The following is a 288,358-nucleotide window of genomic DNA, read 5'->3' as shown; positions in this document are numbered from 1 at the left end:
CCTTGACCAGCCACCAGCCACCTAAATCAGAAACCTGTGATTCGTCTCAGGTTCTTTCATCTTGCCTCCTCTCTGTGTCCCATCAGTAATGCTGATCCTCAGTTATCCTTAGTGACCCACATCTGTGCCTTCCTCTCATGTCCTCTTGCCCCCATCCCCACTGCAGTGGTGCAGGCAGGCCTTATCATGTGCATTACTATGGCATTCTAACAGACTTAATTGCTTCCACTGTTTCCCCTCCATAACTCGTCTTCTACATGATTGTTGGAAAACATTCAAAATATTAAATCAGCATAAATTTGCTCAGCAGCTCCCCAGCATGTTCAGGGTGGAATACGAATGCCCTAGTATGCAAGCCCTACTCTCATTCAGCTCCGCTGTCCATTCCCAGTTTTGTCCATGGCCCACTCACCTGCAGGTTCCTTTTTATTTTGAAAACTTGTGGTTCACATCCTCCCAGAAGTTTGCTCTTCTATTCCCTTCATAAACTTCTCACACAGCCCTTTCGTCACTGAACTGTGTGTCATCATCTGCTAAGTAACTTTTCTCTCGGTTTCATTTGCTGAACAGCATAATTCCCGGTACATAATAGGAAGTCAGTAAGTGGTTACTGACTAGTAATGTCATATCTGAAAAAGCGTAGGAGAATGTGTGAAAGCTGGCTGATTCAGTCATAACCACTTCATGGGAGGGCTTCCCTGGTGGCTTAGAGGTAAAGAACCTGCCTGCTAATGCAGGAGACCTGAGTTCTATCCGTGGCTTAGTAAGATCCCTCCAAGAAGTAAATGGCAACCCACTCCAGTATTCTTGCCTGGGAAATCCCATGGATAGAGGAGCCTGGTGGGCTACAGTCCATGGGGTCCCAAAGAGTCAGACATGACTTAGAAACTAAACAACAACCATACAGGAACTAGTATAATAGAGGATAAAAAGATGGAAACATAGTCTCGGACACACCAGTTTCATGAAGGTGTTATTTTGGGAAGAGGACCAGGAATATTTCCTTTGACCAGTTACTGCATACCACAAGTTCCTGAAGATAGACAGAAGCAGAGAAGAAAGTAAGACAGTTAATTGAGGACTTGGCTCCAAACACCATCACAAAACTCAAGTTAATGTGGCTGAACCTCATGTCGTTCCTTCATCCCAAAGCCCACATCAGGATCTCACCTCTAGACAGTCCAACGTGAAGAAATTATGGAATATATCTGCTCACAAGGAGCACTAGAAGAGTGCTTCCCTGGTGGCTCAGTGGTAAAGAATTTACCTACCAATCCAAGAGTTTGGGCGGATCCCATGTGCCACGGAGCAACTGAGTCCAGCGCCACAACTATTGAATCTGTGCTCTAGAGCCCAGAAGCCGCAACTGCTGAAGCCGGTGCACCCTGGAGCCCATGCTCCACAGCAAGAGAAGCTACTGCAACGAGCGGCCTGCACACCACAGGTAGCCCACTCTTGCTGCAACTAGAGAAAAGCCAAGCAGCAACGAAGACCCAGCACAGCCAAAAATAAATAAGTAAATAAAATTATTTTTTAAAAAGAAGTACTAGAAGAAAGGTATGAGAGAATATGCACCCCACATGCTTAGAATGGAGCTAGCCTAAGACACCCTCACTGGCCTTTCTCAGAAGGAGGTCACCCCCAGGCCTAAGCTGTCCAACAGTGTGGCCATGTCTAAGGGCCCAGGGACACCACCACACTCATAAGCCTGACAGTTCATTGCAGCTGCTCTTCTTGGCAGTGGGTGATTGAGGAGTACCAGAATTGAGAACACCTGCCCTCCACCTCAGTAGGCTTTTTGGAAAAGTGTTTTTATCTAGGACCATTTTAGGTTAAAAATGTTCTATGTAGAACCCTAATAAAGGCTGGAGGCCTCGCATGGCGCACTGTCTGCAGGCATTTACATTAAAGGGAAAACATATCTAAATCCAAATCCTTGAAAAATAAATTTTCACTATAGGTTTTCTTAGAGCAGTCAGGTTTGGGAGCACACACCTTGAGTTCTCAGTACTTATAACAGTGCTGAGCACATAGTAAGTGCTCAGTAAATATCTGTTAATAATGAATGAATACCTGTTTTTTAAACATTTATTAACAATACTTCACTCTGATTTTTAATATCTCCATTTTATGCCTATGAACTCCTCGTCTCTTGAATATACTTTAGGGTATATGCTAGCACCTGTCACAGGGCTAGAATATGGTAAGAACTGATTGACTTGTTTATGGATATGCGACTCAGCTTTTAAAAATGTAGTCACTGAAAAAGTGAAAAAGGCCTCCAAGATCTGAATAGCCTCAAAGAAATTAAATGCAGAAAAAATTCGTTAATTATTTTGTTATATTATTTTTTCATTTATTCATTGGCTGAGCCACATGGCATGTGGAATCTTAGTTCCCTGACCAAGGATCAAACCCATGCCCCTTGCAGCGGGAGGGTGGAGTTTATACCACTGGACTGCCAGGGAAGTTCCAGAAAAGAATTTTAAAATCAAATATGCAGAGGCAATGTAAAAGGTCATCTAAAAAAATTTTATGTAAGGGAAAGCTCCAGGTGGTGCAGTGGTAAAGAATCCACCTGCCAATACAGGAGATGTAAGGGACTCGGGTTCAATTCCTAGGTGGGGAAGATTCCCTGGAGTAGGAAACAGCAACCCACTCCAGTGTTCTTGCCTGGAAAATTCTATAGACAGAAGAGTCTGGTGTGATATATAGTCCAGGAGGTCACAAAGAGTCGGACATGACTGAGCAAACACACACAAGGGAAAGTTCAAACAGGAAGCTTAATGAATCCATCTAGCCTACACACTTTGCACCCTCAACTTGTAATTCACGCTAATGACACCAGATGGCGATATTTTATCATGATAGATTGAAAGTGAAAGTGAAAAGTGTCCAGCTCCTTTGCGACTCAGCTCTTTGCGACTGTAGAGTCCATGGAATTCTACAGGCCAGAATACTGGAGTGGGTAGCCGTTCCCTTCTCCACGGGATCTTTCCAACCTAGGGATTGAACCCAAGTCTCCCACATTGCAGGCGAATTCTTTAACAGCTGAGCCACAAGGGAAGCCCATGATAGATTGAGTCATGGCCATTTATTAATTTAATCAGCAAATGTCCAGGGGGAGGACTTTGCTAGGCACAAAGAATTCATAGTGAATAACACATAGACCTTGATACCAAAAAGTTTATAATCTATTGGAAGAGTAGTTAGCTATGCAGATAATGAAAAAGTACAATAATGATGATACAAAATAATAGCTAACATTTTGAGGGATATAAGACCTGAACAGACACTTCATGAACAAGGGATGCAAATACAAAAAGTGTGAAAAAGTACTTACTAGTCATCACACAAGTGCACTTTAAAAGGTCAGTGAGGACTTCCCTGGTGGTCCAGTGGTTAAGAATCTGCCTGCCAATGCAGGAGACATGAGTTTGAACCCTGGTCCGGGAAGATCCCACATACCGCAGGGCAACTAAGCCACATGCCCCAACCACTGAAGCCCACACTCACTAGAGCCCACGCTTCAGAGAAAAGCCAGAGAACCACAACTAGAGAGTAGCTCCCACTCACACAACTAGACAAAAGCCTGTTGCAGCAACAAAGACCCAGAGCAGTCAGAAATAAATAATGTTTAAAAGGTCGGTGAGATACTGTTATATCCCAGTAAGAATGACGAAAATGAAAAGGACTTAGAAAACCAAGATGAAGAGTCTGTGGAGCATCCGGAAGCCTTCACACTGCTGTGGGGAATGGGAACTCAGCAACCACTTAGAGAACTGCTTGGTCCCTCCACTAAAGCTACACTGACAAACATCCTGTGACCTAGCACTTCCACCTCTGGGTATAAACCAACAGAAGTGAATGCTTACACGCACCAAAGAGTTGCACAGACATATTCATAGCAGGTTATTTATGATAGCAAAAAACAGAAAGAACTCAACATCCATTAACGCACAGGGGCTAAGTTGAATCAGTCATGTCCAACTCTTTGCGACCCTATGGACTGTAGCCCACCAGCCTCCTCTGTCCATGAGATTCTAAGGCAAGAATATTGGAGTGGGTTGCCATGCCCTCCTCCAGAGGCTCTTCCCAACGCAGGGATCGAACTTGCATCTCTGATGTTTCTGTATTGGCAGGCGAGTTTCTTACCACTAGTGCTGCCTGGGAAGCCCCATCCATCAGGAGTACAAAATATAAATATAGCATAGTATGTGTACAACATATGCAATAATTGGAATATTACACAGCAAGGAAGAACAAAATAACTGCTACCTATAGCAACATGGATGAATCTCACTAAATGTAATGTTGACTGAAAGAAGCTAAACTTCAGAGAGCATATACTATGTGATTACATTTAGGTGATGTTCAAGAACAAGAAAACTAATCCGTGAGGATAAAAGTCAGAATATTGGTTATTTGGGGGAGGGGAGTAGAATAATATTGAGAGGAAGGGGATGAAAATGAGCCATCTGTTGTACTGGAAATATTCTGCGTCTTTATCAAGGCTGTATACTCAGATTTGTGTACTTCACCAAATATAAGTTATTCATCAATAAACAAAAAGAAATCAATAATTAACATCACTGAATGTTTATTAGATGCAAGGCATTTTGATATGTATTATCTCCGTCATCACAGTAATTCTTTTTCCCAGTCCTATTGAGATATAATCGACATATAACATTGTATAAATTTAAGGTATACAAGGTAAAGATTCAATATATGTATATATTACAAAAGGATTACCACAATAAATTAGTTAGCACATCCATCATCTTACAGAGTTATCTTGTTTGGGTGTATGTTGAGAACTTTTAGGATCTATTCTGTTAGCAACTTTCAAGTATACAATACAGTCTTATTAACTACAGTCACCATGCTGTGTATTAGACCCCCCAGAACTTAGTCCTCTTGTAACTGAAAGTTTTTTCTCTTTGACCATAGGCTTCCCAGGTGGCTCGGTGGTAACGGATCTGCCTGAGAATGCAGAAGATGCAAGAGACTCGTGTTTCATCTCGGGTTCAGGAAGATTCCCTGTAGGAGGAAATGACAACCCGCTCCAGTATTCTTGCCTGGAGAATTCCACGGGCAGAGGAACCTGGCAGGCTACAGTCCATGGGGTTGCAAAGAGTTGGACACAACTGAGCATGCATGCCAAATCCAAGCCACAATTGGTATCACATGGCATGTGGCTTTGTTGGACTTACTTCACTTAGCATAATGTCCTCAAGTTTCATCCATGTTGTTGCAAATGGTAGGTTTTTTTATGGCTAAATAATGTTGTATTGTGTTCCCTATTCTCCACATCCTTGCCAGCACTTGTTATTTCTTGCCTTTTTAATAATATACATTCTAATAGGTATGAGGTGATCTCATTGTGATTTTGATTTGCACTTCCCTGATGATTAAAGTCATCACAATATGAGCATGCTAAGTCACTTCAGTCGTGACTGACTACTCCACAATCCTATGGACTGTAGTCCGTCAGGCTTCTCTGTCCATGGGATTCTCCAGGCAAGAATACTGGAGTAGGTTGCCATGCCCTCCTCCAGGGCACCTTCCTGACCCAGATGTAGAACCCAGGTCTCTTATGTCTCCTGCATTGGTAGGTGGGTTCTTTACCACCAGCGCCACCTGGGAAGAGGGTTGTGCAATTGCTAATCCCAGTTTACAAATCAGGAAGCTGAGACAGAGCTCAGTAACTTGTCCAAGTGTGTGTAATAAGCATGTGGCAGAGAAAGAACCTAGACAGATCTGGTTATAAAGTCCAAGGTCTAGTCCATTACTTAATGGCTTCACCACTGTACAAGGCCCAGGAGGAGGCACGACGTCTGTCTTTGGGGATGTAGATTAGCAAAGGCTTCAAGGAAAAGGAGGAAACAATTTGAACCAAACAAATGAAGCAAAATGTGACCAGTTCCTTGCTTCCTACTGGAACTATGGAATCCTGGGTTTGAAAGGTATGGCAGTCAGCTCAGGACATGTGCTTAGTCTTTCAGTTGTGCCTGACTCTGCAGCCGCATGGACTGGAGCCCGCTGGGATCCGCTATCTGGAAGTTTCCAGGCAAGAATACTGGAGTGGGTTACTGTTACCTACTCCAGGGGATCTTCCTGACCCAGGGATGGAACCTGAGTCTCGTATCTCCTGCATTGGCAAGCAGGTTCTTTACCACTAGCGCCACCTAGGCATTCACCTGCTGCTGCTGCTGCTGCTGCTGCTAAGTCACTTCAGTCGTGTCCGACTGTGCGACCCCATAGACGGCAGCCCACCAGGCTCCCCCGTCCCTGGGCTTCTCCAGGCAAGAACACTGGAGTGGGTTGCCATTTCCTTCTCCAATGCGTGAAAGTGAAAAGTGAAAGTGAAGTTGCTCAGTCGTGTCCGACCCTCAGCGACCCCATGGACTGCAACCTTCCAAGCTCCTCTATCCATGGGATTTTCCAGGCAAGAGTACTGGAGTGGGGTGCCATTTCCTTCTGCGAGGCAGTCACCTAGTCTAGTCCAATTCTTTCTTTCTGTTTTTTTTTTTGAAGGAAATAAAGCTCAGAGTGGCAGTGACATTCATTTAATGCTAGCAAAGAATAGAGTTAAGGCAAATTAGAAAACAGCTGACCTTAACCAGAGAGATTAAATAACTGTCCACAGACCCCCAGAAGTGAGTGGTGGAGCCAGTATCTGAATCCAGACACGGTGACCACAGAACCTGTTCCCTTAACCGCTGTGCTATATGGGGTTCTGACTCCTAGCCCTGTTCTCCACCTACTGCCTCAGCCTGCCTCCCCACAATACACTGAAAAGTCAGCACATTCAGGGAGTTTAGAGTGGTCACTGTCAGAGGGAGGTGGGGAGGTAGAGGGGGAGACTGGCGTGCTTGCCATTTCCAGTCAGGCCAGATCCAAATGCAGACAAATTGGGCAGATGACTGAGAATCGCTGATCAAAGTCAACTTTGAGCAGAAAGAAAGCAGCACTGGGAAACCACCTAACTTAAGCCGACAAATGGGACTTATCACAGACTTGGTGGCTTAAAACAACAGAATTTCATCACCTCTTAGTTATGGAGACCATAATTCCACACTGTAAGTTTAAAACTTCCATCTTACAAAGACCCACTCGGATCATCCTGATAATCTCCTTATTATAAGATACTTAATTTAGTCACATGTATTTAGTCGTGTCTGACCCTGCGACTCCATGGACTGTCACCCACCAAGCTCCTCTCCCATGGAATTTCCCAGGCAAGAATTCTAGAGTGGGTTGTCATTCCTTCTCCAGGGGATCTTCCTGACCCAGAGATCGAACCTACGTCTCCTGTGTCTCCTGAATTGCAGGCAGATTCTTAACCTGCTGAAGTACTGGAGAAGCCCAATTTAGTCATGTTACCATATCAAACAGTATTCACTCTTTTTCCAAGTAAAGTAATACTTACAAGTTTCAGAGCTTCGAGTTTGATCTCTTTGGGTGGGCATTATTCAGCCTACTACTTTTCAAGCCCTAGCACTAGAGAAAGATAGATTTAAAAATAAAAAACCCTCTCTAACAACTCACTAAAAATATCACCACCATCAAGAAGAATTCCTCTCTTAAACTCTGTTCAGCCTGGCCTTTTTCCTCACCATCCTCTGAAAATACCATTATTTAGGCTGCCGGATCCAGCAACGCCGTCTCTGTTCTTTATGCTATTGCAGCAGCATGTGACACAGCCGAGCACTTCCTCCTGGAAGCCAGGCGCCTTCATTTCCTCCTGCTCTGGCTACTTCTGCTCAGTCTTCTCTCCTGCCTCGTCGGCTTCATACACCCGCTGAGCACCAGAGTGCCTGAGGCTCAGTCCTTGGACCTCTCTCTGTCTGTATCTATTCTTATCCCCTGAATGATATAATCCAGCCCTCCAGCTTTAAAGCCTCCGATACACTGATAATTCCCAAGCTTAAATCTCCATCGTAGTCTCCCCTCTAAACATCCAACGTTAGAATAGAATAGCTACTTGAATGTCTAACAGGGATCTCAGTCCTCACACACCCCAAACTGACCCCTATTCTGCTCCCCTCCCCAAACCAGCTGTTCCCCCAAATGTTCCCAATCCCAGTAGAATATACTACCCATTCACTCAGTCTAAGAAACTCAGGGTCATCCTTGACCTCTCTTTTCTCATATCCTACAGCCAATCTACCAGCAAATGTTACTGTTTCTATCGTTTTAAAAATTCTGACTCCTATGACTTCTGTCCACATTGACCACCATCCATCTCATCTAAGCCACCGTTACTTCTTGCCTGGACTGTTACAACCGGTCTCCCAGCTTTTCCCTAGACCTCTTGCAATCTAAATAACCACAGAGACTATTTTCAACACAAACCTCATCATGTATTTCCTTTCTCTTCTCCACGTGTTCCAGTAGTCTCCCATCATATTTGAAATAAAATCCCAAATCCTTCCCATGGTCCATAATGTGTCTCCAACTTCATTCCTTAATAGTTCCGAGCTTGGCTTCCTGCTGTTCTTGGAACTTGCTGTTCCCATCCCCGCCTGCGGGCCGTGTTCTTCCTGTTCCTCTCCTGGACCAGTCTTCCCGGCATGGGGAAGAGTTTCCTCAGCCGTTCCTCGACTACATCCAAGTCTGTCCAGTTGTCATTTCCTCAGGGAGACCTCTCCTGACACCCTACTTAATAACATTCCTGTCACCTCTTGCCTCATCTTATAATTTACTTTCTCTAACAAATAATATGTATAATATTAATATGTATTTCTTTGTTATAGTATGTATTATAATTACAAGACCTATATGTCCTTATACTATGTATTAATTGTTATATGTATTTATTTGTCTAATTGATTTCTTTCTATCTCCCTCGCTATAATACTGGTTTTCTGAAAGCATGGACTGTGCCTCTCTTTGTACATCACTAGATTTTCTACTGCCTAGAACAGACCCTGACAGAATAGGAGCAAGGAGCCATTTTTAAATGAATGAATGAGTGAATGAGTGATTTCAAGATTTCAGAGGGCACCAGCTTGAACTCTCCCACCCCCTTGGCTGAATGTCAGCTCTGTCCAATGGGGCAAGTGCCTCCACCCCCTACCTGTGCTTTCCAGCCAGCCTCCTGGGGAAGTGGGCAGGGGGTCCTCTAAGCAGAAAAAGCTACTGGAAGAGCAGAGCTAATAATGGACTGTTCTGTTACAGCAACTGCTGTGACATGCAAATACTATGTTGTTTTTTTTAAAAAAAAAAAAAGTAACCTGTTGGGATTCTTTGTAAGTTCTTTGTATACAAAGTTTTATTTAATGCCCACTCCAGGCAGCAGTTAAGAAAGAGCTCAGCCTCAGGGTCAGTGCTGTCTGAGTCTCTTCCAGGGGTCTCCATGGTTTACAGGGCCAAACCTAGTACCTTCCTTCCACTTCAGACACTGCTTTGCCATCACCACCATCCCCAGAGAAAATCGGTGCTGGCCTGGGGGCCAGGAGAAACCCACAGAAAACACAGAAGCTGTTAATAAACAACTGAGCTCCCCCAGACTGGTGAGGGGTAGCAATAGCTCCTCTCCCTGAGGGGTGGGTGGTGGCCCTAAGCTCTGAGCTGGGAGAGGAGAAGAAATCTCCCACCTTGAACTGCAGTGCCCCAGTTGTGCTCGCATGACAACCCTGGTGGGGCCTCACAGAAATAAAGATCACTGGACTTCAGGAAAAAAAAAAAACACCAAAAATTTCAAGGCAAGCCTAAATTTGAATTCCCAAAAGTACATAGTTGTTATTGTTCAGTAGCTCAGTCATGTCCGACTCGCTGAGACCCCATGGACTGCAGCACGCCAGGCTTCCCTATCCATCACGAACTCCCAGAGCTTGCTCAAACTCACGTTCATTGAGTTGATGATGCCATCCAACCCTCCCGTCCTCTGTCGTCCCTTTCTCCCCCTGCCTTCGATCTTTCCCAGCATCAGAGTCTTTTCTAATCATTCGGCTCTTCGCATCAGGTGGCCAAAGCATTGGAGCTTCAGCTTCAGCATCAGTCCTTCCAATAAATATTCAGGATTGATTTCCAAAGTACATTGCTAGCTACGTATTCTTGACAAAGTCACTTACTGAGCCTCAGAATTCCCTGTCCATAAAGTCAAGGTAACATCTGTCTCTCAGGGCTGTTTAAGGCTGGAATTCTGGGGTCTGGAAGATCCCCTGCAGAAGGAAGTGGCAACCCACTCCAGTATTCTTACCTGAAGAATTCCATGGACAGAGGAGGCTGGTGGGTTATAGTCCATGGGGTCACAAAAGAGTTGGACACAACTGACATGACTTAGTGAGCCCATGCTCTAGCCCAGCATAGGATCCCAGTGACTAGTACTCAGCACGATTAACGTTAGGCAGCCTTTATGAAGGCATGGGGAGTAAAGAGTACCACAGTCATGACTGGGACACAGGACAGCCCATGACACGATTGGCATTGCAGTGTACCCAGCCCGCTCAATCAAAGCTATGGAATCACAGGATGATGGTCACAAAAGGCTTCAGAGACACGAAACAAACAAAGAGCCTTACATTTCACAAAAGAAGAAATGGGCCCAGAAAGATGAACTGATTTGATAACTTCCCTGGTGGTCCAGCAGTGAAGCTTTCACCTTTCAATGCAGGGAGTATAGGTTCGATCCCTGGTGGAGGAGCTAGGATTCCACATGCCTTGCAGCCAAAAACCAAAACAAAACAAGCAATATTGTAACAAATTCAATAAAGATTTTAAAAAGGGTCCTGTTCCCCACCTCAGTCACTTCCCTCATTCTCTAATTTTCCTCATTCTTTAGTTTTCCTTCCTGTATCCATTACGCTTGGGACCCCAAAGCGCTCAGCTATCCATACTCTCCCCGAAGAACAGCTCAGCCAAGTGGCCCATGGACCTGTCACAGCAAAGCACGTTTCCTGGCGGTGACTGCAAAGCGGGTCTGAGGAGCCCTGTGCTTCTGTTTCCAGTTGAGACCTTTGCAGGGCCTATAACTCTTTCCCTGTCCTCTGGAGTCTTTATTCAAGGTCCTTAGTGATGCCATATAGACAAAGTATCCATAAATTGAAAACAAAAGCTACCACCTCAGATCCCTTAGGTCAAAGGCTACATGCCTGGAATTGCCTGTATACCTCTTTCATCGATCTGCTCTTTCTCCTTCAAATGTGTGTGTGTTTTTAATATCATCTCTTCTGCTGAGCCCTTCAAATGAAGGAATCACTCTGAAGTGGGACTCAAATCCTTGGTTGCCCCTCATTGGCAGTGTGACCCCTCTGTGCCTCAGTTTTCTCATCTGTAAAATGGGAGCCATCATATTCTCTTTCTCATAGAATTATTATATGAGATTGTGAACTGATAAATGCAAAGTACTTATACACACATCTGGAAAAAATAAACCCTTAGTAAATATTGTCTATTGTTATGATGATGAAGATGATGACAAAGATGGACCTCTCCCATTTTAAACAGGAATCTACCATGGTACTCCAACTGTCCCACAAGATGTATTTCTCCTTTCTGTCCATAACTAAGTATATTTTAATGCATTACCTAATATAATCCTCATCACTGTTGGTTCTCTTAACTAGGGATCAATGTCTGATTTAGAGAGCAGATCCCAGCCTGGCAGTAACCAGCCCATGTTAACTCTTTGAACCTTTCTCCTCTCCTCTGTCTAACGGATCTAATCCCATGTGACTTGCTTAAAGGACCAACAAAAATAGCATCATAAAATAAATGATAAATAATACTGTCACTCTTATTCCTGATTATCTGTCTGTGTAACCTGACTAGTATGAGGTTTATTATAAGAAATTGTCCTTGGACTTCCCTGGTGGTTCAGGAGTTAGGACTCCATGCCCTCACTGCTGAGGACCTGGAATGAAGATTCCAAAAGCTGAGTGGTATGGCAGAAAGAAAAAGAAATTGTCCTTTTATAGATAAAAACATTCAAATATCAGCAATTTTATGTGAGTCAATCTTATAATAGTAACATTGATTGTAATGAAACCAACAATAGCAGCCAACATTCATTTAATGCTTCTATATGCCAGGTACTGTCCTTATATGACATGAGCACGTGGATTATATCATTTAATGTATATGACCCAGTGAGGTATACACCCTGCTGTCATCCCCACACATCAAATGAGAAAGCATCTAGAATTTTAGTAAATTTTCAAAGGTAACACAGCTTGTAATGTGGCGCAAGCCTAGGGTGTTAAATTCTGAGTTCACACACCTGTAAATACCCTATACTGGTAGGTTTTCTGCATCCAAGACTTTACCTTGTTCTTTTCTTTTTTGGCTGAAATATAGTTGATTTACAATGTTTGTATAATAAAGTGATTTAGTTACATTTGTATATACATATATATATATTATTTTTCAGATTTTTTCCCATTATAAGTTATTACAAGTTACTAAGCAAGTAGTTTGTTGTTTGTCTAAGCCACCAGGGAAGTTAATATATAGTAGCATGGATCTGTTAATCCCAAACTCCTAATTTATCCCTCTCTCTGACCTTTCTCCTTCCTTTGAGTACCATAAATTTGTTTTCTATGTTTGTGAGTCTGTTCCTGTTTTATAAATAAATTCATCTGTATCCTTATTTTAGATTCCACGTGTAAGTGATATCATATGATCTTTAGCTGCTTGCTGCACTTAGTATGGTTATCTCTAGGTCCATCCCTGCTGCCGCCCTGATTTCATTTTCTATTTATGATTGAGTAATATTCCACTGAGGTGTATACCATGTCTTCTTTATTCATTCATCTATCAATGGACACGTAGGTGGCTTCCATGTTGACTACTGTAAATAGTGCTGCTATGAACATTGAGGTACATGTATCTTTTTGAATTACAGTTTTCTCTGAGTATATGCCTAAGAATGGGATTACTGGGTCATATAATCACTCTATTTTTAGTCTTTTAAGAAACTCCCATAACTGCCCTCCATTGTGGCTGCATCAGTTTACATTCCTGCCAACAGTGTTGGAGAGTTCCCTTTTCTCCACACCCTCTCCTTGTTCCTTTAGATCCATCCTTTGATCCTCAAGGATTGGGACCCTGTCCTTGAGGCCCAGGTGGTGGCTAGGCTTCTGCCATCTGATGAGAAAATGCCCTGCTTCTGCCTTCTGTCTGCTGAGACCCTGAGTGTGGCTTACTCCCAGATTCTCTACCACTGTGTTCTGTCTGTCCAAGGAACACTCCGCCATTGCTCCTGTTGAGTCTCCCTGATGGAAACTGCTGTACAGAATTGCTCCCCATTGTACGTGCTGTCCTCTTAATTCTATGCCATGATCTGCTTACCAGACAGTACTTGTTCCGTCAGCTTCAGCTGTCTCCCCCATCCTAGGAAGGGCTAGTGTCAGATCCATGCCCATCCCCTCTGTCCTTTCCTGCTGTTTTAAGCAAATCATGCCTAGCCCTGCTCATGCATATGAGGCTGTGGGGCAAGTCCTACAGATGGCAAGAGTTTGAGACCTGGTCTCTGCATGCAAAGGGCTTGCAATCTCATTGGCAGACAGAATACAGAAAAAGCAACACAAGCTAGTGCGTACTATGCAATGATTGAGCGGCACGGACATTCATTACGCAGTAAAGACTTAGCATTAGGAAAACAGTGAAGAATCGTGGTCAGAATACAGTCCAAACAGTTCCTGTTGGCCCTCTGCACCAAGCCCAGCATTCTAGTATTAAGGGGAGCCCAATGGGGTATAGGGGGAGCTCACCTAGAAGAGCCAGGTGGCAAAGCAGCTCTATGGCATGTCCCCTCACCTCCAGCTCCACATCACTGCAGAAGCTGAATCCCACTTCTGTGCATACAGGATCCTGAATCTCTCATTTTCAATGCGGAGTCCAGCACCATAATTTAAATTCTTCCCAGCACCTAGTCTGACTGGGTCACAGTAAATTGTGGCCTAAAAAGCCACATTTATTTTTGTTTGTGCTCATGCGTGCTTAGTCGCTCAGTCGTGTCTGACTCTTTGAGACTTTATGGACTGTAGCCCCCCAGGCTCCTCTGTCCATGCGATTTTCCAGGCAAGAATATTGGAGTGGGTTGCCATTTCCTCCTCAAGGGGATCTTCCCCATCCAGGGACTGAACCCATGTCTCCTGTGTTGCAGGCAGATTCTTTACCACTGCACCACCTGGGAAGCCATTACTTTTGTTTAGAGCCACACAAACCAAGCATTTGCGGGCGATTTTTTTTTTTCCTTTCCATTCTCCCTTCTGCTAGCTGAACGAGCTTCATTTATCTGCAGCCATTAATTCTGTCCACAGGCAGATATCAGGCATGGCCAGGAAATCAATACGAGCCAGAGAAACAAGATATTTCCTTCCTCTTTCACGTATCTAAATGGGGAAAGCTTCCAAGGATGCTCCGAGAACAGCTAGCTGCCTATCGCCCTTTTCTCTCTGCCTACATGGCAAATACAGGAATTATTTTCTGCCAAGGATATGGGCCAAGGCTAAATTCAAAGACTTTATTCTTATGATGAAGCCAGTCTAAAATCTCCTTCACGTCTTGGAAGCTGTTATAGAATCTATTCTGGGAAAGAATGGAGAGGAGACATCAGAGATTCACTGGGTGGGGATGCATGAAATGTTCAAGCCCTCTATTTCCAGGCAGAATCACATGGGAGCCATCCACGTTTACCTCTCAAGTTCTCAGGAAACTTTACTTCCAAGCCCCATGCTAAAGACTCATATCAGGTCTTCTCTGGCGTCCAGTGGTTAAGATACTGCCTTCCAATGCAGGGGGTGAGTGTTCAACCCCTGGTCGGGAGGCTAGGATACCACATGTCTCACAGCTAAAAAGCCAAAATATAAAACAGAAACACTGTCGTAACAATTCAATAACGACAAAAAAATGAAAAAGAAATTGTGTACATTGGGACGTCCCCCAACCCTACCAACATCTGGCTTTTATCCATCTAAGATAATTTGTCACTGATGATAGCATTTTTCCTTAGCCTCTGTTGTTCAATAAGGTTTTGGAACCCGGCAGCTTTGTGACTATGGAACAGGCTGAATTCACCATCACTGGCAGAAGTGGACACTGGGTAAAGCTGAGGAGGAAAGCAATGGGCAAGACTTAGTCGGCTTGGGCTACCATGAAATACCATAGGCTGAGCAGCTTAAACAAGACATTTATATTTTCACAGTTCTAGAGCCTAGAAGTCCAAGATGATGATTCCAGCATTGTTGATTTCTGGTGAGAGCTTTCTGCCTGGGTTGGTGATGGTCACCTCCTCACTGTGAGGGCACAATGATCTCTTATCTGTGTGAGAAGAGTTCTGGGGTCTCATCTTTTTAAAATATTTATTTTTGGCTGTGTGGGGTCTTAGTTTGTGGCATGCAGGTTTAGTTGGCCTGGGTCATGTAGTAACTTAGTTCCCCGACCAAGGATCAAACACACATCCCTTGCATTAGAAGGTGGATTCTTAACCTCTGGACCACAAGGGAAGTCTGTGGGGTCTTTTCTTATAAGGACCTTAATCTCATCCTGAAGGCCCCAACCTCATGACCTCATCTAAACCTATTACCTTCCATTGGCCTCACCTCTAAAACCATCAAATGGGGGATGAGGGCTTTAAGAAGGGAATTGTGGGCAGAGGGGGAGTTACAATACAGTTTTTCTGTACTGTAAAATTCAGTACAAAGCAGAGTTGTACTCTAGATAGTGTTACTGTATGAACCATCCTCACCAGGACAGAAGGGGTCATGAGGTGTGGGACCACATATTTCTGTGATGGCTTCTCTGTTGTCTTAGGCAGTTGTGGTCAGTGTGATGTGGTATAGTTGCTTTGTTGTGGTGTCACCACACTGAATTTGCAGTTGCAAGAAAAGGCTTCAATCACCTCATGCCCATTCGGATGGCTACTCTCAAAAACAGAGAAAATAGTGTTGGCAAGGGTGTGTGACAACTGAAACACTCATGCAGGGTTGGTGGAATTGTTAAATGGTGCAACCACTATAGAAAGCAGTGTGGTGGCTCCTCAAAAAATTAAATGTAGAATTACCACATGATTCAGAAATTCAACTTCTGGGTATATACCCAGAAGAATTGAAAGCAAGGTATTGAAGAGATATTTCTACACTCATGTTCATTGGAGCATTATTCATCATAGCCAAGAGGTAGAACCAACCCAAGTGTTCATCAATGGATAAAGAGATAAACAAAATATTTATTTATATACATAAAATGGAATATCATTATGCCTTAAAAGGGAAGAAAATCTTTAACACATACTATCACATGGAAATTGTGACCCACTTCAGTATTCTTGCCTGGAAAATCCCATGGACAGAAGAGCTTGGCAAGCTATATAGTCAGTCCATGGAGTTGCAAGAGTTGATCTTAGTGACTGAAAAAAAAACCAACATGGATGAACCTTGAAAATATCATGTTCAGAGAAATAAGCCAGTCACAAAAATCAAATACTGTATGATTCCACTTACATGAGCAATCTAAAGTAGTAAAATTCATAGAAACGGAAAGTAGAATATTGGGTTATCATGGGCTGGGGGAGGAGAAACAGGGATGTTCTTGTTTAATGGGTAAAGCATTTCAGTTTTGCAAGATGAAAGAATTCTGGAGATGTGCTGCAGAGCAGTGCAGATACACTTAGCAGGTACTGAACTGTGCTCTAAGAAATGGTTAGGATGGTAAATTTATGTTTTGTGGGGTTTTCTAAACCACATACACACAAAAAAGGTTTTAAGTCCAAACTCAAGCAGATGCTAGCAATGAAAGAGTCACTTAAACTAATTTTGAGTTCCTTTATCTGTAAAAAGGGGGTAATAATATCTACCTCTCAGAGTTACAGTACAACCTGCATAATACGCAATGTGTGGGAGAGTTGGTGACCATCAAGTACAAGACGAGTTTGCTAGTATTGCTGCTAGAAATCGCTCTGCCACGGTTCCAATTCCAAATGCATTAGTTACTGGCAAGTATTTCCATTCTGGCCTCTGTAAGGAACCTTATGCAATGTAGCAAAGGAATGGCCTGCCAATTCAATTCCCAGTTTGGGCGGTTGGTAGAAGTTTTAACTGAAGTTTTGAGACTGACAGCAGTGCCTTGGCAGCAGAAAACAGAACAGGTGACCTGGATCTAAAAGCATTGAGCTAGTAGTTTTCAGTAGGAATATGGACTCATTAATGATTTCTGTTTTTAAGAGAACAGTCACGAAGACTGGTTCTGTCTGATTCACTCTCCAGCTGCTATTCAGCAAAAGCAAACCAGTAAAACCCATTTGTGGGCTGTGATATACTTAATGCTCATTTGCACTGACATTTTCTCATGAGAAGAATTCATTTATAAAAAGAATACTAGGCATCAGGAAGGAGCACATATTCACACTAGCCTGCCTGTCTGTCTTCAGGAAGCTTTGCTGCCAGGTCCCTGGGTTCTGAGTAAGACGGAGACAGAACATACACTCCCTGCTACCCACTCAGACTGGAAAGCCAAGATTTTTCTTTTGTTTAAAAAAAACTGTTGCATTATATTAAAAAATTTTTTGGCTATGCCGAGCAGTATACAGGATCTTAGTTCCCCAACCAGGGATTGAACCCATGACAACTGCAGTGTAAGGGCAAAGTCCTAACCACTGGATTATCAGGGAATTGGCCCAAGGTCCTTTTTTAAAATTGATTTTCCTACTAAAGAACAGCCCAAACCAGAACCCATTTCCCCTTTGGATATCTTCAAAAGAGGCTAGAAAAGTATTTCAAGAGACAATCTGTGTTCCTTCATTCATAGACTGTTCCCAGAAGGGAATGGTCATCAAACCACAGAGGGCCTGCTCAGCCCAGACTGCTGTCCACTGTAGGTCTGTAAAAAGGGACAGGATCAGAATCGGGGTGGGGTCCTAGATGTTAGGGACAAGGGGACAGCACATCTACAATGTGCTTAACTCTTACTGATCTTGACCTCATAAGGGAGCAGCGAGAAGTGATAGGCTCAGCCCTACCAGTAGGTAATAGTCTTCAAAATTTGGGTTTGATATTTGAATGTTGTTATTTCTTCTTTCCTTTCTTTTTTTTCCCCCAAGATCTTAGTTCCCTGACCAGGGGTCAGTTCTGGTGTAGTGGAAGTACTGTCTTAACCACTGGACTACCAGGGAAGTCCCTGATTGTTATTTCTTTTAGAAAGTTGATATAGTGGATGAAACTTAAGGGAACATTTCTCTTTAAGACCATATGTCTGGGTGTCTGACAAGCCAAATCAAAAGTATTTTTGCTGTTTCTCTAAGAAAGTCTTCGGTTTTCATTCCAGTTCATATCCTAGTAGTCTGCTTGTTATGTCAAGAATCCCAAAGCAGATAGGCAAAGGGGTATCCTGCCAACATATTGTTACAAACACACACCAACACCAAGACCTCATTAGAATATAAGCTCAGTGATGAAAGGAAATTTTACTATGTTTTTCACTGCTTTATTCCCATCACTTGGAGGCATTGGGAGCACAGAGTGGGTGCTGAATCACTGTTTTCCAGATGAGCAAATGCATGCTTGCTGAACATGCACTCACACACACAATTACACAACTGAGAACAATGCAACCAGTTCCTCATGCAGGGAAAACATATGCATCACATACGAGGCAGAAGGAACCTGGTTCTCTCAGTAGGATGATGATGTCTAACACATGTGCAGGTGGCGAGAAGACATTTAGGCCTTCTACCTAAACACCACGTCACAGCACAGTGTGTGTGCTTAGTCGCTCGGCCATGTTGAACTCTTTGCGATCCCATGGCCTGAAGTCCGCCAGGCTCCTCTGTCCATGAGATGCTTCAGGCAAGAATACTGGAGTGGGCTGCCATTTCCTTCTCCAGGGGGATCTTCCCGACCCAGGAATCAAACTGCCTTCTACTGTGTCTCCTGCATTGCAGGTGGACTTTTTATCCACTGAGCCACTGGGGGAGAACTGTCCAACACTAAGACTATGTTTGGTTCAGGGAATCTTAAAATTTGAGAAAACCAGCATGTAAGTAATGAGAACTATAGGGGACTTCCCTTGTGGTCCAGCGGTTAAGACACGGGGCTTCCATTGGCAGGGAAAGGGTTCAATCTCCGGTTGAGAAATTAAGATCCTGCATGTTACACTATGGAGAAGGCAATGGCAACCCACTCCGGTACTCTTGCCTGGAAAATCCCATGGGCGGAGGAGCCTGGTAAGCTGCAGTCCATGGGGTCGCTAAGAGTCGGACACGATTGAGCGACTTCACTTTCACCTTTCGCTTTCACGCATTGGAGAAGGAAATGGCAGCCCACTCCAGTGTTCTTGCCTGGAGAATCCCAGGGACCGGGGAGCCTGGTGGGCTGCCGTCTATGGGGTCGCACAGAGTCGGACACGACTGAAGTGACTTAGCAGCATGTTACACTATGAGGCCAAAAAACAGTGGGGAGGAACTATAAAAACAGCTGATGTGATCTTTAGACTGAGCAAAGAATGCTAAAATCCTAAAAATTAATCATATTAAATCAGAATAAATATTATAATTAAAAGAATAAACTATTAATTAAGTAATTAAGGCAATGAAATGTAATCATATGACTGTGGACATGCCATCATCTGGTCTCTGTGTCTAGTTAAATGATTGTTTTATCAAATTTTCTTTCTTAGACTTAATTGCAAAGATTTTACCCGACTCGTGGACTCGACTCTTAATTTGTGACCTTGTAGTGAGTCCTTGCAAAATTACACACTATCGATTTTTAAAAAACAGTTCCAGGCACATTACAATTTCCAAAGGATCTTAAATGCATTATCAAATTAAAAACATCTTTGCAAAGACTGGGGAAGATCAAATTTCTAAAGTCCAGAAACTGGGAGCAATGATCTAGTTTAAATTTTTTCTTTCCCTCCACAGCCTGCCAGTTTAGCTACTAATTGCAACATTCTGAGGCTTCTGTTTAGCACAGAGTGAAGTAAATAGAGGAGGACAGGTGGAACTGAGACTTCTGATCCTACAGGTAACTGGAATCAGGGTTCTGGATGCATGTTTCCCCTCGTGTTTGTGAGGTCAGTAACGGTTGGAATAGAACAGAAAAGTGAAAGTCAGGGCAGGTTCCAGCAGTCCCAAAGGCTTCATTCCCAAAGCTAAGCATGGACCAGCATGCATAAGAAGCAGATGAGAAAGTGTGTGTGCACGTGAGAGAGAAAGGGGTTGGGGGGATGTATTTTGTAAGTGTCATCAGACTTCGGTATCAACACTGTTGCCCCAGCACCACCGCATCCCCAGCTGCCACATTACTGATTTTCAGCCCTGGCTCCACATTGGAGAAACCTGTTATTTACTGTTTGTGCCCATGTCAGAGATTCTGATTATTTTGATCTAGTGTAGGGTCTAGGAAGGGCTTCCCTGATGGTTCAGTGGTGAAGATTCCGCCTGCCAATACATGAAACCTGGGTTCAATCTCCAGGTCGGGAAGGCCCCTTGGAGGAAGAAACGGCAACCCCCTTTAGTATTCTTGCCTGAGAAATACCAAGGACAGAGGAGCCTGGCGGGTTACATATGGTCCACGGGGGCAAAGAGTCAGACATGACTGAGTGACTAACACACACACACACACACACAAAGATGATTCCTATATACAACCAGGTTGAGAACCTCTGGGTCTTGCATTCCATCAGCTTAGATGAAGTCAGATAGAATTTATCATTGATGAGGTTGTTTGATCTTGCTTAGGAAATTTACAAATATCATCTTCTGAGCTTTAGAAAAGAAAAAAGTCTTTGAGTAATGTATAGTGGATTGGACATGAGTTCATCTACGCTCTCTCCTGGGTTCCCGCTAAAATAAGAGTAAATGTTTGAATGTTACTACCTGTAAGGACACGTAGTACAGAGAGGAGAAACCAATAGGTAAGCGGTACCAGCCAAGTTTTGGAAAACAGAATGCAAACAGAGGCATAGAAGCTGAGTTCATCAAGCTAGAAAAGCTAAAACCTAAGTGTTTGCAGAGGGTAGAGTGGATGAGAGTCAAGCTGATTTGTGCTGAAGAATACTTGAAAAGGCTCAGAAATTGCTGGCACTAGGTATTAAGATAGGAAGAGGGGTGGGAGTACAAATTAGAGGATTCGGCTGAAGGTCTGTGTAATAGGCAGCTAGTCCCTCAGGTCCCCTCCGCCTGTGTGAGAAGTCAGGTGACTCCCTCCCTCAATCATAGAAAGTCTAGGATGTGCTCAGTCACTCAGTCCTGTGATCTCATGGACTGTAGCCCGCCAGGGTCATCTGTCCATGGGATTTTCCAGAGAAGAATACTGGGGCTGGTTGCCCTTTCCTACTTCAGGGGGCCTTCCACCACCTGGGGATTGAACCCATGTCTCTTGCGCCTCCTGCATTGGCAGGCAAATTCTCTACCACTAACACCACTTGAGAAGCTCAAAGGTATTTTCCTGACCAAGAATCGAACCTTGGCCTCAGCGGTGAGAGCACTGAATCCTAACCACTAAACCAGGCTCCAAAGACAGACCCCAGTGAACCATGATTCTCGGTATCCGTGCCCTTTCCCACATGGAATCTGCTGTGTCCCTGTGACCCACTCTGACTGATAGGGTGGATCAGACATGATGCTGGGCCAACTTCTGGCCTAAGCCTACAGCATACCTGCCAGCTTCTGCTTTTGGAAGACCAGAGCTGCCACATAAAAATTCTCAGTACTCCTCTGGGGAAACCATGTGGATAGGTCATTGGCAGAGAGGAAGGTCCTGAGACTACATGGAGAACAAGAGCTCAGCCCTCCTCCCCTCCATGTCCTAGCTGAGTTGTCCTCCTGCCGTCTGGCCAAGGCAGATGTATGGATGAAGCCAGACTGGCTATTCCAGCCCAATCTGCCCTCTGACTGAGAGGGGGACCACATGTGAGGCCCCAAGTGAGACAGATGAACCCTAGTCAATCCACTGAATTGTGAAAAGTAATAAAACGTTTGCTGCTTTAAATCATTAAGTTACAGATGCTGTGTTACCCAGCATATATAAAATAATTGCCAAAATTTCAAAATGATTCTGAATAGCATCACAGTTAACAGCAACCCTGAAAGCTAAAAAATAGTCAAGTGATAGCTTGAAAAGCCAAGGAGGAGGACGTGGGTGCATGATTTCAATCTACAATTTTACACTTAGTAAAATTAGCAATCAAGCATAAGGTTGGGGTGAAGAAGATTTCATGCAAGGCCTCAAAAATTCATATCCTACGCAACCCTTCTCAGGAAATTATTATCAGATGTGAGTCAGTTGCATGAAGTTCTCAACTGGAGACAATTTTTGCCCTCCAGGGACGTTGAGTGATGTCTGGAAACAATCTGGGTTGTCGCAAGTGGAAGGGGACACATCTTGTGGGTAGAGGCCACGGATGTTGCCAGATACCTTATAATGGCAAGATAGTCTTCTACAACAAAGATTATCTGGCCCCAAGTGTCAATAGTGCAGAGGCTGAGAAATCTTGGATTAAACCAAGAAAGAAGATATTTTATTAGGGGATAAGATATACAACATGGTAGATTTGCAAAGGGAAGTTCTAGGCCTGCAGTTGTATTGCAAGCTTAGAGGACTACCAGCCAAAATTGAAAAGGGGTCCAATAGGATTAAACCAGGATATAAAGGATTCCGATTGGAATCCACCAGGAGGAGAAAAAAAGAAAGATGAAACTGGAATAATATTTGATTTTTTGACTATGTAGAAACAGTGTATATAACAGTGTGCTCAGTCACATCTAACTCTTTTTTGACCATATAGACTGTGGCCCACCAGGCTCCTCTGTCCTTGGGAGTTGTCCAGGCAAGAATACAAACGGGTTGCCATTTCCTCCTCCAGGGGATCTTCCTCAAACCTGAGTCGTCTGCATCAGCAGGTGGATTCTTTACTGCTGAATCACCTGGAAATCCATATAGAAACAGTATTTGAGGGGAATTGATGGGTTTGTGTTTTTTTTTTTTTTTTTGGCTGCACTGTGAGGCATGCAGAATTTCCCTGACCAAGGATAGAACCCATGCCCTCTACAGTGGAAGCACAGAGTCTGAATCACCGAATCACCAAGGAAGTCCAATAGTTCTTTTGAAGAATGGAAAGATTCAGTGTAGGGTCATAAAAAAGTAAACAAATTCACCACATTCTCTTGACTCAGCATGAGGGTCAATATATTAGTGACAATATAATCATAAAATAATGCTAATAGCAAACAGGTATATGGCTTAGTAGAGCTTTGATCTAAGAGCTTTATCTGCATTTACTCATTTAACCCCCATAAAAATTTTGCAAAGTAGTCACTATTATGATCCCTGGTAAAGGCGCAGAGTAGTGAAGCAAGTTGCCTGAGGTTGCGCAGCGACCAGTAGCAGAAGTAGACTTTGAACCCGGGCAGTCTGCATCCAGAATTTGAGCATTTTTCTACTGTCTTGGGCTGCTTCCTAATTTAGACAAACAACATGATATATATCTGATATACCCTGGTATGGCCAGGCAGTCAGTGATTGTTCTGCATGTTCTCCAGCAATTTCTATATGTCTGGAATATTATTCCTGGAACCGGAGAGAGAGGACAGAGAAGGGGAAATCTCAGGGCAACCACTCAAATCTCCTTTAGTGGAATGTGTTGAAGCCTCATCTGCTATAATAGGAAATTTATATATGTATATGTGTGTGTGTTTATATGTGTGTTATCGTAATCAGTAGTGTTTGATTCTTTGCAACCTCATGGACTGTTGCCCACCAGGTTCCTCTGTCCATGGGATTTCCTAGGCAAGAATACTGGAGTGGGTTGCCATTTCCTTCTCCAGGGGATCTTCCTGACCCAGGGATGGAACCCATGTCTCTTGCATCTCTTGCATTGACAGGCAGATTGTTTACCACTGCGCCACCTGGAAGCCCCATATGTTTAAATATATATTTGTCTACAATTCAGACCTAAAGGTATAGCAGCACAACCATATTGTTCTGTTATATACAGGAAAACATCAGAAGAAACCGCTAAAGGAGATTTGAATGGTTGCCCTGAGAGACTGGAACTTAAGAATGGAGGCTGGGGGGTGGGAAGTAGGGAACAGGGAAGACTCTTATTATTATAAGCCTGTGGTACTATTTTGCTTTAAAATTATGTATATTTATTACTTTGGTAAAATAATACAATTTAATTAAAAATTTAATAAACTCTTTCTGGTTTAGGATTGTAGAGATTTGTCCTACCTGAAAAGAGAGGCATAGTCCATTGACTCTTAAGATATTTAGAGGTGAGAAAATCTTTCTCTTGTTTCTGAGAATTCCCTGGCAGTCCAGCGGTTAGGACTCTGCACTTTCGCTGCTGGCAGCATCAGTTCAATCTCTGGCTGGGGAACTAAGATCCAGTGGGACAGCCCAGAGGGGAAAAAACGATGGCTTCTGGGCTAAGGACTATGGAAATATTTTGTCTCAGGGAATGGCCTAAGCTCCCTTTTTATATGTAAGACAGGAATGAAGGTATTTGTCTTGAGGAACTTAAGACTCTAGATGATCCATTTGGGTCTGGCAGCCTCTCTCCTTCCTCCAGGTGTGGCTCTTTCATGACAGAGCTTCTGTGACATCCATGGGGCCTCTTCTGTGGAAGGAAAACATGCACTCACCAGGCGGGAAGGGGTTCTTGCTGAGGGAAGTGGGAGACTGATAAACTCCATTCCTGGATGCAAAAGACGAAGGGAGAAAGATTGTATGAGAAAGTCAGGCTCAACTCTACTTATATTTCAAGTGAAGATTAAGTACAAAACTTAGGAGACTATTTTTGAGATTTCTTGAAACTTAACCAATGATGGGCTTATTTCAAACCCTTTGCTCTTGCTTTTCACTGGCCCCATGCACCTCTTCTGCACCTTTGAATAAGCTCTCAGCTTCACCATCTTGGAGGCCTTGGATCATCTGTTCTAGATCTGTTCACTGTAAAAACCATCTCTACTAAACAGACCAGCTTCGTGCAGCACAATGATACAGTGCTTTGCTTTAGGCCTGAGCTGGTACCACTTAGCTCCTGTCCAGGAGACTCGGTGTTGACATGGAGGTGAGAAACCACTGGACCAGTTGGGCACTTACACATGAGCTCCTCAGAGCACAGGAGAAAGTAACCCCGTGATAAACTCTAACCAGTGGAAGATGAGCTCCAGTGGATAAATTCTCTCTTCCTTCCCCAGAGAAAGTGAAAGTTGCTCAGTTGTGTCCGACTCTTTGTGCCTCCATGGACTACACAGCCCATGGAATTCTCTAGGCCAGAATACTGGAGTGGGTAGCCTTTCCCTTCTCCAGGGGATCTTCCCAACCCAGGGATCGAACTCAGGTCTCCTGCATTGCAGGCAGATTTTTTACCAACTGAGTTATCAGGGAAGCCCCCAAAGAAACTTTCCTGAAATAGAGTTATGTATAGCTTGGGAGATCCAGTGAAATCAAGCATCTAGTCCTGCTCTATGTCAGCTGATGATCAAGTCAGTAACATACTCTTTTGTTGCTTCATCCTCCTTCCTTCTCAACTCCTCTTTCCCTCTCTCCCACTTTCTGATATTTCACCCTAACCAAGTAATAGCCCATAAACTTGTGTCTCCAGTTTTGCTTTCTAGGAAATCCAGATTTCAGACTTAAAAAACATTAAAGATCTCACCTAATATATAACAGATCATCTGAACATTATTAGAGAGATGACATCATCTGTAGGCGATGGCACCCCACTCCAGTACTCTTGTCTGGAAAATCCCATGGACGGAGGAGACTGGTAGGCTGCAGTCCATGGGGTCGCAAAGAGTTGGACACTACTGAGTGACTTCACTTTCACTTTTTCCTTTCATGCACTGGAGAAGGAAATGGCAACCCACTCCAGTGTTCCTGCCTGGAGAATCCCAGGGACGGGGTAGCCTGGTGGGCTGCCATCTATGGGGTCGCACAGAGTCGGACACGACTGAAGCGACTTAGCAGCAGCAGCAGTAGTTATTAAAAACATTGAAAACTTCCAAGAAGGAACTCCTCAGGCCCAGATAGTTTCACTGGAGAATTCTACCAAACATTTGAAAAAAAAATTAGCATCAGTTCTACAAAATCTTTCTCAGAAACTACAAGAGGAGAAAGCATTACCCAGCTCATTTTATGAGGCTAATGTTATTCTAATACCCAAACCAGACAAATACAATTTTTTTAAAAACCATAAAACTTCAGGCTTATATTTGTCATGAACTTAGATGCAAACATACTTTTTAAAGCTCCTGGCAGTGACTTCCCTGGCGGTCCAATGGTTAAGAATCTGTCTTGCAATGCAAGGGGTGCAAGTTTGATCGCTCATTGGGAAACTAAGATCCCATGTGCCATGGAGCAACTAAGCCTGCACACCCAGTTACTGAGCCTGCCCACTCCAGAGCCTGCAGGCCACGACGAGAGTCCATGCACCACGTGACACAATGAAGATCCCGCGTGCTGCAACTAAGACCTGATGCAACCAGATAAATAAATACTAAAATTTAAAACTCTGCTAAAAGTAAGATTTATTTTTTAAAACCCTGAAAGAGCACCAAATCCAGCAATATATTGAAAGAATTATATACAATGACCAATGGGGTAAGGACTGGAATAATTCAGCGAGGCTGAACAATATTTAAAAATCAATTAATATAGAAAAGACATTTGACAAAATTCAACATCTATTCATGATAAAACTCGCAGCAGATTAGGGACAAAAGGAAACTTCTTCAACTTAGCAAAGATCATCGATAAAAATCAGAAGTTAACATCATATTTAATAGTGAAAGACTGAATGCTTTCCTCCTAAGATTAGGAACACAGGCATGGTGTCCACTCTCATTCTCCTATTCAACATAGTAGTGGAGGTCCTGGTCAAAGCAATAAGGCAACAAAAGGAAATAAGAGGTATACCAGTTGGAGAAGGGGCTTCCCAAGTGGTTCAGTGGTAAAGAATCTGCCTGCCAATGCAGGAGACCCTGGTTCGATTCCTGGGTCAGGAAGATCCACTGGAGAAGGGATAGGCTACCCAATCCAGTATTCTTGGGCTTCCCTTGTGGCTCAGCTGGTAAAGAATCTACCCGCAATGCAGGAGACCTGGGTTCAGTCCCTGGGTTGAGAAGATCCCCTGGAGAAGGGAAAGGCTGCCCACTCCAGAATGCTGGCCTGGGGAATTCCATGGACTGTATGGCCCAGGGGGTCGCAAAGAGTCGGACACGACTGAGCCACTTTCACTTAAAGCACTTCCTGGGGACACACAGTTTTGAGGGCATTAGCCCTCTGTGGTCCCCTTAGCCTGGCAAAGCAATAAAGCTATTCTTCAAAATCATCAAGCAAGCAAGCAAGCAATTTCTGTCAAAATCCAAGCAAGAAATTTTGTAGACATGGACAAGCTTCGTATACAATTTATATGAAAAAAGCAAAAGAGTAGAACAGCCTAAATAATTTTAGAAAAAATAAAGTGGGAAGAATCACTGTGCCTATAATAAAATTTATTTTGTAGACAGTGCAATCAAGATGGTGTGACACTGGTGAATGAATAATTATATAGATCAGTGGAACAGAATGAAGAATTCAGAAACAGACCAATACAAACATCCCAACTAATATTTGACAAGATGCAAAAGTAATTCAGTGGAGGAGGGATAGTCTTTTTGACAAATGGTGATGGAATAGTTAGACATATGTAGGCAAAAAAATGAACCTTGACAGAAACCTCATATGATATACAAAAATTAAATGTACATATTTAATTTTATACAATTATAAGTTAATTATATAAATCAATTTTATATTATATACAAAATAATTACAAATTAATTTAAATATATATGATATAACATTAAATTTTATATAATTATAAATTAATTTTAATATTTGTAAACAATTAAATGTATCAAAATACATCACAGATTTAAATGTAGTGTGGGGGACTCCCTTGGCTGCCCAGTGGCTAAGACTCCACCTCCATACCTCTACTGCAGCAGGCGTGGTTTTCATCCCTGGTCAGAGTACTAAGATCCCACATGCTGCACAGCATGGCCAAATACATAACTAAGTATAAAACTACAATATTAAAAAAATAAAACTAAATACATGAAATTTTAAAAATAAATTAAATGCAATGTGAAACTAGAATTCTTTTACAAGAAACCATAGGAGACAATCTTTGAGCTAGGTGAAGACTTAATTAGATATGATACCGAAAGTACAACACATAAAAGGAAAAAAATGATAAATTGGACTTCATCAGAATTAAAAACTTTTGCCTGGTGAAAAATATTTAAGAGGATGAAGGTAAAAACTATAATCAGGAGGAAATATTTATAAACCACATATCTGACAAAGGCCTTATATCTAGACCATAGAAGAAACTCTAAACAATAAACAATTTTTTAAAAGGACAGTTATAAAATTCACAGAAGATATGAGCAGATATTTTACCAAGAAGAAGATATAGGTGGCAAATAAGCACATGCAAAGATGTTCAACATCACAGCAATGAACAAAATCATATCACAACACACTTTAAAGAACATTTGTTTTTAATTGAAGGATAATTGCTTTATTGTTGAGTTTCTGTCATACAAAAATGTGAATCAGCCATAGGTATACATACGTCCGCTCCCTCTTGAGCCTCCCTCCTGAGCCTCCCTCCCACTCCACACCCCATCCCACCCCTCCAGGTTAAAAACCATTTTTAAGAACAGTCAAAATTTAAAAAAAAAATAATAATGGCAACATCAAAGCTGGCTGGGATGCAGAAAAATCGGATCACTCATAGATTGCTGGTGGGAGTGAAATTGTTACAGCCACTCTGGGAAAACATTTGGCAGCTTCTTATCAGTGTAAACAGGCAACTACCATATGATCCAGCAATTTCTGGGTCATATGACTCTCGGGCATTTATCCCAGAGAAATAAAAACTTAAGTTCACACAAAAATCTATGCACAATGTTAATAACAGCTTTATTTATGAGAACAAAATACTGGTAACAACTGGAAAGTTTTCTTTGAATAAATGATAGAACAAACTCTCATATACCCATATCACTGGAAAGCACTTATTAATAAAAAGAAATTTGATGCATAAAACAGCCTGAACAGAATTCATGGGCCTTATGGATGTTCATTGGAGGGACTGATGTTGAAGCTGAAACTCTAATACTTTGTCCACCTGATGAGAAGAGCTGACTCATTCGAAAAGACCCTGATGCTGGGAAAGATTGAGGGCAGGAAGAGAAGGGGACGACAGAGGATGAGATGATTGGATGGCGTCACCGACTCAATGGACAGGGGTTTGGGTGGACGCCAGGAGTTGGTGAGGGACAGGAGGCCTGGCATGCTGTGGTTCATGGGGTCGCAAAGAGTCAGATACGACTGAACGACTGAACTGAACTAAACTGATACTTACTGAAAAAAGTCAATCTCAAAATGTTACCTTGATAGAACATTCTAAAAATGACCCAAAAATAAATAAATAAATAAATAAATAAATAAATAAATAGAAACAGAGAACAGATTAACAGTTGCTAGGAGACAGGGATAGGACTGAAAAGGCGCGGGGGTGGGCATTCATAGGAAGATGCAGCACAAGGGTGGGCTTTCGTGGTGATGGAAGAGTTCTGGATCTTAACTGTAGGAATGGTTATACAAATCTTTACATGTGATAAAATTGCACAGAACTATATACACACACAACTACAGAAATGAATGTAGATTTTTAAAATGGTAAAAAGTGAATAAGATCTGTAGTCGAGTTAACACTAATGTACCAATGCCAACTTTCCGGTTTCGATATCATACTACAGCTATATATGATGTCACTGTGGGAAGCTGGCTGAAGACTGGCACAAGATTATTTGTACTATTTATTTTTCTTTTTAGCTATGCTACTCAGCTTTTGGGATCTTAGTTCTCTGACCAGGGATTGAACCTGTGTCCTCGGCAGTGAATGCCCAGAATCCTAGCCATTGGACCACTAGGAAATTCCCTATTTTTTTACAACTCCTTGTGAATCTACAATTGCTTCAAAATAAAACCTTTTGTTTTAAAAAATAGGGAAACTAAAAAATAAAAATACATTTCAAAAAATGACCTATCTCCTCAAATTTTCAAAGGCCTCTTAGTCTTCTGAAGCAGGCTAAACTGACTTCAGAGATTCTCTTCCTTACGCTGAAGATAGAGACAGGTATGGAAAGAAAGCCCGAAAGGAAGCAGCCGCTAAAGAAAAGAGAGGTTGTTGTTCAGTCGCTAAATTGTGTCCGACTCTTCGTAATCCCCACAGGACTGTAGCCCGCCAGGCTCCTCTGTCCAAGAGATTTCCCAGGCAAGAATACAGGAGTGGGTGGCCATTTCCTTCCCCAGGGGATCTTCCCGACCCAGGGATTGAACCCGCATCTCTTGTACTGGCAGGCAGATTCTTTACCCCTGAGCCACCTGGGAAGCCCAAAGAGCAGAGGTAAGTAGGGCAAATTTCTGGAACTAACGGGAGAAAAATAATATGCCTTGAGCGAGGATGTGGGCTACAATTTTAGTAGAAGGGGGCTGTGTGTCCATGTACATCCAAACATGGAGAGAATAACAGGGTCAGACAGGCTGGCTCAAATCTGGGTTTGGGGAGGTGGAATGGGAGGAGGGAACATCTCTGTGAGGGTGGGTGGAGAGACACTAGAGGAAATCATTTTGAAAGGAGAACACAGAGTCTGCAGTTCGAGTGTTGCAGGGATGAACATTCAGCCTTATGAGCACTGATTGTCTGGCTCCATCATCTGATCCCTGGCTGATGAAGACTTAGCCCCCTCCTGCCCTCATAGCATGAGCTCTTCTTGCTCCCTCAGCGGCCCCCTCACCCAAACCCAAGGCATAATAATAATAGCCATCATCACAACCTACATTTGCACAGAACCTTCTCATTTATCTCAAAATCGTTTCACATCTATGACCTCATTTGAGCCTCACTGTTTATTTGTGAGGTTGTCAGGGAAGGTGTTTCTGAAGGTAAGAGATTTAAGAAATCTAGAGATTTCACTGACTCATGATATATGGAGTTTCATTTCATGTCTCTGGGCTGTGGCGATCAACTCTGAAACAGGAATTGTGGTCACTAGTTTCCTATTGGGTCATATCAGCTCTCAGTTTATAGCCACCTTTGCCACCTGACGTACAGGAAATAAGAAATTCAGAGAGAAAAGCTACCAGCTAAATCCTGCCTCAGAGAAAGGGCTCTGCTTTTCAAGGAGCCATAATGATAAAGAAAAAGCATCCGTTCATTTGTCTGTGGGTTTTAGTTTTCTTAAGAAAGGAAAGGAAAACATGCAGATTTCACTCCAACCAGGGGTTTTATGTTTTCAGGTAATTCCTGAACCTTAGTCATACACAGGTCCTGGATTAATCAGAATTTATTTTTATCTCCTAACCTTCCGCCTGAAGCTTAGAGTGCTGTTCTTTGCCTGCTGGGTGAGGTTGCCATAGAAACTCTTTCAGGGGAAGCAGTGTCTCCCTTTATAATGTTGTGGCTGCAAATCAGGGACTAACGCAGACCAGCCGCTCTGAGACTGGAATAAGAACTCTGGAAGTGGGAAAGCGCTCATGTCCTCTACTCCAAAGATTTCCTGAGCCCTGCAATGTGAAGTGTTTCCCAAACAGATGAGTGTCTAAGCACACATAAGGACGTACCTCTTACCTCTCTGAGCTTGATCTTCATTAGCCCCTCGCCAGAGGTTGGCTGGGAAGCCCAGATTAGAGTTAACAGCACTGCTATCCTGCTGTTGGTTTGTATTGGTTCACAAGACCCATATGTCCTTTTCTTCCCAATTCCATGCTCAGGGATGTCACGTCAGTAGCTTGAAATTAGTCCTGAGGACTTCGCTAGTGGTCCAGTGGTCGAGAATCCACCTTCCAATGCAGGGCACATGGGTTCGATCCCTGGCCAGAGAACTAAGATGCCACATGCTGCAGGGCAACTAAGCCCAAGCCCCCAAACTAGAGAGTCTGTGTGCCACTAGTGAGCCCTGCGCCTGCAGAAGATCCAGTGTGCCGCAACCAAGACCCGAAGCAACCAAAGAAAGAAAGAAAGAAATTCTGAAAAAGAAATTAGTCCTAGTAGGAGTACTTACCGAAACTGATAAATTAGGGCTTTTTACTCTTCCCAGCTCACCACCAAGAACTTATTTTCCTCAAGAACTTTAAAAAGATTTAAGATCTGCCACTGAGTATTTTGTCTTCCAAATATTCCTGGTTTATAGGTATCTCTAAAGAGATAAAGTAACTCAGTGTTAAAAAAAAAAAAAAGGCAGAAAAGTAAGTTTATTTAAAGAGGCCGTTCTAGGATATGGTTGTTTTCACTCAGGAAGGGTTAAGTTACTTTTTTTTTTTTTTTAAAGATCTTAGATTCAAATGCTTTTATATTATATTATATCTGATCTCAGACTCCTGGAATTTTTCCTGTTCTGGTCTATCTGAAAACAACAAACATTTCTGAATCACTCTTCTCTGTCTCTGAGTGGAGGTCTACTTTTGAACCTTGGCTTCCTGGATGTGTCTCTTTCTATTAGTTCAAAGAGGAGCAATGACACCACCCCGGGGGGCAGAATGGAGGAGCTGGGCAAAGACTGATGGCCAGCGGGTGCCTGGGTCAACTGTCAGGCGTGGTGTCGTCAGGCCGTCCCCTAAGGAACTGTGGAGGCTTTGGTGCTGTTGTGAACTCTGCCTGCACAGGCAGCCCTAGCCCAAGTGGAGTCTTGAGTGCCAGCCTCATCTAGCTGGGAGCAGAGTCAGATTGAGAACAGAAGTAACTTTGGATGAGAGTCTAAATAAAGCTCCACAGTCGGCAGCTGTTGCGAACGCTCATCTTACCCCACTGGGTTGGAATGGACTCTGTGTTGCTGGGACAGGAACTTCTAGGAAAGCCATGTACACGCTGCCCTTCATTCTCCTGGGGGCTGTCAGGTCAGCTGAGCCTGGAAGCTGAGGAGTGGGAGTCGGCGCTTCTCAATCCATGAATGAAACAACATCAACAGATCCTGTCAGCTGGAGAAGAGTCGTAGCTGTGGCTCTGCCTCCTTGCTGCCAGCAGAGAGAAAGAAGGAAAAGAAAAGGGAAAGACAGGGGGGAAAGCAGGAAAAACAAAGGAAAATGAAAATGAGACATAAAAGGAAGTGAAAATGGAGTGGGAGGGAAGTTCAAGAGAAAAGTGACATGTATATACTTATGCCTGATTCAATGGTGATATGCAGCAGAAACCAAAATAACGTTATAATTATCCTCCAATTAAAAATAAATAAATTTAAACTTTAAAAAAGGATATCAAAAAGAGCTGAAATCCTCCTCTCACCTTTCCATCTGGCCCTGAAGATGAAGACCCAAACAGTAGATGGTTGGTGATGAGACTGATTTTATTTAATTTGTTTAAATTTGGCTACACAGGGTCTTAGTTGTAGCACATGGGATCTTTAGTTGTGGCATTTGAACTCTTAATTGTGGTATGTGGGATCTAGCCCCCTGACCAGGGATTGAACCCAGGCCCCGTGCATTGGCAGCTTGGAGTCTTAGCCACTGGATCACCAGGGAAGTCCCAGTGATGAGATTTAAAGAAGAAATAGTTTCCTTACTCCTAGTCTCCACTTCAGTTCAGTCACTCAGTTGTGTCCGACTCTTTGCAACACCATGGACTGCAGCATGGCCTCCATGTCCATCACCAGCTCCTGAAACTTGCTCAAACTCATGTCCATTGAGTCAGTGATGCCATCGAACCATCTCATCCTCTGTCATCCCCTTTTCTTCCTGCCTCATTCTTTCCCAGCATCAGGGTCTTTTCCAATGAGCCAGTTCTTTGCATCAGGTGGCCAAACTATTGAAGTTTCAGCTTCAGTATCAGTCTTTCCAGTGAATATTCAAGACTGATTTCCTTTAGGATGGACTGGTTTGATTTCCTTGCACTCCAAGGGACTCTCAAGACATCTCCAATACCACAGTTCAAAAGCATCAATTATTTGGCACTCAGCTTTCTATATAGTCCAAATCTCACATGCATATATGACCACTGGAAAAACCATAGCTTTGACTAGATGTGTCTTTGTTGACAAAGTAATGTCTCTGCTTTTTAATATGTTTTCTATGTTGGTCATAACTTTTCTTCTAAGGAGCAAGCATCTTTTAATTTCATGGCTGCAGTCACCATCTGCAGTGATTTTGGAGCCCCTCAAAATAAAGTCTCTCACTGTTACCTCTGTTTCCCCATCTATTTGCCATGAAGTGATGGGAACAGATGCCATGATCTTAGTTTTCTGAATGTTGCGCTTTAAGCCAGCTTTTTCACTCTCCTCTTTTACTTTTACCAAGAGTCTCCTCAATTCCTCTTCACTTTCTGCCATAAGGGTGGTGTCATCTGCATATCTGAGGTTATTGATATTTCTCCTGGCAATCTTGATTCCAGCTTGTGCTTTATCCAGCCTGGTATTTCACATGAGGTATTCTGCATATAAGTTAAATAACCAGGGTGACAATATTCAGCCTTGACATACTCCTTTCCCGATTTGGAACCAGTCTGTTGTTCCATGTCCATTTCTAACTGTTGCTTCTTGACCTGAATACAGGAGGCAGGTAAGGTGGTCTGGTATTCCCATTTCTTGAAGAACTTTCCACAGTTTGTTGTGATCCATACAGTCAAAGGCTTTGGCATAGTCAGTAAAGCAGAAGTAGATGTGTTTCTGGAACTCTCTTGCTTTTCTGATGATCCAACAGATGTTGGCAATTTGACCTCTGGTTCCTCTGTCTTTTCTAAATCCAGCTTAAAGGTCTGGAAGTTCATGGTTCATGTACTGTTGAAGCCTGGCTTGGAGAATTTTGAGCATTACTTTGCTAGCGTGCGAGATGAGTGCAATTGTGTAGTAGTTTGAACATTCTTTGGCATTGTCTTTCTTTGGGATTGGAATGAAAACTGACCTTTTCCAGTCCCACGGCCACTGCTGAATTATCCAAATTTGCTGGCATAGTGAGTGCAGTACTTTAACAGCCTCATCTTTGAGGATTTGAAATAGCTCAGTTGGAATTCATCACCTCTACTAGCTTTGTTCATAGTGATGCTTCCTAAGGCCCACCTGACTTTGCGTTCCAGGATGTCTGGCTCTAGTTGAGTGATCACACCATCATGGTTATCTGGGTCATGAAGATCTTTTTTTGTATAGTTCTTCTGTGTATTCTTGCCACCTCTTCTTCCCTGGGGCTCAGACAGTAAAGCGTCTGCCTGTAATGCGGGAGACCTGGGTTTGATTCCTGGGTCGGGAAGACCCCCTGGAGAAGGAAATGGCAATCCACTCCAGCACTCTTGCCTGGAAAATCCCATGGACGGAGGAGCCTGATAGGCTACAGTCCATGGGGTCGCAAAGAGTCGGACACAACTGAGCGACTTCACTTTCACTTTCTGTGTATTCTTGCCACCTCTTCTTAGTATCCTGTGCTTCTGTTAGGTCCAAACAATTTCTGTCCTTCATCGAGCCCATCTTTGTCTGAAATGTTCCCTTGGTATCTCTGATTTTCTTGAAGAGATCTCTAGTCTTTCCCATTGTATGGTTTATTTTTATTTCTTTGCATTGATCACTTCAGCCACCTCTCCTACACACAAAAACAGGACCAAGCGTGTGTCTCTTCCCTCCCTCATAAAAACAAAAGGCATCTTCTCCTCCCTCTGAGATCTGACTCCACCCTCGTGGCCTTTAAGGCCCTCAGGGAATTGCTGGCAAGACACAGATGCTTATTTTGGGGTTGTATTTAGGCATCGTAAGTTCCAGTGTACGCAGGAGGACTATGTTGTTATTAGAATTCATAGACTATGTTTTCATTTGTCCTTTAGAAACAAACTCCCCCCTCTTTTTGACTGTTATGTCTTTCATTTCTATTCACTGGATCTTTTCTTACTTTCTCGCTCAGCTCTCATCAGTACTAATCTTCCCGGAATCCTTTGGAAGGAGGCTGTGTGCTCCACTTACTTCTATTCCCCTGGAAGAGAAGCATTCACTATCCAGGCTCCCAGTTGCCATAATGAGACCATAGTTTTATACAAATGACTCAACTCAGCTCCTCCTTTGTGGGGCTCATACAAGCCTCTTCCAAGTTCTCTGCCGACTTCCCTAGAAACCATCCATCTTCCTCAGCAACTTCTCCATCTGCGAAAGGCTGTTCTCTTTTCTTATACCACCGTTGCCTTCACGAATGTCAATAATCCACGCTGATAACTCTTCTTATATTTTGGCCTCACATGTTTTCTTTCTTTTAAATTCCAGAAACCTGCAAACATCCACCAGTTTTCAGTCCAGTCCAGCTGACCATTTAGTGAGTTTAGTCAAGAACTGTTGATTTACTGACCTCCATATGAACTTGAAATCTCTTCCTCTGTTTCATTCCTTTGAATCCCATGACTATTTGTTTTGATTTTTTTTTTTCTGCTTTGCGGTAATGTTTGCTTGTTGGAAAAATAATTCAAATTTGTAAATTAAAAAAACCCATTATCCTGATCACCTTAACTCCAATGTCCTCTATTTGCAATGTACCCTGGTCGCTTAACAGGATGCCCACCATACAGACTTGCTTATTCCTCAGTGTGGCTCCATCCTAAAGAGTCCAGCCCCCAGTATATCTTCTCTGGCAATTATCTCCTGCTCTTCCTTTTCTCTCAGCTGCTTGCAACCCCTAAAATTTCTTCTTATTCTTACTGTCATCACAAGTCACTCTATGATTCTCCTTTAACGTTTATTTATTTGGCTGTGTCAGGTCTTAGCAGCTGTGGTGCACAGGCTTGGTTGCCCTGCGGCAAGTGGGATCTTAGTTCCCAGAGCAGGGCTCGAATCTGAGTCTGCTGCATTGCAAGCTGGATTCTTAACGACTGGGCCACTGGGGAAGTCCCCTTCTGTGATTCCTTATCGTCCTTTTCTATCCATCTGTTTGATTTGGCATGTAATTAACCATTTCACAAACACACTTACTACCACTCTAGGACACCTCAACACTTTCTACTTCTGTTCCACCTTGTCATGCCCAGCCTTTGGCAACAGTTTCCTATTGTTATTGGAGAAAGCCTGGAAGTCACTGGAACTGCATTCACCACAATAATTCATTGATGGCTGCCCTGGGTCTCCATTGCTTTGCCCAGGCTTTTCTCTGGCTGTGGCAAGCGGGGGCTGCTCTCTGGTTGCAGTGCCAGGCCTTCTCATTGCGGTGGCCTCTCCTGTTGCAGAGCGCAGGCTCTAGGCGCACAGACCTCAGTAGTCGCAGCTCTTGGGCTCTAGAGCCCGGGCTCAGTAGTTGTGATGCAAGGGCTTAATTGCTCCGAGCATGTGGAATATTCCCTGACCAGGAACCTCCCCTAAATCACTCCTGTTATCTTCTCTATAACTTCTAATGACATAAAAAATTTCCCCACCATTTCCACTGGTGGTCCAGTGGCTAAGACTTCGTGATCCCAATGCAGGGACCAGGGTTCGATCCTTGGTCAAGGAACTAGATCCTACATGCCACAACTAAGAAGTGGCACTGTTAAAAATATATATATAGTGAAAGTGAAAGTGAAGTCGCTCAGTCGTGTCCGACTCTTTGCGACCCCATGGAATAGTAGCCTACCAGGCTCCTCCCTCCATGGGATTCTCCAGGCAAGAGTACTGGAGTGGGTTGCCATTTCCTTCTCCTGGGGATCTTCCCAACCAAGGGATTGAACCCGGGTCTCCTGCATTGCAGGCAGACGCTTTAACCTCTGAGCCACCGGGGAAGCCCCCCCAAATTTCCCCATTGACCATGACTAGAATGACTTTTCCTCCCTTGCCCCATATCTGTGTGTGTTAGTCGCTCACTTTAGCCCACCAGGCTCCTCTGTCCATGGGGTTCTTCAGGCAAGAATACTGGAGTGAGTAGCCTTTCCCTTCTCCAGGGGATCTTCCCAACCCAGGGATCGAACCCTGGTCTCCTGCATTGGAGGCAGATTCTTCACTGTCTGAGCCACCAGGGAAGCCCAACCTCACATCTGGTCATTTGCCAAATCCAGTGTCTTTTACCTTCACGTTTTCTCCAGGATCAGACCTCTCCCCCCTCGCTCCCTCTTACTCCCTCTTACATCAGCCCCTCCTTCCCTCTTACTACATCTACTGCAGTCACTTTGCCCATGTTGCCCACTCCATGTCCCCTATTCTGCCAGATTAATTTGCCTAAACTTATTTCCTATCACCTTACTCATACGCTTTGAAATCTCCAGTGACTCCCAATTACCTATCAAATCAGACTTTTTAAAAGGGCATTAAAGACTATTTACTTAACTTACTGTTCCAGCATTACCCACCATCATTTCTCTAAATGTGTCCAGTGTTCAGATAAACTAAATTGTTCACTTTCCTCATCTCAGATCTGAAACTTTCCTGCCTCTGAGCTTTTCCTCCATTTTGTTTTCTTGTCATGAATGTCTTGCTTTCCAATTACCTCCTGTTGAAGTCCTATCTTTGTTTTAGGAAGGTTTCAAATGTACCTCCTTCATGTTTCTTTTACTGCTTGAGATGTAAACTACCTTGCATATCTATCAGTTCAGTTCAGTTCAGTCACTCAGTCGTGTCCGACTCTTTGCAACCCCATGAATTGCAGCATGCCAGGCCTCCCTGTCCATCACCAACTCCCAGAATTCACTCAGATTCATGTCCATTGAGTCAGTGATGCCATCCAGCCATCTCATCCTCTGTCATCCCCTTCTCCTCCTGCCCCCAATCCCTCCCAGCATCAAAGTCTTTTCCAATGAGTCAACTCTTTGCATGAAGTGGCCAAAGTACTGGAGCTTCAGCTTTAGCATCATTCTTTCCAAAGAAATCCCAGGGCTGATCTCCTGAAGGAGATGGACTGGTTGGATCTCCTTGCAGTCCAAGGGACTCTCAAGAGTCTTCTCCAACACCACAGTTCAAAAGCATCAATTCTTCGGCGCTCAGCCTTCTTCACAGTCCAACTCTCACATCCATACATGACCACAGGAAAAACCATAGCCTTGGCTAGATGCACCTTAGTCAGCAAAGTAATGTCTCTGCTTTTAAATATGCTATCTAGGTTGGTCATAACTTTCCTTCCAAGGAGTAAGCGTCTTTTAATTTCATGGCTGCAGTCACCATCTGCAGTGATTTTGGAGCCCCCCAAAATAAAGTCTGACACTGTTTCCACTGATTCCCCCTCTATTTCCCATGAAGTGATGGGACCAGATGCCATTATCTTCGTTTTCTGAATGTTGAGCCTTAAGCTAACTTTTTCACTCTCCACTTTCACTTTCATCAAGAGGCTTTTTAGTATTTTACCTTTTTTCTTTTTTTGGCCTCACATCGTGGCTTGCAGAACTTCCTCCACCAGGGATCAAACCTTCGCCCCCTGTAGTGGAAGCTTGGAGTCTTAACCATAGGACTGCCAGGGGGAGTCCTTGATCCTCTATATTTTACTCTTAATATACTTTGTATCACAATCATTTGTGAACCCACCTTGTTCTCACCACTGATGTCTTATCCTCACTCCAGATTGTATCTTTAGTACTACTTACCAAGTGCTTTGCTAGTTTCTGCAGATTCAAAGATAAATAAAACATTTTCCTAATTTTCCTGGGAAATTCAAAATGTCTTTACCCGAAAGACTTTTGTATTTATGTTTCTCATCTCCCATTTCCCAGTACAGGTTTCTCATTCACCCAGAATTTGAGTGAGTTCCTACTTTTTCTCACACACATATACACACACAACATTTATCTAAGAACTTTCCATTGCACAATGAGTCATTACCTTTCTGACTGATCTGCACATAGAAGTGCCTTTTGATGGTGAATTTCTCATAGGAGAAGTTAAGTCCTTAAAGTTTTGGAGACAAAGAACCTTATGTTTGGGTCACAGTTCTACCATCTACAAATTGAGTGAGCAAGTCAATTCCTCTTGTTTTTATTTCCCCCCAAAACAGAGAGAGAGAGAATTATAACAGTACCTACTTCTTAAGATTGTTGTGAGGATTAAATGAATTAATCCATATGAATTACAGAAGCATGGCTCTGGGCCAAAGCATGCCTTCAAATACCATGATGATGAGATACTAATGCTGATGATGGTAATGATAACCAAAGTGGTGATAATCATGAAAAGCAGATTATTTTTCATCCTGCTGCTGAAGTTAACGGCTGAGCACATCTCTGTAAGGATTAAAGAAATCATCTAAATAGGAGCCTAATACCTCTTGGTTTTATAGGACTTAACAAGATCCAAAACACATCTATGCACACGATTTCATGCGTGCTCGAAGTAAATCTGGGAGGCAGACAATTAGAGACAATCAGTTCAGAGAGGTTAAATGAAATGTCAGAGTACAACTAGGCAAGCAACAGGCCTATGTCCCAGACCTGGGCCTCATTTTGTGGTTTCTTTCTCTTGTTTTTCAATAGTGTTTCTGATGAGTTCTGTCCCAAATATCAGAACAACAGTAGTATTTAGAAAAGCAGCAAAGGTGGTAATGATACTTATTTCTCCAAGAGACTTTTCTTTCCTACTTAGCTTGAGAGTTCCAGCCACATGCCTGCCAGAAATGCATAAAAAATTATGCCAGGCTAACAAGTAATTGAAAATACCTTATAAGGACTTCCCTGGTAGTTTAGTGGCTAAGAATCCGCCTGGTAAATTGTGGACACAGTAGGGGAAGGAGAGGGTGGGACAAATGGAGAGAGTATCTTGGAAACATATACCATATGTAAAATACACATTATATTTACATATACATATTATACATACAATTACATATACATACATATTACAATATATATTACCATATATAAAATAGATAGCTAGTGGGAATTTGCTATATAGTGCATGGAGCTCAAATCGGTGCTCTGTGACAAACTTGAGGGATGGGATAGGGTGGGAGGTGGGGAGGAAGTTCAAGAGGGAGACGAGATATGTATACCTATGGCATTGGTGTATACCAGAAACCAACACAATATTGTAAAGCAATTACCTTTCAGTTAATAATAAATAAACTAAAAAGAGAGAGAGAATCCACCTGCCACTGTAGGGGACATGGATTCAGTCCCTGGTCTGAGAAGATTCCACATGTCACTGGCCAACTAAGCCCATGAGCCACAACTACAGAGCCAGCGCTCTGCAGTAAGAGATGCCACTGTAATAAGAAGCCCATGCCCTGCAATGAGAGAGTAGCCCTGTAGAGCTGCAGCTAGAGGAAAAGAGTCTGCACACAGCAACAAAAACTCAACATAACCAAAAATAAAATAAAAAGGTACTTTTTTTTTTTTTTAAGTTGGGACATAGTACTTAAAAAAAAAAAACCAACAGAAAAGAAAATACAACTTTTCTTCTGAGGTGAAGTACCTAATCACCAATTATATTTTCTTTTTTCCCATTCAGAGGTTTGGATTACCATAACTAATTATTGACAGCTTTCTCACTGATGTGCAACCATGAGTTTCCTGGAGAGTGGTTAGGAACAGTGTGTGCATGCATGCTAATTGCGTCAGTCGTGTCTGACTGAATAAGAATGGCTCCTCTGTCCACGGGATTCTTCAGACAAGAATACTGGAGTGGGTTGCCATGCCTTCCTCCAGGGGATCTTTTTTTGTACATAGGATGTATTATGAGTGGTGGAGGGAGGGGTCCTGCTGGGCATCAGGAAAGTTCTGGCTTCCCTAATCATGCAGATGAAATTCAATTCTACTTAAAAAGAAAAAAATAGTTCGGGCCCCACCTTACCTGCCAGATTCTCTGCCATGCGCAGTTCCAGAAAGAGATTGCAGAGTCTGGTCACTATGTCACTGTTTCCTGTTCTAATCCCAAACATCCCTTGGCTGGCAACAGTACCCACGCAGCTGGCAGGCTGGATAAGGGAAAGATTTGGGGAAGCTTGATATCTCTCAGTCCCACATGTGCTCTGTGGCCACAGTTTAAAATAAACAGGTTTCTCCCTCTCATCCCATGGGGTGTGCACTATTTTTCAAAATCCACTTAGAATAGCAGAAGCAGGTCACTTGACTTGCCTATGCTGGGCTCTGATTTCCACATGTTGACTCTAAGTTCAGGTATGTGTAGATCTCAAAATGCTTCCCTTGGCGTCTCTGGGTCAAGAAGGCTCCTGTGGTGATTCCACACCAGTTCTTTAGTCCCCAGTTCCCCTGTCCCTCCCCACCCCCTACTCTCCTGTTTTATCAAGATTTATGTGCATATGTGTGTGTGTGTGTGTGTGTGTGTGTGTGTGTATCTATTAAGATCTCAGGACTTCCCTGGTGGTGCAGCGATTAACACTCCACCTTTCCAGGGCAGGGGACCCATGTTCCATTCCTGGTCAGGAAACTAGATCCCAACATGTGGCAACTAAAGATCCTGCGTGCTGCAACTAAAATATAATAAATGTTAAAATAATAATAATTACAACTTTTTAATTAAAAAAAAATCATACTTTATCTTTATTCACAGGATCACTGCCACTACTGTTATTAACTCTTCCCCCATAATCTTAGTGAAATGGGTTTCTTTCCTCAGGAAGACTAACTTCTCCATGCATATCTCAGATGTCATTTTTTTTACCCTATCAGAATTATTCCTTCCCTCCATCTCAAAATCTCTGAGAACCTCAGGCTCGATCCACCCGACTCCACCTCCCCAATCTCTGAGCACAGATAGCTGAAGCCCCCTCTATGGAGGAGTGTCTCCCAAGTCTATTAATAGAGATTCTCTCTCTTCCCTTGCCTATTGTGGCACTGTAGCTTTCTGCACCTTCTCCCATTCCTTTGACTATTTATCTGTTCCCTCTTCTGCTCTTCACTCTTTTTGCACTCTCCTCTTATTCCTCCATCCCCTTATTCATTCATTCAGGATTCCCAGAATATCCTCTTGGTACCAATCTAGGCATAGGGATCCCACAGCAAAAAGGACAAACAAGGTTGGTTTCATAGAATTTTGAGTTGGAAACAGAAAATAAGCAAGTACATAAATTTAAAATAAGATAAATTTGGAGAGTGAGAGAAGATGGGAGGAATAAGGAACAGGGTCGTGAGATGAGAGTAGCTTCAGGTGGGGGTGACGGGTAGGAAGCCAGTTTAGACAGTGTGTCCAGGGAGTATTATTCAAGAAGTCATCTGAGGCAAGCGTGGAATGATAAGGAACCAGCCACAGGATGAAGAGCATTCTGGGTAGAGGGGACAGCTCATGCAAAGGCTCTATTATGGGAAAGAACTTGATAAGTTTGAGGTACATATTTAAAAAGTCAAGGGTAACTGGAACACTGTGGACAAGACAGGGAATGGTAGACCTGAGTGTGAAGAGACAGGCAGAGTTCGGGGCAGGGCTTGCTAACCATGGAGAGGAGTCTAGGTTTTAATTATTTTATTGTCCGGTGAAATGCAACTGAAGGGCTTCAAGCAAGAAATGTGCATGGTCTCATAGGATACAAAGAGAGCTCTGGCTTCTGTCTGCTCTGGCTTCACCTTCAACTAGAAGGGGAAGATAATCATCAAGTTGGAAAAAGGTAAAAATAAATAAAGAAACAATGCCACCACCAACAAAAAATAAAACCAGCAAAAAGGGATTGAAGCCAAAATGGCAGAAAAGAGGAAGGTGAGGTGAGGTGAGGTGAGGTGAAGTCGCTCAGTCGTGTCCAACTCTGCGATCCCATGGACTGTAACCTACTAGGCTTCTCTGTCCATGGGATTCTCCAGGCAATACTGGAGTGGACTGCCATTTCCTTCTCCAGAAAAGAGGAAGGGATAACTTAATTTAAATGAATTAAAAACTCTTAGAACAAAGCCAGATGCACTTTAGGGGACTAAAGGTATTTGTGAAAGTGACTGAGGTCTACTGTCAAAAATCAAAGGAAATGTCGGAAGACTGAAAAAACCAAATGCTCCTGTTTTCAACAGAGGGGAGACAGGGCAAGTAGCTTGCGCAAATTAGAGGCAAGTACATTTTTCTTAAAATCTCATGTAAAATTTTCAAGGTGACTATTTAAAATGAAATTGGAAAATATTTTAAAAAGAACATTGTGATAATTAGGAATCAGCACAAACAAACATGGGACAAAATTATGTAAAATTAAGCCAATTGGTGCTGCAGTGGTGGTGATGGCTGTAGTGTAGTGGTTGATAGGATTATCAGACTGAAAACATTTTAATCACTCTATATATTTGGGTGAGACTTTCAATAAAATCATTGAATCTCAAGGACGGTTGGAAATTTTTAAAAAATATTTATTTATTTGGCTGCACTGGGTCTTAGCTGTGGCATGTGGGATCTTAGTTCCCTGATGAGGGCTCAAACCCAGGCGCCCTGTATTGGGAGGATGGAGTCTTAACCACTGGACCACCAGAGAAGTCTTTGATTGGCACTTCATCAACAATCCATACCAAATTTCTAACTTATAGAAGATTTTTTTTCTACAACATCCCAGTAACTCTTTGCATAACAACTGCTTGAACATAGCAAAAGGTAATTCATTTCACTCTGTAATGGTTTGAAATATATTGCTGAAAATCTGTTTCTATGTAAATGTAAACCTCTCTTATCTGGATCATTATAAGTCTAATTCCTCTCACATATACCCTTTGTTTTGTTGATTGATTAATTAATTTTTTGCCTGCACCTCAAGGCACATGGGATCTTAGTTCCCTGACTATCACTGAGATGGAACCCATGTCCCCTGCAGGGGAAGAACAGAGTCTTCACCAGACCTCCAGGGAAGTCCCATATACCTTTCGTTTTAAATTTTCAGAATGTGTTATGATATAAATATGGAAAATGTGGAGATATGTTTGAATATTTATTTGCGTTTGAGTTATAATCACAATACCAAATATAATCACAATACCAGCATAATACCACAGAAGCCTAATTAGTCAAACTAGAGTAAGGTCTCCCAAATCATGCCAAAGAACTCTTTTTTGTTTTTTTCCTATCCATTAAAAAAAGTCTATATTTGGATCAATTGATTGTCAAGCCTAAAGATGAAACAAGCTAAAGAAAAGAGATGTTGGGTAATTAAATCTGGATTCAATACAAGTATTAATAGCATGGGATAATAAACTACTAAATTTTAATAGCAATAAATACAGAATTTTTTTTCCCCTAAGAAACCCTGTATAAGTCCAAGATAACTCTGTAACAGATTGGGTGAAAAATACTTATGAGAATTTAATTGATCATAGCTCATTATAAGTGAGATATAGCTGTAAATATAACTGGACAGACACACTATCTAAAGAAAATGTGGCCATTATTCTCCTGGATTTACACTGTCCAGACCCCACAGAAAACATCAGTTCCTCTTCTGAATGTCACTTTGAGAATCATGCCGACAAACTAAAAATCCTCTTGAGACAGTGACAAGGGTAATTAAGGACTGGAAACCGACCAAAAAATACACTGAAAGAAACTTATAAAGCTTAACCCCAAACAAAAGAGTCTGGGGTGGAGTGTGGGGAAGCACAACTCTCTATTTAGGAAAACAGTTTGTGGACCACTTAATGGAGTTTGGGGAAGAAGGAAGAGTGTACAGAATTCAATAGAATATAAAGAAGAACTTTCTTAAACAGTCAAAGGAATCAACGTGTGAAGTAGCAAGCTTTGGCCACTGACAAAGGCCAAGTCTGTTCATCAGGAATGTCCTTGAGGGATTCAAGAATTAGAAAGGAAGTTGAATTAAGTCGACTTTAACTTCTCATCCAAGTCTAACACAACTGATTTAGGGCAGATCTTCAAAGCAACGTAGAGTTTATGGCCCGGTGGCTCCCTGCCCAGGAAGAAGGACACTCTGTTGTGATATGTTAGGAGGGAGAATTTCCTGCATGTGGTTCACTTACAGTCAGCTGTTACCCTGCCATTCTGTTTTGGAACATCAATGTCAAGCTTCCCCTTTTGGAAATGGAGCAATAGGGAATGAGAAGGGGGGTGGGGCGGAAGGTTCTTGGATTAACATTTCACTCGGTTCCAAGCATTCCTAATCTATTATGTCAATTTGAGTTTATAACTAAATTTGAAGGTTCAGGTCTCCCTTCCAGAGATGGGGCGGGGCATTGAAACAGCTGCTAGGACTAGGGTAAGGCTAATAGTTGGGAGACGCCAAGCCACGACCTATCTGCTTTTAAACTGGGGAGGGGGGAGTGATTAGAGCGAGAGGGAGTTGCCCCACCCCCAACAGCACTGTTGAACCGTCATCTGGATCACCTCTCTGGGTGAGGAGGTGAACATGGGAACAGGTGCGCCTCACTCTTACCCCATTTCTAAGCAGCGATTATTTTGCTGCGTTCAGTGTGTCCGGAACCAACTGATCAAGGCCAGACAAAGAACACACCGGGAGAGAAGGAGGGGATGGGGTCGCGAGAGAGAAGCCAGGAGCCATGTACAGTGTACATTGCAGATGACGTCACTGATCATTGCCTGCAAGAGATTTGGCCCTTCTCTTCTCGGAGCTGGAGGCTAGCACGTCTGTGCAGGAAACCGGAGTGGGGTTGCCTGGAGGGTGTGAATGGGTGGGAGGAGGCGTGCCCCTGCTGGGGAGACATGTGGAGATGTGAAAGGGAAACCTGGAGACAGCCGGCGAGCAGAGAAATCGCGGGGGCTGAGGTGTTTGCGCAGCTCCGAGCTCCTCCCACGCGCTCGGCAGCCGTGATCAGCCCTGGGAGGGGCACGCCTGTTTGGGGGTGGGGAGTGTTGCACGAAGGGGTGGGTCTGTGGTGGCAGTGAGGGTGGAGAGCCGCCTGCGCATGTCAAGGCTGAGTGAGCGCACACGGGCTAGGGGGCCTTGGAGAAGGGCAGCTGGTCACCTGCCACCCAGGGTCGGGGCCCTTGCACGATCTTGTGGGCGAGCTCCCGGGAAGGGGTCCATCCCCCTTCCCTGCCGCCCCACCTCTGAGATCGCCGGCCAAACAGAAGGTTCCACCTTCTCCTTCCTGGCCCCTCCGGATCTCCCCGGGGAGCCTGGGCGGGTGTGGACGGTACCGAGGTGGAAGGAATTTTGTAGCTCAGACGGCAGCTCCGTGTTGGTTTCGGGTGTATGGGCACGCCCAGTTGGTGAAGCCGCCAGGGCGGATGAAGCCGGCGCTCCCGGGTCTGGGTGGATCCTGGTTGGAGCGTAACTGTTCGTAAGGAGGTGAGAGGTGGATTAACATGGACCCCTTCGACAGCCCAGCCGCCTAGAGCCTGCCGGCTGCTCGGTTCCGAGCCAAGCTTTCAGCGACACGCAAACAGGAGACTGGAAGTTCCGGGGTGGGCGGGGAAGGCACTGTCCGCGGTGCTGATCCGGATCCCAGCAACGGGCTCTGGGGAGCGCTCGCAGAGCTGCCTATCCGCTCCCTCGAACTGGGGCGGTCCGCTAGGGTGGCTTGGAGCTGAAACCCCCCCTTGGCTCCAAAACCCCGCAGAGCCTCTCCAGTCACCGGCGCTTGGCCTTTATTTCAGTCAGAAAGTCGCCTCCTTGGGCCAGTTCGTCCCAGAGGGTTTCCTCGAAAGTCTCTGAGAGGGAGCCGTTGTTGACCCAGGGAATCTCTGTTTAGCCCCGGAAGCCACCCGCTGAAAAAAAAAAGATGCCTGCCTTCAACAGATTGTTTCCCCTGGCTTCCCTTCTGCTCATCTTGTGGGGTAAGTACCAGCACCCTGCCATGCGAGGTGCAGATAACAGTAATAATGTTAACAATAATAACACATTGATATCGTTGGTGACAACAAGGAGCCCTGGTTGGCTTCCCTCTGTACATGTCTGCCAGACATGGGATCCAGAGGAATTCCATGAGAGCTAGGATTTTGAGATTGGCAAAAGGCCTCCCTGTTTCTCTGATGCTTTATTCCCGAACCTCCCTTGGTGGTTTTCCCACCCTGCCTCCCGTTTCCTGCTAATTACAAAGTATTTTTCCCCCTTTCCTGTTGCTAAAAGAGAATGCTGTCACGTTCATTATTTAAAAAAAAAAATCTTGATTGCAGTTGCATTTCGTTTCTCAATGAGTTCTTAAAATTAATTTTTATACATTAAAAAATCTGGATGTGTGCATTTTGGAAGTGAAAATACTTTAGTTGTTAATCCTACTGTTTAATTTTAATAAGTAAAATAGGCTTCAGCCATTTGCAGTAATATATTAGATGAACAGGCACCTGGGAATTGCATCTTTTTTCTTTTTCATGAACATGGGGAACTAAGGTGCTTTGGTGTTTGGGGAGCTGGATTTTTTTGCCTTCAAAGATAAGTAGGTTCTTGTTTATCTATTGTGAAGCAGTGAGGTGACCTTCTCTCTCCAAATAAGGGAGTCCTATACTTGCAACAGTAAAGCTGAGCAGAGTGGTGTTAGAGATGGGCTTGAAGTGGGGTGCCTGCATGTGTATGGCAGAAGTTAATGAATCTACATCTAATGTCTGGATGTGCGACTGAGAGAATGGTTTACTGTATTAATGTATATGCCTCAGCGTCTGAATGTGTGTTCTAGCTTGTGTTGGAGCATGTTAGCATGGGCATCTGAATGGATTGATGAGGATGTAGTAGTGTGTGTGTGTGTGTGTGTGTGTGTGTGTAGTTGTGTGTAGTTGTGTAGTTATGGCATTCAGTCTTGCCAACTTAGATTCTCAGGTCAAATATACATGCTCTCCAGTTGTTATATTGCTTGACATCATCTTAGCTACCTTCCTCCATGCTAAAAATCGATAACCAAGATAATTAGATGTGAGCATGCCCACCTACCTTACTGAAACTAGGTATGTGGGATTATGCTCTATGATTGGCATGAAACTCATTCTGCTAGCGCAGTGGCAGATATGCTGATGGGAATTGCCTCTTTACCTTATTATCTCTTTATTAAGCCTCCAGGACTAACTCTGGCTGCCAGCATTATCTGGATTTTGCATGTGACCAGAAGCAGAGCCAAGCTTCCTGTTGAACAAAATGCCTGATTAGACAGGCTGTGAAGGACGAAGAGGGAGAGTAATGCCAGTCCCAAGGGCAGACTCACTGCCATCCATTCCCAGTAGAGTAGACCAGATCTGAACATGAAGCAGACATAATGGGTTGCCAGTGATCTCACCTGTCTTGAAGATGAAAGGCTGAGATTTCCTCAGGGGAGGTGAAGACTAGGGACATGAGGCTTAGGAGAGGTTCTTCGGTCTGCGTAAGAAAGAACACGAGTAAAGCCATCACAGGTGAAGTTGTAGAGGAGCTTGGGGTGATGTTCTACAAAGCCTTTCTTCCCAAACCCTAATTTAAGTTTCTAATGTCTTTGCCTGAATTCTAGTGGAGGGGAGAGTATGCTATAGTCTAGGACGTTTTAACTAGGACTTACAAAGCCTGGATCAGAGTCTTAGCTCTGCCACTAGCTTTTCGTGTCATAACCTGAGACTATTTGGTTCCTCAAAGATGTATATTTGGAAATATGTAAGTCTGGAAGTTGGGGCAGATATCTAACATCCTTTTTAGCTGCACAGTTGAATGGTAGGGAAATGATTTACAGAATATTGCTAAAATGGCAGTGTGCCCATCTTCCTCTCCACCCCTCAATCCCCCTGCCAAAAAAAAAAAAAACCTGGGGAAGAAGTATATGTGTTACACCTATCCTTGTCCATCCTCAGCTTCTGAACATGGTTCACCAAGTTGAGAAGCTACAAAAGGGAAAGAGGCACCTCACACCAGTTAGAATGGCCATCATCAAAAAAATCTACAAACAACAATTGCTGGAGAGAATGTGGAGAAAAGAGAACCCTCTTGCACTGTTGGTGGGCATGTAGACCGATACAGCCACTATGGAGAACAGTATGTGTGTGTGTATCAGTCGCTCAGTTGTATCTGACTCTTTGCAACACCATGGACTATAGCCTGCCAGGCCCCTCTGTCCATGGGCTGTTCCAGGCAAGAATACTGGAGTGGGTTGCCATTTTCTTCTCCAGGAACAGTTTGGAGATTCCTTAAAAAACTAGGAATAAAACTACCATATGATCCAACAATCCCTCTAGTGGGTATATACCCTGGGAAAACTGTACTTGAAAAAGACGTATGTACCCCAGTGCTCATAGCAGTGCTGTTTACAATAGCTGGGACATGGAAACAACCTAAATGTACATCGACAGATGAATGAGTCAAGGAGATGTGGTACATATACACAGTGGAATATTACTCAGCCATAAAAAGAACATGTTTGAGTCAGTTCCAGTGAAGTGGATGAACCTTGAATCTTGAACAGAGTGAAAGAAATCAGAAAGAGAAAAACAAATATCATATATTAATGCATCTATATGGAATCTAGAAAAATGGTGCTGATGAACCTATTTGCAGGGAAGGAATGGAGACTCAGATATAGAGAAAGGACTGTGGACACAGTAGGGGAAGGAGAGGGTGAGACTAATGGAGAAAGTAGCGTCAACCTATATACAGTGCCATGTGTAGAATAGATAGCTGGTGAGAAGTTACTATGTAGCACAGGGAACCTAGTCTGGCAGTCTGTGATGACCTGGAAGGATGGGATGGAGGAAGGGAGTGAGGCTAGGGAGGGAGGACATGTATGTATAATTATGGCTGATTTGTATTTTTGGACGGCAGGAACCAAAACAACATTGCAAAGCAATTTCCCCCCAATTAAAAATAAATTTTAAAAAATAAATTAATTTTAAAAAGGCACACACACCTAAAAAGAGAAAGAGATAGTTCAGGAAACTTTGCCATTAAATGTTAGAGAGAAGGCCTCACTTCACAAATGCTATCTCATTTTATTTGCATGTAATTCCAGTATTGGAAAACACTTAGCTTAGATGCATTCACCCTTCCCAAACTGATTAGTCACATGATGCAAATGTGAATGGAATTTTTCCATTCTTTTATTTTCTGCATGAACTGAGCAAAATTCCACATTTCCTTCATTAAAGTAAATAGTAGTAATGATAATAAATCCACACTTGCCTAGTGCTTTACAGTTTACAAAGCAGTTTTCAAATGAAGATTTGGTCCCCATAGCAATCCAGTGGTGTTAGTCAGGGAAAGTAGTGTTGTTTCCAGTTTAGAGATAAGAAAATAAGTGCAGGGAAGGAGAAAGGACTTGTAGAGAACTCTTATCTCGTGAGTTTGGTCTTCTAGTGCTTGTTGTAGCTCTTGTGGTCACACCTGCTGCTATCTATACAGGATTGCAAGGTGGGCATCTGTCCTTTCATTTCTCTTTGGAGCCACCCTTCCACTCCTCTTCCCTGGTGGCTCAGATGGTAAAGCATCTGCCTATAGTGCGGGAGACCCAGGTTCAATCCCTGGGTCGGGAAGATCTCCTGGAGTAAGAAATGGCAACCCACTCCAGTATTCTTGCCTGGAAAATCCCATGGACGGAGGAGCCTGGTAGGCTACAGTCCATGGGGTCGCAAAGAGTCAGACTGAGCGACTTCACTTCCACTCCTCTCCCAAGCCTAGGGCCTTACTCGTCACCTCCTAGTATCTTCTCAGCTCTTCCTCTCCACGTCTACTCTCCCAGATGTCTGTTGTGCTGGGGAATGTTTTCCTCTTTTCCCTCAGCAACCCATTTTTCATCCCATTCTCTCAAGGCTTTGCTAAGTGACTGGCTAGATCTGATAGACCAAGTCATTTCAGGGTGTTCATATCTACAAATCACGTCATTTTTACCTCTTTCTGGAAAGTTTCACTTTCTAATCAAAGCCTTTATGTTCTTAATACAAAGGAAAGCAGTGTAGAGCAAAGTCAAGAGGGGCAATATAACCAGATAACCAAAGAAGAGAAAGATTGGAGGAGTTGGTTACATACACATTACTATCCACTGCTTAATATAGATAGATTAATGCTATTCCTTAGTTAAATATAATCATAACCAATCTATTCTTCCTTCTTGTTTTCCACATTATTACTATGGAAACAGCAGAGGAGATCAAAGGTCAAATGATTTGGCCAAGGTTATTCCAGGAGTTTCTTATTTATAGGCAGCAGGGTGGGTTGAATGTCTACCGTACATACAGTCTTTTCTAGAAATCTAGAGGATTTCATGAAAAGAGAGGAAGTTGTATACTGGAGACTCACAGGGTGGAGAAATAGACTTTACCTCTGGATGGAAGGAGTTGTTGTTCAGTCACTAAGTTGTGTCCAACTCTGCGACCACATAAACTGCAGCACGCCAGACTTCCTTGTCCTTCACTGTCTCCCAGAGTTTGCTCAGACTCATGTCCATTGAGTTGATGATGCCATCCAACCATCTCATCCTCTGTCACCCCCTTCTCCTCTTGCCCTCAATCTTTCCCAGCATCAAGGTCTTTTCCAAGAAGCAAGTCATGTTGCAAAGGGCAAGCGAATAAGAATGAGTGGATTTTGTGGCCATTTTTCAATGTCTTATCTGGGACCTCATGAATTTAATTGACCTCATGAGCAGAGTTCTTTCTTAGGAGTTCAGACTGGACTTTGGCAAAGAGAAGGTGATCAGTGGGGCTTACTCTCTGATGATTGCCTTACTCAGGGGCATCTCAGAACAAAAGAGAGGCTTCTATGCCCTGCTGACCATCCTGACTACATATATTCTGCTTTCCCCCCTTTTACTATAAAACTCATCCACTTGCTCACTGGAGTACATCACCTCACACCTATTCAAGGACATTAGTCCAGCAAACTACATTTTCAAGCCCAGCAGCTCTATTGCTATCTTCATCCAAGCAGAATCACTGAACCATCTCTCAGTCTGATCCCTGTACCAGCCTTTTAACTGTTCTGTTTGCGTCCACCCTGTCCTTCCTCACCTCTTCAGTTTATTCTCAACAGAGCAGTCAGATCATGCCGTGGCGCTCTTCCACTCAGAACCCTCCAGTGCTCCCATGTCATTCAAAGCAGAGGCCAAAGTCCTAGTCATGGTCTACAAGGGCAGCCACGATCCGGTCCTGGTTTATTTCTTCTACCTTGTCTCCTTCTAGTCTCACTTTGTTCCCTGCACTTTATTATTATTTTTTAAAATATCTTGGGACTTCCTTGGGGGTATGGTGGATAGGAATCCGTCTGCCCCCAATGCGGGTAACACAGGTTCGATCCCTGGTCTGGGAGGATCCCACGTGCCTCAGAGCAACTAGGCCCATGGACCACAACTACTGATGCCCATGTGCTTAGAGCCTGTGCTCCACAAGAAGAGAAACCACCGCAATGAGAAGCCCAAACACCGCAAGGAAGAGCAGATCCCGCTCACCACAAGTGCCACACGCAGCAACGAAGACCCAGCGCAACCCCCAAAAATCTTATTTATTTTTGGCCGTATCCAGTCTTAGCTGCAGCACAAACCTGAGGCATGTGGGATGTCAGTTGCCAGACCAGGGATTGAACCTGTATTCCCGGCACTGGAAAGCAGATTCTTAGTCACTAGCCCCCAGGGAAGTTCCTGGTCCCTGTGGTTTCTTGTGCTCTTTGCTTTTGCCAGCACTCTCCCGTCCTAGGACTCTCGAGTTGCTTTCTCCTCTGTAGCTTTCACACAGATGTTCATATAGCTTGCTCCCTCCTGTCTCTCATTTGGTGCCTGCTCCGTGTCATCGTCTCAGTGAGGCTGTCTCTAATGATCCTTTGTACCGAACATGTTTGTAGAAATCATCCCATAGACAAATTTATTAGGTCTTATTTCCAGCATTTTGTTGATGAATAAACTGAGTCTCATAGAGATTAAACCGTCTATCAAACTGGGATTTCCCTGGCAGTCTAGTGGTTAGGACTTGGTGCTTTCACTGAAGGGACCTGTGGTCCATCTCTGGTCGGGGAACTAAGATCCCACAAGCCACTCGGTGCAGCCAAAAAAGCAAAAACAGCCCATCAAACCCAAGCCTTCAGTTGCCCAGTGCCATCTTCCTCCTGCCTCTATAAGCGTAACTGTACATTACTTGGAACATTTTCCTATTTTCCTCTGAAGTCATCTTCATTGAACTAATTCATCGTTACCACATCTCATTAAATATACATGTGCCTCAAGACTCCCTGCTACATGGGATTTTCAGTGCATATTCTCTACCCTTCTATCCACTCACAAACTTTTGCATAGACCATGCTTTCTTAAAAAAAAGAAAAACAAAATAAAACAGGCCTATCCTCAAGATTTCAAATGCATCACATTCTGAAAATGTTTCTGATCAGTTCTCTCTGGATAAGGACCCTCCCCCCATTAAAGTGATGACCCATATGCAGAAATGTGTGAAATGAATTTGAAATGAGGTGAATGTAAGCAAATTCCAGGAGACAGTGAGGGACAGGGGAGCCTGGAGTGCTGCAGTCCATGGGGTTGCAGTCAGACACGATTGAGCAACTGAACAACAACGAATACGCCAGAGTAGGAGAGCCTCGTGCAGGCTGCCCAATAACAGCAGTTCCAGCTTGCTGAGAGTTCTAAAACCAAGCCAATGAAATTCATTTTATCTCAATATGCTAAATTTTATCATAGTGCCTCTAGTTTTTAAACTCTATGTCTAAAAATTAAATTTGTTCCCTTCTAAGTCAGATATTTCATTTTTCACTCTTAATTAGTTGGTCAGTCTCATTTTAAGCTCTGAATACAGCTTTCCTCTACTTTTAGAAAGAACTATCTGCCTGTAGAAGAAAAGACTGACCATTCACAGTGGACCAAGTTTTTAAATGACAGTGTGTATTGTTTCATTTTTAAGGGCTCTGTTTTTATCATTAATGAGAAGGTGGCCTCAAGAGGGGTTAGAAGTCCTAATATAAGAATCCTAGATGCTCCTCTCACTTTTGAGCCTTCTGTATAACGTGTAAGCTCTCTTATGAAAAAGTTTTTTGTATTTGTTAACAGCTTCAGTACCAGGGGGAAAAAAATGTTTTTAATTGAGCAAGCCTTATCATGTAATTTTTGGAGCTGGTCAGAATCTATTTTCTCTTCCACAGAAATCTATTTTCTCTTCCTTCAAATATTTGAAGACAGATGTGTCAGTGTCCAGGCTAAGCACTCCCGGCCACCCCGCTGTGTTCTTACCAGACTTCGCCCCAGACCCTCTCCATCTTGCCTTCCCCTGTACATGCAGACTTTCCTTTTGTACACTGTGACACCCAGAACTGATCCTCATAGTCCAGATTTGTTCTGAGCAGCACAGAGGAACTGTTTCTCCTTTGTTCTACAGCTACATCTGTTAACACAGCCCACATTTGCCCTTGCTGTGTTGGCAATCACATCCCACTTTTGATTCATTCTGAATTTTCAGTCTGATGTACTTACCCTCTTCAATGGGCCACAAGTTTCTAGGGGGCAGGAACTATAAGTCCTGACCTCTGGGTGGCATGCGAGGTGCCCTCCAGTCTGAGCCCCCCACAACAATGTTTTTCGCTTCTACCACTCTGCATTTATTTTTCTATTTTGTTTTGTGTGTCTTTTGATATAGAAATAACTTAGATTTTAAAATTCTCTCCCTTTAAGAAATTTGAACATGTTTGTTACTGCTGCTGCTGCTGCTAAGTCGCTTCAGTCGTGTCTGACTCTGTGCGACCCCATAGATGGCAGCCCACCAGGCTCCCCCGTCCCTGGGATTCTCCTCTCTTCTAATTTTATGCATGCCTTTTTTCATGTAATTTTTTCTATATTTTTGTGTGTGGTGTGAGACTTTGTTGTTGTTTGCTCTTTTATTGGAGTGTAATTGCTTTACAATGTTATGTTAGTTTTCCCCTCCCGATTTTTACCTGTGTCTCTCCTCTTCTGCGTGAAGCATCGCCCCAGTCCCACGGTCAGCTCACGTCATCCTCCTTGCTGCTCTGCCCTCCACCATGCCTCAGAATTACCTACATTTCCCATAAAACACAGATATGCTTACATCTCTCCATGGCCTTGAAACATATGCCCTCCCCCACTTGTGCAGTACATATAGAGGTCCCCACAGCATGGGTCCGATCTCCCTTTCTGGCCTCGAGTCTCACCATCCTTGTGTTCCTCTCTCCCCAGCTCAGCTAGGAAGAACTGCCCCTCCTCTGGGAACAGAGTACGTTACTAGTATGTCAGTCACCACGGTCTGGTTTCATGACACTTAGGAGTATGCGTTCCCTGCTAGACTATAAATGCCTTTGGGGAGTGGTGAGTGTTTTGTGCAACTTTGAATCTCAGCATCAGGCCTGTCATAGGGTAGATTTCAGTGGACGCTGGTTCAGTGAAGGGGTGCATGCCGTCAATGGGTGGATGCAGAGGTACCCTGTTTGCACCTAGATGCTGAGTCTTTGAGGGCAGGGCCAGATATGTGCCGCTCGCAACTCCCTGTTTCTGGTGAGCCTCTCGGTCAACGCCAGCTCATCCCTGCCGGTCGGGAGAGTGGGGACTTGGGGGGCTACTTACATGTGCATGCTATTTTCCCATGTGTCTCATGGTTCTTCCTTCTCTGTCTCTCCTCCCTCCCTTCTTGCTCTCCCTTCCCTCTGCCCCACACCTCCTGGCCCCTCCCTGTCTCCTGGCCTCTCTCCAGTTGGCGTCTGCTTCCCCGTGTGTGTGGAAGTGCCCTCGGAGACCGAGGCGGTTCAGGGCAACCCCATGAAGCTGCGCTGCATCTCCTGCATGAAGAGGGAGGAGGTGGAGGCCACCACGGTGGTGGAATGGTTCTACAGGCCCGAGGGCGGTAAAGATTTCCTTGTATGTCTGACTGCTGACTCTGGCCTTTGCTTTGCTGGCCTCTGCCATTTTGCACCTGGCTCCTGACAGTCTGGGGGAATGACGATCTGACAAACACTGGCTCTTTCTCTCCAAAGAGAGACAGCTCCTCTGCAGATAACTGACAGCCTCAGTGTAGCCCAGCCTCTGGGAAAGGGAGGGTGCCCAGCCAGCTCCGAGCATTCCTGGTTATAAACAGAATAACGAGGGAAAAGACATAAATAGTATTTAGAGCCCACTGTGCATCAGTCACCCCACTAGGCTGGTGTTTTCATTTAATCTCTGCACCATCCTACTGGATGGATTAAATTAGTAGGAAAACTGAAGGACCTCCCTGGTGGTCTAGTGGTTAAGAATCCACCTGCCAATCCCTGGTCTGGGAAAACCCCACATACTGCGGGGCAACTCAGCCCGTGTCCCACATCTACCGAAGCCCTCGAGCCCTAGAGCCTGAGCTCTACAACAAGAGACGCCACTGCAGTAAGAAGCCTGTCCTCCGCACAGAAGAGAAGCCCCCACGTGATGGAACTAGAGAAAGCCCCTGTGCAGCAGCGAAGACCCAGCACAGCCAAAACCAAATTTATTTTAAAAATTAAAATAACGCTAAGTGTTATTAAATGGAATGACATGCGTTTAACTCATTTAAGTCTCACCATCTCTTCATCTCACCCCTGAAGTAAGAATGTCAGGGGTGACCAAGGCTGACGCTCAGCCAGTACATGTACATCAGTGGGTCATTTGTTTGAGGCATCCTGTAGTGGTTGCTGCTGCTGGTGCTGCTAAGTCGCTTCAGTCGTGTCTGACTCTGTGCGACCCCATAGATGGCAGCCCACCAGGCTCCCCCATCCCTGGGCTTCTCCAGGCAAGAACACTGGAGTGGGTTGCCATTTCCTTCTCCAATGCATGAAAGTGAACAGTGAAAGTGAAGTCACTCAGTCGAGCCCGACTCTTAGCGACCCCATGGACTGTAGTGGTTACTTGTGCTAAATCTCCCTAGTGGCTTCACCACCATCCTTCCCACGAGGAACCTCTGACCTCCTTGTGATCTGGGAACTGAGGTATCAGCCATGACCAATGTTAGTCTGATTGGTTGGTGCCAGTGCCAAAATGGTGGTTATATAATCTGAGTACCAACTTGGAAATGAAAGTTATTCTCACTTTCATTCTCTCTGGGGCCAGGCTGCGTGGGATTGGTTCTTAACTCCACAGCTTATTAACTTTTGTTCTTGGACAAATTGCTTACCCTCTCTGTACCTCACTTTCCTCATCTCTAAAATGGGGATATAAACTATAGCTACTTCATAGACTTGTTACCAGGACTCTTGAGCTATAATTTTTATTTATTTCAGTTTTGGCTGTATCATGTGGCATGTGGGATCTTAATTCGCTGAAAGCGAAAGTTGCTCAGTCATGTCCAACTCTTTGTAACCCCATGGACTATACAGTCCATTGAATTCCCCAGGCTAGATTACTGGAGTGGGTAGCTTTTCCCTCCTCCAGGGGATCTTCCCAACCCAGGGACTGAACCCAGGTCTCCCACATTGCAGGTGGATTCTTTATCAGCTGAGCCACAAGGGAAGCCCCTTAATTCCCTGACCAGAGGTCAAAATCATGCCCCGTGCAGTGAAAGTGCTGAGTCTTAACTACTGGACCACCAAGGAAGTCCCATGAGCTATAATTTTTAGCATGTTTAAAATAGTTCTGATAGAGGAAACACTATATTAGTGTTTGATTAAGAACACACACAAGCACAACACACGTGCATGCGTGCTCAGTCCAACTCTTTGGGGTCCTACGGACTGTAGCCCGACAGGCTTCTCTATCCATGGGATTCTCCAGGCAAGAATCCTGGAGTGGGTTGCCATTTCCTCCTCCAGGGGATCTTTCCAGTCCAGGGACTGAACCCACGTCTCACGTGTCTCCTGCATTGGCTGGTGGATTCTTACTGCTGAGCCACCCAGAAAGCCCAATACACATGCACACAAGGGGCAACTAATCCAAGAAGTTTGGTTAGTAAAGAGAGCTTAGATACCAAACAGGTTGTCTGAGAGCAGATACAAAGCCCTTTTTACTGTACTGCCTCATCTTCCTGGAGGCAGGTTTTTTCTCCACAAAGACCTAATGGAGACAACATTAGGATGAAATTGAATTTTGCTTGCTCTTGTCTCTAGCTCTCCTAAAGCTGGGCTCATTTCTAATTCTAGTCTGGACATGTCATTCTGAAGTGGCTTTGTTCCAATCAGGTGCCAGGCCTGGGACAGTAGCTTTCCCAGTACCCAGCTCAGGGCTGACCTTGACCAAAGCTAGTGTCCCAGGAGCTAGTGTTACAGGAACCTGGACATCTTAACCAGGTGGAGAAATTCCCATGAGCCTCAGGCCTGGTTATATGCCAGCCACCTGCTCTGCTTCCGGGCCTACCCAAAGTGAAAAGATGGCTCAGATGGAGGAAAAGAAGCTTTAACAATTGTGCTGGAAATACAGAGTAATGGTAATAGAAATTTCTGTGAGGATGAAAACATTCCACATTCATGCTGTCCAACTCAGAAGCCGCCGGGTACAGGTGGCACTGAACAGTTGACACGGGGCTAGTGCAACTGAAAAAGCAGAATTTCACATTTTATTTAATTCCTAGTAATTTGAATTTTAATGTAAGTAGCCATGTGTGGCCAGTAGAGATTAGATGAACTGCACAGCTGTAGAGGGGAAAAAATAGGTATGTCAGAAGGTGGAAGTGTTGGAGGAAAGAAACGTAGAGATGAGCTCTAACTCCACCCAGAGTGGAGGAGCCGATGCACGCACATCACTGGCATCTCTCTGCTCATCTGGGCCACTCGAGCAGCCTGGGACCCCTTCTTGTGGCCTGGCCATGACTGCCCATGTCCCCTCAGTGGTGATCAACTCTGAGAGCCACATTTGGAGGCTGGAGCGCTCAGACCGTTCATGACAAACGAAGCTGCCTCTGCCTCCACCTCTCGCTGGCGGCCCCCACGGCACATCTTTCTCTCTTGTTCCTCTTTTCCATGTCCTTCCAGTCCTTCCTTTCTCTCAGTCTCCTTTATGCGTCACTCATCTTCCTCCGTTCTCTTTCTTTCCACCCCCTTTTCCTGCCTGCCCCTTCCTTCCACATCCACGTGCCCTGACCGCCCTGTGCCTTTGTCCGCCCTGCCTTGGCTCTCTTCCCTGCCCCGCTCTGAGCCTCCACCCCACTCCCACATTTGGGGAGCTCCTGGCAACATCATCCCCTTCCGCCTGTCCACGCACCATCTAGTCCTCTTCTCTGCCCTGTCCTCACCTCTCCCTGTCTTCTCTCATGGCCCTCCCCCACTGTTTCTCCATGTACAGATCTACGAGTATCGGAACGGCCACCAGGAGGTGGAGAGCCCCTTCCAGGGGCGCCTGCAGTGGAACGGGAGCAAAGACTTGCAGGACGTGTCCATCACTGTGCTCAACGTCACCCTGAACGACTCCGGCCTCTACACCTGCAACGTGTCCCGGGAGTTTGAGTTCGAGGCACATCGCCCCTTCGTGAAGACTACTCGGCTGATCCCCCTCCGTGTTACCGAGGAGGGTAAGGCTGGGACTCAGGCTCTCTCAGGGGAGGGAAGACAGTGGGTCTCCACACAAATGAGCCCCTTGAAGAATGCAAACTCCCACGTATTTGGAGTGTTGAGATCTAAAATTGCCACTGCTGGCTTGTCTTCCTGGAGTGGCCAGCTCCTGGCAAGCTGCCCGAGAGCTTGCCACTGTGCCTTTCCTCGAAGCAGAAAGGCTTGGGATGATAACGCAGGAATCTTTACCTGGTCCGTGGCCTCGCACCCTCAGAGAAACAGGACAGCCTTTGCGAAGCCTGAAACTGCCAAGTCAGCTCCATCTTCTCTGGCCTGTGTTGAATCTCTGATTCCATGGGCTCAGAGAAATCTCCTGAGGATCTCTAGAGGTCATCTACCTTCCTGTCTGTGATCCATACAGACCTTTAAACCGGTGGTGCTCAAACTTCAGCCAGCCTCAGATTTCCCTGCAAGACTTCCTAAACCCAACCATTCTGATTCCATACACAGAGCCTGAGAATTTACGTGACTAACAGATTGTCAGGAGATACTGATGCTGCTGGGGACCACACTTTGAGAACCAGTGCTCCAAACCATGCCAGTCTTTGTCATCTGTCTCCCTCCACAGTAATCATATGAGCACCCCCTCCTCCATGCGTGGTGTCTCTCATTACATGACTTCATGTTCAGCTGGGAGAAGGGGAAAGATGTTTAGCTCTCTAGTCTTTACATTTTTTCAGATTTCCCCCAGGTGGTTTCTTGTTAGGCTGGGAAGTCCTTTCATCATTCTAACTGAACTTAGAACTGTTCTTGTTCTGCTTTTAATAGACTCGTGTTTGGGGCACCATGGCTCCTCGCCCCTTGCAAATTTTCCTTCAGGTGTCAGCAAAGTGGTATAGGCATTTCCCTCTCTGTTTTCTCACCCAGGCAAATGATGATGCCATTGTACCTAGCTGTTCCTAGACCATCTATTTCCAGCACGTTCTCAGCGCTTTGGCTGCCCCAAGATGCAGGATGGTGAACAGACAAAAGCTGTGAGGCAGGAGAGGTAGGAGAGGGCACATTAAAGCCAGGCTCTTCCTAGAAAAGGATGCCAGGAATCCTGACTTCCAGGCCACAAATATATCATGGTATGGTGATAAAATTCATGATGCAAGAGAGTGACCAGCAAGAGTGAGCGATGTCATGATTTAGTCATGATTTAGACTAGACTAAAATGGAAGGTAGGTCAATCCTGATGGTGCACAGGGATGCTCAGGGCGCTTGGCTCAGACTTGATGAACCACTTCCCCTCTGCAAGCCCATCTCTTCTGTGTGCATGGAAGGGCTTGGGCTGAGACCTCCCTAAGGGATCCTCCTCTGTTTACACACTTGTGCTCCCTGGGGGAAGGGAGCCTGGCGCCCTCTACTGTTCACTATCGGGACTGTCGGCTGGTGACTGCCAGACGCTTGGAAGCTGCCTCTGTCTCTACCTCCTGCTCTCAAAGGTTTTGCCTCCAGAGTGGGGCAGCCAGTGGAAAGTGTGGCGAAGTGAAGCCTGTCTGCCTGCCAGGCACCAGAGCCAGCTTTGGGTAGGAACAGAGGGAGAGTAAGTTTGGTATCAGAGCCACCAAGCCCCTCAGGCTCTCTTAGGGCTGGAAGGAAGCTTGGCTTTCTTTCAATCTAGGGGTTCTAACCAAAGAACAAGGTGTAAATGGCTCTGCACCATTCCTGCAGTGTGAGTCCAGCTGGTCGGGGTGCTGTCTGGCGTATGTGAGTTGGAATGACTCCCCTGGTGATTGGAGGGTGCAGCTCTGGTCCCCCATCCTGTGTCTGGGGGACAGAACTCTGAAGAGGAAGGCTTGCCCACACATGAGGCACCTTAGCGCCAGAAGCAGGACTGCAGTCCAGGTCTTTGCCTCTATTTGCTCTATTTCCACTACGTCTTTTCCCCACAGCACCATCCCACTCTCTGCCACTTTTGCTTTCCTCCCCACCCCCTGCGGCCCCTTGGCAGCCCCCTCCAGCCCACCCCCAGATATTCACTGCTGTCTTGCTGCCCCCCTCCACCATGATACACCCCCATGTCTGCTCCACCCCCGTGGTCCCAGACCCTCTCCCTTCTCTCTGCTCAAGCTGGACTGACGCTCACCTCCCGGCTCTAAGACAGAAAATTTTCTCTTCACCTAAAGGCTAATGAAGCTACTAAGGACAGCTTCCTACAGTACGACTGCTGGCTACTGCATTTTTAAAAAATATTTATTTTTTACACAGACCCAGAGGCTGCACAAAATGTGGGACCTTAGTTTCCTGACCAGGATCCAAACCTGCATCCTCTGCCTTAGAAGGCAGATTCTTCACCACTGGACCACCAGGGAAGGCCCTGATTTCTGCACTTAAACAGAGATAGGGGACTTCCCCAGTGGTCCAGTGGTAAAGAATCTGCTTGCCAATGCAGGGGACACAGGTTCCATCCTTGGACTGGGAAGATGCCATATGCCGAGGAGCAACTAAGCCTGTGCACCAACAACTACCAAGCCCACGCTGTAGAACCCTAGAGCCGCAACTACTGAGTCCGAGTGCTTCAACTCTTGAAGCCTGCGCACCCTAGAGCCCATGCTACGCAAGAGAAACCAGCGCAACAAGAGGCCTATGCACTGCAACTGAAGAGTAGGCATCAGTGTAGTTCAGTTCAGTCGCTCGGTTGTGTCCGACTCTTTGTGACCCCATGGACTGCAGCACGCGTGCTTCCCTGTCCATCACCAACTCCCAGAGCTTACTCAAACTCATGTCCATCGAGTCAGTGATGCCATCCAACCATCTCCTCCTCTGTCGTCCCCTTCTCCTCCCGCCTTCAATCTTTCCCAGCATCAGGGTCTTTTCTAATGAGTCAGTTCTTCGCATCAGGTGGCCAAAGTATTGGAGTTTCAGTTTCAGCATCAGTCCTTCCAATGAGTATTCAGGACTGATTTCCTTTAGCACTGACTGGTTGGATCTCCTTGCAGTCCCAGGGACTCTCAAGACTCTTCTCCAATACCACAGTTCAAAAGCATCAATTCTTCAGCGCTCAGCTTTCTTTATAGTCCAACTCTCACATCCATACATGACTACTGGAAAATCCATAGCTTTGACTAGACGGACCTTTGTTGGCAAAGTAATGTGTCTGCTTTTTAATATGCTGTCTAGGTTGGTCATAACTTTTCTTCCAAGGAGCAAGCATCTTTTAATTTCATGGCTGTAGTCACCATCTGTAGTGATTTTGGGGGCCCCCAAAATAAAGTCTCTCACTCTTTCTATTGTTTCCCCATCTATTTGCCATGAAACAATAGGACCAGATACCATGATCTTAGTTTTCTGAATGCTGAGTTTTAAGCCAACTTTTTCACTGTCCTCTTTCATTTTCATTAAGAGTAGCCCTGACTTGCTGCAACTAGAGAAAGCCCATTTGTAGCAAGGAAGACCCAGCGCAGCCGAGAGAGGGAGAGATTGAGTGCTTTGAGTCGAGCACACTGCAAATCAGGCTGTAGCCAGCCCATGAGAGGACATTTAATGTGTATGGCATTCTCCTGTGCCTCCAGCTCCAGTTAGAAAACCTGGGTGCTCCTGTAACACTTGGACTGCTTCTCTGAGCTGAAGGTCATGGCTGCGGCTATGCTGTGCTTTTAATGAGCTAAGCCTTGAGGGTGACTTGGGTCCTGTGAATAACCAAGGACCGTGAATGTAATTTGCTGCTGAGAGCTAGCAAAGGGAGGTCTGAGTGCAGCCTTCCTTCTCACTAGGAAGGAATACGTATCAGGACATTTGGCATGTAGCATGTTTCATTTATTTTTTAATTAAAAAAAATTTTTTTTGGCTGTGGCTCACAATTGTGGGATCTTAGTTCCCTGATCAGGGATTGAATGCCAGGCTACGGCATTGAAAAGGCTGAGTCCCACCAGGGAATCCCTGATCATGTTTTAATTGTCATTTTTTGGGTTAGGAAACATGGAAGATCAATATTTATTTATATTCTTTCATTCAACAGATACTTATTGAATAACTCAAGTATTCCAGGATTAGAGAACAGGCTAACAATTCAGAAATAAATATATTCTTAAAAAGCACACAGTCAGTACAGAAGGGTGATAAATGCATCACAAAACAACCTGGGAAGTATTATAATGGATAGAAAAGTGCCCGGAGAAGGACATGAGTGATAATTCTGCATGAGAAGTTGAGGAAGGCTTCACAGAGGTGGTGGCTTCTGTGGCGCCTAAAGGAATCTGTGGGAGATTGAAAAGCAGGAGACAGTGTTGGCACAGAGGTAGCAGTGGGGTGCGAGGTGCAATCTGGGAAGAGGAAGAAGAAATGTTCACAGATTCCAGAAGACCACAGTGTGTATGAGTAGAGAGGTTTTTCTGGCCAAGAGAATGGAAGTGAGGCAAGGAAGGCTTCACGGAGAGTGGCCTTGAGCGCCCGCCCATTGAGCGTTAATCGAGTCCTGAGGGAGATGTAGAGCTCTGAAGACTTTTCAACAGGGATACAGCAGAATCAGATCCGTGTTCTGAGGACTTCGTGGTGGTCCAGTGGCTAAGACGCCACACTTCCAATGCAGGGGGCCCAGGGTCTGATCCCGAGTCAGGGAACAAGATCCCACATGCTGCGATGAAGACTGAAGAGCTCACGTGTTGCAACTAAGACCCAGCACAGCCATGTAAATAAACAAACATTAAAAAACAAACCTGCGTTCTGGAAGTAGAACTCTGGGGACAGCCTGGTTCGTACACAGAGTTCTCCAGTCCTTATTTCTGTTTGGGTTTGGGATGACCTGAAAGGAAGCTGAGCGGGGGCCGTCTTTGTTTCTAATCCAGACTTGCAGAGAGCATGCCCAGGAGACTGGGTAGGTTAGCGGCACTGGCCTTGTCCCCGTTTTCTGATACCCTGTGTCTCAGGACATGATGCTGTGCCACCCCAAGTTCAGAGGACAGAGTCTGTAGACCTAGGACATGTGCCTCACACCTGTGCAGACTTTTACATCACCCAAGGTACTATTTTTAAAATTTTATTTACTGACTTACTTTTGGCTGTGCTGGGTCTTTGTTGCTCTGGGCTTTTCTCTAGTTGTGGCGAGCGGGGGCTGCTCTCTAGCTGCAGTGCACAGCCTTCTCTTTGCAGTGGCTTTTCTTGCTGCGGAGCACAGGCTTCAGGGTACGCGGGCTTCAGCAGCTGTGGCACATGGGCTCAGCAGTTGTAGCTCCCGGGCTCTAGAGCGCAGGCTCAATACTTGTGCAACACGGGTTTAGTTGCTCTGAGGCATGTGGGATCTTCCTGGAACAGGGATCGAACCCGTGTCTCCTGCATTGGCAGGCGTATTCTTTACCACTGAGCCACTAGGGAAACCCTTACATCTTACAGATATTCTTAAATACATTAGATGATGTACGGTGTGAATTCTTATCCTTACTTTACAAATTGAGAAGCTGAGTCTTAAATCAGGGAAATGACTATTCAGACAGCAAGAAGTAGGAAAATGGGGGCTCAGCTGTGTGGTGTATCTCATCCGGCTCCAGGATTCCTTCCACTGCTCTACAACTTCTTCCCCAAGCCACCCCTCTCCCCCATGTCTCCCTCCAGAGCATCTGAAGAAAGTTAGTGAGAAAGCTGACAGACACCAGAGCTGGAGGATATTAAAGCTCTTTGATAACTCCTCAAGTTCCTTTAGACCATTGCATATTTAAGACTCACCTAAAAATAGGCCTCATACATTTTGAAGCTCAGTGACAGCTCTGGGTTTGTTGGACTGCGCATTCTGAGTCTCATTCTCCCCCTTGCAGCTGGAGAGGACTTCACCTCTGTGGTCTCAGAAATCATGATGTACATCCTCCTGGTCTTCCTCACTCTGTGGCTGCTCATTGAGATGATATATTGCTACAGGAAGGTCTCGAAGGCCGAAGAGGCAGCCCAAGAAAATGCGTAAGTCCAAAGATGCCAAAATAGGGATAGCCTGCACCTTCAGAGTGCTTGCTCTCACGGGTGAGGTGGTGAGCGATTCACACAGTCCTCCACTTTCCCTCACAACAACCTTTAAGGTAGGCAGCAGGCATATACCCATTTTACAGATGTGAAAGTTGAGCCCAAGACCATTTGCCCCAGACCATTGTAAGAAGCAAAGCAAAGTTTGACTTCACGCCTTTCATTCTTAGCCACCAGGTAAAGCCCATCAGTTGCCACCACAATCCCATAACACTGCATTTTATGACCATTTTTTAGATGCTGAAGCAGCTCACACAGCCTAAGTGGTTCGCTGAGGCTGCACCTCAGCATGAGGTGGAGAGGAGAGGCTGAAATTTGAACCGAAGCCTGTCTAATGTCCATGCTCTTCCCATCACATTCAGCTGTCTGCTGTAAACCACAGAGCTCATCAGGCTACCTGCGCACTGCCCTTTATTAGCTAAGGAGCTCCAAACATGTTCTTCCCCCTGGAGCTTGGCAGTGACTGAACATCCAGAGAAGGGCTCTACCGCTTCAGTGTTCAGAGGGTGCCCTGGCCATTTTCACCAAGGCTCCAGTATGTGGAACAAATGATGGGATCTGAGGGGCCACTCTGGCCTGTTATTTGCAGAGAGGAACGAGAGAAAATAACCCTCACAGATGTACACAGCTGAGGCGACAATCACAATCTAGGCTGCTGTCACCTGGAAATGCTTGATAAGATAAAGTACCTTTTTGCATGATATCTGTCATCTCGGGAAAGTAAAAAGTTACAACTGACCAAGATGGAAAGATGGAAAGAAATGATATGCTGGGGAGGCTGTCATTCCTGGTGACCTAGGTGATCAGATTTTAGTGCTTGAGCAGAGTAAGTGGCCACACCTGGACAGGAAGTTCCACACTTGGACAGGAAGTGGCCACCCTTGGACATAAGGTGCCCATAGTTGGGCTGGCATAAGAAACAGAGTTGGAACTGAGGTCACCAGAAGAGCTAGGATCCTCAGAGGGTTACGACTCGTGCAAAGTATTGATCACAAAATAATCAGTGCACCAGCCCAGGAAAAGCCAAGGAAACATATCTACTTGGCCTGACTCCAAGTACAATCATAAAAGATTCTTGAGAATTGATAACCACGATCCTGCTCTCACAGTGTTTGGGATTTAAATTTATACTGCCCACATGATCCAGGAGCCTCTAAGCTGAGAAAGTCAGTAAAAAAAATTAGTCCCCAGACAGTGATAACTGTGTAAAAACAAATGAAAAACTATCCTGAAGGGACCCACTTTCAGCTGAGGCTTCATAGTGCTCTTCCGATAAAGCACTGCTGAATCTGATTCTACAATCTGGTCCAAAACTCTAAGACACAGCAGGAAACAATTCCGCTCGAGCAAGAGAAATAACAAATGGCAGGATTAAATCCCAGGAACTTCAGACATAAGAAGGATCTGGTAAAATACAGAAAATAAGTTTGTTCGAAAGAATTAAAACAATAAGAGGAGGAACCAAAGCGTAAGATCAGAATCAGTTGCTAAGAAAAAGGAACAAGCAGTTTTCTCCCAGATTAATCTGCAAACGCAGTAAAAGTCCAGTCACAATGCCCACTGGATTGTTCAAGGATAAGCTGATCTTAAAAGTCAGACACAGGCCCAAAGGCTAAAACTAGTTTTAAGCCAGAGGATGGCCAGGTAGTAACTATTTTAGGCTTTGCAGGCTACAGAGGGTCTCTTCACCTACTGTTCTTCCATTTTGTTTGTGTGCAACCCTTTAAACAAGTAACAACCATTATTAGCTCATGGACTATAGTTTGCCTATTTCAAAAAGAAAGTTTTGGGAAAGAATAGGACTTTGCCTATCAGATGCAAAGGTTAGTTATAGAGCTGAACTCACAGACAATAGGACAGGGACAAACAGAAAAGGCAGAGAGCCCCCAAAAGGTTAATGCCTATATAATAATAATAATAAAACCCCATTGGAACTTCCTTGGTGGTCCAGTGGCTAAGACTCCAGGCTCCCAATGCAGGGGGCCTGGGTTCTATCCTTAGTCAGGGGACTAGACCTACATGCCACAAATAAGACTTGGTGAAGCCAAACAAATAAATATTTTTAAAAAACTGAAGGAAGAATGAACTGTCCAGTAAATGGTATAAGGACAATTCTTTATCCATATAGAAAATAAAACAGACTAAACAAAATAAGTTGTGAGAGGATTTCAAGACAAGATAAAATGTAAAACTATAACATTCTATTAGGGAATACGAGTGCATGCATGCTATGTTGCTTCAGTCATGTCTGGCTCTTTGCGACCCCATGGACTATAGCCTGCCAGGCTCCTCTGTCTGGGATTTTCCAGGCAAGTGCAGTGGGTTGCCAAGCCCTCCTCCAGGGGTCTTCCCCACCCAAGGATCAAACTTACATCTCTTATGCCTCCTGCATTGGCAGGTGGGTTCTTTACCACTAGTGCCACCTGGGAAGCCCATAGGGGATGTGAGAATATATCTTTATTACCTTAGAAGATAGAATTTCTTAAAATACAAAAGACACAAATCAGAGAGGGAAAAAATGATAATTTTTATTACACTGTAAGTAAAGACAATCAACAGACTGGGAGAAGATATTTTTAGGACATGAAACCATCAAGAAAAAAGATAAATATCTCAGAAGAAAACCTGGGAAAGCAAATGAACAGTCATATCACAGAAGTACACACCCACATTGCTTATAAGCTTATGAAAAAGATGCTCAGCATCACCAATAGTCAGGAAAATGAAAACATCTATAAAATATAGTTTCCCATCCATCAGTTTGGCTGGTTTAATCTAACAGTACTAAGTCTTGAGAACAATGTGGATAAATGAGAAGACTCATGCATTGCTTATGGAAGGAAAAAACCAAAACTCTTGATTCTAGTCTGCTGAAAGGGCCATTCTTCTTTTCTCTTGGGTAACACGGCCAGAAGGAGATGCAGAGACCTCCTGTTCTAGAGGCATTCTTGTTCCTAGGCCCTCGCTCCTTCCCTTTTCCTGTGTTCCCACCTCTGAATACAAAATGCACTGATTTTCTTCCCTGTCTCTCCTCCAATAGGTCTGACTACCTGGCCATCCCATCGGAGAACAAAGAGAACTCTGCAGTCCCAGTGGAGGAATAGAAGGGGTCAACTCGAGGTGACGTACAGGGAAAGGAGGCGCAGGTAGATAAGGAGGCAGGTGTGCAAGTAACCTTGTTATGCACAAACCAAGGTGACTTGAGATTTGGTCCCTTAGATTTCTACTCTACATAGGGTCCCCATCCTTAGGGTCCATCTTAAAGTTGATGCCCAAGTCATAAACCTCTGTGTGAGATTCAAGTCCTTCAAAAGGTGAATTGCTTTGGCCTCTGTGTTGGGGGCAACTTGAATTCCTTACACACAGTGACAGAAAGTAATTCCCCTTCTCCCTCCTATGTAAGGATCGTGGATTAGGTCAAGGCCTTTGGCTGGGATAGACTGGGCTGGCAATTCTCAGTGAGCTGTTTTATCACTGGTAGGTGGCCTGAACACCGAAGGGCTGGCTGTCCCAGGTCCAGTGATGTCAACTGCATCAGGAGGGTGCCCCAGGGACCACATCACTTCCCTTCGTGCATCCATCCTTTCAGTTCATTCTTCATACATCCACTCACCTCTGAACTTTCACCTCTGCCTTGTTAACTCCATCAGACCTCTACACACCTCAAGACTTTGCCAGAACTGAGGAGCCAACATTTCTACATGACTCAATCTCAGCCTGCCCTCACTTTCAAGCAAGTGGCTCTCATGCCAACTGGACCCCTCCCCTGTGCTCCATTCAACTTAGAACATGTGCTGGAGGTGGACACGTGCGTTGGCTCCCTCTGGCTAGAGCCGGCTTTCTCTCCCATTGCTGCAAATGAATGAATGTCTTCTTGGAAGGAAGCGGGAGTGATGATTTGGGTTAAAGCAAGAGTGTCATGAAGTGAGATTTCTTGAAAGAGACTTGGGAAGTCATACAGTGTGTTCATGACCCTCCTGGGGGATAATGTGTGTGCATCTTCCCAGGTGAGCACACCAACTGAGATGCCTGGGTGGTAGTGGGCACTGGGAGTGAAATCTCAAAGTTCTTCTCAAAATTTCTGTGGATCAGTATTATCACGCATTTTATAAGAGGCACCCAAGACTCAGACAAGATTCAACTCTAAGAGACCTTAAAGGATAAATTGAAGCAGATATAAGCCCAAGGCACTGCCCACTTTATGCTTCCCGAGATGGGATAATTTTATGAAAAGACTTTGAAATTGAATTTGGCCATGGCCCTGTCTCTTTCATAAGCACAGAACTGGGTGGATTACCTGGCTGAGGTGAAGTCTGATTCAGGTAACTAGAAGCTGGCCAGAAAGGTAGAGAGAAGGACGTGAAGTGGACTTGAAGAATTCCTTTAGTGAAAAGATTTGTGAATCTGAGACATCTTCCAGGACAGTGGTCTGGGAATGGTATTGAACTAAGAAATGTGTTTTTAGTCTGAGAAGGATGATGGCAAATGAGTGAGGTGATAGGAGGGGGGCTAACCTGAGAATTCATAATGTCCAGGGTTGGTTTTTTTTTTTCCCTAGGTGTTAGGAGAGCAGATGAACACTGCAGAAATCTTAGTCAATATCTCATGTTTCACTTTGAATGACTGGTTATGTGTGATGTCCTTCAGCACTCTGTGATGGGAGGGGGAAGGATGCTTCGGGACGGGTGGTGAGATGAAATGACTTGGATCTGATGAACAACATATCCCCCAGATCAGAGGGAACTTCTGGGGGGAAGATCCTGCTCCCTTGGCCTTGGGTCTCACCTGAGAAACTCAGTTCATCTCTGCCATCCCAGGGAAGAGTGCCTGAACTAAGTCTTTGTTCACATATTTGAGTGTTGGATTTTATTGAAGAAAACACGTTCCATAAATTCAAGGCCCTTCTCATTGGTAATTTCCCACACAATCCCTCTGAAATAGGAGACAGAATATAGATTTTCCTTACTCTATAGTGAGGAAAATAGGCCTGGATTACTGTGAGGTTTTCTAGACATGTGGCTGGTGCATAGAAGTTCCTTTTGACCATGCATCTAACCTGTGAGCGAGACTGCACGTTTGCCTTTTTTTTCCTTTTCAAAAGCCCAACTCAGCTATTCCCTGAGTGAATTTTAATGAAGTTGAATGGTACCTCTTTTTTTCTTATTTATCCTTGTAAGTAATCTTCTCCTAATTTCTCAGCTCTTCTCATCTTTAATACTTTATTAGGTTATATGATTTACCAAGCATTTTAATTTCAGTTATCTTATTTCTCCTCCATAACTAGCTCTGTGAGGTGGATACTGCAAGTACATTAACAAATGAAGGAATGGGCTGCCTGAGGCTGACAAGCTTTACCAAACCATAAGTTCATACAGGTGGTAATGACCTAGAACCTGGAGAATGAATGAACCTGGAGAACTAGAATCCAGGTCTTCTGAGCTCCCTGCCCAACCCTCTTTCCACAGAGACCACAGCTTCGTCCTTTCCTCTCTTTACTTCCACCTAATCTTTGCCTCTCCTGCACATCCTAAGATATTAAACATCTCTCATCCCTAGTTCCACTCAAGCACTCCTCTACCACTTGGCTTCTTGAGCCATGCTAGAAACATGTTTTCACAGGCTATCTCATTTTGCTTTCCCCCTTTTTGTTGGTTTGTACCCCATTATTTCTTCTGAGTTGCAATTAAACTCCTTCCTGGGAGACTTGATCATGACTATATATCCACAAGATACTGTGATCACCAGCCTACTTCAAATCCTCACCCACTTCCTGTTTCACCACATATCCCTACAAAAGACTCAGATAAATGTGCACTGCTCTGGAAGTTTTACCCGGCATGCTGTTCTTATTAAAGGGCTTAGAAATGTTCTCAAGGGCTATCACCACTCTAGGAACCCCATCTGTTGTATTGGTGCTGGATATTTCCAATGACTAATCCTTAATACAGTTCACTCACGGCCAGTTAGGCTTGGTGTGGTTTTCCCTTTCCTTAACAGCCAGTGAACTTCACTGCTCAACTCGGTTGGCCCTGTAAGCACCTTGCCCTACTGACTTTTACCAACAGCTCAGCCTTGCCTCACAGCCCCAGCTCCTGTGTGGAAAGAACCTTGAAGGTCTGTTCCCATATCAGCCTTTATTTTCAGTCCATTTAAAAGCATTATCCTTCAGTGTCACCACCTCTCCAAACACACACACACCCAGATTTCTGGTTCTCTGAGTTTCTGGTTTCTCCTTAGAGGCCAAACTAGAAATGTTAGTTGGAATTTTTCAAAGCAGGAATAGGCTGGAAATACGTTATGGAGCTAAGAATGGTTAACAGAAGAGATAGCTCCTTTTCTTCCCCCTAAATTACTACATCAAAAAGGAAAATACACCCATCTCAGAATGTGACAAAAATCAGAGATGAAAGATCATATAACTATATCTTGGCAGGAAGAAGCAAGGAGCTAGGTACGTTTCAGAATATATCTTGGTTCCCCTTCCTTTGGGGACCTTGGGCTTCCCTGGTAGCTCAGATGGTGAAGAATCTGCCTGCAATGCAGGAGACTGCAGTTCACTCCCTGGGTTGGGAAGATCCCCTGGACAACAGAATGGGAACCCACTCCAGTATTCTTGCCTAGAGAATTCCATTGACAGACCATGGGGTCGCAGAGTCAGACATGACTGAGCGACTAACACACCCCTTCCCAAGTTAAGTGGAAAGGAAAAATAAAAAAGCACCGTCTTTGCCCCTCCTTTTGTAAATGAAAAACCCCTAACCCTGTGAATCCTCCTAGTACCTCAAACATATCCAGATAGTATAGTACCTGGGGCATCATTATGCCCATCATCCATTCATTCTGCATTTCAGCACCCACTCTGCATCGAGGATCAAGAGAGCCTGAGTGTGCCCTGTGCTCTTATTTTTTAAAATCATCACTCAGGCCTTTCCCAATCTCCAAAACTCCACCGTGGTAGATGATTCATGTCTAGCTGCCCCTCCCTTTCCTTGAGTCTGCGGTAGGACCCAGTAGATGAGCACTTGAAGCAAGTCTGAATTGTAGATCAGACTTAACCCCTATCATAGCCCAGCTAAGCCTCAAAGCTGCTACTATTCTTTTCTCCCCCGTTTGCAAGAGATGCGGCTGACGGGCAGTGTGTGTGACAGGGAGGGAGGCGCTGAAGGATGAGTGCTTGTAGGTTTGTGAAGCAGCATCAAACACCATCAGCAAACTTGTGCAGCCGTGGACCTAATGGAACTTGTTACCACGTTATCAGCTTTGCGTAGCTTTTTCTTCATTTTCCATAGCCAATCTCTCCCTGAACTCTAGAAATGTTCTTCCTGACCACTCAAGATTTCAACAACCTAATGCCTGTTGGTGGTGTTTTTCAGTAAACTCCTTGTTCATGTCAATAAAGTGTCTCTGAACATGGCTTGCTTTGGTTTTGCTTCACTGTGTCTGCTATACACATTCCGGCTTCTACCTGCTCTCCCAGCCTGCATCCATTCTTGAACCCAAAATCACTGGATACAAGCCCAGAGAATGCAAACTACATTTAATAGTCTAGAATTAAGTGCATCATCTCCCCGTTTCCCTTCCTTATCTACCCAAATACACAGGGATCCAAGAGTCTGTGTTCTCACCTGAATGATATCACACAAGTTTCCTGCCAGGTGGTGGAGGGGTTCCCAGAAAGGAAGACCTAGTAAAGGAGGGCCCCCCCCCCACCCTTGCCAGGTTATCTAACATAAAGAAAGAAAATAAAGCTGTCTGCCAAGGTCCATCTTCCTGGAAGGGCCGAGGGCCCCTAAGGGAGAAGTTACACAAGAAATTATCATTGGTATTCAGTCTATCATATGCTTCTGTAATAACAATAGTACTGATTAATAATGAAATCAATATAAAATTATCTCAGTATAGTACTAGCCACTATACCAAGAAACACACATACATATACACCAATGTATTTTATATTATCTCAAAATAAACTCAGGCTTGGAATAATGGTTGGGGCGGCCCAAGAACAAGCCTGATAAAATAGTGATGCTTCAATCTGGACTCGGATCTGATTCCCAGACTTCTTCTCCATTCCACTTCATGAGGCTGCCGCCCTCCCCTTGGAAGGAGGTCTTCGATGCTGAGTGGCTGGCAGTGCACCTGTGTCTGAGTGAAGTGGTCCCCAACCTTTTTGGCACCAGGGATCAGTTTCATTGAAGACGATTTTTCCACGGACCGGGTGGGGATGGTTTCAGGATGACTCAAGCGCATTACATTTATTGTGCATTTTATATCTACTAATTTTACATCAGCTCCACCTCAGATCCTCAAGCATTAGAGCCCAGAGGCTGGGAGCCCCTGTCTGAGCTTGTCTGCAAACAGATGCCTTCCAGGCTTTTGGTGACACCTGGGAAGACCAAAAACATCTGGGACAAGAAGCACTGATGAGTCAAGCAATGAACACACACACCATTAACAATTCGTAGTTCAGTATTTTTTTCTTTTAATTCATACTGTACTTCCATGGCTCTAGCTACTTTACATTAAGATTGGACCGGGAAGCCTTGAATGTTTCTAGGTACTAGCAGTAAGTTTCCAGACCTTGCGCACAGCGCCAGGCAAAGTAAGTTACAGATCCAAATGCAGATGGCCAGAGAATTTGACTGCAATCAACCTGCATTCCTTCCCTTGTATGGCCCAGTGCAGGTGCTGGGGGCTGCTCCCTCTGCCTCACCCCACTCCACCCCAGGTCAGGATTATCCAGGGGCCGCGGTGGCCTCTGACCCATCCCTCCCCACCTCGGAGTCCAGGCTGAGTCAGGGGGAAAGCACCATGGGTTTGGGAAGATGATATCATCCATGCAGAGAGTGGTCTGGCCCTGGAGTGCAGGACAGAGAAATGTGGGGCCACACACTGTTGGCAACGATGGCTGCTTTTATTCAGCAATCTCGGCGCACGGCACCCCAGCCTAGGGCCTACTCCCCAGACGGAGTCAGCTGTTCCCGCCTGGAGCAGAGGCCCCCGTTTTGCTTCTGCAGCGTCTCCTCATGTTGAGAGAAGTAGGCAAGGCCGAGGGGCAGAAGTGACAACGTCCTTTACGCCTTCACATGTCGGGGTACATCGTCTGGCATCAAACTCCGAGCAGGCAGGGTGCTTCTTGCCAGCAGCCGAGGCTCCAATCTGGGCTCCCAGGCCTGCTGAGGGCCTCGAGTCACAACAGAAAACAATGCCCAAGACCCCTGAGCTTCACACAGAACATCGGAAACGGGAGCCGGCTGGGCCCGTCGCAGCCATGGCTGGAGCAGGAGTGAGGTAACGAGGTGGGCAGAGAGGTGCGGGGGGAGCTCTCTACACCGTGTGCAAGTTCCTGCTCCACGTCAGGAACGCAGGGGCGTGAAACGACGGCCTTCCAGAAAAACGTTCCTCCGGACCCCAAACCGCATCTTCTGGAAGAAAACTAGAGGTGGAGGGGAGCGGGGCCAGCCCTGCTGGAAGTTGGGGGATGGGGGCAGAGGATGCAAGTGGTGGATGGGGTGATTGTCCCACTGCCTAGAGACGAAGGATGGAGGAGGAGAGGGTCAGGAAGAGAGGTTCTCAAGCTTCCTAGTGGAGTGGGCAGGTGCAGTCAGGGGATGCCCTGCCACCCGGGGGGACAGAGGAGAGTGCTAGTTCTCCTGGGGCCCCTGGGAGGATGCGCTGGCCTTGGCTGTTCTGCAGAGCTAAAGATGAAGCATAGAAGGCACAGGAAAGATCCTGCTGAGACCACACAGTCCAGAAAGATCCTTCCCCTCATCCCGCCTCTAAGATTTCACCCTAGAGATGCTGCCTGCAAGCTTATGGACACGGTCAAGCTTGTGTCACGGACAAGGCAATGAAGAGAATCCACTTCTCCCAAAGCATCCTCTAGGTCTCTTGGTCCTCTGCCTTCTGGTAATCCCAGGTTCTTAGTGTCAGTGTTCTAAGGCAACCCAAGGATTTTAGCCAAAGCTCCATACTTCATCCAAACCCCAGTGAGGTTAGAGACAAAAGAGAGGTGGTCGAATCAGGAATGACTTCTCCCCACCTTTTGCTCTAGCAAAGAGAAAGAAGGATGGACAAATGAAAGGCTTCATGGCCCAGGGATGGAAGACAAGGTTAGTCCAAGATGGTGTCCTTCTTCCTACCCTCCTCCTCTTCCCAGCTTAGAAAAGTTCCAAGGAAGGAACTCTCCAAAACTAAGACTAGGCCAACAGAGGAAGAAACACCCTCTCAGCAACACAGCAAGCTTGATCTCTCTTTCTCATCTCCCTCTCCCACCCATTCATTGGACCTCCCTAGTCCTCTTAGCCCTTAGAATAAAGTTTTACTACCCTGGATATCCCGGGAACCCAGACACTACCCTACGACTCATCCAAACACCAGAGAAGCTCTTGTCCAGAAGGCCTGTCTTCTCTTGGCAGGGCGCCTTCCAAGTTTGAGAAAGCCCAGCCTGGCCAGGCTCTGACCCAGCCTCCAAGACCATGTGAAAGCTAGAGCTGACCTTAGGATAGTCTAGGTCAGGCCCTGAAGCTTAGAGGGCGGGTTGTGTATGCGTGTGTGACTTGTCCAACGGCGGGGCCAGGACTCAGGCCCAGGTCGCCTATCCTCTCAGACCAGTGCCATTACTGAGAGCTCCAAACTGCTGATCCTACTGTTCTGCAAAGTTACCCCTTTATCCCAGGATGGGGACGTGGCAGCAGAGAGTCACAGACATGGCTGGCCTCACCAACACCAGCCTCATCAATTCCCCCCAAGTCAGTGGGAGTGGACTGCAAACCTTACCACTGTTCTCACCTGTCTAGAAACTGCAAAACCTTCTGCAGAAAGTACAAACACTCACATGCCTCACTACATGATGCAGAAAGACTCCTGTATGACTGAGTTCTTATGTAGGAAAGGGAAAAAAAAAAAAAAGCCCTGGCGGGGGGAAATAACATAAGAAATGGCAGTTGTTTTAAGACTCCCTTACAAGCCAGGCTGCCAGCCACGAGTTACCATGTTATTTACATGTTTTACTCCTAGACTGATCTGTAAGGGTGAGGTCCCTTCTCTTTGACAGGTTACTGAGTAAAAGGGAATAGCTTTTGTCTGGGAGTGAACAGAGGTGTTGGTTTTCTCCTTTGAGAAAATGCCTATAAATGATCCAAGATTTTTAAAAATGAGGCAAGCCAAGAGACGCTTCCCATGTGTACACACTGTCTCCTGCCCAAACCCCCAGAAATCCAGAGGGTTCCTCGCAGAGTTCCCTGTCACTGCTTCTGCCTGAGAGGGGCCTGTGAGCTGAAGCCAAAGTAAAACAATCCCGCAGAGTCAGGCCTACCTCCACCACTTTATTGCCAGCAAATAGCCCTTTTCAAATCACCCTGAAGGTCCCAATACACTACTTTTAATAACTGAATAATTAAATAAATAAATATGCATGGAATAAATTAGAGAATTTACCATTTGTCCTTTCAAAAGTTTCTGAGAATACTTTTGACTTCTAGCTACTCCAACAAGAAAGTTCTTAGCAGCCTGCACTCCTCCTTCTCCTTTGGCTCGGGTCCCATAAGCTCTGATGCTCATCAGGGTCTCCCATTCAAAGTCCTGGTCAGGGCTGATCTCGACCGCCTGGCCTGTGGGCACATGCACCCTTCACAAGGATTCCATGTGACTCCATTTCCTCGTATCTCCTTTTCTACATGAGGGCTATCAGTTCCAGATGAGCCTCATGGAACCTTCTCATCCTACCTGGCTTCGGCATGTCTGTCTTCTCTTCCTACCCTTAGGGCAATAACAAGAACCTCTTTTTCAGGCAGAATGAAAAGTTAAAAACGTTTTTTAATTGCCAAAGTGGGATGCTCAGGCCAGTCCAAGGGAATATAATATAGCTCTTCTTTTTGGCTAGGTGAGTGATCAACTCTCCCTTCCCTTTGTCTGTCCCATTAAGAGGTCTGCTAGAAAAAGAGATCTGGAAGAGCTCTCCTTGCCAAACTGGTATAATCCCTTCCTGATGAGAATCTCTACAAGCCCTGCCCAGGGCTGGCAGGATTCCTTGGGTCATCACAGGAAGAAACAGCAGTTAGTGTAAAGGATGCTAAGCATGTGCAGCAGGGCCTCATGAGGTCAGAAGAATCTTGGGTTCTGTAAGCCAGCCCCCAAAGGCCCTCGATGACTCACTTTCCTAACCCATGGCCTTCTTCCTATTCCTTAGTGATCTCATACCTCTCTGGGGCCAGAGGCCAGCAAAGGCTTTGCTCCTCCTGCTAGAACTTCCATTCCTAACTCAGAGGAACAGGGTCTGGAACGGCCCCCAGTGGGGCAGACTTGTTCGGCTTTTTCCTGCCCAAACCCATGCACCGGGGCCAAATTCATTCCCTCCAAGGCCTAGGTCTTCTTTCACGGGCAAAGTATCTCAGATAGTCATCTCCCTTGACTAAGTTGGTTCCTCACCGAGAGGAAATGATGCTGGCAGCCAGGAAGCGCGTGGATGTTGGTGCTCACTACTCAGAGGAGCTCTGTGGTGAGACCCTCCATTCCATCCATGGCTAATACATTCACCTCCTCAAACCCTGGAGGTCCTAGAACACCCTGATTCACCCTAGAAATCAAATGACAGCTCAAAGGGAAGGGGTTAGAGCCACAGACCTGACTTGCTTACAATCACTAAAAGAGAAGTTTAACAAGATCAAAAACATTCCACCCTGACTAATAAACAATGTGCTCTTAGGGCACAGAGGAAAAATAGGGCTTTAGGCACTAAAAAGTGACACTTCACCCAGATCCAGCCTGGGAAAAGACCAGAGAGAAGGGGGTGGGGTGGGAAAGGAAGAGACCCCCACCCTTGCTGGGTCCACACCCCACACAGGTTAGAGGAAGGTGCAGGGGGTAATGGAGGAGGATGTCCTTCATCAGAACACCAGCCCTTAGGAGCCTGCAGCCACGAAGCCCAAACCCTTCAGAGACGCCTGCCCAGCGGCCTGCGGGACCCCTTCACCAGACTCGTGGTGTGCGGTCCACGCACATGTACAGTGGAGCTTAGATCGGGCTCCTGCCCTGGACGCTTCCTCTTTCCCAAGAGAACATCTTGGGGGAAGCATAGGGTAGGGAAGAAAAGATTCTCTTCTGTTTTGGAAACAAACCAAAAGGGGATTCGGGAATGAAGCACCTTAAGCAATGCCCGCCTTGAGACCTCTTCTCGCGACCCCAGGGTCTTCACAGGCATAACTTTGGCTCAACATCTCCCTTCTCAGAGCCGAGAGTGGTCAGCAAGGAAAAGGGTGGGGACGACAGGATGGGGAGCAGGAGGTTCGGGGGAGGTCGGTGCTGAGAGGCGGTCCCTGCCCTCCTCGGCGCTCCGCCGGCCAGTGCAGGGGGTGGCCCTGCTCCTTCTCCCTGGTACATAGGCATTAGCTCTTTTTAAAATCTGTATATAATATATATATTTATATCTGTATATATATATATTTATATATATATTTATATGGTCTCTGTACATGTATTGCACAGGCCTCCTGCAGACACCCCAGCTCCTGCCTTGTCAGTGGTACCGGTTCCTCTTCTCTTCGCTTTCTGACATGTAGTCTCGGGACCTGATGCCATTCTGAAGATTGATGAGTGAGTCCTTCATCTGTAAGACAAGGAAGCGACCCCAGCCCAGGTTTGTGCCCTCAAATGGGCTTCTCAGGCCAGCAGCACCCACTGCGCCTGAGTATGGGCGGTCCCCTGCCACGCCAGGGAGCTGAAGGGGGCAGGCTCCTAAAACAGGGTGGTTCTCCAGGGACACAGTCTCAAGGCAAAGGAGGACAGCTGATCTATTAATAGCACTGGGCACCCCCAGGGTAAAGGTTGCTGTGTCACTGAGTTTCACCCCCCCCCCCCCCGCCACTCACCCCATGGTCCTCGTTGCTCTAAATTAAGAATTCTCTCAAAGTTTCCACTGCTATCGGGACCTGCATACAAGGCCACTGGCTTGGCTGGCTTGGTCTTCTCCTCACTCAGCTTGGCTTCCCGCTGATCCCAAGTCTACTGCCCTCCTACCCTGAACAGCTGCCACACTGTTCCTCCTCCCCAGCTCAAACACTTCTCTCTTACCCATCAATCTCATGCATCTACTATTTTTTTTTATAAAGTTTTTTTTTTTTTTAATGGACCACTTTTAAAGTCTTTATTGAATTTGTTACAATATTGCTTCTGAGGAATTCCCTGGTTGTCCAGTGGCCCTGGTTGTCCAGTGGCTAAGACTCCGCACTCCCCAGGCAGGGAGCCCAGCAGTCCGGGTTCGATCCCTGGTCAGGGAACTTGATCCCGAATGCCCCAACTAAGACCCAGCACAGCCAAATAATTAAACAAATAAAAGTAAATATTAAAAAAATATATATTGCTTCTGTTTTGTTTCTTGGTTTCTGTGCCATGAGGCATGCAGGATCTTGGTAGTTGAATTAAAATTCTCTCTCCTTAATTGAGAACTAAGAGACCAAACCATGAAGGAGAAAGAAAATTTAATATTAATGACTGCCTATGTGCCATCAGAGCAAATGGGACAGCAATTTCATAAAGCAACGATTACAACTTCCATCTTATAGATGAAGAAATGGAAGGTTACCGATACAAAATCCTTTACTTAAGGTCAAAAAACTAGTTAGTGGCAAGGGGAGGATCCCACCTCTGTCTGATGAAATGGAGTTAATGATTTCGCCTCAGGAGGACTTTCTTAAAGAGATGCATTCAGTTTTCAGATAGCAAGAAGACGCAGGAAGATGTTACAGAAAGAAGACACAGTACAACTTTCTTTTCAGACTCGCAGCACAGCCTCTAAGGAGAAGCCATGTCCTGAATGCTGGGTGTTGTGTCTGTGTTTTGAGGGCAAGAGGTGGTGGAGGATGGATGGAACACATCAAAAGGAACTAGAAAGACATGCCCTCTGGGAAGATAAATCTCAGTAAAAAGGGAGCTCTCTCTAAACGCCTGTCAGATGGCTGTGGCTTACCAAGAAAAAAAAAATAGCTCTCCTTCCATCTAATCTATAGTTTTTTCCTCTTGCAAATCCACTGTGTTATTTCTGATAACTTTGGGGAACCTGGGTGTTTCCAACAGCTCACTCAAGGATGGCTCTAAGACGAGAACCACGGCTGGCCTGGAGAAGGCTGGCCTGGAGAAGATCGGATGGAGGAGGAGGACTGGGGGAGGGAGAAGGTGCTCCTCGCAGAGCGCAGGGAAGACGGTCCGCGTCTAGAAGCCTGGGGCAAGGAGGGCAGGTCAGGGCGTCTCACCTGGTCAAGAAGCATCACCGAGGATTTGATGATCTCCCTCCATTTCTGGAGCTCGGTATCGTGGTACTTTTGCTGGGACTCTAAGAGCTGGGCCCACTCTGTCTGGGACTGGGGTAACCTGTGGGGTAGGAGAAGGGGCACCGCAGCAGCTGCAGTTATGTCCTGTGCGCCCAGACCCCACATCAGAGTGCTCTGTCCTTCGCAGGCTCTCCTGTGCCCCAAATCAGAAATAGACTAAACTACAGGGACAACTGTCAGAGCTCATCCATGGACTCATTCCCAAGGGTTACCCACTCCCACCCCACAAAGGGCAGCAGGGCCGTCCCAGAGAGGCAGGCGCTTGGACACAGCAGGGGGCAGCGAGGGGAGCAAGGGAAGAGGCTGGGGTTACCTTTCTTGGAGCCGGAGACCCTGCCAGGCAGTGAGGGTCTGGGTGGTGTACTCCAGCATCCAGAGTTTGTAGAAAAGCATCACGTTGAGGATGACCAGCAGCACCAGACTGAGGAGGAGATTGGGGGAGGGGGGCAGGGGGTGGAAACAGCAGCCATGAGATGGAATCTAGGAGGGCACCCTCCCTCTCAGAGGCAGGGATGCACCCCACCCCAGAGGCCACCGTCCTTGACCACTGGGTCACCTGAAGCATCGCAGTGAGTGAGTAAGTGAACTGGGGGAGGTGGGGAGAGGAATGCAGCAAGGGGGGGCAGGAGAGAGAGAGAGACGCACTCTCACCTGGAGGGGCTGGGGCACAGCAGGAGGACCGTGGAGGGGTGTGTGGAGTGAAGGCCTCAGGAAGGAGAGACACACAGTCACCCAGAAGTGGGTGTTAGGGGAAGAGAGGTGGATGGAGAGGAAAAGAGACGAGGGCGTGAAAGAAGCGATCAGACAGTACCTGAAACAGATCCTAATGGGAGCAAGGAAGAAAAGCGGGGAAGAGGCAGAGGTCAGAAACAGACTCGTGTGGGGAAGGGGAGGCTGCGCTTAACTCGAGCCAGAGAGAGAGTGAGAAAGAAACACCAGGAGCAAAGAAAACAGCAGATGAGGACAGTGAGCAAGGAAGGGCTGGGGGCAACTGTAAGTGGACCTTTGGTATCTCAAGGGAGATCAATTGAGACAAGGTTTCCCAGCTCTGACCCCTGACACTGCCCAGGTGTTAGCACAGCTGCCTGAGAGCTCCTGGCTCCCCCGTGCATCTGCCAGAGCCCTGTCAGGGGCATGGGGACCAGCCGAGGCTTCCCAGGGATAGGCTGGAGGTATGAGGAAACAGGGAGCTGGGAGGATAACTAGGGGTCGGACCCAGTAGGGAATGGAGAGTCAGCGAGGGCCTGAGAATTCTCTCCTCTCGGCCTCAGCGGCCTGAAGGTTCATGGAATGGAGAGATAAAGACTCTGGGACAGATAGGACGTAGACACGCAGAACTGGGCACAAAGCCTGGCTCCCGGCTTTGAAGCCTCTTAACTTCCTATCAAGTTTCCCAATAATACCCACTCTACTGGGGTGACTCTGTGCACAGAGAGGGTGTATGTGAAGCCCCCCATGGAAGGGATGTATGTGAAACCCCTCACGAGGGGTGTGGTTACTTTAATTAAAGGAGGAGGTCCAGACACACAGGAAAAGGAATGACAAAAATGGGAAGATAAATAGATGGAGAAAAGACCAGCAAAGAAAAGAAAATCTGCCACGTCTCTGACCTTTCAAAATATGTGATACATGTGGCATGTGTTTCTGCGTTTCTCACCCTGGCTTCCAGCACTCTGGAAGGCTGTCTTCCTTAAAGGGGCGGCTACAAATCCCTGGGGCTACTCAGCTGTGTTCTTGGGGCTCTCTGAGCTCTCCACAAGGACTTCTAAGTGATGTACTGAATCTCAACGATACCACCTTTAATTGCACCAGACACCTGGATCTTCCGAAAGCCACCTCTTCAAGGTGCCCTGCAACCACTTCAGCACCTGCATTTGGGATTGTGCACAGTCTGGTCTGTGCTCAGCAGAGGCCAAGGGACACCCCTTGATGTGGCTCAAGTGAGGCCTGAGGGTGGTCTAAACAGAGAAAAGATCCAAGGGCTGGATGGCCACAGGGCAGGCTTATAGTGGCATGGGCCACTTAGACAGACACCCTGCATTGTTCTCAAAGGTTCCACTTGCACACTGGGAGCAGACCCACTGCCCTGACACTCTAGGGTTGAAAGATGAGGTCTGAATATCCTAAACTATCAGAGCTCCAACTTGACTTAATCCACTATACAATTTACTCAGGCCACCCGATCTTCTCTACTTACAACAAAACACAAAAAGAGCTGAAACAGAGCTAACCCAAGGTTAGAGTTTTCTGTTAAGCAAACCCAACATCAGAGATTCAGTTTGGACAGTGGTAGGAATGACATTAAAATGCTGCTGCTGAAGGTGGATTTTCACTGGTCTTACAGTCAGTCGTCTTTGTGTTTAGTTTTATAAAAATATATGGGCTGCTTATGCCATAGTCACAGTCAGAAGACTTGCATCTATTTTTATGTTACATATTTAGGTGCGGTGAACAAGAGCAACCCCCGCTCCTGACGCTCACAGGCCCCCTCTTGCCACCTGGTCCCCGGCCTGTCCTCAGCCCATCTCCCCTCTCACGCTCCACACTCGCCGCCATGATGATCTCGTGCACACCATGGCTCTAATGCTACTGACAAACGAATCCGCAACTGCAGCCTCAACTCCCCCTCTAAGCTCCAGGTCCGCAGCTATCTACCTGCCACGTCCATTTGGACAACCTCAGAAACACTGGGGACGGACAGCATCTTCCGCAACGTCTTTTCACTAAGTTCCAGGTTTCTGTCCACGACACAGCCCTCACAGGCACGTGGACCTGAGAGTCCTCATCTTTAGCTACGTAACCAGGTGCCACGAGCCTTAAATTCTGGGCCCTCCCAGCCCCCGGCCCTCATCTCAGCCCGACCAGCCCCTCCTGCTGAGATCACTGCCATCTGCTCCACTGACCTCCCTGTCTCCTGCCTGTTCTTGTCTATTCTATACACAATGCTGCCATCAGGGTGATTTTTTTTTTTTTTTAAGTGAAACTCCAACTGTGTTAGTCCAGGACTTCTTTCCTGGTTTCCTGTGGGCAGAGCTGTGTGCTTGCTTCTGTGTTTCTGAAAATGCCTCAGTGAAGGCATGAAGGCTGGGGCGTGGGGTGGGCGTCACAGAGCAGGACAGAGCTACGGACGGCCTAGTGCCCGGTGCATCCCTGAGAGGGCAGCATCTGGGCAGCTCCTGAGTCCCCAACTCCCTTAGCTATGCCCCCACATCCCCCAGCACAGCCCCAGGCAGGAAGGGCCAGGCTGTCAGGCAGTGGCCCAACCAAGCAGAGGAGCAGTTAGCACTTAGCTGTCTGAGCTGCTCCTGCCCAAGGTGTACGAAAGTCCTTACAGCAGCCTCTGGGCTCACACGTCAGAGAGCTATGTCCTCCCACTTTGTGTGTGTTAGTTACTCAGTCGTGTCCAACTCTTTGTGACTCAATGGACTGTAACCAGCCAGGCTCCTCTGTCCATGGATTTCCCAGGAGTGGGTAGCCACTCCCTTCTCCAGGGGATCTTCCCTACTTAGGAATCAAACCCAGGTCTGTTGCACTGCAGGCAGATTCTCTACCGTCTGAGCCACCAAGGAAGCCCTTACATCCTCCTTTCTCTCAATGAACTTCCTGTGCAAGTTACTGAGCCCACAGTTTTATAGCTTATGGCAATAAGTATACATTGCTTACAATAAAATAAGCATGCACTTTTCCTGGACTCCAAAGTCCTGGACTTTTGTCTGGCTGCCCAGTCAAGGGTGGGCCCGTAAGTGCACAGTCCCAATGCCCAGCACAGAGCAGACACCCAGAACACCAGTCACAAACAAAAGAGTGGGCTCCTAAAACGTCTGTAGCATCTCTGTATTAACATTTATCCAACATTGCTGCTGCTAAGTCACTTTAGTCGTGTCCGACTCTGTGCGACCCCATAGACGGCAGCCCACCAGGCTCCCCTGTCTCTGGGATTCTCCAGGCAAGAACACTGGAGTGGGTTGCCATTTCCTTCTCCAATGCATGAAAGTGAAAAGTGAAAGTGAAGTCGCTCAGTCGTGTTCGACTCTTCACAACCCCATGGACTGTAGCCCACCAGGCTCCTCCGTCCATGGGATTTTCCAGGCAAGAGTACTGGAGTGGGGTGCCATCGCCTTCTCCGATCCAACACTGCAGTAACCATCAATTCCTGCCAGTCTGACCCACTTGAAATTGAGTTCCTGTCACGGATGCTGTACGCAGCGTTTTCTTCTGAGTCCTGAAGGCCTAGCACACAGTAAAGCACTGAATGAAACAGAAAAAGGCAGCAAAGAGGCAAGGAGTGACAGACAGAGCAACCGATCTGGAGAGAGACCAGAGGAGAAAGCAAGAACCGGGGCAGCAGCGAGGCTGTCTGGACGCCTGAGGAAGACAGATGGGAAGGAGGCGGCAGGCGAGAAAGGAAGGGGCGGGGGCACGGCTGGGGGAGAGCCGGAGTCCCTTACACACAGCTGATAACCAGCAGCAGCTTGGACACGCTCTGCAGGTGGAAACCGTTGGGGCTGTCCTCAGGGATGTGCCGCGTCTGCGTGGAACCTGTGGGGAGAAGGAAGAGGCCATCATCATGCGGCCCGTGAGCCCACCACCAGGTGACACGAGGCCGGTCCTGCACAGAGCTGTCTGTGATGCTGCTGTCTCAGAAACCATGTGCTTCGTGGATAGCCCTCTACCCTCTGAAACTAAAAGGGAAGTGACTGAATGGATGAGAAAACCGCCCGACCCTTGTAGCTGGGACCTGCAGATGCAGGACAAAGAGACCTGCAGCCGTGGGAGGCAAACAGCACTGGGCTGGGCCAGAGGCAGCTTTCAGCGCTAGCTTTATCCCTAACAGGCCACGTGATACGGAGAAAGTCACGTGAACAGTGAGGGTCAGTTTATTCAAATGAGAAGTTAGTCAGAAGTCCTGTATGTAAAATGCATAAATAAGATGGGAGTGCTCCAGCTAAAGCCGGTTGAAGTACATGGAAGGCTGACACCCCCCTCCTCCCTGTGCCTCAACCTGCTGTGATCAACACCCCAATATCTGGGGAGGGAGGAGCAGAGCATAGTCTGAAAAACCCCTGCCTGAGCAAAGACAGGAGAGTGTGCACAGCTCCATGGGAGGAGGCAGACACACCGAGGAGGGGACCACCTTGTACCCCCTGACCTGTTACGAGGTAACATTGGGGTCTGAGCTTTAGTTTCTCCAGGAGCCTTTCCTGAGAACGCAGAAGCTTCAGGCTCAAGCTCATTCAGGGAGCCATGGAGCTCAGGGAACACAGAGGCAAAAACTCAAAGACACTTTCTGTTCAACAGAGCATATAAGGGGTACAGCAGGGGCTGGGGAGCTTAAGGGCAAAAGGAAATAGTAGAGCAGGGGTCCTCAACCTCTGAGGTCTAACGCCTGATGTTCTGAGACGGAGCTGATGTAATAATAGTAGAAATAAAGTGCATAATACATGTAACGAGCTTGAATCATTCTGAAGCCACCCCGCCCTGCACCCCAGTCCATGGAAAAATTGTCTTCCATGAAACCGGTCCCTGGTGCCAAAAAGGTTGAAGACCACTGCAGTACAGCATCCAGAGCCTCAGACTTTATGAGTCGAGAGCCAGTCACACCCAGCCTATCCCAGGCTGCAAGGTGAGTGTGCCTGTGTGCCTGGTACAGGCAGGGAGCTCTGCCCACAGCCCTGAGACATCCACCCTGCCCCCACCTGGCACGCACCTGCCACATGTTTGATCCTGTGGCCCACGTCCTCATCAGTGGGCGTGGTGACGGGGCTCATCACCTCCTCCAGGTGTGGCACCCGCAGGTGAGCATGGGGCCGTTTTCTCCTCCGCACCGTTGGGGGCTTGCTGGCCTTCTCTTTAGGAGACTGTCTGTGCATCTCCGCCAAGTAGGTGCTCTCTGTTTTGGTCAGCTCACTCTCTGTCAGGGTCAAAAGACCACGTAAGAGGCCACGTGCCCTTGCCCCCAACCTAACATATTGACCTCTGGAGCAACTCTATCCACTCCTAGCTGAATGCCCTCTAAAAGTACCATGTTCCCATACCAGACTCTGGGGTGTTGCCTGGAGGGTAGGGGGTCCCTCAGGGATGCCCCTGAGCACTAGAAAGTTATCCTGGGACCCAGCCCAGCCCAAAGCCCTCTTCTGGGTCGTTCAACAGTGTGTAGACAAAGGCTTCCAACGTACACCCTCACATATGCAACCCAGGGCACGTCACATTTCCCAGTGGATCCCTTCAATGGCTATTTCCTTCTCATAACATATTACCACCAGTGTATCTAGATCTTAGGCTCATTCTGGAGGGGGGGGGGGGGTCACGGATCCTTTCAATTGTGGTTTAGTTGCTAAGTTGTGTGCGACTCTTTTGTGACCCCATGGACTACAGCCCTTCAGGGTCCTTTGTCCAGGGGATTTCCCAGGCAAGAATACCAAAGTGGCTTGTCATTTTCTCCTCCAGGGAATCTTCCTGACCAAGGGATCAAACCCATGTCTCCTGCATTGGCAGGCAGATTCTTTACCACTGAGCCACCAGGGAAGCCCACCCATCACGATTACAATCTCATAAAGGCCGCAGTCAGAGTCTCTTGAACGTGCACACGTTCACATACATGGACCCATTCCTGGGCAGACTCAGGTACCCCGTGAAGCCCCCCTCACCTCCTCCGTCTCTCCCTGTGTCCCAGACCCCCTCCCCTGCTTGAACGGGGACAGAGGGCCAGTTCACCCAGCAGCATCGGCAGGCGCTCACCCAGGTGGCGGAAGTAGTCCTCCAGCCCACTCCAGAAGTTCTTCTCGATGAACGTTTTCACCAGCCCCCAGGGCTGTTTCCGATAGCGCAGCTCTGTGGAGACCCTGAGGAAGAAGCCAGAACCAAGATCAGCCCTTTCCTGGGTAGACCCTCCTCTGCTGGGAACAGGAAACGTCAGGTTTCAGGTCAAGGCAGCCTCATGCTGCCCTTTACAGGTTTGCATCCATGACGTCATGTGATTTCCCTGGGCACCCTGGGAGGCAGGTGAAGCTAGTGGGGTTATCCCCATTTTAGGGATGGGAAAACTGAGTCAGAATTTGTAAGGGGACTAAAGACTAACATGAAGGGCCCTGACTCCCAGCTCAGAGCTCACTCGTGACACCATGGGGCCTCCTCCTGGGAGGGCCCAGGGCCCTTCTCTGTCTTCAGAGACTTCGAGCCCAAGGCAGAGTCTTGGGCTTCATAGCTTCCACCGTTAAAAAGAGTTTCACTGGCTACCACCTGTCTCCTGCCTTTCCACCTCCCCAGCACTTTGCCAGCTCCTGCTCTGCCCATGGGCCTCTCACTGCCTTGTTTCCTGTAGCGTCAGCTCCTTCTGCTCCTGCTCACCCGCTGCTCTGCTCTCCTGAAGGTTCACTTTTACTCCCGATACTCCCCACGTCCAAGGCTGCTGGCTCTGCTCTCATGAGGAAGAAGAAGGGACCCCACCCCAGTCTGATGTGCACTTGCCCATGGCCCCTCACCCCGCTCCCAGCAACCACTTCCTGGACTAAGGGTGGACTCTGTGGGGGTCTAGCTGGACAAGCAGCTACCTCTAAGGGAGCTGGGCAGAAAGGACATCCAGCTGGAAGACCCCCACCCCCAACCAAGGAATCTGCAAGCAAGGAACACAGACCCTGCAGGAGAGGAAGAGAGGGGCTGGAGGGAGGTGAAAGAAGGGAGAGGGCAGGAGAGGGAGGAAAAAAGGAAGAAGGAAGGGAGAAGAGAAGGGAGCGGGGAGGGAGAAGAGAAGGAAGAAAAAGAAGAGAGTGGGATGAGAGGGGTTGCTCTCACAGAAGCCAAAAAGGATTTTTTTATTTTTTAATAAGAAGACGAGAAAGATTCAGACCCTTTTCCAAAGTGTGGGTATTCATTTGATCTTCCTGACTCCCCAAAGACCCCTCTGCAACCTTTTATCAAATTCCTATTATATTTGAATGACACGAATGAATTTCTGCTCTGTAAAAGATTTTGGTTTAAGATACAGGTACACGACCCAGTTGTTCTCAGATGGGTGTGTATCTTGGTTTTTCAATCTAACTACAAGCTTATTGAAATGTCAGAGTCTAAATTTCTTCCATCCTCGAAACGCACATCACAGTGCCCTGGACAGCCATAAACAGCATCTGGCTAATCACTCAATCAACGCTTTCTAACTCCGCTGTGTGCAGGCCCCATCCTGGGTGCTGGGAATAGAGTGATGGGTGGGCTCCTGCTGGCCTGGATGGCTGGAGCCGCTGCCATCAGGAAGATGCCTGGAAACTCGCAATGTGCCCAGCCTTCAGCAGGATAGGAAGGGCAGAGATTCGCTTCTCTAAGACCTGGGTTTCAGTGCTTGTGACTGTTGGAAAAGCTGCTCATCTTGTAATGACCCTCAGTTTTCTTACCTGAAAAGTGAGGACACACTCACCTCCTTGGGTTACTCTAAAGAATCCAGTTCATGGAGGTGAAGTAACTACATAAGACTTATGAACTGCAGACAATCACTAAATAGCAGTGGCTCTGATACTTTAGGAACGAGAGACACAGAGACTTCCCTGGTGGTCCAGTGGCCAAGACTCCTCCCTCTCAGGGCCGGGGCCCGGATCTGATCCCTGGTCAGGGAACTAGATCCCACAAGCTGCATCTAAGAAAAGATCTTGCCTGCCACAACTAATGATGGAGCATGCAGCAACTAAGGCCTGGTACAGCCAAGTAAATATTTTAAAACAGAAGAGACAGAGATACACAGAGGGGTGAAGGAAACATGTGGTGGAGAAGTAGGAGCTGTCAGGTTGGGGGGAGGGTGTGGGGTGGGTCTTGAAGTATTCAGAGAAAAGACAGAATAAAGAATGAGCCCACAGCCAACACCCCCCGCCTCCCTCTTCCTCCTCAGAAGCACATCAGTGCTGTCCGATGCAGGGTCCCCCAGGAACACCAGGGACTTGCTCTGAACCTGCCCATCTGCAGAGACAGCACCTGAGTCGACTCTTGTTGCGGGCCACGCGGGTCAGCGTGTAGCGGTTGATGGTGTAGAAGTAGTCGTGATACGGCACGTCGTGCGTGAGGACCTCAGCATCGATCACGTAGCACTCGCTCTCCTGGCTCGCCTTGTACATGGTCTGCAGGGAAGAAAGGACGGGGGGTGGGGCTGAAGAGGAGCAAGTTGGGAGAAGCCGCTCCTTCCTGATGACCTCCCCGCCTCCCCCCCGCCCCCCCGCCCCGGCTCCTAACTTCTGAGCGGGGACCTGAGGGAAACGCAGCATCTAAGCACTGTTTCAGGCTGAACATCACTCATGCCCAGATGTTCATCCTGACATGCCTCTCCTGAATCATTTACAGCAGAACAGAGGCCGTCCCGCCCGACCTCAGCTCACCTGTGTCTCCCTGACGGTGGCAGTTTTGGGAGCCAGAGGGTTGGTAAGGGTGATGGTGTAAAGGATCACTCGGCTCTGGTTTCCATTCTCCTCCTTCTTCCACGGATGGAAGATGATATCTGAGGGGAGAGGGGAGCCAGGGGATGAGGGAAGGAAAAAGGCCTGCTGTCCCCACCTCTGAGTGGCCCCGTCCAGTGACCTTCTCTCAGCTGCACTGGTTGCCAACTGGCCCCTCCAAAGGAAGTCAAAGGGCTGGGGGAGGAGGCTGAGAGGAAGGGGCGTCCGAGCAGAAAGAGGCTCATTGTAGACTGGCCGAGGACCTACACAGGCTCCGGAATGCGTATTGTTCTGGACTAGGGCAGGAGGTCCTGGGGGCCACCTACAGGGGTGCTGGCAACACTGGAGCTACTGTGATGGGGGCCTGGGATCCTCGGGAAGAAGCCCTCTCCTCTGAGATGCGACCTCCTATTGCCCTCGGCACGCCCCTCCTCCTGGCAGAGGGCTACGCTGGTGCCCAAGGGCTCCTCCGCAGGCTTGGACACTGAGCAGCCTTATTGGTCCCTGGAGAGTTGCAGGGCAGGAGGAAGGAGCATCCGGTGCAAAGCACTGACTCTGAGAGCCCGAGGTTTGCATCCCATCCGGGCCCCTTCTCAGCTGCATGATCTTAGGCAGATAACAGGGGTCTGAGATCCACCTCCCTCCCTGGTATCATGGGGACCACAATAACAGCACCCAGGGCAGGCTGGAGGATTGAATGAGACAAGACAGGGTGACGAGCCCAGTGGGTGGCATGTGCCAACGAGGCATGGCAGCTGCTGCTCTCGGCTAGACGGTAAGCCCTGGGGGTTCCTGTTCGCTGCTGAGCCTTTGGGGGTTAGCACTGAAGGGCCGGCTGCAGAGGACAAGTGCAGCCACAGTGGTGTGGGGAGGAGCAGCTGACAGGGCCCCAGGGAGCTCCAGAACCACGTGCAGCCAGAGAGGGAGCGCCCTGGGCCATCAAGTGGCTGGGAAAAGGAGGGTGCATTGGAGGGGAGAGGAAAGCAGAGCAGGCAGAGCGGGAAGGGGTGGGAGGCACCAGCCTGGGGGCGGGGCACGGACCTGAGAACCGTCGCTGCTCCATGAAGTCCCGCTGGAAGGGTGAGTCGGTGAACAGGAGGTCATAGAGCTTGTCCACGCTGAAGTTGAAGACTTCGTTCACGTACTGCCGGCCACTCAAGTCCTCGTAGAAGGCCTGGACCTCCCCTGCACGGAGAGGATGAGGAGGGTAGGCAGGGAAGGTGAGGGACACACCAGGGACACCCGCAGGGCACTTGTGTCTCTGTGACTAATATGGGAATGGCCGCCAAGGCTCAAAGGAGGCCTCGGGTGGGGTGGGGGAGCCCTGGCCTCCACTGTTAGTGGCTTCGTGTCAACTGGCCTCATTCCTCGGCTGGCACGTGCACTGGATGCCAACGGGACTGGTCCAGTGGGACTCTAGTTGCATCCCATTCACTCATCCTTTACAAGGAGCTCGTGAATCCACTGTTTGCCCTTACACTTTCAGCCTTCCAAATTAAAGTGGTTTTTTAGACTAAAATTTAAATATAATAAATGACTACTCCCTGGGCCTGCCGGATGGAACCCAGAAGATCAGTTATCAACTGTCTGTACGTTAAACCACAAGCGACAGCAAATGTCAGCGCAGCCCAGGGCACAGGTGTGTCCAGGGACGCTTATGAGTCTGTTTCTATAAAAGCTTCTAGGCTGGACTATGGGGCGGTGATCTGTGATGTGTAAGGTCTGCTCTCCTTCCATAAAGCTGCCTCTACCCCCGTGACTTCAGTAAATTTCATTTTCTACAGGAAGAAAGCTTCAGAGTACAGGTGTGCGCATGCTCAGTTTCTCAGGCATGTCCGACTCTGCAATCCCATGTATATATAGACTATAGCCAGCCAGGCTCCTCTGTCCATGGGACTTTCCAAGCAAGAATACTGGGGTGGGTTGCCATTTCCTTCTTCAGAGGATCTTCCTGACCCAGGGATCGAACCCACGTATCCTGCATAGACAGGCAGATTCTCTACCGCTGAGCCATGCACGAAGTCCCTCAGAGTACAGGAGAGTTGCTCAAACCTCAGCACTCCTCCTGAGCCCTCAGCACCGCCCAGGCCCTGATCGAGGGACCAGCAAGGGCTGCAGTCTGATCTCAAGCAGGACGCTGACATTTCTGGCATCCCTGTGACCCTGAGAAGGCCAGGGCATCCTGGAGGGTCCATGCCCATGACTGTGCAAGATCAGGACTGTGGAGCACATTTGGGAGAGACACTCCCTTCTCAGTTTACAAGAGCGGCACCCCAGTTATCACACAGAGACCACCTGTGCAGCCCTAGACGGCCGTGGCAAACAAACCGCAGGTGAGACACTGCTATAAGTGACTCACAGGAGAGACTGTCCAGACGGAGAAGTGGGCACTGCTGGCCCAGCCTCACAAGTCCGACCCTACCACCAACTCACAGTGCTCGTCAGCCACACTCATGAACACTGAGCATCTGGCCTCTCGCCCCGGGATGTAAGAGGCAGCATGTTCCTGGGCTAGGGTGAGAGGCCAACCCTCTGCCAAAGGGACGTAAGAAGCCACCTACTTAGAAATGTCAGAGAAGCACCGTCTCCACAGTCTATCTGACGGCAACAGACTAGGTCTGAAACCCTCATGCTGGAGTCAAAGCAAGTGTCTATTAAAACCTAACTATTTTCCAGGGGCTTCCCTAGTGGTTCAGGTGGTAAAGAATCCACCTGCCAATGCAGGAGGTGATGGTTTGATCCCTGGGTCCAGAAGACCCCCTCGAGGAGGAAATGGCAACCCACTCCAGTATTCTTGCCTAGGAAATCCCACGGACAGAGGAGTCTGGGGGGCTACAGTCCATGGGGTTGCAAAAGAGTCAGTCATGACTGAGTGACTCACTTTCTCCATTGAGTGTTGTTTTCAAGGCTGCCACTAAATCCCATAGTCAGCTCCTATGGTTGATCAGCTCTTCCTGTTTGAACGCTTTCTACTCTTAGTCTCTAGGAAAACAAGCTCTGGGGTCACGGCTACTTCTTTTCCATCTCTTTGTTGGTCGGACACGACTTAGTGACTAAACAACAACCATCAATTTCCAGGGGCTGGTACTTTGCTGGTGGCATAAACACTGATGGGCAGCTGCAGGAAAGCCAGCGCCAGCATGCAATGACAAGACTAAATGGCAGGATAAAGCATTACCCGCTGAGCAAAGACAGACAACTATGAAACGACAAGGATCCTACAGTGAGTACCCCAAAAAGGGATATCTGCTAATAACAGGAGTATCTTTTTAAAAAAAGAGCTCTATTACCCACCCACCCTTCCGCTGGGAAGTCAGACTGACTCCCGTCTCCATTATGGGAACATCTGTTAAGCCTTCAAAACGTCTGGAGAGAGGAAGGGCCACTCTGCCCCCACTGTGGACGCCCACCTTCATCATGGGTGTCAGAAGAGTCACTGAGCTCAGTGGGGATGTCCTCGTTGTCGTTGAAGTCCAGCGAAGGGGAGTTCACGGGCGCGATGATCTCAATCTTCTCCCCGATGATGTTGTCGATGGTGAGCTCCTTCTCCAGAGACCCGTCGCCCTCTAGCACCTCCTCCTCCAGGGGCAGGCCATCAAACTGGGGTGGAGACAGAGCGGTCAGCCTGGTTTCCTCTCGAGGGGGAAGTCAAAGAGCTGGTCGAGGGGGCCTGCATGTTCAGAATGCTCAGGAGCTGCGGTGTGGGAGCCAGGGTTCTCCCCAGTTCTGCTGTGGAAGACAGAACCCAGCAGGAGGCCCTGTCCTTCTCCTGACCCCAAACCCCACGTGTGGGCATAGCCGGATCCTTTAGTCCAGCTCTTCTGGGCCCAGGCCTCCACCATCATATCACCATGTGAGCCTGTCTCTACTACCGCCTGTTTCCTGCAAGGTTCGAAAGGCTTCTTAAGCACTATTTGATTCATTCTCCCTTTAGCCCTGTGAGGGAACAGGTACACCTCTTTACATTTTAAAGTGAACCTCAGGGACTTTCCTGGTGGGCCAGCAGTCAAGAATCTGCCTTCTAATGCAGAGAATGTGGGTTCAATCCCTGGTCAGGATACTAAGCTACCACATGCCTCCTCGGAGCACCTAAGCCCACAACCTGAAGCTAGAGAGCTCACACGCCACAACTACAGAGCCTGTATGCCGCAACAAAGACCAGTGCCAGTCAGAAAGAAAAAAAACCTCACACACAGTAACTTAAAAAACAAGTTAACTTCAGAGACAGAAAATGCAGACTAGGCATCGAATGGATGTTTTCATTCTAAGGCCAAGTGGTCTGACTCCTAAACCACTAGAACACAAGGCTCTCTTCTCTGGGAACCCTTTCTTCTACCTGCCAGCTCACACCCGGACACTTCCTTCATCCAGCTTCTACCTGCTCCATTACCAAGTCCCAGAGGACAGACTCCTTCTTCCATACTGTTATATCTTTTGCAAAGCCAGCACAGCAGGTAGGTAGCAAGGAAGGGAGCCTTGAGTGTCCATACCAGGGGCCCCATCGTGATTTACGGGATGAATAAACAGAGCGGTTGTGCAGCCCTGTACTCATGTATGACTTTGACTTCAGATCAAGGCAGTGAAAAAAAGACCTGGAATAGTTCTTCACCAGCGGGCTGATCACAGCAGGCCACCAAGGGCAAAGCTCATACAATGGACTTGAAATGACTCTCATCTGCTAAGCCAAACAAACTCTGGTACCCGACGCACCGAGAGGCCAGCTCTGGGTTGTACACTCATTCGAATGTGGAGGCCCTCTGCATAAACTGACCATGGTATAACCAGCCTCCCCTCTACCTGCTCCCCAGGCTGGGGAACACCATCACTGGGCTGGGGTGGAAGCAAAGTGGGGTCCCTGCCCATACCGAGACAGGCGCTTCACTGCTCCCCGTGGACGTCAGTGTGCTGTTGGTGATGGATTTCTTGGGCAGCTGGGGACTGGCATCTGGCTTGGTCTCTATGCTGCTTTTGGAAGAGCTGTCGTTCACTTCATTCTCCTCTACAGGGATCTCCTCACAGTAGCTGAAAAGAGAGGCAACGTGAACCTGCGTTAACCTCGGTGGCCAAGACGGCCAGCTCACGAGAAACTCACACTCCTAGAACTATACAGGCTCGTCTGTTTCTTTGCTGTGTCCAAGGCCTTCCTCTATCCACTACTTGCCTGTGAACTCCCCTTCTAAAGCCTCCTTCCCACCTTACCCCTCCTTCCCATGGTAAAATCTCTATCCCCAAATTCACCTTTTCCAGGCATTCTCTTAAATGTGACCATTATTTGCCTTAAAATTCCTTTTTTGCCCATTGGCACCCCATCGGCACCCCATCCCACCCCAAGCTGACCATTTAATCAAACATCTGTGCTCTGGGCATACATCTGATTTCTCATAGTGACTAGGATAGGACTCTGAACCAGTGCCTTTTGCTGGTGCTGCCCAGATTCTGGATCATAAATAGCAAACTTCTCTGCATCACACACTGAGGAAAAACCCTCCTTGAGATAAAGGCAGGCACATTTCTGTGGACACCGCAGGTATGCCATTGTAGCTTCTCCCAAGGGAGAGACCATTCTCATCGGCATCTAACCTCTGCATGTTACCACACCTGGATGCGTTACAGCTCTGCGTCAATCATGATATGCGTTTTAAGGACAATCACGGAGATACACAGTGCAGTGACAATACTATTCAGTGTGAGAAGCGGTACCTGAGCGCAGGCCTACACACTACACATCTGATGCTCTTTCCTTGCGGTCTATTCTTCCATGCCTCTCACACGACCACACCTCTACCTCAAGCCTGCCTGCACCGCTTTAACCCATCAGTAGCACGCGGTACAGCAACAGCCCCTTCTCTTCGTAACGTCCTTCCCTTGGCTTCCAGCACACGAGATTGCTAGCATCCTCCCACCTCAATGGATATTCTTTTGTGTTTTCCTTTGCTGCCTCTTTCCTAGGCCCAGTCCCTGAGCTGCTTCTTATGTTAATTCAGTCACCTGGTGATCTCAGCCACCAATAACCTCCGAGGTTATGGCCCGAGCCCAGACCTCCCCACACTCACACAAACACCCATGTGACATCTCCACATGGCTAACAGTCATCCCAAACTCAACTTGCCTAACATCAAGCTCCCAATTTTCCCTCACAGCTGCTCTGCGTCTGGTATTGTCCATCTCAGTTCAGAACAACTCTATCCTTCCAGCTGGTGGATCCTTAAAGCCACTTGTGAGTCCTTTCTGACTCATCAGCAAATCCTCCAAAATATGCTGGTTCTATCTTCCAAATATATTCAGAAACTAACCTCTTACTGCTGTTTCTACAGCTACCCTCCTGGTCCAAACCACCATCACCTCTCATCTAAAGGGTCTAAATTATTCAGCAGCCTCTTAGCCGGTCTGCCCTGGTTCCTCTTCAGCCTATCTTCAACCCAGGAGACAGAGTGATGTTAAAATGTTAAGTCAGGTCTCATCAATTATCTATTTGAAGCCTTCCCTGGCTTCTCGTCCTCCTCTGAGGAAATCATGCCGGCCCAGCAGCCCTCAGAGTCCAGCCTGACCTCCCGCTCCCCACCTCGCCTTGGCTGGCTGGCCCAGCCACCCGCTTCCTCCATCTGGGAGGGGCTTCCCACAGCCCCATCCTGGGTGCCCCCTCGCTTCCCTCGGGGCCTGACTTAGATGCCAGTCTCTGGCCATTCTCGCCCCCTGGAAGGGCTCCCCGCAGGCGGCCTGCCCCATCTCGCTCACCCCATCGTGTTGAAGTCGTCATCAGGAGGCACATAGTCCTCATCGTCACTGGTCAGGCCCAGCTCGTTCCCGTAGCACTGGTGGACGAAGTGCCACAGCTCCTTGGGGCACAGTGGCTGCAGGGGACAGCAGAGAGGCTTGACCCTCCCTTCCTCGGGACTCCACTCTCCACAGAGGCACTGAGTTTACCTGGACTCCCTCGAGGGATGAGAAGCCAAACTCTACCCTCCTCGGCTGGATAAGTGGAGGGTGACAGCTCCATGAAAACCCCACCCCTGCCCTGCCCTCTGCTCCAGATCTGTTTTTCCAGAACATGGCTTTTAGCAAAGCCAGGAACTTGACCTGTTCCCTCTATTCAGGTCTGCAGAGCAGAACTGATGGGCCCTTGAACTGCCCATCTCCTGTCCTGTGAGTGAGGCCCTGTATTAAGCAGCATAAACCAAGGTACTCTGGGGCCAAAATGACCACAGAGCTTCTGAGCTGGACTCAGAATGAGACAATCCTGAGCCAGTCTCCCTGACTCAGCAGGAATCTGCGGATACTAACAGTGGCCTCGCAGGCCCCAATGGATCAGATCCAGCAATGAGGTGTGACACCTCCAAGGTGGCCCATTCCTCAGCTGGGCAGTTCCTGTGCTTGGAAAGAAGCTGACATTCTCACAGCTTCAGGGGCCTCAAAGGTCACTGGATCCAACTCTCTCTTCACTGCCTGAATACTTCTTTCTTTATCCTTAATCACAATCAGTTCGCCTACAGGTCTATGTATTAGTTCCGTATACAGTCTTTCTCATTTCACTGGATGTCTACATAGTCTTCTCAAAAGCACTGTCCTAAGAAAAGCTAGCTCTCACTGAGAGTCAGAGTTTCAGGCAAGAGGCAACAGAATGTCAAAGAATGAAGGTCAAAGGTGGAGACCACGGATGAGTCTTGGTTTTCTGGGAGGGAGATGCTGGGAGGGATACATGTGAAAAAAAAAAAAAGTGTTAAGAAAAGCAGAAACAGTAAAGAACGTTCCCGCCAACAGATCTGATAAGGAATTGGCGATGTCACCCTTGTAAGGTGTGGGCTTCCCTCGCAGCTTAGCCGGTGAAGCATCTGCCTGAAATGCAGGAGACCCAGGTTCGATTCTTGGGTCGGGAAGATCCCCTGGAGAAGGAAATGGCAACCAACTCCAATATTCTTGCCTGGAGAATCCCATGGACAGAGAAGCCTGGAAGGCTACAGTCCATGAGGTCACAAGAGTTGGACACATCTTAGCGACTAAACCACCACCGGGTTTAAGGTATAGCTTAAGAAGCAGGCAGCTGGCAGGACGCCATGAGCCAGGGTTCCAGGATCCCAGTGGAGAAACGCCCAGAATAGCAGCTGCAGTTCTCTCTGAGCCAGGGTCCAGGGTGTGTGTGTGTGTGTGTGTGTGTGTGTGTTGGGGTAGCCAGGAGAGAGAGAGTGTGTGTGTGTGAGGGTGTGTGTGTGTGTGTGTATGTTGGGATAGCTGTAGGTGAGTGTGTGTGTTGGGGTAGCCAGGAGAGGGTGTGTGAGTGTGTGTGTGAGTGTGTGTGGTGGGGTAGCCAGGAGAGTGTGTGAGTGTATGTGTGTGTGTGAGTGTGTGTGTTGGGGTAGCCAGGAGAGAGAGAGTGTGTGTGTGTGTGAGAGAGTGTGTGTGTGTGTGTGTGTGTGTGTGTGTGTGTGTTGGGGTAGCCAGGAGAGGGTGTGTGCGTGTGTCGGGGGCAGCTCTTTGTGTTCGCTCTCCCGGTCCCAGAGGAAGGCACTTGCTTCTCCTGTACCTGGACCTCCTCCCTCCAGCTTTCATGGACACCATCCACCGTGCCCGGAACATGCCTGCCTCCCTGCCAGACCACGCCCTCCCCTTCCTCACAGTTTGCCTTCTCCAAGCAGCCTTCCCTGCCTGAGTCCACCGGGCTCAGCTCATCTGACCACAGCTGGGGCAAGCACAGCTGGCAGACTCTGCTCATCAGGCGGGATTCTCGATTACTCTGTGAGAGCTTCTGCAAACCATATGGGTGATCCTCTGTCTTAGAAACGACAGTGGCTGTGAGCTGAAAATTCAAACCTGCCAGCGGAGACCCAGATGCATTATCATTTCACCACTATCCGTGGCTGATAAAGGTTGATGATCAACTCAAGCTATCAGGGTTTACAAGAGGGCTACAGACTTTTAGGTTAGAAAAAGCTCTAAACAGCACATCTGTTCAATTTCCTTTAGATGATGGTAAGTTTGGGCTAGAGTCAAGGTAGAGACACACATTATACCTAACTATATATATGTCATATATATAATTGGAATTATTATATAATCATATAATTCCCCCCCCTCCCAAGTCTCTTTCTCCGGCAGGGAGGCTGTTTCTTAACCCCTGCTGCCCCCACCAACTTTGGCATCTGCATGGGAATTGTCTAACACCTTCAGCCAGGTCTCCTTCATCAACATCTCCCACAGAGCCCCCTTCACGCAGGTGGTCAACTGGTGGCTGTATTAACTCTATTTTCCTACTTTCTGTATTTTTTAAAAAAGGTTTATTTTATTGAAGTATAGTTGACTCATAATATTGTGTTAATTTCTGCTGTTCAGCAAAGTGATTCACATACCTATATATCAATATATTCTTTTTCATATTCTTTTCCAGTTTGGTTTATCAGAGGATATTGAATAGAGTTCCCTGTGCTATATAGTAGGACCTTGTTGTTGATCCATTCTATATATATGATACTTCACATTTGCTAATCATAAACTCCCAATCCTATTTTCTGTATTTTTCATGTTCTGACATCTAAGGCCTTGTTGACTGTGGAGGGCCTGCCCCTTGCAGGATTAGCTAATTTCTACAGATAAAAATCACCCCACGAGGAAGAACACCTTTTCTAGGTAAAGCCTCCAAGCCAAAGTCCACACCCTCAAGGACCTCCCTTTATAGCTCTTACATTCCAGGCCAGTTCTCTCTTGCACTAATTACCCCTGGACGGTCTCTCTAGAGAGAAGTCTCTCTATCCTGAAGCCTGATGACACATTCAAGCCAGCCAGTCCTAAACCTGCTTGGGCTTCCCAGGTGGCTCAGTGGTAAAGAACCCACCTGCCAATGCAGGAGATGCAGGTTTGATCCCTGGATCAAGATGATCCCCTGGAAAGGGAAGTGGCAAACCACTCCAAGATTCTTGCCTGGGAATCCCACGGACAGAGGGGCCTGGTGGGCTACCGTCCATGGGGTTGCAAGAGTCGGACACAACTGGGCGACTAAGCAACAGCAACGCTCATTCATTCCTGTGAAATGAAGGCTCTTATTCTGCGGTGCCTCCTCGCTCTCTCTGCCTCCTGACTAACCTGCAGCTTCCTGTATGGTATGCTGGGCCTCTGCCTCAGGGATCTGTGAGTATAAAAACTTCTTCCTCGTGACCGTTATTCCTGTTTCTGTGTGTTTTACCACATCTGATTGAAACAAACCCCAGTACATTTTAAAACAGCAGAACTGAGTGCCCTAAGTCAACAGGGCCTTGCTCCAGGCAGCCAGGAGGTTGTTCATTTAAGAGGACATGCTACTCCCAGCACCTGAGTCACCAGCAGTGGAGGACACGTTACCGCGAGCCTGGAGGAATTCTGGAACCAGGGGAAGCAGGGGCTTCCTAAGAGTAGGCCAATGCTGCAGCAAGAGAAATCACCCCTGTAGCCCCCACCCAAGGGGCAGGGACATTCTAGTGGGTGCGCATCCAGAGGCCAATGAAGGAGCAGGACTTACCTTTTCCAGGAGAGCATTCTGCCAGAGCCGGAACATCATCATGTACGTCCTATCCCGGGCCCCGAACGAAGTGAAAAAGTGCTGGATGGAAAGAGAAAATGGCAAGAAACGTCTGTGAAGACTTACAAAATGATGGATGGAGACATGGAACTCCTTCCTTTAAAAAAGCTACTGAGGGATCTTCCTGGTAGTCCAGTGGTTGAGACTCCATGCTTCCAACACAGGGGGTTAAGGGTTCGATTCCTGGTCAGGGAGCTAAGATCCCACAGGCTGTGTGACATGGTCACAAATTAAAAAAAAAAAAAAAAAATTTAAAAAGCTACTATTCCATCCTCAAATACTGCACCCATGACGACAGCACAGGGCTCTGCAGTGAAAGGGGTCAGTTCGCTGAGTTACCCACTGTCGTCAAGTCCTTGGCAATGGCCCAGGCATCCGGGACCTCTGAGTCACCCACGGTCTCTAAGTCCTTCAATGTTCATCCAACTCTGCTCAGTGCTTCTCTTTCTGGTTTGAAGTTTTCACCTCCATAAAAAGCTTCCTTTGCCTCCGTACATAGACTGGTAAGTGGGAACCAGCCCAAAGGAAAGAGAAGGTAAACCCACTAGTCACCCTTTTGATTCATTAATTCAGCAAACCCTTGAATATCAGTGTGTGCCCTCTTCTAGATGTACATACACTAATGCATGTGCAAACACTTTCTACACATTTTGAGCTCAATAACAAAACAGAAAGAAACTGCTGCTCTTAAGAAGCCTACACATTTGTGGGGACCTTTTATAATATGCAGGAAGAATGCAACAGAAAGCCAGATCTTACTGGAGACATTCTAGGTGCTTCACAAATACTACTTCATTTAAACCACACTAAAACCTTGGAAAATAAACACGACTGCTAATATTCAATAAAGAGAAATAGGGTGGTAATGGTAGGTGACCCCTGTAATCACAAAGCTGCTTCATGCTAGAAGCAGAACTCAAAGCAAAGACTATGGGACCTTGAGGTCTCAGGGCTCTTGATCCTGAAGTGCCTGAGTCAAAGGGTGTTGTAGACCTGTGTTCAGTCCATCTCTAGACCTGAAAGTATCAGTCTTCAGGGCCTGGTAAAAGGTCCAAGATCACAGTGCTTTCTCCACTCTAGATTTTATCTACAACATCTTCCCCATGGCAACGATATAGACAATCCGTTTGCTATCAGACTCAACGTAAGTTGTGTCATTATGTATCAGGACAGCTCATCAAAGGGAGTGAGCTGTCCTGACACATAATGACACCACTTACGTTGTTTAGTGCTTTACAATTTAGTGTTTTCAAGCGTGGGAGGTCATTCCAAGATTCTGACAAATAGGCATCGCTGGCTCCATTTCACATGTAAGAAAACGGAGGCTCGGGTTGCATACTGTAGCTATAGCCAACGGGACTCTATTTCAGGGCTCTAAGTTCAATGTCCTGGCACTCCACTCTCACACCTGCTAGACTCTAAGCACCTGCCCAGCACAGAGGTGGTTCCCGCAATCGACATCACTTCACCACCTCTCACCCCAACCCTACTGGTCTCCTCATTAATGCAACTGAAGGGCAGGAACCTAGGAGTAGGGGGACTGGGGTTTGGGGGAGTAGTAAGATCAGACTACTTACCTTTTCTGAGTCAGTGCAAACTTGGATGGCATTGGGGATGAGGCGAGCTGTCTTTTCTTTAGTCATGGAGCAGATGTCTTTCAAACGCACAGTTAGCTGGCATCCACACAGAAACAGAGAAAGGAAAACAAGCAAGAGGCAGCATTAATAGAGTCAGGTGAAGAGTGTTCTCCAGGCACCAGTTCACACAGAGGAAGTCAGATCACAGGCTATATGCTTCTCAACCACGAAGGGACCTCCTCAGAGATCACTTGGTTGAGTCCGTTATTTCAGAGGCTGTAGAGCAATCCTCACTGGGAGCTCAAGGGTCTCTTGATTCTTGGTCCAAGGAGCTTGCTTTCTCATTCTTACACTGCCTGACAAACATGCATGGGTCCCATCAGAATCTGCCACTTACAGAAACACAGAACCCTGGCACCAGATGAGACCTTACAGTCACTTAACTAGTTATCACTTCTCACTTTATTTTGTAAAACTAGGAAATAGGCAAATGAAGAATAAAGGACTAGCTTAAAACTGCATGGCTAGAAAAACACCAATACAGTATACTAACACATATATATGGAATTTAGGAAGATGGCAATGACGACCCTGTATGCAAGACAGGGAAAGAGACACAGATGTGTATAACGGACTTTTGGACTCAGAGGGAGAGGGAGAGGGTGGGATGATTTGGGAGAATGACATTCTAACATGTATACTATCATGTGAATTGAATCGCCAGTCTATGTCTGACGCAGGATGCAGCATGCTTGGGGCTGGTGCATGGGGATGACCCAGTAAGATGTTATGGGGAGGGAGGTGGGAGGGGGGTTCATGTTTGGGAATGCATGTAAGAATTAAAGATTTTAAAATTTAAAAAATAAAAAACTAAAAATTAAAAAAAAATGCTATTAAGCTTTAAGCAAAAAAAAAAAACAAAAAACAAAAAACAAAAGAAAAAACTGCATGGCTAATTGGTTGCAGAACCCAGAAAGTACAAGCCAGTTCTGCTGAGTTGCAAGGCCAAGGTTCCTCTGACTCTTTCTATTCTGCCCCTGTGGTGGTTGTTTAGTCACTTAGTCATGCCCAACTATTGGGACCCCATGGACTGTATGGCCCGCCAGGCTCCTCCATCCATGGGATTTCCCAGGCAAGAATACTGGAGTGGGTTGTCATTCCCTTCTCTTGAGAATCTTTCCTATCCAGGGATCAAACCCACATCTCTTGCATTGTAGGCGTATTCTTTACCACTGAGCCACCAGGGAAGCTAAATATTTACCTGCATTTCCCCCAAATCAAATGGTCTCCACACTCTCTTCCACACTCAGGAAGGAGGGAAGAGGGAAAAGCATGGTAGAGAGACCTATCCTTCAAGACTCATGCTTTCGTGAATTATACAAAGGCTTGGGTAGAGCATGAAGTCAACCAAAGAACACAAGTGGAGGCTACTTCCTCAGCCACAGCCCAGGGGACAGCCTCGGGGAGCAAGTCTCAGCTTTTTATTTTTTTCTTAATTTAGCTTTTGGCCGTGCAGCTAGTGGCAGCTTGGTTCCCTGACCAGGGATAGAACCCATGCACCCCAGCAATGGAAGCCACTGCACCACCAGGGAAGCCCCAGTCTTTACCAGAGTTTCCCAGCGGAAGATGTTGCTGTAGAAGCAGATCCAGTTTTCGGAGAGGTAGAGTCGGCCCTGAAGAAGAATGTCTCTTTGGAGTGCACAGGAGTAATCTGGAGCAGAATATGGGAGAGGGGGCTCAGGGACAGGGAGGTTTCTCAGTAAACCGCTACAATTAAGCAAGACACTGCCCCCCCCTGCCCCCCTCCCCCGCCCCCCCACCAGCAGCCCCAGGGAGCCCAAGTGCCCACCACAAACTAGGTGTGAGAGACACCAGCCTAGCGGCCCAGGGAGTCCCTAGCAGCTTCTGATTGGGAACATGTAGGCTGTGAAACACGCTACTGCCTGGAGGCAGAGGCATGGATGAGACAGAAGAGGAAGCAAGAACATTAAGAGGCAAAAAGGCCAACACAATTCAGCGAACGCCACTCCCTCTCCAGGATTTCCCCAGTCCCCCGTGCAGACACAAGAGTGGCAGCGACTGCTCCCAGGCGGGGCTCTCTGGAGGGCATCACACATGGGGCTCAGCCCTGAGCCCCCATCACTGGGTCAGCACTCTGGATGTCTCCTCTCCCGGTTCCCAGACAGACGCTCCCACTTGGGGACCCTCTAGTCAGAGAAGCAGCCTTCCTTCCTGCCCCCACACCCAGGTCACCCCGCTCACCAACAATGAGGCGCTCCGTGTCTGGAAGTTGCTTAAAGAGCTTTCTGAAGTCTTCATTTCTCTGCTTGTATGTGGGGCTTAACACCTGAGTGACAATGGTCAAGGTTAGCGGATGCTGCTAGGTTCATGGGCTGGGGAGGAAGGTGCAGGAGGAGAGCCTGCTTGCATATTTAGAGGCAAAGCTGAGGTTCCAGTTAAGGCAGAGACCCCGTGAGGCCAGGCTAGGCAAAGGGGGCTCAGTGTGGAAAAACATGGCAGAGAGAATTTGAAGCTGCCAAGGGCTTTGTACCCAGTGTCCATCAGTGAGAAAACGTCAACCCTACTAAGCAGGGCTCACATAACCACATCCCAAGTGGAGAAAGGAAGAGGGGACCACTCTGGGCTATTGCTGCCCTGCCTTCTGCCAGCAGGAAGCACCAACTGACAGTGGAGTAGGGGCCCAAGGGGACCCCCCTACCCCCATAGCAGGACCCAGGATATATGATGGTGCCTAGCACAGCTCTCAGAAACTGTCATCGTGAGTAATACAGTAAGCACTTGGTTGTGTCTGAAATTTACGACAGGAAAAAAAAAATCATAAAACGTAAGACCAGTACAATGTTATGTCAATTATAATGCAATAAAACTGGTGGGGGGAGGGGCAGAATTGCTCTGGATTTTAAAAAAACCCATAAAACTAGGACTAAAAAAAGCACACAAGTAGAGAATTAAAAGCCTAACTGGCAACTTGAGGTACTCAAACTTCATTCACTCACTACCGCTTACAAGACTATCCCATCCAACTCTCTTATATTACCACCAAGGAAACCAGGCTCAGAGAGTGGTCCCTGCCCAAGGTCCCCTGGCCAGTCAGGAGCAAATCTCTGGATCCCTGGTTCCGAGCTCACCTCCCGCCACCACCTGAGCTGCCAGACGTCCCTGCACCCACCAACCTTTTTGGTGCCTCAATGCAAACTCCTAATGATAGCGAATCATTCCAGGAAATCCTATAAACCAGTTGATCAGACAGGAATTCTGCTCTTTCTAAGCTTATAATCATGTGCCCGTAGATGCAAGGAACCCAAGGATGATACACGAAGACAAGTGCACAACCCGGGAAGGGCCAGGTATCATGATACAGACCATCTGAACTCCACTTGGGTGACCTGTTGACCTACCTAGGTCAGGAGCATACACAGGTAGGCAGACTGTCCTGGTGTTGCTGACTGACAGGTCTTGGCCATTTACACTTTCTTGCCCACTTTCCTGAGAATCCACTAGCTGTGGCAACAATGCAGTGAGCTTCACACTGTTAGCTTTTTGGCTTTTTGCAGAACCAACAGCCTGCAAGACAGGGACTGCTGCAGCCTGGCCACCCTGGCAGCAGGTTCTGACTACCTCAGCTCAGGTGACTACCTGTGCCAGAGAGAAGAGGATTTTAGGAAGCTGGAGGAGAGAAAACAGCACGACTTCAGTTTGGGAAGGTTTTCCACGTAAGAGAGAAGACAGTGCTTTCCACTGCTTTGCCCAGAGTTAATCTGAAATTTAAACGTCTGTTTTGGCTCATTTATAAAATGAGTTGTATTTCCAAGGGGATCCTCTATTACCTTCCCCAAAGCAATGACATGCTGTAGAATCCCAAACTTCAGGAATCAGGATCACTCACTGGGGGAGGGAAAATCTGGAAGCCAGTCCACCCCGTGACTTCAACAGCTAGGAAAGACCTCAGAAGACAATACTCCTCTGACCTACGTGTTCGTTTCAAAACGACACAAAGATATCCAACCTCAATGTGAGGCTCCCTGGCCTCAGAGAACAAGAGTCCACATGCTGAAAACCCCTGCCTGACCACCTGACTGTCTCTAAGTTCCTGACCGACCTCGTAGAGCTAACACAGAGTGAGAAATGACTACGCTCCAAGCACTGTCATAAGCCCTTTCAAATGACTACAGGGTCATTTTTACTATCCCATTTTAGACTCGAGGAAACTGAGGCACAGTTTAAGCAACCTGCCCGAGGCACATGGCCACAAATGAGAGTAACCACGGTACAAGCAGTGTGGTCCACAGCTCCTGGTCCGGGCTGTCCCTCTGCACGGCCTTGGGGTTCCTGAGCCGAGAAGGGAACCGCAGCCGAGCACAACCCCTTGGTGATGAGATGCTAACTTATGCGGGGGTCCTCACTAGCCTTCCATGCCTGCAAGTGGGTCTGTTTTTGGGGGGCTCGGTTTCAGTTTTGCAAGTTCTGGAAATTTTATGAACAACGTGAACCTACTTAACACTCCTGCAATATACATTTAGAAATACCTAAGATGGTAAACTTCATGTTACATGGATTTTAACACAATTTATTTGTGGGTTTTTTTTTGCTACACTGTGCAGCTTGCAGGGTCTTAGTTCCCTGACCAGGGACTGAACCCGGATCCCTGGCAGTGAAAGCACCGTGTCTAACCACTGGACTGCCAGGGAACTCCCACAATTAAAACAAAAACAAAACCTATTAGTTAAGTCAGTCTTTACATTTACAAAGTTCCAATATCAGCCTGAGGACCAGCCTACCAGGTGGCCCCAAATCCCCCTCAGTTGAAACTGGACATCAGACATGCGATTACCCCCAGCCTGGAAGTCCTCCCGTTGCTAATGCTCTCTCCATGGTCCTCTGTCACCCCTGCTCCTCTCACATCCAGTGAGGGCTCAGATATCAACAGAGATGCAGGTGCAGGGAGTCGGGCCCTCATCTCCAAACCAGAGGCAAACTGAGGGAGACACCCTCTCCCCTCCTCTCCTCAAACACAGTCCTGGCTGTCAGGAGGGGAGAGCCCATCTAGCCCTGGTCTTGGAGGTCTGCCAGTGCTGCGAGGGCTTCCTGGGGTGTAGGAACCCCTTAACTCAGGCCTGCAAATCAGCGGCCTGATCTGAGCAGGCTGCCAGCATGGAAGGCAGGCCAGCTAGCCTCCCAGGGTCTAAAGTACAGAGATATTAGTCGGCTGCCACCAGCTACCTTACTGACGTGGGAGGCGATGACCCATTCTCCCTGGCGTCCTCGCATTCTTAAAGCCATCTCCTCCCATGGAAAGAGAAGCAAGGCTCATGCATTTTCATTTTAAATGGCCAAAGAATTTTGGTTCAAGGATTGTCAAACCAGGGGACCCCAGAGCACAGAGAAGCGAGGACATGCACTCACGGCGGGGATCTCCTCAGACCCGGGCCAGCAGCAGAATTCCGCACCAGCAGGTCCCTCCGTCAGCTTCTTCAGGTGCTGCTGCAAAGGCTGGCTGTCCTGCTCCAGCAGAAGGCTCCAGAGGACCCCCGATTCCATCAGAGATTCCATTGCTCCCACAGGCTACCTCCCCACGAAACACTGATCCTTGAGCTCAGATCCCTCACCGCACTCCCAGGATGCAAACAGGCAGTCTCGCCTGGGCTGGACGTGAATGGGTGGCTTCGGGCTCCTCGGCAGAGGGTCTGTGTGACCCTGATACTTCCTTGGCTTCCCTTGAGCTCGGTTCCCAGTTCCAAGCTTCACAACTGGGCGGGTGCGGTCAGCATGGTTCTCGGGACAGGCTGGCTGGCCAGCCTCCCGTGGCTGGGCTCTGTTTCATCCCACTTGGCTCCCAGCGCGGCAGGTCTCTGGGCGAAGGGTGACCCAGAGGGAACGTGATGAAGCCCCTCTCCAGGTCGGCGTGGACAGCTGCGCTGAGCAGCTGGCAGCGGCCAGGTGCACGGGGCACCTGGTGACGACAGGGCAAGTGCACGGGGCCGCTGGAGGTCCCCCCTGCTGCGGCTCACAGCCCAGTGGCTTGTGGCGGGTCTTAAACTCCCAGGAGGATGGACACCCAACTCCCCAGTGCCGTCTGGCTGGTCCCACAAGGCAGCCTGTTCAACGTGCAATCACTCCTCTGGGCGGGCGCTGGTGGCTATGACTCACGGTCCTCACCCAGGCAGCACGGCCACCGCTGGCCAAGGCACCAGGGCCTGCTCCCACCCCCACCCGTACACACCCCCCTTTCCTCCCAGGCCGAGCTCCTCTCGGCTGACCAGCAAACAACTTCTTTGTTAGAGTCATCCGTGGCAGGAGGGAGGGGGGTGGCTGGGCGGGTAAGCGGGCAGGGCCAGAGCCCTACACATGCCTCAAGTTACAGGACCTGGGTGATGGTACCGGCCAATGTCCTGCAGTAACCCCCGGCCGAGCCTGGCCTCCCCAGCAGATGTTTCCTGCAATGGAAAGTAGCTGGCCAAGGCTCCAAGTGGGGGAAGGGCGGGGAGGAGGTGCCAGGGGCACTGCTGTTACGCTGAAATCTAAAATTGAAGACGCAAAACAGCCAGGGACTTCTTGGAGACACACTGGCCCCTCACTGATCCATCCATCCACCGACCTCCCCAGAGAAGCAGCAGGAGCCTGGAAGTTGAACTCATCCCATTTCAGAGGTGCACGTGGGGAGAAGTTGAGGTCAGCAGTTTCCAGGTCCATCTGAGGCATCTCCTTCCTTCCCAGGGACGCCGTCCTGCCTCCAGTTCTAGCAAGATGGGGATCAAGGCCAGGATGAGGATTCCCAGACAGCCGCTCAGACTTTGGCGGCCAAGGAGCCATGCTCTGAGCAGAGACTGGGCTGGATCAAAAGGAGCAGGGAAGCTGAGATCTCTGGCGAGGACGGGAGCCAGGCAGATGGGAACAAGGAGGCCTCCAGAAAGAGAAGCTGGGGGCAGAGGTCAGACAGCACTGGGGCCGGGAAGGTTGGATTCCCAGGAAACGTCAGAACTTTGAAACAAACAGGGCACCTTCCTCGCCCTCCCCAGCTACGTCCACCCCAGGAGGGTCTCCAGGCTGCACACGACGAAGAACGTTGCCTTTGTCCTATTTGACTCAGACGTGACTGTACTTAAAAATGATCTAACAAATGTATGCAAGATACAGATTCTTGCTTCTGGATCTCAAATTTCTGATTCAGAGGAACCTGGCGTCTCCCAGTTATATGGTGCTGGAGGAAGCAGAGGAAGATTCTGAGTCCTTTCCAGGACTTGTATTCTTGTCTCTCTCAGTGTACACTCCGGATACAGCCACCACCTCCACCCATCATATCACACAGGGTGATTGTTCCATCAGACTAACACTGTCTCCAGGAACACACTACACGTCAAACGATCTCCTCCAGCACTCAGCATGGTGAATTTCAAGTATCAGCTGCCCAAGACCTATTTACCAAATGAACGCATTCCTTATACACCTCTGACACTGTTCCTGTTGACATGGCATCTCGTGTGCACGCATCCATACACGTCCTCACTCCTATAGGCACCCCAGCGCCTAGTCCATGCCAACACTCTCCAAGCCACATATCCTAGCTTCTCTCCAAACCATCATCAGCAGTGGGACAGGAGAACCCAGCCATTCCATTTTACAGGGTGACGGGAATGCCCTGCTCCTGGGCCACCCCAGATCCAATGATCTAGGCAGTAACCAGGACCCATGAAGGCTGAATCCTGGAAACGCTTGAGTATCTCTGGAGCCAGATGAGGGGATGACTGGGCTCCAGCAGGATGACTCAGGGGCAGGACACACCCAGAAAGATAAGCCCTGGGACCCTTTGTCTCCTACACCCCCTCACAACTGCCACCGGGCAGGGCACTGCCAGCCTGAGGAGAGGGAACTGACCTGGGCTAAATATTAACTCGGTGACAAACACTGGGAGCTGGGACCAAGTGGTACCTGCTCCCTGGGGAGAGCAGCAGGAGGGAGAGGGTGGAGGAACCCGGGAGAAAACCAGATGGATTTTGGTAGAATGTTGGCCTCACCTAGGAAGAAATCCAATTAAGACCCTCAGAGCAAACGCTGGACTTTCAACCAAATCCAGCTAGGGAGGAGCCGGATGTGGCCTAAGGGGAGATGGGGGAGGTGACTGAGCAAAGGAAGGAGAGGGGAAGGGCGAAGGTGTGAGAGACAGACACGGAGGAGCAGGACTGGGAGAGGTCTCAGTTGGAGACGGGTCACTCCACAGAGTCCAGAGGCTACTGGGGATGTGGGGGTCAGCATGTGGGGGAAGCGGAGTCCACCTTCCCCGGAAAAAATACCAGGTTGCCAAGGTGTCGTTGGGGATGCCTTCAGCACTCACTCCCACTTTTCTCACTAACGCGCCCTAATCCGAGTCTCATTCCTACAAAGCTCCGTCCTCTTTCTCAGTCACATGTCTGCCAGACATGCCCAGTCACTCCACAGGACTGGCGCCATCCCTCTTCCCCCAGGACAGCCGGCATCACCCCCGCCTGCACCAGTAGGCAACTTGGGCCCACAGCCTCAGGGCAGCCTCCGGGTCTGGGCTCCTTCCCTGGGTTGCCTGGAGACAACTGATCCCAGGAAAGAGGCAAGGCAGGTGAGAAAGCACCTGTCTACCTGGAGCATGTGACTTGGCTTCCTCCAAGATTTAAGTCTGCTGCATCCAGCAGGGCCATCTTTGGGGGGCAGATTACTCCCCTTCCTGCTCCCAACTCTCCCCTTGGCTCCCTGTTCCAGCTTATCCCTCTGTGAACTTATCCCCCAAACTAGGCGCCTTGACTAAAAAAACTGGGGTGGTCAATGGTGGGTCTGGGGGGTGGGGAGCAGAGAGGGGGACTCAGGGGCAGTAGATGTGATCAGCCTTGGGAGGGACTCAGGGCAGCTGCCGACAGCCCCCACTTCAAGCCCCATTCTTTTGGGCCATGCTGTACAGCATGTGGGATCTTAGTTCCCTGACCAGGTATCGATCCCACGGCCCCTGCATTGGGAAGTGCAGAGCCCTAATCACTGGACAGCCAGGGAAGTCCCTCAGACCCCACTCTTGATCTGAAGAGCCCTTGCTGGAGACCAGAGGCTCCTGTCTCAGCCTTTCCATGTCTCCCTGGGGTCCAAACACCTCCTTCCACGTGACCCACTCTTTATAATGCCAAGGTGGTTTGTCACCATGGTGACAGTTCCTCCCTGGATAAATAGATAGAAGAAGAAAATGCAGAAGAGAGGCAGGTAGAGGCGGAGGCTGGGGCAGAGGGCAGGGAGGCGTTGGGTCGGCTTCCTCTCTTATCAGACCCAGGCCATGCCAACGGGCTGGAGACGTTCTTGCAGCAGTCAGCAAGTCTGTGCTGACCCTCCCCATCCTGGATCCGGCCAGACACTTCTAACTGTCCCCGGGGCCGAGGACGACAAGGCCTTTGCTCAGCCAAAGGACTTCCAGAGCCAACAATGGAGCCTTGGGCAGCAGAGCAGCCGGAGAGTCACCACCGGTGTCAGGGGAGGGGCCAGGGAGGGCTGAGGGCGGGGCTGAGGGCGGAGCTGAGGGGGAGACATCCGCCTCCTTCCTGATGGTCCGAGTCTGGCTGCCTCAGGGCAACGCAGAGGTGACATGGGAGGGCCAAGTAGATGCAGCAAAAAGAGAACCGGGTCAGCGCAACAGAGGCCCAGCAAGCACCTCCCGAGAAACCAGGAATGGAACACTGGGGGCAGTGCGGGGGAGAGGGCGTTGAAGGGAAGCTTCCTGGTGGGGCCTCGGCACGTAGGCACTGACACGGCACAGTGCTCCGTAGGGGACGGGGCCCGGCAAGCCCGTGTGCATAGGCTCAGGAGGCTGAGCTCAGGCTCCAGCAGGGGAAGCCCCCAGGACCGGGCTTCCTGATCGAGCCAGACCATTCCGCCTAGGAGCACAGCCACACTCAGGCCATGCCCGTGGATAAGCACGCTGGTACATCTGGGTGGGCTTCCCAGGTGGCTCAGTGGTGAAAAATCTGTCTGTCTAGCTCTGCCACCTCTCACTCATGTGCCAGCAGAGCCCCCTGACCCCACAGGGCAGCTGGCCCACCTCCATCATCCAGCCCAGCAGCAGCACCTATTTCTAGCCTGTTGCTCTGCTGAGGGCTTGGACACCAGGTCTTCTGAGCGGGGCTGAGGGAGAGATTAGAGGTGAAAGGGTGGGAGGGAGGAAAATCCGTTAGAGTCAGAAAGAAAGAGACAGCCAGTCGGGATAACCGAGCCAGAAAGGAGTGGCAAGCGGAGGTGGAGAGACAAAAATGGGGGAGTCAGCCAGGAAAGGGGAGGGAAGGACTCTAGGGAAGGCAACGAGAGAGGGAACGGAAAAGCCTACTGGAAAGAAAAGAGAGGAGCAGGGGAGAGGGAGTGCAACAGGGACGAGGCCCTGTGTGTTCAAATCCAGTCGTTTTAATGGTCTCGTGGGTCTGCAGCCACGTGTTTCCCGGTCCCCTGTGAGGCACTAATTTTACAATAGTCCCCCCACCCCCACCCAGGGTGGTGGAAGATTCCGTGAGGGAAAGGATGCTGGAGGTCCCACCCACTCCCAGGAAAGCATTCTCCAGCCTCACCTCCCACAGACAGCGAGCTCCTCTCCCCCCTGGGATGTCAGCCCTAAGCCATGGGGAGGCCGTGAGCCCAGGTGAAGACCACAGTTGGCCTAGGGGGCTGAGGGGCTGCAGCCCCGGGCAGGCTTCTCCTCCAGGTGGGCCATCTCAGCCCTCAACTCTCCTCCCACCCGCACAGCCCAACCTCCTCGTCTGTGTTGCTGTGATGCCAGGGCGGGGATACAACAGTCCTATCTCAGGGCCAGTCCCCTGAGCAGCAGCGGGTTGGAAGCTACACGGGCTAACTGCTGGCTGCTTGATTCTGGGGGAACTGTTGAGCCGTGTGGGAAAACACTCCCCCCGCCTGCCACACACATACACAGTGACTCTGACTGGAGCGTCTACATGAAACCCAAGCCTTTCCCCTCCTCCCCTGCACCAGAGCATCCTCCAAGTCTGTCTCTTAGCCACCCGCTCCCACGTTGTCCCCAGGTCCACCACACAACCTGCCCTAGTATCAGGGAGTGGGAAAGATGCGTCCACAAGACTGGGGAAGCTTGGGGAACAGCAGGCTCCGGGATGGAAGACAGTGGCTGGAGACCAGTTGGTGGCTGCGAACCGCCCGTCCATCCACAGGGCAGGAGGGTGCAGTAGGACGGGGCAGGTGGCTGAGACTTCAGCCTGTGGCTCTTCAGGGGCGAGTTCGAGACCCTTGGCCCCAGCTCTGTGACCCAGAGGATGTGGCCTCTGCAGGGGCTGCTTACTCCAAAATTGGCCTCCCAGTAGGAGCTCCTGGCTGGAGTGCCCCCAGGGACAGGGGATGTGTTCTGGGTGGAGCATGCCAGGTCGACTGAGGTGACCCTGGGGCAGAAGTCACATTCTGTTACATAAGCCAGCCTCTGCTAAACGAAAAGGTTTCTGGCTGCTTGTTTTTTCCTCCAAATGTCTTGGTAAAAGGAAGGAAAACTTGGCCTTAAGATCAGGCCCCTGGATGATGGTCCCCGTCCCAAGTCCTGTCTGCCCTTTGGTGGGGGGCCCTCCCAGCCTGGTCTCCTCCATCAGGGCTGGAGGGTGTCCAGGATCCGGGGGTAGGGGTGGGGGTTCGGGGAGACAGTCCATCCCTGGGCGGTCTCCGGGAATTGTACCCCCTCCACCTCACCAGCAGTCCTGCCCTGCTACAGAAGGTAAATGAGGTCTGGTTTTTGAGGGAGGGCTCTGGCCAAGGGCAATGCCCACTATTCTAGGCTCCAAGCCTGCAGGGAGACCACAGTGCGCCCCCACTACTGCATCCCCTAAGCACAGCCATCCCCACCCATGAGCCCAACAAGAAGAGAAAAGGGATACTTACATTATACCAGCTCTGGCTTTTCTGAAAGAACAAAGTAAAAGAGAAGCAAAGTTAGTGGGGGGAGAGGTGGCAGGAGCGGCCAGAGTACTCCTGGCTCCAGGGGGAAGGTACACAGACAGCGGAGGGCGGGCGGGGAGGAGGAATCCCAAGGCAGCTCAAGGCCCCCATGTTGCTGCTCGGGGTGGGGCGCAAGGGTCCTCCTTTCTCAAGACAGCTCCCGAAAGGAGGCCCGGGGAGCAGTCCATGCTGGAAGCCCCCGTGGCTGGGGTGGCAGGCAGCGCAGCACCAGCGAGAGCTTGACTGGGAGGGAGTCGACCCCATCACAAGGCTCTTCTGATGGGGATGGGGTCGGGGGGAGGGATGCGCTGCAGGCATCCGAGACCCAGTCCCGAATGGTCCCTGATCAGAAGCAAAGTACCCACGGAGACTAACACAGCTGTGTGCTCCACTTCAGCCCCTCGGAAAGTCTGGGTGGGACCCTCTGGGGTCAGGGATCCAAGGGATCGCTAGAAACTTCCCTCCAACTGGGCAAATTCCTCCTTCCGCCCAACTGGCTGATCCGCAAAGAGACAGTGGCCAAGAAGTGGTTGGGGCTCTGCCTTGGGAGGACAGGCGAAGCATTTAATTGCTAAAGGTCCTTCCTGACTTCGTGAGGCTCTAAGTCAATACCAACACAGCGGGTCCGACCCAACCCCACCATGCAGGTGCCCTCCATTCCCAGCCCTGCTAGAAAGGCTGCTCATTCTCACGGGAAAGGGAAGTTTTTTAGGGAAAGAGGAGGGATGAGTAAGATTGTGCCTGGTCCATCTTCCATCTCTCAGGCCAGGAGTCCCTCACACATGGCCCACTTGAAGACAGACAGACAGGCAGACGGAGATAGACAAACACACACCTGCCTAGGTCCCCTGCTTTGAGGGGCTGATCCGACAGGTTCAGCTTGGGTAGACCGGAGTATTTTCAGTTTTAGAAACTTTGCCAAGGGTGTGGTTTAGGAGGAGAATGGCTGGGTGCAAGGAAGCTTTGTCTGCGGATCCACATCTTAACTACACACACATCTCATTTGATTGCACTTTGAAGACATTGCATTTTTTAACAAATTGAAGGTGTATGGCAGTCCCATGTCAAGCAAGTCTATTGATGTCATTTTGCCTACAGCATTACATTTTAATTAACATTTTATTTTTAATTATAATTTAATTAAATGTACACTGCTATTTTAAACAGAATGCTATTGTATACTCGACAGGATGAGGTACAGGGTAAACATAACTTTTATATGCACTGGTAAAGGAGAAAAGCCACATGACTTGCTGGACTGTAACCTTTGCTTCCCTGTGGTGGGCCCTCCAAGGTAGGGCTGTGCATGCAGAGGCGTGGACCCTGGGGGCAGTTAGCAACCTCTATCCCGTCCACCTCACCCTATGGGGTCAGACTCATAAGGGAAGGAGGAGGCAGCCCATGTCCCAGGAGGTCTGCTGTCTGGTGTCTGGTGGAGTCCAGGGGTGAGTGTGACTGCAGAGATGAAGCCTGGTCATGCCACCGCTCCCTCTGCTGGCAACCCCATCCTGCCAGAACTCCGTGGAGCCCTTCACCTTCACTCTGAAGAGGAGGAGTGTCAGCAAGGGAAGGACAGGCATTGCGGGGTGCCACCTCTCAGTGGCTCTGCTCATTTCCACACTCTATCTCAATGGCCAGGGGGCAGACAGCAGGGCAGGATCTCAACCCTCTTCTCTCTGCAGGATGCTCTCATAGTCATCTTCCAACAAAACCTGTCCCCATGGCCCCATCTGGGAGTCACATATTCCCACTACAGCCTTGTCTTCTCCTCCAACCCAAGTCCAAATGTTCAAAACCAACGTTTTCATCATCAAGGGAGTTATTCCCACAAGGGAACTGTGGGCTGAAAATTAGCCTCTAGTCATCCCGGAGGAGAGAGGATGAGGCAAGGAGGCTGTGTCAGACTTTACCTGCACCTTGTTGTTGTCTAGTTGCTAAGTCATGTCTAACTCTTTGTGACCCCATGGACTGTAGCTCACCAGGCTCCTCTGTCCACGGAATCTTCCAGGCAAGAATACTGGAGTGGGTTGCCATTTCCTTCTCCAGGAGATCTTCCAGACCCAGGGATTGAACCCATGTCTTCTGCATTGCAGGTGGATTCTTTACCACTGAGCCACCAGGGAACCCCTACCTGCATCTTAGGGCACCGAAATCCCTGGGTCCTGATTCTGAGCTCACAGGGCATGAGGCTGTGCAGGTATCCACGAGAATGCCTCTCAGCAGTGGAAAGGCACATTCTAGGAGCCGCTGGCCTCAACTGCCCGCAGTGTGCCTGTGTTTCACCAAACCAACCCTTCTGAATCTGTCTAGAATGAGGAGATTCAGGACAACTGAGAGCCTGCACCAGGGAAGCTGTGCCCCTCTCTTGTCTCGCTGGGTGGCACCTCTGTATGTGTTACCTGCTTGTATAAATTGGGGATAAGAATATGGGTTTGCAGGTACTGCCATGTCAGATACACAGAGCAAGGACTTTTGTCCTTCTGTCTAAGACTCTGCCTCCATCCAGCAATCTCTGGGCAGCTGGTTACCTGTCACCACTGAGGGTGTCCACCCCTCTGGCCAAATCCACAGCAGCCCCTGGGAAGAGCCATGTGGGCATGAGTCCCTGAAATCCAATCAGCTTGCAAGGGCAAGTTCAATCCCCGTGGCTCTGCTTTTGAGGAATGAGTCCTAAAGAAGCCGCTGGGCCAGGAGGACCTGACTCACAGGGCCGAGGCCAGGCCCAGTGGACCTGGCAAGTGTCCCCTGGCCCCCGTGAGGTCACCGGCCAGCAGGTTCTCAGCCCCCTCCGTCCTCCTGTGCAGAGAGGGCTGGGGGCGGGGGAAGAACAGAACCAAGGAGTGGGCAAGGGCTTTCTAACAGGTTATGTATTAGTGGATCTAGCCAGGAGGGGAGGAGGGGACATCAGGAAAACTGCCCCAACGACAGCTGCTGGGTGAGGGCTGAGCTGAGCAGGCTTCTATGCTTTTCCTGGAAGTCTGCAGAGCAAGCCCCTGGGGGACCCCAAGGCCCCTGGAAACAGCGACTTCCTTACACATCTCCCCAGTGCAAAGGCCCAGGAGTCTGGAGATGGGATGGGGGCAGGGGAGGGACAGAGGAACGCTACAGTTCTAGGAGTAGGGAGCAAAGAACAATTTCTTACTTTGATCAGGTAAAGTCTGTCGTACTGGAAAGGAAACCAAAAAAATTAGGATTGAAAAACAGGGCAAGAGTCAAAAAGTTAAAGGCACACCGGAGCCACAGAGCCCGTGACACCGCGCACCCAGCGCAGGGAGCCACAATGCGGGGCCAGGCAGGGACCGGCCTGGGCCCTACCAGACAGCCCGGTACCCAGTTCAGGAGCTGGTGGGGCAGGCAACGGCTGCGGGGCTCCCCCTGGTGGCCTCAAGTCAGCACTACAGAGCGGAAGCTGGGTCGTGGCACCAACTAAAGGGTCCTGGAACAGAACTGGGCCTTGATGTCCAGCCCTGGGCTCCGGGCAGGGCTGCCCCAGCCAGGGTCAGCTGCAGCAGGATAGCTACAGAGTCACAGGAGCGAGATCTCCCTGGCTACCTAGTCCAACTCCAACGTATTAACACACAAGGAAATGCGGGTGCGGGGAAGACACTGTGAGGTCTGGCTCCAGGGAAAAGTGGGGGCACGATCCAGTCCATCTGAAGAGTATATGAGGTCATCTCCCCTAAAGGGTGCAGGTGACACAGGGAGAGAGGCGGCCTGGCTGTGAGAACAGTGACGATAGCTCTAGCTGCCAGACCCCTCCCTGTGGGTACATGTGGTCAACCTGAGAAAATGCTCCATGGGGAGATGGGGTGTTCCCACCACAAGACCCTCCTCCTCTCTTTCTCTCCCCCTTGTAGCTTTCCCTTGCTCTCTGCTCCAGGCTCTGACCTGTGCAGAACCTGATTTCTATACTGGTCCTCATGAATCATCTTCGAAGTCTGTCCCAGACCGACCACGGCTGCAACCACATCCCTCTGGGGTGGCAGGATACCCTCCCCCAACAAGTCAGTCCTTGTTAACTGCTGGGGTGTCAGTGATGAATGGGGTGGGGAGCGCGTTCCTTCCCCCTTCAGCTCCTCAGCAGGAAAGGGGCCGAGATGCACTCTGGGTTTACACTCACGTCCCGGTCCCTGCTGAGGCCCCATTGTGCCCCTCCACAACCCTACTGGGAGTTCTAGCCCAGCTCTGGGCACCAGCTTCCAGCCTCAGACATGAGCTCTCCCCTGCCTCGGAATTCACGGAGCATCCCAACTACTCCTGTGGTCTTTAAGGTCAGGTTTGGTTTGTGGATAATCTGGGAAAAAACAAGTGGATAATCTGTGTTTCTTATCTCTCTTCCCAGACTGGACGCTGCCTGGGGGTGGGAATCTGGTCTTCATATTCCTTTCTTACAGAAGATCTACCGCTTACAAGTTTTAAAAACCCTCATTATTGGATGCTTCTTTCAACCTCATCACCTGACCAAAAGCAGCACTTGGTGAGTGCTATCGATCAGAAGGAAGTGTTCTGCTCACTGAGTGCCTTGGCACGGGGTGAGAGGGTGAGGAGTCTCGGAGCTTGACCTCAGGATGGCAAAGGTACACACCCTGTGGCCAGAGGCAGAGGAACAATAACCAGGCGCCGTGTCCAGCAACATCTGCCCTCTCCCCAGCCAATGGGGTGAGGCATTCTGGAGGGGTGGACAGAGGTCATCTCCAGACCCCGTCCAACCCATACAGCCCTGCACTGTTAAGCTCCCGAACCCACAGCAGACTCCTGGGGGCCTGCTCAGTACAGGCACATTTTCCTCCTCCTGCCCACAGCCAGCAGCCGTCGTTCAAAATCCTTAGAGCTAAGATGAGCTTTTACCCTCAAGGTCACAGACTGCAGGATTAGCCCTGTAACTTCTCATTCACCCCTCAGGAAGCAGAACAGCTGTTCATCCGGCTGCTCCCCAAAACAGAGGCTTGAGACTATAATTAAGTTCACCTCTCAGCTCTCTTTTCTCCAGGCTGTAGCCACCCGCTTCCCCTGTGAGTATCATCTCCTGAGCCCCACTGTTCGGAAACACCTACTATTCACCCTCCATTCCCTCTGAGTTCTCCTTAGGCCTCTCAAATCCTGGGGTCCTGGGTAGACTCTTGGCACAGGCTCCCTGACCTGGTCATATCTACGCAGGGCCTGGCAGGGGCTGTCTACGTCCATGATCTTCCAGTGTTGGCACCACGCCCTCTGGGAAAGACGTTCCCCTCTGATCACGAGCCAGGATCCTAAGACCACCACGAGCCGCAGGCTGGACAGTGGGTGGAAGCAGTAAGGGGGGCTCAGGCCGAGCAAGCAGAAGGAAGGAGTGGCTAAGGTGAGCTCCTAGGGTCCCTCTACTGCGTCAGGGAACTCACGCAGGGGAGTCTGTGAGCTTCAATCAACTCACCTGAGCAGCGGGCATGAGGTCCCACTGCTCCACCAGATCCAGAGCCTCCCTTCCCCAAAGGAATGAAACTAAGCCCCGGCAGGACTCTGCTTCTCAAGGGCACCATGTAAGGAGGGGACAGACTCCCTGCCGAGGCAGTGTTTGGGGAGCAGGCAGAGACGGGGTTAGGGGTGGGGTGGGGAGGATGGGGGCGGGTCTGTTCTCCGACTCCGGGTGCAGTGGGAGTGGTCCCTTGGTGACCTCAGCCAGCTTGCCACGGGCAGTGGGGCTGGCCTTTCCAGGAAAGGGACCAAGCGAGACACATGGGCCAAACTGGGCAGGGGGTGGAGGGCGGGGCGCCGAGCACTACAGACAGTTCAACACCGGAGGGCAGACGGAAGACAGAGACAAAAGATGGCTTACTTTTGAGAGGCGCTTGTGAGACTAAGACCATGCATGCAAAGAAGGTATTTGGGGGATGGTGGGGAAGAAGAGGAAGAACAAGAAATCAAAAGACAAGTTCAGCTGGGATGCCAGCTCCCAAGCCTCCCGGGGTCTCCTCCCCTCCCCAGGGCCTGTGAGTCAGGAGGGAAAGAGAAGCTCTTTTAAGGAGCATCAAGGCAGAGATACCATCTGCCTCCCAAAGGACTCAAGGCGGGGGCGGACGACTCTTTGTGGAAGCATAAGTAGCCCAGGTCCCCTTAGGCAAACCGGGGCTCAGGTGGTAACAAGGACATACTTGAGAGGGGTGGACAGCCCTGTCACCCTCTTCTTGGCCAGTTGGGTACCAGGTGAGTTATTACCGAAGGTAAGGCTGGGTGATGGCCAAGGCCAAGGTCAATACAGCATTCTGCAACGGTCCCTGAGGACTCCCTTCCCCGCAACTGTATTTGTCCCAAATAATGTTCCCTTTCACACCAAATTTGGAAAAGGCAGCAGTGCTCAAGAGACGACTCCCCCTAACCCCAGAGCTTCCCTCCTCCAAATCTCAAGGCTTGTGAGCCTCCCTCGCCCCTAATGAGAGACAGTGGTCATTGTGGAATCCTTTTATTAGCTCCCAGGGCCTCTCTGAGGGCTAAGCTAAGATCAAGACTTAATAGGGGTTCTCCCCTGCCTCCCACTCTCACCTCACAGAACAGAGGCTCTCTCTGGGACACTAGGGCTGGTCAATCACGTCAGGTCCCTCCACGAAGGGGTTCTCTACCTCACTGTTCCCCCAACACCAGCCTCCCTGCAGCCAGCTACTGAGCAAGGACAGAGTGGCCGGCGGGTCAGGCTCACCTTGGAGTTTTTGCCACCGCTGCGGCCGGACTGCGAGGAGCAGCTGCGCTGCACGCCCTGCTCCGGAGTGGACGGCGACTTGTCCGAGGAGTGATCTGAGCCCTTCTCCACCATGGTGTCTCCGTCTACGTTCTGCGGGGTTGGTGAGCGAGACCGCTTCCGGAGGATGGGGGAGCAGGCTGGCGTGCTGCGGTTGGAGTTACTGGCAGTGCTGCAGGGGCAGAAGGAGAGAGGGAGTGGGGTGACAGGGAGGGGCAGGAAAGACAAGCTGTCAGTAATTGAGGGCCAAAGACCGGTCCCAAGGAGCCAGCTCAGGGAGCCAGGGTTTGGGGCTGGGGAGAAGGGCCCGGCAGCTATGGCCCACCTATGGACTGCACCGTAATACTGCTGCTGGCCAGGAGGGGGCGGTGGTGCCCACGTGAAATGGAAATAGCAGTAGGAAGGGATAAGTAGGGCAATTAGACACTCAGATTCCTTCATCCAGCCGTCCATTAGTCTGTCCATCCACCAAATTTTGCTAGGACCCACTCTCTCCCCCCATTATATGCCAAGAATTGTCTAGGGAAAACGGAATATAAGAGCTGAGAGACTCATTAGAAATCATATCAATACTATCAGCTCATTTTATATATGCTGCAAAATTCAGGCTCTACATTTTGCCTCAGAGATATCTGCCCATAAAAATAACAAAAATAATCCCACTTTCCAAAGCATTTAAGGAATCATTTCACCAAGGTAGTAATGACAAGTGCCACAATTCCTATTTTTAAAATAAAGACCAGTGCATGGCAGAGAACCAAGTGTCCTCTGATCACAGAGGCTTAGAAACGAAATCTGGGTCTTCTGACTTGTAACTCGCCCACATTTCTATTTCCTTGCAAGCTGCTCCCCTTGCCCGGGGCAAAGGTAAACACAGCGGAAGTACTCACATGCCATGTCCCCTCCCCCAAATTCATTTCCAACAACTACCTTATACACCCACCAAATCCCCTCATACCAAGGCTTGCGCACTTTATAAATATTTATCTTGTGTTCTTAAAGGACTAGAGGAGATGAAGGAAGGAAGAGGAGAAGAAAACTCGATGCAGCCAAGTTCTAACAGGTGTTTGCTTTGCTCTGAGAAAATGGGGAAAGGAAAGGTTATGTAGGGAAGAGATGGAAAACACACAAGAGACAGGAAGGCCAAAGAAGCACAAGGGGAGGTGCTGAGAAGAAGTGGGCAGTCAGGGCAGCGTCGGGCTTTGGGCCCTGCCAGATCCAAGGCCGTCAGGGCCCCAGGAAACACTCTGGGCCCTCCCTAAGCGAGTGGAGTGCAGGCTGGGGAATGCTGCCATTTGCATGAAGATCCAGCTGCAACCTCAGATGGCCCACTGGATCCATTTGCAATGAAAACTATCCCCTTTGGGCAGAACCTTCCACCTGGGGATCCTCAGCAGAGAGGACAGGAGGTGAGCCCCAACCAGCAAGTGTGGGAGGAGGGCAGCAGTGGGGCGAGGGTGAGCCTTTGACTCCTGGAAGGAAGCTGATGCAGAGAAGAAACAAAAGGAAAAAACGAATCCGAGAGGATGTGTGGAGACACGCGTGGCCCAATGCTGTGCTGTATCCCCAAACAGAATTTGAAACTCATTACAGCACCAACAACAACAACTAGGATTTACAACAAGCGGCTCTTCCAGGTCTCACCACATGCCCAACATCCTTACCCTCTGCTTCTAAACTCATCCACTACAACAAAACCTGGAGAAAGGAAATTACGTTTCTCTGCCTCAGCTGGAAAAGCCGAACATTAAAATGGTGGCAAGTGGATTCTTGGACCCATCCAAAGAGCAGACTCAGGCACTCATCTCCCTGGGGCGGCCCCCTTTCTCTTGAGCCAATTTCAACCCACGGCCAAGTACTCCAGGGCTGACACCATCTCCTAGGACTGCTCTGCTGTAGCATCAGCCAGGAACTCTGCCCCTAAGCTCAACCAGTGTGCTCCGAGAAGGACTAACTAGAGAGTGGATGCCACCTTGCACAAGCCCATCTCAGACATATGAACCTACGGGTGGGCTCCCGTCTTTTTCTGAGATAAGGGACATCCTCACACACGGTCATTCCAGCCTTGGGAATAGAAAGGAGGTCCCTTTAGCCTTCCTCAGACTCTGTATCCCTGCTAAGTGGCTGCTGAGGAAAGATTCAAGCAAGGGGTGGGCAAAAAATCCCAACCTGGAGGAAACGTACCCCATCTATCCAAAACCTCATGACTCTCAGGCACCCAGGATGGACATGTCCGTGAGATGTCCTCCACCCTTAGTGATCCCGTGTCAGCTGACCCTCCATATACCACCCAAAGATGCTGCTTTCAACATGTCAATCAACAGACAATTTACATGCTCTTGTGCCACTTCCATCTCTGCGCTTATAAGGCTGTTGATGATTTGTGTTGCTCTTGAAAATCTCTCCCCTTCTTCCTGATGACACACACCTCTCCTATTCCTCTTCCTGTCTTAGCAATTAGTTCCACTCTCGCCTTTCTGCCTATAATTCAGTTCCCTCCCCAAAGGTGGGCTCTTCACCGCCCAAGCCATTTCCTGTTTTCAGTGACTTCAACTATGCCTGGAATCAAAGGACTCCTCTACCTGCTTCTGACCCAAATCACATCTGTTAGCTTCAGCCCAACAACCTGCTGCCAACATGACAGTTCCTCTAAACAGGTATCTCACGAGCACCTCAGATTCAGAGCCGGGCAGGTGGTCTCTCCTCCCAAGCCTCTGCCCACTACTGCCCGTCCTCAGTGGCACCACCATTTCCTAGATTCTCAGGCTGCAAATTCACCCCTTCCATGTCCCCCCACAAAAGGTGAGTCACTGAATCCCATCAATTCCATTTCCTTAAAGTTCTGTAATGCGTTCTTTCCTTCTTTTCCCAGGGTCCTAGTTCAAGTTCTCAATGCTTCTGCCCTAGAGTTTTCTAATAACCTTCTAAGTGGTTTTCTTCTTGCCTTCCCTCTTTTGTGACTATTCATACCTTTGTCCTTAAAAGTCTTTCTAAATAAAAGCTTGATCCTATCTATCTGCCCTCTTACTGACATTCATATTAAAGTCTCAAATCCTCAGAATGGAATTCAAAGTTCTCTACCAAAAATCTTTTGACAATTACCTAGACCTCAATGCTTTCTCTTTGTACTCACTTAAAGAGTCCCCACTGGACTTCCCTGGTGGTCCAGTGGCTAGGAATCCACCTGCCAATGCAGGGGACATGGATTTGATCCCTGGGCTCAGAAGATTCCACATGCCTCAAGGTCACTAAGCCCAAGAGCCCCAACTTTTGAAACCTGAGCACCTGGAGCCTGTGCTCTGCACCAAGAGAAGCCACAGCAATGAGAAGCCCGCACGTCACAATAGAGAGAAGCCCCTGCTCAACACAACTAGAGAAAGCCTGAGTGCAGCAACGAAGACCCAGTGCAGCCAGAAAAACACAAGAGTTCCTGTCTTCCAGGCCTGCTTATCTCCCCCCAGTTTTCTTAGCATGCATACTCTGACTCCCCAACTGTTCACCACTTGCGCAGGAAGCACATCTCCTTTCACATCTACCCAATGGAGTCCCATTCATCCTTTAGGACCCAATTCAACCCCACCTTCTCCAAAAGCCTTTTCTAAATCTCCTCCAATGAAATGACCAAAGCACTGATCGCTCTCTGCCTGGTGTTAAAGTGAAGACCTGCCCACTCCTGGAGGCACGTGCCTTTGCACCTCCCTCACCGTTCACCAGGATGCTCTGTAAGTATTAATAGCATGAGCTCAGCTAACATCTGCACCGAGTCTCCTTCCAGGGCAGGTCTCCACACTACCCACAGCTTTCCCAACCCTCAGGATCACAACAGCTCCCACATTTGTACCACCAACCTGCTCCTATGAACACAAATAGCTAAGGTTATGAACGTTTATGAGCTCCTGGCATAATGGCAAGTACTTACTAAGCATTATCTAATTTAATCTTCCCAACCACCCTGCCAAGTATTCAGGGGTATTACTAGTCCTTCTTTTCAGGTGCTAAGTTGAACAACTGTCGGAGTAAGTAGTTTGCCCAGCGTCACACAGACGGGTAAGGGGCAGGAGAGGCCTAATCAAATGCGGGCCTACTGATTACAGAGCTTGTTCTCGGAACCAAGCATTCAATAATGCTTGTTTGCTGAGTAAAGCGAATGAAGGATAGATCACAAGGACTGATGGCGAGCTGGGTGAATAGAAAGAAGAATCAACTTTCTGCCTCCACGCTTCCATTCATTCTCTATGTTGCTGTCAAAATGAACTTTTTACAAAGAGTAAAGCTGTCATTTTTAGCCGCCCTCCCCTCTGGTTAAAGCCCTCTCTGGTTTTCTACCCTTCTTGGAATAACATGAACTTCAAACTATGGTCGGAAATTCCCCAACTATCACCTCCAAGTACCCTTGAGAGCCCCTGCTTGGCCTCTCGTCCCCGCACACGCTCTGCCTCAGCCACCGAGGCTTGTCCCCAGATCCCTCCCTTACTCGTCCACCCTATACCAGACCTTCCCACACAAGGCTCACACTCAAGACGAGCCCCAAAACCACTTACCCGCTACCCCCCGCTCCTCCTCCACTCTGATCCCTCACTAAATGAGAAGAAAATGCTTGGAGCGACTAGAGCCCTAACTCAGCAAAATCACCACTAGATTTGCTAGACTGGAAGGACCGATGCTGAAGCTGAAGCTCCAATACTCTGGCCACCTGATGTGAAGAGCCAACTGACTAAAAAAGACCCTGATGCTGGGAAAGATTGAGGGCAGGAGGAGAAGGGGACGACAGAGGATGAGACGGTTGGCTGGCATCCCGACTCAGTGGACATGAGTTTGAGCAAACTCCAGAGATGGTGAAGGACAGGGAAGCCTGGCGTGCTGCAGTCCACGGGGTCGCAGAGTCCATGGGGTCACGACTGAGCGACTGAACAGCAACAAGACTCTTTTCCTAAGCTTCCCCCTGCCCCCACTTTGACCACACTGTGCGGCTTGCAGGATCTCAGTTTCCTGACCAGAGACTGAACCCTGGCCCTTAGCAGGGAAACTGCTAAGTCCTGATCACTGGACTGCCAGGAAATTCCTCCTAAAACTCTTATTTTTTAAAAAAAGTTTTTACTGGAGTATAGTTGCTTTATGTTAGTTTCTGCTGTAGAGCACAGTGAATCAGCTATACATATACACAATGCCCTCTTTTTATGAATTTCTTTCGTATTCAGGTCACCACAGAGCATTCAGCAGAGTTCCCCCTGCTCTGTAGTAGGTTCTCATTAGTTACCTGCTTTATACATAGTATCGATAATGCATATCTGTCAATCCCAGTTCATCCCACCCCCTTCCCCCGCCTTGGTGTCAACGCATTTGTTCTCTATGTCCATGTCTCTGTTTCTGCTTTGTAAATAAGACCATCGATATCAATTTTTTCAGATCCCACATATATACATTAATATATGATATTTGGTTTTCCCCCTAAAACTCTTTTAAAGGCACTCCATTCTACAGATTCAGCTTTCCTGCTGAGCAAATAAAACCTATTCTGATGAATCTTATAATCTGTAATATTGTCTTTCCAACAAACTCTACGATTCACCTTTAATCTGATTCAGCCATCCTTATTAACAATAGTAATATATTATATTTCAAAATCTGCAGGTTTAAAAGCTAAACATGACCGTAGATTTGCTGTAGAAAGAAAAGGAAGACAAGGTTGGAGGAGCTAGTGGACTAAGAGCTCCTCTTGTAGATTTTCGAGTTAATATAACCAACTCAATTTCTCGTAAGAAACCTAAGAAATAGAGGTTAAGTGCCTGGCCTAGGTGACAGAACTTATCTGAGTCTTCTGTTCTACAAACATACACTGAGCACCTGGCATAATCCTAGGCGTTCAAGTTCACACTGGTGAGTGAGAAAGGATCTTTATGCTTGGGACACTATCATCAGGAAGAGCTAGACACATGCTCCTCTCATTTTAATAAAAGCAACAAGCAGTGTGACAGGAAAGAGGAAAGGCGTCTTAGACAGGGGTCCATAAACGCTGCCTTGAAGATATGGTCCTTGGGATTTAAGCTGGGTCCTGGAAGTAGGAAGGAAGCGAAGGTTCCTGAAAAATCAAAATATGTAAATAAATAAGCTAAAACATCAGCAAGAACAAAGGTATGAAAGCCTAAAATATAAAAGAGTATGGAGTACACAGCACATTACAAGGAACTGTGTGCCTCTGAAGCATGACGTACGTAAGTGAATACTTAAAAAAAGATTCTTGTCATCATCAGCTTTCCCCAATATTAGGTCAGCTGAGACGACCTCCCCTAGTCACTTTTAACCCATTGCAAGGGGCCCAGAGGTCATTCACTCACTTCCCACCTCTCCTGTTTTCAAACCTCCAACAAGACTATGTTACTCCTCTCCCGGTTACCTTGCTAACAAACAGTGCTTCCTAAAGTCTGACCACAGTCCCACATGCTATAGTTTGGTCCTGGCTTCCCACAGTTAGGTCTGCCTGAAGTCCCCAAGAAACAGGGGCCCAGGGAAAGAGGACCAAGGCCCTTGGCTTTCTGCAGCGACTTTCCTAGCTGCATCTCCCACCCCCACTGGAGACACGGGAGCCACAGCCTCCATCCGCTTGGCATCCTGTTCCCATCCTCCTGCCTGGTGTGGTCATGTCGGCCCAGGTAGACAGTACCAGCAAGCCAGCTTCCTGATCAGCTACCCACACAGTCTCAGATCCCCGAGCAGAACAGGCCCAGTGCTCCTCATCTAGGTTAACTTGTTTGCTTGCAATGAAGTAAACTGTTTCTACCCCAGAGATTTCAAGGTATGTACTGGCCGCCCCACCCCCAGCAGCTCCATCTGGGCTCTCTAGCCACAGAGCCTTCCAGCCCTGGCTCATCTCCAGTCAGACCCCTCCTCCTCACCCCCAGATTCTTCATGTTCACTTTCTGGTTCCACCTGGGCCCAGTTCTGCAAATACCTGGCTGATCAAACTTAACGGCTGTCACAGTTTCAATGTGCTGTATAGGCAATTTTTAAAAGACTGCCTGATACATTCCAGGGCACCCTACTCTGATACAGCATTGGATTAGAAATTTAGAAAGCCAGTTTAAACTGAAACAGTTTGCTGAAGGCCTGCCTGGGCCCTGCAGGCTCAGGATTAACGCCAGTGTGTGGAGTCAGCAGGCTTAGGGTTGAAGCCCAGCTCTGCAACTTGTACAAACCTGGCCCCTAAGCCTTATTTTCCTCATGGGACAAATGAAACACATGGATACCTATCTCAGAGGACTATTGTGTTAAATAACACAAGTGACACAGATCTTTAGTGCAGTGCCTGATACATAACGAATGCTCAATAAATATTTCTGAGCTGACAGTATTAAGGTTTTTGTTCCTCTCCGTAAAAACTGGAATAATTATTCTTGCCCTTTTCCCTCAGAGTGGTCTATGAACATGCTTTGAATGCTCCCAAATATTACTTCCCATCAAAGGGAAAGTGTTAGTTGCTCAATCATGTTGGACTCTTTGCGACCCCATGGAGTGTAGCCCTCCAGGCTCCCCTGTCCAGTATTCAGGCAAGAATACTGGAGTAGGTAGGCATTCCCTTCTCCAGGGGATCTTCCTGACCCAGGGATTGAACCCGGGTTTTCTACACTGCAGGCGGATTCTTTACCGTCTGAGTCACCATGGAAGCTCTGTTACTTCCTAGTGAAGATCGCTCAGTCGTGCTAGTTTATTTGCGACCCCATGGACTATACAGTCCGTGGAATTGTCCAGGCCGGAATACTGGAGTGGGTAGCCTTTCCCTTCTCCAAGGGATCTTCCTAAGTGGGAACCAAATCCAACTGGGATGCTTCTTGAAGTGCAAAATCCCAACCGCACCCCACTCAATAAATGACAGTTTCCAGGAAACCGTCTTGTGAATCTGCATTGGAAACAAGCACCATAGCTCATTCTGACGCACTCCAAATTTGCGAACGAGTGTTCCCATGGACTAAGTATCAAGGGATAAATCTGCTTATAACTCTCTTTAGAATATTAGCTGTTCAGTGTCTCCTGGGTGGCTGGACTCACTTGAGCTTGTCAGAGGAATTGCCAATGGGGAAGACCCCAGGGTTGCTGGGGACTGGGCATGAAGGTGTGGTTCTCAAAACTATGGACCTCCCTAGTGGCTCAGTGGTAAAGAATCTGCCTGCCAATACAGCAGATACAGGTATGATCCCTGGGTTGGGAAGATCCCCTAGAAAAGGAAATGGCAATGCCTTCCAGTATTCTTGCCTGGGAAATTACATGGACAGAGAAGCCTGGTGGGCTATAGTCCATGGAGTCACAAAAAGTCAGACACAACTTAGCAACTAAGCAATAACATGACACAACACACCTTCTTTTGGTGCAGGAGCTTGATAATCATGAGATCCCTGCCCACAGCCATACTACCAGCACCTCATCCCTCCCTGCCCTTAGTACCATCGAGTTAAAGCTGATTCTGATATCCAGTTGTCCCTAATTCCCAACAGCTGACTATTCTGTTAACCAGCCATGCACCTCCCATCCCTATGACAATTCGGAAGTCTCATCAGTACTGCAAATATCCATGCAAATTAGCCAGCTCCACTTTGAATTTTCCTATAGCACATGTTCGAGAGTCTGAGACAGGAAGGCCCACAGGTGTATTTGCATGAAGTTTCCATGCTACCTGCAAATGCCTCCATTAGAGCTGTCCACTTAAAATGGATCCAAATTCAGAGTTTAGAATTCCCTGAAGATGGTTGATTTTCGATTCCTCTCCGTGTTCCTGCTTGTCACATAGTGGCTCTGTACCCATAAATGCACACAGCACAGAAGATGGGAAGGGCAGACCCAATCAGAACTTTGTAGAGGAAGAAAAATGGCCCAAATCACAAATCCTATTGGGCTCCACGCTTCCCTTGGGCTCTCCTCCATGGAGAGCAAAATACCAAGTCATTTAGGAAAAAAAACAACAAAACACTTCCCAGGCCTGCTCAGTTCCTGTTACAATGTCCTGGAGCTCCTCGTCTTGGCCTCCTTTACCCATGAATACAAAACCACAGTCTCAGGGATGACTGTTCCAGAGAAAGAGTCAGAAGGGCTCATCTGATCCAGTCCTCTCTCTGTTACGGATGAAGCCCAGGTCCAGAGAGATGATGTGACTGTCCACCAAGGGGTCAGCAGGAAGCTGGATGGGGTGGTCAGTAGGGGAAGTCTCAGTGGCATTCCCCCCTCCCTACGCTTTTTAGGATAGCAGATGGGGTGGGGTTTTGAGAGGACAGAAAATGTACTCCAGTTCCCCTAAGAGGACCACCTGGTGACCATGTACAGAGCTCACTCTTTGAGAACCTAGACTTGGCAACAGCTTTGCCACTGGGTCCAATTCCTTGCTAAAGGGAGAAAAAGCCAGTGGTGCCTTATGTATCACACTGTGATTACCTGGTTGAAGAGAGGGGCCAGACAGCCTCTAAAGAGATGCCCTTTTGTTGCTGTTGGCACTTCTTGCTGGTCTGTTTTATTCTTGCCTGGAGAATCCCATGCACAGAAGGAGAGCCTGGTGGGCTACAGTCAACGGGGTCACAGAACGGGACACAACTGAAGCGACTCAGCACATACAGCATGCATCGTTTATGGCATAGAGGCTCTCTTCCCAACTTAGGCTAAAGCAGGTCTCTCCGAGCCTGGTTCCAGCACACCACACTTTGGCCGGAATGTAGCATCACGCTACATTTCAGCAAGGTTAAGGATAATGCTCTTCCTTCCTATCACAATTCATACAATGCAGCTTCAGAGCGTGACACAGAGTGGGTCTCCCTCCACTGCCAGAAGACCAAGATTCTGACAGAGATGAACAGCTCGTTCCCTCTTTTCTGTTCTAGTAACTTGCTGAAATGCCCTGGGGGCTTTCCAAGTTGGGCCCTTGGGTAAAAAAGACACAGTGTTCAGGGACAGGTTCTGTTTGAAATTTGGAACCAATAACTCAGAACTAGATTGTTGTCAGATCAGACCAAGGGCAGGGACACTTTACCAACAGAAGCTCGACAATCCTCCAGACTCACTATCTGGCCAATGGTTACCCCAATATTGGCTCAAAGGGTCCACATGGCCCAGCCCCGACCCCCTCTCTGCACCCTGTCCCTCACTGGTCCCCATCTCTGTAGCTACTGTGTAGATAATTCAGGGCACTTTTTATGGCCAACAATTTCCACTGACTCATTCTTCCATCCCTATCTTGTTCAAGTACCTATGGAAAGTTATTATTATTTTTTTTAATCTTACAAAAGGAATGAAAGATAGTAGAACCCATCCAAAACATCCGCAGCCAGCTGTCTAATGCCTTCTAGGTACATACTAGATGGGGGCTTCCCAGGTAATGCGTGGTAAAGAATCCACCTGTAGACGCAAGAGACTTGGGTTTGATCCCTGGATCAGGAAGGTCCCCTGGAGGAGGAAATGGCAACCCACTTCAGTATTCTTGCCTGGGAAATCCCACGGACAGAGGAGCCTGGCGGGCTACAGTCTATGGGGTTGCAAAGAGTAGGACACGACTGAGTGCCCAGCAGGTACATACTAGATCCATTCTCATTAGGGAGTTAACTTAAGCCTGGAAGAAATTACTTGTGAAGAAGATCTTAGCAGTGACTTCAGTTGTTGACAAATTTATTAATTGACCAATTAACAAAAAGGCAAGGTCCATGGAAAGTCTTTGGCCAAGGAGAAGGGCAGAAGGGTATCAGTTACCCTTTCACTGGTGTTTCTGGTCCAGAGAGGTGATGGGTGAAGAGAGGGCCGGGGACTGGGCAAAGGTTGCCTGCCTTTTCCAACACAAGCCAAGGAGGACGGATTTCTCATCACAGTGGCCACAGGCTCCATCCACCCCACTCCCCCACTCCCTGGCTTTCCTGAAGCTTCTGTTCAGCCCAGAGTTTGGAATTCAATCCAGGAACAGGCATGACAAACACTATTTTTCATTTCCATGGAGACCAGGGCCTGCAATAGAACCAGGACTCCATGCCTGAAATGCCAAAACAGCCTGACCCACTTTCCCCCTTCCGACAAAAACAAAGTAAGTTCATTCGAGTCCTGCCAGAGCTGAGGGATAAGCCAGAGCCCCAGTTATCTCTATGGACATTTCAAAGAGGAACAAATGACGATAACCTTTGAAAATTGATGACGCTGCAGAACCAGTGGACATGAACTATTTTGCCCAAAGGGTGCACAGGCTGCACCAAATCCATTCTGTGTCCTTGTCCTCACCTTCTGGAGGGATGGACTTGATGACCAGCAATGCACTCCTGGGATCCACACTCAGGGATCTATCTACTCCCTCAACTTCTCTTGTACCACTTTCTCCTTCCCTCTGTTCTGGCCTCCTTGCATCTTTCTGTTCCTCAAACACACCAAGTTCACCCCTGCCCCAGAACTCTCCCCCTACAGTTCTGAACTCGGATTCCTTTTCAACCTTTAAGTCAAAATTCAAATGTCCCCTCCCTAGAGTAGCCCATCTTGAAGAAGCACTGCACCGACCGCGCCCTCGCCGTCTCCAGGCGGTCGTCCTCGCAGCAGTCCATTCCCCCACTCTGTGGCACTTGTCGGGAGTGGGAGTTGTCTTTATTTGTTGTTGCTGTTGTTCAGTTGCTTACACTGGACTGAACACCCCATGGGGGCCGGGGCCTTGGCTATTGTGTGGTTCCCCAGAGCCTCTAGCTCAGTGGGATCCCAGATATGTATTGCATGAATAAAGGAATGAGCTCTTTCAACAACCACTGTTCAGCTGCTCCGTTAACAGATGTCTTTCTCAAGCTTGCCCCAGATCTGCCTTCTGGGAATACCAGCCCATTGGTTCTTATTCTGATTTCTGGATCCATGAAAACTAGAATGTGACATCACTTCTAGACTTTGCTGGCCTGGTCATTTTGTCTAGACGTAAGTTTACACGTCTGAGTTTAAATTCTGTGCTGTTTCGTGTACCCTTGAGAAAAGTCCCTTTATCTTCCCATGTAGCTGTGTTCCTTGCCGGTTGGATGATCACAACCTAGCTTACTAGGATGGGGGACAGAAGCTTAAAAAAAAAAAAAGGGCAGCACATCCCCAAAGTAAAGGGGTCCCTATAATCTGTTTATGGAGGGAAAAGGGGGTTAGAAGTAGGGAGTGAATTTCCTGTTAAGGAACTGTATCCTGTTTCTACATTCTGTCCTGTCCACAAAGCAAAGACAAGGAGTTTTGTCTGCTGCTATTCATATCTCTAGCTAGCCCTCACTTCCACAGGGCTAGGAGGATAAAGCCTTAACATGAAGCAGAAGATGCTGAAATGAAACACACAGGCACTTCCTGATGATGGACTATTTCCTTTCTGAGGCTATTCACAGCAGGACAAACCTAAAGTCTGGGGGAGAGTCCTGCGGGTCTGCAGGCAGTGCTGGCTGAACTGATCTATAATGACAGTCTGCAGTCTGGCAGCGGCCTTAGTGGCCATGCAATCCCACCTCCCACTGGATGCAGGAGTTCCCTCTTCGAGGCCCTGACAACAGCCACCCAATCCCCACACTTCAGGTTTCCAAGGAGAGAGCACCCACTAGGTGGCTGCGTACATGTTAGAACATCTCCAAAGTTTTAAGCACCATGGTCCTTAGCTCTCCACGATTCTTGGTGATCATTTTCCATCCAGCTATCTCTGAGCTTTACAGTCTTTAGAAATTAAGCTAACTTTGCTGATTGGGCATCGTTAAACCAGCAATTACTGAGCACCTACTATGTATGTGTCTCCTGCTGTGTTCTACATATTCACCCTGAAGGCCCCACGGGACAGCAACTGTGCTGTGGTTCTTTGTAGATACACAAGGATTAAATACACATTATTAAATGTGATACTGAATACACAAGAGGAACTTAATACATTTACACTTGACTATCAATCTCAATCAAACATAAGTATAATCCACTCAAAATATTTCGGAAGCCTCAATACCACAAACCATTGGGACAAGGCAGGGAATTCAACTGAATAGAACTTCTAGCTTCTTCTAAGTTTGATCCACAAAGGCCCCACCCCGAACTTCTACACGAGAAATGTTGCTACTAAAACTACAAGGAGCTTGTGCAGAATCCATCCATCTGTCCAATTAACAGCTGAAGAGACACACTCCAAGCCAGATAATGCTCTAGGCATGAGGGACTCAGGCTTTGCCTCTAAGGAATCTATCACCTGTGAGAGAGACAGGCGTGTAATTAACTAACCCTGCGGTAAAAGCTACATGGAGTCAATCAAAACAGTTACCCCAGTCACCTGTCAAGGAAGCCAGGCAGTCCTGGTTCGGCTCCTTCCCTATGTGTGAAGTGAAGATTGCTCAGTCGTGTTTGACTCTTTGCGACCCCATGCACTATATAGTCCATGGAATTCTCCCGGCTAGAATACTGGAGTGGATAGCCTTTCCCTTCTCCAGGGAATCTTCCCAACCCAGGGATTGAATCCAGGTCTCCTGCACTGCAGGCAGATTCTTTACCAGCTGAGCTGAGCCACAAGAGAAGCCCAAGAATACTGGAGTGGGTAGCCTATCCTTTCTCTAGCGGATCTTCCTGACCTAGGAATTGAACTGGGGTCTCCTGCATTGCAGGTGGATTCTTTACCAACTGAGCTATCAGGGACGCCCTCCCTGTGTGTGATCTGGGAGCAAATCCCTCCTATCTGCACTTCGACTTCAGCCTGTGAGAAGACTGAGTGTGAATGTGGCCTAGCCCCCCACAGCGAAGCGGGGTGGGGGTGACAAAAAGCATATACAGGACACACTGTGAACTCCTGAGAGCAGAGCGTTCTCTCAGACAGAGGAACCCAGATCTAGATCCAGCAAAGAACCCAGAAACAGGATCCAGGCAGTCTGGGGGGTGTGTGTGTTAGTTGCTCAGTCGTGTCTGACTCTCCGTAATCCTGTGGACTGAAGTCCGCTAGGATCCTTTGTCCACGGGATTTTCCAGGCCAGAATACTGGAGTGGGTTGCCAGTTTCTTCTTCAGGGGATCTTCCCGACCCAGGGATCGAACCCAGTCTCCCACAGTGCAAGCAGATTCATTACCACCAGGCAGTCTAGGCCCCTAGTTATTTCAGCATCACCAGCTTTCCCTCTGGTCAGGGCCATGCCACTGGAGGGACCAGAGACCGGGGCTGTCAGGAGAAAGTCCCAACCACGCAGGCAGTCGAGGGGGTGTGCAAAGTGTAGGTGCACAGGGGTACGCAGCAGCATTCGGCATGTCTTTCCATTCTGCGGCTCCTTCCTAACCTCGCTATCTGAGCTAACCAAGTGGCTAAACCCCTCCAGACCCTGTGGATTCAAACCCAGTTCTGACTCACTTTCTGCTAGAGAACAAACAGAAACAGAACTGAAGAAGAACCATTATGTTGGGCTTCTCAAGTGGCTTAGTGGGTAAAGAACCTGCCTGCAATGCAGGAGATACAAGAGACGCAGGTTCGATCCCTAGGTTTGGGAAGATCCCCTGGAGAAGGGCATGGCAGCCCACTCTAGTATTCTTGCCTGGAGAATCCCGTGGACAGAGGAGCCTGGCGGGCTGGAGTCCATCGGGTTGCAAAGAGTCGGATACGACTAAAAAGACTGAAGCAAGTAAGATCATAGAAATTTTAGAACCAAGAGGTCTGTAGGAGGCTCAGTCAATCTGTCCATTTGCAGGCAGATATCTATGTCACCCAGAGAGGCTGTACCCTCATATAAATATATTCAGAAGGGGAGTGGGAGGGGCTTTTCAGATGCTCACAATAGCTTTGTATCCTGGGTCTTGCTTGATGGTCCAATGATGAGGACTTAGCCTTCCAACGCAGGGGGCGCAGGTTTGATCCCTGGTCAGGGAGCTAAGATCCCAGAGGCTTCATGGCCCCCAAAACAAAAACATAAACAACAGAAGCAATGTTGTAACAGATTCAACAAAGACTTTAAAAAGGGTCCACATAAAAAAATCTTAAATAAAATGTATCTTGAGCTGGTGCTGGTTACACAGGTGTATTTAGTTTGCAAAAATTTATCAAGCTCTATGATATGTGCAATTTTCTGCATATATGTGTGTGTATATTATATTTCAATAAAAAGTTTTAAGCACACAAAATTTTCATTAAAAAAAATTTGTTTTTTGGCTGAGCCACGTGGCTTGCAAGATCTTGGCTCCTTGACCAGGGATCAAACATGGGCCATGGCAGTGGAAGTGCAGAGTCTTGATCATTGGACTGTCAAGAAATCCCAATTTAAAAAATTTTTAAAGAACATAGAAACTGAGAGATGAATGTCTGCTCTTATCAGCAGCCTTCTTTAAAATAAAATATATTCAGAGTACAAAATTCCAGGGCTCTCCTCTATGATCCTTCTCATTGTCTCCTGCAACCACCAGGAAGTTCTTAGTGGTTAAAAAACCAAAAACAAACAAAAAAACCTTGTTATAATGCACTCAACGCCATTTTCTTTTATCCCATCTTTCCCAGACTCGAGGTCAGTTCATTAACTACAGCACCACCTCTGTTCCTATTCTCCCTCCTCTGGATGGAATGAATCTAAGGCCTCAAACCTATTTTTAGAAGTTTAAAATCATTTCTCCTACATCTCCACCTAATCTTTGTTTAGAGTCTACCTCAAGTGACAGGGAGAGAATTAACTGATGATGTAACTCATTTCGCCTTTGGACAACTGTTCTTATTTTAAGCTCAATCTGTTTCCTGTGGCTTCCCACCAAAGGTCCCATATATCTACCCCTTTGGCAGGTGTAGAATAAATCACATTCTCTTCCAAATGCACTTTTAAAGTGCTTTTGTGCTCCCTCAGCCTTTTCTCCTTCAGACTTGCTAGTCTCTCCAGCCTACCCCTCAGCCAAGGGTTTCACTCTCCTCTGAATGAATTCCAGTTCATCTCAATCCACCTTTAAGTATGGAGCCCAGAAATGGTTGTAGAACAGCAAATAAGTTTTCTGATGAGCTCAGAATAGAGCAGAACCATCACTCCATGTGCTCTGTAAATGAGACTGCAAACATATATTTTTGGAGTCATCTTCTGAATCAGAGGAATCTGGAATTAGTCACTGGTCTCTTACATATCTCTGGCTACAGTCTCGGAGCTATGGAGAGTGCATGCATGCACGAAGTATGCCTGTATCCCTGCAAGAGACACTCCCCACGCCCACCATTCCTTCCCCCTACTGGACAAACTCAAGTTCTGGTGGAATGATGAAGAATCCACCCAGCTCTCAGCCCAACTCAGGTTATACTCCAATTCCGAACCTTTATATGAGCATCTCCAGGTCAGATACAGAACCACAGCAATGCTCTCAAGTGCAAATGCTTTCTTCCTTCTAGTCCAAACACTTGCTCCTTGGACCCTAACTGCCTGACTTGCAGAAAAGCTAAGGTTTCGCCTGGCTGGCCAAGAGCAAAACGGTGAGGTTCCGTCTGAGGTCACTAGGAAAACTGAATTTATTCAGCCCTCCGTCTGTCACCGTATAGAAGGGTGTGTGCGTGTGCAAACACGAGCAAGGTGAAGGCTGCTCATGTCTTTCACACTTTCTCAGGGGGGTCTCGGGTGATTATCAGGCCATTCTAAGCAGGACTAATTCACAGGTCAGCAAATCATGACCCAAGGCCAAGCCCAGCCCACCACCCATTTTGTGTGACCCACGAGCTAAAAATGGTTTTGAACGTCTTTAAATAGTTGGGGAAAAACTATGTTGTGATGTGTGAAAACTGTATGAAATGGAAATTTCAGAGTCCATAAATGAAGTTTTATTGGGAACACAGCCATGTGTGTTTGTCCTTCTTCGTTTGTGGCTGCTTCTGCTGTACAAAGTAGTGTTGAGTCATTGCAGCGGAGACGGCCTGGGTCACAATGCCTAAAGTATCTATGCTCTGGCGTCTTACAGAAACAGCTGGCAACCCCAGGCCGAACCGTGTGTGACCTTGAAAGATCTGTGCGGTGCGTCTGCCTCTCTGTCAAGCTGGGGAGGAGGGTGTGTCTGTGACCCACCAATAAGGCACCTGTGCTTGACAACTCCAAGGCGAAGGAAAGGGGCTGCAAGTTGGCGCCTGCCTGCACCAGACATTCGTAGGGCCAAGAAAGGGAGGAGCTTTTCTCCCAGGTAGGACGACAGAAGCTCCCAGTCCTTCATTCTCTCCCAGTGGGGTACCACCATCCATGGCCTCGACACTGACATACTCCTGCCACCGCAGCTCCCTGAAACACCCCTTTCTCCTCCCTTCCTTCAAGGCCAGCTCCTTCCTCCCGGGTCCTAAACTTCTCCAACCCACAGAGTGTTATCCAAGGCAAAGGAGGAAGGCATGCCCACCTCCAGGCTAGCTGGGAGAGGGAGGCAGGAAGCGGAGGAGCCAGGGGCCATCCACAGAAGCAGTTTGCTGCAAAGTGTCAGAGAAGGTAAAGAAGCGAAGATCCCTTCCCCCGGCCCTGGCTGAGCGCCTGGCTGAGTCTCCGAGGAGACAGAGCTTCAAGTCCTCCCCCACCCTCCACTTGCCTAAATCAAGCAAATAACTAACAATGCAAGGAGGTGTGGGGGAGTAAGGCCCAGCCACTGGGTATCTATTTTCTGAAAACACATGGCAAATCTCTGAGCCAAATGCCGGCTAAGCCAAAGAATAAACAAATCCCTTTATTTCCCTGAGACTGGAGCTATCAACTTGCCCTCTCATCCTCTCCTCCCATTAGCCAGAGCCATCCATCAGAGAAGCAGGATCTGTCTGTATGTGAGAAGGTGGCCTCACCTCTGCTCTGGTCACCTCTCCCCCACCAGGGGCACCCCAGAGTTAAGTCGGTGGGTGGAGACCTGGAGGAGCACATGGCCTGTCCACACCTCCCCCAGAAGCTCCGGCCTGGTGCCCCAGAATGCAATCCTCTGCTCTTTTTTTTTCTCCAAGTTACAGGATCTTGAATAAGTCTCTCTGGCCAAGGGGACTCCATTAGCCTGAACCCCACCCCTCCCTCCAGTGGCCCTGGGCCCACCCCTCCCGGCTCTACGGCTCAGCTCAGGCAGTGCTGCTCTGAGGAAGGTGAGGAAGGGGGAGAGAAAAGAGCCAGGGAGGAAAAAGAATGAGGCATCTCTGCAGCATGATGTCACCTCGGCTGCTTTTGGATCCCCCCAACACAGAACAGAAGCAAACAACATGGACTCCGGATTTACTGTGCCTGGAAAGGCTTGTGTTCTCAGCGGTTCCGGCGGCCTGCTCCAGCTGGAAACGGCACGGCAGCCAGAGAGACAGGCCCTCGCTCCAGCCCCCGGGGCCCCCATCCGACCCCTGGGCCTAGGCCCCCATTCCAAAAAAAAAAAAAAAAAAAATGCGCGGAGGAAACAAAGATGGACTGACACATACATACACGCACACACAAGCGCCAGCAAGAGTGAGCACTAACCTGGCAGCCATTGGGAAGGTAGTGGAGCACAGTGCAGAGCTCATTCATTCATGCACTGGGCAGTGGGGGGCGGGGGCGGGGAGCGGGGGCCCTGGGGGCGCCGGAGGGCACGCACCTCCATGACCATCCCACGGCCCTGCGGCTAACGGCGGGGGGCAGCGCGCTCACAAGCTGGGGGAGCTTCCTTTCTCTGCTGTTGCCAACCGCTCTGGAATGGTAAGCATGACTCCCCGTCAATTTCTACCCCCCCTCCTCCCCTGCGGCCGGTATCTGGTGTGGTCTTGCAGTCGAACCAGAACACCGCCGAGCCCCTCTCTCCCGGCCCTCACTCCCTTTCTCTCTCTCTCCCTCGGACTCCCTCCCAAGACAGCTGTTCCCGGATCCTGCACGCACGCGCACAGCGCACAGACACACTCAGCCACGCACCCCTCCGGCGCGCGGACACACTCGCACACACGCACGCAGACACGCGCGCGCACACCCCGCCGCCGCCTGCCGCTTTACATAAGCAACTCCTCGGTGCAGTCAGCTTGCTCGCTCTCAATTATTCATGCCGCCCTGGAGGACCGAGCCGCTGGGGCGACGAGCGCCGTTATTTCCTCTCCATCCCTCAATCTGACAAAACACAAGATGATGCTCCCAAGAGATTCTGCTCCCTTTGCTGCCACCAATTATTTCCCAGGTGTTGCCTATTAGGTCAACCTGTATCAAGGAAGTGATACTAAATCAAAACACAAGTGCCTGGCTCAAAATAGAGCCTTGCATCTTTCAAAGGATGACAGCTGCGCTTATTGCCTGAGCCTTGGGAACAGAGGACGGGAAGGCGGCGGCACTGGAGACCACAGAAAATGACTGGACTCTTCAGGGAAGCCTACCCCGGACTTCCAAGGCAGCAGGCCCTTATACCTGTGGGTCAGAGCCTTAACAAGTAAAACAATTACATCCACGACAAAGCATGGTCATCTCAATAAGCGCACCTCCAAGAAAAAAATTTTTTTCTCTTGTCCATTCACTGGAATGGGGCTTCCCTGGTGGCTCAGTGGTAAAGAATCCGCCTGCCAATGCAGGAGATATACGTTCAATCCCTGGGCTGGGAAGATCCCGCAGAGAAGCAACCCACTCTAGTATTCTTGCCTGGAGAATTCCGTGGACAGAGGAGCCTGGTGGCCTACAGTCCACGGGGTCACGAAGAGCTGGACACAATTGAGTGACAAAACAACATTCACCGAAATGCAGCACTGGTACTGAAACAGTCCAGATGAATATGCTTTTGGATGAGAGGTATTCTATTCAACGACTTTAATGGAATACTGTGAAAGTCATTTACGACTTACAAAGCAGTTTCATTCACATTAATTCATTTGATTTCCACAAGAATCACCTACAAAGGCTTTGTTAGGATCACAGCTAACAAAAGGATGCTGAGCCCTGGAAAGGTGGGAGGTCCCACGGCAACAAAGGCTGAGCTGGGAATCCAGACCACCTGACTTGAAATCCCATAAAACCCCAAGGATGACTGTCAGAATTCAGAGTACCACCGGTATTTTTTGAGGCGAGGAGCAAAGGGATCCAAAACCTGGACCAAAACAAACAACAAAAGCAATGGCGACAGCTCACTGTTTCTCAAACTTAAAGGATCTTCTTAAACCACAGATTTTGATGTACTAAGTCTAGGGGAGGGCCCAAGAGTCGACTGTTCTAACAAACTCTCAGGTGATGTCCATGTTGCTATTCCATGGAGCACACTTTTGAGTAGCAAAGGACTGGTTTATGCATTCTCATTCTTCAGGTGTCCCTAAAGGGCAGAGTTTTGTTTGCCTGGTGCAGCTGCACAGGATAACATGCTGAAGGTGAGTAATAATTATGATCCATCAATGTCACCTGTGTCCTCACCAGACTCAATACGTCTTGGGCATCCGTTGGCAAATAGTCTCATTCTGGGACTGCCAAGCCCTATCAGCTTATCAAGAAAGGTCTTTCCGGGATTGTTTCTACGGGCAACCTGTCGAGAGAACAGCAGCCTCACAGCATCTAGGAAGCACCTAGGTTTGGACTGTCTGGCCCCCACCTCATTTACCTAGAGGAATTTCAGTGCCAAAGAAAGGTGTGCTGGCAATGCCCTGGGGCAGTGCTTGCCCCAGTCCTACCCACCTGTACTTATCTGGTCAAGTCTAGCTTCTTCTGAAATGCTGACCACCTACCCACCTCCCCTTCGGTTACTCCAGAAAAAGATCTCGGACTCGGGGGGCCAATCTGCATTCAGAGCTATGTTTTGCTGCTTTCTGGCTCTGTGACTCTCGGTTGCCCAGCTACCCTCTTCTCAGACTCATTTTCTTCATCTGCAAAAGCCAAAAATAAGTATATGTCCTCTTGTACATGGTTGAAAAAAAATGACAGAATAAAGGTACGAGGAGGCTGGTTAGGTCCCCCACCTCTGAGCTTATAACTGTAGCACAGAATATAGAATTTAATTGTAGCTTTTGTTGTTCATGATGTTGGTTTTATATCGCTAAGCTTGTAGGCGACTTCTTTCATGTCCCTCCAACGCGTAGGAGTACTGGGTACAACAGAGGTATCAGTAAATATCTTTGTACTGACTGTCCCATCCTCCATTAAGATAGGCAACAAACGGGTTAGTGAGGCCAAGCTGCCCACACCCTGGTCTTACCTTCTCTACTCACTACGTGACTCTGGACAAATCATACTTTCTGGAGACTTTGCTTCTTCCACTAGGAAATGCACAGATTTCACCTTTCTTCTGAAACAGCTCTACATAGCCCGACAGTGTTAGTATCTACATGATTGAGATCAACAGCTGCTGCTGCTAAGTCGCTTCAGTCGTGTCCGACTCTGTGCGACCCCATAGACGGCAGCTCACCAGGCTCCCCTGTCCCTGGGATTCTCCAGGCAAGAACATTGGAGTGGAAAGGCAGATGCAGAGATCAGACAAAGGTCTAGTCAAAGCTATGGTTTTTCCAGTAGTCATGTAAGGGTTGGACTGTAGAGACGGCTGAGCGCTGAAGAGCTGATGCTTTCTAACTGTGTTTTTGGAGAAAACTCTTTGAGAGTCCCTTGGACTGCAAGGAGATCAAACCAGTCAATCCTAAAAGAACCCAACCCTGAATACTCATTGGAGGGACTGATGCTGAAGCTCCAATACTCTGGCTAAGTGATGTGAAGAGCCACGTCATTGGAAAAGACCTCAATGCTGGGAAAGACTGAAGACAAAAGAAGAGGGTAGCAGAGGATGAGATGGTTAGATAGCATCACCAGCTCAATGCACATGAATCTGAGCAACTCCAGGAGACAGTGGAGGACAGAGAAGCCTGCAGTCCATGGGGTCACAAAGAGCCAGACACAACTTAGCCACTGAACAACAATAGTATAAGGTTAATGAACATTAGAGCATGTTTCTGAAACCTAGGCCCCCTTAGCCGAGTCCTATTCTCAACCATTAATTGTGTATGAATAGAAGTCTACTGACTTGTCATGAGGCGGGAAGGGGCCTTTTCATACTCATAGTGTTTACAGATTTGCACTGCTCTGCTCATCCTTCCTGAAGTCACAGTACAAACTCCAAAGAGGCCAGCTGAACCTCAGAAAGTTGGCAATGACCTGAACAAAGCTGACCAGGCTTCCCCAGATGGAATTCCTGCCCCTGACTCAAATCTCCACATTTCAAGGGCTGAACAATTTGCTGTCTAAATTGCCAAACTGCTTTTCTGTAAATGAATTTAGGAAATTGAGGAAAGAATAAGGTATCTTTTTCTGAATTAAACCTTTCCCTCGGAGATATGGGAAACTCACATGAGTTTCTATTTTTGAAAGGAAAAGCAGTTTCTGAGAGCCTTGTGCAGCATCAAAAGCACTTTCCAGAGCACCCTGGAGGGATCGGGGGAAGAAAAAGAAGTTAAGGCATTTGCAAATCCAACTGAACCAAGTGGTTCCATTCAATCCAGTCCCATTCAATCACATGCTATAAAAAGAAGATCGGTGCCTACACAGTATCTTGTTCACCTCAAATGCTTAACAGCTGTTTCGGATAAGAACGGAAGGTAGGGATGATAAAGATAAGGTCTTATCTCTGAATCCTACGCCCACCCCCAAGGAAAACAAAAAAGAGTTTTTAACATAGCAAATACTTCAAAGATTTTAACTAAATCTGAATTTGTTGAATAATGGGCCATGCATGCATGCTCAGTCCCTAGAGTCGTGTTTGACCCTCTGCGATCCTCTGGACTGTAGCCCGCCAGGCTCCTCTGTCCATGGAATTTTCCAGGCAAGAATACTGGAATGGGTTGCCATTTCCTCTTCCAGGGGATCTTCCCGACCCAGGATTGAACCTGCAGCTCCTGCATTGGCAGGTGGATTCACTAGCGCTCCCCACCCCTCGGAAGCCCATTAATTACAGGGAGTGATAGGCTAAAGGCAGCCTGAGTCTTATCATCTAAAGCACATGTGCTTTTCTAAAACATAAACATCTAGGAGATTCTGAAATGTGTGGGGAAGTCAAAGAAGGAAAAGGAGCAAAGATCTATAATGTTTACTGAGGATCGACCATGCACTGGTCACATATTTTATTTTATTATATATTTTCCTATGAAACTTTAATCAAACAGATGAAGAAACTGAGTGCAGAAACCCATCCTTACCCAAGATCACACAAATATTTCTAAAATCTACGTTTTCAAACCACATCATGCTCAGTTCAGTTCAGTCACTCAGTCGTGTCCGACTCTTTGCGACCCCATGAATTGCAGCACGCCAGGCCTCCCTGTCCATCACCAACTCCCGGAGTTCACTCAGACTCATGTCCATCGAGTCCGTGATGCCATCCTGCCATCTCATCCTCTGTCGTCCCCTTCTCCTCCTGCCCCCAATCCCTCCCAGCATCAGAGTCTTTTCCAATGAGTCAACTCTTCTCATGAGGTGGCCAAAGTACTGGAGTTTCAGCTTTAGCATCATTCCTTCCAAAGAACACCCAGGGCTGATCTCCTTTAGAATGGACTGGTTGGATCTCCTTGCAGTCCAAGGGACTCTCAAGAGCCTACTTCCGTAAATGAACCCCTTACTAAAGAAAAGGCACTTTTAAGTTCCCTGCATTTAATCATAATTGGTTATTATCACAATATTGCATTTAGTCCTCAACACAACCCTGCAAGGTAAGTTCTATTCTTCCTACTTAAGCAAGTTGTCCATTTATTGCTCCTCAGCTCCAAATCCAACCTTCTTTGCCTCGCCTTGTGATCCTGGATCTGTACCCACTTTGCCAGCTGCCCTGTGAGTCTCCCTGGCACCTGAGCCTGCAGTCTCTCAGGAACTTCCTGTGCCATACACTGGGTGACAGCCACACCCATCCAAAGAGCTCTGAATCGTACTCCTGTGTTGGGGGCACACTTACAAACCTGTTCCCTTGTTGGATGTTCTGCCTCAATCCTAGAGGCCATGGCTTCTCCCTACCTCTGTTATTCCTGCATTCTTTAGAGTCTGCTCTACTCATTTACCCACTAATGATTCTTCATATTGAATTTTCCCTGTTCAACGTATTGGTGTGGTCTCAGTCTCCTGACTTCTCACTGCTCTATAGGGATGAGTAGACAGCAGCTCAGAGGAATAAGACACTGCCCTTGTCAGTAATAATAAAATGGCTAAAAGCTTATCGAGCAGGGGTCCTCAGCCTCCGGGATCTAATGCCTGATGATCTGATGTGGAGCTGATATTTTAACAATAATACATGTAAAGTGAACAGTAAACGTAATGGACTTGTGCTGTGCTATGTGATACACTGTTTCAGTCGTGTCCAACTCTTTGAGACCCCGCGGACTGCAGCCCACCAGGCTCCTCTGTCCATGGGGTTCTTCAGGCAAGAATACTGGAGTGGATTGCTGTGCCCTCCTCCAGGGGATCTTCCTGACCCAGGGATTGAACCAGTATCTCTTATGGTTCCTGCAATTAGCGGGCGGGTTCTTTACCACTAGTGCCACGTGGGAAGCCCCAGATATCAGTAACTGGCTGTGATCAATTAATTATAAACACCATGGCCCTTGGACCAGCTTGAATGCCCTTAAATCATCCCCAAACCACCCCCCCCCCCATGCCCCCAATCTTGTACCTGTCCGTGGAAAAGCTGTTTTCCATGAAACCGGTTCCTGGCATCAAAAAGGTTGGGGACCATGGCCCTAGGGCATTCTATGAGCCAAATCGTTTTTATACATTTAATACGTACTCCCTCATTTAATCCTCACATCAACCCTCCTTTACAGATGAGGAAACTGAGGTGTCCTGGAAATTAAACAATCTCCCTGGATTACACAGCAGAAAGAGAGACCAGAGTTTCTGATCCCACAGTCCATTCTTGGCCATGCTGCCATCAGTTGGCTGCTGTCAGAAAGAAAGGGGGTCAAGGAAGCACAAGTGGGACATAGAAACACAACAGTCTTCCACAAAGTTTGGAAGAGAAAAAGAAATTGTTAGCTGGAGAGGTCCACATATCTCTGAAGAATTCAAAATATGAGGAGGTACCATTAAAGGTCTTTTAAGTCAGCCTCTTAGTGTAAAAGACTTGGTGTACCCTGGTCATCAGATACCAGGGAGATCTTATTAAATATCTCTTTTGGAATTAACACTTGTCCATGTTTTATGAACCGTTAATGTAGGAGAATGGATGATTCATAGGTCCCCACTCTGCCCTCCCTGAGGTCCCAAACCCAGACTTTAATCCAGGGAAGCTGGGTTGGGGGTTCTGAGTAAGTAGATGGATTGCCTGTGACCCAGCTGTAACCCAAGACCTCTCATGAATACTGCATCTCTCCCATGAGGGGCAGTGATGTCTACATAATTAAACTCTGAAGCAAGAAATGGCCAGAAGGGTGGGGAGAGAGGGATGAGGATTCAGATAGATCCAGCACCACTCATACCCTACTGCACACCAACACCTCCACTAAAACCATGCTCACTGGTTAGGTAGACTTCAGCAGGATACAAGCTTTCTCGAGAGTCAAACACACTCCAGTAGGACAGAAAGATCCACCCCCTGGCCCACTGGGAAGAGAACTTTCTGGGGATGGGGCTCCCTCTTCATATCAGTCACCACGCACGTCACCATGCCTGCTGACAATACCAATTTTCTGAGGTGTGTGCTCATTCTCTCAGTGGCGTCCAACTCTTTGTGACCCCATGAACTGTAGCCTGCCAGGCTCCTCTGTCAACAGGATTCTCCAGGCAAGAATACTGAAGTGGATTGTTATTTCCTTCTCCAAAGGGATCTTCCCGACCCAGGGATTGAACCCCCATCTCCTACATTGGCAGGCAGATTCTTTACCAAGATGCCATCGATTTTCTTGTAACTCTATCCAAACAAAATTAACTGATTCCTGAGTATCACCTTCTTCTTTTCTAAATGATCCTGACCATCAGTCCTCAATTTTCAGCCGGGATCAAATATAAATCCACAGAATGGTCTATACCAGTGACTCCCAAACTTTACTACACCTTGTAGTTTTTACATATCTCAATGCCTGGTCCCAGCCTGTACCTTAAATTAGAGCTGGGCTCCTGTATTTTCTAATGATCCTGATGTGCAGCAAAGTTTAAGAATCACTGGTGTATAAAATTTTAATCTTAATTCACTTTTAATGTAGTACAGACATTCTTCTGAAAGTATAGTCTAGTGATCTGTATTTTCCAAAAGTCAAACTTTTTTTTTTTTGAACCAAGACATTTTCCCCTCTCTTTTTAGAATCTTCAGAATTAGAGCGGGTGCTCGGTGGCCATGGCAGAAATCTACACAAGAGAACAGTCCTTGTGTCCTGCCCCAGAGAGAAAGAAAGCCCAGACACCCACATTACACTTCACAAGTGGAAAGGATTGGGGGCAAGAACTGGAGTTGATTCCTGGGGAGAAAAAAAAATGGGATTGAGGCCAATGAAGATAATCTATGATCATGACTCAATGGGAAGCAGTTGGTAAGAAGAGTCTGTGTGGATCCCAGAAAGCAATGGGAAGTGAAAGTAGAAAAAGTGAGGAGGCCGGCAGATCTGATCTGCAACTCAGGCGAAGGACTTGGTCTCACAGAAGAGGGAGCATTCTAAGGCAAGGTGTCCTCTTTCCTGGTGAGCCGAACTGCTCAAGCAGGAAGGCCCGCAAGGAAGAAACTGCCAGGAGGGTGGCTGCAAGTGGGGTTGGAGACCTTCAAAACACAGGCACAGAGATAAGCTAATTATTTGATTATGCAAATGAAAGTTGTTTAACTTGCCCACAAACCCCAGGGTTAACGTGGAAGAGGATTAAATAATAATACACCTGCTCTATAAGAAGGTGATTATGAGGAAGAAGAGACTTAAGGCCAAGTGCAATGTCCTCGACTACGAGACAGGTATAAGAACACCACAGTGTGGTGGTTATCTGCATATTGCTTCCCTTTCAGACCCAGGCACTCATTTCCTGGCTGCCTGCCTGCAGGAAGCTCTGCCGATGGGTCACACCTGAACTCCTCTAGGGGCCCTGCCCTTGAGAAGGCTTAAGGAAGAGGGTGCCCCCTTCCTAAGAATGTGCTCCGTTGTTCAGTTGTGTCTGACTCTTTGCAACCCCATGAATTGTAGCTCGTCAGGTTCCTCTGTCCATGGAATTTCCTAGGCAAGAATACTGGAGTGTGTTGCCATGCCCTCCTTCAGGGGATCTTGCCTGACCCAGAGACTGAACCCTCATCTCCTGCTTGGCAGGCTGCTTCTTTACCACTGAGTCACCAGGGAAGCCTCCCTGAGAATACACAGAGCCAAAGGCTGGTCCATTGGCAGGATACGGAAATCTGTCCCTTTGCCTCGGTTTGGGATAATTCGGCAGGGGCATCCAGAACCAGAGCCTGGGCCACCTGGGACTGGCCCAAGTGCGTCAATCTTGAACTTCTCTATTCCCTCACCCACTTACAGGCTTGTTCCCAAGAGCACTTTCCAGTAAACCTCCTGCAGGAAAATCTGTCTCTATGTCTCTTCCAAGGTCTCTTTTCAACCTAAGACACACACCAATTACCATGAAGGAATGTGCCAGTAGGGAGGTCACAGTCCTATCACAGGACTGTCCCCTGAAATTTAAGAAAAAATGCCAAATTTCAGGCTCAAGAATTCAGTACCAGTCTAGAATTGAGAGAGAGAGACCTGGCCACCTGAGACAAGCGGAAGACCATGCTATGGTTTCTACCTCTGTCTGCCTCTGGGGAGACTAAGCCCCCTTCCAAACCACCTCTTTGTGGAGGTAACTGACCTCTCCTTAATCCTGGATTAAGGTTTTATAGAGGGACGCCTGTTCGCTGGTGCCCCAGTTAAGATGTTGACACGTGGTACTTAAGGACAGATCTCGAGTCCTTCTGGCCGCTGGCCTGAGGCTAAAGTCGCATGACCAGCCCTCCGTCTCCCTCTCCCACCACCCACTCTTCCTTTAACCTAGAGAGAACCAGCCAGCTTTGGCAGCTAATAGAGCTCACGCCATGGTTAGGTGCCTGCACAGCACTGGAGCGGTAGGGAAGAGACGGGAGGAGCTCTGGGCTGGGGCAGGGTGTGGGGAGGGAGTGGTGTGGGGGGATGGTGACAAGTTGGAAGGATCCTAGTCATAGCAACGACCTTGCTCCAGCTCGGGGTCCATGGTGTGTACCAGGGAGGCTGCAGTTGCCTCCTGGCCCCACTCCACACGTCGTGTCTCAGGAGTTTGGTTGGTCAGTGGACTTGGGACAGAAGAGCCAAGTAGAAAGAAAGCTCCAGAGCTCACTGGTCACGCCCCAGCTCCTCTTGAATTCACTGCAGACTCTCCAGAGGGTAACTTCCAGAGGGTAAACTGAGTGGGCTCTAAACAGAGGAGCCAAGAACTCGTCCCCCATCTCCCTTTCCTTGGACCCTGGAAGTGCCACCTCCATCCAGCCTAGCTTCTGCAGGTCTGTCCAAGCTGCTCTGCGAGGCGGCAAGACCTGGGATCCCTGACGATGTGAGTTGCTCACATCTGTGGACATCTTTTCTCAGTGTCCACTTCTCCATACACACCCAGCCCCAGCAGCCAGTCTGCTCAGCCACCCTCCCCAAGGGCAGCACTTGGGCTGCCCTCTTGGCCATTGTTCCCAAGAAGGCCTCCTCCTGGTTAGGGACGCAGAATATACCTGACTCTCGCTGAGGACGATGCAGGCTAAGGGAGGAGTTACTGACCAGCCCCAATCCCCAAACTCACTTTATAAGACAGCACTCTCCTTCACAAGGTACAGGCGCCCAGAGGACACACCTTCAGTGTATCTTACCTTTTCTCCGGGATTCAGTTTCCCAATTTGTTATAAGAAGCGGTTGGTCTAGGGACTTCCCTGGTGCTCCAGTGGTTAAGAATCCACCTTCCAACGCAGGAGACACAGGTCGGATCCCTAGTTGGGGAACTAAGATCCTCCATGCCTTGAAGCAACTAAGCCCGTGGGCCACAGCTAAGACCCAATGCAGCCAAATAAATAAAGAATAATTTTGTTTTAAAGAAGGGGTTGGTCTAGATAACCCCTTAAATTATTTCCTGTTCTAGAGGCCTGTGACCATTCTTGACCCTCACACATCTCCAAGTGCTAATAATTTCCAAGAGAAAGAAAAAAGAAAAAAAAGAGTCCTGTGGCCACGGACTGAGGCAGAACAAGGTAGCAAGGCTGACCAGAGCAGCCAGGGCCCGTGACCGGCCATGGGCCTGTTCTCTCTACACTCCGTCTCTTCCAAACACATCATTGCCTCCACCCACCTGCCTCTCAGCTCCCTTCCTCTGCATCTCCTGTCTCTCCAGGGAAGAAGAGCTGAAATGCCACGAGGGCGGCTGTGCCTGGCAGCTGGGAGCCAAGCCTCATTAAAGAGTTCGGACCTCGTCTTGACCCTCCAGTCAAAACCTGATGAGAGCTGGAAAGGAACAGGTAGGGACGGAACTAAGTGAGCAGCCACGGGGCAAGCTGGGGATGCTGACTCACCACACGGGCACATGCTGTGACCTCCCGGCGTTACCACGTGATCCAACCAAAATCAAAGCCAACCAACACCAGCTTCCTTTCCCACGATCCACATACTGTTATTCATTCAGCCATGTACCCCATGTGCTGGAGAGTCCTTGATGTCAGGCATACTGCAGAATAAGCCCTAACATATGGCTAAAGCCTTTTTCTACAAAAGGCCGAAGAATATACAAGTAGAGTGGGCGGACAGCACAATGCTCAGCATGGACCAAAACGACTGGGTTGGCCAAAATGTTCTTTCGGATGTTACAGGAAAACCTGAACGAACATTTTGGCCAACCCAATACAAAGTGGCTGTGAGAGGAACTCAGGAGACACGGGTTCAGTCCCTGGGTCAGGAAGATTCCCTTGAGGAGGGTACAGCAACCCACTCCAGCATTCTTGCCTGGAGCACCCCACTGATAGAGGAGCCTGGAGGCTACAGTCCATAGGGTCACAAAGAGTCGGACTGGATTGAAGCGACTTAGCATGTACAGTGTGCACGTGAGAGTAACTACAATACACCTGGGCTTCATCCGTTGAAGCAAGTGAAGGGAGGTAATAAACCCCTGCAAATAATACCTAGAAATAGGACCCCTCTTTACAAGGTCCATTGTTCAGATAAGATAAATAAGACAGTGTGGGTCTGGACAGCTAGCCCTATGACAAACTGTAGAGTAACCAGGAATGTTCAGACTAAAGGAGAAATGCCTTAAAGCAAGCAGGACAGCAAATACTTTACAAAAGGAAGAGAGAAAAAAAGCCAAAGGAGAGAAGAGTCCCATGTTTTGTATTTCTAGAGAGAAGTTATCAGATTGCATAATTGGGTTTGAGGAATAGGGAGCTTTCGTAGAGTAGAGGGTGTGCTTCTAGGCAAGAGGTTGAATTCATATCCTGATCTCCAGGTTGGTCCAGACAATCTTATGAAAACTCCCAACTCTGAGACATCATCTGTGGCTGAGCAATGCCCCATCGCAGATGACACCCAGTAAGCCTACAGGGTAGGCATGAGCACGGGGCCTTCTGATTTCATCCTGGAGACCAGTAGGGAATCTCCATCTGCTCTTATTCTATAGATACTTCTCCAGATTGAGAGGGAAGGTCTCCTCTCTCTTATAGGGGCCAGAGACATATTCACAGACTCCAAGAATCTCCAAAGCAGAAAGGCCTTTTGATCTCACTCAGCTCAATTTTTCACCCAAAGCACTGATTTCCTCTGCAGCTTCCCCGGAAGAGAAGAAAAAGAAACCAAAGGATCATTTCCATAAGCCTCCAAAATAATGAGTCAATCTTGTTAACTAATGGGGCAGGTGGCCAAATCCTTCTCTCAAGAGAGGTTGATAATATGTCTCCCTCAATCCCCTGAGCCCCACCTCCTGCCCATCAATGCGGGTCTCAGAGTCACCGGAGGTACCAGAATCCCCACCAAGAACAGAAATGTGCCTGTGAAGCTTCCTGGAAACCTTGTGAAATATGCTCAAGTGGGAGTGAGTGGGCAATAGGAAAGCTCTGCCCACTGCTGGGTTCCCTGTATGCTGACATTTGTGATCAAGATGGAAAACATCCATGAGACGTGCCCCGGAGACTGGCTTGTTTTCTTCTAAATAATCTAGCATTTGACTCACCAAAAACCTTTGTATTAGAATCTATAAAATACCACCGCCTGGGTGCACAGCATTAGAATTCTCTACTAGACCAATGGCCTTTTGTCCAGCCTTGGTTATTTCCCAGAACTCCCTGGGACGGTGGGGGTGCGGGGTGGGGGTGGCGCAAGGTATAAAGCGACCGCTCAGTCCTGCCAGGTTGGGTGTCTCTCTCCCACCCTCCTTCAACCGCAAGCCAGGCCCATAAGCAGTCAGATAAATGTGACTCCTGGGTAATGAATGCAAAGAGAGATTAAAGAGCACAGGAAGAAAAAGCAGCCTTGAGCTGGATACTAAACATGGAAAAATGTAGTCCAACAGAATCGTTTTCAGAAAAGTAAGGGTTGAGCAAAACCAGAAAGTTATAATAAAATCTTGGATGCGTGCTGAATGGTCCATTCTGGCTCTGTAGCGCTCTGCTCCTGAAGGTGGGGCCACCCACACACCCCAATTACACACACCCCCGATCTCCCACGGATGCTTGTGTGCGTGTGTCTGTCTCCCTCCTTGAGGTCAGGAAGGCTCTGCAGAGGGTTCCATTTAACTCAAGGCATGGTGCTGGGTGTGGGTAGTAATTAGCATACCTTGTATTTATGTCTAGCTATTTCTGGCCTGGAGCTTGTTTTCTCCTCCTTCAATTCCCTCTGAAGAGGTCAGTCAGCCTTACACATGTGGCTTCTGGCCTTCCCGTGCCAGTGTTCAAGCACTCAGCAGCATCACTTCGCCCAGAGGTAGAAATCAGGCCAGGATTTTTCTCCTCACTCTACTGGCCAAGGGACAGTGAGAGCAGTTGGCAGGGCCACCTTCTCAGAGTGAGTCACACAGATGCACCTGAGAATTGCTGGTCATTTACGGAAGCATATAAGGCTTCCCTTACAGAGGCCAGCTTTAGCCAGGGCATGCCACCACTAAAAGACTATCACAATCTCCTGTATGAAACTTGGATAACCAGTTTACCAAAAGAAAAGATTTCACAAAAAAAAGTCTACTATACGGAAGTGCTAGTTCTTCTGTGCTATCTTTATAAATGGGCTTCCTGGTGGCTCAGTGGTAAAGAATCTGCCTGCAATGCAGGGGACGATGCAGAAGAAACGGGTTCAATCGCTGGGTTGGGAAGATCCCCTGGAGAAGGGAATGGCAACCCACTGCAGTATCCTTGTCTGGGTAATTCCATGGGCAGAGGAGTCTGGAGAGCTACAATCCGTGGGGTTGCAACGAGTTGGACATGAGTTAGTGACTGAACCACCATCACCATTTTTGCAAATATCATTCCTTTCATCCTTTTAACCACCCTGTACAGTAGGTTCGAAACTGTCCCTATTTTCACAGGTGAGAAAACCAAAGCACACGGAGGCTGAGAAACTTACCCAAGATTACAGAGATAATAGCTGGTGGGCCCCAGAGTCAAGGCCAGTGGGCCATCCCCAGGGTATCCACCCTTAACCATTAAAGAGAAGCAGCCTTGCTTCAGCCCGTGGGCCTCACGCAGATACTCTGATTCAGTGTGTTCCCACATGATCCTGAGAGCCAGGCAGGTGTGGAGCTCACTAACGAAGTTAGCGGTTCTCAAACCACGGCGTGTGCATGGATATTCAGATTCCTGGACCCCGGAAGTTCTGGAATTGGAACAAAGAACCTGCAGTTTTAACAGGCGCTTAAGACGAGGCCAGTGCAGGTGGCTCACAAAAGGCCCGTGGGCAGAACTAGCCCCGCCACCTTACTCGGCTCAGCTGGGACGAGGACACGGCGCCCTGGGCCCCTCAGCGGTGCCCACGTCGGTGGGCCCTTCTTCCCGGAGCAGCCCCGGGGGAGGGGAGCAGGCGACGGGCCGCACTCAAGCGGTGGAGGGGGAGGAGGTGAGGGCACTGAAGGGAGCTCGCCATCCCTCTGTCCTCGACAAGCCGCACATCAGAGGGGACACGCGGTGGGGGACGGGAAAGGGAGAAAAGACTGGGTGGCCTGGGCCCCCATCTCCTGTCGCCAGAACAATGGCTTCTTCAGATCCCTGGCATCTGAGCTGGCAGCCGGCCACCAGGGAAGAAAAGAGCCCGCTGTCCCTTTAAGGACGCCCTCTCTCCACAAAGGTCAGAAATGCCAGCTCAGCCTGCCCGGCGGCTGCCTTTTTTGCCACTTTGGTGCCCTGAGGCCCTGGGCCATGCGCCCCATTCCAGCTGGTTCTCCGGGCACCTGCTGTCTTTGGGAGAAGGCAGACCACCTGTGTGACAGCTGTGGCTCCAGGCGAGGTTCAGTGATGGAGCAGGAAGTGCCGATGCAGAGGAAACTCAAGACCTCATTTGTTTCACAAACTCATCCTCCAGGGAGAGTTGGCCCCGAGGAAAGGGGAATTGGGGAGCCAGGTCATGGACAACTGCTGGCAGGGGTGGGGCGGGGGGATCCAAAAAGAAAATGGATGAGGAATGGATGCTCCAAGAATATTTCATCCAAGAGAGGAAAGGCTGACAGACGATTGATCCAAAAATCAAAGAGAAGCGGGGTGGGGAAGAGGCTGGCAGGATATGCAGCGGAGTGGCTGGGGCTTCCTCCTATACTTGCCACAGGCTTAGTCGCTCAGTCATGTCCAACTCTTTGCCACTCCGTGGACTGTAGCCCACCAGGCTCTCTGTCCATGGGATGCTCCAGGCAAGAATACTGGGGCGGGTTGCCATTTCCTTCTCCACGGGGTCTTCCTGACCCAGGGATTGAACCCACGTCTCCTTTGTCTCCTACACTGCAGGTGGATTCTTTACCCGCTAGGCCACCAGGGAAGCCTTCCTCCTCCAGAATGAGCTCAAATCCTGCCATTTAATGTAACCTGGAGCACAGGCTTCCTAGTGTCGCTGAGCAGCAATTCCTCTGCAATACTGACATATGGGGGTGGTGGAAGTTGTGGTGCTACCACGTCCGACTCTTTGCGACCCCATGGAGCCTGCCAAGCTCCTCTTGTCCATGGAATTTTCCAGGCAAGAATACTGGAGTGGGTTGCTACTCCAGTATTTCCTACTCCAAGGGATATTCCCGTCCCAGGGATCTAATCTATGTCTCTTGCACTGGCAGGTGGATTCTTTACAACTGAGCCACCATATTGAGCAGTAAATAAATGTTAGAAATTAATAATGTCTGTTTTCAGAGTACTAGCCACTCAGTGTATCCTCAAGCGGCCTGAACCCCAGACCACACCACTGGTTCCAGTAAGTCATCTTGCAAAAGTGTACTATGAGGAAAGGGGGCCTCATTTAGGAAACTGTGTGGGTTGATGCAAATCATTACTTGCATTGGAAAACAATTCAAAATTAGTCATCTATTCATCATATAATGCCAGGGTCAGTGAACTCTTTCTGTAAAGAGCCAGACAGTCTGACAATACTACTGAACTCTGCTGCTGCAGGTTAAAGCAGCCATAGACAACATGGATGCGAAAGAACATGGCTGCGTCCCAATAAAACTTTATTTAAAATACAGAACAGGCAGCAGGCTGAAGCTGGCTGACCCCGGAAATAAAGGATGGCATTAATAGAGGAAATGATGAATGCTTCTGGAGGCAGAAACCCATTTCTCGCTCTTCTCTTGGGACTGAGAGTACTGTGCCCATTTACTTGATATCCAAGGACGGCTTTTAGTCAGCTGCAAAGACTCCCATATGCTGGTTTCCTCAGCATCTATGTCCAGAGTTTGCCAAGTACCACTCTGCACTTCAGAGGTTTTTTCCCTTTGTTCTTCTGCATTTCCGCTAATGCCTGAGACTGGGAGGTCACAGGGCAAGCGTCTCATCCTCCTCCGGCAAATGTGGTGGGCCTGGCTGAACGGCCACCCTTCAGGGTGTCCTCCTCGGAATCCCTCATCACCAAGACACCCGCCCCTCACCCAGTTCCCCAGGCCACAGCTGGCTGGGCCCTTCAAGTCTGTTCTTCGTCAGCTTCCTGAACAATTGTGCATTTTAGGGAACCCAGGCAGATTTTCACTCTTTCACTGATTTATTTAAATCGGGGAGTGCCCACCATGTGCTAGGTAAGTCTTAGAAAACACAATTGCCCCTCTGCTTTGACTGGAGTCAGAGAGAGGCTGTTATGTCTGGAATCTTCTCAAAAGGCTGCTCTGAGATGTATTTATTTCCTGCTCCCTGGTGTCTTTCTACCCGAGACCTCAAGCGTTTTAAAAATAACTCTCTCAACTGTACTAATAACTTTTAACATGAGATTTCTAAATGGCACTAAAAGCAGGAAGGGTAAGAAAAGCTGAGAATAGGGAAACGGTGAGATCCAAAGCAAAGAAGGTAGCAAGGAAAGAAGGGAAAAAAAAAATCACTATTTCAAAAAATATATATATACTGCTTGCTTGCTTACATCATTCTCTCTGCATCAAATGACCTCATCCCACAAATCATATCTGTATGTTTCCAGCCTTCCTTCAAAGCTCGGCTCCCAGTGTATCTTCCCCAATTAGATTTTCCTGATAAACTCCCCCCAGATCTCAAACTCTCCAGCATTCCCTGGAATTCTCCAACACTTCGTGGAATTCTCCGGCACACCTCCCACTTGCTTACATACCTTAAGTGTGGTGTATGAGAGCCTATAGATTCTGCCCTAACCGATGGACTGTTGCCTTCTCGAAACCCCTATCAGGAGTCCTCCTCCTTCCGCATTCCCCAGGGCACACTGGCAATGGCAAATGCTCTCACTGTTGCTTGGCCAAGGTCCCGCTTCAGTGGAGGAGCTGATGCGACCTCACAGTATCCTCAGCAACCTGCCGTCACTGCTCAAACCACCCTTTACCCACTCACTCAGCAAATCCGGCGTGAACTGCTCATGTGCCAAGCAGTGTGCTGTAGCTTGTCATACATCTCATTTGCAAATTTATTTAATCCTTAAACCAGCCTGGGATACGTATTATTAACATGAAACTGGCACATAATAACAGGTGATTTCAGAAAGGATGATGGAAAATGTGAGTGACGGATGGGAAGGAGGAGACTGTCATACTCTGGCAAAGAGGTCCCATCTGCCACGGCTGGTGCTCCGATGCTAGGAAAATGAAGGTGACTTATGATAGTCCCTTCTCCTCCCATGACGGAAAAATGGAGTCAGAAGTACAGTATCAGTTTTACAGAAGCAGATACAATGTTACATGAAATGGACCAATGTATTAAATTTAAAAACAAACCACGGAAGAACTCAAAGAACGCACACATGCATATGTATATTCTAAAGGTTGGGAGGGACTTTCTATGAATAATACCAAACAGGGGAAGAGAGAAGGACTTGATCACATTTGAACAAACAAACTTCAATATGCTGAAAATCAGCCTGATGTGAAAAGGCAGAAATTCCAGGCAAAGTACTGAAAACATGTATGATAAAGGGTTAATAGCCTTATTATGTTAAAGAGTTGTGAGCAAGGAGAAAGACAAACACCTCAACAGGAAGGTGGGCAAAGAACAAAAAAGGCAATTCATAGAAGAAATATACATGGGTAATAAGGACATTAAAAGCGTATCACCAGTGATCAAAGAAATGCAAGTTCATGTAACCCTGAGATACCACTCGTGGAGTATCAGATTGGCAAAGACTAAAAAGAATGGTAATGCCATGCAGGCAAGGACAAGGGGAACAAAAGCTCTCATAACCTGGGGGCGTGGGTTGTATATTGGAACAACCTTTCCAAGGGCAACTTGGCACATGTGTTATACAGGCTGTTGACCTAGAAATCTGGCTTCTAAAATTTTATCTGAAGAATGTTAGTATGGCATTATGTTTAATCCTGAAGAATTAGGAACAAGCTAAATGTCAAGAGGAGAATGGACAAATACTTGCATATTTGTAACAATACCCTTAAAAGGAATTAGTAAATCAATGTTCATGATTACAGAGAGATCAGAAATTAAAGAACTTAACAACAGTATATAGAATGAGCTATAAATTTCATGTATTTATCTTTCTATGAACAATAGCTCAAAGCACATAAAGTAAAATATTAACAGTGATTATCTCTGAGGGGTAGTACTATGAATGATACTTTTCATTTTATATTTTTAATTTTTATACAATATCCACAATATTTGTTGCAAAAAATAATCTAACAAGTTAAAAGGACTCATCATTTTTTCTTAAAAAATTTCTTTAATTTTGATTTTCAAAAGAGAAGACATCTATAAAAGAACTTTGAAAAGCAAACTGTAAATACAGGAATACAATCAATTATCCAGAAGTATTTTTTTGAGCACCATGTGTAAAGCCCTGTAGAAACTACAATGACAATCACCAAGGACCTAATGCATAGCACAAGGAACTCTCCCCAGTATCCTGTAGTAACCTATATGGGAAAAGAATATGAAAAAGAATGGATATATGTATAAAAAAATGATTTGCTATACACCTGAAACTAACACAATACTGTAAATAAACTATACTCCAAAGTAAAATAAAAATTAAATTTAAAAAGTACAATGGAAAAAAAACAAAAATTAGAATAACTCTCTACTTTCAGAGAAGACAATATTATAAAGACGTCTAACCCAACACAATGCGATTATGGGAATCCTAGCAAAGTACTCAGAGAACGGAAAAGGACTAATTAACTCCAATTTGAGGATAAGATAAATCTGGGAAAGGCTTTTTTCAAGGAGGTGATAGTAAACCTGAATTTTGAAGGATCAATAGGATTTCCATAGGCAGGGAGGAAAGGAGCATGAACAAAGGGGCAGTACAATTAAGACTGTAGTTCTAGGAAAAGGTATTTGAGATCTCTGTAGAGGGCAGGTATATTAGGCTGGTGGGGACAGCAGATATCTTAGAAGGATGGAGTGGATGACAAAGCTGGGCAGTCAGGATGGAACCAGATTTACAAGGCCCTGAGCGACACACCAGGGTGTCATCTGCATTCTGTAGGCAACACGGAGCCAAATTCAGTTTTTGCAGAAGAGTTGGAAATCTGACCTGCATGATAGCTGAATGAAAAATGGATCCCAGAGTTACAAAAGAGATTAGACTATTCAGCCATAAGAAAGGAATGAAGTACTGATACACGCTACAACTTGGATAAACCTTAAAAATATAATACTAAGCGGAAGAAGTCAGTCACCAAGGTATATGCATTTGAGTATACATATATTTCACAAATGGAAAATACATATATGCATATATGTGTATACATGTATGTATGCATATATGTCTGGAGAAGGAAATGGCAATCCACTCCAGCACGCTTGCCTGGAAAATCCCATGGACAGAAGAGTCTGACAGGCTACAGTCCATGGGGTCACAAAGAGTCTGACACAACTGAGCGACTTTACTTACTTACGCATATATGTCACTGCTGTTGAAGTTGTGTCCAACTTTTCTGTGACCCCTTGGACTGTAGTCTATCAGGCTCCTCTGTCCATGGGATTTTCCAGGCAAGAATACCGGAGTGGATTGCCATTTCCTTCTCCAGGGGATCTTCCCAAGCCAGGAATCAAACCCAAAATCAAACTTCTGCATCACAGGCAGGTTCTTTACAGCTGAGCCACTGGGGAAGCCCTGTATGTATATATACATATACCTGCCTTACACAGAATCCAGAACAGGGCAATCTATAGAGATAGAAAGTAGATCAGTAGTTGCCCAGGACTGGGCTGGTAGGGCTGGGGTATGCCAGCTAAAAGGTACGGGGTCTCTTTTTCATGTAATGAAAATGTTCTAAAATTGGCTGTTGTGATGGTTGTATGTATCTGTGACTATACTAAAAACTGAATGATATATTTTAAATGAATAAACTGTATGGTATGTGAATTACGTTTCAATAAAACTGTAAAAATAAATAAATAAATAAACGAAGAAGAAGAAGATCAACCAGATGGCTACTGCAACAGGCCAAGCAAGACATTCAAAGGTTCTGAATTAAGTCAGTGGCAGTAGTCACGGGAAAGACTGGAGGATGATCAGAGAGACACTACAAAGACGGTTACAAAGACGGAAGTAACCGTGTGGGGAGTGAGGAAGAACAAGTGAAAAAATAGCTCAGAAGTTTCCAATGCGAATGACTAAGAGAGGATGTGAGGGGAAGGCTGGAAGGGAGACGGTTATAAATTTGCTTTTCGTGTTGTGAGTTTGTGGAGCGGAGCCCATTTCCAGAACTGAGGGAACAGAAAGTGAGATGCAGATCCGGAGTGGACAGTCCTTCTCCCAGCAGTGGTGGCTAAGGGTCTTTTGTGACTGGTAATGAAAATTATTAATTATATTTAGCACTGGTGGGTGGTGTGCATGTGCTCAGTCGTGTTTGACTCTTTGCGACCCCATGGACTATAGCCTGCCAGGCTCCTCTGTCCATGGAATATTCCAGGCAAGAGTATTGGAGAGGGTTGCCATTTCCTACTCAAGGGGATCTTCCTGACCCAGGGATTGAACTTGTGTCTCTTGAGTTTTCCGCATTGGCAGGCAGATTCTTTACCACTGAGCCACCTGGGAAGCCCATATTTAGCACTACTGACCAACTTAAAAGTGGTCCTAACTTACACCAACAAATATACTTAGGAGAATTTAGCCAGAGAAAGACATTAGGATTGCAGCAAGCAAGCAAAACCAATTCTATAGCTACACATACAATATCCCAAGCATTTAACAGAGCTGAGTATTTACTGCTCCATGTACAGACTTTCGGAGAAGGCAATGGCACCCCACTCCAGTACTCTTGCCTGGAAAATCCCATGGACGGAAGAGCCTGGTAGGCTGCAATCCAGGGGGTCGCTAAGAGTCGGACACGACTGAAGTGCCTTAGCAGTAGTAGCAGTACAGACTTTTGTAAAAGGGAGCATAATCATTGAGTTATAAATGTAATGGTTTATACAAAGACTACTTAAAAGCTGAATGGCAATAGTTAGCTCCTATTACTAATGGGCCTCACAAGGGCACAAATCTATTTTTTCCTTTGTGTGAATCAAAGAAGGCAAAAACCTGAAGTAGAAACCTAAAAACTTCATAAAAATCAGAGGGTTAAAAAAATACCATTTGAACATGCCAGAGTCAACAGAGGCAAAATAAATATATAAAAATGGCCCATTTTAGACCAAAAAGATGACTAAGGAAAATGAAGTGCAATGAGCAAAGCAGATCACCTTCTAAAGCTCAATGGTCAGAGTTCCCAGAATTTTATCCCCAGGCTTGTCAAGTTAAGCTGTGGAAAAACAAAGAGGTTTTGCATATCAGGTCATAATGCCACCGGATATAAACCATGGCCATTCAGTTAGGATAAAAAGTTGAGATTGCTGCAGAGAGGCTATTATGAAACAATGAGGCTCCCAGTCTCAGGAGAAAGGGTCCAAAAAAAGATCTTAACTGGAAGATAAATCTATTTGCACTACAGCAGGAGAGGCATCTGAGTCCCTCTGTGGAATTTTCCTATAATATGCAGCGTTGGCGAGACCCTACAGGGCAGGGAGTCCAGTGCCAGCTCCCCCTCTACTTTGAGCCCCACTCCCCTGGTCACTCAGACAATAAAGAATCTGCCTGCAGTGTGGGAGACCTGGGTTCGATCCCTGGGTCAGGGAGATCCCCTGGAGAAGGGAACGGCTACCTGCTCCAGTATTCTTGTCTGGAGAATCCCATGGACAGAGGAGCCTGGCAGGCTACAGTCCATGGGGTCACAGAGAGTCAGACACGACTGAGCAAATAACACACACACACATGCACGCACGCACACACGCATACACACACACTCCAGGGCCAGGACCGTTCTTACTGCTCTTTGTGCTCCTACCACCTAGCCCAGGGAAACAGTCATTGAGTCAACAAATGAATAAATGAATTAAAGAGAAGATAGGAGGAATCCAGTGGGAACCTGGCAAGAATTTTTTTTTTTTGGATGTGGACTATTTTTAAAGTCTTTATTGAATTTGTTTTAATATTGCTTCTGGTTTTCTATATTTTGGGTTTTTTTGGCCCCAAAGCATGTAGGATCCCATCTCCCTGAACAGGGATTGAACCTGCGCCCCTTGCATCGGAAGACAAAGTCTTAACCATTGGACCACCAGACAACTCCTAACAATTCCAGACAAGGTCCTGTTCTCTAAAGATCCTGGCCTGTAGTCCATGGGGATCCAAAAGAGATAAAATCTGCTGCTCTCATCTTGCCTACCCTCTTAGGCATGACGGCACTGGTGCCTCGCTGCAGGCCACACACCATGTTGAGTGGCAGAACAAGTTCCAGCCCCCAGTTAAGTATCCAAGTAACCATATCCACCTGGCACAGGAGACAGAAGAACTCCAGCAATGAGACTAAAACATGATTTAGGAGGTCGTTAAGTTGAAAGCGGGGGTGAAACTGACCAGTAGTGGCCTAAGCGGGTAGCTCCTGGGTACCCACGGAAGATAAGGATCAGAGTTCTCTTTGTCCATCCAAGGCATGAAAACAATCTTGGACTTTAGGTGTGGAAAGCAAGGACCATGACCATGCTCTCTTTGAATGATGCCAAACATAGAACAAAGGAGATTTTAACAGCAGCTTAACATTTATAAGGTGGTTACAATGTGCCAGGTTTCTTCTGAATGCATTAACAGGAATGATCTCGTGTAATCCTCCCAGTCTTTACAACAGACCTCCAAGGCAGCTGTGATAAGTCCCATTTTGTAAATGAGAAAGGCTTGGGGAGAGTAAGAAGTTGCCTAGAATCATACAACTAGAAATAGCAGAACTATCTGTATCTGTCCTTGGGGTCGAACTCTTTGCAGCCCCATGGACTGTAACTCACCAGGATCCTCTGTCCATGGGATTCTCCAGGCAAGAATACTTGAATGGGTTACCATGCCCTCCTTCTGGGGATCTTCCTGACCCAGGGATCGAACTCGAGTCTCCTGCATCTCCTACACTGCAGGCAGATTCTTCACCAACTGAGCCACCAGGGAAGCCCAATGGAGCAGCCATTTATGCCAGTGTTAGAACAAAGAGGTGCCAGGTGAGAAGCAGCGCCTGGCTCCTCTAGGAAGGAAAGTCCCAAACCCAGATTCAGGAAAGCAGTCAGTGCTCCACTCCCAAGATTTGCATTTTGCTTGCCCTCCCCGCCTATGAATATCTCCATAAATCTTACAAAAGAAACAAAAACTGAATGGCTTTCAAAGGTTTACATAATGTCCTCATGGTTAACTGGATGGTGACAAGGTTTCAAGTACTCTTCTTTGTCTTTGCGACTCACGGACTGCAGCCTGCCAGGCTCCTCTGACCAGGGAATTCTCCAGGTAAGAATACTGGGGTGAGTAGCATTCCCTTCTCCAGCGGATCTTCCCGACGCAGGGATGGAACCCATGTCTCCTGCATTGCAGGTGGATTCTTTACTGTCTGAGATACCAAGGAAGCCCAATGTTCTAATGGGTAACTGGCTGGTGACAATGTTTAAGTATTCTTCTTTAAGTTGTACAGATACATTAAAACACTTTTTTTCACATGCATGATACACTTTATAAATTAAGAAAAAAAATTTTTTAAGTAAACCCTGACCCAGCCCGGAAGTGACAGCCACCAGAACAGATGATAGGATTACAGCTCAGCCTGCGGGGGTGAGTGCACTGGAAAAAACTGTCCTACTGCATGACTGAAGGACAAAGGGAGCACCACCACCAAGAAAGGCTGTCCCACCTGCTCTGCAAACCTCTGCTGAAATGCAAAGTATAAAGCATTTCTACCAAGTAAACACTTATCATACCATCGTCAAGAAGGAGAGTATGGAGGTTAAGGGCACAGGCTTTAGAGCTAGCATCTTTCGTTTTATTCCAATTCTGCCATTTACCACGTGGTCTTAGGCCTGTGATTTAAACCTCTCTGAGATTCAGTTTCCTTACCTGTAAAATGGGATGAGTATCACTTTTCCTGTAGGGCTGAGTGAAGCTTATTATGAGAACTGTTTAATGAAAAGCTCAGAGAAGTACTGTTATTGTAATTTCTAATGCTAATCTTCACACACGCTACCAAACTTATTCCAGTTCTCAGACCCAGAACTGCTCACCTTCCAAGTTGGGAAATGCATTCCCACACGTGGGTCACCCTGAGCTTGAGGGCTTCTCACAAAGTGAGACCGCAAGCCCGCAGCCTCAGCCTCTCTTTGGAGGCTGTCAGCAGGTGAGCCCCGACTTGCCTCCGAACCTTCAGCTCTGTTCTGATTTCTTCATCCATCAGGCCCTCTTCTGGTTCTGTGACCCACTTCTTGCTTCTTCCCTGTCTGAGAGATCTGCTACACCCTCTTGAGATCTCAGTGGCCTCCATCCTTCAAAGATCAACTCACATCCCACTTGCTCCATCCAGCCCTTCTCCATTGATTTTGCCCATTACTACTCTTCCCCATCTCTGTTCCTGTACATCATTAGTGCTTATAATTCATATTATTAAATGTCTTCATAAATTATCTTGGAATATTTCTCTACCTTTTCATGGGTATTAGTCTTCTTTCTTGTTATGGGCAAAGACCTGTCTTCCAACTGCTTTGTGATTGGGCTCTGGAGTCAGACTGTCATCTTGAACAGTTTTGGGCTGTGTGATCTTGGAACAATCATTTTACCTCTCTGTGCTTCACTTACTAATTTGTAAAACCTACATAATAATAGTACAAAGCCCACATAATGGCCATGAGTTAATACACAGAAAACACTTAGGCTCCTCTGTCCATGGGATTCTCCAGGCAAGAATACTGGAGTGAGTTGCAGTGCCCTCCTCCAGGGGATCTTCCTGACCCAGGGATCGAACCTGCAACTCTTACATCTCCTGCACTGGCAGTAGGTTCTTTACCACTAGTGCCACTTGGGAAGAATTATTATATTAGTACTAGCTATTATTATTAACATCTTTATCATTATTACTATTAAGGTGCTTGGAACAAGATGGCTAGCTAGGATGGAGCCAGTAAAAACATCACTTCATTGTACCTGAGTGGCATCTCTATTTGTCTAAACTAGGGGCAAACTTTGAGTCAAGGGCCAGATGATAATTATTTCAGTTTTGGGGGTCACAGATCTTTGTTACAACCCCTCATCTCTGATGCTAAGGCATGAAAGCAGCCACAAACAATACATAAACAAAGCTTTATTCACGAACACTGAAATCTGAATTTCATAATTTTTACATGTCATGAAATATGACTCTTCTCTTGATTTTTTTCAACCATTTAAAAACAATTTTATGAACACCAAAAACATTCTTAGCTTGCCATCTGTATAAAAACAGGCAGCAAGCTGAATGCGGCTCTTGGCATTCACACAAGGTCACACAGGGTCCTCCATGGTATCGCAAATTAAGGCCCTTGTTCTACAGGCGGTAAGAATACATTGTAAGGTTTTGAGCAAGCATGCGCCCACACCCACACTCTCATAAAAACAGCTGCGGTGGGCATCACTGGTGTCAATAATACCTCTCTTCCTACCATCAGAGGCCTACATCTCCCAGCTTTCCTGCAGCCAGTCAGGGCCACGTGACTAGTTCTGGCCAATGCACCGAAAGGGCAATGACAATGTATTAGCTTCCAAGGGGAAGCATTCAAGAGGCATGCTCCCTTCCCCTGCAGTGCTTGTGGAGGAGGTGCCAGGAGATTCTACAGCCTGGATCACGGAGCTAACCACACAGAGGATGGATCCCTACAGAGTTTTCCAGAATCTCGGGAGGACACAGATGGTCAAAAACTAACTTACAATGAGAGCTGAGGTGCTGAGTTTGCAGGTGGGGAATGGGATGGTGGTTGTCATCATGGCATAACCTCGATAATCCAGTTTAATTCGACAGCTTTCTGCAAATACCCACCAAAGAACAGCACTAAGGATAAGTAAACACAAAAACATCTAGCCAATACCTCGTTTATCATATGCTTTCTTCTCGATGGCTCCTTTAGGAGACCAATGTCCAGACTTCTGAACAACTGAGCAAGAGATCAGAAGTATTCTCTTCCTCAAGTTCTGTCATGAGAAACCCTAAATCATGTCTTCCAGCAGTAAAAGGCAATAACAAGTCTCAGAATAGCCAAGAAGAAGAGTTTCTAGCCAGCAGCAAAGACTCTCAAGTGCCCATCATCTGATTTGTTTGACATAATTTCTGCCATCCAGAGGCTTACATTTTAATATAGTGAATCTCTTTCTTCCTAAGTAATAATGATGACGACAACAACAAAAAACCAAAACAAATATAAGGCAAATAATGTTTGCTGCTGCTGCTGCTGCTAAGTCACTTCAGTCGTATCCGACTCTGTGTGACCCCACAGACGGCAGCCCACCAGGCTTCGCCATCCCTGGGATTTTCCAGGCAAGAACACTGGAGTGGGTTGCCATTTCCTTCTCCAATGCATGAAAGTGAAAAGTGAAAGTGAAGTCGCTCAGTCATGTCCGACACTTCGAGACCCCATGAACTGTAGCCTACCAGGCTCCTCTGCCCATGGGATTTTCCAGGCAAGAGTACTGGAGTGGGGTGCCATTGGCTTCTCCGAAATAATGTTTAGTACTGCTTATTTGAAGCCACATGCAGTTTCCCAAAGTAGAAAAAGAAAAACCTGGGTAAGAGGTAGGGGAAAGGCCTATCCTTTTAGGAAATCTGCAGAGTCAGAAGATTTGGTCCTTGCCCTAAGCTCTCCTGATCACTCAAGGGATTTGATGTCTATATGATGAGTACTCAGTGCCCCGGAGTTACCAGACCATGGGAAAATGCCACTTCTCCCATCCCACCAAGTAATAAGTAACTCTCACACTGTTAGCAAGAGGTGTTCCTGCTGGGGGATGTTTGTAAATGAATATTTAATATTTTCAAGTGAAGGTTTATTTTCAGTGTCTCCTGCTGGCTAAAGAAGTGCACCAATGGCCCACATCACAAGTGACACGCTCTATGGGGACTGTGGCCTTTTTTTAAACCATTGGTCAAAGAAAGCTGAGAGACCCTCTAGTCTGCCCAGCACTGTTACTTAATTCCACTTTCATGACGGCTACCCCGGGGGCAAATGGAAGTCACCTAACAAGCAGGTAGCACAGCAGGTCAAAAGGTGATGACAAGGACTTCCCTGGTGGTACAGTGGATAAGAATCTGCCTGCCAACACAGGGGACACGGGTTTGATCCCTGGTCTGGGAAGATCCAACATGCCCTGAGCAACTAAGCCCATGCTCTAGAGCCCAGAAGCCACAACTATGTGAGCCTGTGTGTTGTAATTACGTGTGCCCAGAGCCTGTGCTTTGCAACAAGAGAAACCAATGCAATGAGAAGCAACTGCAAGAAGAGTAGCCCCCAGTAACTGCAACTAGAGAAAGCCCTGTAGCCACAAAGACCTATCACAACCAAAAAATTAATTAATTTAAAAAAAAAATTTTTAAGGTGGTGACAAGATTCAGACTTCTGAGTTGGCGTTCCAGAATCTCCGGTCACTAAGCCACCCCCATCTTGACTGCAGCTCACCTCCTGGTAAACGTGAGAAGAGGTGGGAAACTCGGTTCTAGAGGGGGTGGCCACGCCCAGAGTCCTCCTCCTCTACAGCAGACCTCACAGAAAGGACCTTGAAAGATAAATACACATCCTGATCACAACACTCCAGAAATCCCAAACTTTCCCTTACATCTAATTTAAATCTTTCTTGTTTCAACCCAACCATTTCTTCCTTCCCGGGTCTAAACCAGAGCTGAAGAAGGAACAAGGCTCCATGTGTTAATAGATTTGAAGAGAAGGCACACACTGGACCAGTGACCTTGTATCAAGTAAAATATGGCTGGCCATGCATCGCCACGAAAGATGGAGGTGTGCAAAACAGACTCCCTTCCCAGTTACCCGGGAAGAACATAAGTGACTGGGTTCTCTCACACGGCATTCACATTCCTAAATAAACAGCGTGAAGCCACATGACTGCTTGCTCACCCACTCAAACAGAGAGACGAACTCGAAGTTCCTCTCCACTGGGGACCAAGACCTGGCCACAGAAATGCTTCCCCCAGCTACACGTCAAGACCTAGGCTCTGTCTCAACTCTGTTTTTTTTCACTGAATGCAATTCTTCCAGCGCACTGACTTTTCTGAAGGTCTGTCACAGCCCTTAACAGATGTGAGGACTAGGAATGTGAGGACAGAGAATCAAGACAGATGTCACTTCAGGCTGCCAAGCCCTGTGGAGACCAAAACAATCTGTACAGGGCGCAGCCCCACCAAACTGGAGACTTTTTTAGCGACTGAGTTCCTAAAGCTCTGCAGGAATTAGGAACAGCTTTACATCACTCATAATGCAAAAAAATTCACCACCACGTAGAAGCTAAGGAGGACTGGTGAAGTGGTCTTTACATAACTTCCTTAGTTTCCAAATTACATGTGCTGCAGTTCTGCTTGGGAACAGCCCTATTTGCGTTATGTACCTCCTCTCCCAGGGGGCTTCCCTCGTGCCTCAGATGGTAAAGAACCTGCCTGCAGTACAGGAGACCCCGGGTTTGATCCCTGGGTTCGGGAATATCCCCTGGAGAAGGGAATGGCAACTCACCCCAGTATTCTTGCCTGGAGAATTCCACGGACAGAGGATCCCGGCGGGCTACAGTCCATGGGGTTGCAAAGAGTCAGACACGACTGAGTGACTAACAGACACTCCTCTCCCAATCTCCTCCATGCCACCTTCACCTTGCTCACCAAGTCAGCAGGAGATGGAATCACAGAATCATCTCTCAAGAGAGCCTAAAGCCCTTGGCCCAGGGAGAAGGAGACTGGACTGCAGGGAAGATTTCTAGCTCACAATCCAGCAACTTGTCATTCCCAGACATGTATCTTGATCAGCTTTTTCCAAAAGCATCCCCTGTGATAAGCTCGTAACTCCGATAGGTGTAGGTGCAGTGTTAACGCTGTACAAAGGACAGCATCCACTTACCTAACACTGTCTGGCCTTCACACCACCACTAAGTGCTAATTACTTCAAGAAGTGTCTCTGCCACCCCAGCTGAAGTCAATTCCAACCCCCTCTGAGTTTCCGGAGTGCTCGATGTTCACTGCGTTAGTACCTACTGACTTGCTCTGTAGGTTGCGTGTGTGTGCATGTGTTTGTGTTGAGGGGCATCAGGTCTCATTCTACTGCTGACACTAAGTCACATGAAACGTCCTTTCGTTTCTTCATCCCCCACAGTACCGAGGCACAGGACTGTGAAAACAATAACTGCTTGGCCAGCATTTGGAGGATGAAGGGATGGGTGAATTATGAATTTACAGACCTTGGGTCTTGCTCTCTAGAGAAGTGGATCTAACCAGATACACTGTGCTGTCGCTGTGACAGGTGCAAAGCTGAAACAATGGTCAAGTAACAAAAAGTTTGCATTCTAGCTTTTCACCAACTAGTTGCAAGAATTTAGTCAAAACCCTTTATCGCTCTGTAGCGTAGTTTCCCTAGCTTGAAAACGGAGATGCCAGCCACTTCTGGCATTATAGTGAGGACTGGATGGGATAATGCATTTACATATACTTTTAAAAGACTAATAAACTAACAACAACATCAACACAAAAGTAAGGCAAAGAGACAGCAAAATAGAAAAAAAAAAAAAAACCAGCCAATATGTGCATGCTCAGTAGCTCTCAGTCATATCCAACTCTTTGAAACCCTATGATCTGTAGCCCGCCAGGCTCCTCTGTCCATGGGATTCTCCAGGCAAGAATACTGGAGTGGGTTGCCAAGTCCAGGGGACCTTCCTGACCCAAGGATTGAACTGGTGTCTTCTGCGCCTGCTGCAATGCAGGCAGATTCTTTACCCACTGAACCACTTGGGGAGCCCATATATTCACATGTATATACATAAAATACAGAAGAAAGAACAAGTGAATCACTGGGGAAAATTCCTGCAAATCCAAAGCCAGACTTGTACCTGTACATCTCGAAGGCAGGTTACTTTAACCTCTCTGTGTCTATTTCCTTGGTCTGTGAAGTGGGGGCCTTAACTATAATTCTACATGACTTAATACATGTAAAGTGCTTCATATGGTGCTTGACACACAGTAAGCCCTCAATACATGTTAGTTTAATCACTAACACATAGCAGGCATTTCAGAAATGTGCCTAGAAATGGTTCGAACACTAGAGAGTTAATTCATTCCACCCTCTTCCATAGACACAGTATTATCCAAAACAAGACAGCAAAGGTATCTATCCCCTTGTTTCCGCCAAGTCCTGCCATTGGGAGAGCAGAGAGTACCCCGACACAAGATCATACCAAATGGAGCCGCATCTCCAGCCCAAACATCCACAGCCCAACTACAGGGTCTGGCCCCAGGGCCAAAACAGACCAATAAATCTGTACCTAATGAGATGGTGAATCACGGGGTCTGAGAGTCCCTGGGGCAGACACACACACACACACCATTTCCCTATCCTGCTAACATTATTCATTATACTTGGCTAAAAAGGACAAGGTTACCCCAATTATAGTTCCTAGCCTAACGCTGCACTCTGATTGAAACGCATCAAGAGATACTGGAGGTAGATTTTTAAAGGCAAACATCTCTGCATGTCCCCAAGGGACCAGCCCGGGCTGGGCAGAGAAGCACTCTGCGTTAAAGTGATGTCTCATCTTGAATGACAGCCCAGCACCCCTTGGCCCTGACCCCAGCATGCGGACAGCAGGGGCGCGGGGGGAAGCTGAGTGATCTCCGTGACGAGCCAGCGTCCCTGCTCTCTGGGCAGCACCCAGGCTCGCCTTGGAGGCCTCATGCAAGTCATGGGCCCAGTTCGGCTCTGCTGGGGAATAAGGGGCCAGCTCTGGATGCTGACTGGGCCTGCTAACCCTGCCAACCCAGGAGGAACAGGGAACCTGGCCCCAGGAAAGCCAGGGCAGGAAAGGCACCACAGTACCCCCACCTCCCTTTCTCAAACTCAGAGGGGGCTTTCCTTGCGCACAAGAGCCAATACATGAGCAAGTGAAACCGAATGCTGAGGAGCAGAAGCTACAGGCTGGGTGGTCACTGCTGTGTACCAACTGCTCCAGACCTCACAGTTAGGAGGGTGAAGCCTCCAGAAACTAAGTTCCTCCACTTCCCTTCCACCAAGTATCTTTTCTAAAGTATCTTTTCACTGAAGGACCCTCTTCCCTAAAGGAGGAGGGGCTAGCTTAGAGTGACTCTTCTGGGGTTTAAGCTGGGGGTGGGGGGTGGGGGTGTTGGGGGAGGGGGTGGTTCTGCAAAGCCAGATGTGGCCAAGAGCCAGACCAGGACTCTCTGCATTAAACAGCTCAATACTCACCCCAACTCACCCTCCATTCCAGAGAGGTGACCCAACACCACCCCACCCAGGACCTCCGGCCACAGGGAGCACTCCCAAGCCTTCTCCTCTTCCCACCTCCACAGCCTTCAAGGATAAGCTCCATCTCCAGCCGGGAGTCTGCTTCCTCGGAGCCGCACACGCCACCTTGCAGGGAATGGCGAAGTTTTCTGAGCAAAATCTCCAGTTGCTCAACCAGAGAAAAAGCCAAGTCACCCACCCATCTGATTCAGAGGAGAAGAGGGAGAGGTAAGGGTTTTATTTTTAAAATGGAAAGCAAAAATATTCTGAGGACTTCGGCAGCTACAGTACAGATGCCCACACCCCAGGCAAGAGGAAGAAGGGCTTGCAAAGCCCCAAGGTGGGCAAGGGACACCAGGCACGTCAGAGGTTAGAACCTGCAGCACCCCCCGCTCCCCTGCCCGACTCTCTTCTCGGAGAGAAGCCTCTAAGAGGTCAGAGACCGCTCACCAGGGCTGAGAGTACCCAAGGAGCAGGGGGATAAGGGCCCCCTGGGATGCTGTCGGGTGAAGAAAGTCTGCACCACCAGCTTAATGCTGACATACGGGATCCTGTGAAAGGTTTCTTTCTTTATCCAGTCCCCTCAGCGTCCGCCAGCCCTCGGCCCCCTCGAAGTTGAAGCCTCTTTTTCAGCTGTAGTTTGATTCTCTCCACAGCCCCTCGACTTCCACCAAACGCCTCCCCCAGGAAGAGGCTGGCGGAAAATACCGCAGCAGTGCAGAAGCTGGGGGGTAAGCCAGAGAGGGCAACCCAACTTTGCAGAGTGTGCGGACCCCACCTTCCCCCCTCGATACCCAGCTCGGAAGAGGGGGTCTGTCTGAAGGAGACCTCTCCTGAGGACACGGAGGTGCTGGGGGAGAGCAGAGGAGGAGGGGGCAGGAAACACTGGGGTGAAGAAAGACAGCGGCAGGGGGAGCTGCCTGTTCCCTGCTCTACTCACCAGGACAGCTTGAATCCTTTCATTAGTACAGTCACGATAATCCACTGACCGTGTCCTTAGCATCCCGGGCACAGCTCCGAAGGTCCCAGGACATATTTGAAAAGATGACGAAGTCCCAAAAAGAACAGAATCCCATGAAATGTGACTTGAACCCAGAAAGAGAAAGGCAAGATAGAGAGACAGACACAGAGAGGCAGCACCAGCCAGAAGAAGTATTCCACTGTTTTCTCTCCCTCCCTGTTCCCAGCTGAAAACTGGGCAAAGAGGCAAAGGACAGCTTCTGCAAACCCAGCCCGGGGCTGGAGCTGCCTGCCCGCCCGCCCGAGTGGCCGCTGCCACTGCCAGTTTCTGATGAGGATGGGCACGGCTGGCAAGGCTGCAAAACAAGCCCTGGAGTTGCTGTCAACAGGCAGGCTGGCCGGCTACCCTCCCACCCTCTCCTCACGCCAGCTCGGAGCAGCCTAGGGAAAGGACCCCAAGCAGAGCCCCGGGAGGAGAGCAAAAACAAGTAGAACCTGCACCTCTCTTCCCCCAGGCGGCAGCTCCCGCAGCTCCATATAATCTCCTAATCAATGCAGTACCCAAGCAAAGCCCTGCCAGCCACTTCCGCCCATTTAAAGACACAGCACACGTTTTGTCCCAGGATGGCAGGATGGGACAGAAAGTCAGGGAGAGGGTGGGGTAGCGATGTGGATGCCGGGGAAGTAAGAGGACAGGGCAGAAAGGTCTGAGAACAAGTGCTTCCCTGGGCATCCGTCTAAGGGTTAAAATGCCCCATGCCGGAAGTGGGAGGGGGGCATGGCCCCCAGGCTCTCGGTAAGCCCAGAATCTGAAGCTGAGCCAACTTAAGAGGCTAGGTGCTTTGGTGTCCTAAGGCAGGTGAGTTGCCTGGGACCACCTTAAATAGAGTCCTCGCCATTCCCCAGCAAGACAGGGCAGGCACAGGGATGTGAGGTCCCCAGCAGTTCACAGCACTCAGAACTCTCAGTTCTCCTCCCTGCTGGGGTCATCGCCTCTCTGGGCTCAGGATGAGGCAGCTCCTTGTGGTGGCCCAGCAGCGCCCCCAGTCACCTGGGGCCAGGAAACCTTTTAAGGTGGCCACAAAGGCCTGGTGCAGGATTTAAACAACATTTTATCATCATACAGGGCACAATGAAGATCCAGACAAGACCCAGCATCAAGTGAGGAGGGACTGAGACTTTTCAACATCAACTCGAACACTGGACTCCCAGGAGAAGGAGACATGGCTCTTCTTACAATCCTCCAAGCTGAGGTCCAGGAGTTCCAGCCCCAGCAACTCCTCTGACCAGGCCATTCTTTTTTGTCCTCCGCTAGATTACTGACTATCTGGGTCAGTAATGCGGATGGGTGAGAATGAACAAAGAGGAGATTAATTATGACATAGCAACCGTCAACTGAACCATAATAAGGCTTTACCCTGTAACTTGCCCCAAAGCAATCAGGATATCCATTTGTGCTATAGGCACACCATCTACGCTTGACCCTCTAAGGTGACACTTAAGAAAAACCAGAGTGCAGATAATTACTTGTTCATGATCTGTCTTCCTCCTTTTAGATGATCAGCTCTATGAAGGCAGGGGGAGTATATGGGTTCAGCTTTATCTCTCCAGTTGAGTAGGAATACTTGCCCAGTAGGGGTCTGATAAGCCAGTGTTTAATTGAAGTGACCTCATTCAAACCTAACTCAAGCACTGTTGTCTCTCTCTAGCGTCCAGATGGTTCTGCAGAAATACTGGTAAAGATATCCTTGGGTGATGGAATTTCTCCCCATCCATAGTCTCCATATGGGACACCACACTGAAACACTTACAAGACTTCTGCAGACATCTGCGGTTATGTTTCTAAAGCTCCTTGAGCTTGTCCCTCGGCCATATTGTCAGCCTAGGTATTATACGGATGCAGAAGATTCCAGAAGTGCATACAGTTCTCCTTTACGACTGAGATAATTCTCTCCAAGACTTTCCAGGACCTGTGACCCAGCCCCTCGGCTAATGTCACTTAGAGTACTCCAGGAAAATACTCTCATTCTGCCCATCAACTGCTCTGATCGCAGCTGACACATAAAACCTGAATCAAAGCTTTCCAAGTATTATATTAGAAACACTATTGTAATGTTCAAATTCTTTAGCTTTTACCCTTTACCTATTATTTTTCAAACTCCCCTTTGCTTCACAATTATTAAGTAAGACTTTATTGAGGGCAAGCATTATCTCACTGAAACCTCACACGCATTATGAAGTAGTTAACTCATTATTTTCCAGGTAATACAGCTAATGGATTGGAGCAAGACATGACCTGGCAAACTAGAGTGTAGTGTCTTGATTTGTCTAATGCCAACCACCAAGCTGCAACCTTGGGATTTGAATGCAGGCATGGCCAACTCCAATATCCAGTCTCTCGATCATAATGTATGTTGATGAAAGAAAAATCTTCTCCATCATCAGAAAAGCTGATGATAAGGCCTAACATGCTCCCAACAAAAAGAATCCAGGCCACAGGTAAAAGGAAGACTGAATCAAGCTAGCTTCCCCTTCCTTTAACTGATGAGTTAGCTGGCTTGCATGTCACTGTGTGTGTGATGTGAGGAGCACCCTGAGCTTCCTCATTCAGGGTGTGTTCCCTCTTTTATCTTCTCATAGAGGACAGTCTGTTTTGTACGGTTTGAAAAGCTCCCTGACCGGTAAATTGTCAGCACCGATGTAATTCTACATTCATCTGTGTACGATCAGGCAGGTGCGTTAGACTCTCCTGTTTCTGCCTGACTGCAATCTGGCTGGCCACTCCTTGATACCCATATTTCAAGAAGGGCAAGAATTTCCAAAAAAAACTAAACTCAGAAGGCTTCTATATCCAGCAATATGGTAGACTAGATATCCTGATGGTCCTTCCTGCTAACAACTAAAAAATGCTGCAGAAAATAAAACACTAACAGAGAAAGAAAAATTCTTTTCAAAAAGCTTGATGAGCTATCAAAACAGGAATATTTAGAGGCACAAATGTAGTGAGTGCAGAAACCCAGAAAATCAAGGGATGCCTTGAGGATACATTTTTAGAACCTGTGAAACTGGGCTTTGGTTCTGATGGCCGCACAGAGTACACTGGACAAGGGGCAAAGTCAAAAGCCCACTTGTGTGAGGCCATTTCCTTCTCCAGGGGCTCTTCCCGACCCAGGGATCGAAGCCAAGTCTCCTGCATTGCAGGCAGATTCTTTACCCCTGAGCAACCAGGGAAGCCCGATGTGAAGCCCAAAGTCCGCTAATTTGAGAGGTGCAAGAGAAGACTTGGCAAAGCAGGTCCTGCCAGCTAAACTCCCACCGCAAGGGTGAACTTGAAAGGCATGGTGCTGCTGAGGATATAAAAGGAAAACTGTCTTCAACCTTGACAGTGAGTGAATGAGGAAGGAAAAACAATCTCCCCGATAAGTCATAATTACAAACGGATCCTCACACAGATTGTTGCCTAAGAATTTCCTAAGCAATTCACCAAAAAAAAAAAGTCCAGAAAAGGAAGGCTGTAACCACAGTAAGATTAAGAACATATGATCATCAGCATTGTCCACAGAAAAGACAAGATTTTTCTGAGAGAAGACTGTATAATATATGTAATTGGACTGTGTAATAACTGGAGTTATTCAGAGTTTATTTTAAAAATTCTATAAATTAATAAGAAAAAAACAATGAGAAAAATAGACAAATGATTTGAATAAGCACTTTCAGAAGAGGAAGTGATTAATAAAGATACAAAATGGTGCTCAAGTTTATGAGTACTTAGGAAAATGCAAATTTAAACTTCGGTGAGATACCACCTCATACCCAGACGACTGGTAAAATTTTAAAAATCTAACAGGGACTTTCATGGTGGTCCAGTGGTCAGGACTTCACCTTTGAATGCAGAGGGTAAGGATTCGACCCCTGGTTGGGGAGCTAAGATCACACATGCTTCAAGACCAAAAAACCAAAACATAGAAACACTATTGAGAAAAATTCAATGAAGACTTCAAAACATGGTCCACATTAAAAAAAAATCTTTTGCAATTTTTAAAGGAATCTCCACACTGTTCTCCACAGTGGCTGTACTAGTTTGCATTCCCACCAACAGTGTAAGAGGGTTCCCTTTTCTCCACACCCTCTCCAGCATTTATTGCTTGTAGACTTTTGGATCGCTGCCATTCTGACTGGTGTGCCGAGGAAATCAGAATTAAAAGAGACACGTGTACCGCAATGCTCATCGCAGCATTGTTTATAATAGCCAGGACATGGAAACAACCTAGATGTCCATCAGCAGATGAATGGATAAGAAAGCTGTGGTACATATACACAATGGAGTATTACTCAGCCATTAAAAAGAATACATTTGAATCAGTTCTCATGAGGTGGATGAAACTGGAGCCGATTATACAGAGTGAAGTAAGCCAGAAAGAAAAACATCAATACAGTATACTAACACACATATATGGAATTTAGAAAGATGGTAATGATAACCCTCTATGCGAGACAGCAAAAGAGACACAGATGAATAGAACGGACTTTTGGACTCTGAGGGAGAGGGAGAGGGTGGGATGATTTGGGAGAATGGCATTGAAACATGTATACTATCATGTAAGAAACGAATCGCCAGTCTATGTTCGATACAGGATACAGGATGCTTGGGGCTGGTGCACAGGAATGATCCAGAGAGATGATATAGGGTGGGAGGTGGTAGGGGGGTTCAGGATTGGGAACTCATGTACACCCGTGGCTGATTTATGTCAATGTATGGCAAAAACAATACAGTATTGTAAAGCAAGATAAAGTAAAAATAAAAATTAAAAAAAATCTTAATAAAATAAATAAAAAGTCTAAGTCTAACAATATCAAGGTTGGAAAGGAGCCATGCGAGTGTGTGTTAGTCTGATTCCTAAGGAAACTACCTGGTACTATGCAGGCGGGCTGAAGACATGCCTCCCCTAACGTCTAAAGTCAGGGCTCACATGAGAAACTTCACACAGCACTGAATGTGACAACATGGTTTGCAGGGACCCAACAAAACACTGGGGAAAAATGTCTATCAACAACAGGAAGGAAAATTAACTGCTGTTTTCTTGACCTGGGATAGTATACAGCAATACGTGCCTGCGTGCTCAGTGGCATCCAACTCTTTGTGACCTCATGGACTGTAGGTAGCTCGCCAGGCTCCTCTGTCCATGGCATTCTCCATGCAAGAATACTGGAATGGGTAGCCATTCCTTTCTCCAGGAGATCTTCCCAATCAAGGGATCAAATCTGCGTCTCCTGTGTCTCCTGCACTGGCAGGTGGGTTCTTCACCACTGAGCCACCTGGGAAGCCCCAGGATATAACAACAGCATATAGAACATGTATAAATTACTGTCACATGCAAAAAAATGGATGGCTCTCAGAAACAATGTTGAACAGAGGAAGTGAATCAGAGAAGAACACCTACAGTATGATTATATATATATAATATATATATAACACATCACAGATAGATGAAAGTGAAAAGTGAAAGTGTTACTTTTGCCCAAGTAACGCTCAGTTTTGTCCAACTCTTTGTGATCCCATGGACTGTAGCCTGCCAGAATCCTGTCCGTGGAATTCTTCAGGCAAGAACACTAGAGTGGGTTGCCATTCCCTTCTCTGGGGGCTCTTCCCGACCCAGGGTGTCTTCTGCATTGCACCCAGGTCTCCTGCATTGCAGGCAAATCCTCTACCATCTGAACCACCAGGGAAGCCTGAGATCAACAGATTGAAGCCAGATAATTTATGGCCATATAGATGGAGAATCTGTATAAAGAGATCCTCTGTACCCATAAAACGAAAAGTCACGGGGATGACACAGCCAACATTTAGGGAGGTGGTCACCTCCATAGGGTGGGAGGACAGTGTGGGCAGCAGGATGGGTAAGAGGTACAGCTGTGTTCACCTGGCATGAGCCTTTGCCTATTTTTGTGAACAGACTGATGAAAGGGCAGGACGGTGGTGGGGAAAGGACTGACAATGACAACCTTTTGTGTTATATGCATTTTCCAAAATCTCAGTTCAAAAAATTGATCTTCCCAGTCTCACAAATATTCACAAGTTGGCTGTGTGCCCAAGGTTCAGTTCACAGAAGAAGAAGGTTGGTTTACATGACTCTAAGCTTCTGGCTACAGTGGTTCCTTCCAAATGTTACTGGGTTTGGAATGAAGGCTGGAAAAAACTTCCTTTCTGATTTTAGCTGCCCTGGCTCCCTCCTGGCCCCCAGGAGCCTGAGCTCTCACCCACCCTCGTGCTGTTCCTCTGCTAACCCGACAATATCACAACTGGACTTTCTGCCTCGTCTGAGTCAGGGCCAGAACGGTGAGAGGGGCCTTTCAACCAGAGCACACAGCTGCTGACCAATAACTGGACACCCAAGGCCCCCAGCCTTGCGTCTGTGAGCCCGAGCGAGAACTCAGCCCCGTGACTCCCACCTCCCCACCAGCGGCTCTTTCCTCTTTCCGGCACCAGACGCACAGGCCCCCTTACGACCTTGGGAAGTCACTGGGAGTGGAGCGTATCTGGAGCAGAAAATAGATGGATAACGTGGTCCCCGCAGGCCTGCCTCTCTCTTGCTCTCGGATCTGCGCTGCCCTCGCTCTGCCCCTGCTCCTGAGGAGCGCCGCAGTTGCAGGGCAGAGCCACAAGCCTCCAGGAGCTGGCAAAAACTGGGGCAGAGCAATGCTGCAGTCACACGCTGGGGAGTCAGAGAGCTCCGCGCTCAGGCAGGGGGAGTCGTCAGGCGCCCAGAGTGGTATATTTAAGGAGCATTTTGGAGGTCAGGAAGCTAGCGGAGAGGAGCAGCGGGGGGAGGGGGAGCCTCCTGAACACTTCAACAAGCCTCCACACCTCGTCCTCCAGCCAGAATTCCACGCTGCGGTCAACAGAGGCTGTGTGAGGGGACGGCAGATGGCCAGAGCTGCGCCCATCAGGTGCTCCCCACCACTTCCCCGTCCCTCCTCCATTCCTCCCTGGCCCCCCTCCTCCACTCCTCTCCCCATCCTCTGCCACTATTAGTCACTGGCTCTGGGGTGACGGTGTGGACTGCAGGCATTGGCCTTGCCCTCTGGTCGGTCGGCACCCAGCCTGGAGCCTCTTGAGCCCGCCCCATCCCTCCAGTGCACGGACCTCTGCCCTCAAGCCCCGCGGGCCACTCTAGGGAGGGGCGGCTCAGGCCACAGAGTAGCTGGGGTAGAGAGGCTCGTGGGGGAAGGCCAGCCAGGCTCTGATCATTTGAAGGACGCTTCCTTCTGCCTCTGCACCCCAGGGATTCGCTTAGGGTGATGGACAGACAGACTAACCTCCCCCCCACCCGCCCTCCCCAACCCTCCAACCCCTAGCCTTCTTTGCTCCTCCTTCACAATCTGCTAATCCAGAAGGTTCCTCCAGGCAACCAACAGGATGGACGAGGTCAAAGCCAAGCTCTGGTAGGCTTCATCCCACCCCCTCTTCATCCGGACCAGAGGGGAGGGAGGGAAACGGGATGGAGGTGGGTGGCTAGGGGTTCCACACAGGGATGTCTGTCCAAGCGAGTTTCGGATGGCCTCTCGTGCGTTAGGTCTGGGGTTCTCACAACAACCCAGTGAGGTGTGACTAAACCACACTGGATGGAAGGAGAAACTGACGCTCTGGGAGGCCTCCTTCTGATCCTACTCCCAACCCTGAGATAAGGTGGGGGTTGGTGAAGACAGCAAAAGCTAGGGAGCAAAGCCCTGTGCCCAGAAACCACAAGTGCCTCAAAACTGTCTGCGCTCTCCAGCCCAGGCCCCTCTCCCTCTAATCCAGGCCAGGATGGGAGCCGCCTCCCCTGCTCTCCTGGGCACGGAAGCCAGTTAAGCTCTCCCTCCCTGTCTGCTGAAGCAGCTCTTGACATCCCCTCTCCATCATTACTTCCCGGCTTGATGAAAGGAGACAGGACCATCCTGGGCCCTGCTCTGTATGGCAATGAAAACCCCAATGGGGACTGGACTCCTGCTCTTTATCCTGCCTTCCACTTTTCCTCCAAAGTCCCTCCCTGCTTTCCAAACCTGCCTGCCTGCCTCAGTGCTGCTTTACCTGTAGGCCTCCTTCATCAGGGGCTTCCCCGGCGGCTCAGGGATAAAGAATCCGATCCCTGAGTCGGGAAGATCCCCTGGGGGAGGAAACGGCAACCCACTCCAGGATTTTTGCCTGGAGAATCCCATGGACAGAGGAATCTGGTGGGCTTCAGTCTACGGGGTCACAAAAGAGGAGGACACAATTTAACGACGAAACAACAACTCTTTCATTAGCGGGTCCTGGATCACAACTGGTGCTGCTAGACAGAAGGGCGGCCTCTAGGAGGTAAATGCCCTCCCGTCGGGAAAGACATTGCACACCTCGGAGAAATCCCACCCCCCAGGAGAGGGGACCGTGGCCTCATTTCACTCCTCATTTTAATTACACTCCTAACAAAAGGAAACATGTCTGCTGCCAGATGGAAGAAACAAGGCAGATTCCTATTTACACCCCCCTGCTCCTTCCTGGTTTATTCTCTGGAGAAATTCGGGGTGACTGATGGTGTCAGGGACCCTGGAGGATGCGCATCAACATCCTCAGGCTTTCTCAGGGAGGGAGCCCGAGCACCCATACACCCACAGCCAGCTGCTTCCTGCTCTCCTCCCAACTAAGTGACATATGAGAATTGCCATTAACAGACAGCCGAATCAAGTGTTAACTCATTTTCACAGTGGAAGTCTCCAGGCCAAGGACAAGCCAAGAATCTCTTGCTGGCAGAGAAACTGCTTGCTTGTTGAGAAGGACCAGCAGAGAAAAGCTGCATTCTTAACTGACACGGGCCTGACACCAGTCCTGGAGATATGGTTTTGTGGTTCAGCAGGAGGATTCTGAAACTAGACTTGAGTTCAAATCCGTACTGAACAAGCCGCGTGACCCTGAGCAAGTCACTTATGCCTCGGCTCTATCTATAAAAAAGCGATGATGTCAACAATCCATGACAATGACACAAGGCGCGATACAACATCGAGGAAGTGCTCAACACTTTTTAACCCTTGTTTTGCTTATTCTCAACCAGGGACCGCAGACCACCACTACCCACTGCAAAAGAACCACAGGTTCCATTCCTGTGCTTCCTGATCTGCTTTGTCTTCTTTGCCAAAGTTTCTCACATTTCCTATTCTTTTGGAGATGTTTGGGTGGTTTTATTTTGTGACGTTTCTGTTAGGCCACTCAGCTATTTATTTATTCATTCAACAATAACTGTGCTCACTGAGTGGCTAATGTGTTCATAACCCAGGCAAACCAAGATGATATTTCAATGATCAATCCAATATCATTCTTGAGCTCTAAGAGCTCATAAGCTAATAAGGAACACAAGACATGGACAATAAGTGGTTGTAATAAATCTAACATAAAGTTTAAAGTAATAAGTCCCATTAGAGAGACACAGCTAATCAGAATGGCAGAGTACTTCTGTTTTTCAAAATGAAGATAGGTTTGTAATCACTATGCCAATTTTTCAATCAACTAGTGAGTAACGGTGAATGTTCTCAGCTAAGCCTATATTAAATCTGTGATAATTAGTTCTTGATTAGTATGGCCTTAACTCAAAAGAGTTAGCCAGAAAAAGGATCCAATATTTGTCATCATCCTCTATGGAGACCAGAACTTCCTCTTTGCATGACAGGTGTCTAGAAATAGTGCCTTCGGAACATATTGCTATGATCGCTGCCAATAAATACAGGTTTATTTGGATGGAGCAGGCAGTGTCTAAAAGGATGCATTCTGAAGTTTCACTTCCTACATCAGGATATTTTCTCATCAGCATCTTAAAGTTGAAAATTAAATGTTCAAAGATGATTCAGGCCGCTATACCTACGATATTCTCTTAAGATCACGATAGGCAGGAGACCGGCATAATCATGAGCGAACCTAAGAGCCCAGGTTGCAGGGCTCCTCAGTAAATGCACCTGTGTCCTCCCGTAACTCAGCCCCCAGCTACCTGTGCTGCTTCAGGAGTGCCCAAGTGCTGGCCCGCACCATGATGTGTCCACGCAGATCCACAGACAAGTGAGAAAAATAACGGCAATGTGGTTAAGCTCCCAAAACTAAATACACTGAATCTTTAATTTTTAATAATTCATCCTTTAAAATTTTGTGTTTAAATCCTCACTAAATACTGGGTTGGCAAAAAGTTCATAAGCTGGTACAAAAAAATCCCGAACTGACCTTTCGGCCAACACATCACAAATGGTGGCAGTGGTAGTTTCTACATTTTAGTTCAGTTTAGTCCTGTTGTTACCTTTTATGGGTTAAAAAAAAAAAAATGTGGCAATTCTGGGTCAGTCCCTCAACACTTTTCAATTTCTCTACAAAACCCACAAAGCTCAGACTCTCCTATGAAGAAGGCCTTCTCAGTTCCACGATCTCACACTGCACTTGAAAGAGAGCCTCCGCCTCGTAACTGCTGATGCAAAATCTGAAAAGCTTCTCCAGTCCAATCTCCAGTCCTAGGGGGCTGTCTGGGTCACAGAGGTTCCGAATCGAGTCTTTTTTAATTGAGATATAATTGACATATAACATTAAGATAATTTCAGAAGTACAACGTAATGGTTCCATGTATGTAGGTACTAAAAGAGATCACTACAGTAAGTCCAGTTAACATCCATCTACACACATATAGCTACAACTGTTCTTCTTCTAAGGACCTAATCCAGTCCTGAGTGTTTGAACAATGTCTTGGAGCTAAGACTGTGCCTCCCAAATATACATGTGTATACAGCTAGGACCACTCCCCTGGGCACTCATACAAATTCCCAGTTGTTTCTGAATACCTTCACCTCTATGTCCCATGGGCACCTCAGAGCCAGACCAACAAATGAAACTCCGCATTGTCCTACATCTCCTCCTGACCATGACCCTGAGCCTATTCCAATAGATGGCAGCACCCAGTCAGAGACCTGGAATTCATCCTACATGCCTCCTGTCCTGCCTCCCATTTAATTAGGCATAAAGTCACATCAGTTCTGGGGCTTCCCAGGTGGTGCTGGTGGTAAAGGACCCAGCTGCCAATGCAGGAGACGTAAGAGATGCAGGTTCGATACCTGGGTTGGGAAGATCCCCTGGTGGAGGGCATGGCAACCCATTCCAGTATTCTCTGAAAAATCCCATGGACAGAGGAGCCTGATGGGCTCTAGTCCATAGGGTCGCAAAGAACTGGACCTGACTAAAGCAACTTAGCACACGAGTGGGGGAAGACAGACATGGACAACATAAAACTGCCAGAGATGGCACAAAATGAAAATTCTAATGATCTGTCTACCCTGCAGTCAAAGAACACTTTTTCAAAAGCAGACCTGAGGCTATCTTAAATAAAGTCCTTCAATTGCTCCCAGTATTTACACAGGGCTAAGGCTGTCCTGATGGGTCAACTCCCGCTTCCTTCTCCAGTTTCATCATCTGCCTCCCATCTTCCACACGCATCCTATGCGGCGACCAGGCACAACTACTTGTGGTGACCTGGGCTTTGCCGCATGCTTCTGCCTCACGACTGGTCAGTGAACATCTCCGATATGCAGGCATTTTACCGAAGGTATTTAATCCTCACAACAATCCTGTGGGGGGATGACATCACCCTCATTTACAAAGGAAGAATTGAGACTAGGAAAAGTCAAGATAACTCACTCAAGTTCACTGAGCCAGAAAACATGGACTGCCAGCATTTGAACTCAGACCTGTCTAGCTCCAAATTATAACCAGACCATCTCTCCCCGCTTGCCCACGCAATAAACTCCCACCCATGCCTCAGATCAAATGTCACTTCTTTTAGAAAGTCCTGATGCCTGCACAGGCAACATCCAATAGTTCTTTTGTGCTTTCCCGGTGACTTGAGCTTCTATTACAACCCTTATTACCTTTGTGCCATCATCATCTGTCTATTCATCTCTCCTCCCCAAGAACCCATGACGAACTAAGTGCTCACAGTGATCTTGTGTTATTCATCAAAAACTTCCACATATTGAATCTCTGCGGGCGTATAATCAGCATTTAATAAACATTTGTTGAGTGAATGGATTAATGAATGCTTATCAACCTGTTTTCTCAAGGCTGAAATGGAAACTCTCAGGATAAAATTTATCATCTACTTATGTTAACAGTCATGTTGGGACATCCAATGACTCCAGTCTGAAACTGCAACCTTAGAAAAAGAGTAGCACCATCTCAATGCAATAATGCAGACACCCAGAAATGAAGTCACACCTCTAAAAGCTCGCCTCCAGGAACTGAATATAGTCTAACTAGGCAGGGCTCTCATCAAGTGATCACACCTTCCACCAAAAGTTATTTCACTGGGGAGTAATTCAACGGAGGAGCCGGGTGGGCTATAGACCATGGGGTTGCAAAGGGTCGGACACGACTTAGCAACTTGACAACAACAATAAATTGAACCCAATATATTGGGAGCTGAAGGGATCCAGGGAACAGGATATCAGATATTACAGAGGAAAGGTAAGGGAGATGAATTTACATGTATTTAGATATTTTAAGGTCTTCCCAGGTGGCTCAGAGGGTAAAGAACCTGCCTGCCAATCCAGGAGATGCAAGAGATTTGGGTTTGATCCCTAGGTAGGGAAGATCCCTGAAGAAGGAAATGGCTATGCACTCCAGTATTCTCACCTGGGAAATCCATGGACAAAGGAGCCTGGTGGGCTACACTCCATGGGGTTGTAAAAGAATCGGACACAACTTAGTGACTAAAAATAACAAGACATTTAAAAATGACATGCACATCATATTAACTCAGTTATCAGTGAGTCACATTATGAAATTTTACTCCCTGGTTCCTGCACGTGCACAGCATCCTCCAATGTCAGTGTGCCAACCACAATGTACAGGTTTTCTTTGCAGCTGGGTTGCAAAATGCAAGCAGACTCTTTATGGGAGTTAAAAGAGTTTAAATTTTCCTGAGTTATGAGCCCTCTGAGATCTGATGAGAGCTGTGGATATTCTTTCCAGAAAAATACAGAGATAGGAAATTCTGTCTATAAATGATTGAAGCTCCTGGACCCTCCCCTAAAGTCCATCCAAGGACCTTAATGGTTCATGGACCCAGACTGAAAACACTTGAAGTACACTCTCCCCAAAAGATTTGGGCTAGAAAAGGTTAAAGAAAAAGAATTAACGCTAGGGTTAAATGTTGTCTGTTTCCTTGACCAATCAGATCCCTCTGTGGTCAAGGTCCTGAACACAAATGTTAGCCTCAGGAATGGTTCAGCTCCAAGGTCTGGTTTTTTGTTTTTTGGGGTTTTTTTTTTTTTTGCCTGATTAGATAATCCACAATCTAGACAAAGGAAGGGCAAGAACCCAAGAAAAATGAAGCCCATTCTGTTTCTACCTCCATAGGCAAATGCAAACACAAATCTCCAAACTAACTGTGTAATAACTCCCCCACCCCTGCAAACCACACCTTTCCCAGAGCACTCAACACCACAGCCCCTTGACAGCCAGCTGATTGATCCCAAACCACTTACAACTGTAAGAGCTAGTTGACTAGCAGGTTTGTAAGAGATAAGCCTGGCAAGAGATGACACTTGACATCACAGAGAGCATCATTACAGCCAGACAGTAAACTGCTTGGAGCACACTGTTTTGGATCCAAACACAGTTGCAGATGCCTGCTCCCACGGCTGCCACAGCACACAGCCAAGAGGGTACAGCACCTTGCACCATGCATGCTCAATATGGGTGCTCAAATGTTTGTGGAAGGAAGGAAAGAGACAGGAAGGACGGGGGGACTGAGGGGGGCAATGTGGTCCGAGAATCCAGGGAGGCCTGTTCTCATTCAGTTTTGCTCTCCCTAGCTCCTGTCTGCAAGAAAAAAGGAAGTATTTTGACAGAATCTAAGCTCGTTAAAACAACACATGCATGTCATTTTCACCTTTATGCAACCGAGGAGATGAAAGCCCAGAGAGGTTAAGTAACTTGGATCAGAGCACACAGCATGTGGAAGTGGGAGGAAAGGGCTGAGAACTCAGCTCTGCAGTTCCCAGAGATGCGTCCTAGCCGCTTTAACACATTACTGCCCAGAGCACTGTTGCTGGCTGGAGCTCCTACCTCCCTCTCTCTTCCACACGCACATGGGGTACCCAACCTGCTCCAGAAGTCTGAGCCTCGTCCAATCTTCCATCTTTGAGAAAAAGGAGACCCTGCCATCGGCCAAAGAGGAAGGCCCCCAAACCAAGCCCTGAGATGTTCTGGAAGGACCACAGGGGCTTACACACTCAGCCTCCTTAGCGCCCCCATCCACGCTTAATGGCTCATGCTCCTTGTTTGGAAAAAAACACACAGAAAAACAAATTGCAAATTGCAAGCAGGAGTCAGGGGAGATTAGAAACCAATCTCAGGGACGCCCTCTAGCGTGCCTACAGGGTCCCCACGACACAGCACCGGGCACGATTTCCTAGATGCCCAGACCCGCACTTCCATTGGGGCATCAGACGAGTGGTGGGAGGGGCAGCCGCCACCTCCACCACTCAGAGCCAAACCCCTCGCCAATCCCAAGGCCAACATTTGCTGCAGGATGACAGGCAGTCTCTGCTCTCAAGACCGTCCAGCCCACGTCGACCCCACCCGGTCCTTATACAGCAGGCAGAGGGAAAAGAGGAGCAAAGGAAGGTGAAAAGAGAGTGTCGAGGTGGCACAGATGGGTTAAGACAGCACTGCAGTGCGGGGAGGAGGCAAGGAGAATAAGGGAGGAGAGCGACAGAAAGGACACAGGATGAAGGTCAAGGAAAACCGAGGCAAAGCTAACAAGAAAGACACGCACACACACGGGTCAGCCCGATCAGTCACAGGCCACTGCCCCCACCCGCCAGGCTTCCAGGCGCACAGAGGTGAGGCGAGCGCACTGGAGGGCCCGGCCTTCCTCCCCTCCGCAGGTCCTCACTCCTGCACCATTTCCCTCCACTCTGACACGGCCCCTGGGTGCTCTCCCGGAGGGACGGGCTGAGGGACAGGAGGGGAGAGAGAAGTGAACCGAAGGTAGAACTCGCCAAGCGAAGCCACTTACGCACAGTGCGGCCGGCAGCATTTCCATCCTACCTTTGCTGTCGCCATATCAGCCGGCTCCATGATCGCGGCTTGGCCTAAGGGGCAGCGGTGTCGTCCAGAGAGAAAAGGCAGAGTCACAAAGGTCCACCCGGAAAGAACAGACAGCCCCTCTGAAGGTCAGGGGAAATGAGAGACCTGTTTCCAAGGTTTGGCCCCGGGACCTCCTCGGCTGGGGACGGACAGCAAAGAGCCTTGGGGTCCCCCACCCCCGGCACGTCGGGGGCCTGCCCGTGTTCCCACAGACGCCCACTTTGGGCTGAGTCAGGGGGCCCTTCTTCCCAGGAGTTAAGTGCAGGTCTCGCCAGGGCTCCCCCTGCTGGGGGAGAGCTCACAGAGATGAAGGCCCTGCCCTCCCATCACCGGGCCAATTGGTACCCACAGGTCAGGGCGAGGGGAGCTCGTGGGAAGAGGCCAGCTGGGGGTGCTGAGCAAGTGCTGGGGGCAGCAGGAGGGGAGAAGGCTGGGGGGGCGGCGGGGCGCAGGTGTGAGAACCTCAAGAAGAAGGCACAGGCCCTCAGATGGAAGCGGAAGGTGCCGTGCAAGGAGGTGCCAGAGCCACAAAGCCAGATCCCGGCAGGCAAGGCCGAGAGCGCAGAGGAAGAGGAATACGCCCGGCGAGGCCACTCACCTTGCAGTAACATTCAGACTGACTGAGGCCTACACAGGAGCCGGAGCGGGCGGCTCACACCCCCCACTCCACTCCCAGAGACTCACAGCTCTGTCTAAAGGTACATGAGAGCAGCCGGCAGCCGGCTGGATCTGCAGAGGCCCCTGGCTCTCTCTGGAGCAGCCTGATTGGAGGAGCAGGATGACTTCATCCGGCCCCATTCATCACTCTAGGTTTCCTGCCCAGCAGGGACAGGCCGCTCCGCTCACAGTGACTACCGCTTCCTCTCTGGCCCATTTCACCCGGGCAACCTGGGATAGGCTGTGGCAGTCAGGGCAGCCGTGGGGAGAGGGATCAGAGCTCCCCGGGCCCTAGCGGGAAGGGGGCATGGGCTGCTCGCATTTGTGGGGAAATGCCGAGCCTCTACTTAAAGCACAGCACACGTATCCATTCCTCTGAGTCTACCAGGTGTCAGCAGCAGCAAGAATGCAAAAGAGCAGCTCCGCTCCTCGGAACCAGCGAGGAAACAAGCTTGTGTGCTCTGGTGAACCACCAGTCTTCCTGCTGGAGTTCAACCTAACACATTGGCATCTTTAGATCTTTCTCTCAATCAGAGAGAACCAACTATGGACGAGCAGATCAATATCCCAGGGCATCCCTAAGTACCTCCTTCCATCATTCTACAGCAGCACTTCTAATGCGTTAACCTGGGCTTGCTGTTAGGGACACGGATTCCTTCAAGCCTGTAATTTCAGACCCGCAAAAAGTTATAGGTAGATGAGACTTTAAAGTTTCAGCTCCTTTTCACAGAGAAGAAAACCAAGGCCCAGCAAAAAAGCAAAAGGATCCAAGAAAGGTCTCCCAGCACTTGTTCCCCAGTTCTACACAGATTCTCCCTCAGGGGTGGTGAGATCCTGAGAGAATTGATGCCCTCATTCCCCAACTTCTGCAATCCAGCCCCCAGAGCACAGAAAACCCAGCAAAGCAAGGGTTAAAGGGAGAGATTAAAATACAGCAAATAAAAGAAGGCAGTGACCCAAGGTCTCAACCCTTACCACCTGTACCTGCCCTAATTCTTTCTAGTACCTGCTTCTGTTCAAGCCTGACTTCACAAGGAATCCAAGCAGTCAGGTAACCAGCTCGTCAAGGAAAGAGTTTTTCAAAAGAATGATTACATCAACAATTCCCCTTGTTTATTTTACCAGCATCTGTGGGTCTCGCAGGAATAATAACAGTAGCAATTCCCATTCGTACAGTGCTCCGTAATTTACATGTTTGCAAATCCATTACCTCATCTGACACTTTCAGGCATCCAGTGAGGCAATATTGTTTTCCCCATTTCACAGATAATGAAACTGAGATTTAGAGACTTTAAGTGACTTGCCCAAGGTCACACAGACAGCACAGCAGAGATTCAAACCCATGTTCACTGACTCCAAATCCCCTTCCACTAAACATTATTCTATCAAATTTCTCATCCCTCAATCTGTTCCCAACTCCTGCTTCCCAGGACTACAGACTCATGTAAAACCTCAGTCAATTTGCAACTTCCCTTTGAGACTCCACCTTTCTGTTGAAGATGGCAAATTAGAAAATACACTATCAAACATTAGGAGAAAAAAAAATCCTGGATCCATCTAGAGGGTACTGTATAAATTTAGCAAATCTCCTGTGTCCGATGGAAACTGCTTTTAAGAAGAACCATCAATGGGCTTCCCTGGTGGTGCAGTGGATAAGAATCCACCTGCCAATACAGGGGACAAGGGTTCTATCCCTGGTCTGGGAAGATTCCACATGGCTCGGACAACTAAGCCTGTGCTCTATAGCCCTCGAGCTGCAACTACTGAGCCCATGTCCTGTAACTACTGAAGCCTGCATGCTCTAAGGCCCTCGGCCCACAACGAACGAGCCCCTGTGCTGGAGCTACTGAAGCCCAGCCACCAGCCAGCAAGCTGCAGCTACTGAGCCCGAGTGCTGCAACTGCTGAAGCCCGTTCGCCTAGTACCTACGCCCTGCAACAAGAGAAGCCACTGCACAGAGTAGCCCCTGCTCCCCGGAACAACAACAAAAAAAGAATCATCAAAGATTCATTCATGATCACTTTATATAAGCAAAAAAGTAGACCAAGACACCTGACCAAATTGGTCAACCATCAAGATTAAAATTAACGAGGGAAAAAAGATGCCTATCCTGGTTCCTGGAAGAACATTCTTTTCCAGCCATCATCAACCCCAGACAGATCACTGCTCCCTTCCCTTTCCCATCTTAACTCTATTAGCCAAGGGCTGCCAAATTCCATAAACCTAAATGAAAAATTCAAGGATGAGAGTAAGAGAAAATCATGCAGGCCAGTGAATTGTTTTTCATTAACTCATTGCCTGGTTTCCATAAGCCCTAGACTACTGTCACAGATACCTATTCAACCTGAGGTGAAAGAGACTTGGTCAGTATCACAGTGGTGAAATTCCATCATACTCGCATAAAAATAGCAGAGGTGTGGGGCGTGCCAGACCCACATCTGTCAGCTCTGCTCAGAGGCCTGGAATGTGCCTTCTGGCTATCACTGTGGCCTGAAGGCCTCTCTGTTCCTGGGCTGACAGTCAGATGTACAGACAGATGGAGAGCAGAAGGTTGGTACCGACGACTGAGGATGTTCTGTCTCATAAGAATCACACAAAAACCGGACCATGTTAATGCGACGCCACCCAGCCTCCCCAGGGACCAAACACATTCACCTACTCAATTCTTAAAAGCATCCACCTCACACAGCCCTGGACGGTGAGCTTGTAGACAGCGTGTAGAAGGGGTGCTTCACCGGAAGTATTCATGTTTATTTTACAAAACAATTCATATGCCCTGAACTCAGAGCAGGGCAGAGGAGAGTGCTAGTAGCTACAGAACAGACAACCTTGCAGCTGGGGCAGGTAGGGGACAGTGCTAGGCTTTAATGAGAGAGAAGAGAAGGACTGTGTCCCTGAGTCCAAAGACACCTCCAAAGAAAAAGACAGAAAAGAGAATGACATTGAAGGAAAAAAAGGAAAGAGAAGTTAATGCAGAGTATCTAATTAAGAAGCCGCTGAGTCTGCACCTCTGCTACTTACCAGCAAGAAACTGATCTGGATGATTCCTTATAGGATAAATAACTCCTCTATTTCATGCACTTGCTTTCTGAACTAGGAACCAGAAGTTCTCCAACAGCTTCATCTCCTTACATTTTGCCTAACGTTTAAAGTTAGATAGATAAGATAGATAGTCCAACAGATAGATATATAGACAGACTGACAGATAGATAGACAGGCAGAGGAAGGTTGGGGGGGGCCTCTTTATAACATCATTACAACATTTTCTCTCCAGGGCAATTATTCATACTCATTACGCGCGTGCTGCATGCTCAGTCACAGTCATGTCCGACTCTTTGCGACCGTATGGACTGTGGCCCACCAGGCTCCTCTGTCCATGGATTCTCCAGGGAAGAATACTGGAGTGGGTTGCCATGCCCTCTTCCAGGGGATCTTCTCAACCCAGGGATCGAACTTGCATCTCCTTTATCTCCTGCATTGGCAAGAAGGTTCTTTACCACCAGAGCCACCGGGGAGGCCCAATTACTTTACCCTAGATACTATATTCTAACTTCTTAATCACCATACTTATGTACAAAGCTAAGGAGGAAAAACAAACAAACAGATGCTTGAAAAGAGGCATCAGTGACTCTGGGCAGGGGCTGGTTAGGGCGCGGGGTGGGGGGTCCAGGCACCCAGTCCTAGAGGATAGCTCAGAGGCAGGCACTGCAGCCGCTTTTTAGGAAGCGCCTCCTTGGGCACCTGCCTTTGGGAGGAGGCACTGCCAGGGAGAAGCAGGACTGGCTGTTTCAGACCCTGGTCAGATGTGCGCGCCTGCTGCACCGTGCGGCTGTGCAGCTCCCTGAGCGAAGGGCGGTGAGGCAGCCTTGTCTGCACTGCTCATAAAATCTGCAGCCAGATCACTGTGCCCGTCCTAAGACCACAAGTACGGATCAGGTGCCTGCGCCAAAGAGGTGAAATCCCTTCTCTCTAGACTGCCGATGCTTCCTGTGAACGGAAGATGGCGATGAAACAGGGAGAGTCACCCAGCACGACAGACCTTGAGAGGTCACTTGATGCGTGCTCTCCTTGTATACAGAAAACGGCAGCTTCTCTTGAGAGAAGAGACAGACCAGGAAAGAGGGAGACAGCGCAAGTGAAAGGGGGCAAAGCGTGTGAGCTCCCACGATGGCGACTGTGTGTGTCTGACGGTTTGGAAGGCGCCAGCGCCTCTCCTTTGTTCGTTAGCCATCAGCTCTTCAGAGGCAGCTGAGCCTCACGGCAAGCCTGCCTCTCAAATCCTCCTCCTCAAGTCTGAATTCTGACTCAATCGCCCACCCTGCTGTGCCACCCTGGGGAAGTTACTGCCCCTCTGTGCCCCATTTCCTCATCTGTGAGACAGGGGTAACACTATCCCTCAACTCACTGGCTACTATGAGGATTAAATGAGATAACATAGGGAAAGGGCTCAGAAATGCGGGAGACCTGGGTTTGATCCCTGGGTTGGGAAGACCCCCTGGAGAAGGGATAGGCTACCCACTCCAGTGTTCTCGGGCTTCCCTGCTGGCTCAGCTGGTAAAGAATCTGCCTGCAATGTGGGAGACCTGGGTTTGATCCCTGGGCTGGGAAGACCCCCTGGAGAAGGGAAAGGCTACCCACTCCAGTATTCTGGCCTGGAGAACTCCATGGACTGTATAGTACATGGAGTTGCAAAGAGTCGGACACAACTGAGCGACCTTCACTTCACTTCACTTCACTTCACAGGAAATACTACTTAAACACTAAGAGCTTTAAAAAATTCAGGGGTTCATTTCCTGTCTTCCTCCATCCAAATGACCTCTCCTCACCAGAGCAAAACATTTTAAGACCTCTGAAGGGTGACAATGGTAGAAGCAGACCGGACAGAAAACAACCCCGGCCCCTACTGCTTTTTCAGTGGAATGAAAGCACTAGAGCAGTGGGGTCACTAGAGCAAGGAAAAGGCAGAAAAGCAATAGGAAAAGACCACCAGGAGACACTTGCAGGTAATGCTGAAGGGTCATGGAGACTGTGGGGACACGTGGGGGAGCTTAGGGGAGAAAGCCATCAAAGAACAAGGAAAGACTCCACATGAAAATAAGAAGGGAAAGAAAGATTCACAAAGAAAATCCAGGGCTTCCCCGGCGGCTCAGTGGTCAAGAATCCACCGGATTTGATCCCTGGTCCAGGTGGATCCCACATGCCACAGAGCAACGAAGCCCATGTGCCACAACTATTGAGCCTGTGGTTTAGAACCTGCGAGCCGAACTACTGAGCCCACACGCCCCAACTACTGAAGCCCGTGAGCCCTAGCGCCCGTGCTCTGCAACAAGAGAAGCCACCACAATGAGAAGCTGGCGCACCGCAATTAGAGAAAAGCCCGTACTGCAATGAGGACTCAGCACAGCGAAAACCAACAAAGAAATAAAATTAGAAAAAAAAAAGAAATAAGAAAATCAGGAAACCAATCAGACTGGAAGTGGGAGAAGAAAGGAGACTAAGCAATTCCAAACTCAAAGCGGAAATTTCCACTAGAGGGTTTAACCGAAGTGTCCGAGAGGAGCCGTGGCTGGAGAGAAACTGCGCAGCAGGAGGGAAACTCGGGAGCTGGCAGCTAATCCTGCCAAGTGCAAGTCTGACTTAGTCTCGCGAGGCTGAGCTGCTGCCTGGACGGCACCCTCCACTGGCTGCATAAGGGACCATGCCAGGCCACCCACCTCCTACGGGGGCTCACTTAGGGAAACCCACAGCTCAGGCCAGTCTTTGCCAAGACCACTGCGGCTTCACATCAAAGCTCCTCAGGGTACAAGACATCCAAAGGGGAGACTCATCTGCCTCAGCCACCAGCACTTCCCGGGACCTCACAAGCAACAGGAATATCAACAATACTGCCTGGACATCAGCCTCTAGAACTGGACAGGACAGTGTCGCATAGCGGTTAAAAGCTAGAGTCAAATTACCTGGATTTCAGCCCACCACTTAGGAGTGGCGTGTTCCTATGCAAGCTCTGACACCTCCCTAAGCCTCAGTTTTCCCATCTATATAATGGAGGCAATAGTTAATACTATTTCATAGAAAAACGGGGAACCTGAAACAAGAGCCCAGTGACTGACACATAATAGGCACTTTCCACAAACGTTAACTAAAGTAATGTGGCCTGTATGATGACTATTTTAAGGACACTCAGGAGTGTCACAACTCACAACAGGAAGCCCCCGAGTTCCCTCAAATCCCTAGGCCATCTGCACTTGGTGCCACTGCAAAGCTGGCACTGCTCTGGTTACCCCACTCCCGCCCTGACTCACCATCTCCAGTGGAGTCACACTACTTCCAGCCAGCAGCTGGTCCCTGAGCAAGACCTCCACTTGACAGATTTGTGCAAGTGCTTCAAAAATAGGAAGGGTCATAAATGCCTAAGGTGGGTAATCCTCTCACTCCTCTCACTGGAGGTTGACGCCTATGCCTGTATTGATTTTCACACAAGACTTCCAGCCAGCCCGGTAGCAGAGGACCCCAGAGCCCTTCCCATCAGGGTTTAGGGTGAGAGATGAGAAGCCACGGGATTATCTGAGCAGGGGGGTCAGCAGCCAGGGGAGAGGGGAGAAGGCCAATCACACTGCCTGACCTTTTTTCGGTACATGTTAACAGGAGCTGCACACGTTGCCATTGTATAACCACACACTCTACCGAGGATGGAGGCGGTGCTGGTGGAGGTCAGGGTGGGAGAGCTGGGGGCCCTCCAAAGGTCACTAGGACATCCACTGGACACTGGATGCGGTACCTTCTAGCGACTACTGCTGAAACCGAGAGGAAAACAAGATAAGGAGACAGCTGGAGGTCACAGATCCCTGGGAAGGCCTACTGAACTAGAGTGTTTCACTTCCCCGTTGTTCTTCACAACTGCCAGACCAGGCCAGTGGGAGACGTAAGGGAGAAACTGAGGGCAAGTTCCCGAGAAACCTCTGGGTCCTAGGTTTCTCCTAAGGCACTGGGGTGGTGGGGGTGGGGGGCGGTGGACAGAGGGAGGACTTCAAGATAGTGGAGGGGTGGGAGGTGGGGATCACCTTCCTCCCCGCAAACACATCTTCTAAGAGACTGCGAACGCAACTGAAAGATGCATATACAGAACCGCGTCAGTTCTTGGACCAGGGGCTGGGGAAGAGATGCGAGCCAGCAGCACACAAGGGAAAACGTGGAGAGCGTGCCTCCGGAGCCGACCACCCGCTCCAGACTGTCCTCGGCTTTTTTTCTGAAGGTGACTGGCTCCGGTGCATCCTTGGAGCTGCCGCTGCAGTGCTTACATCCAGAAAACAAACAGACCATTAAGCTATGGAAGCTGGGTGGGGAGGGAAAAGAACAACCACGGAACCATGCTATTTAAATGTCGAAGGAAGAACTCATGGGCCCCAGAGGGATCTGAGCCGAGGGTCTAAGAAGAACATACAAACCCATTCGCACAGCAACACCAACCAGCAACTCTTCCTTGGCAGTTCCCTTCCCCCAGTGTCCTCTCTCACAGCTACGAGGTGGAAGGTGTCCTGCCAGGCAGACACCCCAGCCCTCCACAACTGAAGGAGTGGAGTCCAGGCCACTCCCTCTGCTGGCTCTGCCTGCTGACTCACCACTGATCTCAGCTACCACTGAGGGATGAGAGGACCACACCCTCCTCTCCTGGGAAGTCACCACCAGCAGAGGGTGCTGGCGAACCCACAGGGAAGAGAACTTTTGCAGGTCCTGCAGATGACCGAAGGGGCTTCACCTGGTACCTGCTGGGAGGTAAGAGGAGCAACAGTTCTGTTCTGCAGTTGAGGCATAATGGTGAAACGGAGAGAAAACTGTATAAAGAGATACTGTCAAACAGAGATGTACCGAAACTTTTGTACATATAACTTGTTGGTTAAAATCCTGTGGCACTATGCAAAATGAGCATAGCATAGAAGCATAGGATTCCCAGATGGCTCAGTGGTGAAAAATCTGCCTGCCAACGCAAGAGATACAGGAGATGTATGGTTTGATCCTGGGTCGGGAAGATCTCCTGGAGGAGGAAATAGCAACCCACTCAGGGAAGATCCTCTGGAGGAGGAAATAGAAACCCACCCATGGGGAATACCATGGACAGAGGAGCCTTGTGGGCTACAGTCCATGGGGTCACAGACATGACTGTATTGGACGTGACTGAGCATGCACTCGCATGCACGCACAGGAAGTATACTGAAAAAAAGATTAAAAAAAACACAAAAATCTATTTGGCCTCTGGGCATATTTAACTGTATCATTCAGAATCACTGTGATCTTTTCTCTCCCTGTTTGTTTCTTGTTCTGTCTGATTTTGAAGCTTTCTGAGAGATAAACTTCATTAAAAGACTAGCTCATACACTTCCACATCTGATGCTTCAATTCTAGGAAGTTGATAACGATAGGCCCACTAGATATAAGGAAAAGCAGAGGGTCCTGCACCGGACCCCCATGTGTATCCTCTTTTAAGGGGAAGTCATAAAGCGATGCAAATAAAACTGGAGCTTTGAAGTAAAGTGGTCAGCTCTGCCACTGACAAGGAAAGACAATGGACTTTGTCTTATCTAGAAAATGGGTAGAATAGTAATTTCCGTTCCCAGGTCACTATTAGGATTAAATAATAACAGCACCCGAAAAGCACAGCATTGAGCACATAATAAGCTCTCAAAATAGGAGCTATTATCAGTAATAACAAATAATACCTCAGATATTGTGCCCACAAACTAAGCACACAGACACTCAGTGTTGTCTGGCATTTGCTCTTCTCATTTGTAGATTTGCAGTAATTTCTTATAACCATATATTTCTTTACTGAAAAAGACCCCAATGAATGTACTTAGCCGATTTCCCATTATGGAAGTGATTCATAGAGAGGCAGATAACCGCTTGACACAGACAGTGAAGAAGAAATTCATGAATTAGTAAAGAAGAGAGTGTCTGGCCCCTCAAATTCCTTGCTAAGGGCTCCTTCAGTAGGTCTCTGTTCTGCACCCTTATTTACAGGGACAACTGACACCAACTCTCAGCCAGAAGGGAATCCACCCCAGGAAAAGGAAATGTGGGTGATAGCTGCTGCACTTCCAGAGAGAAGGGGGCTGAACAGGTGAAGCGTTCACTTTGTGGATCTCAAAGCAAGCCTGGCATGGAGCAAAACTAATAAACTAAAGAGTTTCAAAAGTCAACCCAGAATTCTACTTACTAACTCACCCATCACGTTCACACAAAGAATGACAAAGGGAGCTTGTGTGTTTGAGAGAGAGTGTGTGTGTGTGTGTGTGTGTGTGTGTCAGGGGGAGGGGGGGAATACTCAGACTTCCTCCACTCCCCCAGCTCCCCCAACCCCCAGGACTGGTTCCAACCAGGGCAGCAATGGGATTCTCTGCATCTCAGTGAATGAGCTGCCTCTTTGGATTAAAGAGTACTGGCAAAGAGAGGGAGAGAGCTCAGCACTTAACTGCCTGTGGCTCCTGTGTCTGAGGATAAGAAGAGGCAGGCACTGAGCAACCCGAAAAGTGATGACAGATAAGATGAAAATGATTAATTACACATCCCAACCCACCCACCTTTCTCCTTGCTGCACAGTGGTGATTCTTGGGCTATGCAGAAGGTAAGGGAAAAACAAGCCAGACACTGACCCAGCATCCCAGGTAAAAAGGGACTAAGGGTCTGCCAGAGATTCCCTAGAACTGATGTCACCAGTCAGGACAGACACCTAGGTCCTCCCTGTTCCAGCCATATTAAATTGGATTTTTGTTCGTTTTGGCTCCTCTGGATCTTCCTTGCAGAGCACGGGCTTTCTCTACTTTCGGCAAGTGTGGGCTCTAGGGTGTTCCAGCTTCAGTAGTTGCTGCCCACGGGCTTACTTGCCCTGCAGCATGTGAGATCTTAGTTCCCAGACAGGGGATTGAACCCATGTTCCCAGCATTGGCAGGTGTATTCTTAACCTCTGGACCACCAGGGAGGTCCCTTAAATTGGATTCTTGATACAGCTAGAAGGTCGCAGGCTACAGAGTGTGTTCTCAAAGACCACTGGCATTGAAACCACTTGGGAAATGTGTTATCTGTGCAAATTCCTAGGGGCTCAGAATTGGAGAGAAGGACCCAGGAATGTGAATACTGAATTAGCTCTGCAAGTGATTCTGCTGCTGCTGCTGCTAAGTTGCTTCAGTCGTGTCCGACTCTGTGCGACCCCATAGACGGCAGCCCACCAGGCTCCTCTGTCCCTGGGATTCTCCAGGCAAGAATACTGGAGTGGGTTTCCATTTCCTTCTCTAGCAAGTGATTCTGAAACCTGTTAAAAGGATGAGGACCACTGCCTTAGAACCCTGGGCTCCCAAGATGGCTCCTCTTTATCAAGCAGATATAAACACTTCCCATGCAGTGAAGGAAGGAGCTATTAGAACTTATATTTATACTTTTTAGCTCATCCTTTTAAAACGTCCACTTATTCATATAATATACAGGATACTTCATACAGTAGTGCAAGCATACATCTTCTGTACATACATACATTCACATATGACATTAGTGATACCTCTCAAAAATTTTTTACTGATAGGGTTTGCCACCAAGCTGGAGTATCAAATAATTCTGGAAAAGTATTGCTTCAAAACAAGGAGTGGTTTCTGCAAATAGCTGCTCTGAGCTTACAGTATTCATCAGCGTCATGTTGAGAAAAGAACCCAGGGTTTGGGCCTCCAACTGCATTTTAGCTCTGGAGTAGAGAGGAAGACAATGCAGCTCAGAGCGGGATAAGCCTGAAGGTGGGGTTCCGGCCTGAGCCCCGGGCTTCACCCACTCACATTCCTTCCTCACCCCCACTGGGAGGATACCATTTCTCCCGGCAGGTGGTGGAGATGCTGGGGAACGAAATTTACTAGCCAACCTGCCAGTGATCCAAATCTAAACCCCAGTGATGGTATCCACAGAGAGACAGAGTGGTATGCTGAGCTATAATTAATAACCCCTCTTTCTCAGGCAGAAAAGGAGAAATGCTGGAGTAGGAGAAACACGGAGCAGGTGATGGCTACACCTGCAGACAGTTCTGCTGACAGCAACAGAAGCGGCCGGAGCAGAGAAACAAACTGGGAACTTGGGCGGGGACGGGCGGTGGGGGGTGGTGCAGGCAAGCCGGAGAGCCCTGCCCCCAAAGTCAGGGCTGAGCCCAAGCGCCTCTGTGCTGTCTGCCCCAGACCGCACATCCTCTGAGCATACATGTCTGTGGATCAGAGAAAGGGGCATGTGTGAGAGGCAGTCACAGATCAAAGCATTGTTAGGACCATGAAACCGTCACAAAGGTTAACAGATGTTAAGGACTACAGCGGCCCTCTGTCTGGGCCACAGTCACAGAATCCCATGATCACAGAAAGTTAGAGCCTGCAAAAAGCTTCAGACAGGTATTCAAGTTCCAGGTAGTCATGTCACAAATATTTATTGGGCACCTACCATGTGTCAGGCCTTCCCAGGTGGCGCTAGTGGGAAAGAATCTGCCTGCCAATGCACGAGATGTGACAGACCCAGGTTCAATCCCTGGGTCGGGAAGATCCCCTGAAGGAGGGCATGGCAATGCACTCCAGTACTCTTGCCTGGAGAATCCCACAGAGAGGAGCCTGGTGGGCTACAGTCCATGGGGCTGCACAGAGTCGGACACAACGGAAGTGACTTGGCACACGTGCGCACACCATGTTTCAGGCACAACGCCAAGAGTTGGGCACAACTAGCAAATAAACACAGTCCCTGCTCTCACGAAGGTTAGGGCAAGTTGGGGAGACAAACAACCGAGTAAACAAATAACTACAGTTAAGACACCATTAGTGCCAAGATGTAAAGGAAGCTGGGCTTCACTGGTGGCTCAGTGGTAAAGAATCTGCCTGCAATGCAGGAGACATGGGGTTCAGTCCCCGAGTCAGGAAGATGCCCTGGAGAAGGGAATGGCAACCTAGTCCAGTATTCTTGCCTGGAAAACCCCATGGACAGAGAAGCCTGACAGGCTGCAGTCCATGGGGCTGCACAGAGTCGGGGACACACACACACACCCACACAGACACAAAGAAAGCTGGGAGGCTGAGGACTGGAGTTGACTTGACTGGCTTCCCTGGGTGACTAAGGAGTCATCAGATGCCACCTCTCCTAGACTCACTCTGACCATGTCTCCAGCTACGGTTCTCTGAGCGCCAAACAGACCTTCCTCTCAGCTCCCAAGGGTGGCCTGAGCCAACAGCAATTCCAACAGAAGCTACCATTTCCTGCATGCCAGACAGAGTACCAAGTGTTTCTCCCATTTGATCTCATTTTGATCCCCACAACCTCCATAAAGCAGGTACAGTTATCTCCATTTTCAGACAAGGAAGCAGATGCAGAGAGGATAAGATGATGCTGTAAAAGCGCCGCAGCCAGTAGGTGGTAGAGTCCGGACTTAATCTGAGGTCATCCTTTCGTCTGCAAAGTGCAGTCCTGAGTCCCATGTGACCACTGGACAGATTGCTGCCCTCGCCACCAGCACCACAGGGTTCTGCCATGGCCTGCTGGGGGTCTGCTGTGCACCCCCAGCACTGGGTGGTACCCAGGGAGCCACCACCTGAGAGCGAGGACTGGGTCTCTCTGTTCCCCAGCCTCAAACCTCCACCTGAAAGCTCCCTGGGAAGAGCACCCTTGTCAACAGACGGCTGAACACTCGTAGGCATCCACGCCTGAGCGCAGGTGCGTGTGGGAAAGAATCCAGACCACCACTGACCACTTCCAGCCCGTACTTACCTCTGAGACGCACTGAGCCTCTCCCTACCTTTCTTCTCCCTGTCCTCCCCTCACCCCATCTGCCCTGTCTTTCCCAGTCCTCACTTCTGTGTTTCTCTTCACAACGAATCACAACGGCTTACATGCCTCACCTCTCTCTCCAGTGCCTACCAGCCCCTGAATTTAACTCTGATCCTAGAAGTTGGGACCTCTTTCTTCTCCAGAAAACCTCCTCCCCTCTTCCTGTCACAAAACCCAAGGTACAGTGTGTTTGGCAATGAGATTCTGCCATGGTTCTGCCAGGTTCAGGGTCCACATTAGCAAAACGAGCCCCACACCTGTTTAGGCTCGCACCTCCTCAGCACCTTCTCAAGCGAAGTCCCCGGTGAGCAGATACAAGACGTGAACACACAAAGGCAACACCCCAAAGGTCCCTATGTACAGGTCCCCATCACTGGAAGGAAATTAACACCCAAAAAGACCCCAGAGATCGCCCCTAATTCAGGCAGAACACACCATTCTCTCTCTCACCTTTCTTTCTCTTGGGAACCCCGAGTTCTTTACCAAGTGAAGTAATTTACCATGAAAAAGGAAAATAATGATCCCTGGCCAGGCATGAAGAACCCAGAGAGCCAAGGAAGCTGCCTGGAGACAAGGTCCACTCAAGCAACGCATCCACCGAGGAGCACACAGCCTCATTCATTGCACCCCACATCCTCCACCTTCAGCCTCTGCCAACACACCATACTCCTTCTTGGGGACCTATCACCCGGCAAGAAACTGCAACATCCCCAAACACGGCAGACAACCCCACAGCGCTCCCGCCTCTGCGACGAGCCCCGGGTCACCCCAAACCAGCCAAGGGCCACATCCTCGTGCCCTGATCTCCATCCAGGGGCCCTGCACCTACTTGGCTCGTAGAAAGGACAGCTTCTTCCTCAAGGAGGAGACGTGGTGGTGGCAGGCCTGCTTCACGGCCGTGCTGCAAGACACCGTCTGGGAGCGCAGGTTCTGTACCATGCTGGGCTCCGGGGGGAGCCCAGCACATGGCCACAGGGACCTCGCGGCTGCGGGCTCGCTCTCGGGCCGCTGCTCGTGCAGCCCCTCCAGCTGTCGACCTGGCCCCTGTAGCCGAGCTCTCCCCGCCCTAAGGTTCCACACAGAACACAGGAGGGCGGAGGGCCTGGGCTGGGAGGGCCTCAGGCTCCGGCTTAACCGGGATGCCCCCTGCCCGCGGCCCGAGCCACAGCTCCAGGCTGAGCCCTCCCCCACCCTCCCACATCTGGCAGCACTCCGGGCACTTGGTGAGTCTCCTCTCCTCCTCTGTCCTCAGACAGGGAGGATGGAGCTGCACCTGCATGTGATGTCAGCCGCCGGAAGGGGGGTCGAGTGTGGGGAGCATGGGCAGCGCTCCCAGAGGGTTTGTTACTCCTGGCTCTTTCCTCCCGGTGAGGAAGCTGACCGGGGAGATCACCTGAGTGTCCACGGGGCCGTGGGGAATTCGGCAGCCAGGCGGGTAGACGGGGCTAGAGTGCCCTGGAGATACAGGATTTGGGAACAATTTCTGGGACAGAAACTGAAAACATCTTTCCTTCTGATAGGAGGCTAGCTATTCCGACGGCCAGACCTGAGCTGGAAGAAACGGGCTTGCTTTCTGGCCTTGCTCCAACCCCAGGGGCTCCAGCTCCAGCTGCGCTGGTTTCTCATTGGTTCATTCATCCATTACACAAACATCTGCTGCTGAGCACTTACCCTGTGCCGCATACGAGATACCGTTTCTGTCCTCCAGGGTCTCCCAGGCTAGAGGGAGATGGACAAGTGAACCAGAGTGCACAGCACAGGGCACGTGTCGGGCAGAATTAACCACAGCCTGCTAACTACTATGCCTAGAATACAGATGTGATGAAACCTACCTTAACTGGGAGAAGTGAGGGCAAGCTCTAGTAAGACATGCATTTCTTTGAAGCTCATCAGAGAAGAAGTGATATAAGAAATTCACAAATTAACGACACAGAAGCCTCTTACTGCACTCCACCTTCCTTGATCGTAGGAACTGATCTTTTTTCCTATCACACACAGAAAAGGGGTGCTGCTGCTGCTAGTAACCTCCTCAACACCTGTGAACTCACCTGCACCCACATCCACTATTCTCTCCTATTCTAGAGTAGTCCTCTCACCTCTGATCTAAATCAATCTCTTCTCACCTCCTCCAAACCCGTTTCCTTATCTTTCAGCAGAGGCACCCCCCAGTAGAGCACAATAGAATCCTAGGACCAACTTTGAAGACCTCCCCTCTCTCACACCCCTTGTCCAGGGCACCACAAGTTGAGGACGTTTTATCCCCTAAATGTGTCTGGAACTCACCTACTTTCCCCCCCCCATTCCCAACAACCAGCATCCCACATCCAAGCCACCAATATCCAGTCCTTCGTCTGAACTATTGTAACAGCCTTCTAACTGTACATCCTTTCCCCAAGCTGCAATCTATCTAGAATCAGATCTGACCCCATTGTCTCCCTTCTTACAACTTCGATGGCTTCCTAGTGCTCTGAGCATAAAGACTCAAGTCTTTGTTGTAGCCAACCAAGCTCCTCTCATCTCGTCTCATCATCTGCCTCCTCTCACTGCTTCCCTCCCATCTCAGACTCATCCTTCTGGCCTTAGTTCATCTACCACACTCTCTCACCACCCCCACTTTGGTCCTGGCCCAATTTATTTGATATGTTCCCTCATGAAACCATGTTCCCTTTCTTCAATACACACATATAAGCTTGTATTTTCTCTGCCATACACTCACTTTGCTGACAGAGGTCCATATAGTCAAAGGTATGGTCTTTCCAGTAGTCACGTATGGTGTGAGAGCTGGATCAGAAAGAAGGCTGAGCAGTGAAGAAATGATGCTTTTGAACTGTAGTGCTGGAGAAGACTCCTGAGAATCCCTTGGACTGCAAGAGATCAAAGGAGTCAATCCTAAAGGTAATCAACTCTCAATATTCATTGGAAGGACTGATGCTGAAGCTGAAGCTCCAGTACTTTGGCCAGCTGATGGGAAGAGCCGACTCACTGGAAAAGACCCTGATGCTGGGAAAGACTGAGGTCAGGAAAAGAGAGTAGCAGCGGATGAGATGATTGGATAACATCACTGACTCAACTGGACATGAGTCTGAGCAAACTCCGGGAGATGGTGAAGGACAGGGAAGCCTGGCGTGCTGCAGTCCCTGGGGTCACAAAGAGGCAGACGCGACTGAGAAACTCGGCACAACTTTCCTTGTCTATCTGCTTCCAGCGTTTGTTCCCTGAATCCATCTCTCACCCAAGGACCAAGAGGATTTTTCTCACAAGAATACCTGGGAGAGACCTCACTCTCTTCCCTCTTCTATAAATACAGTCCAGTCCATCCTTGCAGGATGATACATGATCAGGCGCCTGCCTACCTGTACAAAGATGATCTCCAGCCACTAGCTAGCTACCCCCACTCCTGGGCCATTGTTGGCATCCATACTGAAGTATTTGCCATTCCTGAGCACTTGCTTTGCTTTGCTTTACTTTGCCTTGCTTTCTCACACCTCCGGCTTATGTACATCTTGTTCCCACGCCTAGGAACGCCGCCATGTGACAGACGCCCACTCCCCTTGCAGCTCTGAGCTGAAGCACAGCCCCCTCCATGGAGTCTTTCTGGATACCACCGCCCTCTCCCTCCCTCCTCCCCCATCCTACCCTATGTGGAGGACCTACATTATTCTAGTCAGGCAAATTTCTTAACTCCACTGAGCCTAAGTTCTCTAAACTCCAATATAAACATAATAATAGCATCTATTTGAAAGGGCTGTTGAGAGGTTTATATTTAAAAGTGTACGTAAGAGTCGCTGCACAGATTAGGTACATTAGTACACAAATTCTTTAGTTCTATTACAACGAAAGTCTATTAGACAAAGTGCCATCTGTCAATTATTACATTATACTTACTTTCTTATAGATATGTGCCACTGAAAGATAAGAAGGCTCCTGAGAGCAAATGTCATGCCTTATTCTATTTATCCTTAGGATCAGTATCTGATATTTTGTAGATGATCAGTATTCTACACAGAAGAGCACAGATCTGCAAAGAAAGTGATAGTAAAGGGACTTCCCTGGTGGTCCAGTGACTAAGACTCTGTGCTCCCAACGCAGGGGGCCTGGGTGTGATCCCTGATCAGAGGACTACATCCCACATGCTGCAACTAAGACCCAGCACAGCCAAATAAATAAATTAATATTAAAAGAAAAAAGTGACAGTAAAAACTCACCATAGCCAAAACCATGAGAGTATTGGCAGCTGCCACTTACTAAGCACCAGGCACTCAACACATGCTATCTCATGTATTCTTTACAAGAAAAGGCTTTTACAAGTGATGAAACTAAGATTCAGAAAAGCTGAGTAAAATGCCTTTAAAAATGCACAGTCAACACAGAAGACAAAACTAGGTCTGCTGACTGAGGCTCTCGCTCTTGCCTGTATCTCGCAGGGCCAAGCGGCAGAGGGCCAGGCTCTATTCTTGCAGCAGCCTGAACTATGGCAGGCTCCAGCATCTTGTAGACACTTCACATCGGTTTGTGGCAAACAGGCCGGCAGGCAGCATGGAACTGGCATGTGAATGCATGCAGCCCTGCCTTGGTCCTCAGTTGCACTCCAGCCCTGTCCACGTCTCATTTTCTTCTATGAAAAGGCTTCCTGGTTCAACTGAGATCACATTCTGTTGAGACTAACATCCTATACAGAAACGGTCCTTAGTGAAACATCTCTTTTTTCCATGCTTGTGGCTTTGTATGAAAGGTCCTGACACTGGGTGAAATGTACTAAGACTTATTGGGGACTTCCCTGCTGGTCCAGTGGCTGAAAGTCTGTGCTTCTAATGGAGGGGGGCCAGGTTCCATCCATGGTCAGGAAACTAGATCCCACATGCCGCAATGAAAGATCTCACATGCTGTGTCTAAAAGATCCTGTGTGCTACAACTAAAACCTAGTACCCCCAAGTAAATAAATATATTAAAAAAATTTTTTTTAATCAACAGTGTAGTTTGAATAAGCAAACAAATTGAGAAAATTTAAAAAAAAAACAAAACACTAGTGACCTGGGAAACCTTTATCAACTGGTCCAGTTTGGATCTGAGAACTACTGTTTTGTAAATGCACCCCTGGCTTCACCTCGAAGCATGAAACTGGCTCAGCATCTCTAATTCCATGGTACACATAGTTTGAGGAAGCTAGATCTAGTCTGCTTTCAAACAGAAACTTGAGGAGATTATTCTTATCTCTGAGACAATCTCTGTTTCCAACAAACTAATTCTCTAAAATCAATACTTCTCCCTGCCACACTCCTGCCCAGGAAGTGACTGTCTCCCTGAAGTTACTTCCTGTGCTGGGGACTCTGCCCCTCATCATGGTCCCAAAGGCTTTTTTCCTTTCTGGATAGAAGCTGATGTGAATGAGGAAAATAAATTCTCAGAAGCCCTTCAGTTTGGATGTCTTATTAAGGCATTTCCCTCTCTGCAGTATACAGACTTTAAAAAAATATATTTATTTTTTTAATTTACCTGCTTGTTTGGCTACGCTGGGTCTTAGTTGAGGCATACGAGATCTTTAGTTGAGGCATGTGGGATCTAGTTCCCCAACCAGGGATCAAACCTAGGGCCCCTGCACTGGGAGGTTGGAGTCTTAGTCACTGGACCACCAGGCAAGTCCCAATGTGGATTTTTTAAAGATTATAGTACAGTAGCTACTTTATCTCTAAATATGATATCCATTCTAAACCTTTTACAAGAAAAAAGAAAAATCAATGTTTTATTTAACCAGTGGAAAGTTATTTCATACTGAAGTATTATAATTTTGATCTTTAAAACAGAGAAATCAATATTTTTTTGTCTGCTCTGTGAAACAATCCTTCATTCTGCAATTGACAATGTGGCTTGCAGAATTAGGAGCAGCCACAGAAAAGGGTCCATATTACCCACTACACTGGCCAGGCACTACAATGGCCGGTGTGGGAAATGCCATCCTAAACATCAGGGTGTGCTGTCCATCAAACTGGGCCCAGAGCAACGAGCACAAGTCAGATTCCCTCTCCCCAGGGTTCAGATCTCACACTTGCTCTAGGCCAACATATCAGAGGCCAACATCTGAAACGCCCCAGAGAGTCTCTTAATTGGTCAGAAACCTGCTGGAGGAAGGATTAGGTGCAGGGTGTAAAGGTTTGTTCCGAGCTTCGGCTGAGTGATTAATTAGCACTCTGAGGACTTGTTCTCTCCAGGAGAACCCACTGACTGTGAAGGAAAAACTGAATTCATTCAGAAAGACCATGGTGAGCACACACCAGTACTGAGTTTCCAGGGCAGGGGTCCACAGGGACCACCACAGAAGCATCCTTCAGCTCACAGCCGTCTCTGTTTCCCATACTGCCCAACATGAGCTAGGGCAAAATTATATCCAACATCCACCATGAAGAGTTCAAGGGGCTGTGGCCAGGGATGAGGATGAAAGGACCAGGGAAGACATTTAAAGGATGTTTCTGAGCAGAGGTTTGGAGGAGAGATCATCCATAACATTTCATTTGGGTTGTGGTGAAGAAGGAATTCACAGGGCCTGGACTCCATCTTAGGTCTGTTCATGCTGATCATGCTCGGCCACCTTTCCAATGGGCTCTGAACTCTGTGTTTAGTGCCTATGAAAACAGCAACAGAAGGATAAGACCCCCCTCCAGACAGGGGAACCTTGAAGATCATATCTAGGTTACTCATCGCCTAAGAGAAATCATACACTAATCACCCTTCCTCCAGACAGGCCATAAATTTTTCTGTATCTATCGGAGTGTAACCTCGGGTTTATTGATTATTGGCTAACTGTTTGACTGAGCACATGAGCACATAGCATGTGAATGATGGGTTATTGGGATTGTATTTTCCTCGGTTTATGTAAGTCTCAAGGAACTTGGAGTGGTGGGTTCAGACACACACACATGGGGTATGAAAGATTTTCACAAATGCTGGTCGGGGTCCTTGGCTAAGAGAAGACTCTGCCTTGGGCCCGCCGGTGTAATAAACTGCACTCCACTATCTGCATTGTCCTTCTGAGTGAGTTTGTTTCCCGGAACATGTGGCTACAACATTTGGTGCATTGGCCGGGAAACTCCTCACTTTGAGGAGACAGGTCTCATTTGAGGCCACCCCGAGGCTTTGTGGCTTGAATCTCCTAGAGGAGGGAAGGCGCCTCGCCCCTCTGGAAGAATTCAGCCTTTCAACACCCGGTTTCTTCGCTTTGGCAGGTAGTGAACGGCAGCAAGGGAACTGAGCGCTCAGGTGAGGAGGAACCCACCCGGCAGGGTGGAAGAGGGGGCCTGATCACCCCCCTGGGAGGGACTAGAAGGAGCGTGGACCCACAGGAGCCTGGAATAGGCAGATGACAATTGCTTGGTACACAGGCTAATGAGCATGTTAGGGCTTAGGAAAGAAATTTGTGAAGGTCATTTAGGAGGTGGTGTCCACGCTATCTTGGGGAAAATTATTACCAAGCAATCGCCAGGGGATTTTTAGGAGAAGAAACTTGGTCCTTGTGTGCTCATATTCTACCCTCCCCCAGGAGGTGTCCCATCTGCTGTGAAATTCTTGACCCCCTTGGAACTGTCAGGCTGGAAGGAAGGGAATACATAAGCGAATTGGCTTTTCCGGAGATGGCCTAGGACATGGAATATTTAACCCATCTGTGTTCATCCACACTTGATCAAGTCCACCAAAGCAGAACGGACTTTGAAAGTTAAGGGAGAAACAATCTTGGACCAAGTGGTGTTCTGAATCGGCCATGCTGACCGGCAGGTGAAGGCACGCCGATCCCTTCTCCCTCTGGGATCTGGCAGGTAAGGCTCTTCTCACCCCAATTAGGAAGGAGGCAGAGTGGCAATTTAAGTGTTTCACTGAGTGGAAATATCAGAAGTACATAGGGTACAGAGAACTTCATAGACAGAATGGAAAGGAAAAGTAGAAGAAGGCCCGAGAAGGTAAGCAAGATGGGGGAAAGTAAATCTAAGGCAACTGTATTGGAGTGCAGGATTAAAAATTTTAAGAAGGGATTTGGAGGAGACTATGGGGTGAAGATGAAGCCTAACCTCTTCCACATACAATGTGAGGTCGAATGGCTCCCTATGGGAGTAGGATGGCCACCAGAGAGCACCATGAACTTGAAAATAGTGGAAGGAGTCTATACAGCAGTCACAGGAGGGCCAGGGCACCTAGATCAATATCCATATATTGACTCACCTAGCCCATGGCTAGGGTTAGTTCAAGACCCTCCTACTTGGACAAGGTTCTGTATCCAGAAGGGAAAGGGAAAAATATTAACAGCACAAAAATAGACTGATGATAAAAAATGAAATTCTACAGGATTTGGACGGGACGACCTGACCCCCCCCCCCCCATACTGGATAATGACGCTCCTGTCTCAGTGCTCCACCAGGATTGGAGGCGGGCTTAATGCCCAATTCAGGGCCAGGTGAAGTCCTGCAGCAGCCGCTGCTCCTCCGCCAGCTCTCCCCGAGGTCATAGAGCCACCGAGGTGGCTCTGATCGCGGTGACAGAAGCCTCCGGCCAGGACTTCCAGGATCTGGCTCCAGCCACTGCCCAAGCTATACCCGCCTCTCCCGGAGAGTACTGACAAAAAGGGGAGGGAGACGATGGAATTAAGCGGAGACTGCGCTCTGCCAGAGAGCCAGAGGGAACGAAAGGGAATAGACAAGAGATCTGCAATGCTAGCTGCTGCTCTGGGAAAGTCTATCTCGGGCCCTCCTGAAAACCTCTTCTGTCCCAGGGACAGGACAGTCCTTCAACCGGTCCCAATGGAGGCCCCGGGCCCCGTTACAGCCAAACCAGTGTGCCTGGTGCCAAGCTTTCGGCCACTGGAAGAATGAATGCCCTAAGGGAAGGAAGGAAGAGGAAGCTCCCACAGTTGTGGGGCTTGCTGGCTTGGAAATTAAATAGGGCTGCCAGGGCTCAGAGATATCAGGTCCCCAAGAGCCCATGGTAACCTTAAAAGTGGGGGACCAAAACATTGACTTCATGGTGGATACAGGAGCAGAACTGTCGGTAGTAACAAAACCTGTGGCACCACTGTCCAAAAAGACTACCGCTGTAACTGGGGTATGGGGAGAAGACATGATTAAATCGTTTTGCCAGCCCAGAAAATGTCAGATGGGGGGCACCAAGTGATTCACGAATTCCTCTACATTCCTGAGTGCCCAGTACCCCTGCTGGGAACAGACTTGCTCTCCAAACTAGGAGCACAAGTGACTTTCTCCCCTGAGGAGAGGCCCACCTTCTGGATGGACACTATCACTTATTTGCTCTCTCTCTCAAGACCCCCCCCCCCCGCCCCCCGCAAGATGAGTGGAGGTTGCATGAGCCTCTGAAAGGAGAACCGGGTGGGCGGGAAGAACATGAGAGACAGCTAACTCAATTATTCCCTGAGGTCTAGGCAGAAGACAACCCCCTCTACCCCCAAGCTGGCTAAACATCAAGCCCCAGTGATAGCAGAACTCAAACTAGGCACCATTCCGGTTAGAAAGCTCCAGTACCCGCTACCGATAGAGGCCTGGGCCGGCATACTGCCCCACATCAATAGATTGAAATAAGTGGGCATTCTAGTAGAGTGCCAGTCAGCTTGGAATACGCCAATCCTGCCAGTCAAAACGGAAGGAGGGCAGGACTATAGGCCTGTACATGGTCTCAGGCTAGTCAACCAGGCTACTGTGACTTCACACCCCCACTGTTCCAAACCCCTATACCTTTTAGCCTCCTCCCGCCGAGGACTAAAGTTTATACTCGCTAGATCTCAAGGATGCCTTCTGCGTACGCCTTGCCCCAGCGTCACAGCCCATCTTTGCCTTTGAATGGAGGATCCAGTCGGGGACAACAAGCAACAGCTCATCTGGACTCCCCGCCAAGGGTTTAAGAATCCCCCAGCCATCTTTGGGGAAGGCTTGGCTTCTGACCTGAACTCATTCCATCTGAAAGAGTATAGATGTTAGCTCCTACGTTACGGGGATGACCTGCTGCTGGCCGCCGAGACCAAGGAAAAGTGCTGGGAAGGGACAAAAGCACTGCTCCAGCTGCTGATGGAAGCAGGTTACCGGGTGTCAAAGAAGAAGGCACAGATCTGCGAGGAGGAGGTAAGGTATCTGGGGTTTGTTTTAAAGAAGGACACAAGGGTCCAGACCCTAGTTGGGTCCTATACACTGATGGCACTAGCCTGATAAAACAAGGACAACAGCTGTCAGGTTAGCCAAAGCGGAAGGGGCCATCAAGACTGAAAAGGGACGGTGGGAATTGCCAAGCGGCAAATTATTGGTACCAGAGGAGCTGGCACACAATCTGGTAAGCCAAACACACCAAGCAACCCCCTAGGCCATGCTGCCTGCTCACAGGTTAATGCTGCCTCTCGGGTATTCAGACAAAAACCTCTGGGTATTCAGCGGAAAGGCACACTGCCCTTTGAACACCTGGGAGTGGACTTCACTGAAATGAAACCTCACCGACACTACCGTTACCTGCTGATCATGGTATGTACGGTCTCGGGATGGGTAGAAGCTTTTCCTACCTGGACTGAAAGAGAATCAGAAGTAGCCCGGTGCCTGCTTAGGGAAATAGTTCCCAAATTTGGACTTCCTACTAGCATTGGTTCAGACAGTGACCTGGCTTTTGTAGCTGATTTAGTACAACAAGTAAGCAAAACTTTAAACATCAAATGGAAACTGCACACTGCATATAGGCCCAGAGTTCTAAGATGGTGGAATGAACCAACTGGACATTAAAGAGACTCTCCAAGTGGATCATAGAGACTGACTGCTCCTGGGTGGACTTGCTTCCGATGGCTCTGCTCAGACTCAGGATGACCCCACAGTCCCAAGGCTATTCTCCATACGAAATTGTGAATGGGAGGCCCCCTCCCATAATAAAACAGGTATCAACCAATTTGCCTCAGGTAAGGGGGAATAGGATTTCACGGCAGATGGAATTGGATAAGGTAATAAATCGGGTAACAGTTTGTACAAGAAAGGGTGCCATTCCCCCTCGGGGAACAGATTCATGAGTTTACGCTTGGTGACCAAGTATGGGTCAAAGATTGGAAACGTGATTTGCTAGCCCCTTGGTGAAAGGGCCCTTGTGTTATTCTAACTACCCCTACTGCAGTTAAAGTTGCAGGTATTGTCCCTTGGATCAATCATACAAGGGTGAAGAGAACATACCACGTAGACCCCAAAAACACTGAGTGGACTGCACAGAGGGACCCCGCTGACCCTCGAGAGACTAAGACCATCCTTAAGAAGAAGGAAAAAAGAAGATCCTGGAGGAGCCCCTTCAGGATGAAGCCACACAACCAACTCCTGCTGCTTGGCCTCATCAACGTGATTTTGAATTTAACTTCCATTTCAACTCAGGACAATGCTTTCATCTCATGGCCACATTCCCACGCAGACTTCCTTCCACACTCCCAGCTGCTGGGTATGTAGGGCTGTGCCTCTGTCAGTGACGGATGGACTTCCTTGGTGGGTGTCACTGCTCTGCCAAGGAGATTTTAAACCACTCTGCTCTTTTCTGGGATGACAAAAAGAGACCTTCCTCTCTCTTGCCAATCATAACCTCTCCTTGCTCTCTTGATGTAAGACCTACAGTCAATAGACTCGGGTCATGGGGTTACATTTGATATAAATGCCAGTGTAACAAAAGCCTAACCTACTTGTAAATCTACCCCGGTAGCCCCAGTAAATCTACCTTATTTACATGCAAGGTGGACAAGATCCGTGTTTCAATGGTATGAGTATATTGCTGCTTATTCGTATCCTCTATAGGGACAACAGATATCATGATTAAAGTAGAGGCCTTGACTAATTTCACACAACAGGCCCTCCTAGATAGAACAAAAGCCACCCAAGCCCTAAATGAAGAGCAAATCCAAATGAGAAAAGCGGTAACTCATAATAGCATGGCTGTGGACATACTCACAGCTGCTCAAGGAGGGGCCTGTGCCATAATTAAGGCTGAATGTTGTGTATACATTCCTGACTTATCTGGCAATGTATCGACTGCTTTAGATGACATGAAAAACCAGGTAAAGCAATGTCAAATGAAAACATTCCTTTCTGGACTTCGGTTCTATCTTGGGTGAAGGGTGGAAAACTATATTTACCACTGTTATAGTTGTCTTGATAGTTCTGCTTTGTGGACCCTGAATTTTACAATGTGTTATGAACTTAGTAACCCGAAGGTTGTAGTCATTCTCCCAAATTGGCGGTCGGAGAGCCAGGGTGCAATATATCCCTATGAATGTGCTCATAATGTGAGTTAAGAGCATCAGGACGGGGGAATGAAGAAGGAATTCATAGGGCCTGGACTCATCTTAGGCCTGTTCATGCTGATCATGCTCAGCCACCTTTCCAATGGACTCTGAACTCTGTGTTTAGTGCCTATGAAAACAACAACAGAAGGATAAGACCCCCTCCAGACAGGGGAACCTTGAAGATCGTATCTAGGTTACTCATCGCCTAAGAGAAAACATACACTAATCACCCCTTCCTCCAGACAGGGCATAAGTTTTTCTGTATCTATCGGAGTGTAACCTCGGGTTTATTGATTATTGGCTAACTGTTAGACTGTTTGAGCACATGAGCACATAGCACGTGAATGATTGGTTATTGGGATTGTATTTTCCTCGGTTTATGTAAGTCTCAAGGAATTTGGAGTGGTGGGTTCAGACACACACACATGGGGTGTAAAAGATTTTCACAAATGCTGGTCGGAGTCCTTGGCTAAGAGGAGACTCTGCCCTGGGCCCGCCGGTGTAATAAACTGCACTCCACTATCTGCATTGTCCTTCAGAGTGAGTTTGTTTCCCGGAACACGTGGCTACAACAGTGGGATGGGGCAGAGAAACAGCTAAAATATCACTTTTATCAGCGTACAATCCAATCCAAAGTACTGAACAAAATCAAGGCTGACTCTAGTTAGCAAGAAGCCGTGGGAAAAACGTGCTGCAGAGTCTGTGCAAGTTGGCACCTACTCATCTCTCCCAGGAACGTCGCAAGCGGCAGAGACAAAACAGAGGACTGAGGAGCTGCCCATCAACTGAAGGCATGATGATCAGAAATGGACGGTTTCCGGAGATGTGCAGCGCACAACATGGGGAAGGGAGTTGTGCTGGGGAACTCTACAGACCCTTCCAATTTTGGAAGCATGGGTTGTCGAAATCCAGAGAGCACTGAAAAGAGGGCGAAGGCCACTCTAGATGATTTCAGATGCACAAAGCAGTGAGCAGCGGCTGGAAGTGAGACTTTAATTCCCTGGTCACCTAGGTGGAAACCAGGAATCTTAACTGATAGACCACAGGGACTAGTGGCTAGAATCTAAGTCCCTGGTCCCTGTCTACCTTGAAAGGAGAAATCAGGCAAGGAGGGAGAGGAAGTAAAGCATTCATTAGAAAGGCAGGGCACATGGGCAAACTCCGTTCAGTTGCTAGAGTTGTACCTTTGGGAGGTTTAAATCCTTTGTAAGGGGCCAGTCTTCTGGGTCTTTGTCTGCTTCTTAGGCAATCTTGTTTTGACCAGCCCCACCCCACCCCACCCCCTACCCCACCCCACCCCCTATCACGCATTTAATTTGTCTAGGGACCCTCCCCTAGGTGGGATCATACAGCTCAGTGAAGATGGATTTCATCCCAAGGGCGTATGGGAGGCAGAGGGCAAGAATGCCTATAGCCTGGCACCCCCTGCCTTTTTGACCTCGTTAAACCTTTTGTGCAAGTGTAGCTTCTCCCTTGCCCCAAGGATGGAAATGTATGACCTCCTGATCTTCTAATAGGGCTTAGCTCTGTTCCTACCATAAAAGGGTCCAATATCTTGTTATTCACCCTATTCCTGTCGTTTCTTTTATCAAGGTGTAGATCCCAAAATGTAGATAGTCTGGCCACAAACATGTAGCCTGGAGCCCATTTGTCTTCTGGCTCAGAAAATGTAAACAGGGGCCTGGGAATGAGTGTTGGGCCTGCAGCCCATCTAATATCTCATGCCTCCTAGAGACTGAGGGAACTGCCATCGGATCATAACTGATCAAGCATCTTGATGAAAGTGATTAGTCTCTGTCCCTTGAAGACCCCAGGAAGAAAATGAAAATGTGAGTCGTTCAGTCGTGTCAGACTCTTTGCGACCCCATGGACTAACCCCATCAGGCTCCTCTGTCCATGGAACTTTCCAGGCAAGAATACTGGAGTGGGTTGCCATTTACATCTCCAGGGGAACTTTCCAACTCAGGGAGTGAACCCAGGTCTCCTGCATTACAGGCAGATTCTTTACCATCTGAGCCCAGGGGTGCCCCATGCCTCCACCTAAATTGATGAGCTGAACTGTCAATCATGGCTAGTAATAAGCACAGAACTGAGAACTATAGCAAGAGACATAAAGCTTTCTAAATCTAAAGAGAAGGTCCCAGCCTCTGTGATCCAAGAAGCTTAAGAGAAGTAAGGGAAGACAGGGACAAAGGAAAATCAGTCAGGAAACACAGTCCTAGTTGCCCCCCCATCCCCCCAGCCACCCCCCACCCCCACTACCACCCCACCCCCGTCAAGGACTGCACATAATCACCTGATACACGTCTGCAAGTTCTGCAGGAACTAAGACCTCCACCCAAGTGGAGGATGGAAGGACCCTCCTGACTTCTTTCAACTAGAGCCTGAACTCTGTCGACCTTTGTCCCAATTCTATGCTGAATTCTCCTCCATTCAAGCACCTGCATGAATATGCATGTACCCCTAGCTTTAGCATAAATCCCCTTCTCTGGATCTTTGACTTGGCAGTATCTTTTGGTTGACACCCAGCCAAGAGGCAAACCCAGCTTTCAGGTACCACTCTGATGACACACGCACCATCCCAGGCCATGCCGTTTTCCTCAGGCTTGGAAACACCCTTTCCCTCTCCAGATCCACAGCATTCCCAACCTTTACAGGGCACCTCAGGTCCTGCTCCAACATCTTCCCAACAGACTTGGTTTCCACACACTGACTTCTCCCTCTGCTGAGCACCAAAAGCCTTTAGAACCAGTGCCCTCTCAGGTCGAGGGGGTAGTGTTCTTTCTGACCCGTGTTGGAGCACAGAGGTCAGGCCAGCTTCTGTTTCTCTGCCGTTCTCGTGGTTCGTGGTTCTCGCTTCTGGCAGAAACTTGACCTCAAACATCTTCCCCGTGCCCCGTCATCGCTGGCCTCCCGTCCTCCCCAGCCACGCGATCTCACCTTTCTTCCCGCACGCGAGGACTCAGGAACCTGCTGGAGTCATCGTCATGGCTGCTCTGCTGGCTGCTCTGCTGGCTGCTGCGGAAAGACAGGATGTGAACGGTTAACGCTCGCCTCCTTTCTCAACCCTGGGGTAAGCGCTGAGACTCCAGGGAAACAGGGTTACAACATTTTAAAGGTACACGTTCCCTCCCCCTGCCGTGGAAGTTGACACAGAGGACAGAACTGGTAGGCAGTGGAACTGAGACCTTCTGAAAACCCCACCCATCCTACCTTAAGCTCCCGGGAAGATCCTGACCTATTACCTGGCTCTTCCCAGGCCAGTGTCAAGGAGCAAGTGCCTCTGGCATTCTCTGTCCCTGGGCCTCTAGATCTGCAGGAGAGGGTAACAATCCCATTCTTCACCTGAGACCCACAGGTGCGGGCACAGCCGATAGGGCAGGAAGGGGAGGGGGTGGTGGGGGAGAGGGGAATTCCAGCAGGACAAAGACTTGAGACCTAATGGAGCCTGGGGCCACCTGGCAGGATTCTTTGCCTCCTGGGAGGGCTGGCAAGGAGGGTGAGCAGAGGAATTAGAAGGTGGAGTTTCTCCACTCCTTAAAGCCCTGGAAGCATGATGATTAAGGAGCTTCAGTTCACAGAGTTCTTAAAGTGCATACTGTGGAGCCCTACACTAAGGTCACAAGATGAAAATCTCCAGAATTACCTAAGCCCTGTAGCAACTGTTGCCAAGAGCCTCCGGATCTAAACCTGCTAGGTCCTTGACTCCGAGTTAGGTAAAATACCCACCCTATTATCCACCCTTCCAGTAGGAGTATTCTCTGCCTTGTTGCTATTCAGTTGCTAAACTGTGTCTTGACTCTGCAATCCTTTGACCTGCAGCACGCCAGGCCTCCCTGTCCTTCACTATGTCCCAGAGTTTGCTCAAATTCACGTCCATTGAGTTGGTGATGCTATCTAACCATCTCATCCTCTGCGGCCCCCTTCTCCTACCCTCAATCTTTCCCAGCTTCAGGGTCTTTTCCAATAAGCTGGCTCTTTACATCAGGTCGGGAAAGTCCTGGAACTTCAGCTTCAGCATCAGTCCTTCCAGTGACTGTTCGGGGTTGATTTCCTTTAGGACTGACTGGTTTGATCTCCTTGCTGTCCGGGGGACTCTGAAGTCTTTTCCACCACCACAATTCGAAAGCATCAAGGCTATAAAAACTGGCTACTAGCCTGTGAAAGGGGTTCAGCTGTTCAGCTGAACCATGAGCTGGTCAGCTGTTCAAAGAGCAATAAACTCTAATCTCTCATTCTGCCTCTGTCTGGAAATTCTCTTCCAAACAGTGCACATACCATGACACTTAAAGTTATGTGTAATCCAACAGTCATTTATCTTACTCAAGAGAAAGAAAGGCTGTTTGGACATTTTACGATACTAGCTGAACCTAAAGCTGGTGATCAGTCATTTGTATTAACTGCTAATTATTAAGTACGCCAGGTATCTAATCAAGAGTCCTTAAGCCATGGCCCCCTGGCCAAATCTGGAGCCCCTGCAGTCTAAGAATGGTGCTTGCTTTTTTAAACGGTTGGGAATTAAAAGTTTTTTTAAAGATAACAATACTTAATGACACGTGAAAATTACATGAAATTCAAAATTATATGTCATAAATACAGGTTTACTGGAACACAGCCACCCTCATTCATTTACATAGTAATCAGGACTGCTCTTGCTACAAGGGCGGAGCTGTGTAGGTTAAGGCAGAACTGAATTAAGTGCAGCAATGAGGCCATTAGTCCCACAAAACCTAAATATTTACTGTATGACCCCTTACAGAAAATGTTAGCAAACCCCTGTTTTGTATAAATTCTATTGATAATAAATTGTTATTACCATACATGTCACTCTAACCCAGGCCCAGTAGGACCAATATTGTTCCCTTGTTCTGCTGGATAGTTTACAGCCATAAAAAGCACTGATCTCTACACCGTATATTCCTTAGACTAGATCCGCAGCAGACAGCAAACTCTGAACGATCTTACAGGGTAAGTGCTTGTCGCAGTGCCTGCACACTTTCCCTCAAAGAAGCAAGTGATTTTATAACCATGCTCTCATGATCCCATCTTTCAGCAAGAAGGAAATGAACTCAGAAGCAATTTACAACACATTTTCAAATACACACACACGCACAACACACACACATGCCAGAAGTCAGAAAAGCGCCACATACGAAGCTTCCAGTCGCCTGGCAGAACAAAGTGTGTACACAGAGCACTTTTTTTGTCACTCATTCCCTATGGAATGGCTACTCGTCATTTGACTTGCCTTTTAAAAACAGGTACTCCATCATATATAAAATAGATCGCCAGTGGGAATTTGATGTATGACTCAGGGAGCTGAAACAAGTGCTCTGTAACAACCTAGAGGGGTGAGCTGGGGTAGGAGGTGGGGTGTATATCTATGGCTGATTCATATTGATGTATGGCAGAAACAAACACAAAACTGTAAAGCAATTATCCTTCAATTAAAAATAAGTGAATTTAAAAAAACCTCATAACAAATTATACTATCATGTTGCTAACCCACTGGACTTTTTTACATTGGGACTGACATGTCATATGGATCAAGTATCCTCCTCTATACAACCTAGGATAGGTGTTAAGGGTACAGCAGGCAACCCACAGATGACTAGAACTCAAATTTCAAAGCAGACCCATTATCAAGAGAGGAATACCAAAATAATACTACTAAAAAGAGAGAGAGAAAAATATCAGTCTACATTTCTGGCAGCACAGTGGCGAAGCAGGAAGGAGGGGTGTCTGGAGCCCCGTGCTTTACACCATCTAAAACCCAAAGGGGTTCCACCAATCCAATGACCACTCTCAGCACTACAGCCTCTTCATGGAAGAAATTAAACTTGACTCCATTTAAGCTACAATGGGCTGTTCTTCCTTCTCACCCTACCTTCCCTCGGGCTATCAAAACTGCTCAGTCGTGTCCGATCCTTTATGATCCCATGGACTATAGCCTGCCAGGCCCCTCTGTCCATGGGATTTCCCAGGCAAGAACAGTGGAGTGGATGGCCATTTCCTCTTCCAGGGGATCTTCCTGAACCTTCGTTTCTGGCATTGGCAGACGGATTCTTTACCACTGCACCACCTGGGAAGCCTAAAAAGGGAGCTCCCAGAACCAAATGACAAGAACCAGGGTTTCAGAAAAATAATTCTGAGCTGATATTAATAAGTTATCCCGCTAGATGGCACTGCCGTCTTCCAAACCAGAACCTGAAGGCAGCCAACCCATCCAGCTTCTGAAACCAAAACTAGAACCAACCTTCCGGCGCCCCCTTCTGGCCTTCCCATTGCTTAGGAAACAGTTCAGAGAGCGGAGACAAAAGCAATAATGGATCACCTTCAAACTATTTATTGGTTCTAAGCAACTAAGAAATATCAACTGCATGCATTCAACAAGTATTTATAATGCCCTCTATGTGCACATATATGAAGAAGAGGCAGCATGAAGGTTAGGTTTAGACCTTAGAATATTCTGCCTCAGATTATCTTTCACTTCCTATTATCACGACTCTGAGCAACTTATTAAACAGTGTTTTCCTTACCTACAAAATGAAGACAGATGTTATGACAGTTCTTAACAGTCATAAGGATTAAAGAATACAAAGCTATTCTAAGAATTAAAGAAATATCAAGAACAGTGTTTGGCACATATTAACGGCTGTGTGTGTGCGCTCTCAGTGGTGTCCGACTCCTTGTGACCCCATGGACTGTAGCCCACCCGGCTCCTCTGTCCGTGGGGTTTTCCAGGCAAGAATACTGGAGTGGGTTGCCATTTCCTTCTCCAGGGGATCTTCCCGACCCAGGGATCAAACCCTCGTTTCTTGTATCTCCTGCATTGGCAGCCAGGTTCTTCACCAGTCTGGCAACACCGGAAGCCCATTAACTGCTGTAAAAAATGCTGTTATTATGTGTAAGGCATCATTCTGTGGGTCATGGAAAATAAAGACATAAATCAGACAAGGATCTCTGTCTGATCTCAAACATCTCTCAACATGTTCACAATCTGGAAAGTAAGAGTCAGTATAAACTACGTTTAAAAGTAGAAAATGACAGCTCTTAGAAGTCAATATTAAATGCTACAGAAACAAAGACCAGAGAAAGATCATTTCCTTCCGGGGCTGGTGAGAGAAAACTGACTCAACAGCAAGGGTTTTTTGCTGACACTTGAAATTCAAACAGATTCAGGATGCACAGAAGAGAGGGTTCTGGTTCAGTTCAACTCACCAAACATGGACCACATGCAGCAATGGCAACAGGGTGAAAGGACACAGGTCGCAGACACTTTTGCTGGAGGATTTGAGGCAACACAGTGAAAAGGTGAACGTGAAACAGAGGAGGCCTACGCTAAATCCACCGCAACAACCTCTGCAGAGTGCACAGGCTCCTCCCCCAACAGGAGGAGCCTGGTCCTCTCTCCTCCCATTTTCAGAACATTTTTTTCACCACCATCTTTAAAGGTGAGATAGAGGCCAACCACTCCCATCCGCCACTCAACTCCATGAAATGATCTTTGTTGAGCAGAATTTCCAGAGATTCAGATACGACCTCTCTCTCAAAACAAAACAAAACAAAACAAAAAACCTCTCAGCTCCTCTCTTACATGAGCCTTTTCAAATGATACAGGCCACCTGGACACTGGGCAGCTTGCCCTGCCCTCTACATCAATCTGCCAGGCTTCTGAGGTCATGAAGAAAGGCCACCACCACAGCAGGTTGTTTACAGAGGAGTGTGGGAGGCTTGGGGCTTCCCTGTGGTTCAGTGGTCCGTCTGCCAATGCAGGAGACACAAAAGACAGGAGTTTGATCCCTGGGTGGGGAAGATCCCCTGGAGGAGGAAACAGCAACCCACTCCAGCATTTTTGCCTGGAGAATCCTATGGACAGAGGAGCCTGGTGGGCTACAGTCCAAAGAATCAGAAAATTACTGAGGTGATTCAGCAGGCATGCGTGCACGTGGGAGGCTGGAAGGTCAAGAGCTACATCCAGAGTGAGTCCATTTCAGTCAAGGCCTCGGAGAGGCAGGTGGCCAGTGTGGGTTCTGCAGCTTAAGGAAGGTAAGAAGAATTTAGAGGAAGGCCAGCAGAGGTTGCTCACAGATAAAAATATTTTGTCAGAAAGTCTGACTTGGGGTGACTTAGCCTGGGCACCAAATGACCCAAAGTCAGCTTAACAACGCAAGGAAGCAGTTGTATAAGCAACCGTTTTTTGCCTTTTCCTCAGAAGAGCTAGAAAAGGGACGAGGAAGACTAAAAGTTTCTCCTGTTATAAATTCAAGCTGCTGATAAAATTCACTATAGAAATTCAATTTTGAAACAGCAGACGGAGTTACCAAATAAGGTGGGGGAAACGCTTCTTTACATTCCAGAATGTCCCTAAGGGAAACTAGCTGAAGTGAATTGAATCCAGAGTCCTGGTTTTGTTTCTCTGCCAGCAAGGCAGTGCTGGGAGCTTATCCTAGAAGGTCACACTAAACCAGGAATGTTGGCTGGAAAAAATCCATTCCATCTGAGGCAGCGTACACCCCAGAGGCAGAAATTCACAGGCTAGAGCAGGAAGCTCTGCAATGCAGTCTAGGTAAATTCCCATCATCCACTGGTAAATTCCCATGATCCCACTGGTCTCTCTTCCCCACCCACCTTCATCCCTGGGCACTGGCAGGAAGGACGTTCAGCCTAAACACACAAGCTACTGGGAAGGTGTCCTTTTGTCCTCTATGAAGTACCGCTTCACTCTGAGGGAAATTAAATTTGGCAGGTTTTTTGAGCTGGTGCTTCATAAGCAGAAACAACTCTTTCTTACCCAGATGACACTACTGTGACTCCCAAACCCAGAAGGGGTTTGAGAAATTCTGGAGATTCCAAGCAGTTATGGCGATGTGTGAGCTGTCATTTAGTATTTCCAGAGCCTGGTGGAATCTGTACATTTACCCACACTAAGGCTGTGCCTCATTTTTTGCATTTGTTTTGGCCTGTAATCAGAGCAATTTAGTGTGTTGATACCAATTATCTTATGCTAATTAGAAGCTCTGAAAAGCTCAGTGTGGCTTTGATTGATGTATGTCTTTGATTAGTACAAGTGGGGGAAGAAATCATTTGAAGCAGCAGATGTAACAGAATTACTCTGAAAGTGTTAGTTGCTCAGTAGCGTCTCAGTCTTTGTGACCCCAGACTGTAGCCTGCCAGGCTCCACTGTCCATGGGATTTCCCAGGCAAGAATACTGGAGTGGGTTGTCATTCCCTTCTCCAGAGGATCTTCTCAACCCAGGGACTGAACCTGGGTCTCTCGCAGTGGCAGGCAGATTCTCTGCCATCTGAGCTATCAAGGAAGGCTGTCTCTAGTACGGAGACAGACAAACCTAGGTTCACCCCCGGCTTTACTTCTTATTGGCCCTATAAGTTTGACAAGTCATTTACCCTCTCTCAGCCTATTTCCCTGGAAAATAAGAACAATAACACACCATTTATAGAACTGTACTGAGGCTTAAGTTGTGAGTAATCTAATCACAATACCTGACTTCAGGATTTGGAGTCTGGTAGATTCAAGTTTTGCCACTTAGCACAGTGACATCGGGCAAATTATTTTCCCAAGTGTCAGACAAGGATATTCTACATGACTTTAAAGACTGTAATGAGGATTAGAAATGGTAGAAACCATCTACCATTTGTAAACATCTAGGGCCATGTTGGGCTTCTCAGGTGGCTCAGTGGTAAAGAATTCCCCTGCCAATGCAGGAGACTCAAAAGACTCAGATTCGATGGGGAAGTGGGGAAGATCCCCTGGAGTAGGAAATGACAACTCATTCCAGTATTGTTGCCTGGAAAATTCCATAGCGAGGCCACAGTCCACAGGATTGCAATGAGTCAGACACAACTGAGGACACACACAGGTCCATGTTGGGGCCTTGGCAGGTGTACCTGAAATGCTGGACATTCATTGGACTTTAATAGTCACAGTTACTTCAGCAGATAAATACTTTGAAACATCCAATACATGGAAGGGAAACAGCAGAAGAGACCTTTATGGTAAAAGTGTTGAGAGCCACTGACTTGAAAAGTAGACTCACACCATCACTGACAAAAGACCGAGTTTTCATGTTGGATTATATGCACCTGCAAAATGACTCTGGCATCTACCATTTTAGTTTAAGAAGGGTGTCTGGAGGGAGAAAGGCAGGTAGCAAATAAGTAGAGGATAAAAGGGAATAGTTTCTGTTTGTCATCTGGCAAGCGGCTATAAGAAAGTCTAATAATAGAAAGAAAGTAAACAGATGTGATTTGAGACACTGCCAAGGACTGCCAGCTTTTTACACAACATACCTGAATATTCTCAAATACTACTTAGAAAATTACATGCTATGCATGAAAATTAATGATATGTCTGCAAAGATAGCAGGGACTGCTTCTGCTTAATGATTCCCCTGGGAACAAGTAGCAAGGTGGGTAGCTGGTCAAAGATTCAGGGATTCAGAATCCAGCTAAATGTCTTTCAACTCACTACAACTCACTATCCTCCTCTATTTAGGTTTTGCTGTTGCTTTTGGCTGTGCTGCCCCGCTTATGAGATTTTTAATTTCCCAAAAAGGGATCCAAGACTCTTCAGAGTCCCTTGGACAGCAAGGAGATCAAATCAGTCAATCTTAAAGGAAATCAACACTGAATACTCATTGGAAGGACGGATGTTAAAGTTGAAGCTCCAATACTTTGGCCACGTGATGTGAACAGCTGACTTACTGGAAAAAAACCGAGGCTGGGAAAGATTGAAAGCAGAAGGGAAAGAGAGCAAAAAGGATGAGGTGGTAGGATGGCATCACTGATGCAATGGACATGAACTTGAGCAAACTCTGGGAGATGCAGAGGGACAGGGAACCATGGCAGGCTGCAGTGCCTGGGGTCGCAAAGAGTTGGACATGACTGGGCAACTGAACAACAACCAAACCAGGGATCGAACCCATGCCCTTGGCAGTCAAAGCACAGTCTCACCCCTGGACAGCCAGGGAATTCCCAATACTTCTCTATTTAATAGCTTTTTTGCCTGTAAACATATCCATGTCTCTGACTTTAAAAAAAATCTCTCCCTATCTCCTTTATGCTTCCTTCTTTTCCTTCAGGGCCATTTTTTAATTGAACAAACACATTATTTGGTGATTGCCAAACTTCATCACAACTGTATCACAGATTTACATCTAACGTGTTGTGATTAAGTGGTTATTAAAAATAAAGAAAAGATACTTATCTCCCTATTTCAAGCATATCTCATTTATTCTGATTTTTCTAGGTAATTTAAAATTCTTCATCTTAAAACATTTAAAATATTATCACATCTAACGCTCCTTTGTGTGTGCGCGTGCGTGCTCAGTCGTGTTCGACTCTGTGTGAGCCTATGGACTGTAGCCCACCAGCTCTTCTGTCCGTGGGATTTTTAGGCAAGAATACTGGAATGCGTTGTCATTTCTTCTTCCAGGGGATCTCCCGATCCTGGGATCAAACCTGTGTCTCCTGTGTCTCCTGCATTGGCAGGTGGATTCTTTACCACTGAGCCACGTGGGAAGCTTCTACGGCCATCAGTAAACTTTAACTTACTTAAAAAAAAAATAAAATAAGCTGGGAGCTTTACTATGCAGATTCTTTGGCCTCTTCCTCCAATTTATGAAGTCAGAGGCTGAGCCTACTCAAGAATACATCTTTTTAAAAAGTGTCCAGTGATTCTGGGGGGCAACCAAGATTGAGACCTCTGCCTCTATTCGTCACCACTGACTCGTGAATTAGTTGTTGCAACCTGGACCACACTCCTACCCTGCCTTGCCATCAACCAGGACCTCTGTTACTGCCAGCCAATGACAATAGTTATTTATCTATCCTAACCTCATTTAACCACCCAGGCAGTTCTGCCACTGATGATTATTCCCATTCTTTAAACTTCACCCTTTTTGCCTTCAATGACACAACCATCTGCTGGTTCTTGGATTTTATCCTGTTTATGGGTTTCTCTTCTTTTTTAGCAAACTTTGTGGACTCTTCTGTTTGGTCCTAAAATGTTTCCAAGGACTCATTAAGCCACTCATTTAATAAATTATCTGATACCCATCATGAAAGCATTAGTGGCTCAGTCGTGTCCGAGTCTTTGTGGCAGTTGCCTCTGTCCATGGAATTCTCAATACTGGAATGGATAGCCATTCCCTTCTCCAGGGGATCTTCCCTGACCCAGGGATCAAACCTGGGTCTCCTAAATTGCAGTAGATTCTTTATTGTCTGAGCCACCAGAGAAGTCCATAATACCAACTATAGACTGGGCATTGTTTTAGAATTTAGATACGAAATACAGAGTAGTAAACAAAACTGAAGAAACCTCTATGCCTCAGTTAAATTCAGTTCAGCCACCCAGTCATGTCCGACTCTGTGCGACCCCATGGACTACAGCACGCCAGGCCTCCCTGTCCATCACCAACTCCCAGAGTTTACTCAAACTCATGTCCACTGAGTCAGTGATGCCATTCAACCATCTCATCCTCTGATGTCCCCTTCTCCTCCTGCCTTCAATCTTTCCCAGTATCAGGGCCTTTTCCAATGAGTCACTTCTTCACATCAGGTGGCCAAAGTATTGGAGTTTCAGCTTCAGCATCAGCTGCTGAAGCTGAAACTCCACACCTCAATGAGTTCACATTTTATTGGGCATCTTGCTCTTCCAAGCTTTATGCCCAGGGAGCCTAGGTTTTGTGGATCTATGAAGTTGTTATAGTACACATTCATGGGAGAGGATTTATAGCTCTCATCTGATTCTCAAATAGAGAATGTAATCCACAGGAGATTAAAATCCGCTGCAATATATCTCTGAGAGAATCATATCCGCATGCAAAGCTTCAATCATGATGGGCACATTGATGACACCCAAAGATAGCAGAGAGCTGAGCAGTCATTAGTCAAATGTGGTTACTTCAATTCAGTAAAAATTCACTTCCTTGGGACTCCCCTGGTGGTTCCGTGGCTGGGAGTCCACATTCCCAGTGCAAGAGGCCCAGGTTCAACTCCTGGTCAGAAAGCTAGATCCCATATGCTGCAACTAAAGACCCTGCACACCACAACCAAGACCCAGTGCAGCCAAAGGAATAAATCAATAAATGAAATATATTTGTAAATTCAGTTCTTTAGTTGTACTAGTTACATTTCAAGAACTTGGTAACTACATGTGACTACTAGCTTCCATATTAGCACAACTAGAAAGCTTTATTACACAGCTTAGAGGCTTTCAGATCAAACGTAGGATTTGAGTTCCAGCTCTGCCTCTTGTAATCTGAGTAACTTAGAGCAGCTTGTTAACTAACCTCTCTTTACATTCTTGCCCCCTTGTCTTTTAAAATGTAAGTCACTTCACAGACCTGTTTGGAGGACTATGCAAGTTAATGATATAAAGCACTTAATAGAAGTCTTGGCAAGTAATAAGTACCACAAAAATGTTAATAATACTTATATATATATATATATATATATATATATATATATATATTTCTTTGTTTATGTATTTGGCCAGCACATGGGATCTCTGATCTTCAGTGTAGCCCTGTGGGATTTTTAGTTGTGGCATGTGGGATCTAGTTCTCTGATCAGGGATTGAACCCAGGCCCCTGCATTGGGAGGGTGGACACTTGGTCACCCGACCACATGGGAAGTCCTCAGTAATACTTATTTTTATTATCATACATTTGCCATGGGGCATCCCTGGTAGCTCAGCTGGTCAAGAATCCACTGCTTGCAGGAGACCCCAGTTCTGTTCTTGGGTGGGAAAGATCCCCTGGAGAAGGGATAGGCTACCCACTCCAGTTTTCTTGAACTTCCCTGGTGGCTCAGACGGTAAAGAATCCACCTGCAATGTGGGAGACTTGGGTTCGATCCCTGGGTTGGGAAGATCCCCTAGAGCTGGGGATGGCAACCCACTCCAGTATTCTTGCCTGGAGAATCCCATGGTCAGAGGAGCCTGGCAGGCTGCAGTCTGTGGGGTCACCAAGAGTTGAACACAACTGAGCAACTAAGCATAGCACAGCACATTTGCCGTGGTACTGGACTCTCTCGGGTGCAACAGGAATCTCAAACTGAGCATGGCCAAAAATGAATTCACCATCTTTCTGTCCTCTTCCTTTGACTCCACAATTAAGGGTGCAGTAAGATTAGAAACGCACATCCTCATCAACTTCACACCAGGTCCTGCAGATGCTACCTTACTGTCTCTCAAAGGGGTTTCCCTCATAGCTCAGCTGGTAAAGAATCTGCCTGCAATGCAGGAGACCCCGGTTCAATTCCTGGGTTCGGAAGACCCCGTGGAGAAGGGATAGGCTACCCACTCCGGTATTCTTGGACTTTCCTTGTGGCTCAGCTGGTAAAGAATCAGACTGCAATGCAGGAGACCTGATCCCTAGGTTGGGAAGATCCCCTGGAGAAGGGAAAGGCTACCCACTACAGTATTCTGGCTTGGAGAATTCCATGGACTGTATAGTCCATGGGGTCGCAAAGTGTCAGACACCACTAAGCGACTTTCTCTATCCCTCCAGGGCATCCCATCCTCCATTCATCACTCTGGCGGCCACTGCCTGAGGTCAAGCTCTCATCACTCCTGACGGGGATTACTCTAATAGGCTCCTAACTGCTTTGCCCATTGCCCAACCCGGCCCTGCTCCAGTCTGTCCTTGACACTGATACAACAGCGTTCTTCTTGAAATGCAGATTTGATCATGCTCTTCCCTGGTGGCTCAGAGGTTAAAGCGTCTGCCTCCAATTCGGGAGACCCAGGTTCGATCCCTGGGTCAGGAAGATCCCCTGGAGAAGAAAATGGCAATCCACTCCAGTATTCTTGCCTGGAGAATCCCATGGATGGAGAAGCCTAGTAGGTTACAGTCCACGGGGTCGCAAAGAGTCGGACACAACTGAGCGATTTCACCTTCACCTTCCCAGCTTAAAATCCTTCAGGCGTCCCCTAATTTCAGAACAAAGCTCAAACTCCTGACTTTAGACTTAAAACTAAGTTACAAAAGCTCAATAAGCTGACTGCCATCTACTTCCCAGTGCCCACATCTCCGGCATGCACTTCAGAATTTCACTCCCCACTCTGGTCCTTCCAGTTGTCTGGCTTTGCCTGTGCTCTTCCCCGGCCTAGTATCAATATATCCTTTCCTTCACTCCCCTCTTTGCTTCACTCATTCCTATCACTGAGGCAGGAGAGGGCTCTAGTTTTACATGGTCAATGTACGGATGTGAGAGTTGGTCCATAAAGGCTGAGCGCCGAAGAATTGATGCTTTTGAACTGTGGTACTGGAGAAGACTCAAGAGTCCTGTGGACTGCAAGGAGATCAAACCAGCCAATCCTAAAGGAAATCAATCCTGAATATTCATTGGAAGGACTGATGCTGCAGCTGAAGCTCTAATACTTATGCCACCTGATGCAAAAAGCCAACTCATTGGAAAAGACTCTGAGGCTGGGAAAGATTGAAGGCCAAAGGAGAAGGGGGCAGTAGAGGATGAGATGTTTAGCTAGCATCACTGAGACTCAATGGACATGAATCTGAGCAGACTCTGGGAAATAGCAGAAAGAGGAGCCTGGTGTGCTGCAGTCCATGGGGTTGCAAAGAGTCGGACACAGTTTAGCAACTGAACAACAACAACATCCAAATCGCAACTTTTCCACCTACTCATTTCACCCTCTATAAAATGGGGATGATACAGGCATTACATATTTTGTTCCTGAATTTGCCGTGTGGTTTGGGGTGGGTAATTTATCTTCTCCATCTCTCCCATCACATTCACTCATTTGTACTTTGTACTCCTTAAATAAAAGATGTTATAAATTAAAAAAAAAAAATGGGATGACAAAAATATCTTTTTCACCTGGGTGTTGTGAAAATTAAATAAATTAGTACCTACAGAATACTTAGAAAGGTATCTGGCATTGAGTGATACTCAACATTAAAGCTATTATCATCCTCCAAAAGTAGTACCTTCTCAGGGAAATCTTCCCTGATGGCCACCGCCCACACAGTGGTCCTGTATCACACTGTACTTCCCTTTATCCCCACACTGCTCTTCCTCCCTGGGATACAGGAATTACCGATTCCGTGCCCTATACCTTCCATCACACTGTTAGTTATTTGAGAGCAAAGATCCTATTTCATGTGTCATTTCTTTTCATCCCCAGGGCCCAGAATTGTGCTTAGCACATGATAGATGTACACTATGTGTCTGATAAATTAACACACAAGAGCTTCCCTGGTGGTACAGTGGATAAGAATCCACTGGCCAATGCAGGAGACACAGATTTGAGCCCTGGCCCAGGAAGATCCCACATGCCTTGGAGCAGCTAAGTCTGTGTGCCACAACTCCTGAAGCCCATTCGCCTATAGCCTGTGCTCCGGAACAAGAGAAGCCACTGCAATGAGAAGCCCATGAACAGCTATAGTGCATCTCCCACATGACCGAACTAGAGAAAACCCATGCACAGCAATGGAGACCCAGCAGAGCCAAAAATAAACAACAAAAAAGAACACACACACAAGGCTTGTCCTTTCTGTGACATCTCCACTTCTGATGAATACTCCCCAGCCAGTCCAGAAAACACTTTGCGGAGTACAGTATTACCCGCTTCCTCCGGATTACACTGTGCTTCCACAGGTTCATCAACCTTTCCTCAACACCTGTGTTCCAAGTCTCCTGCTAGGCCTTACTGGATGTGCAGGGCCCAGCCTGTGACCTCCAGAAGCCCACCACCTATAGAAATTCCTCATGGTTCACTCATCCATTCATGCTTGCAGCAGACCAAGCGTCAAGTTTTGGTGCCCTGGAGATGCCAACTTGAATTAGATGCATTCGAACCTTCCACATAAAGTCGCCCCTGTAAGAAAACCCACGGGGGCTGGCATGGGCCTCCTAACACCAGCCCCACCTCTGTGCCAAAGCTGCGACCCAGCTCTCAGATATGTGATGTGAAGAAGCTGTATCTTGTGCTTGACAGAGCCTCTGTCAGAGGGCACACAGGAAAGAACATGCCCCTCCAATTAGACATCACAGGGAAACGTCAGTGTGAAAAGACTTTGGAGTCCACGCCTCCAAATTTGTGTTTGCTTCTGTCTTTCTAAGGTTAAATTAAGAGTATTAAATTTTCTTTTTTTATTTAAAAATTTAAAATTTTTTATATATTTTACTGAGGTATAATTGACATAAATCATTATATTTCAGGTATACAACATTCGGTTTTGTATGTATTGCAAAACAATCAACACAGTAAGTCTAATTAATATCCATCACCTACATAATTACAACTTTTTTCCTGTGATGAGAGCTGAACTTTTATGATTTACTCTCTCAGCACTTGCAAATACACAATATAATGTTGTTAACTACAGTCATCATGCTGTAAATTATACCCCTGTGACTTATTCATTTATAACTGAACATTAGTACCCTTTTTGGGGGCTGACATTGGTATTCCTTTTTTTTTTAATTGTTATTGAAGCATAGTTGATTTACAATGTTGTGTTAGTGTCTGGTATACAGCAAAGTGATTCAGTTACACATATGTATATAAATGTATTACATATATGTGTACACATATGTATTCAGTTATATATGCATATAAGTACATTATTCTTTTCAATTATGCACATATATACAAAAGTACATATTCTTTTCCATTATAGTTTATTACATGATATTGTATGAAATCCGTGTGCTATACAGTAGGACTGTGTTATTTACCTATTTCACATAAAGTCGTTTGTACTTGCTAATCCCAAACAATGAGTTTAAAATTTTCATGCTTATTTCCAGCTCTCATGTATACAGAAAATCAAGCTTTGATTGAAAAAAAAAGTTTCTTCTCTTGAAAGCTTTGATTGAAAAAAAAAAGTTTCTTCTCTTGAAAGCTTTGATTATAAAAAAAAAAGTTCCTTCTCTTAAAAGCCCTGCTCTGAGATAGTTTTCACAAAGGGTAAAGAATCCCTCACCCATGACAGAATTCTAGGCCTCTGGTCTCACATAATGAAAAGAACTACACTCACCTCATTACATCCCTCGGATGGGGCCTGAAGAGACGGGGCAAGGAGTACTTGGGTCAGCTTAAACTCTCTTCAGTTGCTCTCAGCTAAAGGAATATACTGCCTTTTTCCAGTTTCCCACATCCCAGTAGTATCTTTGGCTTCAATCACTACTTAGCTCCACAGTGAAATCTTAGGTCCAGTGAAGTAAATACAACTTCACCAGGTCTCCTACTAGTAAACTCAGGAGGTCACGAGCCCGATGAGTTGTTTTCCAGGACTTGAAGCCTCTGAGAATTCACTAAGACCTTGGGCAGCAGAGTCTCAAAGGCCAGCCAGCCCCCTGTGGCCCCTCCCGCCTTTAGAAAAACCGCTCGTTCCCAATCCAGTTTCAGGAAGCTGCAGAGGGCTCTTAAACCCCAGGAGAGCCAGAAGCCATTTCGTCCACAGATAACCCCCAAATATGATCTTCAAAAAAAATTTTTTGCCACACTGCACAGCTTGTGGGATCTTAGTTCCCCAACAAGGGATCAAATCCAGGCCCCTGGCTGTGGAGTCCTAACCACTGGGCCACCAAGGAAGTCCCTTGGACAATCCTCTTGATCCTGGTCCTTTTATCGAAAGCACTCAAAATGAGAAGCTAAAGTTCCCTCTCTGATGTCAGAGGGGTAAGTCAGGAGATTTGTTCTGCAGATATCCCCACTTCCTCCTCACCAAGAACCCTTACTCACATTCTCAACTATCACATTTTGAAAGAGATAACTCATGAGAGACTATCTGTCTCCTGGCTAATTTGCATGTGTGTTTTTAGTGAAAGGCACTCAACTGTCATTCAGCTCAGCATCCAATAATGCGCCTCAATACCCTGGGTTAACAGAATTTGAATCAGACAATGTGTGGTTTCTATTAAGCCTTTGGATATTTTGTAGATGCCTAAAGGAATCCCACACTCCAAGGAACCACTGACTTTGGTAATCAATATGCCAAAGAATGCTCAAACTACCGCATAATTGCACTCATCTCACATGCTACTAAAGTAATGCTCAAAATTCTCCAAGCCAGGCTTCAGCAATACATGAACCGTGAACTCCCTGACATTCAAGCTGGTTTTAGAAAAGGCAGAGGAACCAGAGATCAAATTGCCAACATCCACTGGATCATGGAAAAAGCAAGAGTTCCAGAAAAACATCTATTTCTGCTTTATTGACTATGCCAAAGCCTTTGACTGTGTGCATCACAATAAACTGTGAAAAATTCTGAAAGAGATGGGAATACCAGAACACCTGACCTGCCTCTTGAGAAATCTGTATGCAGGTCAGGAAGCAACATTTAGAACTGGACATAGAACAACAGACTGGTTCTGAATAGGAAAAGGAGTACATCAAAGCTGTATATTGTCACCCTGCTTATTTAACATCTATGCAGAGTACATCATGAGAAACGCTGGACTGGAAGAAACACAAGCTGGAATCAAGATTGCCGGGAGAAATATCAATAACCTCAGATATGCAGATGACACCACCGTTATGGCAGAAAGTGAAGAGGAACTAAAAAGCCTCTTGATTAAAGTGAAAGAGGAGAGTGAAAAAGTTGGCCTAAAGCTCAACATGCAGAAAACGAAGATCATGGCATCCGGTCCCATCACTTCATGGGAAATAGATGGGGAAACAGTGAAAACAGTGTCAGACTTTATGTTTTTGGGCTCCAGAATCACTGCAGATGGTGACTGTAGCCATGAAATTAAAAGACGCTTACTCCTTGGAAGGAAAGTTATGACCAACCTAGATAGCATATTCAAAAGCAGAGACATTACTTTGCTGACTAAGGTCCGTCTAGTCAAGGCTATGGTTTTTCCAGTGGTCATGTATGGATGTGAGAGTTGGACTGTGAAGAAGGCTGAGCGCCGAAGAATTGATGCATTTGAACTGTGGTGTTGGAGAAGACTCTTGAGAGTCCCTTGGACTGCAAGGAGATCCAACCAGTCCATTCTGAAGGAGATCAGCCCTGGGTGTTCTTTGGAAGCAATGATGCTGAAGCTGAAACTCCAGTACTTTGGCCACCTCATGCGAAGAGTTGACTCATTGGAAAAAACTCTGATGCTGGGAGGGATTGGGGGCAGGAGGAGAAGGGGACAACCAAGGATGAGATGGCTGGATGGCATCATAGACTCGATGGACGTGAGTCTGAGTGAACTCTGGGAGATGGTGATGGACAGGGAGGCCTGGCGTGCTGCGATTCATGGGGTAGCAAAGAGTTGGACACAACTGAGCGACTAAACTGAACTGATATAAACTGGGTTTCCTGGATCTCCTCTGGCTTCTCTTCTGCTGTTATTCAGCCACTCAGTTGTGTTTGACTCTTTGCGACCCCATGGACTGCAGCACGCCAGGCTTCCCCATCCTTCCCTATCTCCCAGAGTTTGCTCGAATTCATGTCCATTAAGTTGATGATGCCATTCAACCATCTCATCTTCTGTCGCCCCCTTCTCCTCCTACTGTCGATCTTTCCCAGCATCAGGGTCTTTCCCAGTGAGTCAGCTCTTCACATCAGGTGGCCAAAGTACTGGAGCTTTGTACCGTCCCCTTCTCATCTCTACAAATTCTCTCTCAGTGATCTCATGCAAGTCCATGGCCTCAACAACCCACATGCTGACTCCCAATCCTGTACCACCAGCTTGGATCATTCCACCAACCATCAGTTCCCTGGATCCAGCTCTTTACAGAACATGACCAAAACCCTGCCTCCATGAACTCCTCAAACAGCATGTCCAAAACTATCTTCTCCTTTCCTCACTCTCACCTCTTCTAGCAAATAACTCACATCTGCCTTCCTTCACTCAGCCACCTGTACCACGATCCATCCACTTAGTTGTACAAAGAAGAAACTCAGAAATAGTTCTGGCAGTTCCCTCTCCTCCACTCCCCACCTCCAAGCTGTCGCTGAGTTCTGCTGCTCCTACCTTTGATACACCTACTATATCCATTGCTTCCTCCCTCCCTATCCTGTCCTTGCCCTGGTCATTCCAGACTGGTTGCATAACTGACTTAAAACATTAAAAAAAATAGGTTCCTATTCCCTCACTTGTAAGGATTCTGATGCTGGGGGTCTGGGTGGAGCTTGAAGGATTTTTAAGGCACATCTTAAATCTGTAAACCACTTTAAGTCCTACCCTACTGAAATGGTCTCTTAACTGTGCTGAAAAAAAAAATTTTTAACAACCAATCAGAAAAGAAACTGATTTGTATCATCTGCTGAGTTTTGTGCTGTAAATACTCCCACAGTGGTTGATTTCAAGCACCAATGTGATGTCACTAAAACACACACACACACACACATACACACACACACACACTGGGGAAGCACAGTTGGTAGAGGCAAGCTCATCCCACAAAGAATGGACTAGACCATCACCTTTATCTTCTAAAACAACCTCTTCCCAGGTTAAAGTCTTTTGAAGGTTTCCCCTAATGTCACAGATGACAGTCCAAAAATCTTTGTCACAAACAAGGTCTTACAAGATGAAACCAACTTCTTCTCAACTTACCCAACAGGAAGTCCTGTCTAAGCCCCAAAGTTCTGTTGACACTGAGTCAGTTGTTTCCCCCAAATACACTATGTCCACTCACTCCTCCAAGCTTTGTCCATATTGGCCTCTAAATATCTATTCTACACGAACCCACAGTGTGTTAGTCACTCAGTCATGTCCAACTCTTTGAGACCCCATGGACCATAGCACACCAGGCTCCTCTGTCCATGGAATTCTCCAGGTAAGAATACTGGAGTGGGTTTCCATTTCCTTCTCCACACGAACCCACAGACTCCACCTCAAAAACTGCATTTCCCAATACCTCCCTGGTGGTCCAGTGGTTAGGACTCTACTTGCAATGCAAGCAGAGTAGCTTCAATCCCCAGCTGGGTAACTATGATCCCACATGCCTCGAGACATGGCCAAAAAATAAAAACACATAAAAAATTACAATAACATTGCTGTCTCTCCAGGGTCTAGCTTGTTGGTTTTCTCTTCTTACCTGACCCAAAGCTCTGTTCCCTTGGAGCCACAGAGCTACGACAAGTCCAAGCCTTAGCAGGTATTGCCAGTGATACTGGTGGCCCTGCCCTAGCCTTGGAGATAATCCTTTGGCTGCATCAGAGAAACCCTTCTTTAGCACAGACGCTGTTTTTTCCAGTGTATTCAAGCTACTGCACACTAACATGTTGTGTTTAATACTAATGGTAATCCGTAACATTTAAACAGTGTTTTCCAGCCTACAAAGTGCTCTCTTGTACATTTTTCCATCTGACCTTTCCAACTTTATAAAGTAAAGTATATACATATATACACACACATACATACACACACTCCAATCCTCATTTTAAAGATGAAGGGGACTTCCCTGGTGGTCCAGTGGCCAAGACTCCACACTCCCAGTGTAAGGGGCCCAGTTTGATCCCTGGTCAGGGAGCTAGATCGCACATGTTGCAACTAAGAGTTGGCACATCACAACTAAGGCAAATAAATAGTTAGAAAATGCAGCCAAATAAATAAATAGTAAAATAAGTATTTTTTTAAAATAAATAAAGATGATGAAAATAAGGACTCAAGGGAATATATGACATGTCTAAGCGTAAACAATTGGTAAGTCAAACAGTGAGGATTTCCATCCAGGTTCTCTAACCCTGAACTCTTTGTTATTTCACCTTGAGTTGGGCCATAGCTTTCACTTAAAACTGGGAAGGGGTGGGAGGCAGGAATGACTTCAGTGATGAGACTGGGGAAGATATGAACTTGGGGGTGGGTTTGCTGGGAAGGGCCTGAATGTTCATTCTGTTGAGATTGTCCATTGTTTCTCTTCTGCAGGAGGCAGCCCTCAGCCAGAAAGCAAGGCCATCTGGGAAGTCCAAAGCCGCAAAAACCTTGAAATGAGAAGTGATGAGAGTTAGCCCTAACCAGTCAATGGGCACTGACGTGAGATGGGACCAGAGAAATAAACAAGTGTTTGACGATACCTGAAAAACACAACTTATGCTTCAGAGTCGAGCTGTTTCATCAAGCAGCTGGTGAAAAAGTCACAGTCACGCCAAATAAGCCAGAGCAACGTGCCCGGAGAGAGAGTAGGAGTTCCTAGAGCCAGAGCCTGGCCCAAAGACACTTCTAGGAAGCCAGTGGAAGGTTGGCCTGGGCCCAAGGGGGAGGCTTGTAAGACCAGAAAGGCCAAGACCATCCAATTTAGGTCTGAGAGTAGGACTCAGAAGGGGCAGGTCAGCCACAGACCAGAAATTCAGGTGCCCTGAGGGCCTCTGCACAGAAATAAGCACAGAAACACTTGGCAGTGCCGCCTTGATTCCACTGCCAGCCAAGGTGGGTGAAGCTTCATTTAGGAGCGAATGGGGAGTAGGCTGGGCAGCTGATGCTCCAGAAACAACTGGTGAATTCCTACAGGAATGTTTCAGATTCTGCCCCCTCCCCAAAACAAAGAAGGTGGCCAGAGTTTATTTTACAGCTAATTAAAGATCCAACTGAATTAAAAATAAATATGTTTTCAAGACATTTGATTACTGTGGCTTCCCAACTGGCAGTTAATTTTGTCACCACCTGTTTCCCTCTAGTTAACAGAATTCAAACCCCCGAAGCTCAAAGTGTTTGAGTCCTAAAGTTTACAGTAGGCAAGATACAGAAGCCTTGGGTTCTGCCCCAGGGACTGAGGACAGAGGCACCCAAGGGGAGAAAGGACAAGGCATCTGGAAAGAAGGGCAAACTCTTGAGTCTTACAGGACAAAGCACACAGGGGAGTGGGGTGTTTATGCAGAAACCCTACTGCAAACAAATGGTCAGATGCCACGTAGGGACCATGGCCTTTAAGGACAGAGTGAGAGTGTGCTCTATTCCAGAATCAGTCTTTCCAGTCTCCTTGTCTCCCCTTCCCTGACCCACCTCCACTCCCATCCCCAAATTCATTTGTCCTTAGCCCCAGGAAAAACTGGTTCAAGGTATAACTGTTATCGTGGTTTTTTATTTTGTTCTGTTTTGTTTTCCAATTAAAAGAAATAAAAACAGTCTTGTTTTTATTTCAGTTGCTCAGTCGTGTCCAACTCTTTGCTACCTAAGGACTGTAGCCTGCCAGGCTCCTCTGTCCATGGAATTCTCCAGGCAAGAATACCACCTGATGCAAAGGGCCAACTCATTGGAAAAGACCCTGAGGCTGGGAAAGATTGAGGGCAAGAGGAGAAGGGGGTGACAGAGGATGAGATGCTTGGATGGCATCACCGACTCAATGAACATGAGTCCAGGAGATAGTAGGGAAGGACAGGGAAGCCTGGTGTGCTGCAGTTCATGGAGTCGCAAAGAGTCGGGACACAAATTAGCAAATGAACAACAACCACAAAAACAGTCCTAACCAAGAACTCTGGTCATTAACCAACTGACTGAAGCGACGCAGCAGCAGCAGCAGCAGCAGCAGAGCCCCTCAGGGGCCTGGGAAGAAACAGCACTGACTGGACCTGGACTGGGGACACCTGGGTGGACTGGGGACACCTGATCTGTTTGCACAAACGATTTTCCACCCAGGAAGTAATGCCTATCTTTTCAGCTAAGCACTCCTGACAACTTTCTGATAAGGTATACACCACTCATTGCTCACTTTTTACTAGCAAGAAGGCAACTGGTACTGGAATACCTTGAGAATATGAGAATTATAAACAATAGTATATGAGAATATAATTATGAGAATTATATAGGTATGAGAATAGTGAACAAAAAATAACAGAAATTGAATAAATCATAAATCATTTTCATATAAGGATGTTAAAGAAACAACCTCCCACCCCGCCCATCACATCCTATCCTATATTCTATTAACCCTCTTTATTTCTGCTCTAGGATTCACATACATAGACGAAGGCATAAAATAGATTTTGATGATCTACAAAGTGGATAATTCATTCACTCAAAATTTATTTAAAGAACTCTTTAAATGGCAGCATGTAAACAGGGAAAAGATGAGAACGCAGACTTTAGATGGACCAGGTACTGTGCTGAAAAGTATGGGACACAAAGTACCCTAAGATCTTACCCTCAAAAATCTTAATGTGTGCTGAGAAATGAAGCAGAAAAGTTAATAGTTAATAAGCTATTTATGAGACCAAAAGTTTGTTTCATAGAGGAAGGGGAAACTAACATGTACTGAGTGTCCACTATATGCATTTTTCATATGATTTCACTTAAAAGACAGTATTTGAAGAAAATGTACTTTAATTCAAATTCTAATCTATTCATCTTATTTATAGCAAGAATACAAGTGCACCATTTTATGCTACCAAGTATCCACATCTGTCCTGATTCCACTGTAACTATAACCCACCTATGCCTTTCTTTATTATCCAGATTCTATTTGTATTTCCTGGGAATTTTCATTTTTAACTTTTTATTTATTGGAGTACAGCCAATTAACAATGTTGTAATAGTTTCAGGTGGACAGCAAGGGACTCAGCCACACATATACATATATCTATTCTCCCCCAAACTCCCCTCCCATCTAGGCTGCCACATATTGAACACAGTTCCATGTGCTATACTGCAGGTCCTTGCTGGTTACCTATTTTAAAGACAGCAGAGGTGGCGCAACGGTAAAGAATCTACCTACCTACCAATGGAGAAGCTAAGGGTTCAATCCCTGGGTTGGGAGGGTCCTCTGGAGAAGGAAATGGCAACCTACTCCAGGATTCTTGCCCGGAGAACTGAATGGACAGAGGAGCCTGGCGGGCTACAGTCCATGCAGCCGCCAAGAGTCAGACACGACTTAGTAACTAAACAACAACACGTTTGATTTCAAACTCCCTCACTATCTGTCCCCCCCATTCTTCTCCCCGGAAACCATAAGTCACAATGACATTCTTTCTGACCAGCAGAGCACCTCTGAACAAACTTCTTTAAATGCTTTTCCCAGCTCAGGGCTAGGCAGGCAATTGCACTGACGATGCCAGAAGCTCACAAGACTGCTGAGCCCTCTATGTAACTCTGCTGGGCTAAGAGCATTAAGATGCTCATACACTGTATGGCAGCAGAAATCAGCATCCTAAAATACATCTCTTTTAAGGGTGATTCCCCGGTAGCTCAACAGTAAGGAATCCACCTGTAGTGTAGGAGCCGCAGGAGACATGGGCTCAATCCCTGGGTTGGGAAGATCCCCTGGAGGAGGAAACGGCAACCCACTCCAGCATTCTTGCCTGGAGAATCCCACGGACAGAGGAGCCTGGCGGGCTACAGTCCATGGGGTCACAAAGAGTTGGACACGACTGAGCGACTTAGTACGTAAGCATGCACACTGTCACATAAATATTTTAAGCTGGTTCTTTTCTGAGAAACAGCAGACCTGGGAAGGACTCTAAAAACCAACTAGAAGTTGCCCTTTTGAAAGAGACACTGACATCTGTAAGAGAATTCTCCATCTACAAGGTGGTCTCTGTCATCACCTGGAAGAGGAGGAGAACAAATCTCTAGAAACTCTTACTAGTGGAAAAGATAACTACTTAAATCTACACCACCATCACCCTTGTTCACTGTGCCTTTCCTGCAACTCTCCCACCCTCAGCATCCTCTTCTGTCTTTAGATGAGGATGGTATTTATGGAGAGGCCTTGGGGCCACCGTGGCAAATTACTGTTTTCCTGAATTTTTCCCATGTGTACATGCTATTAAACTTTTGTTTGATTTTTTCTCCTGGTTTAGCCTTTTTTTTCTTTTTTTTTTTTGGCTGTGCCACACAGCTTGTGGAATCCTAGTTCCCCAACCAGGGATCAAACCTGGGTCATGATAGTGAAAGCAGAAAGTCTTAACCACTGGGCCACCAAGGAAGTCCCTAATTTTCTCCTATTATTCTGTCTCATGTCAGTTTCATTCTTAGGCCAGTCAGAAGAACCTAGAAGGATACAGGAAATTTTTCTTCCTTCTCCAACAATGCACATCACTAGTTAAGGAGATCTGATTCAGAGATGGGAAGAAGTTACAGGAGCCCAGAGGGCTAGTCCAGAAGCTCCGCTTTCTTTCTGTAATCACCATCTGCAGAGCTGACACCTTGAAGTATCCCACCGGTACATACACACCCTATACACTTTATCACTCAAAATGCTCCTATTCATTTCTGTCTTTTCTGCTCATCACCCACATTTCAGCAATAAATAGTGTGTGTCGGGGGGCTTTCCTTGTTTCATTAGCTAGGCTCCTTTAGAGCAAAAAAGCCACCTAGGGACTTCTGTGGTGGTCCAGTGGCTAAGAATCCACCTGACAATGCAAGAGACACAAGTTTGATCCCTGGTCCAGGAAGAGCCCTCATGCCACAGAATACCTAAGCCCGTGCACCACAACCACCGAACTAGCATGCCACAAGTACTTAAGCCCGAATGCCTAGAGAAGCCACCACAGTGAGAAGCCCGTGCACAGCAACTAGAGAGCAGTCCCAACTAGAGAAAGCCCGCACACAGCAATGAAGACCCAGCGCGGCTATCAATCAATCAGTTAAAAGGCCATCTGCTCCAGACTCTGTTTTACATCCAGTTTCTTCTCCAGGCAAGTCTAGTAAGAAGGTAACGAGTGATACTGCATGGGCAGGCTCCATTCCTGACTCAGCTGAGAGAGTCTCATTTGCATGAGATAAGTTGGTATCCAGTTGCCCCCAAGAGGGCCAATATTCACCCTGAATGGGTCAGACTATTACAGTTTCATCATACTTCTTGAAGTTACCGCAGTTCCCCTTTGATTATCCCCCTCTCCTAACTGGTGGTCTCCACCAGCTGTATTCACTTCCTCTCTATTCACTTCACCCCACAATCAAGCTTCCAATTCTACCACTTGATACAAACTGTTCTCTTATCAAAGGTCACCGATGACTACTTCGTGGCCTTTTTTCCTATCTCAATTCTTTCTGACATTTCTACAACATCTGGAATCACGATTCCTTCTTGCGGTAAAAAGTACCCTTGGCTTCATTTCAGTATTTAGTGAAATAACCTTGGGCATTCAAAGTGGCATTTCTGGGGCACTTTCTATGTGCCAGGCTCCATTTGAGGGAGAACACCAAAATTAAAAAGGAAAAAGATACAGTCCATCCTTAAGGAATTTACCACCTAATAGAGAAACAGACAGTCCATCGGACACTGAGGTCACACACAGTGAAATAACTGTTGCAAGCAGGCAGGGTTCGGGAAGTGTGTGTTCAAAGCTCGGGACCCACAATCAGACAAAGGACACTTGGGGTGGCATGGGAACATGAACAGCGCTTCACAAAGAAGGAAGCATTTGAGCTGACATTTGAAAGACGGGTAAAATTTTACGAGTAGACCATATTCCAAATGGAGAGGTTGGCACAGGGCAAGAAACAGAGGCAAGCTCAGTCAAGGACCTTGACTTCATCACGAGCTCCATACTCCTGGAGATGGAGGAGGAGGTGGGAATGGCCAGAGATTAACATGACCAAGTAAGCGGGGGTCTGCATCGTGAAGGGCCTTGTCTGTCCCAGAAGCAGGATGGAATTTCATCATGTAGGTCAGGAGTCCCCAGCCTCCGGGATCTAATGCCTAAGGATACGCGGAAGAGCTGATGTAATAATCATAGAAATAACATGCACAATAAATGGAATGTGCTTGAATAATTCCAAAATCATCCTTCTCTAACCCCCATGTGTGGAAAAATTGTCTTCCACAAAACCAGTCCCTGGGTAGTGAAAGTGTTAGTCGCTCAGTCATGTCCAACTCTTTGTGACCCCATGGACTGTAGCCGCCAAGCTCCTCAGTCCATGGGATTCTCCAGACAAGAATACTACAGTGGATTGCCATTTCCTTCTCCAGGAGATCTTCCTGACTCAGGGATCATAGCTGGTCTCCTGAATTGGAGGTGGATTATTTACCATTTGAGCTACATGGGAAGCCCCCATGGGTCCCTGGTGCCTAAAATGTTGGGAACCGTTGCTGTAGGTGACAAAAAGGCACTGAAGAAATCTGAAGAAGGCAGTGATTTGTTTATTAGAGGAAAAGTAGAGGGTTACATGGGAGGCCTATAAAGAAGCCCTCTTGGAGGGACAGCAGTTAAGACTCCATGCTTCCGAGGCAAGGAGTGTGGGTTCAGTCCCTGGTTGGGGAAGTAAGATCCCACAGGCTGCATAGCTCAACAAAAGAAAAAGAAAAAAATAAAAAAGAAAGCCCTCTCAAAAAAGCAGAGGGGATGAAGCCTCAAGCTAAAGAGATGATGATGGAGAGAATCGATGAGCAGGGAGAGATGCAGGAGGTGCCTGACTGCAGGTGATGGGAGCAGGCGTGGGAAAAATCTAGGAGGCCTTGCTTCCTAGGCTTGCCAGACCTTGGGGGCACTTCTAGCTTCTTCTTGGGCATTCCCACCACTTTAGCACAGGGCAAAACAAATGTGAGGCAAGCAATAAATACCTGCTGACTAGTTCACAACCACCACCTTCATCAACTAAAGGTAAGGTAAAGTGAAAAGTCAAAGTGCAAGTCACTCAGTCGTGCCCAACTCTTTGCAATCCCATGGGCTATACAGTCCATGGAATTCTCCAGACCAGAATACTGGAATGGGTAGCCTTTCCCTTCTCCAGGGGACTCTTCCCAACCTAGGAATCAAACCCAGATCTCCTGCATTGCAGGCTGATTCTCTACCAGCTAAGCCACAAGGAAAGCCCAAAGGTAAGGTAAAGTGAAGTGAAAGTGAAGTCGCTCAGTCATGTCCGACTCGTAATGACCCCATGGATTGCAGCCTACCAGGCTCCTCGGTCCATGGGATTTTCCAGGCAAGAGTACTGGAGTGGGTTGCCATTTCCTTCTCCAGGGGATCTTCCCGACCCAGAGATTGAATCCGGGTCTCCCGCATTGTAGACAGACGCTTTACCGCCTGAGCCACCAGGGAAGTCTGAAGGTAAGGTAAGTCTGTAGCAAATCTTCCGTGATCCTTGCAGCAAGGGTGAGAGCAGGATGACTGCCAAAGTGGATTATAAAAAGACTTCAGAGCACCCGACTGGGTTCTCTAGAGCATCCACATACACTCATCTTGGAGTCATGTGTAAAGAAACACTCACCTGTCAAAAATAAAAGCATATGGAAGACACTGCCAACAGAGTGCAGCAATAGCTCTGGAGCTGTTCTCAGAAGTCTGGGTCCAGCTCTGGCTCCCTGACTCGACAGCACACACAGCAAGGAGCATCACTGTTCTGAACCTCGGTTTGCTGGCTGTGTTGGGTGACCACCTTCTGGCCTTAAACGTGCAATGAAGCTAAGGTTGGGCTACTCTAGTAGCTCAGCTGGCAAAGAATCTGCCTACAATGCAGGAGACCCCGTTTCAATTCTTGGATAGGGAAGATGCCCCGGAGAAGGGATAGGCTACCCACTCCAATATTCTTGGGCTTCCCTGGTGGTTCAGACGGTGAAGAATCCGCCTACAATGTGGGAGACGTGGGTTCGATCTCTGGGTTGGGAAGATCCCCTAGAGGAGGCTAAGGTTTAAGTAAGGAAGGAAATCTGCAGGGGAAATCAACTTGAAAGCTCAGTGAGCGGCAGAGAAGGGTGTTGCATGAACTGAACCAGGAGGGCGAGGCGGCCTGGGCTGTACAGCAGGGAGCCGAGGACCAGAGCCACTCAGGTGCCTGGAGTGGCAACTCACAGGTGGAGAGAGAAACCTGTCATCCTGACTCCCTTCTGCGGACTTCTATTAAGCCCTGCTTCCCTTCACTGTCACTCTGTCTCCAGGTTATCATTTTATCATCGTCTATAACTCTGTTAATAAAACCATGGGCCAATCCTTACAGCAAGTAGAGGCCAAAAAGATGATCTTGCCGCCTCCTTTCCCCTTCAGAACAGGAAACCAAAGGCCAAAGAAGTTAAGAGACGCGCATAAAGCCACAGAGCTATCTAATAGCATCGCAAAAAATAACACTCCAGTTGGCCTAAGAGCAGAGTTCTGCCCACAGCTGCCCTTCAAGTCTGAGAATACACACTCCTGGGGTGAACAGGAGGTATTTTACTTTTTTTCTTCACTCTTCGGTGTTCTCACTCACCATGAGGATTAACTTACTAACCGCTATTTGTTCCATAAAACATGGGCTCTGTGTGCTCCTGTAGAGTATTAGTCCCAGTTCAGTTCTAACCCTGCTCCTGAACACCTTAGATTCTAATGGTTCAGCAGCAGGGATGCTGAGATGGAATACAGATCACCAACAAAGAGACAAATTTTAAAAAATGAGACAATTTAAAAAGTGAAAATATTATGAAGATAATAAAGCTGAGTGGTGAGAAGTCTCAAAAAAGGAAAAAAAATACGTCCAGGTCACATCACTATTAAGTGACAAAATTTAACAGATGAGATGTAAACGTTTGCTTTCATACTTTCCTAAATATTAAACATCTCTCTTACACGGTACATATTCAAACAATATTTACCATTGTTGTTGATGAGGACAAAACAGATCTCAATATTCCTACGAATATAAGATTAAGTGCTCATAAAACATTCAGATATAACAAATGACAGTGTTTCTCGAAATACAAGTTCCATAAATAAGTCTCATGAAAGATGGCACAAGCACCACAGGATACACACAAAACCAATTCTAATCTCACAAACGCCTCGTATCTTTTTTAATTAATTTTTTTTTACTTTTTATATAATTTTTAAAGGTTACCTTCCATTCACAATTATTACAAAATATTGGCTGCATTCCCTGTGTTGTACAATCCATCCTTGCGCCTATCTTATGCCCCATATACTGTACCTCCCACTCCCTCCAAATCTCTTTTAAAAACTGTCTTTAAATCTTACCTTGGCTCTTTCTTACACGTTCTTCTCATTTTGCTAAGAGTTTTCTCTCTGCATCGTCTCCCTAGCACCAAAAGCATCTTCTCTCCTTACTATACTTCATATCAAAGACCGTCACTCATCTCAAACTCAGAAGACAACCCTGCCCTCCATCATCTAGAGTCCTCCAGCGGAGCCTTATGGCAGCACTGATTAAGCTGAAATCACAGGTTCATGAAGCCACATCACAGGAAATTCAGAGCTGGGAAAAACACACACAACACCTTCGGGGCTGGCTCCTCAGTCCCCTCCCTCTCCTATGAGAAAGGGGATCAGGTTTCAGAAGCTATCGGGAAGTACTGACACAGGACAGGCTGCCTGAACCGATCACACAACAGCCCTAATCACCTTCTGGACCACTCACTATATTTTCCAGGTCCACCAACCCCAAGTGACTCAGCAAAGATGCCGCAAGGACGAACAACCACAAGTCCCAGGGCCTGTCCTTCATATCAGATAAAGTTGGCCCCAAAGGACACCAATAGGAAAACACCTCTTTCCCTGGAAACGAAAGGGGAGGGAGAAAATGAGAAAATAATCAGAAAGTGAGCATGTACCATGCACAGAGAGATGCTTTACCTTTCTTAGTTCATCCTCAAACCAACCTACAAGGTGGGTATTACCAGGATCCTCCACTTATAGAGGAGGAAACTCATGACACAGAACAATCTGAGAGAAGACAACTTGCTGTGGGCTGGAATTTTACCCCATGGAAGCAGGCTGGAAATTACAACTGGGATAAAACTCAAAGGGAAAGCCATTTGTGTAGACACCGAGAGAAACAGTGTAGGCCTGGGCAGTTAGCGACAGTGTTCTGCAAAGAGCTGACACTTGCTCTTCCTCAGCTGCCCCCATCACTCTCTAATTCACAATCAGTGGCCACCTGTGACTCCAGATACACCATCACTCAACTGCAGGTGGGCTTACCTGCCCTCATTCAGAACAGGGCAGGCCAAGTCTCTAAGTCTCTCTGAGGTGGATGGAACTAACTTGAATGCTGACATCAAGGCAAAGATAGTATTCAATAGGCAAATCAAATTTTTTTTTGTTTTGTTGGTTAAAGCTGAGTCACCATCCCACAGCCAATGAGGACCTCACTTGTTCTAGGGCAGCGGTCCCCAACTTTCTTGGCACCAGAGACCGGTTTCGTGGAAGACAATTTTTCCAAGAACGGGGGCGGGGGGATGGTTTCAGGATGATTCGAGTACATTACATTTATGGTGTATTTGACTTCTGTCATTATTACATTGTGAAATTTGTTGTCCAGTCACTAAGTGTCTGACTCTTTATGACACCATGGACTGAAGCATGCCAGGCTTCCCTGTCCTTCACTATCTCCTGGAGTTTTCACAAACTCATGTCTATTGAGTCAGTGATGTTATCCAACCATCTCGTCCCCTGTCACCCCCTTCTCCCACCTTCAATGTTTCCCAGCATCAGGGTCTCGTCTTATGAGTTGGCTCTTTGCATCAGGTAGTCAGAATATTGGAGCTTCAGTTTCAGCATCAGTTCTTCCAGTGAATATTCAGGATTGATTTCCTTTTTGATTGAATGATTTGATCTCCTTGCAGTCCAAGGGACTCAAGAGTCTTCTCCAGCACCACCGTTTGAAAGCAACAATTCTTTAGTGCTCAGCCTTTTTTATATAACTCACCACAATGAAAATCAGTGGGAGTCCTGAGTTTGTTTCCTGAAACTAGACGGTCCATCTGGGGGTGACGGGAGACAGTACCACCCAAAGTGTATTGCTGATGTCCAGTCTACTCTGTAATCTCACTTTGGTTTGCACCCCTATGAGAATCTAACGCCCTCAGGTGTAATGTAAGTGATGAGGAGAGGCTGTAAATACAGATGAAGCTTCACTTGCTCACCCACTGCTCACCTCCTGCTGTGCAGCCTGGTTCCAAACAGGCCATGGACCGGTTAGGGTTTACAATTATATGTATATACAGGGACTTCCCTGTAGCTCAGATGGTAAAGAATCTGCCTGCAATGTAGGAGACTCAGGTTCGATCCCTCGGTCAGGAAGATCTTCTGGAGAAGGAAATGGCAACTCACTCCAGCATTCTTGCCTGGACAATCCCATGGACAGAGGGGCCTGGCAGGCTGTGGTCCGTGGGGTTGCAAAGAGTCAGACATGACTGAGCAACTAACACTACTACTATATAATATGTATAATTTAAAATTATATGTATATGTATATATTGAGCTGTTCAGTCATGTCCAGCTCTTTTGAGGCCCCATGGACTGCAGGCAACCAGGCTCCTCTGTCCATGGGATTTTCCCAGGCAAGAATCCTAGAACAGGTTGCCATTTCCTTCTCCAGGGGATCTTCCCAACCCCAAGATTGAACCCATTTCCTACATTGGCAGGTGGGTTTTGTTTTTTTTTGTTTGTTTTTTTTTTACCACTAAGCCACCAGGGAAGCCCCTATGTATACATACATACATACATAATATTTATATCTATTAAACATACATTTATTTTTAAAGGGTCAGTCATTCATTCGTCCTCCAGTGCTGATCCACTTAACCTGGAGGAGTGAAGTTTGCAGTTTCCTGCATTGTGCCAACTATTTCTTAGTAAGAAATACTAAGGACACAACTGAAGTGATTAAGAAGTGAAAGTGACTTAACAGCACCTGTCACCCACAGGGGCCTTAATCTAGTGGAAAATGGGAGGAAGAGGCTCTAGGACTCCAGATTCTCTGTGGCTATAAGGGAGAAAAACACATAGTTAATAATTAAGTCCCAAATGCCTAAGTTGTGAATCATTGCATCAATGATGTTTGTGAGAAACAGAATTTTTAGTTTTCCGTGCCCACTGTCTGCTGTAGAAACCAAAGCATCAGTGGTTCCAAGTTCAGTACAAACAGGGAAGAGCAGAAAAACCCCTGGTTACCCCATGTCCATAGCCAGAATTCTCCAGCCAACAAAACACAGGCCACCTTCGCCTACTCTGAGATGAACGAGCTAGGTCCTTCGCTGAGAGGAAACTGCTTCTGCTCTCCTAAAATAAAACGTCCATCCAACCCCACGTCCTCAGGAAGACTGTCCACAGAGAGGACGTCCTTCACAGCAAGGGCTGGCCAATAACCAGGACTAACAATGGAACAGCTTCTGCTGTCCCCTCTGTGGAGGCATCAGTCACATTTTAAAATTCTACCTTTATTTCTATGATTGGCACTGACTGCCTAACAGACGCCCAATTAAACCCTGCTGTTGAACAAATGAGGGGATGAATAATAAATATACTAGACTGAACCCTTCAAGGGCAGAGGCCAATCAGAGCTCAGTGGCAGGTACGCTGCAGCCAAGCAGTCAGATTTTTGTAGAATTTGGTCTTCTCACTGTGCCAGCCTAAAGAAGGTTTTAATGTGTGTGTGAGTCGCTCAGTTGTGTCTGCTGACCCACACTGTCAGCACGTGAACATCAGCCTGGGTACAGTGCCAGATGCACTTATGTTAGTACAATACAGAAAAAGGCCTGAATTAAAGGTGCCTGGACACAACCTTTCTGAGTCAGGTTTCCATCATTACTCAGTTGTACGGACGTGAGCACGTTTCAGAGCTTCAATTCCCTTCCAAGTGGGCATACTCGTTACATCCATCCCATAGGATGTGGGGACAAATGAAGTGGTAGGTTGTCATGCCAAAAGCATATTACTGAAAGGCTCGGTGTGTGCCAGGCACCATAGCAGGTGCAGCAAATACAAAGAATAATTATATCCTGTGCCACCTTCCAGAGCCCAGGGCCTTGTAAATCACACTGAAAAGGATCAAATGCTCCTCCAGATTAAGAGATGATTACATCACTATGACGAGCACTGTGTTCCTTCATGTCCAAGTGGGCACCACTGTCTGCCACTCTGACCGGAATCTCCCAACAGCAGGCATCAGCACCCCTTCTTTCCTCTGCACCACTCTCCTCCCCAGCTCCCAGTTCAAGAATCCACACGCTAGGGTGCCCCAATCAACGGCATTCCCGACCTGTTTTCAAGGCTGTCAGGACTTGGCATAAAGAAGGGCCACGTGTTTTATTGGCCCTGCTAAAAAACAGAATATAGCATCTTTCATATGACAGGAACCAACAAGGAAACTTTCCTTTAACTCCCTTTTTACACTTTATGGTAAGTAGCAGGGAGGGAATGCATATATAGATCGTTCCTAGGCAAAACTGTGAAGCTAACAACTAACCTATTTCTACCTATGTGCAGTCTCTTTTATTTTACTAGAAATGGGAATCATGGCCTCTTGAAAAGAAAAATACATCGCCATTCTGCATTTAGCTGTATTCATATATTGCAATTCTGTATTTTTTTGTTTGTATTGTAAAAAATTCATATAATAAACGTTGTGATATAAAAAAATTAAACAGAAGGGCCATGTGTATTGGCAGCCCTTTGGCTCTTGGCTTCCATTAACGCTAAGAGGAGGAAAGAAGCAAAACACCTGGAGAACAACTGCTCTGGCCCCTGACAGCTGCAGAGAGAGGCCCAGCTTCATAGCATGTCTCCCGAGGTCTTGGGGGAGGTCAGAGCAGTGGTGCATCTGCGTTCTAGAACCGAATGAAGCTGCACTGTCACAGGGAGGGGAGTCGGGCCCCAGCTCAACCCCATCATCTCTCTCTCCAGAGTGGGGTGGAAGACACTCCTTTCACGGCTCCTGATTTTCCAGTTTTAGAAAACGCACAGATTCTTCCCCGGTGGTCCAGTGGTTAAGAATCCGCCTGCCAATGCAGGCGTCATGGGTTTGATCCCTGGTCCGGAAGGATTTCACTTGCCGTGGAGCAACTGAGCCCATGCATCACAACTACTGAGCCCACGCTCTAGACCCCTCTCAAGTGGCAACCACTGAGCCCACGTGCTGCAACTACTGAATCCCGCACACCCAAGAGCCTGTACTCTGCAGCTAGAGAAGCCACAGCAATAAGAAGCCCATGCAACTAGAACAGACTCTGCTCGCCGCAGCTAGAGAAAACCTGGAGGCAGCAATGACAACTCAGCACAGCCAAAAATAAATAATTAAATAACAATAATAAATAGGGATCAACACTGTTAACAAACACATGCTTATCGTCTCTCTCTCTCTCCCCTCCCTAGGACGCATACTCTGCTAGGGCAGAAACTGTTTTGTCCTCTATTGTTTCTGGTGTCTAGAACAGTACTTGGCATGTCTTACGTGTTCAATAAACACTGATTGGATTAAGTAGGGGGAAAAAAGGGGTAGCAGGAAGGGTGTATCAATTGCAAAATCCTTCTCTCCTGCAAGTGGAACAACCGTTGTCCCGACCTGGAATTAGAAGACTCAGACAAAACTAGGAAAAGGAGTATTATCATGGCAACCACAGATCCAAAAATAAAAATAGCCTTCAAAGCTGCCACAGGTCTTCAGTGGGAAAAGGCTAGTCACTACCTGGGCCCCAGGTTGACCACAAGCCAAAATATTGTTCCCAAAGTGCCCTTGCACTCCGGAGCCTTGTTTGGGGAGCGGTCAACCACTCTCCGCCTCATGATGCCAAGCTTGTCTCCTGGAATAGAGACCACCCTTACAACAGCAGCCGTGTCTGGTCTGTGAGCACTCACAGTCTGAGGGAAGGCACAACACAAAGGAAAAACCATGAAAGAAATCAGCAGGCTTAAAACAGACCAACCACATGCAGTGATCCAGATTTACATAAATGACATACAAGGGCATAATTATTCAATTCCAAGAGGACTTCTCACTTTATAACACGATTTCCAATAGAATTTCATGAAAATCAAATTTCCTTACAGCTCTTCATCCATTTGACTATTCACTGTATAAGTGTACGTTTACTGGGCTCCTACTAGGATCCATGCAAAGAGTTTAGCGGTACTGAATAAAACAAGCACTGAACAAAATTAACTCAACCTTCATAGCTTCTGATCCAGTGAAGGATGCAATGAGACCAAACAGTCACAACTTAAGAACACAGATTTGTAATAAATACCCCAGTCGGGAAATACTTGCCAGAGGAGAGGGTAACCGAGCAAAGATACAAAGGAGACGAAGGGCAAGACAGCCAAGCAAGTCAGTGTTACAAAGGACGAATTCCGGGTGGAGGAACGATGTCTGCGAAGACCTGGAAATAAAAGGAAGCATCCCTGGGACTTCCCTGGTGGTCCAGTGGTTAAGAATCTGCCCGGCCATGCAGGGGACAAGGGTTCGATCCCTGGTCAGGGAACGAAGATCCCACAGGCCCTGGAGCAACTAAGCCTGTGCACCACAACCAGGAAGTTCACACACCTCAACCAAAGATCCGTGTGACACAACTAAGAGCTGATGCAGCCAAATAAATAAATTAATAAACAGGAAATGAAAGGACGATCTCATCCGTAGCACTGAACGGTTACTCTGGCTGGAGGCCGAGAACTAGGAGTGGCAATGAAGGAAGCGGGAAGGGGAGCAGAAGTGCAGTCATGAGGACCACTCTGGCTGCAGATGCCTGAAAAATATATGTGAGAGACGGTGGTGGCCCAGGGAGCTGCAACAGTGGCAGAGGTGAGAAGACAGACTTCCTTCCAGGGAAGGAAACGTGGTGAGACTGAAGGGTCCCAACGCCCACCACAAGGAACAGAGGGGAACTGGTTTGGAGGGAGAAATGGAGAGTTAAGTTACAGACTGCTTTGAAGAACATTCCAATGGACCTGTCCATCAGCCAGTTGAAGGGCTGAGCCTCAGGCTCAGGAAAGAAATGAGGTCTGAGATGTGTATGTGAGACTGCTCATCATCAGGGAATAACTAAATTCAAAAGAGTGAATGAAATAGCCCAAGGATAGTATGTAGATTTAGGAGGAGGAGAGAGGTGGGAGAGTGAGGGGAGATAGAGAAGGAAAAATAAAACCTTAGATTGAAAACCTTAAGCAGACCAACACCGAAGAGAGGAGACAGCCAAGAGCAGACACAAATTATAAAATTATAAACTCATTTTCAGCACCTATTAATAATAGATCAGAAAAATGACATCTCATCAAAGAAACAACAAACCGCTATTCCAGCTTACCCTACCCAGAGGAGCAGACTCAGAAGCCTCACAAACCACCAAAGAAATCTGTGTTATTAACTAATGACAAAAACAGCATGATTCTTCAGTCACGTGTACTTAATTCTGTCTCACAACTCCATATTACAAACAAGAAAAGACACTGAGGCCCAGAGAGACTAAGTAACCTGTCCAGGCTCACACAGTAAAAAAATAAAAATAAAAGCAGAGCCTCCACCCCCATGGTGCCTCAGACAATCCCTTGGACTGATGAGAGTGAGGGCATTCGTCTAGGATGAACCATCATCCTGCCCCTAACAACAGACAAGGCCTGCCAGAGCTTCCTGGGTTCACTGATGAAGATATGGCTCCATCCTGGGCAAAGATGAGCTTCTTGGGACACGGAATGGGGGGATCACACAGTAAGGTTGCAGATCTCTTCTAGAGCTATCTCTGCCACTGACCAGCCTCCTGGCCTTGGACCTTCCCAGTCTGCTCAAAGTTGAAGGGACTGGAGACTTCCCTGGTAGTCCAGTGGTTAAGAATCCACTTTGCAATGTGGAGGATAAGGGTTTGATCCCGGTCAGGAAACTAAGATCCCACATACTACGAGGCAATTACTGAGCCCATGAACTCTGGAGTCCATGCGCCACAACTACTGAGCCTGTGCACTGCGACAAGATATCCTGCATGACTCAACAAAGATTCCACCTGTTAGAGCTAAGATCGGATGCAACCATATAAGCAAATAAATATTTTTTAAAAAGAGATAAATGAACAAATCCCACCTACCATGAAGATTTTTCTGACAGAGAAGGAGAACCAGAGCTGCAGGTACTAACAGGCAGCAGCTGAGTGGGAGAAAAGTCTAAGCAGGAGTGAAATCTAGGTCCCAGGACCCTCCTCCCTTCTCCCTCCCAGCAAGTCTTTTCCGCAGACCTACTTTTTATGTTTTAGTCAGAATTCCATATGCTACTGAAATTATTTTTTGCACATTGGTCTCCCCCAAAGGCTATGAACTCCTCAAGGAAGGGCCACTTGTCTCCATCTCTGTGTCCCAAGCATACAGGACAGCAGCTGATTCTCTGCAAGTGTCCAAAAGTGTTTGTTGAACTTGAGAATGACTTCTCCTGAATTATCTACATTTTCAGCCTGAACTCTCTGGTGTCGACAAACAGAGGCACTTTGGGAAGCAGTCCAGGCATGGAGAAGGCACTTTGGAGAACTGTCCAGTGTTCCTAAGAACTTTCTGAATGGGCAGGCCACTTCCTGCCTTGCTCCATCTGATTCCAGCTCTGTCTTTTAACACGTGTGGCCACCAGTCCCCCCACTGCACCTGCAGGGTCCCACAGCCCCCACTGGAGAACCAGTGAGGACCAAGTCACTGGTAGTGCAAACCAAGCTTCTCCTAGAATCTGGAAGCAACAGCCCGAGTTGCTAATAATAAGTCTCTGAAAGAATATTCTCAAAGGACACTGACCAGATAGTCTTCTCACCTTCCCTGAGGACAAAACAAGAGAGAACATGTTTGATTTATACCATGGAGGATTTCAGTTAGATCTTGGGCTCAAAAACACAGAAAGAAGTAACCAAGAGAGAAAAGGTGGTGCAATCCTCCTTCCTGGGGCTCTTTTTTTTTTTTTCCTAATGGGATCTTCATATGCCAGGAAGATGTGCCTCACTGTAGACACAGGGAAAAGGCATGGTATCAACCAAGCCAAGGGCAAACTGTTCTCTGGAGAAGCTCCACCCTGTTCAGTGTAACCTTTATTACAGCCATTCCATCCAATCTTGAGAATCACAGAAAGGTCAGGAAGAGCTCCGGAGTATAATGACCCAGCTGGGAAACAAATGGTTGCCGAACCAAGGCAGACTGCTCGGAGGAGTCAGACTGGCAGTCACACCAAGCTTGGGTCATGCAGAACAGGAGGATGAGATTAAACAGCATCTTTTTGATGAGAGGGCTCACATCCCCCCACTTCAGAGAAATATCTCATCCTGATGACTCCTCCAGAAACAATGCTTCAGAAATTCTTTTTTCCTTATTTCACAGACTTACTTGTCCTTGACCTATGGGTTTATGTCTTCCCTTAACCTTTCACCGGTACAAGATATAGAAGAGCTGGTGAAAAAGAAAAGCCTCTCAGTTACAAAGAAACTCTTGAGAACTTCCTGGTGGTCCAGTGGTTGGGAATCCGCCTTCCAACGCAGGAGATGTGGGTTTGATCCCTGGTTGGGGAACTAAGATCCCACATGCCTTGGGGCAGCTGAGCACACAAGCCACAGTGAAGAGCCCACGTACCACAACAAGGACCCAGCACAGTCAAGGATAAAATAAATAAAACTTTTTAAAAAAGAAACTATGAATGAGAAAAAAATACTGGGAAATAATATGCCAAGCATACTACTACTGGTTGGTTTAGCATAGTATTAATAAAATGATGAGCTCTTTTCCTTTTCCCTACTATCCAAAAGTTTTATATTAACTAGCTATTTGACTACACACAATCATCACTGACTTTTTCTTTCAATCTTTTGGTCAAACCATGTGGCATGTGGGATGTTAGTTCCTCCATACATTGGGAGCATGAAGTCTTAACCACTGGACCACCAGGGAAGTCCCTCGCTGAGTTCTATATTTTGTTCACTTAATTTTGGTTGTGCTGGGTCTTCGTTGCTGTGCGTGGGCTTTCTCTAGCTGCAGTGGCTCGTTTCTAGAGCACATGGGCTTTAGTGGTTGTGGCGCACAGCTGCCCCACAGCTTGTGGAATCTTCCGGGATCGGGGATTGAACCTGTGCCTTCTGCATTGGCAGATTCTTAGCCACTGGACCACCAGGAAAGTCCCTCGTTGACTTTAATGATGAAAAAATTCCTTTTAAGAGAACAAGCTGTAAGATGCTTAGATTCAAAAATGTATTGCTAAACTAACTGTCCATTGTCATTCTGTATTTCCTGAGTTGCTGGAACAAACAATAAAGGGTTAACACACTCACCCCTGCCCAAATGGGGCCCCAAGGCAAATTATTTCTACATAGTGGCAAAAGAAAAGGGAAAAACCAAGTAGGTTGTGGATTATTTTTTTCAGTCCCCTCACTCAGCCCCCTCATTTCCTGACTAAACCTGTGAACCAAAAACAGAAAGCAAAAAATCTCTGTGGTCAGAGCATGGAGGAAGGAGGCACCAGGCTGGAAGAAGTTCCAGAGACGTGACAGATAGAAAGTAGCCCAAACTTTAGAGGTTAAAGTCAGAGGCCTGAGTTCCAGGCTGTAACCCAGATCTGCCACTGAGATGTGCCTAATCACCAGATTTCTTTATCTCATCTGCAAAATCAGGGTGGAAAACCAGAGCCAGTTAGAGTACATGCAAAGGACGCAGAAGAAAGCGCTTCACAACATCTGACTCAAAAGATGTATCAGGGCCTCAAATGAAAAAGCCATGGGTTTCCACCCCCGTCTCCGCTTTACCACTGGTCATAGCAAAAGCACAGCCTCATCTTCCTGGCGATGATTTTGATCAGATTATCAGGACTGAAAATCTGGGCCCAGGGGGAGAATATTTGACACTGGGACTTTTATTCCAAAATATTTATCTATTTATTTTTGGCTGTGCTAGGTCTTAGTTGCTGCATGAGCTTTTCTCTTTGCGACAAGCAGGGGCTTGCTGGGCGTGGGCTTCCCATCTCGGTGGCTTCTTCAGTTGCAGGGCAGGAACTCTGGGGCACTAGGGCTTCAGCAGGTGCTGCTCCTGGGCTCCAGAGCACAGGCTCAAGAGTTGTGGCGCCCAGGTTTAGTTGCTCCGAGGCATGTGGGATCTTCCTGGACCGGGGATCGAACCCATGTCTCCTGGATGGGCAGGCAGATTCTTCACCACTGAGCCACCAGGACTTCTTCCAGGAAGTGGCATGCAGCTATCCACCCTGTGTCCAGGTGGCACGGGGTGGGGGTGGGGGTGGGCCAGGCCTGACATCTCTGTGCACCAGCTTGAAGCCTCTCCCATCCTGCCTTCCTTCCACATTCCATTTTCCACCCTGTGTCCTTCATCTCTGAGAACCCTCACCATCTCCTCTGAGAGAAAAAAGGTTCCTCAGGCTCCAAAGTCACAGGACAAGGGTTCATTAACCTCCTCCCATGCTGAAAAGCATCTCTCTTCACACGAGGTACCAACTGCCCCTTGGCAAGTCACCACACCAATCTGGGCTTCAGAGGAACGCACCCCAAGAGGCCAGCGGCTCCAGGAAAAGCCTGTAGACATCGTAAAGCTCTGATGCATACAGCAAGCCTGCAATCACCCCCCAGGCTCTCGGATCAGCTTGGCTCTGTATCTGAACACCTGCTTCAGGGCCTAGTGGCTCACTCATTGGAGTCAGGAAGGAAATTCCCCACTGGCACCTCTGCCCTTTGAGTGCCTTAAGGAAAACTCCAGAGTTACCCTAGAAGCAATGATCAGTGACCAGCACAGCAACTGGTGCTGCTGGAAGAGACTAACCAAGCCAGGCAGAATTATCACCTGTTAATCTACCCCATGGAAATCCCAGTCTCTCCCCTCATATGGAACTGGCACCCCCTGAGTGTATAACCACCACGGAAACTGTCAAGATATCAACTGCCACGGAGGAAACTGGCCAGTGTGAATCAGCCCACAGGGCTTAGATCTACCTTCTCAGTTTCCGCAAACTGTCTGAATCCGGAAACCACATCTACAGCCCAAGGCTGGCTGTTTCTCACGGAGCAGTTCACCTATACCAGGTAGCACCACCCTCATATAACCCCATGCTGATGCCCAACCCTTGGCCCCTACACACATCTCAGCATCCTATCCATCCTTCAAACCTCCTTCCCACCTCCCCCTCCATGTGACCTGCGTGCGTGTGTGCGTGCTAAGTCACTTCAGTCGCATCGAGTCTTTGCGACCCCAGGGCCATAGCCCTCCAGGCTCCTCTGTCCACAGGATTCTCTAGGCAGGAATACTGGAGTGGGTTGCCACGCTCTCCTCCAGGGGATATTTCTGACTCAGGGATTGAACACATGTGTCCTGCATCTCTTGCTCTGCAGGTGTATTCTTTACTATTGAGCCACCAAGGAAGACCCCCTCCACGTGGATGGGATCTCAAATATGCAAGGGCCAACCATTCCCAGGCCCTGAGGAGATGGTGCTGCGTAGCTGCAAAGAGCACAGGTCTCTGGAATTAGAACATGACTCAGATCTCATCCCTGCCTCTGTGTGACCAGAGCAAACGAATCTCTGAACTTCAGGTTCCTTGGCTGTATAACCCACCTGGGGCTTTGTTGGGAGGATTAAATGCATATTTAAGGCACTTAGCAGAGAGTAAAATGCAGTCCCCGCCCTCAAGGAATTAATTGTCTGGGTGAAGTTTAGTTTAACCTTATCCAGCACCAATTACTTTATCTGCTGACAAATCACAGGTCTCCTCTTTGATGCTCTGTGTGAAGAAAGACATGAATTCTCTCCTTCTCACACTCTGTGCTTCTCCCATATGGCGGGGTCCTCACTGAGGTGATGGGTGTGGCATCTGGAAGCACTCATCAGACTGCTCCCTGGAAACTGAGCTGAAACTGGAATCAAGACTCCCTCTGAAGGTCAGGGGAAGGGGATGAAGACTCAAGATAAATAAACCAAGGAGGGACTTCCCAGGTGGTCCAATGGCCGGGACTCCACGTTCACAATGCAGGGGGCCCAGGTGCAACAAAGGGTCCACACGCCACAACTAAGACCCGACGGGGCCAAATAAATAAATGAATGTTTTAAAACAGATACGTTAATAAATACACCAGTGATGGGTAATCTCTACCTGCAAACACGCATGTCAGCTAGGCTGGCACCAGACAGATAACCAGGCCCGCCAGGCCTGCAGAGTCAGTGAGAGGTACCCCCTGAGATCAGACGCGCAGCCGGGAAGAAGACACGACGGGGTCGCTACGTCACAGAGAAGAGGAGACAGAAATGCCAAGGGAAAGCGGTGCATGAGGTAGGACCAAGGAGGATGTCCTGGGGAGACAGAGAGATGCTCTGTGTCCCCCAGAAAGATAGCCCGAAGTCAGCCAGCCCCACCTACTCACCCGCTCCTTGGCACTCTCCCACCCTCCTCCACAGAATGACATCAGGATGCTGTCAGAAAAGTTGTATCTCTGTCCAATTCTGACCTCTTGCTGTATTCCAGCAGGTGAGAGGGACTCTGGTGCTCAATTTGGGTTTTGGGGTTTTAATTTAATTTATATAATTTATTAACTGTGCTGGGTCTTCTTTGCTGCTCTTGGGCTTTCTCTAGTTGCCGCGAGCGGGGGTTACTATTTATTGTGGTCCTTGGGCTCTTCAAGTGCAGGCTCAGTAGTTGTGGTGCCTGGGCTGAGTTGTTCTGGGGCATGTGGAACCTTCCCGGACCAGGGATCGAACCTGTGTCCCCTTCGTTGGCAGGTGGATTCTTATCCACTTGGCCACCAGGGAAATCTCTCAATTTGGGTTTTAAACAATCACCACAACCAGTTATGGCAAAAGGATCTGGGGAGACATGTGGGTACTAGTTCTAAGAGCCATCACCTTCAGACTTCATTATTCACAGAGCTGAGAGGGCAACATGGCCAGCAAAAACCTGTGCCACCTTATGCCAAACAGTGGCCAAGATGACAATCCCCAGCTGTAACAGTAACTGCTGGGAGAGTTGTGCAAGGCTCCAGCCTCCACCTCACACTCGGTTCACACAGAACAGCAAGAATTCACTGCCTCTGATACCACTCTGCGCATGTCTCTCCCAGGTTCCAGAACCTACAATGGCTCCCCATTGAGTTGAATCCTCTCTGCAGACAAAGCACACTGTCCATAGGATCTCAATACATCTTTGTTGACTGACTGATTAATTGAAATTCAAACTCTTCAGCACACATCATAGTCTGTCAGCCCATCACATCACTACCCTCATTTTCCCACATCCCTCATCAAGACCATCCCCATCTTCAAGCCAACACATCCAAATTGTCTTCACTAAGAGGCATCTGGTTCCCATTCAAAACTCAGCTCCGCAGAGAAAAGACTTGTGATGGCCTAGTCTGGAGGGGAGAGGATGGAGGACAAGGGGATTGAAGGTGATATATAAAGGGTATGGGTTTCTTTTCAAGGTCATGAAAATGTTCTAAAATTGGGGTGATGACTGCACATACTTGTAAACATACTAAAATATACACTGAATTGTGTACTTTAAAGCTGACTGAATTGTATGGCATGTAGATTATGTGTGTACCAAGTCACTTCAGTTGGGTCTGACTCTGCATCCACATGGACTATAGCCCCCAGGCTCCTCTGTCTATGGGATTCTCCAGGCAAGAGTACTAGAGTGTGTTGCCATGCCCTCCTCCAGGGGATCTTCTCCACCCAGGGATCAAAGCAGTGTCTCTTATGTCTCTTGCATTGGCAGGCAGGTTCTTCACCACTAGGATACCTGGGAAGATTATGTCTCAATAAAACCATCATACAGTAAAAAACTCAGTTCTGGACTCATCTCCTGCAGGATATTTTCCCTGACTCATGAATAAGGATACTTTCATTATAAAGACTAGAGTAAAAGTAATCATTCATTCACTCATTATTAATTTATCCATCAATGAACATCTATTGATCATAACAAAAGGCCAAGTACAGTGCTAGACAGTGAAAATACAAAGATGAACCAGAAAAAATTAGACTCGGAGTACTCCAAGGTCCTTGCTAACTTCATCATTTTCTCTACTCCTATCTCCCCAAAGAAGAGGAAAGAGGTCTCCTGATTATATTTTTATCTTTGTGCAGTTAAAACCCACAAGCTGGGACTTCCCTGGTGGTCCAGTGGTTAAGAATCTGCCTTCCAAAGCAGGGGATGTGGGTTCAACCCCTAGTCGGGGAACAAAGATCCAGCATACTGCAAGGGAACTAAGCCCACGTGCTCTGGAGCCTGCATGCTGCAACTAGAGAAGTCCAGGTGCCACAGCAAAGACCCAGTGTAGCCAAAAAAAAAAAAAAATCCACAAGTTGAGGCCCTCTCAGCCTCGTGCCATATGGGATAGAATGGCATCGAAGGCCTGCGAAGGGTCTTTTCTTTGGTGTGGAGGGGCAGACCTGGGGTGAGGATCATGAAGAGGAAAGATGCCCTACAGGGCATGCTGTGCTCATCCCCTTATCTGAGCCAGAGCTGGGTCACTTCCCCATCAGCATCTCCAAATCCTGTAATGTGTGAGGAGCCCCGGGTTGCTGCTCCAGGACACGTGGGTATGTAACCTATACTCTGCAGCACACATCCCCTCTATGTGAGCCACTCACAGGAAGAGGACAACACTCCCTCCCCCTTGCACAGCAAAGGGACGTTTACAAAACATGTCCACACATACCACTCTTGAGACCTGCCATCAATCTACAGGTAGTAAAGATGAAAGGAATTGTGCAAGGTTCCCCAGCTAACAAAGGACAGAACTTAAATTTAAACCCAGGTCTCCTGACATGGGGCTTCCCTGGTGGCTCAGATGGTAAAGAATCTGCCTGCAGTGTGGGAGACTTGGCCTTGAGCTGGGGTGGGAAGATTCCCTGGAGAAGGGAAAGGCATCCTACTTCAGTATTCTTGCCTGGAGAACCCCAAGGACAGAGGAGCCTGACAGGCTACAGTCCATGGGGTCACGAAGAGTCAGACACGACTGAGCAACGTACACTTCCCTTTTTCCTGGTATGAGATCCAACGCTCTTTGGGCCCTATTGCCTCTAAACGCCAGCTCCTTCTCAGGGAACCATCCTGGCCGTCTATAATCACTCATTCACTTGACTGCTTCTTTTCTTTCCCAGAAACCTTCTACTTTTAAGGCCTAAAACAGATAGGCTTTTGTTTTAGCCACAATTGAGACAGATTCCAACAGGAGGCAGTTCCACAGCAGTTAAGAGTAGAGACTGCAGTCTGACAGATCTAGGTTTGAATCCAGAGACTGCCTTTTTCTACATATATACCAACATTCTTCTAACCCAGCAAGTCACCACAGAAAACAACTGCCAGTTTTTAAACTATTCCTAGAAGGTGAAACCCCTTCCTGATTTAAAAGTATATTCCCTGGGACTTCCCCAGTGATCCAGTGGCTAAGACTCCATGCTTCCAGTGAAAGGGTCAGGGGTTCAAACCCTGGGTGAGGAACTGGCCCCCAGAACCGGGTCTTGTGACACAACAAGAGTTGGGATGCTGCAACTAAAGACCCAGCATCTCACAGCAGAGATCAAGGATCCCGCTTGCCAAAGCCAAGACCTGCTGCTGCTGCTGCTGCTGCTGCTGCTAAGTCGCTTCAGCCGTGTCCAACTCTGTGCAACCCCATAGACGACAGCTCACCAGGCTCTGCCGTCCCTGGGATTCTCCCGGCAAGAACGCTGGAGTGGGTTGCCATTTCTTTCTCCAAAGCATAAAGTGAAAAGTGAAAGTGAGGTCGCTCAATGCACCCAAATAAATAAAGAAACATGAATACTTTAAAAAATAAATAAAAGTTTGTCCCCTGCTCCAACAAAAATGAAGATTCCACTGAACCCTTTTTTTTGGAGGGCGGGGGCAGGCTTAGACCCCTGACCAGGGATCAAACCTGTGCCCTCTGCAGTGAAATCGCTGGACTGCCAGGAAATTCCCTGTACTGCACCTTCAGAGAACTCAAAACCAAGAGAGACATCTCAAAACCAAGACACTACATCTTCCTAAAATAACCAAATCCACCCTATCCCTACCCTGACTACCAATGTAAGACTGTCCTCAGTACACATAGCAGAATCTCAGGGTCAAATCTCAGGGTCTTTTAGGGTCTCTCACATTTGAGGGGAAGCTAACAAACCGGGATGAACTATTTTAGTTCAAGATTAGCTCCCATCAGGCTTCCCTGGTGGCTCAGCGACAGAGAATCTGCCTGCAAATGTAGGAGGCACTGGATTGATCCCTGATCTGGGCAGGTCCCAAATGCCGTGAAGCAACGAAGCCCGTGTGCCACAACTACTGAGCCTGTGCTCTGGAGCCTGGGAACCGCAGCTACTGAAGTCTACACGCCCTAGAGCTCTGTGCTCTGCAATGAGAAGCCCGCACCCCACAACTAGAGAGTAGGCCCCCGCTCGATGCAGCTAGACAAAAGCCCACACAGCAATGAAGATCCAGCACAGCCAAAAATAAACAAATAAATAAATACAATTACAGTTTTTAAAAGTACAGCCTTAATCCTTTTAAAAAAGAAAAAATTTAAAAATTAGCTCCCACCAAGTTTGTCCCATTTCCCTACACTCTCTGGGAAAGGTGGCAGGATGATGGACAAGTACAGAAAGAACTGTTATCCTCAGGTTCCCGAAAAGCCCCAGAACAAAGCTTTACATCTTCGCCTGCAGAGATAACCACATCCAGTCATTACAACCAAAAAAAAAGAGAGAGAGAAAGAGAGCCTGGCAGGCTGAGAACGCTCATCATCCATATAACCCGGCCCAATTTCTCAGCATCCTCTCGAAGACACACCTCACCCTGTTCTTATGTTTGTAGGTACTGTTCCCCTTTCCTGATCTCATGTCCCCGGTATCATACTCTTCCTGCTGTTTTCTACTACCTGTCTGTACGTGTCGTGGTTTGAGCCTCTTCCTTCCCAGAGTCTTCCTCCTCTCTTTGCTATACAGTCAGTACCACGTGGCCCGTGTGCATGCTCTGTTGCTAAGTCTTGTCTGCCTATTTGAGACCCCACAGGCAGTGGTCTACCAAGCTCTTCTGTCCAAGGGATTTTTCAGGCAAGAATACTAGAGTGGGTTGCCATTTCCCCCTCCAGGCGATCCTCCTGACACAGGGACTGAACCCTTCTCTCCTGCGTCTCCTGCACTGACTGGCGGACTCCCTACCACTGCACCACCTGGGAAGCCTCCACCACATGACACACGTTCACTTCTAAAGATTCCATCTCCTCAATCACAGGGAAACTCACAGGCCTTAATTTCTTACCCTAGTCACCTCCCATCCTCCTCCTTAACTACCACATCCCCCACACTCTACCCAACCTCCCCCCCACCACCACCTCCTGCCTCCCAGCCACAGCACCCTCAGCTAGTATCAGACAACTCACAAGAACATTCAATCAATACTTGTTGAGCTGAGATGAATGGAATTGAACAGACTGGGAGGAGGTGTCCAGGAAAAGGTCGCCAATCGCTCAACTGCCTCACACAAAGGCACAGACCACTGTTAAGATACAGGGCCTCAGGGTGTGAGAGTAAATGAGTAGGTACAAGATCTCAATGAGCCAGTAAGGACAGCCCCCTGTTCCCTCCACCAGGCAACTGGCTTGCCTTAAACCTAACTCCCTTCTTCCTCCAAGGCTATGTGGAGCTGCCCTACCTACCTGTCCTTAAACAAATTCTCCACCTAGGGAAAGCTAACTTCCCAACTACTCAGACGCAACATCTACCCAGGCAAAAAGTAGATGGCACAAACTACAATGGTGTGGACCTGGCCTAGCTGTCTAAAGATTCTCTGTGGTAGGAAACCTGACTCACTCAATGTGAATACACCTCATCTACACGTGGGGGGCCAGGAAAGACAACCTGGGGTGGCCAAAAATTAAATAATCAACATTAAAACGGAGCTTAGAGACTGAAGTGTGAGTGGAGGAACCACTTCATTTCTCCTGCCTTCTACGATCTCCATCAGTGGGACTGAGAGTACCTACCACAAAAAGGTTCTGTGAGGATTAAATGGAGATAGATGGTGAAGGGCGCATCCTCTGGCCCGAGTTTGCTAAGGGTTCAGTAAACACTAGCTGCTATGATTTTTACTACTCATGTTGCTGTGAGGATCCGATGGGTTGGAACGCAGCGTGAAGCCCCGTGTACACGTGTACTGTAAAGTCACCGGGCCCCACCTGGGCTGGGAAGATGGGTGACACGTGGGCAAGCCGTCCACTCGGGAGAAGGGCTCCTGCAATCCTCCGCGAAGTTTCCCGGGTGCCCTGGGACGCCCCCCCCCCTTCCCCCCGCCCCGGAGGCTCTGGGGAGGCCGGAGGAGGAACGGGGAAGAAGGCGGGGACGGGACGGCACGTACCTGCTTTCGCTGCACTCCTTCCGCTCCCTCACCCGCAGCCACTTGCGCAGGAGGAAGCGTTTGCGGCGCGGGGAAGCGCTGGGCGTGGAGCAGTTCGACCACGGGGTGTCCTCGTCGCTGGAGGGCGTGATCTCGATGGATGGCAGCTGCAGGAATTCCTTGCCGGGCGCCAAGACGCCGGGCAGGTCCCCGCTCAGCCCGGCCTCCAGGCTCGGCTCCTGCACGTTCTTGGTGCGGCGCATCTTGAAGCGCCGGCGGCGAAGCGTGGGGGTCGACGAGCTGGACCAGACCGGGCTGCCCTCGGGTGCGCCCCGCGGTTCGGGCACCTGCAGGGCGGGCGGCTGCAGACTCTCCATCATGTTGGCTGCCGGCATGGGACCCGCTGCCTCCGCGCTGCCCCGGCGCCTCGTCGCCCGCCGGCCCGGCTCCCCTGCCCTCGCCCGCGGCGCCCGGCCTCTCACGTTAGGAAACGCTCGCCGCTCGAGCCGCGAGCAGAGCCAGCTCGTCCTCCGGAGCGCCGCGCGGGCGGAGGGGGCGCAGGGGCTGGCGGCGCGGCCGCCTGGATTCGAACTCGGCGACCCGCAGCCGCCCGGCCGCCCTCTCCGGGGTTCCCCTCGCGCGCCCTCTCGTTTTCCTTCGGCGGCGCTCCCTCGCCGGCTGGCGACCGTGCCCGAGCGGGACTCGGCGGCCCGCGCCCCCAGGGGAGGCTCGGCAAACTCTCAGTGGTTTGCGTTCGGCAGACTAGGCTGGGGAGCCGGCTTGGCGCTGCAGGGAGGCAGAGAGCGGGAGGAAGGGGCAGAGGGAGGAGGAAGACGGGGGGAGAGAGAGAGAGAGAGAGAGGAAGCAGACGCTGGATAAAAACAAAAGAGGAGGAGCGGGGGGCGAGGAGCGGGCAAGGGGGCGGGGGTCACGTTTGTCCAGAAGGGGCGTGCACGGGCGGCGACAGCTAGTGTAACAGTACCCGGGATCCCTGGGGAGGGACTCTACCTTCGAGTCCCGGCTGCTCCAATCAGCCTAATGAAACAGGATCACCGCCCAAACTTTCTCAAAGCGACGATTGGCCGGGCAGCTCTCATTAGTGTTAACTCCTAGCTTTTTCTAGGAGGGGGAGCGGGGCGGGGTGGGGGTGGGAGAGAACCCAAGGAATTCAGGCCATAATCGCCAGGGCCACCCAAGCATACAGGGTTGAGGCGGGGAAACTAGGAGACTCTTCGGGCAGGATCTCCTCTGCTGAGAAAGGTGCTTCCTTTGAATCACTTGGGGTACAGGCGGGGGCACAGGAAGCCCGGACACAGTCGGAGAGGGGTCAGTAAGGTTCCTAGAGGCTGCTTCCAAAATGACAAGCGGAGAAGAGAGGACAGCTCTGTGGAATAAGCTGAAGACAGCAGACATGACATACGGAGGAAGGACAGCCAAGAGGACCTGAGAGACACAGAGCACAACAGGACCAGTCAGGAAAAGGGGGGTGGTCTCGACATCTTGAGTGACCCCCTCCATATCAGAGCCACATTCCATGCACAGAATAAAATTAGAGGAAGGTGAGCTTGAAGCAAAGGGTGTCCTGGGGAACTGAGGGTACTCCCTTTACATTTCTGAGGGTTGGGTCAATTCTGCTTCCACTTGCATGGACTGGGTCACAAAACATCTGTATGTCCCCAGGTCATGGAACCTAGAAAGTCTGGGTCAGTCCTGTAGTTTCCAAGCTATGCTGAACCCCTCACTCTCTAGACCCAGGTTCCACCCTAAGAGACTGGCCCTAGAACTGATCCACCTCACTAAGGAATCCTCTGTCAAGACTGAGTCTAAAGAGCCCAGCTCCTATAGCAAAGAAGTTAACAGCCACCCTCCCTCCCAGCCCAGCCCATATGCCTCTCCAGTAAGTCTTACATGTAAGAACCCAAGTAGAGATGTGTGTATGTGTGTGCTCAGTTACTTAGTCTTGTCTGACTCTGTGCGACCCCCATGGACTGCAGCCCACTAGGCTCCTCTGTCCATGGGACTTCCCACGCAAGAATACTGGAGTGGGTTGCCATTTCCTCTTCCAGGGGATCTTCCCAACCCAGGGATCGAACCCACGGCTCCTGCACTGGCAGGTGGATTCTTTACCACTGAGCCACCAGGGAAGCCCCAAGTAGAGATGGGAGCTTTCAGACAGACCATGCGGTTCACCTTGTCCTCTCTGCCCTTTCTCTGAGTCCTGGAGGGAATCGATGCCTTGTTTCTGCGCCAGGATGGTCACAAGAGCAGGTCACAAATGTCCCAAAGCTGAGGAGAAACCACATTCCTAAAGACTACCAGAGCTCTGCGAGAAAACACACCCCTTCAGTTCATGTGACAGCTGGCCCTGGGCCCACCATGCCCTGCAGTGACACCTGGGGAGGGGGCATGGCTCCAGGCATCCTGACACTGCACAGCCTCCCCAAGGCCAGGAATCTGGGGGAAATACATTTCGCTCGGGGCGAGAGAGACCGTAGCCAAAAAAACTAGAGCCAGTTGTTCAGTCGCTCAGTTGTGTCCAACTCTTTGCGGCCCCGTGGACTGCAGCAGGCCAGGTTTCTCTGTCCACTGTCTCCTGGAGTTGGCTCAAGTTCATGTTCATTCAGTTGATGATGCCATCCAACCATCTCATCTGTTGTTCCCTTCTCCTCCTGCCTTCAATCTTTTCCAGCATCAGGGTCTTTTCCAATTCCTGGCCAGAGCCAGACCACCCATAAACGTCTTCCTGGAAGAGTGGCCTGTCTTGTTTCTGACTCTTTTCCACATCCGATCACTGGCTCTCTCAAGGGGGCTCAGTATCACTCTATTTTCACTCCTGGATGTGTCACGGAAAGGAGAAACCCCTTGCCATCAGGTGTCAGACTGGGCAAGCAGCCGGACACTGCATCCGGCTCTGGGAATGCCAAGGAGGCGTTCCACTCTTCAGGCTCCGGAACTAAGCCACGGAGTTGCTCACTGCCTTGGATTTCCTCCAAGGATGAGCACTCTGCCGGGGATCTGATAACTTCTCGGTTCAAGGAACCTGCTTGTTGAGGGGCTGTTGAAGTCAGAGAGCCAGGTCTTGGGGGTTTAGCGGGCAACAGGAAGGTGAGTCAATACCATTCCCCAGGAAACCACAAAACAAAACAAGACAAAACAAAACAGGAGGGTCCACAGACAGGTGCCCAAAGATCTCATGGGTACTTGGGGGAAAGGGAGATTCACCAAGAAGGGCAGCCCCCTTTGACGTTGACCATGAGCCCTCTGAATTTAAACGTACGCCTCTTAAAAGGAAGAAAACTCAGCAGTTTCCTCTTCCCACACACCTCAGCCACTTTTCCACCCATGAGAGATTCTGAGTCTAAAATCTAAACTCCTGTGAGATTTAATTTAAGCCTGTGCCCAGCAGTCCTGGAGAATGATCATTTACGTCTCCTCCGGCCTGAGGGAAAACCTCCTCCACACTCAATCTGTGAGTGTTTCACTTGGCTGGAAAGCACATAGGTGAAGCCCTCAACCACTGCCCTGGCTCACCTCCACCTGCACTCTTGGCTTCAAGAAAAGAAAGTACTTGTCACCCAATAAAACGCTATTTTTTTAGGTCCAATAGTTAAGCCTTCGCCTTCCAATGCTGGAGATGAGGGTTCGATCCCTGGTCAGGGAGCTAGGATCTCACATGCCTTGCAGCCAAAACTACCGAAACATACAACAGAAACAATATTGTAACGAAGTCAATAAAGACTTTAAAAATGGTCCACATCTAAAACATAAAAATTTTAAAAAAAACCTTTCTCAAAGCACATCCACCAGAAACTAACACAACAGTGTAAATCAACTCTGTGTGCTACGTCGCTTCAGTCACGTCCGACTCTGTGCGACCCTATGGACAGCAGCCCTCCAAGCTCCTCTGTCCATGGGATTCTCCACGCAAGAATACTGGAGTGGGCTGCCATGCCCTCCTCCAGGGGATCTTCCCGACCCAGAGATGGAACCCATGTTTCTTACATCTCCTGCATTGGCAGGCGGGTTCTTTACCACTATCACCACCTGGGAAGCCCCAAAATCAACTCTCTTTCAATTAAAAAAAATTATTTAAAAAACCCCCACATTTCTCATTCACCTTCAGCTGGTTACTTGTCCCTATCAAATGGGACATTAGTTTGAAAATGAAATGCTCTCCAGCTACCAGTCATCATTACAGTGAAAACTCTATGCACATTGAGGGAAGAGTGAAGTTTGTCCTTCTTTGGATTCTGTCCAGTGTCCTGCGTGTTCTGTTTGTAGAGTAATCTTTACACTTTCATAAAGAGCTTTCATACATAATATTTTATCTTCCAGTGACCCTAGCAGATGTTATTACCTTCATTTTGTAATTTATTGAAGTGAGACACAGAAAGATATCCAAGGTCGCAGATAAAAACACAATAACTGATCCATGACAAAGCCCGAACTTGAGCCAGGGTCATCTGAAGCTAGTTAGAGGCCACTCAAATCTCATCAAATGCATCAGCTCTGGACATCAGGTCCCTTGCAAGCAACATAATTTTACCAGCCCCGATCTTAGTTGGCTTTATCACTAAACAACATGAAACCATTCAGTTCCAACCGTTATTTTACAGCTGAGGAAATGGAAATGCAAAGTTTTGAAAAACAGTTTCTCAGAGGAGCTGGTGTCAGGGGGTCAGGACTAAAGAGCTTCAGTCACTGCATTTTTCTCCAATTCCCCCCACCCCCACCCCACCCCTCATCACTTCTCTCCCATATTTGGCTCTCAGCTGACTCAGAGGTGCCCTCACCTCTGGCCCCCCAGACAGGTGGTGCCTAAACACCCAGGCCTCCCTTCCCCCAGCTCACAGCCAGGCCTCTGACTTTAATGAAAGGAGCTCATATTACCAAGCAACTGTTGTTTATTCTCAACTGTTCAGGCTCCCTTTTCCTGCAGACACAAGACACCCAGCACCTGTCTTATTACTTTGGGAGACCCACAAACTCCAGAGTCCATTATTGAGTGGGAAACGTCCAGGAGGGAACGTAACTGAAACATAGCAGCTATGAAGCTAGATTCCTCCTGGATGCACATCCGGGTGAGTGGGAAATGGAAGGAGCAGGCCCCCACAGACCCACATCCCTCCAGCCCTAAGGATGCCAAGGGCAGGCAACTCACACGGCTGCCACAAGACAGTCAGTCCCCGCCCTGAAGGAGAGGACACAGAATCTCTCTCCCGCATGGCATCAGAGCAGCCAGACTCAAAGGCTCCCATGGAGAGGAGAAAGAAGCAGGAAGTGGGCGTTCACAAAGAGGAACTTGCTGCCATCAGAGAAGCTGGAAATTCTGATAGAACTGTGGATTAGGCCATGAGATCAGTGTAATAAACTGTCTTCAGAAACAAAATGAAGCACGGCTGGGTGGGACTCAGAAACTCTCCTTCTGTTACTGAGCGAGCAAAAATGAGTTTGGGACTTTCCCTGTGGCTCCAGTGGCTAAGACTCTGTGCTCCCATTGCAGAGGCCCGGGTTCAGTCCCTGGTCAGAGAACTAGATCCCTGACGCCACAACTAAGAGTTCACGTGCCACAGCTAAAGATCCTACGTGCTGAAACTAAGAAATCACATAAATAAACAAAAGAGGCAAGGAGTTTGTGCAGCACTCAGGGTGGGAGATTCAGGTTAGATGATAAACATTTCCTGAGAGGAAGGCCAGGTAAGGGCTGCAGTGGATGCTCAAAGATGGTGACAGGGCAGCTATCTCTGCACGGCTCCAAAGGTAACTGGAACCTGATTAGAGGCAGAGGCAAGGAAGAATTTTCTAGTAAAGGCCCAACCATCATGGATCTGTGGAGCCCAGATTCTCTCTCTTTTAAATAAAAGCAATTCACTTAGGCCTAAAACAAAGTCCATCTGAATTGATAGATTTCTGACTCCAGCCATTCTGATTACCGGATACTAAACACCTCTCTGAAACTCACAGAAAGCTTTTGTATCTTGCACCGTGACACAGAAATACAGGGACCAATGACCAGGGTGGTGAGGGACAAGAAGCTGGCAGTAGGGACTGGGGAGACAGGTGGAATTGGAGACCGTAAGCGTCAAGCTGTCTCCTGGTGGCTTGAGTCTGTTCCTTCCTCTAATCCCTACCTCATTGCCCCATGCACGAGCTCCCTACTGAAGCCATCAATGTGATTTCCACATTCAGTCCCTGTAGTTGGAGGGGGCTGGAGGATGTTGGCTAAACACAACCTAAATAAAACCACGGTGGACCAGCCTCACCTCTGGCTTCTCCTTCTGAAGAAAAGAAAGAGCTTCAGGACTTTTCCCATTTCAGTTCCCAAGGACTGTGCACTGGCAAGGCCTCTCAGCCCTGGGAAATGCACAAGGTTGACGGCGTGCTTCCGCCAGCCTCCGTGGGGGTCAGGGTGAGCAATGACGTCACCCCAGGAGGACTGTCGCCAGATAAGCCTCCCTGGTTTAACTGCTCATCAAAAGACTTAGGAGTCAAACCAGACTCTTTTGCACAACACTTGGCTGACCCTCTTTTTTCAGACAGGCATCATCACTTGTCCTCTAAATCTTCGAAGGACATCCGGGCTGGAAAAGACTTCCTGAGGTCACTCCACCCATCCATTCCAGGGGAGGCAGCTGGCCTGCTTTGGGTGCTCTGCTGCTTTCCTCAGAAGGGTCCTCACATACTGTGGGCGCTGTAAACTAGTGGCTGTGTGCACAGGCTCACATGGCTGCTCTCTGCCCTTCCCCCACCTACCATTAGATTGGGGGTGAGTTATTTAATTTCTCTGTGTCCCTGTTTCCTATCTTAAAAAAAAAAAAAAAGAAAACAAGATAATTAACAATGTCTCCCTCCTCCAGCTGTGGTGAGCCTCTGAACAGCGTAGGGCACTTAGAATAGTGCTTGGCACATTGTAAGCTATAAATGTCAGCCTTTTTGTACCTAATTAAGTCTCCGTTATAAGACCTGTATTAGGAAACACGACTACTTCTGTTGATTTTCCATTCAGTTTAATTTTAAGAGTCCTTGTTAAGCTAGAGAACCACATGAGGTTTCTCGGTAAGCCCTGGGGAGACAGCAAGCTAAGAAGGACAAAGTGTGTGCATTGGAGCGTACAGCCTAGCAAGGCAGAATGAATGAAGTGCAAAATACAAGTGCAAACAGGTGCGAACAGAAAATCAATTTCAACGAGAGGAAAAAAGGTGGTCTAGGCAGGCTTCACGGAGGCATTAGTACTTAAGACGTAAAGTATGAATTTCACTAGAAAAGATGAATGGAGCACTCTGGAGTAAAGGAACTGTTTGAGTAAGGGGACTGAAAAGAATAAGAAGGAAAAGAAAACCCCTGGGGAGTTTTGGAAAATAGAGAGAGAAGTCAGGGCTTATGGAAGGACGCATAGAGGAGGCAAGGCAGGACAAACAAGAGGGTCAGATTGGCGAGTATTCAAAGTTTAGTTCTAGTCTTTATTTTTAAAAAATATTTTATTCGTTTGTTTGGCTGTGTCAGGTCTTAGTTGTGGTGTTCAGGTTCCCTAGCTGTGGGGTGGGGGCTTAGCTGCCCCACGGCATGTGGGATCCTAGTTCCCCGACCAGAGATGGAATCCAAGTCCCCTGCCCTGCAAGGCAGATTCTCAACCACTGGGCCACCGGGGAAGTCACTAGTTCTATTCTTTAAACAAAGAGATGCTATTCAGGTTTTGCTTGGGGGGGTTTCTTGGGGGGTGTGACATTATGGACCTGTGTTTGAGGAACATCAGTTCTGGTGACAGTGTGAAATACGTACTGGAGAAGCAAAAGATGGGACACACAGAGGCCAATTCAGAGACTGTCATTCAATCAGTCTGTATTTTTGGAGTATTGACTACATGCATGCATGGCAAATACTGCAGGTAAGATATGGAGAAAATCTGAAACAGGCTGGGAGAAAAATGTGGAATGAGAGGAGACAGGCAAGGGAAGGAAAAGTTCTACAAAGATTTATTCAGAGACGTAGACTGGAAGAAAACCAAGAATGCGGGATGAATCAGCAGTCAAGAAAGGGAAGGAGCCAGAGTTTGTTGAATGACTACTACAAGCCCGGCACCAGTCTAAGTGCTTCACACACAAAATCCCATTCGACCCACCCAACCACCCCGAGAATAGACATCAAAAGCTCCATGTTAGGAGGGGGAGAGATTTTAAAAGGTACCTGACTTGCCAAAGTTCATACAGGGAACAAACGGAAGAGGAGCACAAATTTAAACCAGGGTCTCTGTGCTTTAAAACTCATGCTATAAATTACACCACATTTCAGAAAGGTAAGTGATGCCAAATGCCGTCACGAAATCAGGCAGGAGGAAGACGGAGAGAATCCCATCAGGTTTTGTGATGGGTCGCTGGTGTTCTCTGTGGGAACAGTGGTGGTGAGAGCAGAAATGAAACGTGACTGCTACAGGTGGTAGCGTGTGGAGCGAGGCAACACACGGAGGCTGCAAAAACCACGAGTCCCAGAAACCAGGCGGTGAAAGGAGTGTCTTTCATTCCCATTCATTTTAAAATAGTTATTGAGCATTTTCTATGTTCAAGTCTCTTCTAAGGATCTGGAATTAGACTGGGAAAAATGTGTGTGTGTGTGTGTGTGAGTTATTGTTGGTAGATGTTATGTTTCAGAGGAACAAAATGTGACTGTATGATTATGCCATTTAAAATGGAGTTCTGCCTATATCTAAGAAACTGAAGCTTGGGGGTGTACCTGGTAATCTAACAAATCAATCAAAAAGTATTTAATATGCCCAGATTCTAAGCATACCGTAACACTGGGTACTGTGAAACGGTTCTGAAAAGTTTCTCTAACACTATTCATTTATTTCTCAAAATAATTCTTGAATGTTTATCAAAGATGACCCTGGCTTCAAGTCTTGAAGTGGCGGTTCCGGGAGAGCAGAGAATCAATCTAAGGACTACAGTTTAGTGAGAAAACCTACTTTAATAGAGGCATGTATCAAACGCAGTGTGATCCCAGACGAGAGAGAGCTTGATCTAGAAAGAACTTCATGAAGGAGACAGTATCTACCCAAGGTAGAAGGTTAGCAGAGGAGTTTTCTAGCTACACCGGGGCGAGGGCGGGGGCACGCTTCCAGGCAGAAGGACCACCTACACAAAGGCACAGAGGTATAAAAGAGCGCAGGATATATTCTTGGAATCACACAAAGAACAGTCTGGATCATAATGTTGGGTGACGGATGAGAGCAAGAGATTACATCTACTATAAATCTTCCTTCTTGCCCATTTAAACACAGATTAATTGAGCACACTATGTTCTAAGTGCTGGAAAATCGGGTGGGGGAATTTGGGTATGCACATAACCAAGTCTGTGCCCTGGAGGAGTTTACATCTGGTGATTACAAAATTCCAGAATGATGGAACAGATATTTCAAAGATCTGACCCAACCATCACTTTACCCCCACTGTTCATTCTGTTTTAGAGATTAGAGAAGGAGGCACAGAGAGGTTACAGACAGTTACTAAAGTGATACAGCAGGCAGGTGAAGTTTCACAGGTGATAAATGGCTTTGCATGCAAAGGCCAAGACAAAGACTTGGAGGCTGAACTCACTCAAAGAGAAGGGCCCCACAGGTCTAGGAAACAATCCGGTTCAAGCGCTAAAGGAACCACTTAAGGCTTTTATTTCCAACAGGAACTCAGCAGTTTCACCTCCATTACATCAGAAAATCAGCCCCCTTTTACAGACAACCCTAGATCCCACGGACAGAGGAGCCTGGCCATCCAGTTGTAAACCAGTCAGACATGACTTAGCGACTAAACAAAAATAATAAACCCAGATCCGGAGTGGCAGAGATGCTGGAGCAGCTAGTGTGTGCTCCATTGCTCTGTCATGTCTCTTTGTGACCCCATGGGCTGTGGCCCACCAGGCTCCTCTCTGTCCATGGGATTCTCCAGGCAAGATACTGGAGCGGGTTGCCATTTCCTTCTCCAAGGGATCTTCCTGACCCAGGGATGGAACCCGCGTCTCCTGCATTGGCAGGTGGGTTCTTTCCCACTGAGCCAGTTGGGAAGCCCAGATATTAGAGCAATGGGCTCCAAATCACTTCCAGGGTAGAGCAGAACCGTGGTAACTTCTGCTGGGGTATGATGCTGAAACTGTAAAAACTGCCCAGTTTCTTCTGATGGGACATAATGGTGTGTTTGCCAAGCATGATGGAGACACTAGCCTTTACATATCACTTCAAACAAAAAATTGAATTATTTTGTTGTGACACAGGAAGGCTTTTCAGCCATGGCTCCTATAATCCAAGTACACAGAGTACATTCCTACTGCAGCCCCAGTCATTTATCCTTCTGCAAGGAGGGAGCAAGTGTAAACAATTCATTCCTGTAAAAGTCTGCATTTAGTGGGAGCTGTTGCCTTGAAATGAAAGTCACACTTCGCAGTGTTCCCACATTTCATGAATGGCCCACCAGCCTGGACCCTGGCTGTACTCTGCCCCCAACTGCCCCCTGGTGGCAATTCCGTTGCTCACATTCCTCTGACTCCCATTCTAGGAGCTGAGATGCTGGACCACTGCCCTTCTGATTCACCTCAATTCAGTGACTGCACAGTATTTTAAACACCCTGAAATTGGAATTGGGGAATTGGTTATCCTGGGTAATCTCTGAAGTCTCTCACAGTCTATGAACTGAAAAGGTTTACTTCACCTTAAGAAATCCTGGTATATGAAAACACAGATTTTAAAAACATGAGTTGGGGCAACTCCCAACTAATTGGGGCAACTAGTTGGACTAGTTAGGTTAGGTCCAGTTAGGTTAGGACTCCAGACTCTCACTTCACAGGGCTCAGGTTCAATCCCTGGTTGGGGAACTAAGATCCCTCATAAGCTGCACGGCACAGTAAAAAAAAAAATATATATATATATATATATATATATATATGAGTTGGAATGATCATCATTTAATAAAATCACTTCTTTCCCAAAAGAATTCATTAAAATAGACTGTTTCCTTATGGGTAAGGAATTTATCCTTTATGGGTAAGGGTAATTTATCCTTAAATTAAATGACTCGAATAAGACACATTCAACAAGGAAACCTGCTGAATATCAGATGTCCACATGAACATAAAACATCACTGAATGCTGAGTGACCTCATTTCTTTATATTTCTAGGAAAAGAAAGAGCTCCATTTCTCATAATCTCAACCACTCCCATGATGTAAATTAGTACTTCGAGAAGACATATTAATTCTGTCTGACAGTTGCAAAGTTTTATGAGCAATAGACCTTCCTTAGGCAATAGAATTATAAGCCTGAAAGAAACATCAGATACTTAGTCCAATCTCATTAAATATCTGGACCATTCTTCCTCTGCCCTGTCCCACCCAGGGTCACAGATGAGAAACTAAGGCATTGGTGAGATCAACCCTAGACCAAGGTCATATAGCTGAAATGGAAATTGCTTTCTGTAAATCAAATATCTTTTGGTCAAATTCTACCTTAATTGCTTTCAGTGTTATTCTGGAGGCTGTATTTTGACCTCAAAGAATAATTAAAATACAAATGGTACTAAGGAGTCCAAATACTCATTCTGCTTTTGTCCACACAGATTCTGTGCGCATCTAATTCTCTCATAAGCCCACAGAGAGCAAGAAGTTAAACACAAATACCTTGCTAGAACTGATCTCAACACATGAATGATCAGATTTGCACAAAAGACATAACAATGTTTATTTACTTTTGGAAAAGCCTTTATGCTTTACACAAAGAGAATCCCTTTATGTGGGAAATTCCCCTCATGCATTTTAAATATTACTTGATGTATACACAACTTTGCAACAACACTACTACTTAGTAAAAGTATGTGTATAAATAATCAACGTACACGTTCATACCCTTTCATTTCAAAGCAAATATATAATAACAGTGGCTTGAACCATATGAAAAATCTGTTTCGGCTGAGCATAGATTAGAAATGTTCCAATGTCCTAAAAATTTGAAGATTGATCCAAAACTTCTTGAGCCAGGCACTCTGTTTTCTCAATTAAGCCTCACAAAAATCCTGAGGTTGTGCCAATTTCCCCATTTTAGAGATGTGGAAAACGAAGCCCAGAGAAATTAACTTTAGGTATTAAGCTATGATTCAAACCCAAGTAGTTTGAATCCCAAACCAGTGTTTTCTCCACTCCTCTATATTACTCTATTTCAACTTCCTGTAAAAAATATACTTTCAGCCACTATTCAGACTGGTTCTCTCTGCCATTTTTTGTGATGGCTTTCATTTGATTTGCAATCTGGTAAATAAATTGGTATCTGGGGTTGAAATTCTGCAAACTAAGACGCTCTGCTTTCCTAACTCAGTCAGTTTCTATTTGTTCCCTCTCTAAAACACACCACAAAGCTAATACCAATTTCCTTGGGCCTTCCTACTGAATTCTAAACATTTTAAAAAGAAACTCTATCCCCAGTATTTGGCAGAACCTGCTTTGCTAGAAGTGCTTGCAAGAAATACTTTTCTTTGGCATGTTCAGGCCATCTAAGCAGATTCTCATTTGCAGCGAACGATGTCCTAATTCCTAACTGGTACCCAAGTGTCTCTAACACCCCTTACCTGTTACGAAGTCCACTTGTAGATCTCAGGTGGGTCAGCAGGGCTCTACAGGTGCCTGGAGGCATCCATCACTGAGACCTGTCCACCCAACACTCTAAGCGGGACCTATGCACAACAGCTCCAGGCTCCACTAAGTTTGCTTAAAACGAGGCTGGCCACCACCTGCTGAAATGGTAGCTTAGCAAACACTAAAGGCTTTTAAAAGTAAGTTCTCTGTGATCTTTGTGTTCTAATTTAGCTTCCAAAGGTAGATCTAACTTGTTTTCGAAGGCAATGGTTTCAATCTTGTCAGCCAGGGCAAAGTCTAGGTTCTTGAAGGCTGGCTCACATGATCTCATTCCGTGCAAGTTCACCCCTGCACCCTTGGACCTTGGAACCAGGACAGTAGGCTTCATGCCCGCCAAAATAAAATCTCCCCAGCTTAACCAAAGAACAACCAGTCAGTGCTCATGGTCCCACTGTCCTACAGGAAGGGTCCCACCAGGATACTAAAAACCTAGGTTCCTTCCCTGCCTCTTTCTCACTCTCCCCTTTTGTTTCTTCCCTGCCTCTTTTTCACTCTCCCCTTTTGTTTCTTCCCTCTCTCTGTCCTTCTCTCTCTTTCTGTATCTCTTGCACACACACACGAGCAATTCTCCCCACTTCCTTAAGTAACCAGACACTGCTCAACCAAAAACAAATGGTGAGTTTCCCATCAGGGGAGGTAAGCAAGCAGAGACTGACCACGTTCTTGCACTGAGGTTGAGACCAGACGACACTGGAGGGCACTTGCAGGTCGAAGGCTGATAGTATCCCAGAGGTTCTGAGGTTCTGGAAAAAGCCCATACGTGTTCTTCTAATTGTTCTTTTATGACTTCTTCTCCTTTTCTTTTTTGAGAATGTCCTCCACACTCATTTAAATCAATCCTTACTTGTATATGGGCTTCCCTTGTGGCTCAGCTGGTGAAGAATCTGCCTGCAATGCGGGAGACCTGGGTTGGATCCCTGAGTTGGGAAGACCCTCTGGAGAAGGGAAAGGCTACCCACTCCATATTCTGGCCTGGAGAATTCCATGGACTGTATAGTCCATGGGGTCGCCAAGAGTCAGACACGACTGAACGACCTTCACTTCACTTACTTGGGTACACGTATATTAAAAAAAAACCCTCGGTGCACTTTACCCACACTGTTTTGCAACACCTCTTTTTCCACGCCATGTCATAATTACTGGCATGCACTTTCCACATCCCACCTCCCTCAGACTGTATCGTCATCAAGGCAAGATTTCTGCCCTCTTCATCTCTGTCATCCTGTTTCAAAGCTCACTGCTCCACACGGTGTATCTGCTCAGTGAATGTCCGAGAGTGAAAATACGGTGGGTGGGGCAGTGACGGGGGTGTAGGGGAGAGGTCTGAGGAGGCACCCAGTTAGCTTCCCACACATGCTCTCTGGGGATCGCCTGCCCTTCTAGAGAAACGGAGGCTGAAGAACACGATCCACCGCAGCCCTGCAGTGTCCCTTGGGGCAGCTCTGACTGTGGTCGTTCCTTCCCTGAGATCATCACTGCACTCAGCCTGCATCACATAAGAGATCTCAGGAGAAGGCACCTGGGAGGATAACACTCTCCACCCAGAACATTCGTTTCTGATTAACTGAAAGCTCAGGTTTCTTAGGTAAGGGTGTTTGGACTGTGGATCTCTGGAGAGCCATTAAAGCAAGGAACCAGAATGCACTTGGAAACAGCTGCTTACCTATCAACTCTTAAGAAAACACCCTGAAAAAGAGTTTAATCAGTTCTTCCTCAGTTACTGGTGAGGGTCTCAGTTTAACCATTCCTGCAAGAAAGGAATTCATCCTACTCTCTTCCAAAGATCTGCAGACAGGGCACCTTCCCTGTGTAGGAAGCCCAGGCCCTCCTGAGCTCTGGAGCTGCCCTGCGCTCCAAAAAATAACCATTCTCTGCCGTAGTTTCCCGTCCAAAGAATGTCTGCCCATCTTGATTATAAGGCCAACATTAAGTCACAATTTAATTTCCCTTAAATGACTTCTTCTTAAATGACTACTCATTCCATTTGAGTTGCAAATTGGAAAAAATACTTAGAAGAAACCAACCCCCACATTTTATAGATAAGGAACTTGGTTCAAGAAGTGCCTCTCTCTGTTGGCTGCCTTTGATAGCCTGTTTATTGTGGTATAAAAATGAACTTAACCTATTAATTACCGAGCAGGTGGGTCCAGAAACACAGTAACACATATTTTGTAAAATATATATATATATATGTATATATAAACTTTATTTTAAGACCAGTTTTAGATTTACAGAAGTTACCACATGCTTGTAAATGCTAAACTACTCCATCCTCCCTGTTACTGTTTTACTAACAGTGCTCCCTACAGCACATTGTCAAAATAGCTTGTTTTCCGTTTTATGGGCACAAAGCACCTTATACGGGTAAGGGTTTGGCCCAGGTTCCAGGAACAATTTGGCTGTTTTCTCAGGGAGAAATGCTACAAAGAGCAATTTATGTACACAGGTTGTATGCTGAAGGTGGGGAGGGAATTTTAAATCGTATCAATCCAAACACAATCACAGTAAGACTAGCTAATATTTACTGCACACTTACTATAAATCAGGCATGAGCTCAATTAATCCTCAAATCACCCCAATGAGGAAGTTGTTATCCCCATTTTCAAATAAGAAAAGAATGAGGCTTGGAAAGGTTGTGTAAAAGACACACAGGGACTTCCCTTGTGGCTCAGTGGTTAAGAATCTGCCCATCAATGCAGGGGACGTGGATTTCATCCCTGGGCCAGCAAGATCCCACATGCCTCGGAGCAGCTAAGCCAGAGAGCAGGTACTACTGAAGGCCACACACCTGTGCTCTGCCGCAAGAGAAGCCGCCTTGATGAGAAGCCTGCACATCGCAACTAGAGAGTAGTCCCTGTTTGCTGGCAACTAGAGAAAGCTCTCATGCAGTGAGGAGCTAGAGCAGTAAAAAAAAAAAAAAAAAAAAGACAGCTAATCAGCAGCTGGACTGGGTTCAAACTGCCAAACTGAAACCAAGCACGACTGTGTGGGACTCCTGGGTACAGAAGCCTTTCTATGTCCCTCCTTTCTTGTTGGTAGGAAACAGACTCCAACTTCCATGACCTTCCCTGAGTTCCGAAGGGCAGATTCAACAGTTGCTAATCAGGGAAAGGGGGTGGTGACGCAGAGACAAGGCAGGGGGTCATCTGAGGCCGGCTAAAGGAGTGCAGACCCTGCACACATCCTGATTTTTTTTTTTCCAGTGCCTAAGTGACACTGATTTTTTTTTAAAATTTATTGGGGTATAGTTGCTTGACAACACTGTGCTCATTTCTGCGGCACAGCGAAGTGAATCAGCCAGCCACACGTATACACATGCCCTCTCCCTTCTGGATTTCCCTCCCACCTAGATCAGCACAGAGCGCTGAGTGGAGTTTCTTGAGCTACGCAGTGGGTCTGCACTAGTTCTCTCTTCCATGTGTAGCAGTGTATACGGGTCAATCCCAATCTCCCAGTTCATCCCTCCGTGCCTTTCCCTGCTTGATGTCCATACATTTGTTCTCTACGTCTGTGTTTTCTCTATTTCTATTCGCACTTTATTAGCAACTCCACCCCTGAACCATTGCTATAAAACTCTTCACCGAATCAAACCCAGGGTTGGGACGCACAGTGTCTGAGGGGCAGGAGCCCACTGTATCCCCCTTTGCCTGACAAAGCAATAAAGCTATTCTTTGCTACTTCACCCAAAACACTGTTTCAGAGGTTCAATGCAGTACCAGTGCACAAAGGCCAAGTTTTTGGCATCACAGTCTGATGTCAGAGCTTGTGCTCTCCCCTGGTTAGCACTGTCTCTCCTCTGTTGTGGAATGACCTCCATCTTCGATGTCAGCATCTTGGTTCTAAATTGGTACCTGATTTGATAACTCATTCATAAGCTTATACTACACAATTATGGCAACTGCCTTGTAAAAATATGCATTTTTAATATCCATCACATGACCTGTTTGAGATAAATGTCAATACTGGTATGTGCAGACATGAATTCTCAAAGCTGGCAGACATATCTGCATATCCTTGACAATTACAGCATACTTTCCAGTTATAGTAAGCTTCTAATACTCGGACTTGCCTGGTGGTCCAATAGTTAAGAATCTGCCTGCCAATACAGGAGACACAGGTTCTCTCCTGGTCTGGGAAGATTCCACATGTCACAGGGAAACTCCTGAAGCCTGAGCCCCTAGAGCCCACAATCCACAAGAAAAGCCACTGCAATGAGAAGCCCAATGCACCGTGAGACTAGCCTCTGCTCACAGCAGCTAGAGAAAGCCTGCGTGCAACAATGAAGACCCAGCGCAGCCAATAAATCAATAAATAAGTTTGTTTTAAAAAACTTACAATACCCCCTGATTTCCTCATGCATCGTTGACAGTATGATCTAGCAGTTATGTGCAAGGGTCCTGGAACTAGAATGGCTGGGTTCAAAGTTTGGATCCACCATTTATTAACAAGTTTTAACTAATGTCTCAGTGCCTCGGTCAGCCCTCGGGCAAGATGAGACTGTTAACAACAGCGCCTATATTACAGGCTTGTGGTAGCAGATCGACAAGGTTATATACACTAAGCACTTGGCACAGTCCCTGACACACAGTAAATGCTAAGAGAAGTCAAAGCATGTACCAGTTTTGCACCTGCAATCGTGTGTATAAGCATTGATACTAATCACTAATGTAATAAAGTGCACTGAGCATCAAGGAATGTTTGGTTGCACAAACACACCAGGGAGCCTGATAAAAATCCACTTCATACAGTGCTACACAGCTGCTCATTTGAGCAGCTCCCCACTTACAAAAAAAAAAGACGTGAATAAAGATGAGGTCAACCTAATAGCTTAAAATACAGGTCTGTTTCTCTTAAGGCCTGTAGAGAAGGGGAGGGGGTGGAAAATGGTAACAACTGGTACAATTATGATCACGATCATTACTATCATCACTAGTATGAATAGAACTCTCAGCTTCCAGCTCTCGGATTTCTGTGCTTGCCTTTTCTAAGGGAACTAGAGAATGCTTGATTGCTTCCTTACAATGGGAATGGTTTTACCCTTTCAATTACCATCTCCATCACACTCCACATAAGTTAAAAGATGGCATTTGGGTCTTCTATTCAAGCGAGTGATCTTTCTATCCTTTTCATTACAGGAGAGACAACTGGTAAAGTTAATGCAATGTACTGTAACTAACGCCTTGGAAATGCCTGAAGCATGACAATCTTAATCCACTTTAAAGGCTAACTGTGTTCAGAATGGGAGGCTTTATATTAAGCTGTATGTTAGAGAAAAATTAGCTGCAGGGGAAAATCCTCTTTGAATCAGAGTGAAACCATTTATATTTATTTCAAAAACTTAGAAGAGTCTGATGACAAAAAAAAAAAACAACCCAAACAAACGCTAACAGTAAGATACTAATTTAACCCTTGGCTGGGCTACAGCAATGGCAGCTTTGTGGATTCTGCACAAAGTCCATGTATGTGCACCTGATATGTGGAACCTTTATGGGCATCATGGAGCCAACAATTAACAGGGACTCAATAGAAAACATTTAAGTCTCAAAGTCTGTTTTACCAAGAAAGCAAAATGGCAAAAGTCAGTGATTAAACGGTGACTAACAAGGGAGGACTCTCTCGGACTTCCCTGCAGGCTCAGTGGATAAGAGTTAACCTGCTAATGTAGGGGACACAGGTTCGATCCCTGGTCTGGGAAGACGCCACATGCTGCAAAGCAACTAAGTCCGTGCACCCAACTACTGAGCCCATGTGCTGCAACTACTGAAGCCCATATGCCTAGAATCCGTGCTCAGCAACAAGACAAGCCACCACAGCGAGAAGCCTGCACACCCCAGCAAAGAGTAACCCCCACTTACGCAATTAGAGAAAGTTCTTGAAAAACAAAAAAGACTCAGCACAGCAAAAAAAAAAAAAAAGAAGGTCTCTTGCTCATCATGCAAGTTCTCAGGTCCTCAAAGAGGAAGCAGCAGAGGGGGAGCCCCAAGTTTCCCCTCTGATCTCTCCTCACTGGAACATTCCATTCACTCTTGAAGTTCAAAGGACAAAACAGGACGTGCAAATGACTCCTGAGCTCTTATGGAAGCTTTCCAATTCGCCTCCTTCCCATAATTACATATTCCTTATATTGGTGGATCAGTTCTCCATTCCAGACAGGTTCCCCCAGCACCGCCACTGGTGCGATGAGAGAGAGGAAGCAAAGATCACAGCAGAGCGCCCCATAGCTCTCGTTTTGACAGTATATGATGTGCTGCCTTTCTCAACGGTAGAGAGGAGTGACACCGGGTAAAGAAGCAGAACCTCTCTCCTTTACTGGTTTGGAGGGCCGGAAACCCCGCGTGCCCCACCTTCCAGGAAAGGGGAGAGCCCTGACCCTTGGGTGAACTCAGGGCGCACTGTGATATAATCAATGCTCTTTTCCAGGCAGATAATACTCAAACTCAAGGTGGATTCTGTCTAAAAACACACTTCTGAAGGTGAAAAAGAGAATCTAAAACAGAGTGGGCATCTCTGCATGTGTAACTGACTCACTTTGCAGTACAGCACAGACTGACACAGCGCTGCAAATCGACTGTGCTCCAATAAAAATTAATTTAAAAGGAAAGGTAAGAAAGAGAGTGGACACCGGCCTTTGAGTGTCTTAGCTTAGAAAATGAAGTCGGGACATTCCTGGTGGTCCAATGGTTGAGACTCTGTATTCCCAATACAAAGGGTGAGGGTTTGAACCCCGGTTGGGAAACTAAGATCTCACGTGCTACATGGTGCGGGCAAAAAATCCAAGTCAGACAAGTTATGGGGAAAATAGTACACTTAGGGAGTGGGGGTTTATCTAATAGCACCAAGATTTTGTAAAGTAATGTGTAGAAACAGAGGTAAGAGCCATCAGCTATTAATATTCCTGCATCTAGCAGTTTTGTGATTTGGAGGAATGGGGTTTAGGAGTCAGGGAGACCTGAATATGAAGAGGCTTGAATTTCTGCCGGTCTTAGAGTCGTGCAGATGGAGCATCTCAGGAACACCTGGGCACAGTTGATTTTGTTCCAGAATATTTGTTTCGGCTCCGTCTCAGTAGGAGACTGGAGCAAAGAAGTCTTCTCCTAGACCCTCATCTTCCTTCTTTACTCCATCCTGATACCGTCACTCCCCTTTTCCGCCTCCATTTCTTTCTTTTCTCCTTTTCTCAGTAAGATTTCTCCCCCTGCCTTTTTACCCATTTCTGCTTCTGCTTCTATAAACTCCTTTCCTCCTTGTCCTCGAAGTTCCCTAAAGGTCTGGTCCCTGTCTCCAGGATCACCACCCTCCCTCCGCCTGCCCATTGGCCTCCCTGAGTTTATTAGAATCAGAAATGGCTGGTGGGCAGTGGACATGGAACACCGATTTCTAAAATCTCATCTTGAGACTCAATAATTCTAACTCCACCATAGCTTGAAACTAATTGAGACCCAGTAAGGCTAAGTCACACCCCTGTTATTGACCTCGAAATATAGCTAACTACCTTTAAAGAAAGAAGACTGTACATGCCTTAAAAGTCTGTTCTGAGTTTTGCTGCCGTTATTAATTTGTTCCTGATGAACAACATTTTCAGGCACCTAAGTCACCAACTTTTTTTTTTTTTTCCATTTTAGCTTTTCATTTCATATTGGAGTAAAGCCAATTAACCATGCTGTGATAGTTTCAGGTGGACAGCAAAGGGATTCAGTCATACATATAACGTACATACATATACACATTCTCCCCCAAACTCCCCTGCCATCCAGGCTGCCACATAACATTGAGCAAAGTTCCCGGTAAGTCACTAACTCTGAAGGCAGAAATAAGACCCATTTCTCACAAGCAGGTATTTACAGGAAGCCATGTGAACTGCAGGCAAAGGTCCTAGAGTTTCAAGCCAGCAGGTAATTAGGCTGTGTTATGGTAACTCAGCACGTGAGTCTGGACAAAGGGCGTATTCTAAAAACCAAAGAAAATAAACAATTGACTGGCTCAGAAACTCCTGATTGGATGTCAGGGCAAGAAAGGGCAGGCCAAACAGATAAGATCAGAATTGCCTCAGAGGTTCACAGGTGTCAAGATAAGATCCTGAGAGGTGGCCACCAAAATAAAAACTCAGGTCTCTACAGCCCTTTTAAGTGAAACACTTCTACACCAGTGAGCAATATGGTTTTTACAACCCCCTCCAATAAAGGAGAAGAAGGCAATGGCAACCCACTCCAGTACTCTTGCCTGGAAAATTCCATGGACGGAGGAGCCTGGTAGGCTGCAGTCCATGGGGTTGCTAAGAGTCGGACACAACTGAGCGACTTCACTTTCACTTTTCACTTCCCTGCATGGGAGAAGGAAACGGCAACCCACTCCAGTGTTCTTGCCTGGAGAATCCCAGGGACGGCGGAGCCTGGTGGGCTGCCGTCTCTGGGGTCACACAGTCGGAAACGACTGAAGCGACTTAGCAGCAGCAGCAGCAGCAATAAAGGCATACTGTTACTCAACAGACAACAGAGCAGGATCAGAGAAATCATGGGACTTGTGTGAGTCCCACAGTAAGAGGCAAAGGTGGAATTTTCAGCCAGGTGTGCCCCTTCCAAATTACCATAATTATGGAAAGTGCTTACCTGATAGTTAGGTGGTAAGACAATGACATGTTGGGTCTTCTTAATTCCCCTTCCAAGGTCTGTTCACTACCTAAAAATGCCTAGGTCATCAAATTATGTAATCAAATTTCTTTTTCTCTGGGTTTTGGTAAAAATTACTCCACGCAAACACCAGAAAAAATTAAAACAAGGGCAAACGTTATAATCTAAGTGTGAAAAAAAGAAAAAAGAATCTAAATGTGACCAGCCAGATCAGCATTAGTATCAGAGGCAGGGTTATCCTGTAGAAATTCATGCGCGACCATTTAGAGATGGTCCAAATCACCCTAGCAGATTCCCTATACATTCCAGTTATTACACTTAATTATATTATTAAATTATATAATAAATATAAAATTATTATATAATTATGGTTATATTTCAAATATATAATCATAGTCAGACTATTATATAATTATATGTGTTGTTGTTTAGCCGCCCAGTTGTTTCTGACTCTTTTGTGACCCCATGGATTGTAGCACTCCAGGCTCCTCAGTCCATGGGATTTCCCAGGCAAGAATTCTGGAGTGGGTTGCCATTCCCTTTCCTAGAGGATCTCTCCAACCCAGGGATCAAACCCAAGTCTCCTGCATTGGCAGGAGGATTCTTTACCACTGAGCCACCAGGGAAGACAATATAATTAATTACATAATTATATATCTATCAATTCCTTGTTGCACAGGGAATCCTACCAAACTTTTTCAACATGACCTATAGGCAAATACCTACCCAAGGAAGTTTGGGGTGGGATAAGTGTGTCCCAGAATTCTCATTTCATCCTATCTTGAAGAAAGCAGTGAGCTATGTCATCCATTTACACAATCAATTCATTCAATTTGTGAAAAATAAAATAAAATCTGATCCCTTGGTTGGATAATTATTGCCTTCCGTGTTCCAACACAATAGCTTTTAAAAAAAAACTCTCCAAAACATTTTATTTAATCAATATATGACCATGTATTACATTTTTTCTTTTGCAGTTTTAGAAATTTATTTTTGATTGGAATATAATTGCTTTACAATGTTGTGTGAAGGTTCTACTGTACAACATGAATCAGCTCTAAGTGTATATACATATACACACCCTCTCTCTCGAGCCTCCCTCTCACTTCCCCATTCCACCTTTCTAGGTCATCACAGCGCACCAAGCTGAGCTCCACGTGCTATGCAGCAGCTCCCTGCGAGCTACTATCTGTTTCACACGTGATAGTGTATATATGTCAATGCTACTGTCTGAATTTGTTCCAGCCTCTCCTTCCACCACTGTGCCAACAAGTCCATTCTTTACATTTGCATCTTTATTCCTGCCCTGCAAATAGGTTCATCAGTACCATTTTTCTAGATTCCAGATACATGACTTAAGTTATGATATTTGTTTTTCTCTTTCTTATTTACTTCACTCTGTATGACAGACTCTAGGCTCATCCACATCATTAGAAATGGCCCAATTTCATTCTTTTTTTATGGCCGAGTAATATTCCATTTATATATGTTCCACATTGTCTTTATTCATTCATTTGTCAGTGGACATTTAGGTTGCTTCCATGTCCTGGCTATTGTAAATAGAGCTGCAGGGAACATTGGGGTACATGTGTCTTTTTGAATTATGGTTTTCTCAGGGTATATACCCAGTGGGATTGCTGGGTCATATGGTAGTTTTTAGTTCCTAAAGGAACTTCCATGCTAAGTCACTTCAGCCGTGTCCGACTCTGCGCGACCCCAGAGACGGCAGCCCACCAGGCTCCCCTGTCCCTGGGATTCTCCAGGCAAGAACACTGGAGTGGGTTGCCATTTCCTTCTCCAATGCATGAAAGTGAAAAGTGAAAGTGAAGTCGCTCAGTCGTGTCCGACCCTCAGCGACCCCATGGACTGCAGCCTACCAGGCTTCTCCATCCACGGCATTTTCCAGGCAAGAGTACTGGAGTGGGGTGCCATTGCCTTCTCCGAGGAACCTCCATACTACCCTCCAATACTACAGTTCTAATATAACCTAGAACCTGTATCTATACCAAATAAAAAAAGTGGCAGGGTGAGCTACCAGTTATACAACTAAACAACCAGCTGTAAACACATAGCAAAAGGGCAGGCAAAATCCCCATTGGGTTTTTATACTGGGGTAATGCCCACATTCTCTTTTATCTCACAAAGTTTTCTGTTAGTGTCCTGGCCTTTTCTGAAAGCAGCTGGGAAAATCTGGGTCCAGAAAGATTGATCAGTCCTGCAAGGTTACCCAGCAAAACAGTGATTCCTGTCTTGGGGTTCATAATGAGGCTCTACAGTCAGCTCCAACTCATGTTCCAAAGTTTAGTTATAATACCAAAGGCAGTTCCTAAACCTCATTCACAGAGATGTACATTCTTTCATTTGAAATTGTCAAGATTATGATCCTAATACCTAGAACCTTCCCCTCACTATAAGAAAACAGCTTTAGAACCTTGGATTCAGGACCATGCGAAACCACCTTGGGGGCAGCAAGCCCTTGTC

The 288,358-nt window shown here is 47.5% G+C and overlaps 2 protein-coding genes across 9 annotated transcripts; one reads left to right on the top strand and one right to left on the bottom strand.

Annotated features, from left to right (window-relative positions):
• The first annotated feature begins 46,671 nt into the window (after positions 1 to 46,671).
• On the top strand, positions 46,672 to 73,507 carry SCN3B (sodium voltage-gated channel beta subunit 3). Of its 6 annotated transcripts, none has more exons than XM_069554221.1 (6): positions 46,672 to 47,578; positions 56,372 to 56,535; positions 59,896 to 60,121; positions 65,894 to 66,032; positions 69,133 to 69,238; positions 69,574 to 73,507. In XM_069554221.1, exons 1-5 carry the CDS (start codon positions 47,524 to 47,526, stop codon positions 69,194 to 69,196), a joined length of 648 nt encoding a protein of 215 aa, XP_069410322.1. In that variant the 5' UTR covers positions 46,672 to 47,523; the 3' UTR covers positions 69,197 to 69,238; positions 69,574 to 73,507. The 6 variants fall into 6 exon arrangements, with proteins under 6 accessions (XP_069410322.1, XP_069410324.1, XP_069410321.1 ...); XM_069554223.1 differs by having other exon boundaries at positions 46,710 to 47,578; positions 69,743 to 70,994; XM_069554222.1 differs by having other exon boundaries at positions 47,025 to 47,090; positions 47,494 to 47,578; positions 69,133 to 70,994.
• Positions 73,508 to 79,516: 6,009 nt separating this feature from the next.
• Positions 79,517 to 277,474, bottom strand: GRAMD1B (GRAM domain containing 1B). Of its 3 annotated transcripts, none has more exons than XM_069554218.1 (20): positions 277,184 to 277,474; positions 216,630 to 216,707; positions 121,580 to 121,790; positions 114,853 to 114,873; positions 105,211 to 105,295; positions 104,556 to 104,659; positions 102,949 to 103,044; positions 101,312 to 101,392; positions 97,564 to 97,679; positions 95,694 to 95,850; positions 94,239 to 94,428; positions 91,870 to 92,013; positions 90,772 to 90,890; positions 90,374 to 90,516; positions 88,157 to 88,260; positions 87,126 to 87,329; positions 85,867 to 85,957; positions 81,732 to 81,839; positions 81,341 to 81,458; positions 79,517 to 79,698 (listed from the first exon to the last, which is right to left on the bottom strand). In XM_069554218.1, the coding sequence occupies exons 1-20, from the start codon at positions 277,246 to 277,248 to the stop codon at positions 79,609 to 79,611; spliced, it is 2,325 nt and encodes a 774-aa protein (XP_069410319.1). In that variant the 5' UTR covers positions 277,249 to 277,474; the 3' UTR covers positions 79,517 to 79,608. The 3 variants fall into 3 exon arrangements, with proteins under 3 accessions (XP_069410319.1, XP_069410318.1, XP_069410320.1); XM_069554217.1 differs by lacking the exon at positions 277,184 to 277,474 and adding an exon at positions 264,609 to 268,666; XM_069554219.1 differs by lacking the exon at positions 216,630 to 216,707 and having other exon boundaries at positions 277,184 to 277,414.
• Between the last annotated feature and the right edge of the window lie 10,884 nt (positions 277,475 to 288,358).

Source organism: Ovis canadensis, chromosome 15 (assembly GCF_042477335.2).
Source record: "Ovis canadensis isolate MfBH-ARS-UI-01 breed Bighorn chromosome 15, ARS-UI_OviCan_v2, whole genome shotgun sequence".
NCBI classification, from domain to species: Eukaryota; Metazoa; Chordata; class Mammalia; order Artiodactyla; family Bovidae; genus Ovis; species Ovis canadensis.
This window is presented reverse-complemented; position numbering and strand designations above follow the sequence as displayed.

Bases quoted from the DNA above. Each gene is read 5' to 3' on its own strand.
- GRAMD1B (XM_069554217.1), bottom strand. From the start codon at position 264,982: ATGCCGGCAGCCAACATGATGGAGAGTCTGCAGCCGCCCGCCCTGCAG. The intron at 92,014-94,238 runs GTGGGCGTCCAC...CTCTCCGTGCAG, and splicing joins TTCTGACACCCATGATGAAG to GGGAGGTCCAGGCCTTCTAC. The intron at 90,517-90,771 runs GTGAGCTGAGGT...TCTTCCCTGCAG, and splicing joins CCACCGTCAGGGAGACACAG to ACCATGTACAAGGCGAGCCA.
- SCN3B (XM_069554221.1), top strand. From the start codon at position 47,524: ATGCCTGCCTTCAACAGATTGTTTCCCCTGGCTTCCCTTCTGCTCATC. The intron at 56,536-59,895 runs GTATGTCTGACT...CTCCATGTACAG, and splicing joins AGGGCGGTAAAGATTTCCTT to ATCTACGAGTATCGGAACGG. The intron at 66,033-69,132 runs GTAAGTCCAAAG...CTCCTCCAATAG, and splicing joins GAGGCAGCCCAAGAAAATGC to GTCTGACTACCTGGCCATCC.